The 288,358-nt window shown below is 41.6% G+C and overlaps 6 protein-coding genes across 14 annotated transcripts; 3 read left to right on the forward strand and 3 right to left on the reverse strand.

Annotated features, from left to right (window-relative positions):
• The first annotated feature begins 13,355 nt into the window (after nucleotides 1-13,355).
• Nucleotides 13,356-32,829, forward strand: LOC146630585 (protein NSUN7-like). The gene is made up of 13 exons (XM_085356580.1): nucleotides 13,356-13,395; nucleotides 14,467-14,574; nucleotides 15,419-15,604; nucleotides 19,676-19,734; nucleotides 20,899-21,035; nucleotides 21,151-21,303; nucleotides 21,501-21,684; nucleotides 23,455-23,668; nucleotides 23,849-23,992; nucleotides 24,139-24,240; nucleotides 24,352-24,469; nucleotides 27,806-27,929; nucleotides 31,954-32,829. The coding sequence occupies exons 1-13, from the start codon at nucleotides 13,356-13,358 to the stop codon at nucleotides 32,827-32,829; spliced, it is 2,445 nt and encodes an 814-aa protein (XP_085212706.1).
• Nucleotides 32,830-33,515: 686 nt separating this feature from the next.
• On the reverse strand, nucleotides 33,516-91,307 carry apbb2b (amyloid beta (A4) precursor protein-binding, family B, member 2b). 6 transcript variants are annotated; one of them, XM_085356987.1, is made up of 18 exons: nucleotides 91,227-91,307; nucleotides 72,137-72,258; nucleotides 71,062-71,119; nucleotides 64,436-65,476; nucleotides 56,341-56,585; nucleotides 55,219-55,350; nucleotides 54,632-54,700; nucleotides 53,758-53,808; nucleotides 52,681-52,766; nucleotides 52,322-52,379; nucleotides 49,493-49,639; nucleotides 48,930-49,057; nucleotides 45,246-45,360; nucleotides 41,831-41,918; nucleotides 40,455-40,538; nucleotides 40,242-40,357; nucleotides 39,111-39,290; nucleotides 33,516-37,527 (listed from the first exon to the last, which is right to left on the reverse strand). In XM_085356987.1, the coding sequence occupies exons 3-18, from the start codon at nucleotides 71,075-71,077 to the stop codon at nucleotides 37,357-37,359; spliced, it is 2,727 nt and encodes a 908-aa protein (XP_085213113.1). In that variant the 5' UTR covers nucleotides 71,078-71,119; nucleotides 72,137-72,258; nucleotides 91,227-91,307; the 3' UTR covers nucleotides 33,516-37,356. The 6 variants fall into 6 exon arrangements, with proteins under 6 accessions (XP_085213113.1, XP_085213110.1, XP_085213108.1 ...); XM_085356984.1 differs by lacking the exon at nucleotides 53,758-53,808 and having other exon boundaries at nucleotides 40,455-40,535; XM_085356982.1 differs by lacking the exon at nucleotides 53,758-53,808.
• Nucleotides 91,308-94,793: 3,486 nt separating this feature from the next.
• On the forward strand, nucleotides 94,794-105,488 carry haspin (histone H3 associated protein kinase). Its single transcript, XM_085355961.1, has 16 exons — nucleotides 94,794-94,951; nucleotides 95,374-95,532; nucleotides 95,697-95,852; nucleotides 96,511-96,648; nucleotides 96,753-98,454; nucleotides 99,793-99,937; nucleotides 100,043-100,194; nucleotides 100,332-100,517; nucleotides 100,930-101,015; nucleotides 101,195-101,257; nucleotides 101,346-101,437; nucleotides 102,639-102,718; nucleotides 103,543-103,631; nucleotides 103,809-103,951; nucleotides 104,056-104,158; nucleotides 105,287-105,488. The coding sequence occupies exons 1-16, from the start codon at nucleotides 94,794-94,796 to the stop codon at nucleotides 105,486-105,488; spliced, it is 3,654 nt and encodes a 1,217-aa protein (XP_085212087.1).
• Nucleotides 105,489-107,369: 1,881 nt separating this feature from the next.
• Nucleotides 107,370-138,882, reverse strand: fam184b (family with sequence similarity 184 member B). The gene is made up of 18 exons (XM_085355962.1): nucleotides 138,453-138,882; nucleotides 132,551-132,739; nucleotides 129,680-130,354; nucleotides 128,937-129,072; nucleotides 128,437-128,588; nucleotides 127,796-128,341; nucleotides 126,607-126,714; nucleotides 126,216-126,514; nucleotides 125,328-125,478; nucleotides 122,886-123,005; nucleotides 122,527-122,659; nucleotides 122,015-122,145; nucleotides 121,763-121,878; nucleotides 117,796-118,152; nucleotides 117,540-117,654; nucleotides 113,707-113,814; nucleotides 110,612-111,009; nucleotides 107,370-107,901 (listed from the first exon to the last, which is right to left on the reverse strand). Exons 1-18 carry the CDS (start codon nucleotides 138,717-138,719, stop codon nucleotides 107,829-107,831), a joined length of 4,074 nt encoding a protein of 1,357 aa, XP_085212088.1. The 5' UTR covers nucleotides 138,720-138,882; the 3' UTR covers nucleotides 107,370-107,828.
• Nucleotides 138,883-143,031: 4,149 nt separating this feature from the next.
• On the forward strand, nucleotides 143,032-159,945 carry ncapg (non-SMC condensin I complex, subunit G). Of its 4 annotated transcripts, XM_085355963.1 has the most exons (22): nucleotides 143,032-143,139; nucleotides 143,614-143,859; nucleotides 144,296-144,524; nucleotides 144,728-144,873; nucleotides 144,965-145,049; nucleotides 145,788-145,980; nucleotides 146,062-146,211; nucleotides 146,416-146,457; nucleotides 147,915-148,055; nucleotides 148,878-149,001; nucleotides 149,296-149,385; nucleotides 150,238-150,426; nucleotides 151,496-151,606; nucleotides 155,532-155,651; nucleotides 156,388-156,630; nucleotides 156,719-156,900; nucleotides 157,000-157,165; nucleotides 157,478-157,645; nucleotides 159,013-159,136; nucleotides 159,414-159,461; nucleotides 159,599-159,667; nucleotides 159,767-159,945. In XM_085355963.1, the coding sequence occupies exons 1-22, from the start codon at nucleotides 143,032-143,034 to the stop codon at nucleotides 159,898-159,900; spliced, it is 3,108 nt and encodes a 1,035-aa protein (XP_085212089.1). In that variant the 3' UTR covers nucleotides 159,901-159,945. The 4 variants fall into 4 exon arrangements, with proteins under 4 accessions (XP_085212089.1, XP_085212093.1, XP_085212091.1 ...); XM_085355967.1 differs by lacking the exon at nucleotides 146,416-146,457 and having other exon boundaries at nucleotides 159,414-159,472; nucleotides 159,604-159,668; nucleotides 159,774-159,945; XM_085355965.1 differs by lacking the exon at nucleotides 146,416-146,457 and having other exon boundaries at nucleotides 159,599-159,668; nucleotides 159,774-159,945.
• Nucleotides 159,946-174,432: 14,487 nt separating this feature from the next.
• On the reverse strand, nucleotides 174,433-184,877 carry lcorl (ligand dependent nuclear receptor corepressor-like). The gene is made up of 7 exons (XM_085356582.1): nucleotides 184,710-184,877; nucleotides 183,350-183,412; nucleotides 177,544-177,632; nucleotides 177,278-177,404; nucleotides 176,582-176,803; nucleotides 176,382-176,460; nucleotides 174,433-175,498 (listed from the first exon to the last, which is right to left on the reverse strand). The coding sequence occupies exons 1-7, from the start codon at nucleotides 184,798-184,800 to the stop codon at nucleotides 174,433-174,435; spliced, it is 1,737 nt and encodes a 578-aa protein (XP_085212708.1). The 5' UTR covers nucleotides 184,801-184,877.
• Nucleotides 184,878-288,358: the final 103,481 nt, after the last annotated feature.

The following is a 288,358-nucleotide window of genomic DNA, read 5'->3' on the forward strand; positions in this document are numbered from 1 at the left end:
ACTCGGAAATCTGTTCAGAAAACAGTGGAAGGAAAAAGTGGAAAGATGTTCAGCTGCCGTGTTGAGGTCCAGTCGCAGCTCTTCAGTAGCTCTTTCCTTAGAGAATCGAAACAGCTCCCCAGTGCTGTATCTGTCCATCCCTCACAGCTCTCTACTCTCTAAAAGTCTTATTGTGGAGTCGGTGTCATAAAAAAGCTGATATTTTAACTTCACGTGTGCTCCTCTGCAGGTTCACGATTCACACCACGCCCAGAAGAACGCATAATCCTATATTGGACAACAGGCAAAACTCTTATGTCAGACTTAAGATGCTAAGATAAAACTGATTACGCTTAAGACCTGTTGTAAGCTCTGCTGTTACGACCAGCCCGCTGTGCCTGAAGTTTGGTGGTTTAAAAAAAGTAAAATAAATGGGCAGACGCAAGTTCATCGTAATGCTTTGTGGAAAAGGCACCCACACACGAGCGCACATTTTGTATATTCTTTGCATCTTTCTGCCTTTGGTCCGGTCCTTATTTATTCTCAGTCAGAATGTGATCAGGTGACTGACTCTGCCATTTTAGGATCTTTCACCTATTTATTCTTTAAAGCTTTAGTAATGTGCTGGGCGTCTGCCAGTAGAGAATCAATCGAACAATCAATGCCAGAGTACCTGTTCGACTGGTGACCTGCTTGTGTTTTTTCTCTGCATATTTGGATAAAGGCTGATCTTTGTTTCGTCGTTCCACAGACATTTGCCCCACATCTTTACCCGTTTCTTGTTTTGCAAATTCCAACCTGCCTAATAACCTGCTTATAGGGCTTACCTGGGGTTTGTGTCTCGTGATGAATCATCTGACCTTTCTTGCCTACGTACCAGGAAGCATTCTTGACTTATTTTGCTGTCTCAATATATTTAGAGGGTTTTTTTCCCCACCATCACGTAAAATTATTTTTCCAGTCATCCACACTGACTGGAGTTCCTCAGGCTTTAATATAATATGACTTTGATAAAGCTTAGAATTTAAGGTAGCATCTGTAATTTCACATGCGAAGACCAAAAAAAGCCCAAATATTTATGGTCTGTGTCGTATAAGGCATGCATATCCGGGGAGTGGGGTGGGGGGGGAATTTCCATAATTTTATTATCCAGCAAATCGCTTTTACTCGTTTCCTAAATAAACCTGTGTTTTTTCCAACCACAACCATTTTCTTTACAGGGTGAACATCCGCCTGCACAGACTTGCTTTAGTTAAGTGTTACGTCACAGTGAGTGGAAGATCATAGCTGCTTTTGAGTACCATTATTGATGTGTGTTGATACAGGACAGGCTTTTGAAAGTTATAAATCCCCACTGACAATATAATAACTCTGACACGAGATGAACGAGTTTATGGTTTAAAGACCATCAGCTTTTGAAAGACCAGACTTTATGAGGTGGATAAAGTTTCACCGGCATGGTCTGTGCACGTGAGGTGAAAATTAAAACATTAAAATATATTTGTTGCATGTAGTTTGTTCTGTAAAAATCAGTCTGGTATGTAGGACTACAATAATTATTCATTTCAGATAAATATGTAAAATGTGTTTTGTTTATGGCTTGTGCACACTCTGTCAGTCAATTTTCATACACAAATCATGCTGTTTACGCCAGAAATAGATCAAAGTGCTCCAACAGAAGTTTTAAAAAGTCATTATGAGGACTGAAGTCTTACTGCGTGACACTGATCCGGCCTCCTATAGCAATGCTTTCTGTGACGGGGAGGAAATCATTACCGATGGATGTCATTTTCACAGATAAAGGCAGTTCTATTGAGTGCAAGGGTTGGCATTGTTTAAAAGTTTACAGTGCTCATATCATGTTTAACGGTTGGAGGCTTCCAATAAAGAGTAGTCGTTCATAGGTCACGGGGAGATAAAAGTGTGATCATATACAGTTCACTGTGTCAAAGGAGGGAGGGCGGCTTAAACTGAGAAAGCTCCATTTGGCTTTTTCCCATTTAAAATGGCATAAAACACAACATGAAGCTGATTACAGTATAAGTTAAGCTGAAAAATCTGTTAAACATACATTTTCTTGTTTACAAAAGGAAAGAAAAGGAAATCCTTTAAGTGGCATCTGTAAACAAACCAGAGTTGAAGGATAATCGAGGTTAATTACCACCTGAACTATTTCCGTATTTAAGGTTATGCTTTATAGCTTCTCCTCACTTAACAAGACAGATTACGACAAAAAAAATAGGAAAACAAATGAGAAGAGTCGTTATTTTAACGAAGTCTCACACTCACTGGTCACTTTATTAGGTACACCTTACTAGTGCTTGGTTGGACCCCCGTTTTTGCCTTCAGAGCTTCCTTAACTCTTCATGGCACAGACTCGACATTCCTCAAATTTTAGTCCATACTGACATGATAGCATCACAGTTACTGCAGATTTTTTGGCTGCACATCCATCATGTGAATCACTCATGTCATCACAGCCCAAATGTGCACTGTTGATTTGGGATCTGGTGACTATGAAGGCCATCTGAGTACAATGAACTCACTGTCGCGTCCAAGAAACCACGTTAATGATCTGCGCTTTGTGACATGGAGTGTTCATGGTCAGCAACAATACTCAGGCAGGGTGTGGTGTTTAAATGGGGCACAGAATACCCCCCCACACACACACACACACACACACACACACACACACAGACACACACACAGACACTATTACACTAACACCAGACCCCTGAACCATTCACAGAAGGTTGGACGGACCCATGGTTTAATGCTGTTTACGCAAATTTCTAACCGTGCTATTCAAATGTTGCAGCAGAAATCGACACTCATCATACTAGGCAATGTTTTTGCAATCTTCTATTGTCCAGTTTCAGTGAGCCTGTGTGATTTGTAGCCTCAGTTTTCTGTTCAGTATTCTGCTGTTGTATCCCATCGTCTGTCTTCAGAGATGACCATCTGCCTTAGCTGTAACGAGTTTAATCGTTTAAACAAATTTAAACAATGCCAACTCTTGCACTCAATAGAACTGCCTTTATCTGTGAAAATGACATCCATCGGTAATGATTTCCTCCCCGTCACAGAAAGCATTGATATAGGAGGCCAAAGTCAGGAGGCCAAATGTTAAATCTCCCCACTCTCCTCCAACATTTGACATCAATAAAGCATTTTCACCCATAGACTGCCGCTTGACCAGCCCGAACGTCTCTGTAAACACTAGAGATGCTTGTGTGGGAAAATCCCAGCAGGTCAGCAGTTCCTGAAATACTCAGAACGGCTTGTCAGGCAACAACCAAAGTCAACAACCAAAGTCACCTGAATCACCTTTCTTCCCCATTCTGATGTCCAGTTTGAACTTCAGCGAGTCCTCTCGGCCATGTCTACATGCATTTAGTTTCTGCAATGTGATTGGCTGATTAGATATTTGTGTTAACAAGCAGCTGAACAGGTGCACCTAACAAACTGGCTGGCGAGTAGTCATTTCAGCAGATTATTTTTGGCACTTTAAGTTATTTAAGAAAACTAGAAAAAGAGAACACCTCAAAATCCTGCACCCTTCATTAAACTTGTAATTTACAGGCACAGAGACTTGCACATGTGCACACAAGAAAGCACACACTCCCCATAATAAAAACCTCAGACCATGCCCTCGTTCCTACTTAATAGAAAGAGAGATCTGAGACACTGAGAAGAAGCTTCCAGCTCTCCTGATACTCTTATGACGCCTCACAATGGCGCACAAAGGGATGAGGCAGTTTAGTTATTCACCCCCAACAAAGTGGGTCCAATCAAGTTGTCACGCACACAACAAGGAGAACGGAGAAAGGTGGAAAACTTGGATCATGTTACTAATGTGAACTGGATTTACGAAGTCTATCAAAAGACCGTAAGTGCTGCGACTGCAGTTCGCGTCTCTCTTCAAGACCATAATTCTAGTTAACAGATTTTGACGCAAAGACTTTGTTTTAAAGTCAGGTAAGTGCGATAAGAGTTAGATTTGAACAAGCTTCCAGGAAATTAATCTAAGCCAGTGTAATGTTGCCTGAAGCTATATAAACACTAATATGCACAAATATCCTTGAAAAATGTGTCAAGTGTTTAGCAGTGGGTAAAACTAAAAAGCTCTCCTTCAAATATTACTGCCTGCATCGTGGGGTAGTTAAACAAGAACTAACAAGGAAGCATTATGATGGGAAGCAACAGCATCAGACCTGGAACCACTTGTGTGCACATTTTATTTACACAATGTGTGAATGTGTGCGCAGCTACAAAGCGTATCTCTGACGTCTCATAAGTATGTGAAAGCCAATAAATGCATAATGGTAGGTATTGTGTGTGCAGGGAGATAGTAGAGATCGGGTAAAAACAACTTGCTCTCCCTTATTGTGTTTGATGCTGAAGAACAGTGAATGAGACAAGCAGCCGTCACAACTGTACACCAGGCGTGGGCAGCATTGTTTCTGAGGCTGACACGGGCTCAGCAGAGTTCATCGTGAACTGAAGCTGCTAAATGTGGTTCATGTTTCTGCAAGAAGCTGAAACAAGAGCTGGACTCGACACATGAAGAGACAGCTGAAATGTCTTCCATTGTTTGTCTCATAGTATAACTACCAAGCTCTACAGCTTTTATATTTTTTCAGAGGTTTAGTTTTTCTTTTATGACATCGGAGCCATAACTTGTGTGCTACAGACTGTATATAAAATATTGACATAAACACAGAGATGTGCAGTCCGGTTTTGGTGTCTTGGAGGCCGATTTAATGAACCAGCCGTAGAACAGATTGAGATACCAAAGGACCGTTTCAGATGATCACAGCTTAAAGTGCAACCTTCCTTTTAATTCTTTTTAAGCCTGATGTGGAGGATCGTTTTTAAAAAATGAACATCATGTTGTCTTCAATAAGACTTGAACTCGGCAGTTGAGTCCATTAGCATATCAGTGAAATGTCTGCTGCCGCATTAGTGCGAAATGTGTCTTTTTCTAAGCTTTTATACAGTTTGACTTCTTTTTCCAACCAGAAGAGTTACCTCAAACTGATTCTGTCTGGCCTCTATTTTCAGACCCTGAAGCCATGCTCATCCTTTTTATATTTTAAAAAAATAATAAAACAAGAAACAGAATAACTTGAAAAAGCTACTTTTTTCAGAACTTAATCCAGAAAGGTAAACTTTCGTGGTTATGGCTTACAGCTCGTGAAAAATCAGCTATAATTCTGAAGATCAATCAAAAAGGTTTCAACAGAAATGTCAGAATAATGAAAATTCAGTACAAGGTTTGAGCTCCTTTCTGTAAGTGTCTCCATCGATGCAGCGTGGCAGCGTGGCACTTCGGCTGAGGCGTTACTGAAGTCCAGGTTGTTTCATAGTGGCCTTCAGCTGGTCTGTGATTATTCGGTCAGGTGTTTCTCATCTCTCTCTTGACAATACCTCGTAGATTCTCTGAGTTCCGATCAGGAGAGTTGGCACAGCATCAGCATGTTCAGCAAATCATTTGTAGTAGGTTTTGGCTCAGTGGGCAGGTACTAAGTCCTCTTGGAAAAGGAAGTCTGCATCTCCATAAACCCAGTCATCAGAGGGAAGCATGAAGTGCTCTTAAATCTGTGTTGACTTTGGACTTGATACAGTGGACATACCACCAACAACAGCAGCAGATGACATGGAAACCCAAACCATCACAGAGAACGCAAACTTCACCCTGGTCTTCTAAAACCTTGTATTTTGTGCCTCTGCACTCTTCCTCCAGGATCTAGATTTAATTTCTATTCATGGTAAATGGCCTGCATTTGTATAGCGCTTTACTCAGTCCCTAAGGACCCCAAAGCGCTTTACACTACATTCACACACACATTCACACACTGGCAATGGCAAGCTACATTGTAGCCACAGCTGCCCTGGGGCGCACTGACAGAGGCTCATAGTTTTATTTTTCACAGTTTAACAGGACTTTGGAGCAAACAGCCCAGTTCTTTCTCTCCTTAGCTCTTGTAAGATGTTTCTGACACTGTCTCTGGCTCAAGAGTGGCTTGGTATTAGCTGCTCCTGTACTGAAGATGCCTGCGCGTGGTGGCGCTTACTGCACTGACACCAGCATTAGTGCACTCCTTGTGAAGCTCTCCAAAGTTACTGACGTCATGTTTTTAACGTGCAGTCATCCGTGTTGCTTGTGCACCTTTTCCAACCACACCTTTCCCTTCTATTAATATGCTGTGATGCAGCATTCTGTGAACAGCCAGCTTTTTCAGCAATGACCTGCGTTTTCCCCTCATTGTGGAGGATGTCAAAGATCATCATCAGGACAACTTTCAAATCAGCAGTTTTCCCACTGACTGTGCACTTTATGTGTAATAACTATAGAATATGAACGTCCAACTTATTAAAATTGAATTAGGAAAAAATAAACTTTCTCAATGATGATCTAAGATTTTCTAAAGTTGTTTTTGATTGTTTTGATTTCTTTAGTACGCTCCGCGGTTATGATTCTGCTGGGGTTTCATGACAGACGAGGGCATTCTTCAGCCCTGAGCTGACTCACCTTTAAACTGAGCTATGACAGCATTAAATTGTCTTGAACACGATCTCTAAATAAATAGAAGACACAGCGGTCTTCTATCAGGATGGAATCTGCCACAGCCGGCCCTACCGGCTTAAAAGGAAGTTTCATTTGAATTCCTTGGTCATTCCCGCTCGACTAATGCCACGAGACTTACGAGAAGTCTTTGATTTTGTCAGGAAACAATTACAGCTATTTAACTGATTACACAGCCCTGTGTCGTCTTCTCACCCGGCAGGTGCTCTGACATATCTAGGAACTCGCTGTTGTTGGCTCCTCGGCACAAAGTTGCCTATGTTCACGAGCTTTGCCGGTTGCGCTACAACATGACGAGGCATGTGTGTGCACATGTGAGTTAAATTTGTTTAACAGCAGAGCAGTGTGGCGGGTCTCTAGGAAAATGATAAGCATTGCGTGTGAGTGTGTAGCGCTAACAGTTTCTAATTGTGTCTTGATGAGTGACAGAGATCAAGCCCAGCCTAATTAGCACCACTGAAATTCTCTCTCACACACACACACACACTCTCATATACACAATGAATACACTGTGTAGCCAAAAGTATGTAGACAGCCTTGTACAGGAGAACACAGGAATCCTGGATATGTGTAAATGAAATACATTGTGCCTTCCTCCCCCTCTAAAGACCACAGATAAAGTATTTGCCATAAAACGTGTCAAAATGTTTAACAATGAGATGTCAGACTTGTTTTTCATGATAACCAGGAGCCACCTGCCTGGTTGCAACCTCACAGTGAGGACACACATTGAGGAAGTCATCCTTCAGCAAATAATAGTCCCACGTAATGTGGTAAGGACATTTCTTGCTAAAAAATAGAAAATATTTAAACAAAAATTTGAGACGTTCAAGTGACGTTAGAACCAGGCCAGCTGTTTATCTCCCGTTGTCCACCACCTGCCTCGAGCTCCAAAACGAACGCTTAGATAAAAAGCACCACTTGTCTTCTCGTAAATCTCAGCATCTAAAAATGCCAAACCACTTGTTTAAGAAAAACGTAGCTATATTTAGAGACTGGTCTGATTCAACAAGGCCATGAATCAGGGGTTAAACCGCAGCCTTCACCTTTCAGACAAAGCTCATATCCTATAGAAAGCACTCTCCAAGGAGTGACTGCTTGTGTATTCATGCCCACAGTCCCAAAACAAGAGATTCCAAAATAATATGTGATTAATGTTTATATGTCCACAAAAATGGGCCATAGAGAGAGAAACATACAAGGCTGTCGCTCGCTGTAGATCAACTCAAGGTCACTGAATTCAACCACACAAAAGAGCGTGAATGCTAGATCTGAGTGAATAACACCGGTGAGCGTGCGGTTACGTTGATTAAAAAGGGGAAAAAAACAACAACCATGGGGGAAAGAAACTCCTCCGGCACTGTACAGCTTCCTGTAAAGATTAGACCTTTATTGAGAAAATTCCAGGTCGGCTTATGGCCGCACAACCCGCCGTCTCCAACTGGGCCGATTATTGAATTTAATACACACACAAACATCCTCGCGCGCACGCACACACAAAACATACAATGTAACTAGAGCCCTGTTGTGAGGCGACATCGATGACGCGTGTTGGATGGGATTATCCCTCCAGCTGTACTCTCACCCGCAGAGAAGTGAGGCTCATTTGGCCCCACAAAGCTCACTGTGGTTTTTCCACACACTGATAAATCCCACCCCTGCTTTTTTCCAGCATCTTCTCCGGCTTACAAGGTTAGCCTCAATGATTTATCATGTGTCATCTTGGTTTATCTCTGCTTGCATCGGGGCTGACTAGCCCGATTTATTTTTTGAAAATAAAAAATATGACTTTGATTCATAACTTGTCAAGGGCCAGAAGCCAAAAAGTGGCTTTGAAATAAATCACTCACTCCAGCAGTAATTGTGCACCGTGGCTCAATAATCCAAGAAAATGTCTCCCTCTGTTGGTCTGACACAAATATTACAATCATGGCGAGATAAATGACTTTTTATGACTGTTAGCAACTTGCTTATAATAAGGTGTCATTTAAACATTTAGAATGCAAACTGCAAGAGTAAAAATAAAATTCATCGTCAGAAGACAATGCTATGGATAGGGTGGAGGCACGTAATTCACTGTGGTCACCCTTAAAGCAAGCAGCTGAAGGAGGAAGGCAGAGAAGAAGAATCTCTACTGATTTTTATGCTAATCTTTGGATTCTCTTGTTTAATTTAAAGTACATCTTTGATTCAGCTGAAAATTTACATTAATTGTGTGAAAAAAAACCGAGTCCAGTGTTATTTTAGCTAACACTAGTACAAGCCCTTCAGTATTGTTTGGTTTCTTTGGTCTGCTGGTGCTGTTCGCCATGAAATCACAGACACACAATCCTTTTTAAAGTTGTTGTAGATGCATAGCTATATATTCAAAGGAAAGGGGAGCATTTCGGTCACTTGCTAGGTGGTTATTAGGCAACATGATGACACAATATATCGAATTCAACTCTTGGTAATCTAAATAAGATTTTGCCATCACGATTAAAATGATGTGATCCTTGTATTAGGTGCTGCGGAGCCATAAAAGGGAAAAAAAAACAGGTAATTTAAGCCTGTTGCTAGGTGGTTGCCAGGCAATATGATGACATCACAATATCTGACATCGATGGCAATCATAGACCATGAAAAGTCAATGACACATTGTGACTGCAAGGGACTACAGGGCAAAACAAAAGTGGGTGAAGTGAGCGGGATAAACTTTTCTCACCTTAGAAGTGACTGAAATGAACACTGATGAGACTACAGCGTGGTTACTACTGGACACTCCACGTTGCAGTTGCCTAGGTAACCCTCCAATGTATTTACGCAGGTGTAGCAATGGATGTATGGAAAAAAAAAAAAAAAGAAGGGCCAGTAAGTACACGGGGCGTAGGTTTTTGTGCTTTAACACGCAGCATATTTTGCAGCCATGGCAGTTTTACTTATATAGTAAACTCGCTGTGCTTGTAAATAGCTTTAGTGTGGTAAATATACCTGTTTGACCTTTATGGCTGACAACACTGTGCTTGTGATGAATTACAGAACAAAGAACATGTGGCATAACTAGACTTCCTAACCTCCCAGCATGAAAAGACATGCTGAGGTGTGAAGGGTTTAGTGAAATCTCCAAGACACTGAGACTGAGTGAAACCTGTCAGGCCCTTTGAATACTCATTCTCAATACGTGACTCACCATTTAAAGCACCGTGTCTGTTTGGTTTTGTGCGTTTCTTGGTTGTTTTTGCATAATCCATCAATTAAAAATTATAAAAAGAAAAGCCTTACCTGCTGACATGTGCTTGATGACTTGGGGACGAGGATTTTATAATAACACATGGCAGGAGTAAAGGTTATTTCAATAAGAGCGTGTTTCCTCATGCAACACTTGGCTGATGTAAAATACTTTGTGAGGGAAAGAAAATGAGGAACATGGTAGAAGTCAGTTTCATTTAAACTCTGTGAAGTTCCACAAACCTGCTTTTTTTTTTTCAATAGGAGTGACACCTCTGAAGTCTGATTGTATAGAAGCCAATGTGAAAACAACTCATAGCTTCCTTAATCTGTAACTTTAGTAAACACTTCCCTGATGAGTTAATGGCCAGAGATTTACGTTTTAATTAATTGATTTATGGGCTTTGGGCTTTTAATTGTTTCTTTGAGATGAAATTGACAGAGAAAGAAGCCCCTGCTCCAAAATCAACAACTTCAAGTTCCACTGAAATCTGCAGCGGTCTACATAAACAAGCCAAATGCCTTCTGGAGAAAGGATTTATGGATAGACGAGACAAAGATAGAGCTATCTGACCACCATGACAAGATGTATGTTTGAAGGAGTAAAGATGAGGTTTTCAAACCTAAGAACATTGTATTGGTGGTCACGCATGGTGGTGGTAGCCTCATGCTCTGGGGCTGTTTAGCTCTCAGTGGTCTTGAACACAGTTGGGTGTTACATCAGGTCAAAGATGAGAAACACTTTTAAGAAAACGATCTTGGAATGGGTAAAACAGGCTAACATGAAGTCTCTGGAATGATGTTCCCAAACCCTACTGAAAACTTGAACTATGCTTAAAAGCTGGGTCCATGCCAGGAAACCAACAAATTTAGATAAACTTTACCAGTTCTGCCATGAAGACTGGTGAAATATCTAGCCAGAACTATAGCAGAAGCTTGCTGATGGCTACCAAAAGCATCTGGTTGAGGTGCATCTAATTATATATTAATAGGGTATGCATGCATATATTTCAGCTTGTATTTACAATTTTGAACCTGTGTAGATTAGAAAAAAATCCAGTAAATCCAACCCTGATGCTGTCCATCCAACAGATGCATGCTGTATAATCATGTCACTCTGCAAAAATACCAAACCAAAGAAATCATTAAAAACCCAAAATTACGAGGACATTCATATCCATAATGAGTGTATGCAAACTTATGACCACAACTGTATGCAAAGGTATCGACTGTGAGGTCACCAGGTGGTTGACATTGGCATTTTGGAGCTTACCATCAGCTAACATTATTGAGCTGCACTGCAGTCATAAAATGCAAAGACACATATCGGCTAGTTGATGCTAAGCAAACACAAAAAACAAAAACAAACAAAACTATAATTTCACTCACGACAGCTGAAGTAGAAACTTCTCAGATGGTCCATACCTCACAGAAATTCATGGCACTAATTAAATAATCCATTATAAAGAGTCTCCGACAGCAGGCATAGGGTGCTTCCACTGGATTAGCCTAGCAGTCGGCTCGGGTCAATTAACATGGCCACGCCCCTAACACGTTTAGCCAGGCAGATGAGTGAACAAAAAAAGCAAAAAAACAGTTATGAAAGGGGAAGCTAAAGAACGTTTCTGCTTCCAGGACTTAACAAGTTTAAAATAGCATCCTTATATGTTCTCTTTTCGCTCTGAAATATTGGAACAAAAGCTCATTAGCCTGCTCTCTGCGGGGTCTGCATACTGCTGAGTTCCTTATTAACAAATCACTCAAATTCAGCACTGTTGGAAATGACACGTTCGTGTACTTAAATGAACCTGCAAAAGTCTGACCAAGTGTTGAATTTACAATCCCGATTGTTTAAATACATTCTTCGTAAATCTGTGAAGATAAGACGTGCTTATACATCTTATCTCTGCTTTTGCTAACCTTGAAGTTCAGAAAGCAAGCACGTCCGTACAACACAGATATACTCGGCAGGCTATTCGTGCACTGAATGACACAGGAACCCAACACTGACTGCAAACGCAGGTGGACATTGTCACTATGCTGTGACATCAACCCCTGCAATGTGTTTTAGACATGGAATAAATTAATGAATATGTTGGGTTATGGAGCCTCAGATGAACATATCTGACCTAGAGAGTGGAGACTGATGAAGTGCAACACAGACACACATTTCAGCTAATTAAATAATAAAATATCACCAATCAAAAAATGAAGTTCTCCGATGGTCTGTAATACACAGCAAGCTGTAATATTTGTCAGATGATTCTATTACCCGATTTCAATTCTGATACCCAATTTTGCTGTGCAAGAAACTGCACAATGACAATAAAAAGCTCTAAGTCTATTAAAAATGCTTTAACAGCAGCACATACCTGTCAGTCAAAGCAGCCACATGTTAACATGCTTTTTAATGCTGTGAGGTTGGACATTTAACAGGTGAGTCTGTGGGGATTTACTCAGTTCTGAGCCCAGCCCTAAAGAGCCATTAGAGAAACTGGCGTTTTTAGCACTTCTGCATTTAGCTTCAATTTTTCAGCCCCACAGACTGCAGCCCGGCACCCTTTTGCATCCTGTTTAAAGCATCTCTAAGCTGCCTTCAAGCACCTATGTGAGCTTCAACCATGAAACCTAGTAAAACGTTACAGCTTGCAAATCAAAAGGTAAATGGAATATACTTCTTTTTTTTTTTTTTTACTTAACTTGAGACTTAAAGGTGTTTTCTTACTACAAGCCTCAGTCACCTATTCACTCAAATACTTTTTCTATGCCTAAGCATATAAAATTCACAGACACACACTGATGGGTGCATCAGGGGCAACTCGGGGTTCAGCATCTTTCCCAAGGAAGCTTAGCCACAGGCTCAATAATACCAATCAGAGGGAATTCCAAGTGTCTATTAATGTGCATGAAAATATATCCAAGGATTATGTCCATCCTTTATATACAGTCTATGGCATTAGCATCACATCCTGTTTTATTACCAAATGAAAAAATATTGTACTAGTATGTTGTAAGTCACAAACAGCTTCCCCAGCTTTGCCTTATGCTGCACTGCACTTCTGTGCTCAGTAGGGGGCAGTGACATCAGATACCTGTGAAGCCCCCCCCCCAACGCTGTCACTTATTAACAGGTAGTACAGTATGAAGGAAGTGTCCAGCTGCCCTGGACACATTCCTGTGTGTAATGGTATCCAAGATAGTTTCTCATATTTGCCAGCAAACACAGACACTCAGCTTTGTGGTCTGTGGTTCACTTTGATCATTTTTTAAAATATATTTAACATGATTTAATAAATGTGTGACTAATGTAACAGTGAAAATCCAGGATGATAAAGTATTTTATGTTTTGTATGTTATACAAAGTATGTTATGTATTATACTGTATAGCTATCTCAGAGGGGGGTCAGGCCTCCTTCATTATCATATTGTTGCCATGGCATTTCAAACTCTCTCCAGAGGGAAGCCGTGGATGACAAAGAGGTGATGAGAGGAGTGAAGTTCTCCAATTCACTGGGACAGCATATAATAGCCGGGGAAGAGTAAAGAGCACACAGGCAGATCCAGGATACTCGCTCAGAAGATGAGCGTTGTTCCCATGAGGAGAGTCCTGAATGACAACGGTAAGACCTGCTATGCAATTTTAAACAGCCCATCATCCTGTATGCAGATTACACTAAGCCGCTGTAGCCTTTTCTTCCAGTGCTGCTCTTCTTAAGTGGACTTAGGGTTTTTCTTCTGCAGGAAACTGTTTGACACTCATTAAATCACTGCTGTTTGATATTCATTAATTTATTCCATTTGCACTGACATGGCCTTATTGGACACGTTTCTGGTCAATTCCGGCTCTGTGTTTAAACATTCATGAGTGCCGTAAAAGCCGATTACACTGTGTCTGTGTTTCTCTCTATTAATCCAGTTTAATTAGAGCCAAGTGGTCCCTGAACTTTTGGATGTTAAGTCTCAAAGAAAGTGATGTCACCCAACACTAAACACTGATTAAAACTATTGGGTTAGCTAATGTGTGCCTCTTTTCTATCATTTCATTACATTTTAGACAGAAGAATCTAGGTTTAAGGTCAGAGTAAAGGTTAGAGGTCATTCAAGTAGTTGTTAAAGTTAGAATAACTCTGCAGGAAAATAGATGGAGGTCAATGTAATGTCCCCTGAAGCGATGGAAACACAACTGAGTGCATGTGTGTTGGTGAAGCAGCTGCACACAGATGGTTTTAGAGGGTCAGTCAGAGGTGGACCTTTGTGCAGGGTCAGGCAGCGGTCCATTATTTATTCATGCCGACGTATCCGAAAGGCCGCCTAATTGCACCAGGAGGAGCCCAATTACGCACAGGGGCCTGCGGCCGCTCTGTCTCACATTCACAGGAAAGTGGGAGGTGGATCACATGTCAGCTATGACCGATGCTGTGCGTCTTATTTACATTTGCAGAGCTCGGGTTCAGCTCTGTAAACACACAGTGTTTGTGTGTGTTTATATGCTCGCTGGAACAGCAGATGCTGGCAGGAGTGCCAAACAAGAAAAGACAAATGTTGTCAGATAGACTGGAAATTGCTTACAGAACCTCTTGACAAGTGTTTGTTTTTTCTCTGATCATGACAGGCAAAGGTAAGGTGTTTACGGTGCTGCTGGTTGTGTATTTGTGTAACATGAGCACACATATATAGTCTTTGTGTTACAGTGGGCTCCGGCGAGGATGTGAATACGAGCTCTGGGACGGAGAAGGTGATCAGCAAGGAGCCTTTCTGCTCCCTGCTCCCTCGACTGCATTCATCTTCTCAGTCTACAGGTGATATCCAGTCTTAAAACTTGCACTACTTATCTCATATTGTATTTACCAAACTGCAAGTTGCAAGAGAAAACTACAATTTTTGCAGAACTTTCATCTTGTGAAAAATTAAGCATACAGCATTTTTGCTTTCATGGTAATTTAGAGGGTAAGTGGCAGGAAAATGCTGCTAATTAAATACTCAATTAACTGACTGGTCATCAGTGAGTGACAGCGCCTATATAAAAACAGAGGTTTTGGCAGTTTGCAGGTCAGTATTAACACATGCCAAGGAGAAAAAACATTTGCAATGATTTTAAAGAAGCAATTGTTCCTGCCATCAGTCTGGGAAACCCAACATTGTACAGTGAGATTATTCACAAGTGGAAAACATTCAAGACAGTCACCAGTCTTCCCAGGACTGGACATCCCAGCAAATTCACCCAAGGTCAGACCGGGCAAAGCACAGAGAAGCTCCAAAAGACCCCCAAAGCAACATCTCAGGCTCTAAAGGCCACAGTTAGCATGTTAAACATCAGTGTTGATAACAGTACAATAAGAAAACGCCTGAACAAGTAAGGCTTGTTTTGAAGAGTTGCAAGGAGAAAGCCTCTTCTCCCTGAAAAAGAACACGAAAGCAGATGCAACTTTGTAAAGTTACATTTTTACATGTTTGAATACAGAGCAAAGGAAATCTTTAATGTTATTATTAATACCTGCTTTTAAAAAACAGCTGCCAACAGAAACTAACAATATCTAACAAACCCGACACTTTTCTCTCTATTCAGATAATCAGCACCGTTCTTGTATCGTCTCTCCAACTTCCTCCCTCCACCTCTCTCGTGCCGCCTTTGTTTTTCCTCAGCCTATCATCTATCTGATCAGGTTTACCTACAGGCTGCAGATATTTTCCAGCAGCTGTGTAGAGACAAGCCAGCCAGCCAACATCAGCGTCTACATTATGGAAAAAAGACGGAAACATCGCTGCTCAAGAGCGGGGACAAAACCATGGAGAAGCATGTGTTCCAGCTTGCCTTTAACACACTTAAATGTAAGATTACAGTGAACTTCTACAGTGAACGATTTAGAATAGCGCACCATACTTTAACCATATTTAGTTTTATGAATGCAGATGAACTGTACTGTATATCCAGCATGGCGGGAGCCCACTGGTGGTTAAACATAAAGTCAGGGGGAAATTAATTTGATCCCCTCTACTGCCACCTCTGAGGACTTTACCCAACTCCTAGGGATAAGGTAGCCTTATCTCTATAATGAATAACAGAGGAGAGCAGCATATGTCAGCTCCAATATTCACTTTCTGAATAGCATCTTCAACTGCAGGCAGCAGATTAAATAATATATAGTCATACATTTCATTTCTCCACGTGACTGCAAATTGCTTGAGTGGAAGTGCAGTAGATGTCTGTTTGGGAGGTGATAAGAGAGTGCATGTCATGGGCAGACACACACGCACACACATATAAATTCACTTTAAAAAGCCACAAGTGCGCATATAGTGAAAAACACAACGTTTTACATACATTATTTGACCATTTAGGTGGCAGCAAGTTTTTCCAGATACCTGTCTTTTCTTTTTGGTTGTCCACAGCCACCTACAATGTAGGTAAACAGAATTTCTTCTGAATACTAAAGCGCAGCATTTTCTATTTTTGCAATAAACAGTTTGTAAAACACGCATCATTGATTCTCTATGACAAAACAAGAAATAATCATCCTGATTTTGAACATAAGACAGCATAGTGACTAAGTGTCACTACCTATTTAAATGTTCTGTAAAGTTCCTTATATAGGTTCATCCTTCACTTTAACTCGTGATATATCTAGAGACCAACATGGTGCAGTCGTTTGATACTATGTGAATCTGTCACCATTTCCAGTCACGAGGTGTGTCAGTGTCACTATGACAGAACCAGCTAACCTTAAAAGGCTTGTTTCTTATGGGTAAAACATGGTTACATTTGACTGGCAACTTGTTTGGTTATAGAATGATTCTGGGTAGACATCCGCATCTAAATGATAAATCTCCTATACTGTGTAGCATTTAGGCTACTTTAGCCTTCCCACTATTGGTGCACATCTGCAAGCCACTTTACACCCCACCTCCACTCCTAGATCCCCCTTTTCTTCCAGACTTTATCAGTCACATCTGTTGTCATCTCTGTACCACTGGCAATATCATGACTACAGCAGCCTCGACTGAAACACATTTATGACATTCATATGTATCTGCATGTAAAGGGAATTCCTGTTTTAGTGTGTATTGCATAGTGAACTTGCACAGGTCTCTGGACCGCTACAGAGCATAGCAAACACCCCCCTTCAGTTCTTGCCCAGCAACACGAGTAAAGGAAGGGAAGGGGCAAACAGATAGGGTTGGCGAGCTGCTTTTGAAGTGTTGCTGCATGTTGCATTTTTCATTCACTGGATAGAATTCTTTGTCATGAAAATTGCATGAATATCTATGAATGGAATATAATATTTAAAAAAAAAAGGTTTTTCAATATAAAAAAAAATGAATACTGAAATCCTACAGAAACCAGTTCCAGATGCCACACACACACACACACACACACACACACACACACACACACACACACACACACACACGCACACACACCAACATGCAACATACTCACTCTAAATTTGGGTATTGGCCTGGTTGTTGCCACACAGAGCTGGTAACCATAACAGAGCATTTGGCAGCTAATGAGGCAGATATTCTCTCAGGAGGAGGTAGAGACAAAATTAGAATTAAAAGAGGTGAATTTGGACTTACATTTGTCAGCTTATCAGAGGCACGACAACAGCTGAACACTAAACTTTCTGCATTCATTTTTTTAACCACCTGGTACCGTCTTGCTGACAGAGCTCAACAGTGACTGAACACTGTTTTAATGGCTCCAGTTCCAAAAGTGATTTTCTGGAATAAGCATTTACTCCACTGACAATGTCTAAAGTCCTTATAGAAAGACTTTTAAGCCTTGAACCAACCAGTTATGACTCATGGCAGTGAAAGAGATAATTTAGATCAAAAAATAAAATGAGGCAAAAGTTACAAGACATGTCTACATAATTACTGTCTGCATAACTGTCTACATAACTACCCAACCTATAAGCAAAACTATGCCAGATTTCACAGGAAATGAATTCCAGCCTTGTCAGATTTAATCCTTTTTGTGTTGTTTAATAGCTTTTGTTGTTTGTGTGCACTGAAGTGTACACAGACTTACACATTTCCATGGTAACAGCAATCACAAATGTCACTGTTTCAGTTCAGTACTTCTTTCATGTGAAAGCGCAAATAAAATGCAAACACAGGCTTGTGGTTTCCACAGGAGCTCGCAGTAAGTCTACTTTGGATGCTCACAAAATTATGGCTCATAAACAGGTTTTTTCCTTCGTTTTACCACCGGAACCTTTCTGTTGAGCTCTCATTGAGTTCCATTTGCCATAACCTCATGATACTTTAGCACTATTGTGTTTTCTGCTGAACAGGAACACTCGTTTCCAGAAATAATTTTCTCGTTACTCTGAGTAATTTCTTGGCAGCAGGGACAGACTGACAAGATAATTCAGGCTGGTTATTTGACTCCATCCCAGGCCACTTAAACTGACACTATGTGTTATTTAATACTGCCTCCATATCATAATTTCTGCTGCGTCTGTTATCCCTGTATTGTTGTTGTTGTTCCTGCATCATCGTATGTAGCAATGTTGCAACTGACCAATCACATTGCTGTGATGTCATAGCTTTGCAATGTGGTCGGGGGAGTGAACAGCATTTCTTTTTTTAGAAAATTAGTTTCAAGTGTTTTATATATATATATCTATATGTATATTTCAATAATAACTATATTATTAATGAAATGAAGCTGCACCAATCAGATGTTCTAACATCTCCATCACCACTGGTTGAAATGCAACCACAAACAATAACAGAGGCTGTTATCGTTCTGTTTTTAAATATTACTTCAACTGGATATATGGGAATGATTCCTGTTATTGCAGCATTCTGCTAGAAACAAAGTGCTTTGAGACACAAGTTAAAATCAGTGCAGTGCTGGCTTCTTGGAAGCAAAATTAAAAGAAGTGAGGGGTGGCTCCACATGTGATTAAAGTGTTTTCAGTAAACTGTTTTTCCATGTTTAGCAACAAAATTGTGTCCAAAATAAAAGTGAATACGTGTGTAGACAGTTGTCTGCATCCATAAGTGTACAAAAGGAATAACTGAACAGTTTTTAGGTTATTATACATGTTATTATATGTGTTATTACTCCCCTCAGGCTCAAATTCATGTTGGTCTGAAAGTTATTTGGATTAAAAATGCAAAGCTTTGGGACAAAGAGCCTCTGAACCTGAGTTTTAAAGGTTCTGGCTGCAGGTGAACCCTCAAAAACCCTCTAGGAATACACTAATCAATGCACATACTAATTTATAAAGGGACCCAGTGACTTACAAAACAAATAGCCTGCCTGTTTTAAACAGAGATACGCAGTAAGCTCAAGGATTTTTGTTTAGCTCTTTTCATTTTTAATTAACTCTGATGGGCACTTTAGCATTTCTTCTTCATTCTTCCCCCCTCTTGCTCTCTCCCTCCTGGAACTTTTTATTCCCAAATTCATTATACCAAAAGTTTTTTTTTACTTTATGTGTAAAGTAGCAAGTAGAGATTGAATGACTCATACTGAGTCTTTTTAGAGGTCCTTCTACTCATTCCTGCGCTCTACTAATGCTGCTCAAATTCACCGTCAGGGCACAGGGAAATATCCCAGCGTCCAACATTGACTGGCAGCGACTTTGCAGGCTCTGGCATCTGTAGTTCTGACTCTGAATCAGAAATGATTGTGTATTAACTAGAATAATAACCAAAACACAGTTGCTGTTAGCATATCAAAAAGACACATGACCTTGGTTCAGCTGAAGACAGAGCTTCAAGATATCAGCAAATAGAGCCAAACTGTCTATATGACTAAACAAGTGACAGAGTATGATTATCCTCCGCTTTGATGGACACTACGATTCAAATTTCTCTTAATTCATTAAAATTCAGCCGATGTTTTTTTCCCTTTGTTCATTAACAACTTTGTTTTCCTCCTAGATCAAGATTTACTTGAGGACATCATCTCCGACAGCTGCTTCCATACTTCGCAGCATATTGTGAGTCCCACCAGATTTGACATTTGGGTGTTTACAGACTCAAATCCAATGGTTTTTTTTAAAAAGAAAAAAAGAAATACGCTCACACACTGAGTGTGTGAAACAGTCTGGGAGTTATCTGTCTTCAAATGAAGTGTTTGTGGCCGTATGAGCGCGATTCATCCGAATATTGCGGAATGATAGCGAGGGAGGCAGGGACGCAGTTAAAGGCCATTTGTATTCAGACGTGTACATGGTCTGGCTGGTTATAGGTGGCAAGTGATACACACAAGGGAGAGGCAGACACACTCTCTCTGACTGGGAACCGTAAATTATGCTGTGAAACACTGCGCTATGACACATACATGGATAAGAGACTCGCTCCGCTCGTGCGTGGCTCTGTGTGGGAATGATAAGTCGAGGGAAACGCAGAGAATGGGCTGAGGCCGTTAGTCTGCGAGTGCGACTATAAAACCACCACACAGCTCTTTATAATTCAACACACATCCTTACTGCAACATACATATTCTGCCTCCCGCACACACACACACACACACACACACACAAACACACACACACACGCACAACCTGACAAAAAGAGTGCATGTACACAGCCATAAGGAAGAGTGCAGACGGACGTGCTCATCATTTTTACTTTACTCTTTGGTGATCATATATTCCTGTTTTGAAGAATGAAGGGAACCCTTAACTTCAGCTTTTGTGAACATTTCACTGCCTTCTAACTCCTTTGTTTGGTTTTCTGGTTTGAAACGTCACCGTTTTGACTCAGTGTGACACAGCGTTTGGATTAAAGGGAGGCTCAGACCTCTCAGTAGAGAGCTGAGCTTCCCCTCAAGCTACAACATTTTGAGTCAAAGGGCTAAAACAAGAGAAATAAATAGCCCAGAATGTTTTTAAAAGAGGGCAGGATGTTACACAGTGGTGAACAAGGCCCTGTCCAATTTTTTTGAGATGCATTGCTGCCAGTAATTCAAAATGTGCTGATATTTTTCTTAAAATAGCACATTTTCTCAGTTTACTCATTCTAAAATATATTTTTAAAATATAAAATACGGTTTTATAACATTTGCCCAGGTTTTTTTTTTTTTTTTTTTGCCCATTTTTGCACAGCAGTCCAATTGTTTCAGGACTCAGTCAGTAATAAAGCCCTGCAATGTTTTTCAGTCTGACGACTTGCTGCCTTTGGCGATGGTGATGCTGTTCGACTTTCAGGACAAAAAGTTTTCTCCGTGTGAACGTCCAACGATAGAAGGGCAAGAACCCATCCAGGAAGTCAGGAACCTGGAGAAAAGTCTGCACAGGTGTGTGTGCGAGTGTAAAAGTCACATGCGAACAACAGAAGTTTATTTATGCATAACCAAATAACCAAAACTGAATCAAAGAAACATGAAAATGGGCTCTGCTGTGTTTTTACAGATGTAAGACCAAGCTGGCTGCCTCTCTAGCTCGCTGCAGAGTGAAGCAGAATCTGCAGAGTGTTTCCTGCTTCCTGTCCGACAGCGTCAGGACCAAACAGCACCGAGCAAGAGGTCTGCCACTGTGCGCATGGATCAACACTCTCAAGATCAGGTAGTTTCAGCATGATTTTTTTTTTTGGCTTAATGCAGCATGTGTTTAATGCCTGGTAAAGTTTACTGGTGGTTAAAGCAGAATACTGACATGCAGCTAATCGGAGGGCACTGGTGTCTCTGTATTACAATCTAGTCTCCTGTATCTGTACCTGGTGATGTGTGTCTCTGACAGCATGTTTTGTCCTCTCCCTGTAGTCTTGACGAGATGTGTGAAGCGTTACAAAGCGCCGGTTTGTGTCAAGCGGAGAACGAGACTGAACTCGCGGAGTTCACGTTCTGCAGGGACCCCCTCTGTCCCAACACACTCATCTTCTCGCAGCATCTTCAAGCTTGGCTCCAGCACAGCAGCCTCACCGCCACACGTGTGCTGAACATACAGGTAGAAATCTGGGTGTGCCTATATTTGAGTCTTAAGAGCTTGAAAAGAAGGTGAGAAGACTTCGTCAGAGCTTTTCGGAAGACATGTCACCTTTCATCCAAGAGTTTTCTTCAGTATTAAAAATTAAAGGTGGAGAGTCTCAGGTATTAGTCCCTTAGGAGGTGGCTGTTGACTCGCCGTTAATGTGTAGCTGAGTCTCCAGAGTGTACTTGCACTTAAAGGTCAAAGGTCACTCTTTCAGGGATGGCAAAATGGCTTGAAAGAGGAATATAAGTGACCATCATCGAACAGAGGTGGTGGCTTAGGACACCTGCTGTCACCCACCTACAATTTATGTCTTGAGATCCCTTACCAGACCTCAACCCCCACTCACACTACGCGTCAGGTGACATAAATAGCTCACATGATTGGGTAGGGCATGGTCTGACAGTGCTTTCCCCCAAAACCTCTGGTGATAATGACCCCTGCCTTTTTTCACCCCTTGTGGGGTGGGTTTCCTTCCTTTCAAGCTCTTAAGGCCACCATGACCAGGATAACTGAGAACCTGTTTTCTCTGGGGTGAGCACTTGAACATAACCTTAGCAAACTAGAGCAAAGAGCGGGGAAGAGTGCTGGACTCATGAGGTGTTCTCACACGTAAACTCAAGACAACATCAGGAGAGTCAGGTCAGAACAAAGTAGCACACAGCAGGCGATCTTTGGGATTGGGCACATTCTCACCACTGGAAGTCTTTAGTTTAGGTGAAGATGCTGCCTGAGACGTGGGAGGTGTGGATGCCACAGATCAGACAGTTTGTAGTAGAGAGCTGGTAGATTAAAGCCCCTCAAGTGACTCGACCAGGATTTATGTTTTCAAGCAGTGGTGCTTATTGGAAAATGCATACAGACTAAATCAAGAGGAGTGAAGCCATTGCAGATGTCCTTTAAATCTGCATTCTTTCTAATGATCAGCAGCGGGAACTTGCTCTGGAAGCAGAAGTATGTCAGATTGCATAAAAGTCTATGAGATTAAAGCTATCCCTTACTTGATTTACCTGGGTAAATGCTTTCTTGATGGATGTACGGTCTCAGAAAAACCTTCTGGTATTATTTATTACTGCCTGATGGGAGTCCTTAGTTTCTCAGTCAGTTCTAGTCATAACTGTGAAGTCTGGTTTCAAAGAACAAGATGGTGATCACCAACAGCTGACGTCATTCTTAGAGGGGACTAGAGATCTGCTTGTAAATCTGAAAGATTTAAAGTGAAAGCTGAAGGTAAGAGTTAAAAGTGAAAAAGGATTCAGCGAGAGATAAAAATCACTGCATATATTCAGTTTAAAGAACAGCAACAGTGGAAATCCAGCTCACTCACTGTTTTTGTCAGCTTTTCTACTGACGGTCATTTTAGGTCCAGATTTTTCAGATCATTAGCAACACGTGCATTTAGCGTGAGCGCTGCGTGCTCCTCTATAAAATACTTAAATTAAGAAGGAAAAGGTTACAGGAATCGAAATCAGCAGAAAGAAACACACTCAGTCTGTATGAAGGCTGCCTAATAGTCTTTTTCTAGGTGGAAAGCATTTCACCGCTGTGCGATAAAGTGCAAGTTTTGGCCTTTGATCCAGGCTGACTTCCTGTTGTGATGTGAAGTCTGAAGTCTTGAGTTGAATGACTTGAATTCGATTAGCTGCACAGCGGTCCGTAAGTCCGGAGGGGCCAGCTTCTTTAAGGAGAAAGTAGTCCACCGATCTTGTGTGAATAGCAGACACACCTGTCTGTCTGTCTTTGTAGGACAGGAGCGTGTGCGTGGCAACAAGTGTGTTACGCCCCCTGCTGTTTGATAAAAACGACGTCCTGCTAGTGGGGGCCTTCTCGGCCATGACCGTGGCACACGTGGCTGTTGTGGCTGCTGCCCGCTCGGTCCGAGTGCTGGTGTGTGGCGCTGATCACAACCCCTCACACAAAGAGGAGATCCAGGAACTGCTCACACAGATGGACTTAAAAAGTGAGTCACAAACACTTCAGATTTACTGATCTGTCCCTGTTGCTGCTGATGTCGCTGTATTTGTCCTTTAAGCTTTAACATTCATGAACCCTAACCCTGAGTTTTGAATATTACATATGATGGCAGCACAGTGCCAACACTAATCCGATCACTCACATGTTGCTCTACATCCTGATGTAGACGTTCGTGTCCTGTCACAAGCGTTTTACGGTCTGGATGACGTAGATGCCACCGTCCAGCGAGTAAAGGTCATCATGGTGCTGCCTCAGTGCTCGTCTTCTGCCCTCAATGACCCGGTGCCCGCTATCCACAGTGAACATGGAGGTAGGGAAATATAAGAGACCCCAACCTCCTGTTTCAATGAGTAAACATAATATATGTCGTTTTGTTTAACATTTGAATATTATGCAGTCATGTCCAAGTAGAGTTAAACAAGGGCAGACGTTAAACAGGTTCTCCTCTGCTGACAGACTGGGGTCTGCTGCCAGATTTGTCCCATGGTTCTGTTTCCAAGAGAAAAATAAACTCTCTGACCGCCCAGCAGGCGAAACTGCTGGCACACGCTCTCACCTGTGAGTAAATACCAAGCACACACACTTTTCACCAACCGAGCTACAACTTAAACACGTTATGTATTTTTGTTCCTGTTGGTAAAAAATTCATTTATTTCCTTCATTCATCAGTCCCAAAGGTTCAGACTGTGGTCTACTGCACACGCTCAGTGTATCCCGAGGAAAACGAACAGCTGGTGAAGAGAGTGTTAGAGAAAACACACACTCACCCCAAACTGCTGCCCTACAGGTACAACAAACACACTCGGCTGCATCTTTATACAGTTGTCTGCTTAATAGGCATTTAATCCTTTTAGTCATATATAAATATAAAGTACTTTTTTAATCCACAGGCTTAAACAAACACAAGCGTAATGAGGAACCTACAGGGCAGTGTAACAGGAAACAGGAGGCACTTAAACCATCTCAGATACTTTGTTTAATTTGATGGTCCTTTTTTTTCGTTTTATCTTTTGGCATCATTCGTTAATTTCCACAGCAAATAGAAATGGGAGCAACGAGCAGCCCATCTTCTTTTCTAGGGCTCAGCTCACCGTGCAATAACCACAGAAACCAAATGTCATTTTAGCTTTTTTAAAGCTAAACTGTTCGTTTTCTCTTATTGCAGCTGGATTATTATCTCTGAGTCCAAACACAGATGGTAGGACAAACCCTTGCATGGGGCTCATGTGAGCAAAAACTCACAAAAGCTATCAGATAAAGCATGCTGACATTGATAAATTCACTTTATAAGCTTGGAAAGCATGTGATTCCAGCGGATACGGCGGTTTGGGTCACCATTCCCGTGCACGGATTTCTAAATAACCTATTATTTTTACCTTTCTATAAGAGAGTGTGTGTGTGTAAGAGAGAGAGAGTCTGTCAGCAGGCTGATGACAGTGTAAAGGATCAGCTGCTGTTACCGGTGGGCCTGAGATTAATCCCGCAGTCGGGGTAAACGGGGCGGAGAAGATTTCAGAGTCTGTTTCATGCCTGCTGCTCCACAAAAGTCATTTCCTGCCATCCGTCCGCTTAAAGGAATCCAAATGTTATTAAATCAGCTCACATAAGCTCTTTTATCAACTTGCGTTAGGATTTTAGGCACATGTTTGATCTCTGTGTTTCCAGTATCTGTTCTGTGAAGACACAGATGTTTCAGTTGTTTTTACAAGGGATGACAGTGCACTGCAAACACCACTGCACTTCAGCGAAGTTTGGAGGAAGGAAGTAGCGATCAGTACATAGCCAGGTTTTTGACACAGTTTTTGTATGTTTGACTCCACAGTGGATTTGAAATCAAATGGTAAATGTGTGATTGAAGCACTGACTTTCAGCAACTTGCATTAACTGTTTAGGAATGACGGGCACATTTATACACAGTCCACAGAGGCTCGAATGTACTTAGACAAGGGACGAGCAGTTTCATTGCTAGGTGATGTCTGTTCCCCTGGTATTTCATGACAGTGTTGAACTTTGTATTTTATATGAGGCCCAAAGAGATGTCAGTGCAAGTGGGGGAAGCCGTCATTAGGCTGAAAAGCCATAATAAATCTATCACAGAGAGCAAAAACATCAACAGAGGCCACAACCTGGTATGTTCTTAAAAACAAGGAAATTCCTTTAGCCGGCTCAGCAACACCAAAAATTCCTGAAAGACCACAGAAGTCAAACAAAGTGGGATGATGACAGAATTACAAACAACTCAAGAACACTGAGGGAGGCAGGTGAGTCCTTGTCAGGATCTACAATCAAGAGATGTCTCCATACAGACGGTTTATGACAAAGTGCAAATCACTGGTTACACTGAAGGACTGGACGACCTGATTAGACTTCAGCAGAAAACATCTAAAAGAGCCCACACAGTTCTAGGAAAACAGATTATTTGGACAGATGAAACCAAGATGAACTAGAAGAGAAATATAGAAAAGGAGGGGAACTGCTTTTTTCCCCAGATAATGATCAGATTATCAGCATATTGACATGTGCATGTATGGCTGCCAGTGAAACTGGGTCATTAGTGTTTATTGATGCTGTGACTGCTGTGATAGAAGTAGCAGGATTTATTCAGGGCAGCATGGTGGCGCGGTGGTTAGCGCCGTTGCCTCATAGCATCACGGCCCTGGGTGTTTGCCATAGGTGCGAATGGTTGTCTGTCTCTGTGTTAGCACTGCAGGAAACTGGCGATCTGTCCAGGGTGCACCCTGCCTCCCGCCCTATGGTAGCTTGGATAGGCTCTGCCCTTCTCATTTAAAATTAAATTTGTCCAGTTAATGCAATACTTTTGTTAAACCCTCCAAATTAAAGCTAAAAGTCTGCACTTCAGTCACATCTTTACTGTTAGATTTAAAAATCCTCTGTGTTGGTGCACGGAGGCAAAACTGAAAAAACCTGGATCAATATCAGCCGAACTGTACATTCTGCTTCCACACATGTGACTCCAGTCATGTAACTTAACATGTGAGCTCACAACCCATTATAAAAGCACGAGCGTAGTTTTATCGTAATAGCTTTTAGTGGAGATGAAAAGTTGCCCCACCAAAAATCTGACTGTGTGTGTAAACACTCGACATAAAGAGCACCCTGCTTTCACAATCAGCATTGCATTGAGAATTTTAATGCGAACGAAGGTCACATCTGCACATCGTCTCCATATTTCAGCAAGATTTAGACAGCGCTTGGTCCGCTGAGATTTCTCATTCAACATTTCCTAAAATATTGAATCCTGAAGGGAACTTGGACCAGAAGTATGGCCTGACAGCAACAGCTGCGAGGCCCATAAACAAGACTGTCCTTAGGCTGTGAACAGGACAATCTGACAAGAGACACCACGAGAAGCACCTGATGAGCCACCCACTCCCATCCACTTACATACAGGAAACCTTTGTGCCTGGAAACTACTGCACTGACACTGAACTGCAGGATGCCCACGTACTGTTTCATGTGACTGCTGTTGCTTGTATATCAAGTAAAACTGCTAGCAACATTGTTTTTCAAGAACTTCGCCACGGCGCTAGAAAGTTTGAAGAAAAGCTGAGGCCGATTAAACAAATCCTGTTTTCTTTATTTGGTTGTCAAAATAATTTATTTCTCTTTGGTTCAATTTCCAGAAGCGGGCAGTTCTTGTGCGCGTTACACAACCATTTACTCACAGCAGGGGAGCTCCGAGTTCTGACGACCAAGTGCCAATTTAGGAAATTTGTTTGTGACTGAGGGCCGCACAGGAAAAATACATCAAAACCATTTAGCATTCGTACAGTCTCTGTTCAGAGAACTGCGATTTATGTTGGTATTTTTTACTATGGTTTACAGCCTTGGTGGTATTTTTATGACCCCTGCTTTGTCAGTAGCTCTTAGGAGGTTTTAGTTGGCATCATGGCTGAAACAGAAGAAAAACACCCCTATGGTTTCATATTTGATGAACTGTGTAGTGATCATCTTTCACTGGCTCATGAGCCACACACACTGTTCCCAAGGACCACAACTATGCATCCTGAGCTTACAGTAATCCTCTTCTAAATGCATGTGATGATGACGAATCAGTGTGAAAATGCTTTCTTTTTCTTCCCGTTCTGTACCGCTCCCTCAGGGTGAATGGTCCAATTTTCCCGGACGACTCCTCATCAGGAGGCGAAACGGACTCGCACAAGTTTTTCAGGCTCGAACCATCGAAGGTCACCAACGGCTGCTTCGTCGCCAGACTGTCCCGACAGGTGAGACGCATGGGAGGAGAAAGCGTAAGATGAAAGTAAGAAGAGAATAAAGGACAAGGCTGCTTTTAAAGGACTGAGATTTTGTGATGTGTGTAGAGTATTTACACGTGTGCGCGCATGCAATTGCTTTGCAACAAGACCTTCTAGTAGTGCTGAGGCTGCACTTCTTTGCTGTCTGACTGCAGGGAGGTCAGTCAGCTCTGTGAGCCTGCGCACGCACGCACACACAGTAGGTAGATGTGTGTGTGTGTGTGTACCATTGCTCTGTAAAAACACTGCAGCAATATTCCATAAAAATGAGACAAGCTAAAGATGAAATGCCTGTGAGCCAGTGAAACATTTCAGTACTCCAGAGCCAAGATGAATGGATAATTCTCTGTGTCGCTCTTTCAGCCTTTCCTCCAAGCCCTCAAGCCTTGTTGCATCACCTCATTTGCCCCCTCCCCTTTCTTGCCTCTTGCTGCACTCATAAAAAGAGGGAAAAATACAACAGAAGGAGCTGCTGCTCCTTCGATCACCTGCAGCTCGAAAAATGCTGCAGTGAGGTCCGTACAGCCACAACAAAAACTATTCAATCACGTTGGGTTTATAATGGTTTACTCATGTATAAAAATGCATTTATAGGAGTTGAAAGTAATATTTAGTAAGTCCCTAGTAACGCTGATCCTTTAAATCTATTGTCATAAAAGAATGTTGCAAAAGACAAAGAAGCTTTAAAAAATTTGCTTCTGCAGTGATGCAGATCTACATGCTAAATGTTCACATCTGGAAGTAAACATGGAAAAGATAAAGTAGCATCTTGAAAGCTGAAGGATGAAACGAGTTTAAAACTCCTCGACACCTTTGAGTGCTGAAGAAAAAACAAGAAAGTGCCTTTAAGTGAAATCAGACATTTGACAAGAAGAAAAATGACTCTTTATGGAGGCAGAAACGTAAATTGACATGCATGTACAAGTACACAACAAACCTGTTTGTGCAGACAGTAAACTCAAACGCTGGATGCTGTAGGACAAATGAGAGTGAGAAGCAGAGCAAACACCACCCGTGTAGTCTGCTTGTAGGTACTTGTCAGTGTGAACAAGCCAATTCCTTCAGCAGAGAAGCACTGATTTGAGACATGGCTGAAGGATCGGTTAATAGAATAACAGTTGAAATATAGCACATCCTGCACTCTGTGAACAAAGAGGACATAAAAGTTACCAGGAATCATTCTTAAATTGGTCTTTCTTCCTGGATTTGTCCCACAGACACACACACAGAGTGTAGCAAGAGGCACAAATAAGATATTTGTAAGATATTTGTGTGTGTACATATATATATACACATACATAATAAAGACCAGGTGATTGATGTGCAGGAAAGGGTTTCATTTAAACGTTCTCATGCAGAATGTGCTGCTGGTTAAAGAATCATTTCTAATGCAAATCGTATCTTTCTAACACAAATGGGCACGCTGCTGCAGACACCTCTGTCCTGTCCAGCTCGCTGCGGTAATTTAAAATCTAATGATCACGTCTAATTGGATTGACGACCACTACAGCGACTACAATGAACACAGAGCTGGGGCTGCAGATTTTGTTACACTGAAGAGATACCTCATCAATGCGTGCAGATACACAGAAATTAAGAAATGAGAACCCGTCCTCATAGACGAGGGGACAAACTGCACCTGTTCCACATCTGGGAGGTTGTTGAGCTCTATTCCCCTCTCAAGTATCTCCAGTATTTCCTCACAAATTGTAGATTTAGCATTTTAATTTAAAAATGTAAGGGTGTACACACGACTCAAGGAGCCGAGCTGGAAGCTCTGTGTGGTTATCAGTGCTGCTTTGAGCTAATAGCTGAATAACAATGAAGCTTTTGAAGTGGTCACATTTTCCTGATCAATCAATCAACCGGATAGGTGAGATATTTCGGCCTGGACCAAAGTGGTAGACCAATGATCTTGTCACTGAGACTTAAAGTAGACATTTTAATTAGAAAATGATTCATCAGCCTGAAACCTGAAATATTTTATCTGTTAAACACGTGTGACGGGCTGCAATCAGTCATACCGCTCTCCAGTAAACTGTAGTCTTCTGCATTTTACCACCACATTGGCAGCGCAATTAAAGTTCTGAGGCTTATAAATGACTCAAAGCGTACAATGCTGTCAAAGTAAGAAAAATGGAAAACTGCAGAGACAGATTAACTCTCAGGCAGATTAAACTCTCAGGGGTGAATAGAAAATGCATTTGTAATATTTTTAAGCAGCTTTCATAAAAGAAGAGAAAGTAAATGATGATTCAGAGAGACTGTGACAGAAAACAGACAGACCGAAGGTTCGGGAAAATTTAATGGGATTTCTTGTTTCTGCACTGCCGATGACAACCTTTCACTTCTATCCATATAACACTCAGGCTGTAACGTACAAAGTTCATTTGCAGTCCTGTGAAACACTGAGCACGTCCTTTTAGCAGCCAGGTGCTGATAATCAAATGCATTTGATTGAGTGATCATCAGTGATTGTGAGCGCCTCTGTAAACGCAGAAGTTTGCATAATGTGCTGGTTTTGAGCATTCAGGTGTGTGTTTATGTGGATTTACTTTGAAGCCACAGGACCTGGGCACCTTGCAGTCATGGATTTTACCATGAGCTCCTCTGCACACTGACGTATTCTAGAGTCAAAAGTGAGACCATCTGTCCAACAGCTAAAAGATGGCCTAAATCGGGCCACGCAACAGGGCAGTGACCTCAAACACAGCAGCAAAGCTACACCAGCATGACCGAATGCCCGCAAATCTCAGTGAACTGAAGCAGCGTTGTAAATAAGAGTGGACTAGAATTCCCCCACAATGGCACGAGAGAGAAAACCTTTACTTAATCATTACTTTGGTTATTGCTGCTAAAGGTGGTTCAGTACATGACTGAATCGTGGAGTGTACTTAGATTCGCACGAGACTGCAGAGTCTCTGTGCAAACTTTCTTTTCCACAGGGTTATTTGTGTTTCAGTGTGATGGGGAGTTATACATTAAAATGAATGTTGCCAAGGTGACTTCATGAAGTAGTTTTGATTACATCATTTTTAGACAAGAGTTATTAACTAACACCAACAAGCTTGGTTAGCAAGCTGCACAGAGTATAAATACACACAGAGATAAATACGATCTAATTTGCACAAAGTAACAAGAACTGAGCACAGACTTCTTCAGACCGCAAGACAAATTTACAAAACTTACAACATGATAAAGATGCCCCCGAACTCAGAGTTGGTTGCCCATTTGTTTTATACTGAGCTTCTAATCTGTGCATTTCCTCTGTAACATGAGTCTGTGGCACTAACACACCTTCTAAAGCCAGTCTGGAGTGGCAGTGTGGGAAGCTACACTATGACAATTTTCAGCCCGAGGGCTTGTCAACAAAATTCATCTACCCCGAATTTATCGCTTATCTTCCCTCACCTTTTATTTATGTATTTGACTGGATTAATGGCCCTGAAGCTTTAACGCTGGATGATTTTTCGATTGGTCCTGTGTTTTCTGTCCAGATTAAAAATAGTTTCTCTACTATCCACACGGGATAATCTGTAATTAATTTGGCAATGCTCGTACATCTGATAGGATAAACCGAGATAAATTTCAGAGAACTTCTGAGTGCAGGTTGGTTATTCAGTACTTAAAGAAGAAAAACTGAAGTTTTACTTTGAGGGCTGGCAAACATTACAAACACATTAGCATTTTTGTTGTAAGCAGGGTATCATTGTGATGATAGCATTCAGTCCAAAACCAGCTGTTTTCTCACATGGGCATAGAGAGGAAACAAAAGTGGTTGTAGACTGTGATCATCCTGGTGCCTTTCAGATGATATTCTTTATTTGCTGCCATGATGCGGTGTAAAAGCCTCCTCCCCCTCCTCTGCAAGTTCGCCTTATGGCTGTAGCTCATTTCCACACCATTGTGTTTTTATTGTGTAGATGTCCCCTGTGCTACATTTTAATGCATTGTGGCTTCACATTAAATCTTCAAACTGCTCTTTCTTCTTCAGGCAGATCCTACTAAGGTGGAAACAGTCCAAGATGTGCTGGCAAGGGCGGCGGCAAAGGGCCTCCTGGGCGGAATGATTCCCGAACAATCAAAAGCTGCTAAAAAGGGGAAAAGCAAGAAGAATCGAGCAGCATCAGCCAGCAGCAAACCTTCATCCTCCTCCAGCCTTGAGAGGGAGACGGGAGGAGAGCTGCCAAATGGACGAGATCCAGTCACACCTTCAGGAGATGAAGAGGAGAAAGGCGAGGGAGATGATGAGGAGGAAAAAGTGGGCGAGACAGAGAAAGAGGGGGAAAAGAAGAGGAGGGGGCATAAAGGGCGTAAGCGAAAAGGCCATTCAAAGCAAAGCAAGAACACTACTGTCTCCACGCATGAACCTAAAGGCCACAAGAAGAAACAGACAAAGAAAAAAGTCAACCAATCACATCACAAGAGGCGTCGGACGAAAAGCAAACCGAGACGAATACCTCGCCTTACACTAGCTTTAATGTCCTCTGCAAAACCCTCCAACCACTTGTCTCCAATCACAGCTCTGGCACAGAGGATGAGCATCAATCCAGCGTTTAAATCACAGCAGACATTACTCAGCACGCCTTCCCCCGCTGGAAAGCATCCTTCAACCGCTCTTCCTGCCATACCCGCTCCCCACACCGCCTCCACGGGACTAAACACACAGCCTGAAAGACCACAGGAAACATCGAACGACGCTGCTAAACCAGCAAAAGAGGCGGTCAGAGCTGACAATGTGGGGCTGCCACCAATCTCTCTGCGCAGCAGGAGTGGCAGTTCTGGCTACAGGCCTCTGTCTGGGACCCTCAACTCCCAGCAAGGCAACATGTCTACGTCTTCATCCTCAATCTCTCTGCCTGATGTATAAAAAAAAAAGTATTCTCACGGATGTACTAACTGGAATGTACTAACGCCACATCAAGTGCTTTTTAATTATTACAATATTTAAATTATTTTGTAGCCATTTCTGCTGCTTAGATTTGTTTTTTAAATATATGTGGCTCACTCATAAACTAGATCTTCTAGTAATTTATGTTGACTAATACACAAATAAATTACTAATTGGGCCACAGTGAAGTTCAGTGAAGAGCAGGTTGCAGTATTTGTCAGGCACAAAGTGTAACTACTGACCTGATTGGTACCCATCTATCAGTCAAGGTGGCCACACAACTGAAAAATGCAGAACTTGACATGATTTAGATGGTTTATCATGTCAAAATTAAGTGCTTGGTATAGCTGTCATGGAGGCCTGGTTTAAAGGTGACATATGCTCATTTCAGGCCCATATTTTCCTTTGTGGGATCTCACGGTTGTTTTACATTCACAGTTTAGAACTGTTACATCACTACATTTTCATTTTTGCTTTTTTCCTCCAGTAAAATGATGCACATCTCTTTAATCTTCAGTGATACAAAAACAAAAAGTTTCATGGGAATAAATAACTCTTAATGACTCACGAGCTGCAGACAGCTGGACTCTGATTAAGCAAGAGACCGATCACAAAAATAGCTGCAAACACACACGCGCACGCACAGGTTTTATAATGCTGTTTATTCTCACAATTGGTTACATTGATAAAGTGTACAAATCAGTGAGCAGCAAACGGAAGCAGACACATCCATCAGTGGGAAATGGATAGTGTATATATGTGTGTGTGTGGGCGTTGTTTATGTGCAAGACTGACAAGAGATGCAAGGAGTCCACTGCTGCTACAATCCTCCTCCTCACCCTCCGGTCAGCGGTTCAGACGGAGCAGTGGACTCCCAGCTCTCGGGACACTGTACAAGGTGAAGATATAATCCATAACCTGCTGTGTTCTGCAAAGCGGAGCTTGTTGTAGCGTTGTGACTAAACCGGGGACTGAGACGATGACAGTCATGAGACTTTACTTGCCCCAACTAATAAAAATCAGTATATACCTTTTATAAAATAGAATAAATAAAATAAAAAATATTTCTGTTCAATACATACAGTCTCTCTCTCTCTCTCTCTCTCTCTCTCACAACCGTCCCAGAGCGTGCGAGGCTTTTCATGACTTTCCGTTTCTCCAGATCAAAAGAATGCATAGATAATTGCTAAGTTAAATTCAGCATCAACTTAACTGCCAACTGTGAGCGCTTCCGATCGCCTCCGTGTTCATTATCTGCTCTCGTATTTTTCTTTATCTACAATGTATATCAGTATTTTACACTTTGGCCATTTGGTGAATTTTCAAAAAATAGAAAAGAAAAAAAAAAGGCATTTCATTAGAGGAAAATAACAGGCAAAGAAACACATTAAAGAAAAACATAGCTTATAACGATGATTAATGCCAAATGTTACATGAAATCAGTATTATGTACAGAAAGTTTTTGTCATCTCGTTCACATTTCAGCATCCTTGTGACAAAAGAAGAAATCATCTCCGTTACTAAAATAGTTTCTTTAGGTTCCCCCGTGGAGCCAACAGACGAAGTGCAAGACAACATGCTGACCGTTAGCTAAGCCCCCCCCCCCCTCAAGTTACTGCCTCAGCCCCTGTCAAGCATTTCTTTGTTTTTTTAGGCCACTTATTTATCACAGAAATGTGACGCAGCACAAACAAAAACAGGCAAAGACGAAGACCGGGAATCTCACAAGTCAAGGAAAATACCCGTGACTTCAACTCAGCCTCCTAGTAGATGTGCCTAGTTTGAAACTCCTATGTCGCCTCGTTCTCAAGTTTCTGAAAACTTGACCTCTGACCTTGACGTCAAAGTGACTGATATTCAAACTTGTCCAAGACTTTTAGTAGATGCAGCTATGGCATCAAATCCTACGTCACCTTGTTCTCGAGTTATCGCCCTCACAAACTTAGGTGTCCAGGCCTCACAGCTACGAGGGGAAACCCTCCGCTCTGCACAGCTGCACCCACCCGGAGGACTGACCTGGACGGTCAACCAGAAAAGTTTGGTGACTTCTGCATTGGGTCTCCATAAGGTAAAGTTTTTTACGAATGTGCTACAATTGTTACTGCTCCCTTATTCACAGCAGGTAGCTTCATGTGTTTGATTTGGAAGATTTGTTTGTTTTTATCTTTTCCAACTATGGGATGTCATTCCAGACACGAAGGCATCTCGTCCTGGGAACTTGTGCATAGTTACTGAACCACAAACAATTCAAGGGACGGCTGCAGCTCGACATCTTCAAAATCTTCATCTTAAAAAAAGAAATCATGGAATTGTGCAGTATTAATCTGGAAGTTTTGAAATTTTAGTTAAAGCAAAAATAATGAATTTTGGACTTTAGATTTTTAAATGCTGCGTCACATATCTGCAGTAACTCTTGAAAGCGTATTACGCGCAGACTAGCATCTCCTGCTAACAGCAAATGTTCAATTTTGGACCCTAACAATGATGAACGTCTTGAACAGACTTTATATGTTTTATGAAGAGTTGGACCATATTTTTTTAATCCGGCTGTTGTTTTAACATTAGGCAGTCATTTTGAACCAGCTGCTAGCAATATGATGCTAAATGTCAGAGGCCAGGCTACTCCTTCTGGCATAAAAGTTGGTGTCCTCAGTAGAAAGTGAGCCATGATCCATTCTGCACCGACCTTCTTAGTCCCAGGATAACCAATCAGGTACACACAGTGAAAAATGTACCACCATACTGCAGCAGGTTGAAATACAAACACAGATTACAATTATGCTTTAGTGTTTCCATTTCTTTAAAAGGAGCCTATAAAGAGAGGACAGAGCTCTGATGTAGCAGCATCGTCTGGAAAAGAAGCCGAGAGTGAACCCAAAGCTTGACAGGCTCTAATCAGGGGGTTTAGCAAAGGGTCACCTAACAGAGTATTAATCTGCTGCCCCACACCCAGGAGGGAGATGCGTTGTTGTGAGGATCTTATGTGATTTTTAGGTGACATAAAGGACTTCATTAGTTATTACCATACATCCAAGCTTGTCAGATATGTGATAATAAGGAGCTAGCAGGTGAAACTGGAACTCTGCACAACACAGACACAGAGCGAGCGGTTTCATTACACTGATGAAATCAGACGTACAGTGAGTAAGGAAACACAAGGCGCGTTCAGCTGAACACAATCCTGGAGACAGACCGATATAGAGTCCATTAAAGTCCGTCAGTCTGGGTCAACACGTCTCTCTGCTGGCTTTCCTCTAGAAAACATCCACAGCTAAAGAGAAAATTGTCCTCTCTCTTTCTCAAATCACAGTTCACATCAGCTGTGGACTAAAAATCATCACAACCACACCCAGGTATAAAAACGCATTCCTCAAGTGTTCCTCCAGGCTTGTTTGTGTTTTTTAATGCCACCCATGATCTTTATTAGTTTAAATGAAGTCTGATGACCGATACTGAGGTGGGATTTAAAGGAATAATCCGTCAAACTTCCTCCAACATGTGTATTAAAGAGCAGCAGCATGCTGAAGGTCTCCTGTGTTTGGAGCAGCACTGTACTAGAGAGAGAGAGGGTCAGCGCCACCCGCCCCCATCTCGTCCTCCGTTATGGCTATCTTCTGTCATTTCCTAGAGGGATGAGAAAAGAATAACAACGTAAACAAGGAAATGCGCGAAGTATGTTTCGGGTGAAAGGTCACCACTCGTTCAGACGCGGGGCTGACTCTCGCACAGCTGATGAGAAAGAACGAATAAGACAGGATAAACGAACCGTGCGACTTCTGATTTCTCACCCTCGAGTCTCTGAAAGCAGCAGCAGTGTATTGATATTGTATAGAATGATTCACATTTAGATAAAAAGCTCATGCAGGGTCAAGTGGTTGGAGGGTGTAGACTGAAACAAATCTCTTTATCTTCCAATGATCATCCGCTGATATGAAACTTTTCATCTCCTTACGGTTACAGTCTACTGAAGATGATGAGCAAGAGAGCTCGGGGGGGAGGACAACCCGGTGGATGAGGTTGGAGGAGGAGTGTGGCCAGGTGTGAAAGGTCATGCTGTCAGCACAGGCACAGACACAAATGCACAAAGAGCACGGAGAGATCAGCAGCAGCAGCACACAGGATCACTTCCTGCCCTCTTCTCCTCTGCTGCTGTGAGCTGAGGGGAATGAGACCTACTTCTATGTACACCATCGCCTGCATGGCCGGCACTCAGGTGGTCCTCTTCAGACGTGGGGTTGGTGCCTTTTTAATTCTCACTTATTTGGAAGAAACAGACTTGAATTGCGGCTCAAGAGCCAGTTAACTCTTGAGGTGAAATTCCAATTTGCTTCCAAACCAGTGAAGGAGTTGTGACAGGTTAAACCCCCCACCCCCAAAAAACCCAAGGGTTTTACTGCGTTTCCATGGCTACTGGGGTCTGTGGTGGTGACGGGTTTTGGCAGCGATGCGTCGAGTTACTATGGTGACTTGGGGCCGTGGTCGAAAGCCGGTAGTGTTTCACCACGGTTACTGTGGCAACTCTGTGACAGGTCTCTTCTGTTTGAGGGTGTCGATGAGAGACAGGACGCCTCGCTTCACACTGGTCGACACCCGGCGGGACACCGAGTCGCCGGGAGGCAACGAACCGCAGGCCTTCTGGGAGGGCGGTCGAGCCACCAAACACTTCTGATACCGCAGCTGTAAGAGAGCGAGGGAGAGAGAGAGAGAGCATAAATTATGGAGAGTTACAACTGCTGAGGATACGACTGTGGAAGGGGCAAGTGTGTGTGTGTGTGTGTGTGTGTGTGTGTGTCCGTCCTTGTGGGGATCAATAGCCCTTTTAGGGAGCGGTCCCCAATCCCTGGGCCTCGGACCGGTACAGGTCCGTGAGTCGTTTGGTAGCGGGCCGCGAGAGTTGAGGCTCGGGTGTGAAATGTATAGTTTTCAGGGTTTTTATCAGTTTTCAGCATTATTTTGTTATCGTTTTTATCGTTAACTCGGTTTTCCTCGGTCTTTTCACGTGTGTTATAAATAAATCTTCTTTTTTTCGGTACCGGTACTAGTTTTATTTTGTTGTATTTATCCGCGACACCTTAAAGGCCGGTCCGTGAAAATATTGTCGGGCATAAACCGGTCCGTGGCACAAAAAAAAAAAAAAAAAAAAAAGTTTGGGGACCGCTGGTTTAGGGGAACAAAATCCCAGTCCCCACAAGTTTGAAGGCATTTTTGAGACTTAAAATGTGGTTTTAGTGTCAGGCTTATAATTGGTTTATGGTTAGGTATAGGGTAAGGGTTGGGTAATCATTAAAAAAAAAAAAAAAAAAAAAGCATTATGTCAATTAGATGTCCCCACAAGATATGACCCAATGTGTGTGTGTGCATTTGGAGGGTTGACTGCACCAGTCAGACTGCACCTCTGCTAGCTGTGATCAATAGTAATGACTAATGATTCTTGTCACCATCAATCTGTCTGTGTGTGTGTGTGTGTGTGTGTGTGTGTGTGTGTGTGTGTGTGTGTGTGTGTGTGTGTGTGTGTGTGTGTCTCCATATATCCAAAGTTCTGATGTGTGATCAATAGTGCAGTCAGCAGTCGACCACAGCAGAGGAGGGCGAGTAACCTCCACTAATGGGATGCATCGCAGCATAAACAGCGCAGATGGGACTCTGGGTTTGTGATCACATTATACTGATGAAATGGAAACACTGTGAAGGTATTACGGCTTTAACACAACTGTTATTACTTCAAATCCATATACAGTACATCCTGTTTGAGAAGTTTTCAGCAGAGCAGGAAACACCGCTGTGTGCAATCTAAAGCATTTACCATTTAAACAGAAAATCTATAGCAGATAACCTGCAAGGGCATCCACTGCAATTTAACTGCTTTATCCTGATCTAAATGCATGTTTCAAACCAGCAACGCTTTGACATGGGGTCCCACTGCAACTTGAGCAAATCGTACTGGTTAGAGCATCTGTCAAGACTGAACAATCAAACCCCAACTACACTACCGCCAAGGACATCCACCTTCAGAGAGAGGGAGGCTCTAAAGATCTTCCCGTCTGTAAAACCTCTGCATCAGCAGCATTAACATCAGCTGGTAAATAACTTAACAAGCTCTTTGTTAAGTGCAATCAAGAGTTCAGAGATTTAATTAAGCTACAGAAAAAAAATGCAAACGGCTCAAAGTTTCTCTTCTTTTACCCATTTAAAGTTCTTTTACATCTAACTCTTAATCCATGTACGGACCACAGAGCTGAATTTCAGCTTGTGTGACTCACCATACAAGCTGCCTGTACGGCCTCAGACACGCTCCCAGCATTGGGCTCACACCAGAAGATGTGACAGTCGAAACGATGGCCGCCAGCGTCCATGATGAAGGCAAACGTGTGCACGTCACGCCCAACGCCCATGAAGGACAGGAAGCGAACACGACACTCTACCAGCACATCCTCTTCATCCTGCGGACAGAAAGTCTGAACTCTTTAGGCATTAGGTATTAAAGAGCTCACTCTCATCAGTAATTTATTTAAACAGCTACAAACAGCAGCTGGGCTGTTCAAGCTGAACGCCGTGACTTCTTCACACACACGGGAGTGGAGTTTCTGTGTGAGCTGCGATTCATCGCTCGGGTCAGCGGCTTATTTTCTCTCGCTCCAGAATGCAAGGTGTGTGTTTTTTCAGCATTTTTCTAGAGTAACACATTGAAATAAACAGTAATCTTTCTGATGAGGTCTGAAAAGGTTGTGCTCATTGGAGCCCTTCCTGGAGAGCAGTCTCTTCTATATGTGTCTCCAGAGGTCAGGAGACCAGTCGGGGCTCTTTTATAGGATCAAATAATAATAATAATGAAACCAAATGTAAAGCAAAGTTTCACACAGTGTGATTACAAACTGCTGCTTATGCAACGAGGCGCGGTATATCAGCCTTGGCCAACACCGACAGAGGCAAATCCAGGTTTGCATGAGTTAAAATATTTCGACTTTGGTGGCAGCTTAGCTTCATGCTGCTGTTGGTTCTTCAGTCAGTCCTGGAGAAAAGCAAAGTGAAGTCAAGTGTGAAAAGTGTCCACCATTATGGGGTTTTTCTGTTTCTCACGTAAGTCATGAATGCAAAAGACGCCTTTTCCTGTTCCGACCAGCAACCAATCAGCAGTCCACATACACACACACCGTCACTCATTTTGATCTGTGTTGGTTTGTGGAGGATGGTGTATGTGTAGGTTGCACACCCCGTTTGCATATGCTCTACATAATCAAATATGCACGCAAACACGATACTATAAATCAAACATTAGGGGGGAATATTCGCGAGTTTCCAACCGACTTCACGCGAGTAAAACGAGGCAAAACTTTGCTTGGTGTTTGGTGTGACTGCATCATAAGAGCTCAACAACATCAGACCTGTCTGACCTCGTCTTTGCTGATGGTGACCGTAGCGTCGGCTACATTGAGGGCCACCGGAGTCCAGTCGTCTCTGCTGGAAGAACCGATCAGACTGTCTATAGCTCCATTCAGTATATCCATGCCTGATGTAGAAGGTGATAAAACAAAACATTTGAATTAAATAAACATTCAGAATCAACATTAACATTTCATCACTCTGTGTGTATGTGTCACACCAACCTATCGGTCTGGCCACAGGCATCATCCCAAGATAGAGCACCTGAAACTTCTGAACCAGCTCCGTCTTTGGTGTGGGGAACTCTGCTGAGGAGAATTCAACACACATTTGAATTGGTGCTCATAAGAATACATAACATAAAGTACACTGAACTGCACCACAATTTTACAATAGAGGGTGTATTAAAATTAAAAAAATAAAATAAAAAATCATTTTAAAAGGCTATTTTTTAAATTTTAAATATACATTGCCTAAATTATACATTTTACATATGAATCTTCATCCAGATGTACGGCATGTGTCCATATGATGGTCGGACTTGCCTCATGCGAGCATGTTGTTATGCTACATACCAGCAACAATGTGAAACTCACGAATCGCCTCTTTCTCACAGTACATGTTTCGATCGTTACCGGTGAACGACTGTGGAATTAAAGAGTGCTCGCGCTTTAATATTTGAACTGGTATCTTTGAGTGTTTGCTGCCATCATAAATAAATAATCTCCAAATGTAGTGTTAAATATTTTAAACAAGACTTCTGTTGAAATATGTCACAGTAGACTAGAAACACATGTTTTCTTACATCGTAAAAGTTATTGTCAGTAACCACAGCGGTTCTATTTGAGAAGCTGACATGAGCAGACCAGTCAGAGAGAGTGTGTGTGTGTGTACACACAGTGATTAGTTCAGCACAGCTAACGTCGTCTCTCTTAGAAAGACTGACAGGTGACAGGAAATAACAGAGTGAGTTATGACAGGAAGCGGATGCTCGTCGTCACATCTCTCATTAAACTGACTGAAAAACAGAGGCACAGAGTCTATTTTTACCATCTGTCGGACATTTAAAAAAAATTTTTAAACTTCCTCCTTTTTTGTAAATCTAAAGGTGAGATGATGAACTGCACTGGACCACAAACCTCTAAATCTGTCAAGTGGAAAGAACTGCTAGGCAACCTGTGGCGTTTTTGATCGTTACTATCACACTTGGTGCAGGTTTCTCTCTAGTGCACTGATTGAAAGTTGGTAGGCGTGAAGTATGAGGAGCAGTAGCAGCACTGGTCGAATGATGGAGAAGGAGGCAGCAAATTTTATGAAAAAGAAAACGCATTAAACCCCTGTCAAAATTCAAGGCTGCAATAATAAATCTCTCCTAAATCATCTTGTTATAAATTCTCATTAACTAAAAAGGACATTACGATAAAAAGCCAGCTATTTTCTGACACATTCAGTCTCCCAAATGGCCAGTTTGGACGCATCTTCAGTGCCACAGAAATGATAACTCCCCGTGCGTCTATTGACGCAAGACAGTTGTCACATTTACTCCCTCTTACACACACAGACAGACAAGGAGTTGCTTTGTGTAATGTATGAAGCCTACCTTGTAAAGGGAGATCGAGTCCTGCCTGCATCCTGTCATGGAGGGAGCCTCCTGCCATCGCTTTGGCATTCTTTCTCTCTGTCATTATCTGGAGGAGAGGCAGGGAGGGTTAGAGAGGGAAGCAAAAAGAAGATACAGAAGTATGAGGAAATGGCATGTAAAAGAAAAAAAAGCCAAAGTGATATGCCGTGACAGAGACACAGGGGAGGAGAGCGAAGAGACAAAGCCGAAAAACAACAGAACGTGTGAGAGTGCAGGAGGATGGGTGAGAGAGGGAGATGAAAGCATAAACACGAAACCCTGGAAATGCTTCACCCTTGATACTGTCATGCTGTCTTCTCATTTCACCTGAAGATCACAGAAGTGCACTCACACAGACACACACAAATTAAGCAGGTCACACTCCTCTCTCCAACACAGTGATAGCCTTTTCTCCCGAGCAACACACACGACGCTCACGAAGCAAGTAAACTGCTTCACCCATTGCTTTCACAAACCCCACTTAAAAACATCAAACGTATGTTGTCGTTTTTTTTTTTTTTTTTTATGCTGGATTAACAGGGTTCTTACACATTTTTCAGGTACTTTTTAAGCACTTTCAAAGTCCATTTTTAAGCTTTTCCAGCACATTACCAAAAATAATAAAAAAATAAAATAAAATAATGCATGTTTCACTTTGCATCACCTCAGTAAGACCATGTAAAAATTAAAACAAATAATCTCAGGTCGACTTAAATGTCCTTTGTTCCCCTTTTGTAAAAACAGAAAAATGCACCACACAAAAATACTGAATAAGGAAATGGTTGCCTTATATGCGTATAGTGCAGAAACTCAAAAAAGACATCAAGTTGTTAGAGATATTCATCTCCACTTGAAAAAAAAACAACCTCACAAAACAAGAAAACTGCACCAAACGTCACAATAATACACAACAATTGTAATTGCAGAGAAATACTGCATTTATTTTGGTCATTTCATTTTCAAGCAAGAAGCTCACCCTTTTTGAACGGAAAGACAAAACAAGTGAACTGGAAGGGGAAAAGGAGAAAAGGAAAAACGATGCTGACAGATGCAGAAAAGGATCGATCAAATGGCGAGAAACAACTCAGAGCTCATTAAGGGAATGTTGTTGGAATTCAATAACTTTAAGCGTAAAAACACTGAAATGCAGGCACAAAAGCAACAAGACAAAATACATGAAGACCTGCAGCTCCAAGAAATCCAGAGTAGAAATACGCAGTTAGAAGACAAGCACAAAGAAGTACAACAGAGAAATGCAGACATGCACAAGGACAAGCTGATACACGAGGGAGCATCCAAACATCTCAAAGACAAGCTTGAAGAAAAACAAGCAACATTAGAACAGGTGGAACAAAGATGCAACAAACTTGAGAAGCAAAGCACCGAAACAATCGATGAGTTGAGAACCCTCATCCTGGAGAAAAAAAGCGCTCGTGGAAAAGTGCATGGAAAAGAAGAAAAAAAATGCTTCGGCTTGTTCCGGAGGAAGGACGCTACTGCTTCCTCACCTGATGCAGCCTCGTCTTGCTCCACCTCTGTTCACCCCCCCAACCAGTCCCGGCAGTTGACTGCCCCCTCCTGAGCCTGGTGCTGCCGGAGGTTTCTGCCCGTTTAAAGGCAGTTTTTCCTCCCCACTGTCACCTAGTGCGTGCTCAGAGGGGATTGTTGGGGTTTTCTCTCCTCTACCTTGTTTCCTGATTTACTTGTTAACTTTTCGTTCTTACCTCGTTTTAGCTTGTTTCTTTATTTACTTGTTTAACTTTTTCTTTATTGACTTGCTTGTTTAACTTTTTTTAAACTTGTGTAACAAAATAATAAACCAATTGCATTAATCCTTCGAGTATTTTTCATCTAATCTTGACAGAATTTTTCCAAAACATTTTCAAACATTCAGATCTGTCTTTTATTTTCTTCTAAATGGTGAACTAAAAACTCTGGAACAAGGTTTGAAACACTGAAACTGTTTCAGCTGAAACCAGCAAAGTCATGCGTGTGTGTGTGAGACTCACAGAGGACACTGTGTCACTAGTTAGGTCATCATGTTTGGGCTCAATCACTCCAAAATTATTTAGGCCAAATCTTTAAAACGGTGTCATTGCATACACATTTGCAATTCATTCAATCGCACAAATGCAGAAATTATTATTTGCAGTATCTCATCTGATTTATTGTGAGAATGTCATGCCCAAAAATGGGGACAAAAGCGTTTAATCGTTTATAAGAAGAGGTCAGAAATATAAGTGCTGACATCAGTAGTGTCCACAGGAACCTCTCAATCTCAGCTAAAAGCTCATGTAAACCATTTCTGCAACCACCAAACAAAGCAAAGACACCAAACAGTTAAAAGAGCAGTTACCTCACCATGAAAGGTAAGGTAAGATCCATCTTTTGATTTATGATTTTCTGGAATTAAATGTGAACTGAAAATTTTTTTTTTTAAAGGTGTTATATGCTATAAAATACTTTTAAATAAATTAGGTGAGGAAAATTAAAGATCCAATTTTTCTATGTTTGAGTCACAGTAACTTAGAGTTACTACAGTTTCAAGCACCACATCTGACATTCAAGCACTTTTCAAACCTTGAAAGGACAATATTACAATTCAAGCGTATTCAAGGATTTCAAGCACCCGTACGAACCCTGGATTAAAGACTTCAATCAAAATAAATCTTTATTAGCAACCAATTCTTCTTTTCTTATCAGTTTTCTATAAAACAGACCGACTAGGGGGAAAATAAAATGTTGTTGTTAGATGTTGTTAGATCGGGTGTGATGAATATGGAGGGGGAGGAATGGCTCCTCTACATTTTCAGCTAAAAACACTTCAGAGGCGAGCATTAGTTAAACCTTCTGAAAAATAAAATATTTTCATCTCGACTGCATATAAATGAAGAAATCATTCGAAGGTCTTTTCAGACGCTGAATATAAAGTTCGCCTTTTAATGAGGACAGTCCATTAACTAAACGTTCAAAGCAGACAACAAACACGCAGTCTGAATACTGCCCTTTCAGCCCTGTTTGAATTCACCTGTATTCATCAAACACAGCAGAGAAAGCTTGCTGGTAACTGTGTTTGGGAGTGTGCTTTGACTGTGTGATGGATGTTAAATAAGATAAAGCACTGCAGCATTTCTTCAGCACCATGACTACAGATTAATTTTTTTGCTTTATGGGTTTTAAGATGAGCTTGCGTGCTGAATAATTTTGTGCTTTTAAAAACATAATAAAAAAAATTAAAATCCATCAACACTACATTTTCTTCTCTGTGAGCCTTTATGTTGAGTGGGAGGGAAAACATTTGTCCAACTACTTGGCTAGCTTCATCACATCCGTCTGCCAAAATCCCAAAGTTAGCCTCCTGTGTCTGGAACCTCCTCCGGCCTGAACAACTCACCCGGGAGCAGATCTCGTGCAGGCTGGTGGCGATGGCTTTGGCTGGTGTGTCACAGCGGAACACATGACATTTCAGGATCCTGGTGTTTTTATCCCTCGCCACATATGCAAAGTCCCTGAGAAGAGGAAAACACAGAGTTGCTTTACAAAAAAAACAAACACACAGTCACAAATGGAGATGAGGTTTGCTGGACGAGTTTGGTGCTACTTGGAGAAATTTTAAAACAAAAATGTGTGTGTCTACTTTTGAGACTGACAGGTCTTTGAGACAGATGAGAGATGAAGTGACCTTTTGTAGCGGGATGAATATAGGACGGACACATGCACACACACGCAGAGACGACAATGGACCCCAAAGATCAATAGAGCAGCGTGATGCAAGAGGGAGTTGAATAGAGTAACAGCAGGAAAGAACTTTCCCCTGGGCCCACTGGAGCCGAAAACAATTTAACTCAGCTGAACAGAAGGAACGGAGAATAAAAAGGAGGAGGGAAAGAGATGGGATGGAGAGAGGGATGAAGACACAGGATACTTTAAAAAGAAATGTAGCTGCAGCAAATTAAACCAGAGCATCACACACACACAGACACACACAAAGACATAAGCCAATGTAAATAACTCCCTTCAGGCTGTGTTTCAATATGAGATGTAATAGTCAAACAAGGCCTGAGGGCTAACAGGATTCCTGGACGCAGATTCTCAGGGACGTTCTCCACGAGACATTCCTATTTACGTACGTACGTGTGTGTGTGTGTGTGTGTGTGTGTGTGTGTGTGTGTGTGTGTGTGTGTGTGTGTGTGTGAGAGAAACAAAGTTAAAAAAAAAAAATACTTGTAGACAGACAAGGACAGGGGATGTGACCTTCATTTCCTCCATGTCTGAATGCATGCACGCAGTGGTACAGAGTACATCAAGAGCCACTTTCAAGATGAAAGAAAATGAGACTGAGAGAGGAAATTAAACAATAAAATGATGTAGAGGTACTCTACAGGAGGAGCATTGCAGACTGAAAAGGAAGGAATGCGTTTACCTCTCTCTGTATCCAAGGAAGCAAAGAAGGAAAGGAAGACAGGTTAGTGGGAGGGAAAAAAAAGGGGGAGAGAAAAAAAATCCATCGCACCAGTGAGCGTTATTGCCGGGTGACAAAAGGTTGCAAAGAGATGCACTTTCACATAGAAAATTAACCTTGAGTGACATATTCACTTCTCCTGCCGTCTCCTTCTCTAACAGAGTTTTAGTGGCGGTACGGTAAAATGCACGTATATATGCACACAGATCTCAGCAGCACTGCAGGTGATCTTAAATGCAGAGTTACTCTGAGCTAAAATTATATATGGAATATAAAGGAAAAGAGAGAAAATGGATGAAGAGAGGGACTCGGGGTGACGGAGAAGTCAGGTTGTGAACAGTTAGCCTGCTGAAGGCTTGCATATCCTTAAAAGACATAACGAAAGAAGCTTTTTTTAAGCCACATAAAAAAATTAATTAAAAAATTAAAAAAAACAAAACAACCTAGAGCAAGAGAGTGGGTGACTCGAAAAAGGAAGGAGAGAAAATTGGAAGTGAATTGTAACAATGTACAAGATAAAGATAAAAGCCTAAAGACGAGAGCAGAATAAAAGACCCCGAGATGAGAAGAACATAAAAGTCAAAGGAGGATTGGAGAGAGAGGGGGCGGGAGAGAGAGTGGGAATGATATCTCATTTCTAATATAATCTTATCATCATGCCAACGCCTCTGAAAATGTCAAGGTTGCTGTGAGGATGTGTAATCGGTGGTGATAATGAGTTTCGCAGCACATGAAGAGAGGGCTCTGGGGGCTACGGTTCCAGTGCTGACACAACCACTTCACAGGGGTGTGTGACACAGAGAGAGGCAGAGAGAGGGGAAAATCCCAGCTCTGTGCAGGTTTCAATACAATCCACATGCTCACAGACCGTGACCGTGACAACAACAACAAAAAACAACTTGCATAAACTTACACCAGCATGTAGTCGTTAATTTAAAATCTAAACTGGAGTTCATTTTTGCTGACACACTGAAAAAATTCTTATCTTGCATTTTTAATCAAACACGAATTACACTGTTTGGAGCTTCTCGCTGTTTTTTAAAAATCCATTTTAACACGAAATAAAAGCTTCTTAATTAAACTTCTGCACCTAAACAGACCCTTAACAAGACGAGCCTCACCTGTAATCACCTCCATTACATGTCAGAAGGGCTCTTTTGAAAGAGCGTGAGAGTAAACAAGTATTTTTCCTTAAAAAAAACAAACTGTAGTGATAAGCACCTCCAATTACACACATCTCACAAAAAAGAAAAAAGAAAAAAAACACCCTCCAAAAGGCCTCTCATCTGTGGTTTCTCCTCCTTTTCTTTGTACTTTAAACATAAGAGCAGGAGTGATGCTTCCAAAAGTGAGGATGAGGTGTTTAAATGTACTTACAGGGTCTGTCGTCCTATCCTGGCAGGTAATCCTGTGACCGGCAGGCGTATTTACAGACTCACACCATCAATTTCTGGTGATACCGAACTGCACTGCACGCGCGCTCTCCTCAACCTGTCTGCTCCACACCCTGTGAGCACTAACCATGCCTCCCCCTCTGGCAGCCTCATTCCCCTCTCCCTCTCTCCTGCCAGATCCCCCTCCCTCTGACCACCTCCTCTTCTCCTCCTCCCTTTGCTGCAGCCCACTGTTCAGACTACCCAGCCATATGTGACAGATCCCAATAAAGTATTTGGAGAGGGGGAAAAATTGCTTGTGGTCCATGTGGTGGAGGGATTTTCAGCTTCATTATACGGAATAACATCGACACCTGCGCGATTACGACTGCGTGGTTGTGAATGAAAGAAGAGAGACGCACCCTCAAGGCAACAGGATTGTGAGGTTCTGCATATTCCAAAAAGCTTTTAGCCTCATCCCGTCTCCTGAGTACACTCGTCATCGCGCGCACGTGTGTGCCAGCTCTTATTATACAGTAAGCACCAACTGTTTCAGTCCCCAGTCACCCGGCTGTGCCTCATAACCTACATTCTGCAGTGTGCATGCTGCAGCAGTGCACAGCGTCCTCTGCTGGTTGCCCATGGCTTAATTTTAACCTTCATATGCCCAGAAAAAGGCTCCTTTTCTTTTAATATTTATCTCATTCTTACTTCGGGAAGCTCAAACCAAGAAGCTGCCGGGTACAGTGACAGCATGATGTCAGTGAAGCCCAGCCAAGCTGCGGTGAAAGCGAGGGACAGACAGTCAGGTGGGGATTTGTGGTGAAAGAGAATAAAGGCCACTCTCTGTGTCATCCTCGACTTTGTAGTGATGAATTAATCTGACATTAGCTCCCCTTCATCAATCACCAACTCCCCCTCTTCTCCACGTTAACTCTGCCACCTGTCTGCTTGCCCTCATTTGTTCCCATGACCTTTCACTGAGCGAGTGTTTTAAATTCGCCATCGACTTATAAGCCGAAGCGTTGAAACGCCAAACAACAAAAGGATGCTGACATCAATGAGTCAGGACCCAGATTACCGCTAAATATACAGAAATCTCTCTGAACATTTACAATCCAGGGAATTGATTTTGAGCACAGTGTGAGACGTGCTTTTATACACACTGTAAATTATTCACGGAGACGAGAAAAAGAAAGTCAAATTTAAGGGAAAAATAAAAACAAACAAAAAACCCACTAACCTGCCATTGTCCCGGCCAACGCCCCAAACTCGGATGCTCGCGATTGGCTGAGAATGAAGCACGCTGCGGTCCATGGGGTCGACTAGGTTCAACATATTATTCTCCAGCATGAGGTACATGTCCTTCCCCTGGGCACACAAACACACACAAATCCTTCAGAGCTCATCATAAAAATATGCAATCCTTATTTCCTGCAGCGAGAGTCACAGCAAAAATATAAAAAAAACTAAACAACAGTCCTTTAAATGCCAGCGGCTTTCAGTACAACTCTTGCATATATTTATTTATCCGTGTGTACATGTGTGTCCCTGTGAGCTCTCTAGCTTTGAAGGTCTCTAAATAAATTATAAAACCCTAGAAAGAGGGTTCTGGGAGATGAAAGGTTATTAAAAGAGGGATCGAGCCCTCTCTGTCCATTCTGTCGCTTCATATTAAATAAAAGCGCACCGCAGAGAATTGATAGCACTGCTCTACTTCCCCATATTTCAGGAGGCATTTATCCACGCTAACTGATGCTGCTCCTTTCTTTCTTTTACGCTTTTAAACAGGAGAGTCTTCATCACCTCTCCCCAGATGCCAACGGTGTCCCGGATGTCGTTCTTGCAGTAGGACAGCTGTCGGATGCAGTTGTTAACAGCGACGCTGCTCTTTCCAGGAGCCAAGTCCTCCTCGGCCATCTCCACCCAACCCAGAGAGCGCACGGCGAAACACTGAAAGAAATGCACACAACAGATGATCACACCATCATACACAACAAATACAAAGAAAACAAGGAAGTGGAAGAGCATCCAAGATTTGAAGGACTAAAAAGTTGAAATTTCTTTTAGGAATCACGGATCCCTTGGCAGCTCCGAACCGTGACGCTCACACATGTTGGGTATATTCTCCTTCCAGCAATGTCATTCCTTATTAATGCCGTTTTGTCACTATGGGGCATAAGGTTTACAAAGTTTTAGAGCTACCAGCAGCTGGTTTGCTGTTACTTTTTTTTCTTACCTCCTCTCAACACTAGTGCTGAATGTCCTGTATTTGTACAGGACACAGTTTGTTCTACATCTTGCATCACTTTAATATATTTTCTAAGCTCCTCTAAGCTTGCTGTAATGGACAATGAATGGTTCAGGTGTATGGATCATTCTCAAGAGCAGGCTCTGTTGGTAAATACGCTGCGCTTGCCTTTAGCAGTTGTGGCTTGTGTGGAAGAGTGAGCCATGCAGGGTTAGTCTCAGGGTCAGTCTTCTGCCTGTCCACATGTTGATGCAATCTGCTGCTACTCTGTCTTACCAGTTGATTTTGAATCAGAGAAAAGAGGGAAAAAAGCACTCTGAAGAACAACTGAGACTAAAAGCTATTAAGTGAAGAGCATTAATTTAATAGCAAAAAAGTAAAGTAACTTTTTTGTACACAGACAGCAAGTTTAAAGGTCATATGTCCCTGTTACCTTTAACGGTAGCGTCACTTTGTTTAAAACGACACATGAGATTGGAAACTTGTAACCTCTTAAAGATGAAACCAAACAAACAAACAACAGAAAAGATGAAGAAAACAGAAGAAAGTTAAAGACAAAGAGAGGAGTGAGACCAGTCCCTCTGCTCTCATAAAGTATTCATTTGATTTCTGCAGTCCGTTCAGAAAGCACTCTGCACTCTATATAGGTCAGGGAGGGAGACGGAGACCGTCACAGTTAAACTGACTCGTGGCAAGTTTGTTCTAATGCAGTCATGTTTCCACTCATGCTAGGCTGAAACTGCTTTAGAGTGAGATCTAATACGTAATTAACTTCTTCTTTTGTAGGCAGAAAAATGATCACTCCAATCTTAAAAGAGCAATGGCTGATTTGCTTCTCTGTAACATGTGAGTGTGCGAGCGTGTTGCCATATCAAAAGCCTGAGCTGCAGGCATGTGTTTGTGTCTGGTCTTCATCACAGTGTCACTGCTGCCTAAGGACTGAAGGCTGGGACACCAACCAACCCACTGAGTTTTAACTCTGATGAGCCAAACACATCTCGAACCTTTTTCAGAACTTTAACAATTAATAATAATATTACTACTACTATTAATAATAATAGTAATAATACCACCACCATCAGGGGAATCAGAAGCAACAGTGGGTACAAAAAAAGACCAAATGAGGAAAAAAGTTGGGAACTAAAACAAAATTGAAATCCTCCTACATCTTAGTCTGCTGACGGTTCTCATCTATGACCGGTTTCATGATGTCACCAAGATGCCTAGCAAAGCTAAAATGACCCATTTGTTGTATTTATGCACATGTAACACTTTGTAAAAGTATCGTATCATTTTCATTTCACTACTGTAAAATCTAATTTAGCAAATCTTTTGATATATCCAATTTATATTGATATTTGTAGGTTCAATATTACATTACAACACATCACTTCACACATGACCTTAAGAAGGGACTATATCAAAAGTTCAATGATAAATAACTCCATAAATGTACATAAGGCAATGTATCTTGGGCATGTATCAGTGTGTTTAATTCATGGCAAATTATTAAACAACCAATCACCTGCAAGAAAAGTGCTCATAAAATTAAATGAAATTTTCTTCTCTCAATCTATCAAAATAAGGGATGATATGTAAAAACTGTCATATGTCTTATAAATACCTCACGAAACTGGGTGGGAAATGAAAAAAAAACAAAAAAAAAAAAACTTATACAGTATATATATGAGATAGTGTGCAAATACCAACATGCATAGGTACATGCATAAATGTAATGAATGTGTACAAGTTTTTGTGCTTTGTTGTCCGTACATTTTGTGGTTGTTGTGGATTGTGTTCATTTATTTTAGTCTCACTGGAATTTGCTGCAGCTTATGACAGAATGCAGTGGGTGTGAGTAACACTGCAATTTAAAATTTAACTTATGGCCCAAGGTGACCTTTTGCAAATGAATGCCACCCTCCACAGTAGTAAGTTTTACTGAGCCTGAGACTCCTTAAAGGCTTAAATGTCTCATTTGAATTTCTGGTTTGGATGCTTAAAGAGGGTCCACCACTGCACACTTGTATTTTCCTCTTCCACCACTGGGGGGCAAGCTTTCTCTTCTTTCAACAACAGCAGCAGATCATGAGTGCTGGAAAGCCGAGTGTAACTTTAACCATTTAAAGGAACTTTAGACACTGAAAAAATTGAAGTACTTTTATAAAAAGTAGCGTGTTTGGCACTTAAATTCTAAAATGATCTTTTAACCTACTTCATACCATTTTTTTTTTTTTTTTTTTTAAATATAGAGGCAACAGCTACATAACAACCTCACCTGATTCAGCCTGTCCTGTGTCTAAGACCACACATTATAAAGACATTCGAAGGCCAGTGCGTAATGCTGACCTTCATGTATATAAAGTTTAGAAAAAGGGTTTTACCTTTGCCTCGGGGTCACTGTTAATACTGCTGGATTCTTCTTCTGCTGCTGGACGGCTCCTGAAAATAGTTTAAACATAAGAGAACTATTAGCTGCTTTGTTAGCAAGGTTTCTGTCTGATGTGTGAATTTACAGAAGCTACAAGCAGGCGATACACTAGCAGAACATGGACCCTTTTCCTGAAGAGAGGATCTAACTGGCTGCTTTGGCTGAACCTGTTACACTTTAATTAAATACAATCTCCAAGAAACAAAGAAGAGATTAAAATACAGGACAATCTGTTTAATAACTGCAGCTCTGGAGGCTTTCAGAGATTCATGCACAGAAGCTGGATGGATTTGTGTGTCTTCTGTATTTTACCTTAGCTTGAGTGACGCGTAGCGAAGCGTAGCACCCTCAAACTCTTTCAGACTGGGGTCCGGGTTCACTGTGGCTGCCTGCAGGTCCTGATGCACATATGTGAAAATCATAGCAAAATAAGCCTCTGTATCCAGCAGGGGTTCCACCCTAGAGCATCTTTTACACATGCAACCTGGAATACTGTATGAGAATATAAACCGATTGTGTCTTCTGTCACTGAAACACTCTCCTGAATTAAAAAAACAAAACAAAACTGAATGATCCAACAGGAGTAAGTGCAGCCAGATAAGATCCTGATGAAGACATCCAGATTTAACAACAAGAAGATGAGCTGGCATTATCCTTTTAATGTTAATATGGATGTTCCTTATGGATTCCTACTGTTTTAAAAAAAAAAAAAAAAAAAATTACTCTATCTTCTCGTGTGGTTGTATTTCTTCCTCAGTCCTCCTAAAAAAAAGATCATTTTCACAGGCTTGCTGGTCATTTTGCTCCAGCGAGATATGTGGCAATGTCCAAAAATATTACCGCTATAAACTGAAACACCTATGTGTACCCGTCATAAAATTCATGGGGCACAAGCTCCTGTGGTAGAGGCGCTACAAGACACGAAATAGATGTAAATTCTGACCCTTCAGCGTGAATGCCAGCATGCATCCAAGTGTGGAGCGAATGCTGCTGCTGGATGGATAAATGGCATTGGTGTGTTATGTGTAATGGGGCATGCTGCATTCAGAAAGAAAAAGGTTTATGTGGTATGTACACACACTGGTGTGTGTGACTACGCAGTCAGATCTGTGCCACCAGAACAGAAAGATGAAAATATATCACTGGCGTATGTAAAGAAAGAAACAACCTAATGTGTCGCTGGAGTGGAGTAAACAGACATGTTCTTACACATCAGGCATGATCAGAGGCTGCGGTTTGTGCAGATATTTTTATGTTAAAGCATCAGCCACGCATGCTTTTTGCCCAGGCAGTGAACTTTAGCACAGGATGTATAAATGCACACACTCAAATAGCTGGTGAGGTTAGACCAAGAACAAGACTCACTGACACCGAGTGCATTATACTTGCCTTCCACATTTCACTATCAATTTTTCCGCCAAATTCACTCCACACCTGTTTCTATATTTGGCGTTAAGACACAAACACACACACACACACACAGTGGCGGGTCAAGGATTGAGAGTCAAAGGTTGGGTGGAGAGGGGGGCAAGGGGATAAAGACAGAACAATGTTGTTAGCTAACCAGCTTACTCTACACTCAGACGGTGTTGCAATAACGAGCAAAGCAGCAAAACGTTTCCTAAATAAAAGTAAAAGGGCCAAGAAGAGTCCAACGGGACTTTCCGGGTTTTCCCCGATTTGTTTTGCTCCCATTGAACATTCACCTCGCTACTGAGAATCTGTCGATTCTTGATTAGTAGAATGTAAGCGACACAAACATACAGGACCCATCAGCAAGTGTTTAGACCGTGACACCATTTCTGTTGTTTTCAAGCTTTACTACAGCACAAAGATACAGTAATTACACTGAAAGTGTGCAAAGAGATGACAAAAAGTAGAAAAAGACATCAATATAACTAGAAAATCATTATAAAAGTCACACTACTAAAAGCTATAATACTAGATGTTATAGTGACTGCAGCTGATGTCCAATGACCATTACACTTGTTCCCAGTCTTTGCCCCTTGAAAGCTTACTAGGAGCTCTCTTCTGAACTGAGGGGTGAGTCTCTGGTTGTCAAATGTTGTCTTTATGGGGGAAAGCATGCTGAAGTACAAGGTTAAATCAGTGTCAGAGTCCAAACACTTATTGACTGCTCTATATATGATACAAGGAGTCAAATACAGTAATATATACGTACGGGTGCAGAGGAATTATTTACAGAACTAAGAAAAAAGTGAAAAAAGATGCTACAAGTCTGAGGGCAGATTGGGACTCCTACCTTTTCCTCATCTTCGTGACGCTGAGAGCGACACTCTTGATCCACACCCTGCAGAGACGTGGAGCGCGGCTAAAGAGACATCAGAGAGAGAAATGATGAGACTCTGTTTAGTGACATCCTGCTGCACCATGTTGGTCCGTCTGCCATTTTAGCTTTTGTGCAGCTGGGTGATACTCGAGCAGTCTGGAGGTCGATCGCATCAGATGGATGTGCCAGAATCAGATTGAGGCACATCCATCTGTCAACATCAGTCCATTCTCACTGGATCGATATTTTATCTACATGGGGCCGCTCTCTATCCATCTCCTTTCCTCTCTACATTTCCACCTATCATTCTACATGATTGACTGATTGATCGGCTCAGTGTTCTTGTATTCTGCTACCAGACTGGAGTGTTAACAGTGCTCTCCCTCTCACTCCCTTTGCCCAGCTGCCTACATTTAAATAAAACTATATTGAAACCCAGACAAATGCACTGCGCCGTTTAAAACTGGCACATGGAAGCGTGAAAATAACTCTTGCAAACCGCGATGAACATCACAGACTCCTGTGAAGTACAATGTAACACAAAAACGACGGTGGCTTACAAAGTAACAGCTGTTCACAAATCCACATGTGGGGAGTGTGGGCTCGTGAGTGGACAGAGGCTCCACTGAGCTGTCAGAGGTGGTGCTGCCCGAGCGAGTCGACCCCCTGAAGAAGATCTCGGCCTGGCATGACTGTAAGCGCATGGAAACACAGAGGTATTAAAAAAATAAAGACACACTGTTTAATCCATATTTATTGGAGTCAACAATGATTAATGGATTCAAGAAATCCATTTTTTCCCATCTTGTTTAGGGAAATGCTCGTCATTTGCACTTGACAGAATTACTGTCGGCAGCACCGACTGGTCCTCATGTCAGTTGCATAAATACAAATTGTAAAAATACCTGTTCATGAAAACTCACAGCAGCATTAAGTACAAGTCATGTACATATTATTCTGAGAACAGCAGCACAGAGTGCTTAATTCACTTCCAACACAGGTGTTATTACAGTTTTCCTCATAATTATTCTGTGCTGTGTGCGCTTTTGTTGATTTATGCTAATCCAAAGCTCAAAATAAACATTTTCATTTTAACCGCTGTGACATTTCCAGTTTTATTAATGCTTAGCTGTTATTAAGAGTCGAGGAGTTTCATTATCAACTAAATTGCATTGTAGCCAGTAATAGATACACTACCTTCACTGCATTAAAGTTTGACTTTATTACTTTGTTTTTAAATCAAATTGTTTGACTGCATTACTTTCCCTTCATCTCTTCATGTATGCTGTGAGCTGATTGCCTTCGTCAGAATCTATTCTCAACTACAAAAAGAAAGGTGTGCTGTGGTATCTGGCACCAAGATGTTAGCAACACATCCTTTAAGTCCTGTAAGTTGTGTGAGGTGGGGCATCTGTGGATCGGACTCATTTCTCAAGCAAATCCTACAGATGCTAAATTAGATTGAAATCTGGGGAATTTGAAGGCGGGGTCAACACTTTAGACTCGTTGTTGTGCTTCTCAAACCATTCCTGAATCATTTTTGCTGAAAGAGGCCATAGCCATCAGGAAAGACCGTTTCCATGAGAGTGTGCACATGGTCTGCAGTAACGATTAGGTAGGTGGTACGTGTCAAATTAACATCCACAGTGGTCATAATGTGAAGTCTGATGCATGTCCCTCACCTCGTGGTCTGGAGTGGGTGAGGGGCTGAGTGAGCCCAGGGAAGGTTTACGTGGTGTTGAGGCTGAGTGATCACCCAGGGCCGTGGACTCCATCTGTCCAGGGGGTTGTGGATGAGTGGCGGGCCGTTCCCACTGAGTGGTGCCTGTAGGAATGTGCCAGTAGTAGATACCAGCCATGTCTGTAATCTTTTTCCATCCTGGAGGCAGGTCGGGGTCTGTCTGGAATGACTGCTCGCTCCAAATATCTGGTGGAAGAAAATTGTGAATGGATGGATGGAGGGTGTAGGGCCATCATTCTCCTGCTCCGTTTCCCCCAAAACTTCCCGTCTCTGTGGCTGTTTTTGCACCATACAGTTAATTCAAAGTGAACCCACATTGAGCTACGTCAACAGCTGAGCTGGATTACCGGCATCTGCTGCACCTGTCCCTTTTAACCAACCATATCTCCATGTGCACAAGAACGCCTGTAAAGCACTTCTGTAGCATTTGTTAAACAAAGCCCTACACACTTTTTAAATGAAAGATATCACACGGGCAAAAAAAAAAGAAAAGAAAAAAATATCAAACACAGATATCAGGATTTCTCTTACATCTAAAGCAGCTGAGACACTTTCTCAATGAGCGACCCACTCAGTACTTAAAACATATTACAGTTTATTCAGCGTGACACAAATGAGGAATTGTTCTTCACTGGCCCTGGTAATTGTGTTAGCTTCTTCACTGAACCCTGTTTTAGAGAAATGTGCCGCTTGATTTCCATGGGTGTGTGATCCGTTGTTCTTCAATTTAACCTTAAACTCCTTGTAGTACCAAATTATCCTACCTATGGTATCTTGGAGCTTCTAACAGTAGAATGGGAGGCAGAGCCTTCCGTTATCAGGCTTGTGGACCATCTACCAGTCTAAATTCAGAGACATCCTCTTTTCAACTCAAAACTTTCAGGTGACCCCGATCTCTCAGTTATGCTGTTATAGGCTCCCAAAGCAATAGGACTTCCTGCGAGCATTTCCTCTCCACCCACCATTAAATTGTGTCTCATCTCTCCCATAGTGGTGACGTTTTCCCCTTCACATTTTTATACATTGGAAAGCTATAGGTTAAATATGATCAAAGCAACATAGTAGTTAAACTTCATACACAAAGCTGTTCATTGTTCGATATACAGCCTAATGAAGTGGAAAGAAGAGGGGCAATACTCAGTAACAGTAAAGTGCATAGAATTAAATACTCATGAAACCCTGTGGAGAAGGCAGGATTAGGACCCAGACGCAGGACTCATGAGACAAGAAATGACCTCAAAACAGCTTTAATGGTTGAGTCTTCCTTAAATACCCCAAAAAAAACCAAAACCCCTAAACAGGAGCCAAGAATACAAATCCAGGACTATAAGGAAGCACACACACACAAAAAAAAAGAGAGCACACAGTATAGGGGACGACAATAAATACACACATGGTAATGAGAGAAAAGGAAACAGGTGGGAAATACAGCAGCAACAAATCAAGAATAACGAGACAGGGGAAGTAAAACTAGAGACAAGAGACAAAAGACTACCAAAGATGGCAGACTCACACATGTGAAAATGACATAGAAATACCAGAAATATGGACAGAAGACTGAAGAAACAGAATGAGAACAGAAACAGGGATTAACAAACTAGTGAAGGAACTAAAGACACAGATAACAAGAATTTCATGAGAACCTAAAAAAAGCAGAATTACCATCATAAACAGAAGGCTACAGAGCTTGACGGCTACAGAGCTTAAGGACTTGAACTGGAACAAAGAAGTAACACGAAAGGGAACTCGTATCAGCAATAAGGAAAAAAAAGAACCATAAACCTTTAGAAATACCAGAAAGCCAGATTATCAACAATACAGAACAAAGAACTCTAATACACAGAAAACCTTAACATCAAAATCCCAGGTCCCAGACATAAGATAACACAGACTCCATATTGACTGATCATGGTTATGCGTGCACCATCACCACAAATGTCTCTTTGTCTAATTTCAACCAGAAATAAACTTTTCTGAGTGCTGTACGGGCTTAGTAAAGTTAATTTGTTTTTTAAATGAGCTTATAAATAAAGTGCTGTACTAATAAAATGAATAAATCAGAGCAAGAAAATACAGAAAAAAGTAAGACAAGGAAAAAAAAAAGTAAAAAAAAGTGTCAAAAGCTCAAAGGATGTGTTTTACAGGGGGCTTTAAACATGTCAAGTGTTGGTGAGGTCCTAATGGTGAAGAGGCGACTGTTCCAAAGTTGAGATGCAACTACAGCAAACGTCTCATCTGTGCTTTAGTCTGCTTCTCAGAATGTATGCATGTGCAGATTTATGTGAAAATTAAACTTTCCTCCACCAACAGAACACAACATCAGCAAACAGAGCAGATGTCTGTTAGCATAATTTATTGGGCAGTGATATATTTAGAGGAGCTACAGCTGTTACCTTGAAAACACATGTGCGCACACAAACACACACTCTGTGGAGATGGAGTACTTAAATTAATTTTTCTTCACTCTTGGACTAAAAGTCATCTCATGTGAAGGTTGCAGTTTCCTGGCAGCATGCACATGCACGTGCACACGCACGCACGCACGCACGCACACACACACACACACACGCACACACACACACACACACACACAGTGAAGTATTGATGGGATCTTTGTGTTCCTGTGTGGAGATGATGTCGTGGCAGACGTAGTAAAGACGATCCCAAACTCTGTTGGGGGTGTAGCAACTCATAAAAGTGATATAAGCTCCAAGGGGCCGGTCAGCTGGTGCTGCATGTATTTATGTACGTTTGTGTGATTGCAAGGCGTTCTTGAACTGCTGACCATGCTGATGAAACGCAGCGAGTGGGCCCGTTGCCACGACAGCAGGCCATATGTCATTGTGACAACGGGGTCGGGCCAGACTGTGATGGCACTCAGACACACATGCGTGCACACACAAGTTATTAAGACTCTCAAAGAGCATAAATCATAGAAAATATAGAAAAACGCACTCGCTGGGAGATAAGGACATCCTTTAGGGTGGTGCACTGACTGCTGGGAGTTGGAGTCTTTTGAGAATGAAAAATAGGTCAGAGCAAATAAAACTACAAGAGAGAGAATCTGAGCGTCTCCATCTGCTTTGAGCGAGAGGAAAGATGGTGACTTAGAATGGGTGCCAGCATGAGATGACTACTGGATGTGGATTAATGCATCTGCATAAACAAAATTAGAGAGAAACACTGAAAGAGAAAAGAGAGGAGATCTCTGGCTGGAAAGGTCTGAGGGCTACACAATGACTCAAAGTTATCAGTGTCACTCTCGGCAACGGATGTGGCAAGTAAGGAAACGGCATTAGGAGACTTGGTGTGCTTGCACAGATACTGTTAAAGTGCACCTACGCAGCTGGTGGAAATGGGGACCTACGTAGCAGTTAGCCTGTGATAGCCTCGGTTAGCATGCAGCTGCATGCCAGAGTACAGTTGAGCAGGGGGAGGGGGAGAGCTGCAAGCTTCTGGAGCAAAACACATACAGACACCACACCACACATGCACACCAGCATTGACATATTAACACAGCATGAACCAACCAGACTGTTTCTGCAGATGATGTCATTACAGAAATAAACTTCATCCCCATGTAGGAAGACACAGACACATGCATGCTCAGACAGCATTGAAACTCAAAGACAACAGTCCAGCTTCCGGCCAACTCTGTAAAAATGCACCTACCCTCGTAATTGACAATCACAATGGCCAGCATGTAGTCTTTTCCCAGCATCATAGTTAGCTAGCTGCCTCTCATACAGCAAAACCCAATGCTGTAACCAAAGAGAGAAGCCCAGACAGAGATGGAAAGAGAGAGAAGGAAGCAGAGATCAGAGTGAGGGGGACACCGCAGCAGAGGGGGTGAGGAGACCAAGAAGGGAGGGAGAGAGAGAGGAAGGGAAAGAGAGAGAAAGAGAAAGAGAGAGAGAGGAGGGGGGACAAATCAAGGCAGAGAGGTAGAGAAAACATGACGTGACGAGAGAGGCAGTAGGAAAAAAAATGGGGAGAAAGAGTGAATGAGAGGAGGAGCAAAAAAAAAAAAAGGATGGAGAGCCTGCGACTGAGGAAAACAGGAGTGAAAGACAAACATTTATACGGGGGGGGGGGGCTGTTTCCCCCTGCAGGCGAGCTGTGTTTGCTGCTTGTCTCTCCCCTCTCTATCTAGAGCATCAGCCACATCAACAAGAAGACAAAACAAAACAAAAGAAAAAAAAAAAAAGCTCTACCCTCCCTTTCCTGTTCAAAACCAAACATGCAGCCGGGGCACATGGAAGGAGGCTAAAATGTGGCACAGTCATCCTTATCGAATTTCTAGGTTTATTATTTTCTCCCTCTTTTTCAGCCTCTCTTGGTTGTCCTGGCAACCTCCAAATCGGCTTTTATTCAGCATCTCATCCAGTGGAGGTGCGAGGACGAGGTGGGTCAGAGAGGTAGAAAGACATGTAACTGTCTCAAACACACTTTGAGCATCACGCGTTGCTTTTTGGCACTAATCACCATTCAGTTATACTGTGCTTGAGTTAAGGGACCAACCTGGCCGAACACTGGTGTACATGTAGTTGTCCCCTGTCACCACAGCCAGTAACTGTTTCCTACAATGGTTGGGCAATGGTTGTTGGTCCTTTAGCTTAGCTACTAGCTTGAGTCAGAACAGAGCAGGAACTTTAATTTTGTTTGCTCTTTGTGGTGAACTCCACTGTTCTCCACTGCTGCTCTAATCAGCATTGGTTTTTGGACAGACTACACAGTTGCATGTCCCAAAATACTTCAACTACCTACACAAACTATCATGAATGCTGTACCATGAAATCTGTTTTACAGCACAGGATGTTATGTGATAATGTTAGACTTCTATAAATAGGGCTTGAAGGACCCTCTTAGACTCTGTATGCAGAGTGTGTGTGTGTTTTGACACCTTTGTGGGAAAACAGGGTCATACCAACCCTCTAGCCCACAATCCCCACAGAGGAATCTATCACACTGCTGGGAAAACAACACAGATTTGTCAACGTGAGTTTGACAAAAGCAGATAGGGGGCACTACAGTATGGGCAACTAGGAGTTGGATAGATACACTATACTGCCAAAAGTACTCTCTCATCTGCCTTCACACGCACATGAACTTGAGTGAAATCCCATTCTTAAATCATAGGGTTTAATATGACGTCAGCTCACCCTTTGCAGCTATAACAGCTTCAACTCTTCTGGGAAGGCTTTCCGGAGGTTTAGGAGTGTATTCCCGGGAATCTTTTCACTATTCTTCCAGAAGCACATTTGTGACACTGAGAAGGCCTGGCTCGCAGTCTCTATTCTAATTCATCCCAAAGGTGTTCTATCAGGTTGAGGTCAGGTCTCTTTGCAGGGCAGTCAGACTCGCTCATCCATGTATTTATGGACCTTGCTTTGTGCACTGGTGTGCAGTCATGTTGGAACAGGAAGGGATCATCATCAAACTGTTCCCACAAATTTTGGAGCATGAAATTGTCCTAATGCAGTCAGGGAAGTACCGTTTTCCTGGAAATAGCTAAACCCAGAGTCATGCGTCAGATTGTCAGACAGAGAAGCATGATTCGTCAGTCTAGCAAACACGTCTCCACTGCTCTACAGTGCAGTGGTCGCATGCTTTACACCACTGCTTGGTGATGTAAGGCTCGGATGCAGCTGCTCATTCATGGAAACTCATTCAATGAAGCTGTCTAGTCACTGTATTTCAGCCAAGCTGAAGCCCACATGAAGTTTAGTGGTCCTGCGACCTCTGCACACTATATGCTTCAGCATCCGCTGACTCCAGTCTGGGATTTTACGTGGCCTACCCCTCGTGGCCGAGTTGCTGTCGTTCCTAATCGCTTTCACTTTGTTATAATACCACTAACAGCTGACAGTGGAATATTTAGTAGCAAGGAAATGTCACAACCAGACTTGTTGCACAGGTGGCATCCTGTCATGATACCATCCTGGAATTCATGTAGCGCCTGAGACCGACCCATTCTTTCACAATGTTTGTATAAGCAGTCTGCATGCCAAGGTGCTTGATTATATAGGCCTGCGGGGATGAAAGTGACATATACAATTTAACTAGTCATTTGCTTCCTTACTGAGCTCCTCACTACACACATCATGGTCCTGGTTCTCTTTTTTAAATGACATTGCAAATAAGCAAAGATGGATCTGAAAGACTGTTACTTTCGTTTATTAATTTTCTGTATAGAAACAGGTATGTAATATGAACAGTGCCATACACGCCAGCATTTATAGCCTTAGCTAATTTGCGATGCACATCCCTAGATGGGCTTTTATACACAATGAAATCCTGGACAAATGAACACATGAAAATGTAATCCTGAAATCCAGACAACACGACAGTAAAACTGTAAAAATGCAAGCTGCTGGTATTCCAACTTGTAGAGAAATGAGTTACACAGATGCTCAGAGCTTTCAACTTGAGACTGTGAGTCATCAGAAAGCCAAAAAAAAAAAAAAAAAAAAAAAAAGCAGCAGTACAACTCACAGACTCAGAAAGACGGCACTGTTTACAGCCGAGACCACAGCCTCTTCTTTCTGTTAATCTGGAGGCTTTGTTTATATGACAAGCTATGAGGAACACTAAAGTGCCCATATGGTTATGTTGCAGGACCGGCTGCTGTTCTGCAGGAGCACGGATGTGTTTTGCTCGTCTTACACTAAACCACAAGTTTTAAGTGCCCAGAGAAAAACTCCATACCCAGATTTTAACATAACGCTGGCAAAGAACAACAGTGAACTGAAGAGACCTGCAGACGTAGCCAACATGCAAATACAAGAAAGCAAGAGACCCGCAACAGATGGAGACTCTCAAACTCTAAATATCACGCAAAAGTTTATCCTCACAGCTTTGTAACAATGAATAATAACAATATTAATAATAGTTCATTAGATGGCAAAACTGAGTAGCTGTTTGCAATCTAAACAATACCATTTTTCCCAGATATTTTATATCTAAAGGTTTAAACAGAGAAATTATCTACAAAGTAACCAAAGACAGAGAAGAAACATACAGATGTAAAGTAGGGCTACATCTGATTTCTTTTCTATGTCTATATATTAAATATTAGTCAGCGTCATCATTATGCCCATCATTACAGGATGAGAGGAACAGAAATTGAACAACTAAGAATATCTCAGTCACTCTGTGTCTCAGGGATATTACTTTTTCTGTATTTTAATTAGTTTTTAAGTCAACTTCTAGAGTTGCGCTTCTTTCAGTTACATTTTTATTTAAAATTGTTCAGTATTAGTCTTAATTAGTTTTCATTTTTAAAGTTCAGGATTTGCACACATAGGGAAGGTAATTATTGTAGTTGTTAAAACTAAAACTATGTTAGACTAACAGCAGACTACAGCTTTTCTCTTGACCCAGCTTACAGGTTCTTATGGAAAGGTTATCCATTATCTAATATTTGCAGAGACCAGATGCTCGTATTCACAGATATATAATAGAGATGAAGCTCAAGGTAGCTGATCAATACAGACGAATACAAGTGCAACAGGGGAGAGGAAAGCAGCTCCATTCTGTGGAGCTTTAAGATGAGGGGGGGAAAAAAACATCTAACACACCAAGATATTGGCAGCTAGTTTATGCATTAAGTTAAGCCTGGTTCACACACATATGATCAGGATGAAGCTGGAAACAGGACACAGCTGATCTGGCACACCAACCCCCATGAGGTTACAAGGGCACTTCCTGTGCCTGAGGGATTCTGGGAGATTTACTGGAGGCTGGAGTTTTTGTTATTCTTTTTAAGCAATGCTTGAGCTCTGCATATCCATGAATGGACACACACACTCTCAGATGTGCACGCACACACACTCTGGGTAAATGGAAAAATGTCATCAGTAGAGAGGACGGTGAAACCGCTAAACAGCAGGAGGGGGAAAACCCTCCAAAACAAAACATACCACAGTAGCTGACATAAGACTCACATAAAAACTACACTGAATATTTGTAAATATCAGTAACGTTTGCTGCATTAAGGCTTCATGGGCTCTGTGTGTGTCTGTCCGTGTGCGTACCTGTCTCCTCTGGCGAGTTGCTCTCCTGGGACAAGGTAGTCCAGCTCAACTCTTCGTCACTGGGGTTCAGATTCTGGATGCGGTTCAAAGCACAGTCTGTCTTTGCGCCAGTTCTTCTGTCCTTCTTCGTCTCTGGAGAGGAGGATGAGGAGGAAGAGGAGGGGCAGGAGACCATGGAGAGCAGGGGAGTGTCTTCTGGACTGGCTTGCTTGGGTGGGGAAGGAGGAGGGGGTACTGAAGAGTTCTTGCCAGATTTGAGGAGCTTGAGGTTGGAGTGGAGGTCAGAGATGAGCTCCAGGCCTGGAGAAACTTTGTGGTTCTTCACAGGGGGTTCACTGTCTACTGTCAGTAAAGGCTTCGTCTCCTCATCTTCCTCTCCCCCCACCATCTCATCTTCCTCGATCTTCATCTTTAACATCATTTCCTTCTCAGACAAGATGCTGATGTCATTGGTGTCCTCTGAGTCAAAGTCCAAATCAGCCGTGCTGCTGCTCAGTTTGAGCTCCACAGTAGTGTTTATGTTACAGTCCAAGTCAGGCTCTGTCGTCTGCTCAGCCTCTACATCACTGTGAGTATCTGGGTGAAGGTTGGCATCTTCCTCTCGATCATTATTAGTAAGAGTGCGACTGTCTTGTTCCTCTGCCACGTTGACATTAAGGTCATCTGCTATTATTTCTGAATCCATCAAATCAGGGTCAGTTGTGTTTTTGTTGTGGTCCTGGCCAGCTTTACGAAGCTGGTTCACCCCATTCTTTGCTAGTTTGGGATTGTTGGGAGTGGAGGACTGTGACGGGGATGACGATGGAGATGATGATGCCGATGAGGGCGGCACCACTTCACCGAGGCCCATGGCGGCCTGGATGCTGGTAAGCGCATACTTCTTCCGACATTTGGGAGGAGTGGCGGAGCCTTGTTTGATGACATCGCTGGTGAGGAGCTGGTTGTGTGAAGAGCGAAGGCTGAGTGAGGTGGGGGGCGTGGCGGCAGGGCCGTTACGATTGGTCACGTCTACTGACATCATCGTTGCACCAGACAGATCACCTGAAGCAGAAAAAAATAAATAGTGAATTTAAAAACCTAAATATCCACGTGTTAATACACAGACAACACACAGGTGAGACATCACTGTCAATAACATCTATATGTTTGTTAAAAAAAAAAAAATTACTATTTCATTTTCTTACATATTATGTTAATTTATTCATGCTGCTGCCAATATCGACTGTTAGGTTCTCCATTTGCATTCGCTGCGTGTGTCAGACTCATAGTACGTCGCCTAAACTTTTTCGAATTTTGTTCAACTAACCACCAAATACAGAATGAACAATTTGAGAAAGCACTGCAGGTCCCTAGTTGTGTTATGTAATTTTATTACGTGCCATCCTAAGATGTTATGGCGCCATTCGCCACTAGCCTAGGGCGCTGCAAGGAAGAAGGTTCCTGTTACTAGCAATGCTAATGTTAGCACTTGTGGGAATAACGTGTGGCACTGCATGTGTGTCTTCAACCTCATCCATTAGCGTGGACTTAATTTTGCCAATATTTTTACTTGTTTTTATCCCAGAAACTAGCAAAACCAGGAACATTGCTGCTGTACATCCACACAATGGATTTGAAATGGAAAAAATCAAGACGTGAATGAGCAGGTGGACTTTCAGCTGAAATTCAAGCTTTTTAAACAGGCACGCTTAGTTGAGCTAAGGTCGGACCCATGGGTTGCTTTTGTAGTGCGTTTTGAGTTATTATTGATCTGTAATATAGATAACCATAGCTTTTGTGGGATCTGGGCAGATACTTCAAGCAGCAGTCATATCACGATAGACTCAGATGCATAACATGCCCGCGCCATAACACCACCTTACCACGATGGACAGATGTGGTACGCCTCCAGTCTTCTAAATACTGTTCTGTTGCCACCGTTTTCATACACATTCCAGTTGATTTAATCCTTTCAAACAGTATTTTGATCTTTTCTCTGATCTAAACTCTGATCTCATGTTTCTATTTAAGCGTCAGTGGTTTGCATCTTGAGGTAAACTCTCCGTATTTACATTCATGAAGACGACTGTTGATTGCAGACTTTGGACTATGACACCTTATCGCCTACAAGAATGCTCTTGGCTTGGCCAAATGGTGCAAAGGGATTTTGTTTACTCCACTTTAATTATCTTCTGTCGTCTTTGAGGCCTTTTGCTGTTGCTGAGCTGGCCAGTGCATTCCTTCTTTTTGAGAATGCTCCAAGAGTGGTGGTTAAATCAACAATTAAGTTTCTGCTATCTCTCTGATAGGACTGTTTTGTTTCAAGTCTAATGAAGCCCTCCATCACTTGCATCAACACCTCTTTGACAGTTCTCATTAAGAGTTATCAAATACAAATTAAACACTTTGATCGTGCTGAATAATGAGGAAACAAAAGACAAGTGGCTATAAAAAGGCTTATCAAACAACTAGCTGATTTTTTTTTTTTAGCCTGTAAAAAAAATGGACATATGGTTTAAAAAAAAAAAAAAAAGCGGAAAAAGATCAACAACAATTGTGATTCTTAAACTGGCAATGCAATAGTTTTTCGCGCATCTTAAATTTAAGCCAAAAGTATATCCTTTGATTACAGTCTCATTTCAAATCAATTGTGCTGGTGAGAAGAAATAACATTTTAAAAATGGTTTAAAGTCAGGTCCATAATAATAAGTGATGTGCATGTAACAAATTATTAAAAATATATGTCATTTAAAGATTAATAAGAAAAAGGTCAGCCATCTTCAGCAGTGAATAAAGTCCAGTGACTTTAAGAAAAATACATTCTGTTCTGTTAACTTTTACAGTTTGAGCTGCTACAACATGTCTTTTATTTTTACTCATTAATGCATAAACGCGCTGCTACCAGCAGCTTTTAAAGTGGAATGTGGAGTCACATAAATCCACAGAAGTAAGTAGAAAGTTCTGCAGGTGACCTAATAATACCAAAGCACTAATTTATAAGCACAAAGATGGCGGTTTACTTCATTCTACCGACAACAGCACAAATAATAGCAGGTCAACAACGAGCAGCCTTTTTGAAGAGTCGAGTAATCCACCAAATATTAAAGCCTAAGCGCAGGTTTTACGGGTGTTCGAGAGGCAGCTGAAGGAGAACTGATGTGTTTTGATATAAGGGTGAACTCATCTGTTGAAAATTGATGGGGGCCGTTTAGTCTTGTTGAGACAGCTGTTTATGAGAGATAGTTGAAGTGCAGGATTTATCAGGGGAAAGGCTGCTTTATTAGAAAGACGTTTGCTGTATAAACCTGAGATTTGAATACTGAAATCTGGAAAATTTGGATTTCTGAACACTTGGATACAGGAGAACACAAAACATCTATGCCAGCGGTCCCCAACCTTTTTTGCGCCACGGACCGGTTTATGCCCGACAATATTTTCATGGACCGGACTTTAAGGTGTCGCGGATAAATACAACAAAATAAAACTAGTACCGGTACCGTAAAAAAGAAAATTTATTCATAACACACGTGAAAAGACCCAGGAAAACAGAGTAAACGATAAAAACGATAACAAAATAATGCTGAAAACCGATAAAAACCCTGAAAACTATACATTTCACACCTGAGCCTCAACTCTCGTGGCCCGGTACCAAACGACTCACGGACCGGTACCGGTCCGAGGCCCGGGGATTGGGGACCGCTGATCTATGCACAATTACGAGCATAAATATGCACATTTCTATTGTCTCTGCATGCCAATGTGATCTTGCAGAATTTGTTAATGTACAGAGGTGCACTCCTGCTACATGGTCGACTCTGGATCTACTGTAGACTCAGGATCTCTGACTGGAAGTGTGACTAAAACCCTGAAACACTGCAAACGCACCAGAGCTCACTGTAAAAATGACTTTGCTCCTTATCTTATCCTTGCGATTCTCCTCCTCCCTCCAGCACCCCACACCCAGCTCTGCTTCATTAAAATACCAGCATTACTTAGAACCCAGGATTTGTGGGTCTCTGCTCTAAAACAGAGACTCGGCAAAGAGTCAGAGGTCAGAGCTGAAGCTTTGGTACCCTGCTCACAGCTTTGAGCCATCCAGCCATGCCAAGTACACTCTGATAACATCCTACCCTCTAATCTCAAATAAATGAATACTCCTAACAGCAAGTATCACAGCCACATCTGTCTGTGATACCGTCAGTGTTAAATTCAGAAGAAATTTGCAGTAAACTGCATGCTTCAAACCTTAGTAAGACATGACTGCATGACTGAGGAGGATTAATGGCAAGAAGGCAGCGGGTCCAGATGGCATCAGCTCGAGGGTCGTCAGGTCCTGCGCGGACCAACTGTGTGGGGTGATGGAGCACCTCTTCAACCTGAGCCTGAGGTTGGGAAGAGTCCCACAGCTCTGGAAAACCTCCTGTGTTGTACCAGTGCCAAAGACTTCACGCCCCAAGGACCTCAACAGCTACAGGCCGGTGGCTCTGACATCCCACCTGATGAAGACCCTGGAGCGGTTGGTCCTGGCTCAGCTTCGGCGCCTAATAAGCTCATCACTGGACCCACTTCAGTTTGCCTACCAGCCTGGCATTGGAGCGGATGATGCCGTCATTCACCTCCTACATCGTTCCCTCGCTCACCTGGAGACCGCTGGAAGCACTGTGAGAATCATGTTCTTTGATTTCTCCAGTGCCTTCAACACCATTCTTCCCTCGGTTCTAAAGGACAAGCTGGTGAACTCTGGAGTGGACCATCACCTCACTACCTGGATCCTGGACTACCTCACCGACCGACCACAGTATGTGAGGACTCAGGGCTGTGTGTCGGACAGGGTCGTCTGCAGTACGGGGGCCCCACAGGGAACGGTTCTGGCTCCGTTCCTCTTCACCATCTACACTGCAGACTTCTCCCACAATTCCACCCAGTGCTTCCTGCAGAAGTTCTCTGATGACTCTGCAATAGTCGGCCTCATCACTGATGGGGACGACAAGGAGTACAGAGGTCTGACCCAAGACTTTGTGGACTGGTGCCAGCTGAACTACCTCCAGATCAACGCCAGTAAAACCAAGGAACTGGTGGTAGACTTCCGCAGGCACAAGCATTCTCCACTGCAACCACTGAACATCCAAGGTATGGACATTGAGGCTGTGGACAGCTACAGGTACCTTGGTGTTCATCTGAACAATAGACTGGACTGGACTCATAACTCAGACGCCCTCTACAGGAAAGGGCAGAGCAGGCTGTACCTGCTGCGGAGACTCAGGTCGTTTGGAGTGGAGGGCCCACTCCTGAAGAAATTCTATGACTCTGTTGTGGCTTCTGCTATCTTTTATGGCGTGGTCTCTGCTATCTTTTATGGCGTGGTCTGCTGGGGCGGCAGCATCTCTGCTGGGGACAGGAAGAGACTGAACAGGGTGATCCGAAGGGCCAGCTCTGTTCTAGGATGCCCTCTGGACCCAGTGGAGGTGGTGAGTGACAGGAGAACGGCGGCTAAGCTGTCATCCCTGATGGACAACATCTCCCACCCCATGCAGCAGACTGTGACAGCACTGAGCAGCTCCTTCAGTGGGAGACTGCGGCACCCATGGTGTGGGACGGAGAGATTTCGCAGGTCTTTCCTCCCCACTGCTGTCAGACTCCATAATAAAGACTTTAACTGATCAAGCACACACATCCATACATATGCAATAATACTAAGTGCAATAATCCTTTCTGTCATCGTTGTATTTTTACTCAGTTGTATATAGTATTTGTATTTGTATTCTATTTTTATCTTATTGTATATTTATTTTATTCTACTGTATATAGTATTTTATTTTATTCTATTCTGTACAGTTGTGTACTGTATTTATTCTTATTGTATTCTAATTTTTGCCTCATAACTTTTGCACTGTCCACTTCCTGCTGTGACAAAACAAATTTCCCACGTGTGGGACTAATAAAGGTTATCTTATCTTATCTTATCTTATGAGTCATTGAAATACTTCACTCCAGAAATGCCTAAAAATACATAAGAACAACCTCTAGATTTCAATTTGACCACAACTCTCGTTTATGACGTTTGAATTGTCACCAGATTAGGTGAATGTGGTCACTTTATTTCTTCACTTTGACAAAAAAAAAAAGCGGGGTTGCTCGGTTGCACCCCAGAACATGTATAGTAACATATTTTAATATTAAAATATGAGGCCATCTGTCTAAAGCTCTGTCTGAAGCTTAAATGAAACTGGGTCGTTTAACAGGACAATGATCCCGAGCACGTCAGCAAATCTACAAAAGAATGGCTGAAAGAGAAAATAATGAAAGTGTTGCAATGACTCGCAGTACAGACCTCAACCTGATTGAAATGCTGCGGTGGGAACTGGGAGAGGTGTGCAAAAATGACTGCTTCAGTTTATCGAGGTTTGCAGGCAATAAGTAAAGATGACCAGACCAAAATTCCTCCATAATAAATGTGAGAGACTGATAAAGTTGCTCAGAATACAAGTTACAGTCGCTGTAGGTGGTTCAACAAGCTACTGAATCATGTGCTTAGTTTTTCACAGGACTGAATGACTGTACTGTATCAAGAGAATGTTTTTAAGTACTCCAAATTATTTGTTTTTGTGACCCAATAATAAACAGACTGAGGGTGTGTGTGTACGTACCTGACAGGTCTGTCATACACTGGCTGTGGTCACTGTTCAGAGTTATGTGGACTCAGATCTGAGGGGGGGGAAAAAAGAACAAAATGATCAGAAGAAGAATGAAAAGAATTACGAGAAGTTGTTGGATTGCCCACAGAGACCGCATTCATCCATGTGAAACCCACTGACAGCTGGTTTCTATGGAGACAACACAACACTGTGATAAAGCAAGGATGCTGGCCACAGAAATCAAAATGATTAAACGGAGACTATGAATCAAACATGGAGGAATCAAAGAAGAAATCAGTCGATAGGGATCTCAGACGTCTTCCATACTGTGTCCCTCACACACACGGACCTGAGTACGTCTGATTCTGCATGTATAATACAGTAATAAGGGAGACGGAAGAGGTTTCTGAGACAGCAGAAACTAAAGTGGATATCCAAAGCATTTCTGAATAATTAAACAAAACACACATAATGATAGAGCTGCGGTCAGGGGTATAGAAGTTATGTTAGCAATGCTAATCTACTGTTGCTGTAAACACTAAGATAATCCAACAATGCTTCCTTCCTATCATAAAGCTAAGGTGGTATCTTAAAGGTGGGAGGAACCTGGAAATGATCGTTTTCTTATCAGGTTTGAAGTCAATCCAAACACTGAAGCAGTCCACCTGAGTCACTCCAAGGAAAATCTGTCAGTGCATTTTTGATGAAGACTAGCACAATTATATATTTCAGCGGCCTACCCAATTTTGACCTACCATAACGGTAGGTCAAAATTTTGACCTACCATAACGGTAGGTCAAAATAGGGAACTTTTGAGGTCGTCTTATCACTAAAAGTTATTTAGACAATAATTCTGATACAGGAATCACAGCTCTAAGGCAAGCCTGAAAACGTAGGTTAAAGGTGAGACATGTGCTATCCAGTAAAAAGAATCTCTATATAATATTATTCCTACATTATTTCAGTTCAACAGCTGCATCACATGCAAGACTTTAAAAAAAAATAAAAAACAGAAACAGGCCTTTATTTTCAGTCACTACTACAAGAAAAACAGAAAAGCACTTAAAAAAAAATAGCTGTTGCATACCTGAGAGCTAAGGATGGTGGAAAACTCCAGGATGGAGCAGGTCCATACTGGTAGTCAATGGTTCTTTCTTCATCCAATCATGGCTTTACTGAAGCAGCAGCAGCAGCAGCAGCAGCAGCGTCCTGAGGGAGAGAAACATGAAATAGGATTAATGAGAGAGACTGAGGGACGGGTGAGCAGAAAGAGCGAGAGGTCTGAAGGGCACAAGAGGGACAAATAATAAAGACATCAATTATTCACAACCTCAATCAAACAGGAATACACAAGATGGGTGTGTATGTTTGGATATATATATGTGCATGTGTGTGAGAGAACATAAGGTTCATTTTGTAGAGAGCTCATATTTCTCTCTTTGGTGCAGTCGGGCCAAACCTTTGCTGACTGGAACCATCATAAACTTAATGCCGCCGGAGGCTTGTAAACTCTCCTCTGCTTTCCAACACACACGCGCACGCACACACAGCAGACTTTTGGACAGTTCTTATTAACACACAACTATGAGAAGCAGAGAGAAAGATAATGAGTATAGTTAGAATGGACCATAAAAAATCCCACTTACATCTGGCTGAAGGGCTGGGAAGACCCTTGGACTGATTTTAGGGTAGGGCTGTTCGATATAACGATATATATCGGATGACGATATAAAAACGTCTATAGTTTCATTTTAGGCTATCGTTTGTTTCGTGGTGTCGCAAAATAAAGTGTTTACGGCAATATTTTTTCATCGTTTTGATGGTCACTGTAGTGGCTATATTAATTTCTTAAAGTTCTCTCTTTCTCTTATATTTAATATAACCACACTACAGACGGACAAGCGCCTGTTTTTATGCGTTGTTGTTAGCAACAACGACGGTAACAGCATCGCGTGTTCGCTTGTTTATTTTCCACATAAACCTTTCACAATAAAGCTCAAGATCCTGTTGAGACTTCAAAATAAACTGAATCATGTGAAAGAGTATGCAGAGTATTTATGGATGAAAAGCAAAAAAGAGCTGTCAGGTGCTAAAAAATAAACCTTAGACTCAAACGTTAGAACAGGCTTTTCCCCGCAGCACGCTGTGTAATAAATACTCAAAGAAAACTGCGGCCGTTACAACTTATGTCTAAAAATGTATCGTTTCATGCATCAGTTAAAACACTCGTCTCCAGGTACACGACGCACAGCTGGAAACACTTCACGCAAGTCGAGCAGCCCGAGATTCACAGAATTTACAGAAAATGTAAAATTTGTGATTTATATCGTTATCGGACGATAGATGTCTTATATCGGGATATGAGATTTTGGTCATATCGCACAGCCCTATTTTAGGGTGTAAAAATTGTAATAACTTCAGAAACTGTTTACCTCATAGCACGGTTATGTTTAAAAATCATCAAAGTGGCTTACGGCAAAAGATAACTTGGAAATCAGCCCACCTAAAAGATGTTATTGCATCATTGGATAAACAAAAAATCAATTTTTTAATGGTTGCTAATTTCAGAACAAGAATAAGGGATTCACGACCAAAATGAGGGTCCCAGCCCTGTGATGGGTCATGAAAGTACTACAATTTGGCCACGATAAACCATATATAGTATTAATGTATTCAAAAAAAAGTCTTTTGTAAATTATCTTTAAATTTGAGTTAAAGATTTAAATCTTCAAAAAAAAAAATACATAAGAGAACTAAAAATCACCTTCAACAAGTAAATCGCCAGAAGATCAAAATCTACTTGATGAAAACACAGATTAAATATTTCATTTTAGGCTTCTGTAACGTTATCATTAAAGATTTGAGTGGTACACCAAAGATTTTTGGATTTCCAAATTAGAGATTTGTCTCGAGTAATGGTAACAAACTGCTGTTCTGTGGATTAATCTGTTGGGTTCGGCGTCGTTCTGCGTTTGCTGCCATGAGGCAGAAGCAGCTATTGGGAGAGCTAATGTAGCATTTCACACCTACAATGCCAGCAGCTTTACTTTGCAAGTTTCTTACTTGACTGCAAAACTGTAGGCGAGTGAGTTCACGCAACACAAAGATGTTTTGGCTTCTTTCTTGTGCTCCTCATTCGTCTTACCGAACCACTCGGAGGGAGGCTGGTTCAGAAAAACCTGTTGGAAAGCTTTTATAAACACTCATGGCAACATAACCCTGTGTTGTGAGTGTGATTAATATCATGTCACGTCATTTGTCTCCTATTAGCAACACATGCAATGCGTGTCTGAGTGTGCAAAAGAACAAAAATCTAACTAGCCTAAAGCTTCACTTTGAGCTGAAATGTGACCAGTGAAAATAAATTAGATTAATGTTGCCAATAAATGCAATACAAATTCAGTGAATTCTTCTTCTTCTATGTATCAGATAAAGTTGCATTGTTGGTTCATGTTCAAAACGAGCCACGGCTAAATGCCAATTTCAGGACATGTGCTAAAGTGGAAATAAAGGAACCAAAGCAACAGAGCTGCAAAACATCCCATAAACAACAAAAGGTCTCCAAGCTCACATCATTTTTCTACAGGTTTACATAACTGAGCAGTGTTATGAAGTTCACATACATCCATGAATGTGATTGTCAATATTATTTAAAACTTGAAACATTGACACCAATCTGAGTATCAATTTACATAACAGTCAAACATCTGGTTTGTCTAAGTGTTACAGCAACTGTGATAAAACACTCACACATCTGAGGAGAAGCTGTATAATTTTCACCAGCTGCACATACTCTAATGCTTTTTTCATTTTAATGGTTTATGTTGGGACACGCAAGATCGAATGGACTACACTATCTGCCATATCAGGTGTAAGGGTTTAAAAACTCCTGGGAACAGCAACACTTTAGGAATCACACCGTGAGCAGGCACAGATGCGTTTTGAAGGCAACTCAATTTTCATGCATAATCTGAAAATAGAAAAAGAAAAGTTCAGACAAAGAAAGAGGGTTGGTGTTTAAAAAAAATTGAAATGTTGCATTCTGGGATTAAAATTACAAGGCATGCTTGGTTACTTGGATCCTGCTGCAACAAGTCTGCATACCAGAGAATATATGTGACTTTGTGGGTATTTGCACAAAAGGGTGTCCACACTGAAAACAAATGGATAGCTTGCTGCAGAGTCTGGCAGTTTGGATATTTGCCTTAAACCTAAGCAGCATTTGCAATTCATCCTTACGCCTATGATTTGGGAGAAGGCTTGAGGAGAAAGGAGGCCATAGCAGTCTAATCTCAATTTTTCTTAGTTTGTTAATACACACAACCAGATCTATTTATTATTATTATTATTATTAATAATAACAATAATAATGATGATAAAGTAATCTGCACCAACCACCACCTCACTGGAAATCAAGTCTGCACTTCCTCTAATGGCCTTTTGAGCCAGGCTTCACAATCGAGTCAATGCACACAGACTCTAATGTCAAAATGCCCAGCTCTTACAACACCTGGAACCCTCCCGTGTCCTCCTAATGTACTCTTGTTTTCACACATCACTATATATCAATAAAAATGTGGTTTGACAACTAATAGAAAGGGTAGGCAGAGACCACCCTCATTAACTTCTGATGCATGCCCAGTCCTTTTGTCCTAAAAGCAGGCCTGAAATATGACAGAAACTATTCAGTTCAGAAGAGATCATGAAATGCTTATTCCTAGAAGGCTTTAAAGGGGTAAATAGAGTACAAAAAAAATAACCCTTTTTAATATTATGGGGGAAATAAAAGAACTTCTGGTCCTGTGAATGTCTATGGGGAAAACAGTCCTCAGCTTTGACCTCTGTAAGCCCTTTCCCAATGAGTTTATGGGCTCAGGCACTCATTACGGATCATAGAGAATAAAACACCAAATCCATTTTGTGAATTTGGATTATTCTAATATTTAAATAAAAAAAAATTAAAAAAAAGGATTACCCAGGATATGTTCGTATAGGCATGCAGTTTCAAGAGTCAGATCCACCCCACGGTTGGGGTATCTGGTTTCAAACCCTGAAAATGCTCATTTCATTAAAAAGAAAGCAGTAGGCGACTTCATGATGGCTACATCCATCTTTTGTGCTCACTACGATCCAGACACAGGGCTCCACCTCTACCAACTGGAGTCACTTAACTCGACTGCGCTGAAAAAAACAAAAAACAAATACAGGCTGCTGTTTGGTGCAGACCATTTAAATTTGGTCTAAACACTTTGATGCATAAAACTGGAGGAGTTTGCCTTTAAAGTTTCAAGTTAGCACTTAAAAATCGGTCTTTTCATTTTAAGTCCAGCGAGCTAAAGTAGTAAAAGACAACAAAAAAACATCACTGTCCAAACACTAAATACAGACTGCACCGAAGATGCCATATCATTATGATGTTTTAAAAAAAAAAAAAAAAAAAAAAAAAAAAAAAAAAAAAAGAGGAGCTGGAGCTACAGTTCAGGAATGCACTAAAACGATAAGTCTGAATACCAACTACATCTGGATCTGGGCTGCATCGGAGCGTCAGCACCTTTGAAGCACTCCTTGCAGTCCTCTGTTGTGGATGGTGGTGGTGGGGGGGCTATACATAATTAGAGGGCCTATCTGCAGGCAGGGCAGCAGTGGTACTGATACATATAGGGACAGACGTTCAAGCTGAGACACAGACATTTAGACAAAACACTCACCGGGAGGGAGGGGAGGGGTTGGTAATAAGATCTAGGATGTGTCACAGTCTGGCACTGACCTTTAACTTCTGACCTACAGGCCAGCCCACTGAGTGTGTGCTGTTTTTTGTGTGTGTGCATGCACTTAGTGTCGTCTGTATGTCGGAGTGTCCAGATCCTAAAAGAATGAAGGAAGCAGCTGCAAACACTCCATCGCTCTCCGTGTCTCTGTTTCTTTTTACGTGCGTGCTGTTTCCAACCACCGACACTCTGGACTGAAATTGCTTTTAAATTCATACGCCAGATGGAAGCCTGCCAGCAGTTTGATGGGCTTCATCCCTCCTTCCTGCACCTCCCTCTCAAAGTTTCTCACCATTCTAGTTCCCCTGCTAATCCCACTTGACTTTTACCTTTCCCCCCCTCTATCCTATTTTCTTGTCCAATTCCCTCTCTTTTCCGGGCTTCCACCTCATTCATCCTCTACCTTTCAATCCCTCACTCTTCTCTTTGTCAAGAAGAGAAATGCTGTCTTTTCCTCAATAAAAGTGAAGGGGGTCTGTAAACTCACATAAAACCACCCATTTCTCGCTATAACGCTGATTTACAGCCCCCTCCCCTCTCTTCTCCCCCACGGCTCGTGAGAAATCCCATCTGTTACCGAAAAAGACTCACAAGAAAGCAAAACTGTCGCAGTCAGAGGCCAGGCCGCCGGAAACAAAACGGATGGGTTCAAGCCAGCAAGACAAGCCGAGCTATGCAGAAACAGAAAATGCAGCGGGGTGTTTTTCTGACTTTTTGGATTAGGACGTGAAACTGTAAGGCAGCTGCACAATAGCAGGCAAACTTCCCAGATCTTTCTTGGCTTTGTTTTCATTGGCTGCAGAAAAGCCCAGGCCTTCAACACGTAGCTGCAAACTACTTCCACGACAAGCTGACAACACTACTGCCCAAAAAACATGCTGTCAAAGGTGCAGAGCTCCTCACGGCCCAACCACCCGTGTCCCATTTAATGTTGCCTACTACATAGCCTACATCTAAACTACAATGATGCACTGTTGAGCTGTTCTACTTTTTCAAGAGGCTGAGGAGAAACAAAATGAGGAAGAAAATGTAATAATAATAACAACAACAATATGCAGATGATGACGACTTAGATGAAGAAGAGGAAAAAAAGCAGGTGGAAGAGGAGAAGTAGTAGTCGAAGAAGAAAAAGGAGGAAACTGACAACTGCTAGATGAAGGAGTAAAGGGAGATGAAGTAGAAGAAAAGAGGGAGATCAGAAGAAGAAGATTAAGAAGGAGGGAGAGGAGATGAGGAAACGGGGGGGAAAATGAGAGGAAAACAAGCTGTAGTAGCAGAAGACCTGAAGAGGAGGAGAAAAGAAAGAAGAAGTGGACGAGGATAGGTAGAAGATGAAGGAGGAGAAGGAAGAGTGGAAGTAATGCATGCAGATGAAGATAGAAGGAGAAAGAGAAGAAGCAGTAGATGAAGAAAAGGAAAGACGAGGACGATAACACGAAGAAGAGCTAACTTGGTTAGTTTTTGCTAGATGTATTTTACGCTTCTTCCTTAGAGATCATTATTTATGATTTATTGAAGATGCTCTTTGTAATCTCATTTGGAAAGCATCGTCATGATGTGTGTGTGTGTGTGTGTGTGTGTGTGTGTGTGTGTGTGTGTGTGTGTGTGTGTGTGTGTGTGTGTGTATAAAAACAATAAAGAAAACATTAACCATTTACAAAATCTGGTTCCACAGCTGCAATCGAAGCTAGACGTCACTGTGCGTGTGTGTGTGCGTGTGTGTGTGTGCATGTGTGCGTATCCTTGAATTGTCAAAGCGGGAAATAACAGAGACAAAGTAACACTTTGAATGGTACTGCAGCCTAAACAAACAACCTTATGTACACACAAACACACACACACAAACAAAACTTGCAAACAGAGCTCCAAGTTGTGAGCATGCTCACACGGCCGTGCTTCGTCTAAGCAGCAGTGATGTATAGAGAGTGAAGGACGAACACAAATAGCTCGATGTTTAAGGCACAATTAAAGACTTACAGCATCTGTGTGTGTGTGTGTGTGTGTGTGTGTGTGTGTGTGTGTGTGTAGCTATATCATTTTCCGTCCGGTGTGGTTTCCATGGGCGGGACGGTGAGAGGGGGGGAAAAAAAAAAATTTACCACAAAAGAAAGGGAAGGAGGGGGGAATTTTCAGGGTGTGCCAAAGAATCTAAGGCATGTGAGGGTGGGTGGGCCAGGGCCACTGTGAGGTGGGGGGCAAAAAAAAAAAAAAAAAAAAAAAAAGACTAATTAGTCAACAGGAGGAGCAGACAAAACACAAAAGCTACATGCCTCAAGAATGAAGGTAAGTAATGAGCATTTGTGAGCACATGTGTGTACACATCCCCCTCACTGACCCAGAGCAAACTGAGCTCTTCAACACTGCCGGTGACAGTGAATGCCCTCTGTATGTATACTTGAAAGTAAATGGGTCAGCTGTGACAGAAAACACATATAGAGTTACTTATTTAACCATAACTCTCTCAACACGTCAGCCAGTCAAAGGCGCAGGACTCCAGAGATACACACACACACACACACACACACACACACACACACACACACACACACACACACACACACACACACACACACTGCTCCTGATGAAACGAGCCCAGATAAAGTCAGGAAGCAGCTGGGGGTGACAGGGGGTTAAAGAATTATATAACACACTTAGAAAATGAGCCCAGAAAACATTCTGCAGGGTTTGAAATCTTTTGATGTAGGAGTGAAAAAAACCGTTTCAGAAACAAAGCCAAGAGACCATTTCCTGGATTTGGGAAACTTGGGACCGAGTGTGCACCAACCCCTCCCCCATTACCAGACCCCTCTTTCCTGTGGGTGAGCACGGAGGTCGAGGGAGGGGGAGAAAGGGTGCACCACGAATACAGTGACACTGAGCGAAACGCAGTAACGCAGATGAGCCGGTCCTGCAGCCAGAAAGACTTTGACGTAATGAGACCACAGCTCTTTCCTGGACCCAGCGCTGACGGCAACAAGTAGTGCCAGGAGTGTGACAACAACACGTTTATAGTGCAGCCTGTCATGTGCCTGCAGCTCGGGGTAATCGTTTTCCATTTCATGGTTACAGGATTATATTACAATATCACTTTTTTCCTCATTTTCAAATACCTTTTCTTGTTTTTTTATGTTAAGTACTCTGTATTATTAGTGATCATAACATCTGTTGAATGCCTAAAGTACTATTCACTCAAAGAGTCAGTGTTACGTTACTCAACCAAAGTCTGATATGATGACACCCCACTTTAAAAATGGGTTAAAGAGGAGACACTCTGGTGTGATTCTGAATCCAGCCCTCAAAGTGTTGGTATTGTTGGTTTCCACTGGCCATTGTCATCTCCTTCTCTTCTCAGCAAATTTTACAATCTATATAAGTAAACTTGAATAAGCTTGAATACTTAAATCCTGAAGAGTCGATGTGTGATTTAAACCTCGTTGTGAATTTTTCTGAGCTGTATATTTTAACAACAGAAGATTCTCCTCTGGGTGAAGGCCAAAACGTAACATTTGAGAGCAAGTGCCTACTGCTTTTTTTATATGCCTGAAGACCTCAGACAGTGTCCTTGCAATAATAATGTGGTTAGAAAGTTTTTAAAATCCCAGCAGAGCATCCTCTTTGCTGTCCTCCTTGTTTAGGGCTGTTGTTAATAACCAGTATGGAACTGGCACTGGTAGCTAGGTATTGATAAGCAGCTAGATAAGCAACGCTGTTATGAATACAGTGGGGCAAAAAAGTATTTAGCCACCGATTGTGCAAGTTCCCCCACCTAAAATGATGACAGAGGTCAGTAATTTGCACCAGAGGTACACTTCAACTGTGAGAGACAGAATGTGAAAAAAAAATCCATGAATTCACATGGTAGGATTTGTAAAGAATTTATTCGTAAATCAGGGTGGAAAATAAGTATTTGGTCAATAACAAAAATACAACTCAATACTTTGTAACATAACCTTTGTTGGCAATAACAGAGGTCAAACGTTTACTATAGGTCTTTACCAGGTTTGCACACACAGTAGCTGGTATTTTGGCCCATTCCTCCATGCAGATCTTCTCGAGAGCAGTGATGTTTTGGGGCTGTCGCCGAGCAACACGGACTTTCAACTCCCGCCACAGATTCTCTATGGGGTTGAGGTCTGGAGACTGGCTAGGCCACTCCAGGACTTTCAAATGCTTCTTACGGAGCCACTCCTTTGTTGCCCGGGCGGTGTGTTTTGGATCATTGTCATGTTGGAAGACCCAGCCTCGTTTCATCTTCAAAGTTCTCACTGATGGAAGGAGGTTTTGGCTCAAAATCTCACGATACATGGCCCCATTCGTTCTGTCCTTAACACGGATCAGTCGTCCTGTCCCCTTGGCAGAAAAACAGCCCCATAGCATGATGTTTCCACCCCCATGCTTCACAGTAGGTATGGTGTTCTTGGGATGCAACTCAGTATTCTTCTTCCTCCAAACACGACGAGTTGAGTTTATACCAAAAAGTTCTACTTTGGTTTCATCTGACCACATGACATTCTCCCAATCCTCTGCTGTATCATCCATGTGCTCTCTGGCAAACTTCAGACGGGCCTGGACATGCACTGGCTTCAGCAGCGGAACACGTCTGGCACTGCGGGATTTGATTCCCTGCCGTTGTAGTGTGTTACTGATGGTGACCTTTGTTACTTTGGTCCCAGCTCTCTGCAGGTCATTCACCAGGTCCCCCCGTGTGGTTCTGGGATCTTTGCTCACCGTTCTCATGATCATTTTGACCCCACGGGATGAGATCTTGCGTGGAGCCCCAGATCGAGGGAGATTATCAGTGGTCTTGTATGTCTTCCATTTTCTGATGATTGCTCCCACAGTTGATTTTTTCACACCAAGCTGCTTGCCTATTGTAGATTCACTCTTCCCAGTCTGGTGCAGGTCTACAATACTTTTCCTGGTGTCCTTCGAAAGCTCTTTGGTCTTGGCCATGGCGGAGTTTGGAGTCTGACTGTTTGAGGCTGTGGACAGGTGTCTTTTATACAGATGATGAGTTCAAACAGGTGCCATTCATACAGGTAACGAGTGGGGGACAGAAAAGCTTCTTACAGAAGACGTTACAGGTCTGTGAGAGCCAGAGATTTTCCTTGTTTGAGGTGACCAAATACTTATTTTCCACCCTGATTTACGAATAAATTCTTTACAAATCCTACTATGTGAATTCATGGATTTTTTTTCACATTCTGTCTCTCACAGTTGAAGTGTACCTCTGGTGCAAATTACTGACCTCTGTCATCATTTTAGGTGGGGGAACTTGCACAATCGGTGGCTGACTAAATACTTTTTTGCCCCACTGTAGTTATGCAAAATGGGCAGTCCTGCACATTCAAGAGTCGTCTCACTTTACTACACTTAATATAACTAGAGAAATGGTCTGCATCACTGAACTTTCTTTCTTTTTTAATGCTCCACTACCACGGTTTGTCAACTACCACTAAACAACAGAAATAGAAGAACATGCTAAGGTCCATCCAGTACTTTCATTACAGTCATTTGAGAGCAGTGTGGGGTGGGGGTCATCTTTGGTCATCAAATAGTTCACAATTAAAACTGAATACTCGTTTGACTCCCGTTGCTAGGCACCCAAACCAAAGAGTTCATCACTCAAAGTCACCACGGGAACAGCATCTATAGCTCAAACATCAAGACTGAATCTGAGGCTACAGCAGCAGGAAAAGGTGCTGCGAGTCACTTACTGGCACGATGAGCTGTGTCATGAATCCACAGGAGTTACTTTGCAAAAAAGGCAATCTGCTCTCAAATTTAACTGGTGGATTAACAGGTGCTGTTTGGTATTCACCAGCTGTCAACCGTGTGAGCTCGATCACTAACGAGCCTATGGCCACTCATCTACCTGAACATCATGATGCAGTTCCCAATACCGCAGAGAACATCGCAGATAAACATTAAAAAGACAGAGTTCACCTCCCCATTGTATTAAACAATCACACTCTGTGCCTTTTACCACATTTCTTACACTTTACACATAGTGCAAATTCAACACTGTCTGACACACTCATTGAATTAACATCCGTTAGTTACAGCTGAGTAAATCTGTTGGCGTCATGTGTCAGCAAGCGTCTCAACATCCACCTGGCCAGGACACCCCATCTAATGTTTTGGTTAAGTTTTGTTTCAGCTACATACTTAAAATGAGGGAAAATGTGCAGAAAATAGAGAGGTTCCATTTCAACCAAAGTCTCATACATTAATTTGTTCAAACACTAACATCCACCAGATCATTGGAGACCTGCTTAAGCAGCGATCACACCCTGCTATGGACATAGACAGCTGTAGATATCATGGACCATTAAGTCCACTAGAACAGGAATGACTAAAGTCCACTTTAACTAAAGGGTGCACAGTTGGTGCACTGTATGTCTCCATAGATAAGGCTGTTTTGATCCAAAAAGCTGTCCAGCATGCAGATGTCCTCCCATGTATATAACTATAACATGCCTCTTAGGGGTAGTGTTAGGTTCTACTTTAGCCATGTGCTAAACAAAAGCCTGAAGATTACACCTTTCCAATCAAGTCCTGTTAATCCATTTTGGCTTTACAAGTCATCTGCTATAATATTTCCATTTGGGTGTGCCAAATGGAAGGAAATGCCATTAAAAAGGAGCAGATGCGAAGCCAACTCTAGCCCAAACCAGGTCACTGGTCACCTGGTGGAAACTAACCCAGAGAGGTTAACCCAGTAAAAATCACAGGTTACCAAATATAAAATATAATAATATATATATATATATATATATATATATATATATATATATATATATATATATATATATATATAATATAATATAAAAGTTCCAGGTAAAAATGGGACGCTGAACTCTTAAAATTCTGACTCGCTCATTCACTCTTTCATCTCACTAAATACCGAAAATATCTCTTTGCAGACCAAAAGGAGAATAAATAAAGTGTTCTCCATATTTTTATTTCTGACTCAGGTTATATTTATACTATCAAACCTCATGCTCCTGTCATTTCTTTTATCAATATGAGTCAGCAAAAAGCAAGCACTTCGATCATTAGAGCTTCTTACTACTTCTCACTTGACTGCAAACATTACAGCTGCTTCATATTCTTTTGTTTGGTAGAAAGAGAGGATATTGGCTATTGGAAAGCCACACCTTTCCCCTCTGAAGAAACACATAGAGGGGCGGACAGACATGGCTGTGCACAAAAGGCCTGTCAGATCCAAGGCCAGGGCAGAAGCAGTGGAGAGACTGCGTATCCTATATATAGCCGAAATGTGACAGGACATCCGAGAGGACAGGGAAGTCTAGACACAAATGGCACAGCACTTAATCAAACTGTGTGTGTGTGTCTTCAGCACAGTCTTCTTATCTCACCTTTCATTAGACAGCCTGTGTCAAGCTGTTGCATGATAATGCCACAAGATTGTATTAATATCACAGCCTTGTGTGATCAAATTGGCTGGAGGCTCGGCCTTTATTTGCCAAATTAAAGGGGGGGGGGGAAGGAAGGAAGGGAGACAGAAAGACTCAGAAAATGAGAGAGAAAGCAACGGGGTACTAGCGTCAAAGATGTGAGGAGAGTTGGTGGATCAGAGCGAGTGACTCATCAGAAAAGGAATGTCCCATCACTGCCAACGAAACTACAGACACCGTTGCAATGATTGCTCCGTCGCCAATACTTTAAATCACCCCATCTCTGGCTCTTGTCACCTCTTCCTCCTACACAAAGCCTGTCTCTTTCTCCCTCTGTCTCTGTACTGCTTATCGTTGTCGTTTGCCAGCTTAAGCAGGCCATTCTTCTCCTGCTAGATATTGCTTTTGGATGGGGATGACAAAGCTAGCTAAACCACAACTAGTGGACCAGCTCTGCACCACCCCTGTTAGGAGCAAACAGAGGTCAAGGCCGCCAATTCGTTTATTCTAACGAGTGAGTGCAAAGCCAATAAGCAAATTCCAGCACTGTGTGGTTAATCAAAGCGACACTAGTCAATTAATTTAAATTTTAATCCCCAATACAAAGTTGTTTTAAATGCAACTGCGGTTTTATGAATCACAGTAAAGATATGGAGATGAGGCTGGCACCGCATCACATCCTTACCACAGATGTTCGGTTATTTATACTCCCACCACAGGATATGATGTAGGCATAAAAAACAAAAAGAACACCACCACAATGACTGCACACATGATTCAACTTTTAGATCACCTGTCATCCTGTGCATTCACCACACAGGAATTTACAGGCTCTGCCCTTCCACATCAAGATGGAAGAAAGGGTTCGTGGCAGTTTTACCATTTCTTCTGTGGGATTTTAAACCAGCCGAAAAACCCCTACAGATAAAAAATAAACAAAAAACAAAATCAGTGTTGCCTTCTGCTGCTGATCTTGGCACACAGCTGATGTAGAAAAGACCTAATATTTGGCTAAAACTAGTTTTCTCATACACTTTCAGGGATCAAGTGACCTGCATTATCGAGTGGCATCAGAGAAATAGTTTTCAATTAAAGCATCAGTGGGAAGGTGATGAAGCAGGCCTCGACTATGATCTACGATAAGTCAATTTTTTCAAGAGGCATCCTGTGTCTATTTTACATTTACTATTATGTTATACATTCACTGTGCATATCAGTGTCACTACTGAACACTGAAAACAGCAGCGTCAAACATACACTGCCTGGTCCAAAAAAAAAAAAAAAAAGTCACACTAATATTTTGTTGGACTGTGTTAGCTTTGATGACAGCACACATCCACTGTTCCATTATAAGCTTATGCAATGTTACAACACTTATTTCCATCTAGACTTGCACTTTTTCACCAACATCTTGCACTGATGATGAGAGTTAGACCGATACATTAAGTCTTCTTCAGCAAATCCCGGTTCTTCAATGAGATTAAGGTCTGGACTCATTGGTGGCCAATCCATGTGTGAAAATGCTCTCTGAACCACTCTTTGACAGTTAGAGCCCAACGAATCCTGGCGCTGTCAAATATAATTAAAATATCCCTGTGCCACAAATGGATGGAAAAAGCTGGGCTCTCAGTATATTCAGGTAGTCAGCTGACCTTGTTTTCTGAACACAGACCACCTAAAAATTACAATGAAAATTGCAACCACAGGCTTGCATGGTAGGTACTAGGGATGGTCGATGCACCACCACTCTGGAACAGGGCAAATCTGGACTCATAAGACCACGTGATCCTTTTTTCATTCCTCCACAGTCCAATATTTATGCTCCTTGGCAAACTGAAACCTGTTTTCCCAGTTAGCCTCATTGATAAGTGTTTTCTTCTGGCTACAGAGCTGTTTGTTCTATCGTTAAATTTTTACAATTTGATTTCACCAAACATATAAATGATCTCCAATCATTTTCAAGATTTGTGCCAATTTGCAAGGGAAACAGTAAGGGCTTAACATATTTTTGCACAAATGTTGTTCTTTATATGTGAATGTTTGGTTCTTTATCGTATCTCCTGGCTAAATGCTTAAAGCACTAATTTCAGCTCTGCTTGCTATTATTAGTGCACTGCAAATATTTTGCTTGGCAAGCCCTTCAGGTTTTTCCCCCACCCCTAAAAATTCTTTATGAAATCCAATTACCTGCTAACAGAGGAACACCTGTCCATTTACCCAAGTGGTCCTTGAGACATGGAGTCCAGACTCTCACTTCTATCACTTCTTAATCCTTGTTTAGAGACAGGCCAAATCCTTGAACTTTTTTTAAGTAGGCCAATTTACAGTAGCACCTGGGGCTCTGGCCTTTATAGCCACTTTCATATCATATGACTGTGTGTGTGCACGTGTGTTTGTTTAAAAGCCAAAAGGAGGCGAGAGGAGGGAGAAGGGAACGCCAGACCAAAAGCCAGAAGAAGAAAAAACCCTTATGCAGCTGAACTGAAACTGATGGGTGTATACAGGGGAAAGTGCAGCCATGTGGAAAAGACAACATCAGAAACAGAAACATATAAACAGGAGAGTCGCAGAAAAAGCCCCCCCCCCCCTTTCAAAAGTAGAAATCCTGTCCATCCTCGCCTCATCCTCAGGTAATTTGGAGGCAGAATAACGTGCATACTGATGACCCGATCCCAGAGCGCTCTGACAGCAAGGAGACAGTCCATCGGCGAGGCTGCCAGGAGCCGACACGCTACACAAACAGAAAAACACACAAAAAAAAAAGAAAAGAAAACAAAGCGGAAAAAAGTGGAGGGGGGAAAAGGCGGCGATGAGGAGCAAGCATGCGGGCGAAAAGCTGTCAAAAAACAGGCGAGACAGACGGACAGATGGAAAGATGAGAAAAAAAAGGGGCCCTATCATCTGGCTTCACACCCCGCAGGATGAACAGGGCCTCTGTGCTCCTTCCCTGTTCAAACACACCTCACGGCTGTCTGCTCCCTGCAACAACAATGCGCGCACACACACGCATGCACGCACACACACACTGCAGCCTGCCTAACAGTGGGCACAATAACCCTATTGAGAGGCATCGATAGGGGGCTGAAAGTGAAGAGAATGAGATGCTGAAAAAAGATTGACAACTCACACATACAGTCTCCCGGACCCAGCAGCACACATAAATCCACACAAACAAATCGTAGCGTGGTTATCCTGCCAGCATGACAGCCTGGGATGAATCTACTCTCTGCTGTCCTTAATTCATCATTCATCTGTCCAATCTGGTCACACACACCACACACACACACGACTAAAAATCACACACACAAACAGTTGTTTGGTCAGGGGCGGACCAGAAGTATTGTTACACAAGGGAAGAAGGGTGGTGGTAGCGGATCTCCGAACTCTTTATCTGATTGCTCACACACACCCACGCAGAAACGCTCAGTCACACAAGCATGTACACACACGCACACTTTCACCACGCTTTCTCGTCAGCTGCTGTGCATGACCCCGACCACACACAGACTAACGAGTTGGTGCTGCAAGGCAAGAAAGTCCCGGGATCGTTCACATGCAGGTTTATCGTCTTTCCAACAACTGCACCCATTCTGCTGAGGACTGTGGCTAGCGCGGCTATTGAAACATATTTTAGGCTGTGCTCAAAGCTTTGCAAGGTGACAGCCTGGATTAGGGTCAATCAACCAAATGTGACAAAAATGCCCACCTGAGCCCCTCCATCACACGATTCAAGTATTTTTAATGAAGGCATGCAAAACTTTATCTACATACTAGGTCCTCAAATTTTGCTCTTTTTAAAAATCTTTTTTTTTTTTTGCATTTTTAGCCCTTATAATCCCAAAAGTACAACAACTAGCCACATAAAGGGCTAAAAACAAACAGACCGTCTCTGATGTCCATGCATGTTCACTTTATGACGATTCTGAAAATCTTCTTCAGCACCTAAAGCCATTTGATCAGCTATTATATGGAATATCTGAACACTCTTTCACAGATACCAGTCATTAACAAAAAAAAATGACTATCTCAGAAATCATTTTCACACAGCTTAAGGATGAGCCTGGTATTAAAATACAGGTTAAAATTGAGACCTTTGGGAGGTGGTTTAGCTCCCTGGGTTGAGTGGGATACCAATATGCCGCAAGGCCACCACAGATCATTTCCTGCATGCTTTTCACCTTACTCCATCTTCCCGTCCTTTCCTATCTGCCTCACAGAAAAGCAGAACTTCCACAGGCTAAAGCTTAATTTGACCCAAGTGCAACTTTGCCAGTGCAACAATGATATATGCTGCAGAACTGATGCTCGAATCAAAAAATACAAAATAAAAATAAATTTGCCTTCAGAATATAACGCTAAGATTTTACCTCACCCTTACACTGCAGTAAAACTGATTTGAAACCAACATTTCATGAAATTATTAAGGGTCAGAAATGCTGAAAAGGTTTTGACATTCATCTCATGTTCTTTGACTGTAAAACTGCTAAACTTCTAAAATCCTGATTCTTCAGGGGTCAGGTGCCATGTGTTGATTCATTTCATATAAAAACGAGACATTACCGACTTGCGCTTGCATTCTGTGCATGTGTCCAAATCGTGCAGCAGCACGCCTTCCTTTGAGGATGAGTTGGCATCTTGAAAGCGAGGAGCTCATACCAAATATTACCAGAGCTAAAACAAAGACGCACTCAGGAACAGTCTGCAGTGCTTGGCCCAAAACTCGACCCATAAATGTCCGAGTCACTTTTTCCACACTCAGCAACTCCTGATTGCTGTATAGAAATGCTACAAGAGGGAGGGAGGGAGGGCAAAGGAGCGAGAGAGAGAAAATGACGAGGGAAAAGAAGGATGAAGCGACGACAGAGGCTGGCAACACAGAGAGGAGCAGAATATAAACCAACTTAACCCAAACCCAAAAGCCCTGAGCAATTAGCAATGACATCATGTACACGCACGCACACACACACACACACACACACACACACACACTGCAGAGAAGGGCTAGGTTTGAATGAAAAGCAAGACAGCAGGGTATAGAGGCTGCAAGGATAGCGAGGGAGGCGAGGCAGAGGATGACAGTGCACCATTTCTACTATGGTGGTACAGCCAGTGACACATTCAGTTTTGCAATTGCACAAATGAACTCACCAAACCGACACCGCCACAACCACAGCTTAAAATAGAGAGCACAAGCTGTTTACCAACAAAGTGCTTATAAAAAATAAAAAAAGGAAGCAAAGGCAGGAAAAGGGAGAACTGGGAAGATATTTAGATCAGACTCAAAGCATGCTTTACTCATGAGGCTTTTTAACATGACTGCACCTTTGAAACAGATACACCAGTAAGTAAGTACCAGTGCAAATGTGATGCAAAACAAATACAGCAGAGCCAGGAGAGAAAGGCTGGCAGTGAAACCTCAGTGGTGCACTCTAAAAGAAGAAATCGGGTCCTCTGACAATTGGTGTTATTGTCAACAACTTCAGCACTCCTTCTCCTCATAGGCTGCAATATATTACATGAACTGTGTCCCGAGCGTTTACAGTCTTACCACAAGAGTCAACAGTGACGCTCCCTCTAGGTGTTTATGCACAATCATTACATACCCCAAACTCTCACTCTCTCCCCTCTCTCTTTCTCCTCCCTACCTCTAAGAAAATTAAAACAGGAAAGCTATTCACGTCCTCCTCTAGATTCTTTATATCGCAAAAACATAAACATGCAATTAAGTGGCTCCATGTTTGCATAAAACAAACAGCCGTATCTTCTCAGGGAGCTCTGGCAGAAACAACCAGAGGAAGGCTGGAAATGATTAGCTAGCCACAACCAACCAGGACCAAGCACCACTGCAAGTCCCTGACTGGGCTCCCAGGGGTTTCTGATGGCCTACAGCCCCACACACTATTCAATGTAATATGCCTAAGTGAAGAGAATACCCCCTTTATGCCTGTTTGTTTCACAATGAGCCTTTTTATTACTTAAATTGTTGCTGTAAACAGAGCACGACATGGGAATGTTTCCAACCTCTGGATGGAAACCACAGGACAGAAAACTGGCGCAGGCTGAATTAATCTGTCAGCTAATTAGTTCCAAACAGAAAATTAATAATTGATTAAAGGTTTAAGCCACTGTTGGAGTGACAGACTGATACTTGTTGGATCAATCATCTTAAATTTAAATGATTTACTATACAACTGAAGATGTGAGGAAGGTCACATTGTTGCCTGATCCACGAATAACTGGTAAAAACACCAATCTAGGCTTTACTCAAAATTTTCTGATTTTTTTATTTTTTATTTTGGTCACTTGCCGAAATGAATATTATATCTTACTGACTTAGCTTAATGCACCAAACTGGCTAGTTGCCTCATATGAAGGTATTTAGGGGTGTGAAGCATAAAAAAAGCCTTGTTTTTGTCTTGAGGTTGGCCAAGTTTGGATGATTGGACAGTTTCCCCCGTCTCTTACCTGAGCCTAGGCCCTCTGCATGAAGACGACACACGTTTAAGAGCCGTTAGGTGCCACAAAGGTTATTTTACACGTATGTTGTGTCCACCGTCGGACGGTTCTCCTGTTTTTCGGTCCCCTCGACACAGCGGCTGAGTTAAAAAGTCAAGCTGGAGTCAGCGGCAGCTGCCTTGCCCGCGACCGTGCTCCGTTTACGGCTGCGCATTGAACGTGTGACTCCCTGAACGCTGTGTGAGAGCTCGTCCACGGACACCGGGAAAATACGTGACAATAAAGTGAAAGAAGCATACCCTGGGTCCCGTAAATGCCCCCTCCCCTCATCTGCCGCCCCAGCCTATCCTCCTATACCACCACCACCTTCGCCAACCGTTTGTAACACAGCGGGCCCCTCAGATGCCAATCACTGCGTCGCCCGGGGAAGATTACGGGAAAAGTTAACTCCCGTTTTTCATTTGAACGAGACGTAAAACGACCGCAAGTCCCTGCGTTGAAGCGAAATTTATCGGCATACCACATCACTCACCTCTTCTCCTGCGGGTTCACGTACTCCTCGCAGAGCTCCTGTCTTTTTTCTCTCTCTCCACCCCTCCGTTCTCGGATTGTTTCCCTTTTCTCCTCCCTCCCAGATGCCGCTGGTCTCCGGCAGGGGGAACCGGGGGACGCTGCTCCGGAAGCAAACGCTCCTCTGTTTTTACTGCCTACGCAGAGAGCGGCTCAATATTAGCGCTTTAATCTGTGATGCCTGCTGGCAGCTTTAAATCAAGAGGTTTCAGTAGCAAAGATGAACTGTTGGTTAGGAAAGCATTGTCCAAAAAAAAAGTGACAATGAAAATGTCGACAGAAAGCATGATTATTCCTAACACACGAGATGGGAAGGAATAACTGCAGAGAATAGGTTAAAATGTATAATATAATAATAAGCAAGCATAATGTGGAAATTACTGTATAAGCAGTACTGTGCAAAAGTCTCGAGACATCTTAATTTCTTTCTGAAGATCTTCCAGAGTTTTCCTTTGGACATAGGTTGCTTTTTCACTATTTTTTCAGTTCAGATCTTGCACCTCAAATTTTTCAGAGTTTGTTTGTTTGTTTGTTAAGACACTTAACACATCTTTAGGTACACACAATTTGTTCTCATATCTTTAGTTGAAGTCATATAAAATGCCAATTGGGGCTTTATATAGCTTTATTTTTCAGCACGAGAAGCATCCCAAATACACCGCGAATGCAATAAAAGCACACTCGGATAGAAAAACACATCCAATGAAACTATCAGTCAAGGTTTGGCCTCCCCAGAGCAAAGACCTAAACACTATTAAAGTGTTGTGGGATCATGTTGACAGAGAACAGAACAAAAGGCAGACAACATCCAAAGACAAGCTTTGAATGTCCTTCAAGAAGCCTGGAGAACTAAGACTACCTAAAGAAATGACAAGAAAGCTGCCTGAAAGAGTTGAGGCTGTGCTGAAGAATAAAGGTGTCATACCAATTATTGACTATTGACAAGCTTATTTAAATTGTTCAAACTCTGTTTTTGCCATATATACTGAATTTTTATGTACGTTTGCGCATGTTGGCATCAGAAGCTGGTTTTCCTTACATGCACAAACAACCAGCACTTCAACGGCATCTAAGTCTGGACCTTTGCTTTCGACTATACCATTTTATAACATCAGTTTCTTCTATGTGGAAATGATAATTGTTTGAATGAAGCTATCAGCAATTTCCCTTGGACATCTGCAAGCACTGTTAGATATGATCCACGCTTAATAGTAGGTATTAGAGTCTTCTCTTTATAAAGCTCAAAAATGTCTACTGCTGCTGTGGCCTCCCTCTTTGATTTGTCTGTCTGTTTTCACTAGCAAACTACAGATTTGCTCTAATGCTCTGTGAACAGTGAAGACTTTCTCCTTGCAGGTCAAATTAGTGGCAAATCCATGTTATTGTAGATTCTTTTCATTTTTACTAGATACAAACACTTTTAAGCCTCAAGCAGTCTGCTCTTGGGCTGAATTTTATAGGTGTTTGAAATCCTCAGCTCTTGGAAATTTTTGTTTGTTTATATTTTAAATCCTTTCCCAGATTCACACACTAGCTTTATGGTTTTAAGGTATGATAAAGTTAGGGGTGTACTTACCTTTTCTATGTGACTAAACTGTTATTTCATTCTTTTCAACTGTGAAAATAGTACAAAATGTCTATGTGTCTTTGATCCCCTTATCCAAGCACTGGTGCAGAAAAAAAATCTAATATTTGCTTGTTCAAGTATGTTCAAAAGGTTAACTATTACTGCAAGTACAGTGTAAATAAACCTGTTTTTGTAGCCGTTTGTACTGATAATAAGCAAAACTGTGCAACAGTTGAGCCACAAACAAAAACTGACTGTGTGAAATGAACATACTTATACGTAGGCTATACCATTTTGGTTTTGGCAAATTTTAAGATACATTTCATAATATACACAAATGAATGCCATATAAGATCTGGCAACAGTGCATATTTAGTTAAGGCTGAAAAATATAATACATAAGCACATACACAAATTTAAAAAGAAAAATCAGTTCAATTCAATAAAAGTTAAGTGGGCATAATCCAGTTTAGGCTGGAGCCACGCTGGGTCTATTAAATGTGGAGTTTAATGTATGCTGGAGTTTATCTTTGAGTCAACACGTGTAGTGAAACATTTCTGTATTTAGAGGATTTAACAGGTTGCTTTTGACTTTTCCTCTGCTGCTATCCATTGGTCATGATAACATTTACAAATTAAACATTTCTATGAGTTGTAGTTTGCAGTGAGCGCTTTATGTTGCACCCTTAATATGAATAATACAAATAAAGACAAAACTTTATTTTATTTATTGAATCATTAAATTAATATGGTGTCATTCAGCATAGACCAAATTTGGGGAATATTCTTTTAAAATTATGACACCTGGTGGTGAAATCTACTTACTACACTGTGTGACGTGGTACTTAGGCATTTTGAATTAGTCCAAACTAAATCACATAAATGGGTCTTTATTCTAAAGTTATTTTGTGACACACTGTGTCAAGTATTTATAACTGATCATTTGATTTCACAAAGAAAGTAACGCTTACATGGTTAACAATAAAATAAAGTAATGTTGGCGATTTTACTAAAAAAAAAATCTAAACAAACAAACAAACATCAAAGTGGAAAAACGGAAATATTATTTATTTACTTTAGCAAATATTTATGCTAAAAAAATCTACTGTCAGCTTTGAGGATTAATAAACAGAGGCAATACGTTTTCCAACTACCTGTTGTTGGAGCAGTAACTAACTACCCAACAGCAACATTTAACTATTTGGGTGCAAATGATGATATATATATATTTTTTTCTTTAATTAAAAACCCCAGTTGGAACTGCTGGCATGGGCTCCAAATCTCCAGTAGCCTCCATTACATGAAATGTAGTACGTGTATTTAAGTAATGTAAATCTAACTAATCTAAGGAAAATGTTTACTTTCAAGATGAAACACGGGTGAATCTGTGAATCATATCTTACACATATCTCTCATGAGTGATATCACATCATTCCTGTCACAAGATAGAAGCTACATTCAGTTTTTGCAAAGTTTTTTTTATATATACTATATTTATATATTTAAGTTTCACTGAAATTAAAATGTTTTTTTCCACCGGAAACCTGGCCAAGAGGACAGCAAAAAGGAAAAATTGCAACTAATATAAACGCCTGCTGCTATTACTCCAATCCTCCAGGGGGCGCTGTGATAAAGCCACCGAACAGTTGCAGACCAATCACCGTTTTCCAGCAGTTTGAACAAGAAGCGGGTTGGATTATTCCGATTTCTAGCAAGACAAGAAAAAGATAAAGCTAGCAACCATGGATACAGGCTAAAACTGTTATTACGCTTGAGTTAGTTGAGAATTAGTTCTTCGGTTACGCTTTATTAAAATCATTGTAGTGGTTTTGCACAGTCAACGGTCGATATATAAACCTGTCAGACTGTGGCTTACTCCTGTGTGCTCCAGCCGCGGTAAATCTCCAGTTGTAGTTTATAAAAGTTTTACCTTTTGGCACGGTTGTTGCTGGGAAGTCAAACATGAAGCCAGTAAAGCCGCTATATCTGAAGACGTACGGGAAACAGAGGCGGAAGGTGTCCGCCTGGATCTCACCTGAAGACCGCAAGCAGGCCTTCGACAGCACCCCGTCCTCCTCGGATGTCTCCGTCTTTGAGCCGTCCAAACCTCAGAGGATAAGGTATGTTTATAATTTTCTTTACTAAACCGTCTTTTCAGTATTTTCTCTACATTATGGATCACAAAAACTGTGCAGCTACTTTTTAGTTTTAGCTTATAAGAAATATATTATTGGTGTGTATGGAAGCCACAGAAATGCCAGTCCATACAGTCACATATCTGAAGTCTTTAGTTATTAATATATTTATAAAGGATTCGTTTTATTATATTTTTACTATATGAAAATATAGTTAAATATCTTAAATACACCAAACTGTAGCTAATTAAAACAGTGGCAAAAATGTAGAGTAAATCAACAGTTTGTACATACATAACAACCCCCTGTGGACGTGTGCAAAGTACAGTTTAGTTGTCAATCAGAGTTTCCTGCTCTGATTGTGAGCCTGACTATCTTCTTTGCTTCATCTGCTTTTCATTTAACAGGGAGAAGAGCACCAACGCCTTGACTGGAAGAACCGTTCGTCCTGCCAAGAAGAAAGCAATGCTTTGTCTGACTGAGAAGAGTGTGGATGAAGAGGACATGAGCAATGAGGAGAAGGCACCTCCTCTCCCTCCACCTGCTCAGCAGAGCAGGACAGCCAGGTCTGTGAATATTGTAATAAATGGTAAATAGCATTGCAGTCAGTATTACTGCATTTGAATTATTAGATTATCTTAGGCTAGAAAAATATCCTTGAAGTAGTTTGCTTTTTTTGTTGTTGTATTGTATGTGTGAGTGGTGCACACCATTTCTTTCCCTTCCTTAGAAAGAAGAAGAGTAGTGTGGCCAGTCGTAGAGCAGTGCGTCCTGCCAAAAGAAAGACCATACGTTGTATAACGGAGACTAGCAGCGATGAGGAGAACAGCAGGATGCTCGCTCCACCTCCTCCTTCTGTATTAACTCAGCAGAGCAAAACAACCAGGTCTGGGCATTTAAAAACAACAAAGCAACAACACATTACTAAAATGACAACGCATGTTGAGAGTTTTGGGGTTCTATTAAATATAACCACAACTGTGAATGTAAGCAGAGGTTTGACATTTCTGGCAAACTGAAGGCTGATCAAACAGTTTTCAGCAGTTTCTGTGAAATGTATTCCGAAAGCTGCAGTTTGCAGAGTCAGCTCTTGAGCTGCTTGTCTAAATCAATATCAAATGTAAAAAAATATACTGACAATTGCACTTTGGCTGCTCTCAGAGTTTAAACAGATGTCTCAAGTGAAACTTACTTTTGCCAGAGCAGTCCCAAAACAAACTCAAATTTATAATCATGCAGAGGAAAAACATCTTTACATTTGAGATGCTGGAACTACTTTTTAAATTATTAAAAATGAGTTGTGAGTTTTCTATCCGCAGGCTTTTTGATACAAAATGTTTTTGCATTACTTTGACTTGTTTCTGCCTAACTTCTCTCTTTTTACTCTCTTTACTCTCTCTCTCTCTATTTTACTCTCTACCTCAGCACTTTAAGCGTTTGGTTTGCAGTGAGTGACTATTGTTAGCCATTCACAACTTTTAAAGCATCTCTTTTGCATTTATTTGTCTGTTTGTGAAATGATTTGTGTCTTTTCCCGTTATCAGGACGAGCCGGCTTGTGTCTGGACACAGAGTTTTGATGAAGCGGAGGGGCCAGCAGGTTCCTGTCACCACGGAGAGTGAGGAAGAAACGTCTGCACTAAAAGGCCACAGAAATTCAGATAAAATGAGGACAAACTCAAAGTGAGCATTCATGTCTTTAAGAGCTCTGTTAAAAGCCTGAACAGAAATGTCATCATTATTTGCAGTAACCTTTAGCTCTCATCCTCTCTTCTCCTGCTTTCTAGTGTTTATCCATCTTCTGCAGGCCGCTTTGTAACCCAACGTAGACGAGCCGCTGTGATTAAACCCAAAGTCCCCAAAGCATCTGTCAGTATACTCAGCTCCTCAGATGACTTCACTTCTACAGCCTTTCCTTACAGCAGGTCTTCCAGGAAAAGAAAACTGCCTCCGGCATTGGGGCCGTCAAGTGCAGAGAACTCTATGAGCGCTCCCTTCCGAGAGATATCTCTCAACGAGTTGGCAGATTGCAGTCTTGGACCCTGCCCCAGGAAACCCATCTTCTGCTCTACACCGTCAGCAGGATCCTTCAGCAAACGCGGGAAGCTTAAACCATTTTCAGTCAACAATCTGTCCTGCACTCCTCCATCCATGTCAGTAGACGGCATAGTCTCCCCACCAGATTGTTCGCTTCACTGCCAGCAGACAGACACAGACCTACCTGACCACATAGAACCATCTATTGATTTATTTTCAGAGCCCAAGAGAAGAAGTGAATCAAAGTCTAAAAATGAAGGCAAATTACAGAGTGCAAATCTGCTGTCTGCAGACAGTGGCAGCAGCAGTCAGTTTGTATCTGCAGCAGCAGGAGGGTTAGATTGGCTGATCGAGACGCTGAAGGAGAAATGTTTGTCCACACGCTGCACCGTGCCGCTGGAGAGATTAGACTTGTTCGCTGAGCTGAGCTGTGAAACAACCTACTCATCCTGTCTGGGACATTCAAACTCACTGCACAGCCGACAAACACACAAACAGCCTGTGGACAGCAGTGAAGCGGTCGATCTGTCAGAGTCTTTAAAAGCATCGTTTTGTCTTCATTCATCAGGTACAGTCAATGATATCCGTAATAGTTTTGACCAAGAAGCTTCAGTGAGTCGGAGTTGCAACACTAACATTTCTCCATTAGTTAACTCTAAGCAGTCAGCCGAACACTCGGCCGCATCACCTATGGAGCAGTCAGAATCGGTATTTTATATTCAGTCTATTCATCACACAGACAGCAGCTCTGAGATTATAATGAGCACACATTTGGAGTCCAGCAGCACCGTGCAGACAGTGGAAGGCGAGGCTATAGTGGCAAAGAGTAAAAGTCTTACTAAGAGGTGTTCAGTCCAGATGAAGAACCTGGTTTTGTCACAAGAGCAACTAAAAGGCTTCTCAAAGCAGACAGAGGAAGATTTGGGTAAGACACAATCAGCCAAGACAGAATGTGCAGCAGATCTCACAGCAGGGCTGAAGGAGAAATGTCTAACAGATAACATTATTGTTGGGATAAAGAGAGTAAATTTGTCACTGTTGAAAGAAATTATGAGTCCCAAAGGTGCTCTGCTAAAACCAGCCGGAGATGTGCCCGACTCAGCTAGTGACGACCAGACAAAGACGGACCACTTGTCGGAGAGCGATGACAGTAAAGAGACGACTGCCTCGAAAGCCAGCGTGAAGAACGGACGTTTGACTACTTCTGAGGATGAGAACGCCTCAGACAGAGAAGTTGTAAAGAAGAGAAAAAAGATGCCCGTGGTTCAGAAGGAAAAGAAACAGCGGAGCGCATCCACAGACCGCCCTGGGACGACGAGGAAGGCGTGCGTAAGCGGCATGAGCGTGAGCCGCTGGAAAAACAAAGGCAACGCCAGCACGCACATGATCAGGAGCAGGGCTGTGGACTGTAGCATCAATGAGATGATCCCCTCACAGCACAAGCAACCAAAGGTAAGAATCAAATTCAGAGTGACAGCTGAAACAGTAGGCTCGCATGTTCAGCAGCGCTGGATGGATAATGAATGTGATGGTTAATGGGTTCATTGTTGAAGTTACCATTTAAGTTGATGCTTTTGCTTTTCTGTAAATCCCTCCAGTCAACAAATGATGCTGACTATTAGAGTATTAATCAGATGCAGCTGCACTAATTAACCTGCACATTTGGTTTCCTGATGTCTTGATGGTAACAAGTATTTGTTACTGAGCCACAAGAGTTGAGGCTCGGGTGTGAAATTTATGGTTTTTAGGGTTATTTTTTTAGCCATATTTTTTTTATCATTAACTCTGTTTCCCTGGGTCTTTTCCTGTGTGTTATGAAAAATCTTGTTTTTTTGGTACCAGCACTGGTTTTATTATGTTGTATTTATCCAGAGTAATAGTGGATGTACTGGACAAAGGATGTTTAATATGGAGCTTCCAGGTAGGAGGAAAAGAGGAAGACCTCAGTGAAGGTTAATGGATGTAGTGAAAGAGGACATGCAGAGGGTTAGTGTGACTGAGGAGTGGAGATGGAATGAGATGGAAGCAGGTGATCGACTGTGGGAGAAGAAGCCAACTCTGACTGAGTTTAGAGGGGGACTTTTTGACCCCATCTTATTTTACACAGACACACACACACACACACACACACACACACACACACAGACACCACTCAATACCACTACAAGAGATAGAGGGGGTGTCTGCTCTCTCAGCCTGTACCAGAGTTGAGTTAAAACATGCCAACGAAGCTAGTGACCAGATAATTATTCTTGATGTTGAACATGTGGTGTGACAAAAGATTCTAATTGGCTTCCGAGTTTTCCAGCTTACCAGTATCTCCTATTTTTGCACTCATTGCTGCATTTATAAAGAAATCCTGCATCTCACCAACATCACATTTCTGGTGATGGGTAAGCATATAATGTTTAGGTGCTCTCACACTGTAGCGAGCACAAGCTTCCATGTAGCTGCAATGTAGTTTGGTTGTATTCAAAGGAAGGCAAATGTCCATGCAGCCAAAATCTCCAAAACTGGGCAAATTAGCATGAAAATAATCTATCTATATACAATTTGTGGATGAATTGTCCCTTTAGTGCCACAAATGATTACTTCATTTGATCTCCAAACCTCATAAAAACTATTAAGCTATTGACTCTTCCCGTAAGTGAAGAAGCAGAATATTTCTGATCACAGAGCAGATCTGTGTTAACTCTTAAGTTTTTCTGTCACGATCCACCGAGCACTAATCAAACATTTAAAGGCTTTTAAGTCATTTAACCTAAAGCCTGTTGTATGTGCTATATGTAGGAGTTTTTGGGCTCTACCATGAATTTCTCCACCCCGGTGAAAGCAATTCGGCTCAACCTCTCATCCCTGCTGGCTGATTTCACACCAAACACAAAAACCTGGAGCCGGATCAAAGCCGCCCTCTCTGTTCATCGCAAAGGCTTGGGTAATGATGTACACTCTGGTGTTTGGATTTTAAGCTTTTAGTTTGACTTTGAGAGTCCTTACACTCTCTCTCTCTGCCCCCCACCCCCTCATTCCCTCTCCTTAGTGCTGCTCACTCCGAGGAGTTTACGTCTATCAGCGTCGGGCTCTCCTGGGAGGACGGACACTGCTGATCTCAGTCGGGATCTCTTTACCACACCCTTACGGACGCCACTCCCCAAGCGGCTCCGGTCACAGCTGCTGGGCCAGCATTCCCTGGTATTAAACGCACATAAGTTATATATTCAGACTTTCTGTTGGTTTCTCTGCACTTTGCATTTGGGTCGTTAGACCTGATGGCGTGACATCCAGGCTGTGGATGCACGTAACCTCCTCCCACTTGTCTGTTGTTGAAGGTTTGTGAAGACGCAGACCTGTCAGACGCAGAGAAGGTGTATGCTGAATGTGGCCAGCAGCGGCCTCTGCCCTGGGAAGAGTGCATTCTCCCCCAGCGTATGAAGCAGTGTCTGAAGATTGGAGAGGGCACCTTTGGGGAAGTCTTCTCCACCAACAACGAATCAGGAGACACCGTCGCCCTCAAAGTAAGCACATTTGAGTGTATGTGAACAACATGTTTTAGAAGTGTAGCGTTGACTGAGCTCTGTTAGAGAGTTACAGATGTGAGTTGTATCAAAGAAGGTAAATATTGTGCATTGTTTTTCCTTTTCTGGCCCTTTTCTGATCCTGAGCTGGTCTTATAGTTTTTAAGTAGTAGAAAAGAACGAAAAGGGAGCAAAGATACTTCAACATGAAGCTCAGGAGGCCAAAATGAATCAATGAAAACACAAAGGGGGCATTGATGATGGCTCAGAACTAAAAGGGCAGGGAACAGGCCTGTAATTTGTAGTATAAACCAATTGAGTTATAATGTGCTTCAAAAATAAAACCACTAATGTTACTGAAAAAACTGCAAACGTTCAACACAAGAAGTCCCACCCTGGATTGTATTTTCAGATCATTCCAGTAGAGGGGAGTGAGAAGGTGAACGGAGAGGACCAGAAGACCTATGGAGAGATTCTCCATGAAATTATTATCTCTAAGTAAGTAACCGCAGGTACACACTGCTCACTATATGCAGTCCATTTGCTGTAATGCTAGAGCTTATAAGGTCTGTATGTTTCAGTACAGTGATACCTAATGGTGAACCACATCAAAGTACTCCAGCTGAACAGCTCTAATGAGCAGTGTTTGTGTGTTTTGTTTTGTTTTCTTCTACCAGGGAGCTGAGCAGCCTCAAAGAGAAGCAGCACAACCAGACCCATGGTTTTATTGGACTCAAAGAGTAAGTATTTTCTTTGGTCTTTTTTTCTGTTAGTGCCTCAGTAGTTTTGAGTCTTAATGTGACTTTGTGTCTATTTTTCTCCCCATAGTCTTCACTGTGTTCAAGGCTGCTACCCTGCAGATTTCCTGAAAGCGTGGGACACATTTGACCAACAGAAAGGCTCAGAGAACGACAGACCAGGTCAGTGAGACAGAGCTCATTATAATTTATTCACAAGAACATGTTTTGTGTATTTCTTAGGGTTAGGGGTTAACTTACTTCTATATTAACTTCTCTCTAACTAAGATTCAACTTAATTTAATTATTAATGTTAAAAAAGTTCTTGCCCAACTTGCTGTTTTTTTTTTTGTTTTTTTTGTTTTTTTTGTTGTTGTTGTTGTTTTTGTTTGTTTGTTTGTTTGTTTGTTTTCTTTATGACCAGCTGTACATTTATAGATTTTAATTTTTTTTTTAGTCACACCTTAATTGTGGCACAGATTCACCAAAATGCTGGAAACTTTCCTCAGAGATTTTGGCCGTATCCACATGCCATCATTGCATGGATGCTGGAGATTTATCAACTGCACATCCATGATGGGAATCTGGTTTTACCCCATCCCAAACATCATCTATTAAATTCAAATACGGTGACTTTAGAGGCTGTTTCAGTTCAGTGAACTCATTGTTGTGTTTAAAAAACAAAAACAAAAAACAGTTTGAGATGATTTGAGCTTTGTGACATAGTGTGTATCCTACTGGAAGCAGCCATCAAAGATGGGTACACTGGTCAAAAAGGGATGGATGTGGTCAGTGGTGTTTAAATGATGCTTGGTAGATATTAAGTGGCCCAAAGTGGCCCTAAAAAAATGCCCCCCACATCATTAGATCAGTGCTCCCCAAATCACACAACACACCACCAAATAAAAATGTCACAAAAAGCATATTGATAATTTCCCCCCTGCACACCAGTCATAGTGGAATTGGGTCAGTTTTTCCCCAGTGTACTTTTTTTTTTTTTTGCTTTTTTCTGACCACTACTCGTGCTAGGGCCTTCATCAGGGTTGGGTTTTTCTGCAGGACCCAGGTCAGATCGACTTGGCTGTTAATTAATTTCTTCTTTGTCTTCTTCTGTTTTCCTGGCAGTTGGTACCCATTTAATTAGAGCAGGTAGTTGTACTGCCCTCTAGTGTAAGAGGATGTAATTGTTCTGCCTGTTGTTAAAAATCTATTTGTCATAGATTTTTAACAAAACAAAAACAAATTTTTGATTAAGAAAATAATATAAAGCCATTAAAAAATATTTTAGACTTTCTTTCTAAAATGGGGTCATAAATGAACCCACTCGGTCCCTAAAATACGCAAATCATGTGATTTGGGTTTCTCTTTTTGTGTCTTTGCTCAGATTTCTTTGAAAATGACCAAACGTTCCTAATCCTGGAGTTTGAGTTTGGCGGCATCGACTTGGAGAACAGCAACGGAACGGTAGGGATCAAAGCTTTCCCCGTGTCTTTGTGGAAATGTTGAGCTTTTATCTGCCACCTCAGTGACTGTTCAGAGATACAGAAGGTAAAGCTGGTAGCTTGGAGATAAAACTACTTTTACATTGGCTGAATGTAGAAAGTACACAAGCTGAAAGTGTGTGTGGTCAGTTAAAGCGCTTTGTATTCAAATTGTCATTACTGAAGATTAAGCTAAAAAGAAGCCTTTGCTTATTTCACGTTCACACTCTCAGTAAAAATGTTTTTAAATTTTAATGACGAGAGCGGCTGCATAAAAATAGCAAGTTCTTGAGTCGAGTCATTACAGCTTAATGTCAGCCAGACCATAAATTACTGCACGCTGGAGGTAATGAGAGAAGATGATGAACATCTTAAAGAAATTATTTGCTTCTGAAAATTCTTGCGGACTAGTGTTATCTTTGGCACGGCTGGACTTTTTCTGGCTTCTAGAAACTTAAATTGCTGTTACACAACATTCACATCTCATCTCCCTGCAAGGTTTTATGAATATTTTCTGACTTGAGGTCTTACACACGCTGAGCACCTTCTTCCTGACTCTGACGTCTGAATGTGTCGACATGAAGACGACACATTCAGACGACACATTCAGGAAGAAGGTGCTCAGTGTGTGTGGCACAGGTGCTCGGACCTCATGACCTGTTTTGTTTTTTGCACTTTTTCTCACTGCACTGATTATCGGGTGAATTTGCAGGGATGTTTACTCGTGGGGAAATTGGATGCCTTGAATGTTGCACTTAAATAGTCTAAAAGACTTTGTCTAATTTATACTCTTGTTGTGTTTTCAAGTTGGCATCTTTAGCGGTGGCGAAGAGCATCCTTCACCAGGTTACTGCTGCCTTGGCTGTTGCTGAGCAGGAGCTTCACTTTGAACACAGGTACTGACACACATTGATAAATTACAGCACCGACTGACAGTTTCCCAAGAAGACGCGTACAGATGCAGTTTGTTCCCCGCTAACAAAACAAAACCCTCTAGTGTTTAGAAGGAAACTAACAAATGTTCAGCTGGAACTCTACTCTAACAGTTTAACCCTACACACTGTTTATTGCAGGGACCTGCACTGGGGAAATGTGCTGGTCAAAACAACCAAGCAGAAGACGGGGAGCTTCCTCATCAATGGAACCACCCACTCTCTGGAAACCAGAGGGGTGCTGGTCCGCATCATTGACTATTCTCTCTCCAGACTAGAAATCGGTCAGATATTTTTCTACTTGCTTACTGTCATACTTTGAATGGATTGTGTTATACACATAGTGAATATTACGTAGTGGTTCTAAAATGTTGCTTTTGTGTTGTAGATGATTTGACTGTGTCCTGTGACATCTCAAATGATGAAGAGCTCTTCATGGGACAGGGAGACTACCAGTTTGAGATCTACAGACTCATGAGACAGGAAAACGGGTCAGTCCATTAAGTGATCAAGCATCTATGTGCCATGTAACAGGAGTCTCTGTGTAGTAAAGGCTTAAAGTCTTTATCTCACTCTATGTCTCTGTATCTTTCTATAGCTGTATCTCTATACATCTATCACTGTGCACCTACTAAACAAAACAAACTAGAATAAAAATATACAGTAAATATTTTTAGTTTTTGTCCAGGTCAGTTTCATCATACTTTTCAATTAAACCAGAAAGAACGAGTGATTTTGTTCATTTGTCTGAGACTGAGATGATGACATGGAGTCAGTTCTTTGTGTCCTGAAATGACGAATACCACCAACATTATAAATAAACTTAACTGAAATGAGGAAACAAACCTGGAAACAAAATGAAACCAGTGATACTGTTAAACTTGAACTGGTTACGTTCTAGTAAATTATAATTTTTCTTTGCTATTATGTAGGATTTCTTTTTCTTTGATACGCTCATAAAAACATGTTTGTAATTATGTCAAATTTAAAAAGAAAAAAAAAAGAAGGAAAAAAAGCAGTGAGGCGAGGTTGCATAATTCCCTGTGAATCAGGAGGTCAGGACATTCCCTGCCGTTGGCCTTTTCTCCAGAGCACAAATGTCAACCTGATTTTACGTCGTGGGCCACAGACGTGGGTCAGACTGCCCTGTCTGTCACTGTACAGAAGTTTAACTGCACATTTAATCTCAGAGTGATCTCAATATAAGGGAAATGATGAGAATATTCTGTTTTTGAGTTTCTTTAGACTCAAATTGTGAGAAATGCTTAAAATTACAACAAAAAACCAAACAATTCTGGTAGCTCATTGCCCACACAGTCCTGTAATTATAAGACTAAAAGTTTTTGTTAATTCACAGAAAAGCTGTGGAGAGAAAAAAATCCCTCACATTTTATAAAGCAGTGCAGCGGGCCAGACTATTAGGTCGGACTGGCCCCTGTGCCCTATGTTTGACAGCACTGCTTTAGAGTGTGGGTTCACACTGATGATGTAGCCGTCTCAGAAATTCACGTGTCAAATATGACACTCTTGGCATTGTTAAAGTTCATGACAGCACAGTGAGAAATGCAGCATTGTTGTTGATTTATTGATCCTCTCATGCTGTTTGTGTCTTTTATCAGGAATAACTGGGCTGCTTACCACCCTCATACCAACATACTGTGGCTCCACTACCTTTGCTCCAAGCTGCTTTCTATGAAGTACCGCGGCTCAGGGGGGAGGACTGCCAAGGACATGCGAGAGGAGCTGACTGGTTTCTATGACAATGTCCTCCAGTACAGTTCAGCCACAGAGGCGTTGCAGAGCTGCCCCATGTTCCAGTAGCACGAGGATTCAACGCAAAGTGTGAGGAAACTCACACAGACCATTTTTAGCACGAAGGGGGTGCACTGTTTCTTCCCGTTCGTCCTCTGTTAAGACAGTGTTCCCAGTGGACGCGCCGGCACAGGAGAGTTACTTAGAGTGTAATGCAGACAATGCTGTCATAAAACAAGGCTCATTAAAATGACTGAAGATTATATATTGGTGGTCAGTGGCGCTTCTTTATGTTGTTATTCTAATAAATCCATTCACTTGTTTTTTTTTTGCATCCTAAGTATAAAATTTGAAAAAGATTATCATGATAAATTTTTCTTTCTTAATCTTGTAGCAATGTGGTTCAGTGTTTGCAGTCTGCATTGCTTCTTAATCTGTTACTTGGTGTAAATTAATCACTACCTTCTACATGGCCAGGTTTCAGCTTTTCTTTCATTTTTTTTTTCTCTGGTTAATGATGAAACGGTTCACAAACATGTGATGTGATTTCATTTGAAAAGCAGAAGGGTAACAAGGGGAAATAGAAGATTAGATCTCAAAACTATGCTATGTAAATGTAGTGTAAACGGGACATTTAACAGGTAAATCTGGCAGAGGATTCACTTCTGTGTGAAGCATTATAATCAATAAATGCTCATTTTAAGAGTTCTGAATGTTTTTATATAAAATAAAAGTCTGTAAGAAGATGTAAGAAAAAAAAATGAAGCATGTTAAGTTGTTATTACTGTGTACCAGGGTATTTAGATTTATAATTGTTTTAGTATGGTCGTATATAATAGTAATCAGAACTGTCACCTCACAGCAAGACGGTTCTGGGTCTGTCAGCGTTTGTACGTACTCCCTGTGTTAGTTTTCTCCAGGTGTTCCTTCCATAGTCCAAAAACATCCATCTTAGCTTAACTGATTATCCTAAATTGGCCGTGAGTGTGAATGTTAGTCAATGGTCATCTGTCTCTGTGAATGTCCTGTGATATTCTGGGGACCTGCCCAGGTCCCGCGTCCTCCTGTGTACCCCCTCCTCTCCCTCTAAAAGAGCTGGGATAGGCTCTGCACTCCCGTGACTCTGAATTTGATAAGCAGTTAGACAAAGGAATGGGCTGAAGAAGGGCTCCCTTTATTAAACTGATAGGGAATGTATTGTACTGCATTAAAATGCCAGCAGAAGGAAATCTAGTGGATTATTCGGAGCCCAGTAAGCTGTGAAACATGTCTCCAAGTAGTAAACAAAGTATAACTAAACTGCCTTGAAGTAGTTTGGGTTTATTCCTGTGGATAACCATCAAGAAGAAAGCTTGGTACACTATTTCCCTCCAGAAAGGTGAGATGTCTCCAAAACAAAAATGTATATTATCTTTGAGTTAATAACTTTTAAGTCCTGAGATGACAAAAATAAGTCAGTGGTCAGATTAACAGCAGTCTATAAATCATTTTAACTAATACCTGAAAGGTGATTATGGTCGTCTTTGGAACAGCGAGTTAAAATCGTTTGATATGTCGACTATTTAATTTGATAAATTGGTCAGTAACAGATTTTTCTGGGTAATTTATCAACAGAACTTACAACTAATTATAAATCATCCTGGTAAAGAATTTCAGCTACTTCAACATTATAAATCCACCTACTGTGCAGTACTTGCAGCGGGTGGAGTACACTGCACGTTGTCATACAAACGACACATGATGTGAATCTTTTTAGTGATACCCTGAACCACGGAGAAGCATCTGAGCTTAAGCTCAAAGAATGTGATACACAGAAAAAAGACGCACATACAAAAACAAAATAGTTTATTCAATTTCATCATTAAGATTATTATACATTTTTGCATTGAAACAAGCTTCATTTTGGTATGGTGAGTCGTGTGTGTCCATTTTGATGTGGATCTTGATTGAATATGTTCAATGCTTCCATACGCAAAGAGACACTTGGTTGCTGTTTTTTTTTTTTTTTCTTAATGAACACCTGCCTGGAATCGTTACACGATGGGATTAGGGCAACAGTTGCATTAAAAAAGGAAGACGTCCTTTAAAAAAAACAACATATGGCGACATTCCAAACTATACAAACAAGATCCGGCAGGCCAATGTCTGAGAAGAGGTCAGGCATGTGTTTGAGAAGCACTTTTTGGTTGAGCTTTGAGGCAATGTTTGAAATGGCCTTGCTGGTGATGAGCCCATATGTCTGTTGATGTGTTTGTCTGTTTTCAAGGTTCTCTGTTTGTGTGTGTGTGTGTGTGTGCTTGAGTCTGGGAAGCAAACAGATGTGTATAAGAAGCAATGAAGTGGATATGAAATGTACCTGCAGCTGTTGTATGTGTATGTGTGTGTCTGTATGCTTGTATGCATTTGTGCTCAGAAGGAGAAGTATTTGGTGAACCACTCCTGCTTCAGCCCTTCTGTCCCCCTCTGCTCCAGGTATGGCCCCCTGCACCACACAAGACGCAGACAGGTTTAGTGTTTTAATCACAACTAATTCAGAAACATGACAGGAAGAAAAACATTCGTAACATTTTATAACACGTCCCACGACTAAGGGCATAATTCCCCTGTAATTAAAACAAATCTCAAAGGATTTTATTTGAAATTAAAATGTTATTATATCCGCATACTACTACTTTAAGGTAGGTACACTAGAATAAAGTTGGTAAGAAGTCAGAGGTTTTTACAGGGATTTAAACTACAGCGTAAGCAAAAAGGTAAATAATAGAATATCCATCATGTACATCTACTTAATGAATATTGAATAAAAAAAGTAAAAAGACAAAATTAAGGCAATTTGTGCCCTGAAAAGTACAGTGTGCGATGTAAGATGGGAACACATTGTTTTTATTCCAAATTAGTTACCTCATACTTAAAATTACTTATGGAGTCCTAAATTTACATAGTAATAATGCTAATAATAATAAGTAATTACAGTATAATTACTTCCTTGTTCCTGTAAAAACTCGACTTACCCCCTTATGGTAGTGTGTCTACGTTTAAGTATTTGTATGCAAATATAATTACATTACAATTTCGAATTAAATGACATTTATTACAGGTTAATTACACCTTTAGTTGTTATGCTAAGGTGTTCAATTGCAGTCAGAAAAGAGAGAAAGGAAAGCAGCAGGACCATGACTGTTTCAGCTTATAAAGACTGACATTTACTGAATACCTTCTTTAGGACAAGACGTCACCTCACTGGTATTTACACTATATTACAGCTGTTAGACCTTTGGTACATCTGTGGTTCATGAGGAAGAGTGGGCTGTGTACCAATTGGAAGGTCTGTGGCTCAAGCTCCAGCATGTTCAGGTGTTTTTAAAGAATAAAGTGTTGCATGAGTGAAAATGATCAGCCGATAAAATGGCAGCAACTCAATGCCTTTAGGTATGTAGACATGGTCAAGACCACCTCCTGAAGTTCAAATTGAGCATCAGAATGGGGAAGAAAGGTGATTTAAGTTACTTTAAATTTGGTATGGTAGTTGGTGCTTGAAAGGCTGAAGCGTCTGATCTGCTGGGACTCTCCTTTTATTTTACAGAGAATGGTTTGAAAAAGAGACAATATCCAGTGAGCGGCAGCTCTCTGTTAGAAAATGTCTCGTTGATGACAAAGGTCAGAGGAGAAAACTACAGTAACAGGAGGCGTGCTACAGCAGCTAAGAACAAGAAACTGAGGCTACAGTTGGGGAAGGCTCATCAAAACTGGACAATAAAATATTGTACTGAACATGACTTTGAGTTCACTGAACTCAAATGGCCTCCACAGTCACCAACAGAGAACCACTTGGATGTGTTAATAGGGGCGAGTCACGTTATGGATGTGCAGCCGACAAATCTGACAGTTCTGAAGACAAGACGGGATCAAACCTGGCATTAGCAAGGTGAACCTTGGATCGTTTTATTTAATGTCGTCACTAAGAATTATTGTTGTATTTGTATGCATAAATCCTCAGTAGTCATAAACTGATTATTACATGATCACACAGCAATGAGTACACAAGGTCAGGATAACATCCCTCTTCAAAATGTCTGTCTTAATTAGACTTTTTGTGACTGCATTGTTTCATCTGTCTTGATCCACGACCTCCGTAAACCCTGTTCTGATTAATTCATGGACTCATGGACCATGAAAGGTTTGTCTGTAAATTATGATCCACATTAGAGTCACAAACCGCTGAGCTAACAAAAACACAAAGCCGACAGACCAACATGTGACATCACAGAGTCTATGTGCTATCTTTTATATACAGTCTATGTTTGCAGCAATGGTTTGCACTGTTGCCTCATTTGCATGTTCGCCACGTGTTTGCGTGCGTTCTCTTCGGGTACTGTGACTTCCTCCCACAGTCCTAAGACATGCAGTTAGTGGGGTTAGGTTAATTGGTGATTCTAAATTGCCCATGAGTGTGAATAGTTGTTTGTCTCTCTGTGTGTTAGCCCTGTGAGAGACTGGCCATCTGTCCTGGGTGTACCCTGCCTCTCGCCCTATGGTAACTGGGATAGGCTCCAGCCCCCATGTGACACTGATTAAGGTTGGCAGTAAATGTCAAAGTAAGATCCACATGAATAGGAAGGTTGTAAAACATGATTCTGTAGCGGGATGATCGGCGTTATTTATTAATCATGATGTAGTTAATTACTTATTCAGTACTTAAAGTTGCATTTGTAGTAGTACTTGCAAGAATGAGACCAAATTTTGCCACCATGACAGACACAAAGAGTCACAAATGTGGAAACATCACCAGCCACGCTGTCATGGAAAGTGATGACTGCTGGTAGGGCAGGTTTCCATCAAGAGATCTGCAGCGGACAGCTACAGCTGGCTCATCTTGAACTAAGCGCTGAGATTAACACAGACTGACAGCTGATTAATCCCGACATCCAGTTCATGCCAGCGATCTGAGTCCTTGTTGTAACAGTTTGATTAATGTCATCACTAAGAATTATTGTTGTATTGCTCCCTCTACTTTTTATCATATTTTCATATCTTTATATAAAGTTCAAAAGGTTGTTAATACAACTTGTTGAACATGTGATATCCCTGGTAAGGATTAAGTCAAAAAGTAAAAAAATATTAAAAATAAGTTTGATTTTTGGTTTCTTATCTCACCCTGAGGAAGTCAGCTGGCTGAATCAAAACATTCATACCTGATTGAGTGGGCCTGCAGGTGTACGTGTGGGTCCAGGCAGGAGGGGGACACGTATCGGATGCCCGTCTGAGGCGAGGGGCAGACGGGGAGAGGTGCCGTCGGCGCCGGCGTCGGTGGGATGCAGGAGGTCCGGGTTCTGGCGGAGCGAGAGAGGGAGGGCGAGGAATGCTGGGTGAGGGGGAGGGACGTGTGTTTGTGTGGGAGAGAGGAGGTGGAGTAGTGGGGCGAGGTTTGAGGGTGGGAGGAGGACTGGTGGGGGAGGGTTGAGGAGGAGTGCTGATGGACGGAGGGGGAGGAGGAAGACGAGGAGGAGGAGTGGGGCACAAAGATGCTCCTGTTGTAAGTGCCGGCCGTGGAGATGCTGGTGACACGAGGAGGCGACTCGGCACGTTTCCTCTGTGGAAAAAAATAAATAAATAAAAATTGACACATAGGTTAGAGTTTAAAAAAAAAAAGGATCAGTTTTTCAGAGCGCTCAGTATAACCAGCAGAAATCTGGACCCACTGGTTGCGATTTATGACTAATGGGGCAAAATCAGTCTCTCTTTTGTTGCTCAAACAAATGATTGGTTAGTTGCACTCAGACTACAAGTGGCCTGTAAGCTAGAAAATCTCCTACTTGCAAATTGTGCATATTTACAAGCACATATCTGTTTAAAGGAGGCTTCGCTCTCACATCCAGGCCCACATATTTTATTCTTGGACAGCTTTGCATGACTGACAGTTCAAAACAGTGCTTATATTTAGCTTTTACTGGGTGTTGGTGCAGAGCCTTGGTTCATCTTCTGTCTGAAACAAGCTGTTGAAGCTCCTCTCTCTTTAAGGTCAGCCAACTTTCTTCTGATTGGCTGCTACTCAAAAGCAAAAGATCCAAACAGCAGGTGGCCAAGGTGTCTGTGCTCACAGCCAGAGCTGCCTCGCAGATCCAAGAGGAGAAAAAAGCAAAACTGAGAATTTAGAGCAGTCTGAAGCTTGAGCTTCTGGCTTGAATTTGGCTGTTTAGACAACCAACCTATATTTAAAAAAATGTACAATGTTGTGTAAATGTCGTGAGTGGCCCTTCATTTCTTTATTTTTTGCAAGAAAAATGGGAAATAGGTGCATTGATTTATAGAAACGCGCAAACAAGAATAGAGATAACAGAGGTTGCAGAAGTCTAATAAGCTTGAAAGTCAATATTTGGTTTGACCACCTTTATTCTTCAACACAGCTGAACTCTATTAGACAAGCGTTCTTGTTATTCCTTTAAGTGGTCCTCAAGAATAGTTTAGGACATTCAAAGCTCTTCTTTGGATGTTGGCTGCCTTTTCCTTCATTCTCTGTCATGATGAAAAATGAAACTGTTGCCAGTCTGATTCTTTCCAGATGGTGGATCAAAATCTCACGGCACTTTTTTGCATTCATAATCAATTTTGACAAGCTCTCCAAAACCACCGGCCAACTATGACAGACCCTCCATCATGTTTTCTAGATGTCTGTAGAGACTCACTGTTGCGCCTCTCTCCTGACCTTATGCATACATACTGACAAAAGTTTGAAGCAAAATGTTTAAATTTGGAGTAATTATTTGATGAGATATGTTGCCACAGATTTTCAGTCCATTTCTTGTTTCATTTGGCATAACTCAGCCTTTTCAACCTATTTCCCTTCCTTAAGAATGGCTTCTTGACAGCCACCCTTCAACTGGGACCACTTGTGATGAGGATTCAGTGAAACATAGACGGATCTACTGAAGGGCCAGGAGCATCTTTCAGGTGCCGTATCAAGTCTTTGCTGTATTTTTTTTCCTATTTCTTAAAGATATAACTTTCAGATAATGTTCGTCTGCTGTAGATGGGTTTACTGAGATATAGGCTTTTGGCTTACTGTGGTATCTTTGGTAGTTTTCATAGACTCAAATAAAGAACTTGAATAAATGTTTTTGCAAAAGTCTCCTAAATTTAAAACGAGTTCTTTGTGTAGTCAGGACACTGGTCAGGACAATGCCATTTGAACAAACAACAAACAAAGAAAAACAAACATCCATCTGAGCGTGAAAACTCGGGTACATTGGACTGAAAAATGAAAATGAAAAAAAGCTGCAAATGTTCAAAGAAAGACTAAGAGACCTTCAGAAAACCTGGAGAACTACTACGCAAGACCACTCTTAAAATTAGTTTATGTTAGTGTTATGTTGGTAAGTTTATGTTGCAAAGCAAGTGCCCACTAGTCAATTTAGTGAAATGAGTGAAATTAGTAAAGCCACACGTGTTCAGTTATTATGAAGGCCACCATAGTTCATTTTCAGCCACATATTCTGTCCTGTAAATACTACACATGTATTAAATCATACTCTGAAAATAGTCCCCAGCTAAATGCACATTTTATCTTTAAGTAGTAAGTTTGATTAAATCGGCAGTTAAGGAAAATGTTTTATGTCCTTTATGATTTATATTAAAACGAAACAGCAGAGTCTGAAGTGTTCAGTGTTTAGGCGTTACAGGAGAAGAAGACACATCCCGAAATAAGTGTAGTTTTACTGAAACTTCTCAGTAACAAATGCATGGACATAAATACAAAAGTTGGTGGCCCGCAGCCATCATAGGAGCCTGTCGACAGGCTGCAGGTGATGATGCGTGTCAGCATTTTTAAATGTACCACGCCAGATGGTCGGTAAGCACAAATCCACGACTGACACCAAACAAGTGCAAGTGAAGGCACACAGAATCCTGCACTTTACAGCAGCCTCGATTTATTAGTCACACTCCTGAGAAGCTTTGATTAAAGACGCGAACGCCTCAAAATCGATTTCATCATGTTTGCACGTCAGCTGATAACAGGTCAAACTAAAAAAAAAAAAAAGAGCTGCATAATATAAGTTCCCACATCTTTCACACATCTGCGTCTTTAGTTGCCAAATGCAATGTTAGTAAAAGCCGAGTGATGATGGAGTTATTGCAGGGAGGGCAGGCACACTGGTGACGTGGTGAGTGGGCGAACTTCTGCGTTTCACTGTTTCGTGCCCCAGAAACCGAAGCCGGCTTCGGCCCAGCGAGCCCTTCTGGTTGGATGGAGGCTCACTCTCACGCGCGTGAGCCGAACACACAAACTCACCATCGTGGTTGGCGTGATGCTCCCGGGGCGGGACTTGCTGTCACGGAGCCCGAGGCTACTGTTGTCCCCGGCAACAGGAGGGTAGAGCTGCAGCTGATGCCTCTCTTCCTGGAGGCAAGGAGGACGAGGAAGGACTTTCACTGGCCTTATTCACAATTGTTTCTGTTGTTGTTCTTGTTGTAGGGTTTGAGTTGTGTCTGGAGGGTGTAAATGTTTGCTAAGCTGCCTCATGTCACACAGATGGTAGATGCAGCACTCAGTCAGAGGACACTGAAAAATGTAGTTTTCTCCTACGCACACATGACCGCTGATGATTAATGAAGGCACTGTTCCACTGGGTTTAGTCTGAGTCATTTAAATATTTATGGTTTGGGAAAAATGCTCATTTATGCAGCCAGATTTTTAACTCCCAGTCTCAACACACTGTGTGATTTTGATTTTTAGCTTGCTACTGTTAGAGTTTGGATCAGAGCAGCTGCTATAATCAGTCTGTCTGTGTTTAAAAGATTATTTTTTTGGTATATTTTTTTCTTTAGAGAGTGAGTTTTAGCAACTAAACACTTTGAAGGAAATCAAACCAGGGATGCTGCAGTCAGATGGGACCTTGGACCACCTCAGTCTCCAGAGGAAAACAAAGCAACTGCTAAGAAATCAATACAAGGCAACATTATGCTAAAGATACGTCAAGAGGAATCACTGCAGTGAGTCTGTGCTACACCGCGTGTTTTAATGCTGACCCATACAGTTGTGTATATCAGACAACGGGCAAGATGTAAGTTAATTTAAGTGTTCATGTAACTTTTTTAACACATCTTTTATGTTGGTTATACTTTTACTGTAGCCAGTTAATCAAGTTATCCAACACGTGGACCTTTGCTCATTTTGTTCAAGTCCTCTGCTAAAGAAAAATGGAAGGTCATGGAAGCCATGAAGTTCCTGGTGCTCGGGCCAAACCTCAGCGCAGATTCTGCAAGGGTGTCATCAGGTTTTAGTGCAGTAACTAAAGCACTACTGTAGTGCTTCCAAAATCAATGATTGATCAATGCAATGATTACCTTTTTAACCAAAAAGAAAATTATGAAAGAAAAGTAGTAATGCACATGGGCAGGTTGTAGGGCACAGGCTCATCTAAGCAAATCTTATCTTTAACCTCCAGAAAACTTGCTTATATTTTTTTCCATTGTGGTGTTCCCAAAGATGAAGAAAAGCCCATCAGCGGATCAGTAAGATAAGATAAAAGTACTGTACATCACCACCTATACATTCCACTTACAGGTGGAGCTTGGCCATGGAAGCCCATATCAAGAAGCTCCTGGTGCACAATGTTTGTGCCGATTTTAATGACAGAGCAAGTTTGGAGCGCTGCAGTTATTCAGTCAGCAGAGCATTGGTGGCTTTTACGCCTCGGTGGCAATGGGGCCGAAAACACAGGGGTGGTCCAATATATTTGTCCATGTAGTGTATTAATACTTAGCTATATTAGCTGTATTGCTTTGGGGGGAAAAAGTTTACACACATACTTCTTTTAGCTGCATCTGTCTCTCATCTAAAGAGACAATACAAACATTTAAAGATTCATTTTGTTAGCAAATCCATTAAAAAGCCTCAACTAGCCAACTTTGACAGGCCAGCTGTGGCAGTCAGCACTATTTTTAAAAAAAGGCCACAATTATAAAGCCTTATTGTTTAAAAGACTGACTCATTTCCTAAAACTAATGGGCACTGTAGTTTTCAGCAATCATTATTCAAACAGGAGTAAATAGGGTAATTAATGAGGACTATTTTCAGCCGAGTATTTATACATATTTGCTACAGTAGTGAGTAATTTTGGCAAGACTGTGTGTGTGTGTGTGTGTGTGTGTGTGTGTGTGTGTGTGTGTGTGTGTGTGTGTGTGTGTGTGTGTGTGTGTCTGCAAGTGCAACAATGGAGTTCTATGGCACAGATGATGAATAAATAATAAACATCAGACTCTTTTACTTTTTTCCTTTTGCGAGTCACACTGTGTCTCTGTTAGTTTTACTTCCTGTCTCTGTCTTCTTCGCTCCACTGTGATTTTCTTCTTCACTCTTATTGGTTTTACATGTGCTTAATCAGTCATTTAGTTCTCCGTTTCGCAGTCCTCGCCTTCTCCCGGTTGTATTTCAGTCTGTCTATTTCCAGCCCGTGTTTCTCGGCTGTGATCCTGACAGGTTACCATTTCCTGTTTGTGCTCGGTTTAGTTTCTGCTCTCTTTGTAGTATTTTTGGATTCTTTTGAAAACCAGTAGAGCTTTAGTCTTCTGTCTTGGATTTATTTTTTATTATTTTTTGTAGCATCTTTTTGTTATTTGGTTCCTTTTGCCCCTTTTTTTCTCCTTTATTTAAACTACTGTTGTGATGTTTCGTGAGTTTGTCGACTTCTACTTCTCCTGAAACTTTTCATATTATTTTATTTCTAACACAAATTGGCCCATTGGCATGGCAAGAGCAACGGAAAGTTGTGTGTAGTTTTTTACAAACCAGTAAATAAATTAGATGTATGTTGTTAAGCATTATGGGTGAAATGGTTGTAATTTTCCAACACTAACTATCACATTTAGGTTAGAAGGACAAACCCCAAAATTGCGCAAAAAATGTTTTTTATATTCTCTGAGGTCTCTCATACAGGAAAGAAAATTCTTTTTACTATAAAAGCGGTTAAATTACTAAATATTGTAGTAAATGAAAATAAAAAGGTACAAAATAAAGCAGAGTTTTACTTTTGTGATTTCATAATGAAAGCTCTGATTCTAGGTGTGACACTGCACAGCGTGTTCCTCTACATGTCTGAAAAAACTGAATGTGTTTGATCATCCCAAATCGGATATTTTCAGATGTATGCAAACTCATTCCCATTCTTTTGCAACAAACCACCAAAACTGATCACAGATACTTCATTTTTTTGTCTGATGTCACCTGTTTTTTCTGGCACCATTTGGGTTTAGGGTGGCAACCTTAGAATTGTGAAATAATCGGTATATATTGGTTCAGTTTGTGCTCTTGCTGCTGATACAAAGACTTTTTCTGTTGAATTGAAAGCAAAACAAACCACCGACCCAGCTAACCCTGCTGAGAGATGTAACTAACCACTTACAGCTGGAAAAGGGAAAATTGGGACTTATTCTTTGGGATATCACAACCCTTTATTGACAACTTTAACAAATCCAAGGCATGAAAAATCTGTCTGTATTATGTTCTTTAACATCCTTTTTCTCCTACTGTTGTTGTTGTTTGATCTTCTGTAATATCTATGCTCATATCGTCAATAAAGAAAGTTCAAAAACCAAAAAACCTAAACTAAATCTGACTGTCTCGATGCAATTAGGGAATACAGCCCTAAAGACAGGCACGATGGGCGGAAATTTTAGATTTGAAGTTTTTTGATGAATGGATTCATATACTTTTTAACAGTTCTTGTCAGGGTTAGTTGGAACAGTCAGACTGTGCTGAAATCAACAACATATCTTGTGGGACTGTATCAGGTATACTCACTGTTTTACATTAAAAAGTGTCTGATGTTGTCCAAGTAAAATCTATCTATAAGTATTTTTGCAGTGAAGCATGCCTAACATATCCAGAGTACAGGGATGCACTGCTGCAGAAGCCCTGATGCTAACCATAGAAAACTATACTTATAATATCTGCCACAGATAAATATAAGTAGATAAAAAACAAGTTGAACTATTCAAAAAAAAAAGTGCTTCTGTTTAAATAACAGGATCATAAACCACCCCACTCGGTCATTTTTGGATCTTTGAGGGTTAAAAAAGTCATAGGTTTTGCGTTAATGTGATGGTTTTTGTGTGTGCTCTCACCACTAATCGTTTGATGAGCTGGTCTCTCTCCGTCAGCCTCTCCTGGAGTCTCCCCAGCTGCAGGTCGTCACATCGAGGCTCCCTCCGCCTGCAGCGTTCCTCCCGCTCTCGCAGCCTGCAGTTAAATCATATACAGAAACACACACCTTTCTCACATACCTGCACACCTTTTCACCCCCATACATGCACACACACACACCCCCGACCCCTCCAGCCCTCCGGGTGTCTTATCTCCTCGGGTCTCTCCTCTACTCACTCATTCTCCAAGGCCACGATTCGCGCCTGCAGGTGACTCTGCGCGTTGCTGTATTCGGACACCAAACTCTGCATCTCCCGCTTGTGCTCCCTCCTGATCTCCTCCACCTCCTCTCGCCTCTTCTCCTCCTCCCGCTCCTTTCTCTTTTCCTCGTCCAGCTCCTCCTCTTTGATGTCGTCCTCTTTTCTCTCGTCCCAGTGCTTCTGCGACTCCTCGAGTTTCTCCATTTCCACTCTCAGCTTCTCCACCTCCTCCTTCAGACGTTGTGCTTCTTCCTCCAGCTGGGCGTCCCTGTTCTTCCTTATTTCTGCGCGTTCCTCTTCTTTCTCTTCGGCCTCTGAATTCTTTTGCACTGAGCTAAGAAGGACACAGCAGAGGAAAAAAGTGGAAACAATGGCGCATGTGGCATCTTTAATACAAAATAAGAGGTGTTTGCTGGTTGCTAAAAATCTACACAAAAAGAAGACGTACACGATACCTCTGCACTATTTTGCCATATACTACAGTACATTTTCAGTAATGTTGTCTACCAGCCATAGTCTAATATAATCCATTTGCATCAGCTAACTAAACTTTGAATGATGTGCTGTAAAGACAGATGTGTCTCCAGTAACAGATGTTGCTTAGATAGTTTTGCCAAGCTTAGCTTCACAACTGATATCTGGAGCTATGAAGTGTGTCCAGACAAATGTATTATTCACAGCTTAGCTGTTGAAGCGAGGGAAAAGACAGCATCAGATTGGTATCAGTGGATACTCATGGTTGTGATGTCAGTGTCAAAGTATTTACCCGAGAGGTGAGGGTGCATACAACGTGCCCTGAACACCAAATTCTCAGGTTTATCCAGACCAAAGGTGTCAATTTTTCTTTTCTGTCTATATCAGAGGGACAGTATGGAGACACAGTAAAAGAGACGAAGCTGAGATGGTTTGTGCAGAGGAGGGATAGAGAATATTTTGGACAAAGGATGCTGAAGACGGAGCTGTCAACAGGAGGAAGAGCTCAGATAAGATTTGTGGATGAGTGAAGGGTCAGTGTCACAGACGAGGATGCTAGGGATACAGTGAGATGGAGACAGCTGATCAACCGCGGCAACCCCAAAAGGGATCAGCCGAAAGGAGGAGAAGAATAAGAAGAGGACTGAAGTAAAAGGATATCCACACAGGAAGTTACCAGCGACAATCCGAGACCACAGAAAGTCTGTGACGTTCAGCAACTGCAGGAATAATGAACGAAATAACTGGTGATGCAAACTGGGTGGGTCCTGAGTTAAACCTTTCTCAAAATCTTTGATTAACGTATGACAGAGTAGTAGATACATTAGAGAGTTACGTAGGCAACCAAGCACCAGCTACAAAGCGATGTGTGAAGAGTGAAACGTTTCCTGTGTGGACAACCCTTAAGATATGTACTGGTCAGAGTCTGAAAGAGGGACTTCTCTTTTTTTAATAACTGTAACGTTCTGTTTGTTAAACTACAGGACAAAGTCTGAGTGATGAGCTGCCGGTTCATTTCTCAAATTTATGTCTTAGAAAGTGGTTAAGCCGACGGAGCAGGGCTGACAGATTTCTTTAATAATGTGGAAAAACTCAGAGGTGCTGTTTAAATTGCACTCATTTTTCTTGAGACATCCCAGGCTTTTCATCATCACTTTCATAAAAGGATGGCTCATTAAATGTGAATGTATTTAAAATGCATTTACACTAAAGGAAAGGGGAAAAGATTTGGAGGTCTTCCTTGGGCAACATTTTTTTAATGGACCAGCCCGCTTAAGATTATACCAGCTGTATGCGGCCAACAAACGAAAATGGGTTTGACACCGCTCTTCTAGATCATGTGCTGGATGTCATGGCAGATGGCTGCCCCTCCCTGAGCCTGACTCTGGTTCTGCTGGAGATTTCTTCCTGTTAAAGGGGAGTTTTTCTTTCCCACTGTCGCCAAGTGCTTGCTTACAGGTTGTCGTCTAATTTGGGGTTTTTCTCTGTTTTACTGTAGGGGCCTTCCTGCTTTTCACCCCTCAACTTCATTGTGGTGAATGGTAAAGTGAGGCCTTGCGAAACAAACACTGAAACATTCGAGGCAACGCTGTCTGAACTGTATCGAAGTTTGGAAGCAATCACCTCTTTCCACAGCAACAGCTACATCCTAGTTTTTTCTATCATATATTGTGAAAGAATGTCACAGGAAAGCTACATATTACACCAGACTCTCAATAATTATGATAAATAATTATGATCACCATGTGTTTTGGAGAAATCCGCAAACAAGCGAAAAAAAATTAAAAACTGGGATCATTGACGATAGCGAGCTGTGTCGCTAATGAAGTGTTTCAGCAAATATTAATGTAACCCTGTTGTTTTGACACACGTGAGGCTGCTTCAGCTGCTTATTAAATCAGTGTGGTGCATGAAAAAACATGTTATAAGATAAAAGTCTGCTGTGCTTCTTGTGGTAGCCACACAGGAGATACTTGTGGGAGATGTTTCGTCCACAGTGGAATGAAGTGTTAAACAATGTAGCTCACGATGCTTACAGAAGATGAATATTATTGTTACACTATCACATGACTAATGTTATTATTTAACTCTTTTCTTACTATTTATAGTAACAAATATTTTTTACTTTTTCCAAGTCCAAATGCAGCACCAAGACCTTTTGGGTCTCAATTTGCTGTGGTCATGTGACTTGAGTGTTTAGAAACATTTGTAAGACTGGTGGGTTTTTGGGTTTTTTGGGGGATTTTGACTTTATTCTGTCTCCTTCGTCCTCTTCCTCTGCAGCTGTCACAGGTTTGGGTTCGGGTGTGGGACTTCATTTCCAACATCCTGGTCTGTGTTCAGAGCTCCAAGGAAAAGTTTAGCAAACTTCCTCCAAACTTGGATGAGATGACGGGTAAACGCGAAGCTCCAGGGAGGAGCTTTGGCTGGCTTAACATAGAGACTGTGAGAAGCTGGGAACAGCTAGTGCAGTTAAAAATATACAAGCTCACCAGTTTGTTCGCTCTTGGTGTTATCTTCCTCCCCTGTCTCTGTCATCATGTTTGGTTTTAGTCTTCATGTCTTTTAGTTGTTTTCTCTTTTACTTTGAACATTAGTTTGCTCAAGCAATTTGTTGCAGTTTTGCTTCATTTTTCATGTTTTCCTTTCTTTTTTGCCCTCCTTTGTTACTGTCTGCCCGCCCTCATTAGCTCCGTGTCTGGATCGAACCGCAGTCTCATCCTCAGTCAGCTCTCTGTGTGTGGGTTTGTGTGTGTCTTGTCTGTTGTGTTTTGGTATCCGTTCACCTTCAGTTCCTACCTGCTTGTTAACACAGTAATCAGCTTTTTAAAATAAAGTTTGTTTGATTTTTGTTCCATTTGCTCAGTTTTTTATGAACTCGTTTTAAGTCTAGAGGTGATAGATCTTTTAGAGCGGTGGCCCCCAGGTTGTGGAATGCTCTCCCTCCATCATTACGTTGCCTTGATTGTATTTATTCTTTTAAAAAGCAGCTTAAGACTCTTTTATTTAGATTGGCTTTTAATTAGATTTGTGCTGTGTGTTTTATTATTAATGTATTTTATGTATTTCTGTTTTATATTACTGTGAAGCACTTTGTGGTTTTTATCCTGTGAAAAGTGTTATATAAATAAATTGATTTGATGTTGATTTGATTTAATCTGCATTTGGGTCCATGTCTGATTCTGGCACAATTAACACATTCGATTTACTTTAGCTGCCATGTTTTTGCTTGGTTCGCTAAGCTAAGTCATTCATGATTTCTTATTTTACGTTGCTGCTTCCAGTGTGCCATTCACTGCAAATTCATTTAGTTGTCACTTTGGTCCCAGTTGCAAAACAATTCCATCAAACTATTTAAACTGACAAGAAATTAGGTGGAAAGTATTTTTGTGAATGCCAAACATTCATAGTTTCTCTGTAAAATCGATGGCTTTCGCCTTGACTGATGGACTCAGTGTTACCGTCCCTACCTTTCCTTTAACTGCTTCTTCAGTGCTGCGTTTTCTCTCTGCAGCTCTAGCATGGCGCAGCGACTCTCGTCCAGCTGCCGCTCAAACACCTGATACTGGTTCTGCTGCTTCAAATCCTTCACACACACACACACACACACACGAATAAAGTAGTAGACAACAGAAGTTGACTTGCTGGAGTTACAGGCAATGAATCACAGGTATTGAGGCCAAGAGGTGTGTGTTTGTGCGCACACGGTGTGGGTGATTTACCTGTTGCAGAGCCATCATTTGTGTGTGCGCCTGTAGTTGAGCCTGTAGGTCTTCTATCTGCTGCATGTGTCTCTGGGTCATCTGTCTGCTCCACTCCGTGTGCTGCTGGGTCAGCTCTGCTCGCTGCTTATCTGCACACACACACACACACACACACACACACACACACACACACACACACACACACACACACACACACACACACACACACATACACACACACAAAACCACATACCGAAAACAAAATCAATGGGCCCCACTGTTACAGGTACCCTTCTGCTGTTGCCATGGTGAAGTGTATCCATGGCAATGGCAACTTCACTGTTGAATTTATAATCTCAATGCAATGTGTATATCGTTGTGCATGTGTGTGTGTGTGTGTGCTTGCTTATTTTGCTCATGTAGCTGTGTACATGCTATCCAGAGTGTGTTAATGCCTGCATGTGCTTATGCTAATGCTAATGGGTGTGTGTGTGTGTGTGTGTGTGTGTGTGTGTGTGTGTGTGTGTTACCCAGCTCCAGGTGGTGCATTGTCTGAAGTCTGTTCCTCTCAGACAGCAGCTCTTCTTTTGCCCGTCTCTCTAACGCCTGCAGCGCCATGGCATGACTGTGTCTCTCTTCGGCTAGCGACTGCGTTTGGGGCTCCTCCAACAAATGAACACATTTTTTTTTTAGAACCACAGCAGCAATTCTTCTTAAGCTCACAAAAACCCATTGTTGCAGTAAACGCACACACACACTCACAGACCAACATAATGTTGCCTATTCACTGCGGCACTTTCATTGAAGCTGCTAAATTATTCATCACAGAGAAAATCTATGAACGGGCGCGCGTAGGATTTTTAAAAATGACTGTGCATCATGTGCGTACCTGCAGCAGCTCCCTCAGTTTCTTGTTTATCTCCTTTGTGTCTTGGACCTCCTTCCTCAGCTTGTCAATTTCAGGATTCACGTGGCAATCATCTCCCTGGCCTGCCTTCTTTTTCTCTGCCTGCATTGGTGACAAATTGGGAGCAAAGGATTTTTAAGGCTCTCCATGCTGTCAAAGTAATCCTGAGATAATGAGTCTGCAGCAAGAATTAAATGGAGATGCCACTTTTGTTTTAGGATGTGCATACTCAAACAGAATAAATAAGCAGGCTTATGGAACAAATTAGAAGAGCCCTCCAACAATTTAGCATCGCACGCCCAAAAAGTTGAACGGATTACATGAAACATCCCGACTTTAACTTTCTAGAGCGCATCCAGAGCTGTTGTTTCCTACACTTAAAATACAATAAGAGAGACTCTTTTTGCCTCGTAAACACCCACATCTTTTAAAGTCCTCATTCAAGTTTGAAATGCAGGATTTCTGCCATACAGAAAGCTACAAGACAAAGCAAAGGCGTGATGGACACAAAGTCAGGGTCGTGTTCTCAGACTTGGCAAAGATTAGAGTTTACACAACTGTTTTTAGAGGCTACAAAGCACTTAACACAGCTAATAAACTGACCTGGATATGTATCAGGTAAATTTGTATTATGTAAATTTAAAATTTAGCATGTGTGTGACTTTTTACCCAGGCCATCTAACCTCTTCTGGAAGCCAACAACTCCGACATACCCCTTGTGCCAAGGGAAGAGAAGCATGGCCTAAGCTTGGCAAAGGGCTGCTGTCCCTGATGCATCCATCTGAGTGAGTGTGTGTGTGATGGTTAAAAAGCGCTTTAAGGCACAGAAGAATAATGTGGCCTGAAGTAAAAATTGCTTTGAGCGCTCCGTTAGAGTAAATAAATACCATGGCAGAGCGTGTACAAACCATCGCTTGGATTATGTGTCACATTTATTAAAGCAGGAAAATCTACAAATGCCTCCTAGGAACAGCACGTTAGTGGGAGATAAAAATGGGCTTGGGAAACCGAGTCAAATTTCCTAAAAACATTGCAGAGACCACTCTGGAACCTGGAAGGACTGGATGGGCCAGTGATAGGAAAAAGGGGGAAATACAAACTGGTGAAGAAGCAAGTGTTCAAATTGGGAGATTAATGTGAATTGCTTTGCAAAGCCTACAGCTTCTGGGTTATCACGTAAAAAGAAAAGCCATCAACAGAGTGTGAGCAGCAGTGAAGAAATCCTCAAATGACTTCAGATCACTACAGACAAGCCAGAACCAATATAGGACTAATATCTCATGGATACAGGCTCAGAGAACAGGATGTAAAACAAGGGTCCCCAATCCCAGTCCCAGTTTAGATGTGTCCTTGATCCATCACAGCTGATTTAAATGGATAAATTACCTTCTCAACGTGTCTTGAAGTTCTCCAGAGGCCTGGTAATGAACTAATCATGTGATTCAGGTGTGTTGACCAAGGGTGAGATCTAAAACCTGCAGGGACACCGGCCCTCGTGGACTGGGATTGGGGACCCCTGATGTAAAAGACCCAAAACAACCGATGACCCTGCTGAGGATGCAAGTGATGCTTTTCTCCATCATTTAGGATGGAAAGCTGAATATTTTTTTGGGTCATTGGTCTGTCAAAACAGGATGATGACATCATCTTTGCCTCAGGAGGGGAAAAAAATATTCAACTCAACTATGAACATTGCAGCAGTTCCATTAAGAGTTAGTCTAGGGCTGTCAAACCGATTTAACTCATGCACAACATTCAGCCCAATTTGATCCCAAGAGGGCTCGACCACTAAAATCATTACATAATAATAACCTAAAAGAAAAGTCATGAAAATTACACTGTCCATATTTACAAAACAGAGATTTACAAAGGGGAAAATATGTATGTATGTTTCAACAACATGTCTCCCTTTGTCTCAGTTTGCTGTCGTTACAAAGACACCAATTCATCATCAATTGAACAAACGCGTCAGCACGCCTCTTCAGCCAAGCTGGTGTGGCAGGTCGTGGGTTTTCAGCAAGAGCTGCAAAGCTGACAATGATTCAGACCTCTGGCTCAGATGAAAAGAACAGTTTGGACAGCCACTCCCATGATCCCCAGCTTCCATAACGGCACTTCCAGCGGCCGAAATCCCACCGTATTTATTTTAACGCTGGATCCCAGCGCTGCTCTGAGAACATGAGTCACGCAGCTCTTTTGCAGTGAATGAACCTTAATTGCACGTCTCTGTTTTTAAATAAATATGCCTGATTCAAGATATCAGCTATGCTGCCAACCCGCCTGATTATTTTTCATCTGTTCAGGCAAAATTTGAATAATGAAGCCAAAGCAGAATGGCAAAACAGCCTGATTACGTTTCTAAAGAGACAATCAGGGCCAAGCATCACAAATGGGTTTCTATAATTCGATTTGCAGAGGGCTCACCTGCGACTCTAGCTCGGTGAGCTGACCCTGCAGCTCAGAGATCTGAGCCTGCAGCTCCTCCTCCCGGCTCTGCCATCTCTGTTCGCTCTCGGCGACGGCGGCGTTCATCTCTATCCTGAACTCTGCTCTGAGACGATCCTCGCACTCCGCCCTGGAGGCATGCATCAGAACAAAGAGTGAGACACAGCTAACCTACATGCAAAATGACTTGTTAAAATGTCTTCTGGTTATATGCCATCTAACATTGCAAAGCAGTTCCTATTTATTTTTTGCAGCAAACATGCAGAGGAGCATCCAATTCCATAAAGCACATAAATATAAAATCTGAGTTTTATATTAATGCATTGCCATATTAAGATAATAAGATAACCTGTTATACCGTCAGCTGACAGGTCGGTTTTTAATGGGTGTGTTTGAATGAGGGGGAAAAAAAGGACATGTATTGAAGGGGGAACTGCGTGTAAACTGATAGTTTCGAGTGATCAAACACATTTAAAATAAATGCAGAGGGCTGGTTTTTGTTTGCGCATATGCTCTAATTGCTGTCGGCACATGGTGAAAAACAGGCTAATAAAATACATCTGTCGGGGAGGGCAGACTAATTGGTGATATTGATTTAATTTTCATTAATGTGCCGACACCGTTTACCAGCTCACACAGAATTTTTTCTGCTGCTACATCTAATTCCTTGGCGTGCGTTAGCTCTGTTACAACACGGTCCAAGTCAATAAAGTTTATTCAAACTTGAAACGAGCTTCAATTCGAGTGATTTCCTTCCTGACTCTGATGTTTCCCAAAGATCATTTAGGTGAGCGGGGGGGCTGATTACAAGCAGACTTTGTAATGGAAGCCTGAGCAGCTTTGGAAGGTCTGTGTTTGATCTGCTACCTGATCCGGTCCTCTGTGTGCTTCTGGTTTTGCTCTAGAAGACTCCTCTCCGTGTTCATCCGGCTCTGCTCCAGGACTTTTTCCTCCAGCCGATGCCTGTCAGCTTTCAGGGATGCGATCTCTCTCTGGTGCCTGTCCCGCTGCCTCTCGGCCTCGTCCTGAATGCGAGCCAGTCGACTCCGAGCCTGATGGAGCTCTTCCTCCAGACGGGAGCACTGCGGTCCACCCGAGGATGGAGCATCGGGGGTCGCCTTGTCTTTCTTGTCTTTATGGTGGATCAGTGACTCCAACCTACAGATCTGAGATCACAGGAACATATCTCTTTCTCTTCACATGTCACAGGAACTACAGCTGATGTTTTACTCTCAGTTAGCGTAACCTGACTTCTAACCTCACTGGTGGCATCTTTCAGTTTCGTCCTCAGCTCCTCTCTTTCCTTCTCCATCCTGCTGCGTAGCTCCTCAGCAGCTCTCCTCTCCTCTTCCAAACGCACGCACACCTTCATAAAAACATTCATCCTCATCAAAACTATTATTACATTAGCAAAGAATCTCCTTTTTAACACTCGACCCTACCCTTCTGTCATCTTCTTACAAGTGAGCCTAATTAATAATTAGTAATAATGAAGTGAACATGATAAGAGGGCTCAAAGGGTAGGCAATTATATGATAAAATCTTTAAATTTCTACATTTACTGGGAGCAAAAAACGTCTATTAAATTTCTCTTTTGGTTCAATCTGGGGGCGAGAACTCTCCCTAGGGGGGTCACAAGAGAATTAACTGGATCAAAGGAAAGCATTTTTGCTACACAAACATAATCGTTCACAGATTTTTTCCCACAATCCCTTTCTTTCAAATTACTCTGAAGATATTCAGGTTAAAAAAAAGAGGAAACTTTTGTTCAACATCGTCAGTTGCTGACAAGCGACGCAAGCCCAAAATATTTAGAAGCTCTGTTTTAATTAGGCAGCACCCCCGCTGAGGCTCGACTGTGCAACTCAGGCGCTGCGTTTCTGTGAACTTCAGTAACCTGGTTACTGTCGACGCTCCTCGGTGGCCCGAGCCGTGCAAACTTTTTCTCAGGTTTGTGGATTAAATGGGTGAACTTTTGCCTCGACCCTCATGGCTTACGGTATGTGGTTGACTTCAGGCAGGGAGATTTTTACTGTGTTGGCAACGGTTTGTGCTCATATCAAAAATAATTACATCCAAAGAGTGACTGAAACTAAAAATAATGAAGGCTGTGTTTTTCGGATTCCACAGCAGGACGTTTTTAAATTTGAGATGCAAGCAGTGCACATTATAAAGAATCTGTGTCTGGTCCTAATACAGAGCCAGTCTCCTCTTACTTCTTAGCACCATCTCACTGGGTTCCAGTGCAAAATTACTAATGCTCATTTATGATATATAGCCTCAGTTTTTAAATATAGTAGCCAAACAGGTCAGGTCACTAAGTGGTATCAAAAATGCAGCTTCTTTCTCCAGTTTTCCTCTCTAACCTGATTTCTCCTGTTATGATCACTGATGATGTCTGTTAAAGTTAAATGCAGAGAACTCTTTGTGTGCCGACACATGCTGACCTCTTGGTTGGTTTTCTTCTCAGAGCTCAGAGCTTCTTGGACGCCGTTTAATTCAGCCGCGTGTCTCCTCATCACCTCCTCTATCGCCTTCCGCACCTGCTCCTTCAGTCGCTTCCTGTCCTCCTCGGCCTTCTCCGCCAGCCTCTTCTTCTCCTCCTCCAGCTTCAGCTGCACGCCGGCTCTCTCCGCCTCGACCTGTTCGATGTTCTTGTCGAGCTGGGAACGAATGCGGACCCTCTCCACTTCCAGCTCTTTGCGCAGGCGGTCCACCTCTTCCTCCTTCTCTCTCCTCACACGATCCTTGACCTCTTCCAGCTGTCTGTGGTGCGCTTCCTTTTCCTCGTCTCTTTCTCGCCGTATTCGGTTCCTTTCCTTCTCGAACTGATCCCTCTCCTGCTCCCGCTCCCTCCGCAGGCTCTCTCGTTCTTTTTCGATCTCCTTCTGCAGTTTGTCCCGCTCGTCGTCCGCGTGCTTCTGAATGCGACGCAGCTCTTCTGTCTGGGCTCTCACCATCTCTGAGCGCAAACTGGACAGTGCTTCAGCGTGCTATAAACACACAACACAGCACACTCATTCATGCTGTGCTTATATTTTTGTCCACATTGCAGTTTTACCATATGTGCATGTGTATGCGTGCTTACCTGGCGTATCTGCCTGGCGTGGTCGCTGTTGCGGCCGCTGCTCTGCAGCTCCAGCTCTCTGTTCCTACTCTGCAGACGACTCACCTGGCTCCTCAGCTCCTCCATTTCAGTGCACACACACACCTCACAGCCTCCTCGATTCAGCAGCTCCTCTAACACACAAAAGTGATTGATTGATCGTCTATAGCAGAAGCAGAATGGATCATCTGACCAGTTCTGACTGAGGAAGGGTTTGAATTAAAACCCATTACTGTGCAATAAATAAAACTCAGAGTTTTGTGCTGACGGGGTGAGATGCCAGTTTGATGAAACTGTTTGCCTTTGAGCAGGAATGAATAATTTGTTACATTTTCTCTACATATTATGGCAGCGTGAGTGGAAAACTTAATTAACGGCGGGTTTGAATGAGGAATGGGGACGTGCACCTGGCACAGCTTCAGTTTTTGCAAGCTCGCTTCGAGCAGGGCAGGTAAGATTGACAGGTGCGAGAGGCAGACTACCTGCTCTGCTCTGCAGCTCGTCTTCCTGCAGCAGCAGCCGCTCCTTGGCTACAGCGAGCTCCTCTTCAGCCCGCTTGGCCACGCCCTCGGCCTCAGACACACGCCTGCGATCCAGCTCCAGCTCTTCCTCCAAGTCCTGCAAGGGAGGGATAAAGGCCAGGAAGGAGTTTAGCATGAGGGCAATTAAGGTCAGGCGATGCGGAATAGTACTGCATGTTGACAAAAGGCCACGAGGGAATAGAAAAGGAAAAAGAAACAGACGAGAAAGAGAGAGAGAGAGGCTGACAGCAAATTTGACACAGATGAGGGAGGAGGGAGTGAACACAATCAGACAAACAGAAAAAAAAATGAGGGATGAAATGTGGTGAGTCAGGGTGCTGTCTTGCCCAGCTGCGAGCCTTTAATGGTCTGCTGTGAGGACTTACTGCATGTCAGCTCCATGCCAGCTCTCACAGGGCTTCTTAATGCTCATGCGTGAGGTGGTGCAGCGAATCTATCCTGCTCCTCATTAGCAGCTAGTTGGCAGTGGGAATAACACTCAGGGAAGGCAGCTTGTGGTTAGACAAGCAAGATGCCTCCCCCACCCCCGCTCACCCTCCACCCCCCAGCTCTGCTTCTACTTCAGTCCCTTCTTTCCCATCAACACTATTAGCTGGGCGCATCAGAGACAGGAAGCTGCAACATTTCAATTTCCCTTCCCAGCGTTGGATTATGCACGCAGGGACGAGAGAAAAGGCGCGTACCTGTATTCGCTCTTGCAGCTTCACTGTGTTTCTCTTGCTCTCGGCTAGCCTCTCCAGGTGACTCTCCACCTCTGCCTCGGCCCTCTTCACCCTCTCCCGCAGAGCGCTGTGCATCCCTTTCTTCTCCTCCTCTTCCCTCTCCTCCCACCTCTGCCGCTCTTCCCTCCACTCCGCCTCTATCTTCTTCCTCATTTCCTCTCCCTCCTCGTTTAGATCGTTCACCTTTTGCTCCCATTGCTCCCTCTCCTCCTTCACGGCTCGCCTCTTCTCCTCCTCCGCTCGACCCCTCTCCTCCTTTAGTGCCTTTAGCTCCTCCAGGAGGGCTTTAATCCTTTCCTCACACTGCTCCATTTTCCTCTCCTCCTCCTCCTTCTTCTTTTCCTCCTCATCTTCTCTTTGCCTATCCTCCTTCTTCCTGTTTTTCTCCTCATCAACGACTGTTTTCTGGAGCTCCTCGCACTTGGCATCCAGTTGCTGGATCTGCTCCTCAGCATTCTCCAGTTCTTTGCTCAGTCTCAGGTTTTCCTCCTGGGCAACACTGATCTGGGCCTTGGCCTCCTGCAGGTTTTCCTGCGCACCCTGGAGCTTTTCCTCAAACTCTTTTCTTAGCTCTGCTTCCGTTTCACGCTCCCTCTCCTCCGCCTGGATGCGGAAGAACTCAAAGTCCGCCTGCACCTGGAGCCACAGAGGACGAGAGAATAACTCACACATATAAACCTTTGGTAGTGACAACTTTCCCTAAAAAGCACCTAATTTTTCTCCAACAACTCTCGGAAAAGCCTTTCACACTTTGTTCCATGCTACAATGACACTTATGCAATAACAAATGCATGCTTGTTCAAAGGTGTTTCACTGTGCTGAGATCTGGGAACTGTACAGACGGCTGGAGCGAACAGTGTGGACACAGACTATACAAAACATTTGTAAAAGGCCAGACTGGCCAATTAGTAGTAACGCTGTGACATTCACACAATACTCAGTATGTGGCAAAACATCATTACCAGCCTGCAATGTCGAGCTCAGGCAACTCAGAGCCGCAAAAAACTTCTTCAAAAGTCACAAAACCAGAAATCAGAAAGAAGCCTCAACATGCAGCAAGCTGCAAACATTATAAACCAAGGGGGGAGACACTGTGTGGGTTTCTTTGACATAGCTCCATATTAGTTATATTAGCTATACAGTTATATAACTATGACTTCTTTTTTTTTTTGCAAAATAAGCCTTATTTGAACCCAAAGATTTGCCGTTTTCTGGCATTTATGGAACCCTTATTCTTAATAGTTAGATCTGCAGTAATGTGTGTTGACACTGTTCGATACTGTGATAACAAATAAACAAATACTATATGCTTATTAGCTATCCATTCACTGCTAACATAGACTCCAGGCACCACTGCTTTTACTGAAAAAATGTTCACATGCTAGGAGTTTATAAGGAATAAAATTATTATTTTCCAGAGGTGAATTTCAGGAATTCTTCTGTAACATTGTAATATTTATGCAAAAACAAATATACACTGCAACACTGCTCACTCAGCAGCCACTTTGTTAGCTGTACCTAAAGAGTGCTGTGAAAATATCCCAAACAACATTACACCATCAGCAGCCTGAACCGCTTATACACGGCAGAAGGGAGCCATGCTTTCATGTTTTCGATGCCAAATTCGGACACTATCGCCTCAATGTCACGGCAGAAATCGAGACTCATTAGATCAGGCAACATTTTTCTAATCTTCTGTTGTGCAGTTTTGGGGAGCTCATGCAAACCATAGCCTCAGTTTCCTGTTCTTATCTGACAGTAGTTGCACCTAATGTGGTCTTCTGTTGCTGTCGTCCTTTGTGTGTGTTCAGAGATGCTCTTCTGCATAGCACCTTCTTAACAAGTGGACATTTAAGAAGTTACTGTTGCCTTTCTATTAGCTTGCAGCAGTCCTGCCATTCATTTCTGACCACTGACATCATGAACAAGGCATTTTAACTTCACCTCACTGGATATTTTCTGTTTTTTGGCCCATTTTGTGTAAGGCTTAGAGGCGGTTGTGCGGAAGATCTCAGCAGCAGTAGTCTGATTTAAAAAGTGCCAAAACAAGATAATACTACGAAACTAAAGATGTTAGAGACAAATTTTACTAGCATAAGTGTTATGTTTGTGATTATATAGATGTTATGTCATTTATGCTCATAGGTACCTGTGAGAGATATCATGCAGTGTTTTGACACACTCACATTCTCATAGTTTTTCCACCAGTGGCGCTACGACACTCGTCTGCTCTAAAGGCGATAAGGCTTTCTTTTACTGGCGCATTAATCCTGTTCCAGGTTGTTTGATGTGTGCCACTTATCGTTGTCTGTAGCCTGTTTCACTTAAAAACACATCCCTGTGGTTCATACGTTGAAAGCCTGTCTACGTGAGTCTGGTAGGTTTGTACAGGTGTTTTCTTGTATCAGACCCGCGCTGATCTACATGCTTTGACTCGAGAAAATGACAGTAGGACATGAAAAAACATGACAGATGCCAGACATGCCAGACAGATAACAAGGAAAAACATTTCAAAATAAAAGTTTTAGGTCCCTGTGTGCATTTTTTATGTATTTAGTTGTTAAGACGCTTTTTTGTTTCCCCCCGCGGACTCGATAGGAAAGCCATGTGGGTGTTTACGATTCATGTTGATGTTTTATTGTGGTGCACAGCATATAAATTATGAAGACTGGGTAAAGTAACGGGCTTTCTGAGCGAGGCTGGCTGCCGTAGGTCATGTTAGGGCCAGGTTTGATTTGCTGCCCTCACTGGGAGGTTAGACATTAAATTACAGAGACACAACAAGGACCCCGACCCCCAACCCCATAAACAAGGACTCACACATGCACACACCTGGGCCCCGACTCGCTGCTGCTCATCCAGAGATTCCTGCAGCTCCAGGAGGCGTGTCCTCAGGGCTGACCCCTCCCCTTCGTGGCACGTCTCCATCAGGATCCGGTGCAGCTCGTCGTGGTGGGCGTTGCTCAACGCCTGCAGGGCCGCCTCCTGCTCCTCATTCTTCATGTTCAGAGAATAAATCACCTGGAGCATCAGCAACAAGAGGGCAAAGATTCAAGAGCTGTGCACATTTAAGCCTTCAAGACACAAACACTAAAAATGAGAAAGATATTAATCTATGTTTGCTTGTTTGTGTCTTCTTGCCTCCCTGCATTATTTTTCCACTTGAGTGTTGTGTATATAAGGTGGAGGAAGAAGGGCATCTTCTAAAAAGTGATGTGAAAAACATTTTTTTTAAAATGTTCAACTGTTTTGTTTTGTTTCACTGTATTTTTTCCTCTATTAAATGTGCGAGCCATTGTTAAATAAGCATTTTGACTACAGATTATAAAAAAACATTCACTAAAGCTCGTGTCCATTAAAAGCAGCAGCTTATCCTCTCTTTAAGGGATACATGACACTTTATCTTTGCAGATAAATGCAAACTAATCACCACTCATGGACGTTTTTAATGTTAATGCATTGCTTATGCTCATCACAGTGTGTTGAGTTCATGCTTCAAACTGCATGCCTTTGACTCCCTCAGTCTTGGAAAGTTAATACCAGACTTCTTTGTGATTATTTTGAGGTGTCTTTTTTTCACTTGCTGAATGGTGCTTGAAAAGTCCACATTTGTATCCACTCTACAGATACGTGATATTAGATCACTTACCTCCATAAATAAACCACCAAGTCTAATATTTTTTGACTTGCTTGGTTAACTCCCCTTTTTTTAATCCACCAAAATCTGATGACTTCAGAATCCATCAAGCAACGCAGCAGAGATCCCAAAGGTCAAGAGACTGAAAAAAATGCCCTTTTGTGTAGCACTTTTATTAGTTTTGCAACCAAATGCAGAATATTTGAAACCTGAATGGTGAGTCATTGTTGAGAGATATGGAGCAAATAATGAATTTCCACAATTTGATATGAAAAGATTAAAAATGACCTTGGCCACCTTGTTAAAAATATGCACGTATTGAGAGTAAAACTTCAATATTTTATGAGGGTTTTCAGTCTCATATGAGCAAACCTGGTTATATCCTTATGGCAGCTTTATGCTAACAAATATTACAGCAATACAGTGTTTTATCACGTATATCCTGTTACAGTGATAGAGTCACATATTAAACAGGGGCTGTAATGAGGGCAGGATGTGTATAAACAATCACCTGTGAGCTAAAAGCTAATGTTTCAGTCTGCTTTCAGAAACTATTTCTTCTCCTGGATCTCATCAATATGATGCGGCACCATTGTGATGCCTCACAGCTGGGTTTGAATCCTCTGACCGGCTAGGACCTTTCTGTGTGGAGTGTCGCATGTTCTCTTTCTCCCAGACTCCAAAGGCATGCATGTTAATTTCTAATATAGTGCCATGGCTGTAGCCTGCCTCTCATTCTATGACAGCTATAAGAAATATAAGAATATAAGAAAATTGATGGATGGAAAGTTTTAATAATGTCAGAGGGAGAATATATCCTGATCATCTTGGGCACACAAGGTTGCACAAACCCTCTGTTTGTGAAAGACAGCCAATCAAAAGAGAGTTGGATTAAAGAGAGAGGAGTTCAAACTGGCTGCACCAAGAACCAGCTAAAAAAAATAACAATTTTGTACTGTGAATTATGCAAATGTACCATAGCGGAGACCAAAACTAAAACTATAGAAAAGATGGGAAGGGGAGACAGATCTCCAGCCGTTGCTAACACAAAGACCCAGACAGCCATTTACACCTAGATTTGCTAATTAGCCTAAACATGGATGTCTTTGGACTTTTGGTGGAAGCTGGAGCGCTCAGAGAGAACATGCCAACTCCTCACAGAAAGCCCAGAGGATTCAACCCCAGGACCTCCTCGCTGTAAGGCAACAGTGCTCTCCACCAGTCGAAATAATATTCGACTTTAAATAGTAACACTGACAAACTGTGTGTCTGAGCCACGGACAGTCAGGCTTTATGCAGCGATGCCTGTCAGCATGTATGGAGCCTCCCTTCAACCTCTCCATATAGAGCGCTACTAACCTATGAAATACGGCCTGTTTCTCCCCACTATTCACTTTACCCCCTGCGCCATGTCATCATCTCCTCCTGGTGACCCTGACGTCTCACTTATCCACTTGCAGAGGTGTGTGCGTGTGTGTTTGTGTGGACTCACACGCATGCGCGTACTGTATCCGGGAGACACATGGGCTCATATTTTACTCAGACGCCTCTCTGTCTGCAGCTGGTACAGGCCTGCCGGACATTCCCTGTCTCTGCCCAATGTGTGTGTGTGTGTGTGTGTGTGTGTGTGTGTGTGTGTGTGTGCGTGCGTGCATGTCATTAATCCTCTCTCACACACATTTACATTACCTCGACACTGTCAGTCTCCAGTAATCTGTTATGTATTTATTGTAAAGCAGGTTTTGGTATTGGTGTCAAATGTGAGATTTCTCTATCTCCTGTCCATCAGACGCTGGTGGAGTATGTCACACCGATGTGCAAACTTTAGCAAACAGTGACTCATGACAGGGAGGAATGAAGAGGACTCTGAAACGGGGACAGGCTCTAAGGGGGAGGACGTTCTTTGCTGTCCTCTTTGGCTGGTTTGAAAGTGAGAGCATAGAGAAAAAAAGAGATTTAATGAAGGTTATTAGATAATACCTATTAATAATGCAGACCAGTGGTTCCCATCCTTGGGTTTGGACCCCTGAGGGGTTACAAAGTACACCTGCAGACACCTGAACTTTACACCCAACTCTGTTCGTTAACATGCTGTCGAAACAGCCTGCACTCTTCTGGGAAAAGTTTCCAAATCAGAATCAGAATTTCCACAACATTTTGGGGTCTGACTGCCGGGATTTGCTCCCATTGAACTAAAACAGCACACGTGAGGTCATCTACAAATGGTACATGATACAGCCTAGCCTGCAGTCTGCATGGCAATTTATCCCAGAGGTGCTGGACGGTGTCGAGGTCGAGGCTCTGGAATTTTTCAGCACCAAGCTCATAAGCTAAAAGATGTGAAGACTGATGTCTTGGAAACAGGATCTAAAATGGTTACCACACATTCAGATAGATTTAAGAGGGACCTATTAGTAACTTTGCATATTTGCCATATCGAGTACATCTGAAGTATTGACCTACGAGAGTCACCTTTTCATTCCTCTGAAAATTAATCACATGACCTAATCTAAGAAGGAAAAGTGATCAGCCCAAGCTCACTCAGCGATGTATTAATCTTTAGAGTTACAGGACAGGTAGGAAACCGCTGATCTAAATCTGTATGACATGTTTTATCTTTATCATAAAAGCAGTGACATCTATGCACTTGAAAAATCCACTCTTGTTCTATTTCATGCACTCGGGTGGGGGTTGGAGGAGGCTTGCTGCTACTCTAGAAGTTTGCTGCCTTACCTATTTAAAGTATAGGTAGGATATTTATATGTCACTAGCATGAATGAGTCACTTAAGCGGCTCCGTTTGTCTGCTACCGCTGCGCTTACCATTATCTGTTCATTTTTATTCACGCAGACAGTGGCTGCTGTTTAGCGTCAGCTCACTTTAAGGTCAGATTTAAGGAAACCCGCTTTCACACAGTTAAGTAAAACTACTACATGCCATCACGAACAGTATTTATCGGATTTATTTTAGGAGGTGGGATTAAAGACAGCTTCACACTTTGATTCAGCTCTCTGGGTTTAAATCTTTGGCAGTTTGGCCAGAGAGCGGCGAGAGCCCGCCACTGCAAATTCTGCCTCGAGATCCCCTTATCGATCCTGCCGGTCGATAATGTTATTCATGTGGCCTCACAAGCCAGTGCCCGTGCTCATTGACAGTAACTTCATAGTCAGCAAAGCATGAAATTAATATTCTGTCTACAGTGTAAAGGAGAGCAAGAGACAAGGCAGCTGAAACTGGAGTGAGACGTAGACTTGACTCGCTCGGTGCACAGAGGAGAGGTTAGGCAAAGAGACAAAGCAAGCGTGCACACAAACACACACTCTCTTACATCAGCCGCCCTCTCCTACTCTCACACATACCTCCACACATATCAAAGAGGGTACTGGGTGTGCTGGATTACAAAGCAGGGAACACAGCGCCTAGTGTACACTCGATAGGGTAAGTGCAGGAAATCCAAAGACAGAATTAGAGCCACCAGTCTGACGTGTAGGTGTGCACATAAGCACACACTTTAATATGCTACTGTTGATCTCTGTGAGTCATGCAGAGACACTACTCCTCTCTCTGTAGTCGTGTTTGTGTGTGTGTGTGTGTGTGTGTGTGTGTGTGTGTGTGTGTGTGTGTGTGTGTGTGTGTGTGTGTGTGTGTGTGTGCATGCAACCTTATGTCAGCTCTCAATTCCTTCCCATTGGCTTCTTTTGCCATGTAAACACACTCCGACGTGCTGCTGTTTTATCTTTAGCAGCACCCATTCAGCCAGGGCAGACTGCTCTCACTGATGGGGGGAGAGGTGTGTGTGTGTGGGGGGAATCGTGCAAGTCGGGATGGGTGAGTGGAAGAGAGAGGCAGACGTGAGGTGTGTTAAGTAGAAGCCCATATGTGCGGGTGTGTTTGTGCGTGTGTGCCTCCATGCACACAGAATATGGGTTATTAAATATATAAGGTTACCACAGCTGACCCATTTCCTACTTCCTCTCCTCTGCTCTCCACCCCCCAAACAACTCAAATAAACCATGTGCCACATGCCCAGCATCCCAAAGCTCAGGGGAAACCAAACACACCAAATATGTGTATCGATGATTCTTATATTTCAGCCGCGCTCCGGGTTTCATTTACTGTGGTCGCCCCAGAGCTAAAGCGGGGCTGGCATGGCATGCCATGAAGTTTCAGAGGAGACAAAAACAAGTCCTGGCTTCTGTGGAGGGAGATCAGGGTGGAAAGGAACAGAGGGGCCACAAGAGGCTGAAGGACGGGGCTGGCGAATTCTCCTAACAAGCACAGACACAAGTGCTGACCCCTCATCTGTGTCATCTTTGTTTGCCTGGGCCTGTGTGCATGATAGGAAGTCCTTTTTTTTAAGACACAGAGGTGCATCCACAAGGGAAGATGAGAAGTGCACAGTCATCAGTAACTGTCATAGCTCAACAAGCCATGGGTCATGCCCTGCTTCTGTGAGCATTATTGTGAAGATACAGAGAGGGTGAATCCTCACATGCAGCTGCTGCAGCTGTTAAACTCCCTGATAAACACAGAGAAATGCCATGTTGGTGTACCAAGCTGTTAATTAACTGTGGGGATTCATCTGTTTCACACCACAGTTAATTGATAGCACACCTTTGGAGTCGTTTTTCTCTCTGTTGGTCAGACAAAGAAGCATCACCCTGGGCTCTGGCCCAGCGAGCTGTGGAATTGTTTTAATATCCTAAACGCCCAGATTATAAATTGATGCACGGTGAAGGTAATCCATAAATCTACTGATTGATTAAAATTGCATCAGTTCTAATTGCTGCCTGATGTCTGGTGCTCGGGATCTGCAGCTGTCAGTCACGAAGCTGATCCAAGTTTTCCCGTCGTTATCCCGAGAATGTAAAACGTGTAGACCTATGTACCGACTTTATAGCTTCTATTACCAGCCTGCTCCTTTTTAATTACTATTTATTTATTTTAAACTACGGATTTCATGTGTATTTTCATTTATTTTGACGCGCCGTCCGTGTCTGAGTGTGAGGCAGCCAGCGGATCATCAGTCAGCCTGACAGGAGTGACATCCGGGCGGCGCGCCTCCCTCCCTCTCTCGGTGTCACCGGCGGGTCTTACCTTGGTGAGCTGAGCGATCTTCTTGCACATCTTGCTGTGCATTTGATAGTCGTACAGCTCCTGCTCGATGTTGGAGAACTCTGCCGCAGTCCCGTTAACGGCGGAGCCCGGCCCGGGGGGCTGTGCAGCCTTACCGGCGCCTGAAGCCATAACGAAGCCCCCCAGGGGAACTTCCCAGCCCGGAGGATAGTCAGAAATGATCCCGCCGCCTCGCAGATGAAAATCCCCACCAGAAATCGTGTCAACTTTTTTACTTGCGCATCTCATTCCCCCGTCGGCACACCCTCTCCCGCGAACGGCATCTCGAGTAATCCGCTGCAAAACATTTGGGAGTAAATCGCCGGGGCTCTCCTCGTGCGTTCCCGTTGTTGCCCCCCTCTCCTGCTGCCCGCCCGGTGATCGCCGAGGTCACACGCTGGAAGTCCATCGGGGACGCGCTCGCGCCGACCGACCCTTTCCCTGTTGTCAACGGATTTTTTCCCCTCCTTCTTAGTCTACAGGGAGCGCTGGAGGATGAAGGCGTACAGTCCGACCACCTGTCTCACGGCAGGGGCGGAGCGGGGCGTGCGTATCCTATGGAACATTACCGGAGACAGCTCGAGAGGCGCACTGCTGCAGTGCTGCCCCGCCCCTACCGGAGCTGCTGTATCAATGCCGATCAGCGCGCGGATGGGAGGTGGAGGAGGAGGAGGGGGTCTCTGGGGTCCAGTCGTGTGATTTTACTCCATCAGTCAGATAAAAGGGAAGCACTGAGGGCAGTGTCAGTTGCTGTGGACTACGAGCACACGATAAACCACATGCTTTGACTGTGGACTGATTTCATTGAAAAAAAAGAACAACTACTAGCACTCACTATAAAGGGTGGATTAGCACAGATGAAGGAACTTCCCACACAGTCATTTGTTTCTTAAACACACTACTTTCCAAGTACACATGCACACCTCGTTGTCTCAAAGAAAACCCTTGCAAGCAAATGAGAGCGCAGTGACTCACTATACGAGTGGACTCCATTTACTAAATATTCATTTCTCCACCTTAAAGGTGTAGCCTGCTCCAGAAATGTGTTGCTGCGGTTTTTCATAGCGTTTGGTGGACTGACAGAGACAGGTTAAAAAAAAAAAATGCAGCAGAGTGTCAGGATGTAATGAGAGGATCCAAATGCAGGGACATTAACATGATTTTTTTTTTTCAAGGGTTATAACCGACCAGAGGGAGCTCATGGGAAATCAGAATATGCTTTCAGAACTAAAAATCACTTGAAACTGGTTGAAAATCTAGTGAATTGTAATGATTTTAATGTGCACAAAGGTAACTACTGACAAAAATACAGTGGACTCTTCTTTTTTTAAAGAAATTAAGGAAAGGTACGTGAGAGGATGTCCATCGTTCAAAACCAGGCTTTTAAACCAATAGATTTTACTGCATGTAATATTATTTAACATTATGCAGATATACATTTTCAGTGATGTGTTGACGGGGAGAAAACAGTTTTTCCGGTTGTAATTTATCTGCAATTTTTGTCTGTTATTGCATGGATATAATAGCACAATATGTTTGGAGGTGGGGATCAAATTTCAATGTGGTGGGTGCCTCACCCCTTCCCAAAGTGGGCAGGGCTATATATACACACAGAAGACAGAATGAATGACAAAACACAAGGGTCCAAGGTGGAAAGGACGTGGAGAGGGCAGGCAGTCACAACGTAGGATAAATGTGATAATCTGAAGTGTCTAGTTTTTGTAATTGTGTTTAAGGATAGATCATTTTTGGTCCTTGCATCCTTTTTATAAATGCAATGAATTTACAGATAAAGTTGAGCCTGTGAGGCACGTTATCTGTTAAAGTGCTTGAGTTAATTATTGAACACTGTCTTTTAAGTTCAAATCTTCAATTTCTAATGCAAGATTTTCTTGGCCTTTAAGCTGATGCTGAAGTAAACCCTGATATGATAGGATCAACTCAAATGTGTGTGGTTATTCTGGAGAAGGGTGAGATATGATACCGGAGATAATATGGCACTTTTTCAGATCGGCAGAAAACCTTTGGCTTTAGCTGTTTGCATAAAAAGTGTCACAAATAAGCAACAATAAAAATGAGAAAAATATACAATTCAATTAAACTATCCCTTCACAAAAAAAGCAGTTTTCTCAAGGCGTTTTATATTGTGAGGTAAAGACTACAATATTAGACAAACTTAACAAGCAGATGGTCCTCCTATGGGCACACCCTCGACAATGATGAGAAGAACATCTCCTTAATTAGAGGAGACCTCCAGCAAAACCAAGTTCAGGAAGAGGCAGAAATTGACCATTGCTAGTTTGTGGGTGAGCATGGAAAATCTCATTTTTGTTCCCTATTTCCACAGTGCCAGTGAATTATGGCACAAAGTGTACATGATATCAGAAATATACAAAACCAACTTAACCATTATAACATCCTCCTTGTTTAGGCTGCTTGCATCAACCCTTTCACATCCGAGTGTTATTCAAGCACAGACATATACAAACATTTATGACAGAGCAGTTTGGCAGGATAATACCTGCTTTGGCCAGACCTTCTGTGCCACTTACGTTTTTCTGATAATTTTGTTGGACACAGTTGACTCGCACCGTCTTGGGCCTAAATCTCTCAGTTTCTGAAACATTCCTCTTAAACATTTTTCTAAATGTTCCCCAGGAGAGTGTGTGTGTTGCTGTGCCACCTTTATAAATCCAGTTTTGATCTAATGACAGCCCAGTTTATTTGAAACAAACTGATTATTGGGCCACATTCTTTGGTGGTTCACATTATGTAACAAACAGGAGAAACTAGGAGCAGCTAACCAAGCCTTTAAATATGTAGACCTAAATGATAAGTCATTGTGTTTATTACCTTACAGTTAATTCAGAGTTTGAATCTCAAACAATTTCTTGTCACCTTTGCAGGATTTACAGACATACACAGGGGTATTTTTCATCCCTCTGGCTTCTGATGCTGTAGCTATGTGGTCTAATGCAGGGATAGTTTGTCCCCGTATTGTATAAATATTTAATAAGATAATACACCTTCATGATAATCCCCAGCCTACATGCACACAGGTCTAAAGCAAACAGTCTGACAGAGTGCCATCTATATTAAATTAATTTCCAAAAATAGATGCCATAAAATAAGGAGCCCTCTCTGCCTGTGCAGAAGCATGTTTCTGCCCTCCTTATGGGTGAGCTGTCCCCTCCACAGCTGTCCAGCAGCTGTGGCCCTGGACACTGGCTGCATGATAATGACAAATATATTACACATATGGGTTAAATTATAAACATCAGTACAACAGAAATTCATCCACATGATTACCTAATGTATTTATATAGTTTTAAGGAGAATAAGTTTTCAGTTGTTATAAAGTAAAAGAGATGCTTTCATAAAAGTGGTTAGTCACCTCAGTTAGTTCCTTGCAGGAAACCAAGCTAAATAAAGTTTTAAAAAAGGTAAGGGTTAGCAAAACAAACAAACACAAGAACTCAACTAATAATTATTAGTCTAATGCCATTTTGAAGTATAAACATAATGCAGAGGAAATCAAAAAATACCCTTAAATTACATTTTTGCATATCTACAAAATCTGTTAAATATTTCAAAACCGTGAAAAAAACCATCAGTGTTTTCTCAGTGGGTTTGATCTATAGAATAAAACCTCCAAATATCTTAATCACACTATCTTTTAATATTTCCCCAGTAAAACATTAATATGACATCCAGCATCATTCAGTAGCCATCTTATTTGACAATGGGTTGATTGAATTCAACAAACTGATAATGATATTTGACTAATATATTAGGCATATATACATTCTGGCATCCATAAGTCAAACTTTTGGGCTAGTATTTCAAAATTTAAATTTATTTACTCAGAATTTTGAGTTAGAAAGCCGGATTGCATTTTAAATTTTTTTTAAATTAATTATTATTATTTTTAGTGGCAGAAACAAGCTCTTTTTAATTAAAACATTTGAGAAGCTTTTATTATGTTGTTTTCTCATTAAAACAATTATTGTAATATGGCAGCGACAAGAGGTCAAATATCCATTGTTCGATTATCAGATTAAATAAATAAATAAAAATAAATAAATAAAATTTTTTGTCTGCTATATCCTCCAGAGAATCGCTTACCCGCTTGGCATACACAGGGATAAACCATACACGTGACGCACGTACGTACGCAAACATCTCAGTTCTCGCGAGAGTAAAATTCAAAAACAGGCGGTTGTTCGTTGAGAAGAAAACTAACCAAGAGGTACGTTTTAAAGCTCACGCGTTAAGCTTTTGGCTTTAATACTACTTTTCATGTCTGATAATTATAAAACGCCTCTCTAGGGACTTCGTCGTGCGTGACTTAATTACGTTGCGTTGTGTTTTTTTTCTCGGCTCGTTTCACTGGTAATTCTCTCGAGGTGGGTTTAGGAAGCTAATGAGACACCAGAGACCATCAGGCGGCTTCCTTTACTGCTAGCTAATAGAGACATTTCTGACAGAGTTTACTCTAGGTAAGCCTGCTTCGGCTCATTGTATCGCTGTCTGTATTAGTTTAGGTTTCTGCGAAGGAAAGATGACGGCGGACAACGAAATAGACATCAAGGAGGCGTTTCAGCGAGCTCAGAAGGGCCACAATAACAAGGCAAAGCTGGTGGCGAGCCTCAAGAGCCGCTATAACAAGGTACGAGATGATGCTTTCTTATCAGTATCTTCCTAAATGTCTTTCACATTATCCTGGATTAATGAGTGCATCGTTTAATATGATAAAATAACTCGGTTTATACGAGAATGTATAAATGCGCTTTCTTCTTAGAAGAAATACAGTAAAGTGAAATTAAAGCTTGTACACAGGTTTTCATTCTCCGTCACATCTATCGGTACTCTCTGTATATCCTCTTTTACTACGTGCTTGAATCTTCTCTGTGGTCTTCCTCTTTTTCTCCTGTCTGGCAGCTCCATCTTTCTTCTTTCTTGCTTAAGTTTCTGGAAGTTTGAAGTGCTTGTAAGGTGTTTGTATTAAACTGTTTGACAGAAAGCATACTAATCTCAGATTAACTGAGATGTCTGGATTGTTAAATAAGTCTTTCAGATGACCTGGGTTCTTATTATTGATCTCATAAGCATGGACCCTTCTTTCCTCTGTCTCTTCCTTCAGCTTGAGGATAAATCACTGTTCCATGAGGAGTTTGCGCACTACCTGAAGTATGCAATGATTGTCTACAAGCGTGAACCTGCAGTTGAAAACGTCATCGAGTTCGTTGCAAGGTTTGCTTCAAGTTTCCAGTCTCCACCTAAAACAAACGAGGAGGGGGAGCAGCAACAAGAGGAGGAAGAAGAAGAAGATGATGATGCTGAGGACGATCATCCATTTCTGAGTTTCATCTTCAACTTTCTGTTGGAGGTATGAACATTATAATGCTAGTTTATGCCTGTGAGCACTGTTTTCTGGTGTTGTTAATGAACTGACCAGCAAATTCTTGACCTATTGATGATGATTTGTTAAAAATGTATCATTTTTTTTCTTTTTTAAACAAATCTGTTAACCACAAAAATTAAAACTTGTTCATTTCTGATTTTGCTCTGACTTTTTGAACACAAAGGCTTTGATGTGATTCTTGTCTATACTGCCTCTCAATTTTATTTTGTGGTTTCCCATATGACTTCTTTCTATTCCTTATGTATTCACATCTGTTTTTCCTCATACACTTATCCTGATCCAATCCATGTTCACAACTACTCTTGTATCTCTGCCTTTTCCCTCCCAATCTGAGTTTTGTGCGTTTCGCTCTTATTCTAATGACCGTCTCATCTCGTTTCCTGCCTTTCTTTCTTCTCAGTCCCACAAAGCCAATAGTCATGCAGTACGTTTCAGAGCGTGTCAGCTGATCAACAAATTGCTGGGCAGTATGGCTGAGAATGCACAGATTGACGATGATCTCTTTGATCGCATCCACCAAGCCATGCTGGTCCGTGTCACTGACAAATTCCCCAATGTGAGGATTCAGGCTGCTTTGGCCATGACCCGCCTTCAGCAGCCAACAGATCCAGACTGTCCGACCATCAATGGTTTGTTTTTTTAAATGCTGAAATCTGTGACTTATTATCTAAAATTATGTGTTGAATCCCCATCCTCTACATGGTCTTAAATTCTTAATCTTCTCTTGAATCTCACTTCTTAGAAAGTAATTATTGTCACGTGGTTGTTTGTTTTTGTGTTTGTGTATCTTTGTTACTGTCACTCTAACTGCGGAATTATTTTCTATTTCTAGCGTTTATGTTGATTCTGGAAAACGATACTAATGCCGAGGTGCGACGTGCCGTTCTGTCCTGTATTGCAATGTCCCCTCGGACCCTCCTCAAAGTACTCAAGCGCACTCGAGACATCAAAGAAAATGTTCGCAAATTGGCGTATCAGGTACCTATGAATGTAAAAATATGTATCCACTGCAAGGGCTGGTTGATTACGGAGATTTGCACTAAAACTTCCATGTGTGTTTCTATTTAAGGTTCTGGCTGACAAAGTTCACATTAAAGCCCTTAGCATTGCACAGAGAGTAAGCCTACTGCAGCAAGGCCTCCATGACACCTCAGGTAACACTGATTTTTGTGGTTAAATAATACTACTTTTATAAAGATGCATTTTTAACTTCAAAATTTGCACTTAAAGTAACGCAAAACCCTAATCAAAGCTACTTCTTATTGTTTTAATTATTAATACACCAGTTATTTTTTCTTCATTGTCAAAAATGTTTGTTTATACAGCAAAAAGCTCTTTGGAATAATGAGTGATCTAAAATTTAAAGAGATTTCTTTACCAAATATAAAATGAAAAACACACTGGAGAAGTTGAGCCCTTTTTTACCCCTCGGCTTTTAAAGGCTGATGGGGTATTGAACTTTGACATCCAAGTTTGTGAATTCGATAACTCGACATCAAAGCAACGTGGGGCTTTCAAAATGATACCAGAAGTGTATCTACCTCACAATTTGAATCTGTGACCTTGACCTCGAGGTCAGGTTTTCTGAGAATCTTGTGAAGGCAATAACTCGAGAAGGAAGTTGCCTTGGATTTTGAAATTGGTAACATAAGTGAATTTACTAAAAATCTCGGACGAGTTTAAATCTCAGTGATCTTGACCAGAAGGTCAGAGGTCAAGTTTTCCGAAAATCTTGTAAATGTGATAACTTGAGAATAAAGTGACGTAAGAGTTTCAAATTGATACCGTCGGTGTATCAACTAGTGTGCTGAACTGGGCACCGCTAGTATTTTTGTTCGATTGATAGGAATGGTCCTGCTGTATATGTGTCTGATAGCCTGTGTGCTTTTCAGAAGCGGTAAGGGAGGTGGTTTGTTCTCGTTTGTTACCGGCCTGGCTGCTTCGGCTGGATGGGAACATCATTGAACTGCTCCATAGGCTGGATGTGGAAAACTGCGCAGAAACGGCTCTGGAGACCCTGAAAGCGATCTTCAAAAACATCCCGACTGAAGAGCTGCTGCAGAACCAAGTAGAGCTCGACAACAGGTACTCCCACTTCTCCCTCTGTCTAACAAATAATAAATAAAATGTCTGAAGTTAGAGATCATCGTGTGTGTTTTTTAACAGGAGGCTGATCCCAAAGGACAGTCTGACCTGTGAAAATGTGCTTTACTGGAGAGCCCTGTGTGAGTTCATCAGGAGTAAAGGAGATGATGGTGATGAAATGCTGGAGCAAGTATTGCCAGATGCAGCCACTTATGCCGACTACCTCTGTGGGTAAGAAGAGCCACTGTTATTGGATTATAAATTGTGGTTTTCTTGCTTATTGCTGTGCTGTGTAAATTCTGGACCAAGTAACTTTTCATATTGGTGGAATTTATGGAATATTTTATTGGGCACTTAATGTGCTTTTAGTTACTTTGTGGTGCTTTATTTGGGAAAAAAAATACAGTTGCCATAATGATTGTGTTGTAACTCTAGGTATCTGAAGGCAGGTCCGGTGTTCTCAGAGGAGCTCGTTCTGTATGTAACTGTGTGGCTAACTCAAAGCTTATATAACAGCGAGGCTAACTGACTGCTTTTTGTTAAACTTCACCTGGCTATTATAAAATATAGTTTTACATCCAGACAAGTTAACCTGCTTTGCTCATGGTCAGTGCACATAAAAATGGGTGTGTTACAAGAGTAAAACGTGATACTTTAAAAACAGTAGTAATCAGTTTAACACGCCCTTAGTGTGCAGCAGGTCAAGTACAATCCAATCCAGGTATGTACCAATCCAACTTTTTCCAGTTGTGAGAAAGAGTTCATTAGGACTTTTTAGTCATAGCAGCTGAAATGTCCACAATTTGCAGTTAAATTAAATTAAACAAATCACAAATAAAAGTAGTTAGTGTAGCTTGAGTGAAACACCTCCATGCTGTTGTTGCGTTGCCATTAGCTCTCCCACTCTCCACAGATCGTCACGTTGTCACCGACATCCGACCAAATATCGGATCGATATCTGGAGCTCATGTTTAGAGCAGCCTGAAGCCTGAGCTTGCATGGACTTCAAAACACTCACACTGAACCCATTAGTTGAAACTTTTGCCATGTTTAATTTGAACATGCACCAGTGGAACAATAAAGAAAAGCACGACATATCCACCTTCATGTTTATTTTTTTTAAATAATGTTATTTGCTTTTGATGGGTACCATTATCCTTCGCAGTCCTTGTTAAATTGACGTTTTCTGTGTCTTTTGTTTATTAACAAGTTAATTATACAGATAAGTTATCTCATTTGCAGCAGCAGGTTTCTTTTTGTAATCCTCTAGACTTTTATCTTTTATAGTAACAGTTGTGGTTTTCAGCAAATATGAAAACCAGACAATTATTGCACCGCATTATTTTTGTAATGATGTTGTTGTTTGGTTTTGTTGCCTAAATTGGTATCGTGGTGCTTTATGCCCCTAACTCTCTGCCAAGCTGTGTAAGCCAAAGCTTTTTATTTCTTTTTTTATTTGAGTGATATCTATAGTCCAAAGAAATCCACTTTATAAAGTTCTATTTTTTCCAAAGTCTGTGGGTAATCACGATCTCAGTAGTGATCCAAGTGATCATAGCTGATTTTTGCCATACTCAAGCAGACTGACAGCTCATCTGCTACCCTTGCTGTGCACTGACAGAGCTGTTTTATCACCAGTCTAGTGCTTGTGTATGTAAGTGTGTGAAATACTGACGTGTGATATGCTCTGCAAATGAATTTGATTTAACTAATTGGCAAATCTAACATTTGTCTGCTCGTAAAATGGGTTTATTAATTTGAGTGAGGTGACAAGTAGCTGGTTGGTTAAAAGTCACTCCACCGCTGACTGATAACTGGCTCTGCTGCGTGACATTTGGGAGAAGCGTTAATTTTGTTTATGCTGTCAGGGTAGCGGAATTATTCTAAATGAATGGGCTCTGAGAGCTGCTGTTGTCTGACTCTGACTGTTGTAGATATCTGAAGGCCGTGCCTGTGCTGTCCGAGGAGCAGAGGGCCGACTTTAACCAAGTGGAGCTTGTCATGACCAAAGAGTTCATCTCGCAACATCTCATCCATCTCATTGGTTGTCTGGACACCAACGAGGAGGGTGGCAGGTAAGATGAGAACAAGGTTGAGGAATGTGAATCGGATGCAAAATACCTTAAAATGCATGTGGAAATCAGCTGGGAAAGAGGAAGGATGTTTTTGGAGGGTGATGCAAACAGTCTGGTATTTCATTAATCAGCATGTCCTAACAAATATGGCCCAAAATGGTATATAAGTCTTTTAGAGCCCCCTTCTGATGTTTCCTACCCAAACAGCAGGCCAGAAATAAGAAACAAGTGTATGAGATCTTCATATTGACAAAACTCATACAAGAAAGTATTGTCTTTTCTTTGTTTGAGAAATGACTGCAAGTAAAGATTATTTTCTGACAGGCAGCTAATAGATAAATTAATGAATAAATTTCAGACCCAGATTAGCTGCTGTGACAGGTTAGACAGTGAGCTGACTGTTTGGTTAAATATTAAATTAAATATTGTTTTGATTTGTTTGCCTGTCTGTTTATCTGGATAGCTCAGGAGGCTTTGGTCAGATTTGCGTGAAATTTTACTTTTGGGTTTCATCCCTCGGAAGTAATAAACCTGTGCAGTCAGTCTAGCTTTGGAACTAGATTCTGGTTCGTAGTGGCAGCTTGAGGCTTAGGGTGTAGAGCGGGTCATCTAATAATGTGAAGGTCACTGGCTTTATCTTCGACTCCTCCATTCTGTGTGAATGGTGTGAGTGTGTCTGTGAACGCTAGTAGTTTTTAGGCTTGTGACTCTGAGACTGCTCTTGTTTATATATAAGACTTAATTAATTTGGTAGGAGATTCATAATGTTAGTTTTTTGAAGTCTGTTTATTCATTTAACGGTTGAGCTGTGCATGTTCGTAGGAAGCGTGTACTGGCTGTCCTGCAGGACATGTTGGCTCTTCCTCAGACTCCCTCCTCTCTGGTCTTCCTCCTCACTGAGAAGCTCCTCAACCTCATCTCCGATGACCACAGACGCATCCAAACTGTAAGTTAGGCTTAAACATGAACTTCACTGTATAGTCAGTTGTCATGTTATCTAAACTCCCCTTTTGCACACGAGGGGAAATATAAATGTCACTGCCCTTTATGAATCCAGCTGACAGACCAATTAGTCAGAAATGAAATGATAAAGGCTGTAGTTATTTATCAGTGGTTCCAGATGGACACACACCGGGGTCTTTTTGTTTGACGTGTCAGAAAATATAGCAGGTTTCCTCTCAGCTGTGGCATCATTGACCCTCAGATTGATGTTTAAATGAGCTGGCTTTGTGTCGCACAGGTGGCAGAAATCATCTCCGACGTGAGGGAGCCCATCACAGGGGCCAGTCAGCCAGTGGATGAGAACGAGAGACGCCGGCAGCAGGTCCAGGTGGGTGACACTCTGCCAAATGAAAACGCCCAGAAGCAATTTGATTCTGGAAACCCGTCCAGTTGTCTCACTGTGATTAAATAGAAGAGCTAAACTAAGCGTCTTTGCACAATTCTACTTTATAGAAGTTAAAAGTGAGAAGGTGACAAAAAAAAAATCCCTTTCTATTAAAGGACACCATGTAGACTGACGACCAGATTACAGTCTAATAATTTCTTAATTAGTTGGATTTTTGCCTTTTTTTTTTTTTTTTTTTTTTTTTGCTCTCTGCTCCATTTATATTCCTTCCCTTTCTGTTTCTTTGTCCTGCTCTACATCCAGCTGGCAGATGGTTTATATTTAAGGCCAAGCCCACTTAAACTAGCGGGGTGGATGGTGAATGTCATGTACGCTAAACGTATCTTTGCCTGGTAAATCCTGGTTCATTAGCTCTCCCTTCTTTGCTTCATTCCCTTTGCTTAAGCTCCATGCACACGTACGCTCTGAGGGAATTACTCTCAGTTGTGACTGTACCTTAGTTTCCTCACTAAATACTGAAATCTGTTGGATTCGAAATGGCTGTTGAGAAAGTTAATCCTAGCCCAGGTGTTCACTTACTCTGTCCGCTCTGTGCACCTGGTCTCTCCCATCTTTTTATTCTTCAGTGAGTAAAGGCAAAGAAGGCTCCAGAGGGCTGTAGCCTCTCCAGAGCATCAGCTGTTGTTTTTCCTGTTTGCGGAGGTGCAGTTTTCCATCTCAACAGTCCTCTCTTGAGCGTGCTTCAGCTGAAGAATGACCCTCCCCTCTTATTTGTATTGTCTGACCTGTTTGTGTTTTTTTTGTTTTTTTTTCTTTCCCTCTTTTCGCTCCCAGCTTGCAGAAGTGAAGGTGCGTATCTTAGAGGCTAAACAAACTCTGGAGGACTGCATCTCCGCCCAGGAGTTCAGCCAGGCGGCAGAGCTGAAGAACTCCATCACAGATCTGGAAAATCGCAGGAACCAGATTCTCCAGGACATTGCTGAAAGCAACCAAGTGGCTGACAAGGAGGTCCGCACAGAGAAGGTATTAAGCTACACAGAAACATCACCTCTGCATTTAAATGTACAGTTTTTGCTCAGCTCTAGCTCCATTCATGGACCTTTCCTTTTAAGGCAACCCCCTGTTTATGCCAGCTCTGATTTGTTACCCCTTGTAAGCTGAAGGTTTCCCAAGCAGACAGGAGGTATGGGGGCTTGCTTCTGCCACTGGAGGGAAAAATGCCAACCCTAAGTCAAGATTTCTGGATATTATCTCAATATTTTGACACAATCACTCAAACTTCTGAGAAAATAACTTAAAATGGAGAAAATGGCCTGAAGTTTTGATTCATGAAGTCGCGATAAAAACCAAATATTTCTACATATTGGTGCCAAGTTTCCATGGGGTGGAGTTAGTGAGCTCAGGGCCAGAGCTCCATGATGGCTACCCCAAATCGCTGTCAGCGTGAATCTCATTGAAATGACATTAATGCCATAACCGCATTAACTTGGTAAATCTCCGTTAGCGAGCTAGTGCCGATTGCCCCGTGCATGGGGCTGCACGGTGCTAACGTTTTAAAGAGCTAACGCGTTGACACCGTGCAGCCCCACGCACAGGGCGAGCCGCGCTAACTTGCTGATGAAGATTTGCAGCGTTAGCGTCATTTTAACGAGATTAAAGCTTACAGCACTAGTTACACAGTTTATAATAATTTCAGTATTTTTAGATCCCAACAAGCTGAGTCATAAAGACAACTTTTGTCCTCGTTGTTTTGTTTTTTTAATAAACCGTCATACAGGCTTCACATGTGGAGATTTTGGCTTTTCATTGAATTTGTCCCTGTTTTTATACATCATAGGGTGTGATGCAATAGTTTTACTAGTGCATCCCCGTGGAGATCAGATCTGTCTGTATGTGACCCATGAACTGAAATTACTATGACCTGACCTGGTTTAGAGAAGCTTGAGCTTTTTGCTCACTCACCTCATTATTTGAAACCTTGTTCATATGACCATCCATCTCCATATGAGCCAAACGCATCCATATGACAGAAAATAAATGCGTTTTAATAAAATGAAATGGTGAATATGGTATGTGTTTGTTTGCTTTGCAGAATGATCCAGATACTCTTTTGAGGTGTCTAACGATGTGTGCTGAGCTGCTGAAGCAAATGAACATCAAGACCCGGATTGGTCCAACCACAAGCGCCTTAATGTCTTCACTGGTAAAAACAAAACAAGCACTTGAGTTTGTGTCGTAACTAAACATGCAGATCTATAGTAAAGGCAGCAGGATCGCCTTTTCAGATCTGAGTTTGTACATCTGTTTTTCCAGAAACCTTCAGTTTCTTTCATGCTAGTGTTGAGCCGACGCCACCCTGTAGAAAACAAGCATTTAAAAATATCCCTTTTTTAGGACACGAGCATGAGCTGTATATGAAAGTTTATTGAGGTCACAGATGAAGGGAGCCAGAGGGTGGTTTTCCCAAAGACTTCAATGCACATAACCAAACAGCTGATGATGGTTCAGAGCTGGCAGATTCTCTGAGTCTTCAAACTTTGCTTCAGTTAGATGCTCATTCAGACGATTTATACTTGGTGGGTGTTGAAACAAACTGATAGCTGCAAAGCAGAGGCGGGCTATGACGAGATACCACCGTAGTTCCAGATTGAAATTTCAGCCGTTAAAAATGTGATGCAGAAAAAGCAATTAAGGGGAACTGAGGGCGCCAGAAAAAGATCTGTGAGACCAAGATAAGTTAGTGTTGAATAAAGAGCTTCATGACTGGCGGGCAGGAAGGCAAAATAAATGTCAGCTATCACAGATGATATGTGGCACAGGATACTCTGCACAGATAGAAGAAGAAGAAGAAGAAGAAGAAGAATGGATTACCCGACCTATCATCAAATGCCCTCTTTGAGGAGAACTTAAACATCCTGTTTGTACAAAACTGCCTGAAGACATTTCAGAACTGCATCTCTCCAAACAAGGGACACCAAATCCACAGAGCGGGCGTAACAATATGACCACTGATGGCTGAAGTGAGTAGCACTGATTATCTCTTCATCATGGCACCTGTTAGTCGGTGGGATATATTAGGGAGTGAGTAAACATTTTGTTCTCAAAGTTGATGTGTTAGAAGCAGGAGAAATGGGCAAGTGTAAGGATTTGAGTGAGTCTGGCGAAGGCCAAATATTGATGGCCAGACGACTGGGGCAGAGCATGTCCAAAACTGCAGCTGTTGTCGGGGTATTCCCGATCTGCAGTGGTGAACCAGCAACAGGGTCAGGGGCAGCCAAGGCTCACTGATGCATGTTGGGAGTGAAGGCTGAACCAACAGACAAGCTACTCTAGCTCAAATTGCTGAAAAGGTTCATGCTTGTTCTGATAGAAAGGTGTCTGAATACACTGAGGATCGCAGGTTATTGCTGTTTGGGCAGCAAAAGGGGGAACAGTATTAGGCCATTATGTTATGTCTGATCGGTGCATACAGACTGGCCAAACATTTTCATTTTTCTTAATATTTATCACATAAAAAGTATCAGGGGATTTCACAAGAAAAATAACAGACTGTTTTTGCTGCTGATAAAACTCAAGACCACAAAGTCCAAAAGCTGAAGATTTTCATATCAAGTTGTTTACAAAAAAAACGAAGAAAGAAACAGTCATCTGTCACCAATCAACAAATAAATAATTCTGTATTCGATACTGAGGTTAGATGGAAGTTTTTGACCAATGAATTCATGTGTTATTTCTTCTGTTTTACAAATGTGTTTTTCTCATAGACCCTATTTGTTTTATTCTCAGAAGTGTGTCACGTACCATTTCTCAGCTTTTAAAATTTCATACAGTCATAACTTATTTTGATGAGGGGAATAAAACACAGACTTTTTAGGTACTGACACGCTGGCTCGCACTCTCAGAAATGCCCATAGTAGTGACAATATTTTCATATCACGTTTAAATGTACACTGTACTATGGATGTCATGATGAGGCACATCTGCAGTATTTGTTCTAATAGCGGTTAACAGAGGTTAAAGTGGTTTGAATCGGGTCATGCTGTTTCACTCACTTGGTTCTCCTGAATTCGCAGCTTTCTTTGTTAGTGATGCTGAACTGTTGGTGGTTCAGTCGATAAAACCGGCCCCTGCTGGTACCGTCCATGAATCAGTTGGGCAAGAACTGTCCGAAGTTTAAGGTGTGGAGCGAAACATCGTACATGTGCTGACAAGTCAGGTAGTCTGTGAGCTTGTGCAGAATATTGTGTGTGAATCCTGATGACTTGGAGCACTATTTGCTGTTGCTCCCGTAGGGAAGTTGAAATGTCAAAAAATGTCATTTAACCCTTTGCCTTGGTTAAATGGGTTATAAAGGAACTGTGGTCAGTATTAGGACCCTACATTCTGTTTCTTTTAAATACTTCATTGACGACTGGAGTCTTTCCTGAATGTTTTAAATCAGCTGTGGTAGTGCCGATCTTGAAAAAGCCTGGACTGGATGTTGACATGGTTGCAAACTATAGACCCATCTCACATCGGTCTTTTTTGTCTAAGGTCTTTGAAAAAGTGGTTTTTAAGCAGCTCACTGAGCATTTGTCAACAAGCAATCTGTTTGAACCATTTCAGTCTGCTTTTAGACCAAATCACTCCACAGAAACAGCTTTAGTAAAAGTGGTAAATGATCTACTGGTAAATGCAGACAATGATCGCACTTCAGTTTTATTACTGCTGGATCTAAGTGCTGCGTTTGACACTGTGGATCACTGCATTTTATTGGATAGGCTTGAACATTTTATTGGAATTACAGGAAATGTTTTATCATGGCTGAGATCTTACCTGTCTGGGAGGTCTCAGACTGTTAGTTTTAAAAATGATCTGTCCGAGACCTGTGCAGTGAGGCATGGGGTCCCTCAGGGCTCCGTACTTGGACCATTGCTGTTTTCTATGTACCTGCTACCTCTTGGTGTTCTTTTACGTTCTTGTAACCTTTCATTGTTACGCTGATGACCTGCAGCTTTATGTTCCTTTAACCATTGGAACTGTGCTGAAGTCTCTAAACTAGAATGTTGTTTATCTGCAATTAAGGGCTGGTTATCGGATAATTTCTTGCTTCTTTTCTTGAAAAGAAAGAGTTGATGGTCATTGGGCCACACAAATTTCAGCACTTGTCCCAAAATTTCATCTTGAAAATTGATGACAGTGCCATAAATTGCAGGAACAAGGTAAAAAACTTGGGTGTGTGGTTCAACATGGTGCTCTCCTTTGAATCTCATGTGAAAGAGATAACAAAGACTGCCTTTTATCATTTGAGGAACATGAGCCAGAATCAGACAAGTTTTGTCAAGCGACACTGCAGAGGTTCTTGTCCATGCATTTGTGTCTTCCCGTATTGACTATTGCAATGCTCTTCTTTCTGGCCTACCAAAGAAAAGTTTTAGAGGTCTACAGATGGTGCAAAATGCAGCTGCTTGCATTTTAACAAGAACTGGGAAATTTGAGCACATCACCCCTGTTCTGAGATCTCTGCATTGGCTACCTTGTCAGGTTCGAGCAGATTTTAAGGTCCTGCTGCTCACCTACAAGGCTTTAAACGGATTGGCACCTATAGGTGCCTCTCTATACCTCTCCGACCTTTTACACCTTTATGCTCCATCTCGTGCTCTCCGATCTCAGGACTCTGGCCTTCTAAAAGTTCCTAAAAAAGACAATTGGAGAGCGTGCTTTTTCTTTTCGTGCCCTGTTTCTGTGGAACAACCTCCCTCAAGATATTCGGCAGGCATGCTCTGTGGAGGTTTTTAAAACTAAGTTGAAGACACATTTGTTCACCTTATCCTATATGTCTTAATTCTATGGCTTTTAGTTTTTAAATTTTTATTGTTTTTAACTTTATTGTGTCTCTTACCTGTATCGCTTTTATTTTATTTATCCCTTTAGTTGTACAGCACTTTGTTTGAAAGCGCTTTATAAATAAAATTATTATTATTATTTCACACCCATTCATCAGTAATAAGCCTATATTACAAAACGTATGTAAATAAATAACAGCTGTTATCATTTATTCTTATCTGTTACTAACAATGCACAGTTTATTAACAATGGTTAAGTGTTAACCTTATTGATTGCTTTCACTGTTTTTTCCTGCATCTCAGATCCTGCCCAGCATAGCAAGCGCACACCCTGCTGTCCGCAACATGGCTGTGGTGTGTTTAGGAACATGTGCTCTGCACAGCAAGGAGCTAGCCAAAACCCACATGGTCCTGCTGCTACAGGTAACTTCTTATAGATGTGTTTCAGATACCTGAAACACTTTGTTTATATGTGTAAGGATGCTACACGATGAACAGAAAGTTAAGCCTTAATATCATTTCCACACTTAAATTGCTGCTTCCCTTCTAATCGGATTAAATGATTATTAACCTCGTAAGTCCCAAACTCTTTCATGGCATGCATTTTTAATTTCTCTTTGCTATTTGGGCTGATTGGAACCTGATGAATGTAAAAACAAAGAATTACATGATTTTTTTTTTTTTTCACCTGATTTTTGTTTCTGAGAAAAATGAGATTTACATATGAGGGCATTCGTTTTAACTTTCGATAGAACAGTGACAGTATAATGTCCTCGTAAGTGGATATCAGAGCAAAATTTAGTATTTTGGTCTAGAGAACCCAAATGATGTCCACATATGTGAACGCCAGGTCCTAAGAGGTTAATGACATTAATAATTCAGTTACTGTCAGTCTTTCTGCAAATAAAATAATTGCTAATTAATCTCTTAAAAAAAAAACATGTAATAAACTAAACATGACGCCTTTAGCTTAAGAGCTGTGCTCAAACTAATCCTCAGTTATTTTGTAAATGTAGCTAATTGCAAAATAAACAACATTATGCAGGCTGGAGGGGAGTCGGGGGGTGATTCTAGTCATTTTTGTTCACTGACAGAAAACGCACATGTATTAAAGGCTTTCTTGATTCAAAGTGCTCTGTGTGTATCTGTGTGTTTCCAGATAGCTCAGCTGGATGAGGTAAAGATCCGTATCAGTGCTCTGCGGGACATCATCGACCTGCTGCTGCTGTTTGGCTTCCAGCTTCTCTCTGAAACAGCTGCCACTGAAGCGGCCCCGCCCTCCCAATCCTCACCAGAGAACCAGGACGATGACATGGCGGTTGCAACTGATGAGAAGGCGGACGTACCAGAGGACACCGCACAGAGTATCCTTGTGATGCTGTCAGAGTTCCTGGACAGTGAGGTGAGGCTGAGATATTTTACTCCAGAAACTACAGTATGCATGTGGGTGTTTATAGATGTCTGATACATGTGCTGGGAACATCCTTCAGGTGTCCGACCTGCGGACAGAGACAGCGGAGGGCCTGGCCAAACTCATGTACACGGGCCGCATCTCCAGCGCCAAGATGCTGTCCCGTCTGGTGCTGTTGTGGTACAATCCCGTCACAGAGGACGACATACGCCTGCGACACTGCCTCGGCGTCTTCTTCCAGCTCTACGCCCGCGAGAGCAGGTCACTAATGTGCATGTTGAGTGATGTGGTCACTTTTATTTGGCATGGAATCTCCCCCAGCTGATCATGTGACATGAAAATGGTGTTTTTATGCTTCAGGGCTCACCAGGAAGTCGTGGAGGAGAGTTTCTTGCTGACCGTTCGGACTCTGATGAACGCTCCGGCGACGTCTCCGCTCGCTGAGGTGGACATCAACAATGTAGTCGAGCTTTTTGTTGAGCTGACTCGCCCGGGAGCTCTCATTAAACCTTCAACTAACACTGAGGTGAGAAACATCGGAGACTGAGGAAGAGACTCAGGAAGATTTTAAATTAAACCCAAATTCCAACAAGCTATTTATAATCTTATTATATTAGGAGTGTGGATTTACTGTTGGGTCTGTGGCTCTGTTCAAGGAAAACACCAAGGATGTTTTTATTGCCTCACTGAGCTTTTCGTTATACATCTTCCCTGAAATACCAGCTAACAGTCTGCAAAATGTTTCACACGATTACTGCAGGTCAAGTAAGCGTGAGCAGAACAGAGTGTTATTATTAATCTCTGAATAATTGTATTTGTATACCTGTGTATGTCTCAGGAGGTGTGTGTCCATGACTACATGGCTGTGCGTATCTGTGGCGAGATGCTGAAGGACCCCACAGCCCCCGAGGTGCGCCTCTATGCAAAGACTCTGAGCAACCTAGAGCTCAGCAGAGACGAGACCGTCAGGGAGGACCTGCAGACGCTGCTGCAGCAGCTTGTACAAGTGAGCCTACTGCTATCGCACCACTGTAACGTAGTCCACGTGATATTGGCAACAAGTTCACCATATCAACAAAAAACGAAATGAAGGCCTGGAAGAAACAAAAGGTGGAAGGAGACTGAGGGAGCCACACAATGGGCTGGAGGACAACCCTTAACGAGGTTGTATAAATAAAAAGCTAAACTAAGGTACTGCCAAAAAACAGCAGACTGCTAAAACTTGACAAAGAAAAGGAAAAAGAACGTAAAGGAGGGACCTATAGATGCTCAGGAGCTGCTTGGTCTGGGAGAGACCGCAAAAGCTTTCTCTGAGCTAACTTTAAACAGAGGTAGAAATTCGTTAGTTACTCCACCCAAAAAGAGAAGATGCAAACACGAGTGAGAACTAATCACAAATTATAGCTAAAGCTGTGAAAATTGCAATTAAAAAAGCTCTTTGGGTTTTTTGTTGTTGTTGTGTTTGTTTGTTTGTTTTCAACCAAAAAAACAAAATCAAAGTATTGAACATGTTCTGTTCATTTCAAGCTCCATATTTTATATCCTGGGACTGATTCACAGTTTAAAATAATCCTTATTTACCTTATACTAAGACTTTGTGCAGCTACTCGGTTTATCTGAAATAAGCTCTTTTAGCTCTTCTTCCTTTAAGCCAACTTCTGCTGATTTGTTTTGTCCTTGCAAACAGAACGTTTAAACAGCAAGTGGGTGGAGCTGTTGTGGTCACATTTAGAGTGCGACTGTGAGCACCACTGTCTCAAATGAAGATATTAAAGCAGTGTGATGCCTTTGACTTTGATTGTGAACATAGCATTAGCCACTGTAACGGGACACATGAACGACATCATAGGTCCATGTTGTGTTTTTAAAAACAGTTGAAAAATTTCCAGAATTAACTACACCTCTCATTAGAATAAAGTGGAGAAAACAGCAGCTCCGACTTTATGAACAAAATGTGTTTTCTGTGGAGTTGAAGGTCAGCTAAACTGGGCTGTATTATAATGTAATACCAGCTTGTACCACAAGGTGGATTGAGTCAGTTTAATCTTCATTTAAACAAAGTCAACGAGAACGTATTCCTCTTTACCTTTTGCCAGGACACCGTTGTAAAGTTTCTTGAGGAATAGTTAAAAGGACGGGAGGAAAATGGCACTATAAGTCCAAAAACATTTTAACATGCTTCCCTCCCTAGTGGTGAAAGTGTCACGTGTGTGAATGTCAAAAGACAGAAATCATCAAGATATATAGAAAAACCTTCACAGCAGTCCATCAAACCGAGCTCATGTAGTGTGGAGCACAGAGCTGTACCTGCATATCTGTCTGTTAAAAGGCCCATTGTTTAAGTTCACCCCTTTCCCTCCTCCTTTCTTTCAGGTGGTGAAGGATCGTGTCTGTCTCCGTGCTCTGGAGAAGATGATTTATCAGCTGGCGGACTCAAAAGAACAGGCTGAGCTCCTCAGCACCACTGCGTTACAACCCCTGGATGTCAATGCAGATGGTACGTATGCAAACACAGACTTTAAATAGGAATGGCCATCTGATATCCCATGGAGCATCTCCAACTTATGTTACCTCCTGAGTGTGTGTCTAAATAGATTTAAAATGCTAATTTGTGACAAGCGCTCCTGCAAAAGGATTACATGACTTTACCAGCATGTTGCTAAGTAGATTAAAAATGACTCGCTCCGTCCCATTCGGTGTTTGTTTAGATAAAAATGCAGCAGGCTGAGGGCGGAAATGCAGAAAAATGAGTTCTCTGTTTGCTGTTTCCACAGAGGCTGCGGCAGATGATCCATCAAAATCTGCCAAGAGACCCAAAAGAGGTAATGCAGGGGTTTTTATATGCTCGTCTAAAACCGCAGTCCTTCAGTGCCACTATATTTTTAGAGCTCCTCCTCTCCTGCCCGAGGCAAGAAGTTGAGTCAGCACTGGGAGGTAACCCGAGTCTTTGTTTTCACAGGTCAGAGGAAAGCGTGCACAGCCAAAGGTGGCAGAAAGCCGAACAGGAGGGCAGAGTCGTCAGAGGAGAGGCGAGTTTGCTGATTTTAGCAAAATAGAAAACACCCATTCAGTAACATATTCATCACAAGTGCATTTACTCATTTTCTCGTCTCACCGTCTCTCTTTGGCTACAGCGATGGAGAAAATGTCCCAGAGTCGGCCTCCATGGTGCGTCCGTCACGGAGGGCCAAGACTGCAGCTCTGGAGAAGACGAAGCTGGACCTCAACCCTCTTATCAACCAGGAGGCCAATGTGTCCTGAATAAAGAGATTTACCTTTCTGTATCGACTCAAGTGTTCAGGCAATGAGTCATATTTACCCTTAAGTTACATTTTTGTTGTTTAAAGTTTTGTCATTTTAATCATTAAATAAATGTATCAAAGTTAACAAAGCTTGTTCTCTTTTTAAAAATTTAGTGCAAACATATCCTGATAACTTTTAACAGGGAAAAAAGCAAATCACCATTTCACACAAGAAGCAAAGACAAAATGTTTCTTTTGTGTTCATGTTTTAATGCCCTGAATAACCATGTGACCTTTCTAGATTCCCTTACCAGTTCCCTCTCTACCAGTACATAATTAAACCATGTTAATCACCACGAATGTGAAGAATTCAGAGAGGTCTGATCTCAATCATTGAAATCTTACAGAATAAAAATGGAAATGGTATTTCAGTTTTGCTTGAAGTTACATACATTTTCTATAAATTCTTAAAGGGAGAGTAACAAGTCAGGTTTTTACGGTAAACAAATAATTATACTGTAAGTAAAGTGTAAGCAATTTTAAGTATTTCATGGTAATTTTATGGTATTAGAATAATGTTTTCCCAGCACGTTGTAAGTATGCTGTACTTTTGGACTGGATTAATCTTGCATTTTTATATATTTATTTACTTTTACATTTTAATTTAATATTCATATTCATGATGGGTTTTTTTTTTTTCCCCCACCCCCCCTCCCCCCACTCTATAGTAATCATATAGTAGGGATTTAGAACAGTTTATTGTTAATGTATTTCTAAATTGTGTTTGAACTGTAAAAGGAAAAGTAATGAGTTGGACTTAATCACAACAAACTGATAGCCTTTATTGTGGGCCACGAGTGTCAAAATGAATTAAATACCAAATTAAATAATTGTGTTTTAAATGAAATTACATGTAATTAAGTTTAAACAGTTTTAATTTAACAAATTTAATGATGTATTAAATCATTTTGGCACTCAAGGCCCTCCACACCGCGAGTATGTTAAATGTGTGGTGTATAGTTATTTGTGGGAACTTTATTTTTGTTTTTTTTTTCACTTTGTTTTCTATTTACATTAATACATGTAGACACCCTGTAGGGTGTTGCGGGTTCAAATATTGAGGGTGAGCACAAAAACAACAATGGTCCAGGAGAGTCGGTCAAACAATGATTTTTAATGAACACACGCGTGGGGAGATGAACACTGCGCACAGACAGCATCGATCTCCGGCCAGTGATACACAAGTAGTTGTTTTTATAACATCAGGGTATTATTTATGACGCCCCCTCATGCGCCAAAGCAGATACAATACAATAAATGTTGACGACTTTTGACACATTTAAAAGGACATCTTCTCCGTCTCGAGGCCAGGCGCTTCCTGTTAATCTTCTGACTCTCACTTATCTCCTGGAGCAAACTGTCCCTTAGGCAGACACAATTTTGCAGTCACAAGCTTTTGCAAACTATTATTTGAACTCTTACCTAAACATGAGTCTAACTACTGTTTGTGTGTGTGTGTATGTGTGTGTCTCGACCTCCAACGCACTCAGCCTCACCCCGCCCGTTGACGCTTCTGGCCTTTTACCAGACAGAAGCTCTCTGTGATAGGTGTAATAATCTTAACTAAGAACATGTGTAATCTATTGAATAAATGCTTTGATGAAATGATAATTAATGTAATGGTAATGATGGTTATGAATAGTAGCAGTAAAATATTGCCCTGATCTCCACAACGGTGTTTACAGTGACTGCAAGGATAACCACACTACTGGTTGAAGAACTTATTTACTATGACCCTGGGGTCCGTTCAAGTAAGTTAGCTGGATTTGATTGTTGACGATTTCGCGTGATCTTGGATCGTTCGGTTCCCCGAAGCTCATCCGGGACTTGCTGTCATAGCAACAGATCCGTAAGCGTAAACCTGCTCGGGAGCAGGCTTACTTTATGTAAACAGGATTAGATCGCGGCCACTCAGGTATGTCCGCTTCATGTATACGAAAGCAACAGCGATATTTTACCACTGTTTTACCAAAAATAAATATTATGGTGGATTTGGGAAGCCTGTCGCAGCCATGTCCTGTCCGTATACGCGAGCCACCCATTGCGGAAGGTGCAAGATTGATAAGGAGAGTCCTCAGAATTCAGCGTATATTGCGGGATAGACAGGATCCTTTAGCTCAGCGCGACAGTGTGCTCATTGAGAGATATCGATCTTCCCGTGAGGGTATTATTTACTTAACCAACTTGTTGACGAGGGGGTGCAGGACCACCACCTGTCTTTTTTTGCTCTGCCCTTTTCTTGGTTGCTGTTATAAACAAACAGATTATTTCAGGGTCTCTTTTCAAGAGACTAAAAGCAATATAAGTGATAAATATTACCATTCTGTAGAATATTCTTATATTTCACTTTTACTTGTTCCCATGTTCTAGTGGCTCCACAACAACAAATGAATGAATAACTCACACCTCTCTCTGGTTATCTCAAAAGACTCTTTATTGGTTCAGTCACAGACACCTGTTTGTTGCATCTGTATTGGACAGTATAAAAACACATGATAAAGAAAATATACAACAGATGTATAGCACCAGGTTCTTCAACAAACAAAGGGCTGATGGTTATTTATCAAATGACAGAGACTTGCCCACCTCCTTTATGTTGAAACGGCAACCATAGTGACATGCATACAACGGTAGTCGGGCACAACACACCCTAAAGGGTGAAGTTTTTGACCTACAGCTGGACACCTTGGATCTGCCGGTCTCTGGACAGATGGCAGAAAAACAATGACATTGATCCAAGATTAGTGTTACCCCATCAACTCTCAGGCCTAGTCCTAGCTGAGCTCCTGTGGAGGTCGGCGTCCCTTGCTGCAACTTAAGAAAATAACAGAAAATCCAGGGAAACAGTGACAACTCAACATTTAAAAAGTAAATAATGCTATTACGTGTAAGAGGAAAAAAAAAAAAAATTCTTATATTTTTGTTTCTCTGATGAGACCAACGCAGGTGGGCAAACATAGTTTGTATAGCAGAATCCTTTAAGATCACATTACATGGCTATGGAAACAACTGAAGTAACATCCCAGGCCACTGGTACTCATGTACATCCATTCGTCTGTCAGCAATAAAATAATTACTACATACTGATAAATCATCTGGATTTGTATTGCACCAAACAGATTCTAGTTTTACAGTAAGGGGGGGGGGAGTGGTAGTGGGAGATGGGATGTGCAAAATATGGGAGGAGGAATCTGCGTAGTGGGATTAATCTCAAATATAGAGCCCCTTTCAGACGTGCACTCTTCGCCTTTGATCTGACAGCATGAAAACACGTAGGTTTCATGTGCGAAGGAAGACCCCGGTCACTCTTCTGTGAAAGCCACGACGGCAAAGCTTTTACTAATGTTGAACTTGCAACATTAGTGTATCAACTTCTACACTGCATGCGTCGCATTGCAACTTAAAAGGAACTTGCGAGATTAGGACAGCGACCGTATCGCGTGGACCTGCGAGTTGTTGAGCTCTCAAGTGAAAGACCTGAACAGAAATACCAGGTACACAATGAGATTTTATCTCGCCAACTCTGTTTCGAAACAACAGCAAACATCTCTCTGAGCCTGTGCAGGAGAGGCAGGGTACAGCTCTCTCAGCAGGATACATGCAGTAATGGGTGCGTTCCACTTCCCACGTAGGCAAGTCTGAGTGATGTAAATTGCATCAGCAGATGGTGTGCAAGACATCTGCATGCCTGCCAATTTGCAGTGATGGCATAGACTTGCCCGCTGAGATGCTGCAGTTTACAAACAACATGTGCAGAAAGTAACAGGAAATGCTACTCGTCAGTGGTGTCTGCAGCTACTTATACGTGCAACGCACACGCTTAAGAAAAATACCCTGTTCATAGTGACAACAGCAGAAATTAATAGTTAAACAGCTGGTCAGGGAAAACTCATTTTTCCCCAGTAACTGGTGGTTGCCAACCTGTCTCTAGGATCGTGCCTAAATCTATGAGACAAACGCCCACACCCTCTTCACAGCTCAGTTTTTCAGATGATTTTGTGGTCCCAGTCGTCGGTTTCACATCATACTGAATAAAACGTAAAAATTCTAGTCATTCAAAGTTGGGAGGTCACTGGCTAAATATTTGTGAACAACAAGCGCAAAAAAAAAAAATAAATAAAAAAAAAAATAAAAAAAATAAAAAAAATCACAGATTAAATACGAGTAAATTGTGAGAAACAATGTAAAAGCACCCTACGTCTGACTGACAGGATGTCAGCACTTTAACGAAAAGCCAGCGGTGCATATATCACGTCTGAAAGGGGCTCAATAGTGCAAAAAGTCGATCTGACAGCAACATACAGTATATGCTTTGGGTGAAAATAATACGTTCTTAGAAAGATAACTGAATAAAAACAAGAAAGATCCCACAAACCATGAAATTAACCAGAAGCTATGTTCTACAACTGCATAATGCCATTTCTGTCACTTCACAGACACCTCTGCATTTTGTGGGGAATTGACAACTGAAAATGCTCTTGAAAAAGAACTCATGACATCAAATATTTGGTTTTAGTACAGGCCAATTAGTGCATTTCAAGACACACTCTTACAGCTGTGGCCTTTTCACAGATAGCTACTGGAGTTAAGATTGGGTGTTAAGTGAACTGAAAGATTCCTTCATTAAAAGCCTGTTTTGGCTACTTGTTTGCGACAGCAGTAGAGAAAACAAAAGGCTCGGATTAAGAGAAAGTTTCAAATCAAATTCCAATATACTTTAAGCAAACCTAAAATACAAAAGCAAATATTAAATTACAAATTAAACATTCAAAACAGTGCCAAAGTACGAGTCACTATAAATAAAATAAGTGGGGGTTTTAGAGCTGGCATTGTGGCTTAAAGTAGTAAAAATTATGATAAATGTCAGGTTAAGATATACAGTAAGGGCTCATTTCCGAGAAGAAGTGTTGGTCTTAGTATCAGTAAAGGTACATTTTTAGGGAGATGGCAGTCGAGCTTTCATTCCTCTATGACCACTCTGACAGGGTTCACGGTATAAGCACTCTTTCCATTAAAACTCTGAAGTAACTATTATATTGATCTACTATACACCTTCAGAAAGACAAAGGCAAGATGACAAAATGTACATACATATCCATGGATAAAAATAGTGCAACATCAAGCTTTTAAGTTAGACTGCTACATAGCTGCTGATTGTAAGACTGAACCATACTGAGATGGCCAGTCTATGTGGTCAGCACAAAGTCCAAAGGCACCACGTTAAACCACAGTCCCTTTCCCAGGAAGAGGAGGCCTCATGCTTCAGTTAGCTTTCTGTCAGGAAAAGATAAAAGAACAAACGTTTATTGGGTAACTTTTGCATGGGCAAAGTCAATGCCTTCAATTCAAAGAAAAGAAAGAAAAGTAGTTACCAAGGACAAAGTCACGCCATCTCGGCCCAGTCAGGCCCCTCATTCGCGATTGTCTCAAGATTTTCGCTGGTGGTGGTTGTGGTGGTTCAGTAGACGCAACCCTGGGACTCTTGAATTTTCTTTTCTGCCTCCCTGCTGGCTTTGCTTCCTGCTCCTGGACTGATTTTGATGCAGAATCTGCCAACTCTTTCGAGGCAGTCCTCCTATTAATGCTCCTTTTTCTTTCAGTTTTCACAGCTTTAACGAATCTTACCAGTTGCCTGTTCTGTTCTGCAAAGAGGTATGCAGAAGGTGACCCTTCCAGTGTCACAGTACAAGAGTCCCACTCTTCCTCAGCCGATTCGCTATCAGGAGAGTTGATCTTCCTTAGAAACACCCGGCATTCTTTCAGCGTTTCAGGACCCCAGGCTTTGGAGCAAAGGTTCTGCTCTTTGTGTACATCCACGAGTTCCCGAGTTTGGCTAACCGAAGAGGCGGCAGAACCGTTTTCCAAACCAACAGAGTGCCGATCGTTTGTGGATGTGTATAATGCTTTACGTTTAGATTGTAGTCCAGTTACTATACGTTCATTTCTACAACATGATACTGCTTTTATGTTTCTCCTGTCCCTAGCCCCATTTTGCCACCTATCCCTTTCTTTCCGGGTTAGAAAACGTGTCCTTGCTCTAACCAGAGTGGCTTGATATATACTAAATGCTTTGCCTCTCAACGGCTGGACTTGGCAAGTGCGCTTGCTTGCAATGCTTAAAGTAAAAAGTTGTCGTCTGTGTGTTGACACAGCTGCTTTGTTTCTCTTCCTCAGCCATCTCTGAGCCTTCTGATGCTGTAAAGGGCTTTTTGGCACCATTTTGGCAAACTTCTTGATGTGTTTGCGGAGTCGCTCTGCCTGAGGACTGTGGCAAACACTTTTTGCATTAGCAGAACGAGGGAAGTGCATAAGTTCGTAACGATTACGGGAGCTTGCCTTCTTGACAATGGCCAGAGATTGTGTCTCGGTGGTCTCCATAAACCAGGAGCAGATCTGCTGCATGCTACAGGACCTTGGTTTGTTGGGCGAACAGTCAAACAGTGTTCGGACCACAGAGGAATGATTTGAATTCTTGGCAAATAAACTGCTGTCTTTAGTGCCTAGTTTAGAATCGAGGGCCAATTCTTTTTCTTGGTTGTCCACAGCGTCTGAGACCCAAGTGTCAGAGATGACTCTTATTCGTCTGGCGAGCTCCTGGTTCATTGTCTTTTCCTCAGCTGATGCTGCCCACCACCTTAATGTCTCTTTAGACCTAAAGATCGAATCAACAGATACCCCTGCCAATCTGCTTACGTCTAGAGAAACGCCCTTCTTCTGTGGTCCACATGACTTTCTCTTCTCACCTGAAGTTTCGAAACTACTTTGCTGCTCATCCTGTCTCCTTTCACTGTTTGCCTTGTTTAAAAGAAGTTGTTTAGAGCGTCGTACCAGCGCATTGCTGCGGCTGTATGATGTAGAGGTGGCAACAGCATGCAAAAAGTGTATTGATGGCTTTCTCACTCTCTTGGAGTGTCGTACTACAGGCTGATTGGGGAGTTCATCTTTACTACCATCCTCTGTTTCTTTCCCTTCTTCTTTTTGACCCCTTTTGCTCATTAACTGATGACTGATTGTCCTGGGCTCTTTGGCAGACATGAAGTCTTGTAGAAGTACTTTCCTAGGAGCCAGCATTTCAGGAGACTGCCTATTCTCTTTATTGATTTGAATTTTACGTTGACGAGGTGACACTGTGGTCACTGTGACTGAGATTCCAGAGATTTTAACCTTTGCAGGTCTACCTGGTTTCCTTGAGCGAACAGAATCATCATGCTTTTGACATTTGATGTTACTGCCAGATTGAGGAGCAGGCCTTTTCGCTGGTCTGACAAAATCCAACTCCTCTGAGGTTGTTTTAATACTACCTGAGCTGGTCTTAGAGTTGTGCAATAGATTTACGGCTCGCCAAGCGTCATGAAATTCTGTTTGCAGCTGGTCAAAGCCCTCTGACACCAATCGTTTGTTTCTCCTCGAACGGCCATATACGACTGTTATCTTGAGGTTTTTAGTTGTATTCTCCTCAATATTAGGTGCCAACTGACATTTACCATTTACCATTTTAACATTTTTAGGTTCGGAATCTAAAGTCTTCTGCTTACGGGGTCGGCCAATTGGCCTTTTTGCTTTTTGCTCCAGCTGTGGTCCCAGTTTCTTCGGACGCCCAGGACGCCTTTTTGGTGGAGTGGTTTCATGAAAAGAAGTCGAGTTACCTGATAATCCCTGGCTGTCAGCTCCAGCTACGCGCTTAGTTGGAGTACCTTCACCTGATCCTCTGGAAGCATCTTTAGGTGATGAGGAAGGGGACCTGGGCAAAGAAGGAGACTTGCGTGGTGAAGAACCGTACTTGGGTGTTGAGGAACCAGATTTGGCGGGTGACAAAGCACACTTGGGTGTTGAAGAACCAGACTTGGATGGTGAATTAGCAGACCTGCGTGTTAAGGAAGCAGATTTGCTTGGTGAGGAAGAGGACTTCGATACTGAAGAATCAGACTTGTATGGTGAATAAAGAGACTTGGGTGTTGAGGAACCAGATTTGGCAGGTGACAAATCACACTTGGGTGTTGAAGAACCAGACCTGCGTGTTGAGGAAACAGACTTGGCTGGTGATGAAGGAGACTTGGGTGTTGAGGAACCAGATTTGGCAGGTGAAGAAGCAGACCTGCGTGTTGAGGAACCAGACTTGGCTGGTGAAGAAGATGACTTGGTTGGGGAACAAGAAGACCGTATGCATGAGGCAGAAGATTTTAGTGGTGAGACAACTGATTTTACTTGTGATATTGCAGGCTTTTTGCTCTGGATTGTGTGCTTCTGAAGTGTCCCTGACCATGAAGACTCTTCACAGGGATCAAAATGTTCTGTTTGTGAGCCAGAACCAGAGCCTGCTGATTTGAGACTGTATTTAACTCCCTCTTTATCCTTTACTGGTGATACAAACATAAGTTTAATTGGACTAGTGTACTGGACTTGGGAATTTTTAAGACTCTCAAGACAAGTATCAGAATTTATAGGGACATCCATATTTGATGAGTCCTGTACTCTTTTTGATGATGCTGATCGTAACCGTCCTAAGAGAGGGACAACACTGTCACTACTATTGTTCTCTTTGCCTGAGCGATGTTTTTTAGGACTTTGGTCTTTCGCAGTCACAATCTGTGGAGTGACCTGGCTTTGACTTTTCACTTCCATGTGAGATAGTTCATGTCCTTTTTCTGCTGACTGAAAGGCAAGCTTCCCTGTGTTCACACATGAGGACAAAGAAACGTCATTTCTGGATTCTACGTTGGCATCCTTAGCATCTGGATCTTTTGATGACATATGATTGGTGCTAGATGAAGCCTTGTCCTTTTGTGCTTTCTGATTGAAGATAGGTTCAGAGAAACACGCAACAAAGAACATACGTCTGGGCTCTGTGACATAGGAGGAGAACCGCGGTGGAGGGACTATATTTCTCCTTGATCTTCTTGCACCCTCAGAAATGTTAAGCAGATGACACACTCTCCCTTTAATAGCACAAGCTTTCCTTTTACCTGATCTTTCAGCCTCAGTGGTTTCACTTGATGGGGATCCCTTGTGGCTTTTGTCATTTGTAGAACTGCAACCCTCACCACCTTCTTTGCAGGACAAAACACACTGTTTAGCTGAGCTTGTAGCCACTGTATTCACCTGTTTTTGTACACTTGAACTTTGTTGGTCATTGTTGTTCTGTATCTCAGGGGTGCATTTAGGTTTTTCAACATTCTGGCGATGACGGGATCTAGTAACGGGTGACTTGGATTCTTTGTCTTGGCGACTAAACAGCTCACTCAAGCTGTAATCACTGGGACTGCTTGTGCGAAGCACTGTGGTGATGATCTCAGTGACATGGGCATCAGCACGAAAAGGCAGGTTGTAGCTGGTTGAGGGAGATAACGGCTGCTCCTTTTCAGAAACATAGATAGCCGTAGAAACCAGAGTAGGGTCCTTGTCTAGAGGTGTTATTGTCTCCAGTTTCTCACTAAAACGATCCATGACATCCTGCAGTGAAGTCCCACTTGGATTCTTATCAGCCTGACTTCTTTCAGCGATCTTACTTTCAGCATCTTCTGTAGTTGCATTGACATCTGAGGCTTCGTAGCTTGCAGTTACAAAACTCTGTACCATGAGATTAACATCCTCCTCTTGGTGAAGCAGAGAGGGTGGGTTTTCATCACATTTCTTACCGAAATCTGATGGGATTGGGGAAAGAGGGGGAGGAGAGGGACTCTGCTCTCTCTTCAGAACAGGACAAGGAGGGTCTCCATCTCCTACCTCTCCATCTGTTGTTTTCTTGATTTGGAAGCTGCGTTTCTCACAACATATGGAAGAGGACAAGCATAAATTAGAAGAGGGTGTGCAAGGCGAATGGAACGATGCAGGAGAGGCTGCAACAAGACTCTGACACGAAGTGCAATGCAGCTTCTTGGAACATAAAACAGTGTCCCTTTCGTTCCTGAGCATCTCTTTTTCATGGCAAGCATACTTGAGGATTTGGTAGATTAAGGATTGGTGAGCTGGGCAGAGAGAACTCAGAACATCATCCAATGTGGAACATTGACCAAACTTAGTCCCTCGCTGTTGCTGACCTGCCTTGTCTTCTGTGAAAGATGGCACCGAGGAGCTAGAGGTAAAAGGTAAAAACTGGAGTTAGAATGTTTTACTCACAAAGTTTCAAATGAGAAAAAAAAAAAAAAGAGCATGCACACAAAATAATGAAGACTAAAAATTTCAGCAGCAAGCACATTTAAGTTGCATTTGTTCCATAACAGCACTGCCTGAAAGTTTGTCATTTCTGACTTCCACATATTTTATAGATGAGACTGGAGTTCGTGCTGGTTGCAAGACTGCACCCGCATTATTAGAGTTAATGTAAAAATGTGATATGCAGCTTAAGATGTAGGCAACATATTGTGATGAAATGATGGTAATGTATCCTTACAGAAATCAATGTTTGAAATAAGCTTAAGAAGAAAAAAAGTTACACAGTAAATTTTTTTGGCAGTAGACTTGCTAGCCATCAATAATGAAATAAAATGAACTCTGAATGGTACAAAACTTTCAGCTTAAATAATAACATTTGGAAAAAAAAAGTGGAATGTAGCTTGTAGTGCAAGATGTTTTTGTGGTTTATTACACCAGGAAAACGATATTGTAAATGCAGCCTATTTAGCAGCGTTTGCCGTGTAGTTTTTCCCCCAAATGCACTTTCATTTTTGGAGTGCCACTATAATGTTGATGTATTGCAGAAGGAAGTGACATGATGCATTGCTCTACATTGTGTGAATGTGTGTGTGAATGGGTGGATGACAGGTTGTGTAAAGCGCTTTGGGGTCCTTAGGAACTAGAAAAGTGCTATACAAATACAGGCCATTTACCATTTTACCATTTACTGGATTCTAGCCCTTGTAAAAAGTTGTAAAACCTTTGATCTGCAGTACAACTCTCTGATAACTGTAAAGCAAACCATTATTCTAGAAAAAAAATAACAACAGGCGATTGATTAAAGAACTGTTTTATTGATTAGTTGCTGAAGGCAAATGATAACATTCTGCTAACAGCAGAAGGAATGATTGAAGAAACGCTCAACTTAACTTTTTTTTTTTTTTTAAACCAACAGCACTTTCATCAACAAACCAACAGTTCAAAAAGCCCTCTAATTTTCATAACAGCCAGCAGGTCCAAGAAGTAAGATATTTAATTATAGAATCAAGTAACTGATTTAATATCAACCTATTTTCAAGTTTTTACTTTTTCTCTCCAGCAATTTAAGTACTGTTTGCGGCCAAACCATGTCAGGTTTCAAGAGGCCAGGTTTAAGTGTTACATTCTGTAGTGTTGAGTCAAGTTTCCACTGCAGGAACTTTTCACTGAAGGAACCAGGGTACAATTACAATTCTGGGGTGTACCTCCAAGAGAGTCCTTGCTCAGGAGGTAGAACAGCAACTTTGGTGGTGGGGTTCAAGCTAAACTTTTCTGACCGACTTGTTAAATAATTTCTTCCAACTACTGGGCAGTTTGCTGTATTGTTGTGTTTAATTTAAAAGCGGTGGTGGTGGGTCTCGAACAGCCATTGCTGTTTCATACATGAGCAGTTTACAGCAATTTCATGTTCTTTGTCTTGTTTGACAGGTTGCTAATTTTCAAAAATAGTGCTTATTCAACATTTAACCTAACAGCATTGAGCCCCACTTGAAGCTTTTCTGGGCAGGAATATCTACCCTCACAAATTAGTCCTACAACTGGAACATATACAAAGGTGTATATGTTGCAAAACCACCTGCCCATCTCCGCCTAGTTTCTGCGGTGGAAACTTTCCAAGTACTTTAGGTGTTACAGAGGCTATATTGTTGAGTTTGTTATGACAAATTATTCTTTAAAATCATTAAAATAATTTAATAGTAACAAAATCACTAAACAATCACAATAGTCAGCAGTATAATTTCTGGACTAAATAAATTATATGAGCTAACATTTAAAAGCATTCATGCAATTGTAGCAATACACATTTCACAATGCATCAAAGTGCCCCGTTACAAATCAAGAACTACCACAATATTTAAAAAAATAAAAAAATAAATCACAGTTCTGAAGCGCAATCAATAAATAAATATGCCATAACAACACAAAACAAGTTTCTAGAAAAAAACAATTTTGTTTTATAAATCATAGTGCAATAATTGATTTATGCATAAATAGCAGAATTACGTTGCCTCAAAGATTTGCCAGCAGTTCAATCAAAAATTAAAAAGCCCTAATCTCAAAGCCCAAGTGTGTTCCCAGAATTAGCTGCAATTAAACAAATATAATGATGTCCTTTTTCAATTTCTCAGGGCGTGTTCGGAGTCATTTTGATATAAATAGTAGATAACTCCCAAAATAGAGACATGCTGTGCTGAGCTGTCGTCATAGAGACCGGCACCATGTACCGCAATAAGAACAGACATTCAGAAGTGGAGACAACATTTGCACAGCTGGAGGAATTACAAAGGTTGAAATGCCACAATTTTGTGACTGAAGAACTTTTAAAAACCGACATTAATAACAAAAAATAAATAAAAAATAAAAATCTGTAAATGCCGCAAGACAGAATTTCAACCTTAAAGGGAAAAAAAAGAAAAAAAAAAAGATTTTACACGCCACATGGCTAGTTTTTTTTTTTAAAGTTTAAGTGTTGTTGATAGCAGTGAATTTACATTTCGCTGTTTCTTGAGAGATAAAGAACTCATACAGATTTTAAGCTTGATTTGAAACCTAACACTGGGCTATAGGCAGAGAATGTTCAGAGGTATATATGGCAACAGGTTAAAGACGGTGAGAGAGGGGGGGGGAGGGGGGGGGGGCAGGCTGACATTGCAGCAAATCCAAAGTAAAGCAGCTTTGTGTGGGTAACCCTGAAATGCTGCTTTGGTAGTAGCACTGTTAATGGAAAAAAGCCCATTCTAGAGGCAGACATGAGTGTAGACGAAACTTTTAGCATTTTTACAGACGCAGACAAAGAAGCCTTAAAAGCCTGACACTGAATAGCCGCGTGGTCGCCGTTTAAACATTTCACTAAAAACCTAAACTACCGAAACCTCCAGTAGCTGACACAGTCGACCATCTATAACATTAAGACTACCCATAAAACAAATATTAATATTAGGCTTAACGGTATTACTGTTAAAACGTTAACTGAAATGAATTTTTCTTGTAGCTACGCATCCATGTGCCAGGAAAACAGTCCCGTAAAAGTTAAGCAGTGGTCATGGTATGAGGTTTGCAGTAATACAGCTACAGTAGCAGAATTAGTAAATATCTGTGATAATAAAAGAACATCTTTCACAAACGGTACAAATACACAATAATATACAGTTCCCAAGCTTATCAGTGCACATTTAAAACATGCTGCACGTTTGCATTCCAACTACACTCAATACAGTGTTTAGATTAGCTTGTACAGAATGAAAGGAAATATGTGGACACAAAATGGCTTTTTTAAGCTAATCTCTTGTACAAAAACTCATAATCAAGATGTAGCCACCACAGCATATATACTGTACAAGCTCCCTGTTTGTAGAGGTCTCTAACAATAGAAATGAGTTTTTAAATAGTTTTAATGGCTCTAAGTCACTTGAAAAGCCTAGGTATACATACCCAGAGAGATAGAAAGCTGCAAATCACAATCATCAATGCTCCATTACCAAGGAGCTTTAAGAATTGAATTAAACCTGAATAACCTAATAACCTAACAGCTAACAAATATGACAGTCACACTTTATTTTTCAGCCTTAAAAGGTCTGCAACTGTGTTTCTCATACTTGAGTCTTGAGCAATCTTTTTGGGCAGCCATCATTGTTTGTTTTTCCTCCTTGAGAAAAGGATGTACAACACAGTGCAACTACCCTGAAGGTAAAATAATTTGATTCTATATCACCAACAGATTCTCGTTTTAAAAAAGCCTTTGTTTTTAATTCTGTTGATCAATCGTGGTAGTAAAAATTACTAAGTGATCTAATGTTAAACTATGAATACGTTACATTTTGTTGAACATTAACTTATCGATGATTTAATTAGATGTAATCACATACTGGTATCTTAATAACCAAGCCACGAAACTCCACAGCAGTCCCAAACGGAAAAAAACAAACAAACAAAAAATAGAAAAACAGTATTCTGACAATAGTACAGTGAAACGAAAGGAGATGGTGAATTAAGAGGTTCAGTACCTCAGGCTCTGATCCGAATTCATTTACCACGTTGGTCTATCCATAAACAAAGTAAACGATCTAAATCATTCGTCTAGATCAAGATGAGCAGGACTTCTACCTGAATAAAACAGTACTGTTTATGGCTGCTTTAACCAAAGGACTCAGAACGAAGCAGGAGAAATACAGCTTTAAGTATGACTATCACATCACAGACAGAGTTAAAAGACCTGAATATTAATATCAGTGTAGTTTGTAAAGGCATGTGTTGTGTTTTAACAAGTGTCTCCAGAAAACATTTATCTTGTAGGAGGTGATGTGTTCAAGTGTTGAGGTGTTTTTGAGGCGTTTGTGGTCTAGAACCTCTTTGCGTCAGCAGCTGAGGCAAGACTCCCTGAGTTAGTGGAACTGGTCGTGCTACCAGAACCAGACGAGTGAGAACTGGACAAACAGAAGTTGGCAGATTTCTTCTTAGGTGGGTTCTTCAGTGTTCCAGTACGCTCTTTCACTTTGTATTCTAGTGTGCTATGGGGCACCCCATAAACCCCCTGGGCTTTAGACACACTCATGCGGCCAGCCATCACCATGGTGATGGCCTCCTCCATCAGTTCGTGGTCATACTGGCGGTACCTCCCACGCTTCTTTCTAGGTTGCTTGTCTTTATCCCGGCAACCTGCCCCATCTTCTGACTCATCCAGTGAGGATCCACGTGGTCCCAGGCGATGAGGTGACTGGCTGGCACTGCCTGGACATCCTTGTGCCAAGAGTGGAGGTCTGAGTTTGAAGAGAGATGAAGGTCTGGCAGCTGCTGTTGATGAACTGGCAGTACCTTCGCTTGATGAGGTACGTTGATGTAGGTTTTCAGCTATGCTGCAATTCTCAGCTGACACTGACCTTTTGTGGTCAGACGCACAACGAACCTGAGGAATACGCAGGGGTGTGGGTGGCTCCAGACTGGGGGTGGGGCTTGGAGGGGGCTGGAGAGCATCCCTGAGCTGGGGAAAACAGTGAGGGAGGGTCTTCTGTAAACTACCCGGCTGATAAAAGGCAAGAACAGATGAAGGGAAACTAAAGTCCCCATGCTCCTCGACAGCACCTCCAATTTCTGCTCGCTCTGCCCATGCTGCCACTTTCTGCAAAACAAGGCGTGCTTCGCCACCCAGCATTGTTGACATCACATTGCATGATGTCACTTCATCCCTGATATCTCTGCTTCCTGCTTTAAGCTGATGCAGCACTCCCAGCCTCCCTTCAGCCCAGCCATCCAGACCCTGTCTCAGGGTTTGAAGGGGTATTCCATAAAGCAACGCAGCCCGCTGCTCCTGCAGCCTTCCTGATCGTATATCCTTCAAGGCCTTGGACAGCAATCCCTCAGACAGCTCCCAGCTCCTCTCAGTGTATTCCTTCTGCCTGCACTGCCTCCTAGGGATGTGAGGACCAAACAGCAGGGTCAGGATGGAGGTGATGGAGGTGGTTTGATTTGTGGCATAGGGGACAAGGGGGTGCAGAGCGAGGGGTCCACTCCTTTATGCCTTGTGTTGGTAACATCACTGCGACTGTTAGTTTCATGTCTGTATGTTCTCAGTCTGTTTGTGGGCCCTCACACGCACGCACACACACTGCTGCTGTGTGTCTCTCACACACAGCAGCAAAGCCTCTTCACGTCCAGGTGGGACAGTCTGTGAATGGCTGGGGTTACTTTGGTGCTCACATAAAACCCCTGTAGTTTTGGGATATCCAGTGAAAGTCCTACATGCTTGAAGATTGGATAATCAAACTCATCATTAATGTATTAGTAAAAACGGACGTAAAATGGTTGTGAAGTACTGAAATGCTCTCCTCATTATACAATCCTGAGCTGCTGGCAAATGTTATAATACGGCCATTGCTGTGACGTTACCGCTCAAGAGATAAAAGAGTAAACCCCATAGAACCACAACACCAAACACAAGCTAGCTCCTCACAATTTATTACAATTACTTGAACCAAAGCACTGCTAAAACAGGAATGTGTGTATTTCAGGCTGAACAGGTGCTATTTAGCTGAGCAGTGAGCATGACAGTAATAAACACAGTGCTCATGCTAACCTCTTAATCTTTGGCATGCTATATAGCTGTTGTTGTACCACACTCTGAAATGTGGATTTGCTGCAAACCAAAGTGATTTTTCTAGTCATAGGATATGGGCCATAGTTATGTAAACGGCATTCTTGTTTTTGTGAAGAAGACCCAGATTTAACTAAGAGTAGGGATAAGTCAATAGGCCAGACACATTAAAATGCAGTCAGAGAACTACAAAAACTTACCCTGATCCCCTGTGATTCTCTGATGATGACGAAGTTGTTGAGCAGGCAGAGTTCCGGTTGGAGAGGTCCAGCACACCATCTGTTACAAGACAAGTGGTCAGAGTCTGAGTGCCAGTTGTTTGGTTCCTTCAGGAGGATGCCCATGTTACAGTCAGACATAACATTAAATTTTATATGCGTGCACTAAATGCGTTCTCTACCTTCGATCGTGTTCTCCTCCTGAGTTCGGTTCACTGTGAGGTCCAGAGGGGCGTCAGATGCTTCGGACGCGTCAGACAAGGGTGATGAGGTCCTTGTGACACCATTTGTATTGGTGTGGAGCAGGCACTTGGATGCATACTCCTTAGCAAATGTGGTTATCATCTTCTTCATCAGCTCCTGAGCAATCTGAGGTATGTTGGAATCACTGCTCAGGTGCACATCTAACAGGAGGAGAAAGAAAAAAAATACAATTAAAATCACTGGTTTCAATTTTAACATGCATTATTTAAAGGACTAGAAAACTGATCTGAAAAACTGATCTAGAAAACAGTGTTTAAACAGCGTTTTTAATGAGATATTGAAATTAAATCCACTGTAACAAAAAATGTCTTCTGATGTTACCACACTAGAAACAAGTCTCAAAAGCATCCTAAATCTTTGGGAACACTTAGTGGGTCATGAATAGCAGAGATTTGACATGCCAATTACACCACAGTAACCGCAATGTGTATTAGGTCAATAATGTAATTCAGTTCATTGTGTACATCAGTAGACAGGAACTGTGAGATACTCCTCTCTGGTTATTCCCCACATTAATATTTATGTCAACTTTGGCAGCTGTTTTCAGTATAGGAGCTCTTAGTATATTAACAGTTCTACATAACAACGAGGTTGTCCAAATCCACCTGACTCACCTTTCTTGTGGAACACAGCTTGGAGGAACTTGTGTGCTGATTGGGTGCTCTCAGAGATGGTTGGGGCCTGACAAGGTGAGTAATCAGAGGGGGAGGAGAGGGGCGACGTGGCTGCAGGTGCTTGATCCTAGAGAGGATGATGAAGAGGAAAAAGAAGAAGATACAGAGACAGAAAGGTGATTACTTATTTAGAATTATTTTTTACTCTAGGGTGCAGAGAAAAGAAAGACAACCTCTCTGAGGCTTATCAAAACTAAAGTCCTTACACTAGATTTGTCCAGGAGCACGTTGCAGAAAGAGCACGGAGAGCAGTTTGATTCTGGAGACCAGTCATCTACCTCTTCCGGTTCACAGTCTGAAAGACACAATATCGCATAACCATGTATTACAGTACTGCTGATGGATCAAACCAAAACTGACAACAGGCAGCAGGGGTTTCTATTCTGTTTCCTTATACCAGCCACTTCAAATGCTGCTGACACAATACTAATCTCATTATGAGCCACGCTATCATATATAGACAATACACACGGAAGAATGACTAGAGTTTTTCCATAAGTGGCATCTAAAAATCAATTAGCTGCTAATGTTGATTTCAATAGAATGGTTTTGATTAACAGTTTATCATGCTTGTCTTTTTTATAACCAGTTAAAGTGACCGTCACTCCTGCCTCAATGAACTCTACATAACTGTTTAACACCCCCCTTTTTTAAGGCGACAAAATACACTGAACAAGAACTGCTTTTACAGCTACTCTCAACCAGAACGTTTGTTGCAGTAGCTCATCTATTGCAGATCAGTGCCTGTAAAATGACAAATGTGACCCTGAACACAAACTGTGTGAAGCCCACAATCAGTTTGATTTAATTCCAACTAATACTGTAGAAGGTGTAGTGAATCGTGTGAATGCGGACAGCAGAGGTGGGTAGTAACGAGTTACATTTACTCCGTACCTTTTTTGCACAATACTTTTTACTTTTACTTGAGTACATTTGTGAAGAAGAAACTGTACTTTTACTCCACTACATTTGCAAAATTCGACTCGTTACTTTTTAAAAAATACTTAGTTTAACACATTAGATAACATGCCGCCAGTGGAGTTTCCAGTAAATTTTTTACCAATCAGATGTGGCCATGCAGTCACATGACCAGTTTGAAACTGTGGCGGGCAGAGCGGCCCGAGCGTTTCAAAGTAGCGGACACACGGAAAGAAGAAACACATGAAAACATGGCAGAGCCAACTGTCTACGCTAGAGCTGAAGAGGATGAACACCCTTGGCCTCATATACAAAGAATGTTTTGCTTAAAAGCAATACAAATATATATATATATATATATATATATATATATATATATATATATATATATATATATATATATATATATATATATATATATATATATTATATTGCACGAACGTGATAATTATATTGTATGAACATGATAATTATGTATACTGTAATAACGTGATATTATATTGTTCAAACGTGAAAGGTATATTGCACTAACATGAAAAGTATATTGTTAGAACAATAAACTTTTCAGGTTATAACGTGATATAGCTGTATTTTTCTTTTGCCTGGGTGGCAGCTCTACGCTTACGTACTCGGATGAGCTTGCCACAGTTCTACAAGTTGTGCCTCCATCTCGTGTCCATATCAAACGCTGCTCCGCCTTTTCACTTTCATTTCTGTGTTTGTGCATGCGCAGTTTGAGAGGGTGCGTTGAGGGGCAACAGGATTTCAAACAGGTTTGATGTTCTTGCGACCATACGATTGATGATTGGGAGCTGGTCGTGAGATCTTAATTGCTTTTCGTTACCCCATGTATACTACACAATGCACAACACACGGTTAAGGCGAAACTCGGGCCGATCCCCAAAACGGTTGCGCGACTGAAAAATCGGCTCAAAATGGGCCAAAAAAATTTGCACAGTGTATGCCCAGCTTTTGAAAGCTAGCTTCATCCGTCTCCCTCCCCTGTGGTTGGAAGGGGCGGGTTTTTATCTTTTTGCAGCCAGACTGAGGTGTTTGCCTTCTCAAGACAGCCATGGAGAGATTAGAGGCTACATCGTAGCTCCAGTCACGGCTTCCATCACTGTCTTTCTCGTCTTTCCCAGAGTAACAGCCAAACAGGAGGATCTAATGGCTAGCACTGCTTAGCCTTGCACGCGTTCTTATTTTAAACTTAATCTGGAATTCACTGCAAAGTGTTTGTGCGGGATATGAATGACAAGATTTTGTTTTTCAACAAGAGTTGGTAAAAAAACATCTCCAGTGTGATCAAATTTTCTTGCCAAACATCCGCAGCTTGGCAGTGTATACAGCACTATAATGACCAGAGCTAATTCTTTTGAAAACCATACATCATACAGGTCTCAACTTCATCAGACATAACCTAGACACAGAGCTGGATGATGCCAGTACAAACAGCGGCCTAACCGACGAAGATGATGGATCCATGGGGGCAGGAAAGCCAGAAGCAGGGGAGCTGGAGAGGTACCTTTCATGTCCATTCACTGGAGGTGTGGATCTATTGCATGGCTTTCCTCACATTAAGAAGCTGTCAATCAAAATCAATACAGCTCTTCCTGCATCTGGAGCTTGTGAAGGACTTCTCAGTCATGCAGGACTCCTGTTCATTGCTTAATAGTTACAGCTTCACAGAAAGAACCTTGAGAGCAAACTGCTGCTGAAGCTTAACCATCACTTCACTGAGTGAAGAAATGGCACATTTTTGCTAAATATCCAGAAAATGCACACCCATACAACTTATGGTAAACTGAGCTGCCTTGTATGTACATATGTTGAAGATGCCTCGTTCTAATGTTTTCTCTGAGGCTGCTGTGCCATTTGGAGCAAAAATGAATATAAAGTTTACAGCATATCTTGTCACTGGAAATTGTTTGCACTGTTTATATATTTATATTATTTACTGTAGGTATTGGTGAAAAAAGCTTTATGTTGTGAAAAACTGAAATCAGAATTGTGCCTTATTTTGTTGATGTTTTTACATATATTCCTTTTGAAAATACTAAAATTTGTATATTTATTTATTTTTGTTTGTCTGATAACATTTATTTATAAAATAAACCGGACATTTCAAACAGTTACTCACTACTTGAGTAGTCTTTTCACCAAGTACTTTTTTACTCTTACTTGAGTAACTTTTTTGATGACTACTTTTCACTTTTACTTGAGTAATAATATTTTAAAGTAATGCTACTCTTACTTGAGTACAATTTTTGGATACTCTACCCACCTCTGGCAGACAGACACATGATGCCTCATCATGGTATATGCACAACTCACCTCTTGTCTGATTAGATGACATAGCATTAAAAAGAATACTGAAAATATAATTTTCCAACCTTATACATTGAGCTGTAAATGTATAACAGAATAAAATGTCCTATAAATTATATATTTTATATTATCTGCATATGACCCATTACCCCAAATTGTTTTAGATACATTTTAAGTAACCATCTTGCTCTAATCCAAGTGTATATTACATGAATACATCACTGATTGAAGAAGTGATTAAAATCAGACTTTAGATATGATGCTGCATTAAATGTAAATGCCTACAGTTGCCAGTAATTTTACTGTTGCCAATAGTGTGCTGCACGCTTGTATTTAAAAAGCGGCATCAGCTGCCACTGCATTTGACTTTTTGAGCTAAAATGTTTCTGAGGTTGGATGTACCTACACCCATCAGCAGTTTACTTCATATCATGGAAAGCCTTGCTATGATTTTCTTAAAGGTACATGTAATATCAGTTTTCCAGAATAATTTTAGACCGATGCCTAAAATACTATGAATTAAAGTGTAAAGGATATTTTGGTACTTTGAAGGCACAATTTATATGAATTAAGTATATTTTAATTTCATATTGTTAGTACCGTATTTTTTTGGACCATAAAGCGCATTAAGCGAAACAAGCATTAGCATTTATCCTCCAGCTTCACTGTTTATGTTATGCTAACATAGCTATGTTGCTAGCGATCACATAGCACAGCATTATATACCAGCTAGTCCAACTTCAGTAACCCTACAAAAGTCACTGCTGTTTACTTTTCTGTCTTCATTTATGTTGGAAGTGATAGCAGAGCTGTATGTTTATATTTTTCACAAATCACTCACTCAAAACGTGGTATACCATGTTTAGGTGGAAACTAGCGAGCTAACTTCCTGCTAACTTCTAACTCCATTAAATTTAAGAAATTCTGTTTTCATGGATACCTGGATGTTAAACTTAATTGTCACACCTGGTAAAGCAGCAATGCTGCTCATTTTATTAAAGATGAAAGAATTTAGACAGTCTGTAACTCTCAGTGATGCCGCAGTGTTCGTTTGACTTTGAGACCTGAAGCAGACGCAGCTTTGGACCCAGATTACTCCGCGAGGCCCTTGACTACGGTACCCGTAATCCTCCGACAATACATCAAGCGGTGCGACTTCGTAGCTAAAGTTGTACTAAAAGATTTTTTGTCAGATTTTTGAGCGCTGTGTACCACATAAAATTGGTTCAAGGTCAGTAAGCACAACCGGAATTAATAATTAAGGCACACTGAGGATCTTTGAGAAAATTAAAGGATTTTAAGTATGCCTTATAGTGTGGAAAATAAATTATTAAGGGTGGCAGTAAAAAAATATGTTGCACAGTGGTGTTGCGCTGTCTTATCATTCATTTAAGATAGATTTTTTTCCCACCCTGATCTTGTCTCAAATGAATGCCTCACTGAACAAATCATCCACCCAGCCAGGAGTCTATCATGTCATCTGACTAGGTTCCAGTGTAGCCTAACTCAAACTCCAGATGACACTGCAGACTTCAATGAGATCCCAGACAGTGTCAAGCAAGCTGTATGTTTTGGCTGCTGGTGTCCACAGAGTGCTAGAGGGATGTGAAGGCATGATCGAAGCTAATAAAGGCATCAGAGAGACAGAAAGTAAGACTTTCTTTAGTTTTTTCAGGGATCTACCAAATTCTGGTGTTTTAGGTTAGATTTATTTGACTTCCAGGTTCGATATTGTGCTCCTTCCTGATATAAGTACAAAGGGTAGTGGCACCATGGGTATGTTTTATGGTGTAACTGCTTGCTTTATATACTGCAAATATTTTGTGAAGACCTTTGTTCTTGTGAGGCTGACATACTGGTGGTGCCTTGGAGCACACCGTAAAGAGTGACGGAAGTTTCCAGGGCGTGGGGGCTTTTGTGACGCTGAGGTTGTTATGTGACTGCAGAATTTTAGCAGGTGAGAAATGGGTCACACATAAACACATGGCAAAGGCAAAGAAGATTAAATTTCAGCTGATACATTACAGTTTACTCAACATGGTTTTGGGAGCTCTGGAGACTCTACTTTTCAGCATACTGTACAGTCATCTGACACAGAAATGGACTCCATCTCCTCAGGGCTCAGTTTTAGGCTTTTGAAAATCTAGTCCCTGATTACTCCTACCACAGCTTTAGGTCTAACAAAATATTGAAATTAGAATACCAGAAAATATTTAGACTTGCCTCTAGGATCAGTGAAACTGTATCATAATTTGTTAACAATGGTTGTTAAATAATCTAATAATGCAATCTGCTGTGCTTTCTCTCGAGGTAGCATAGAGCATATATATGTAAAATTATGAGTTAAAGAGGAAGTGGACTGCTTTTAAATGAGCAGGAAAAGAATCGTTTTTGCTATTTTTGAGTCCTACTTAAAAACAATATACGGTTAAAATTACAGTCAAATGGGAAGTACAAGTATGAATCATACTGAATACGTAGTTTCTGATTCAACTACTTAAATAACGTAATGAATACCAATCAATAGCTAAGTAAATCCCACAACAAATGCTAATCTTTTTTGGTTTAAAAGCCTTAATATTGGTGACACAATTTTGAGGTCTGATATTATAAGAATAGATATGGGACAGCGTTGGGAAGACAAAAGGCATGGCAAGAATAATGATTTGTTTGTTTGGCAATATCATCGCTTATGCTGAAAATAAATGTACAGTCCTCTTATAGTCACAAGCCAATGGTAAAGAGCATATACAACCAACAACCCACCATGAAATAAATTGAGGTCTCTCGGCAGCGGGCCATAAATTCCCTCCAGAATGCTTTCAAACCCTGCAAGACAAAAATGGGAGCAATCCATCAGTGCTGATACGAACAAGTGCATGGTTTAGGGCTCCAAGATCTGAGAAAAATCTGCTCTCAAAACTGTTTACTATGTTGTCATTTTCAGGAAGACAGAACAATTTAGATGTTTACAATGAACTCTTTATAAACCTTGAAAAACACACATACATGATTACATGTAGGATGCCATTGTCACAACAGTTTAGATCAGAGGTGTCAAACATGCAGTGTGAATATTACCGTGAAGTTATTACTCCCATTTAAAATTTCCTGGTGTGGTGTTAACAGCATTATTTCACAGGAATTAAAATGTAACTGTAGATACAGGCAATTTCTTTAAATCACAAAAACAAATGTAAAGGTTTATTTTGTGCCTTTTTAACTGTGATACATACAATACCAGACGATGCAAAGAACATCGAGAAATGCTGAAACTACATCAATCATCATATTTGCAAAATGACCAAAATAATTTGATGTCTGACAAAATTTTACGGGAGTCTTCTATATTTTGGGTGATGTCAGTTTTTTGCTTTGTTTAAAAAAAAAAAATTTAAAAAAAGATCGAGTTTTTTTGTGACCAAATGGACAGTGGTCTTATAAATCCGGCCGACTTGAGACCGGACTGGACCGTATATGGTTCATTAGCTAAAACGAGTTTGACACCCCTTGTTTAGACGTTATACACAGTAGGAAACTGACTTACGAATAGGTGCGCCAGCCTTATGCTAACATCACCAGCTGCTGTAGCATTAAAAACTACGTTCAAATTAGAAGAGAGCCCGAGAAAAACCGTTACCGGACACCACTGAAATGAATGCTTTCCTGGCATTGCACTGACATTAGCTTACTTAACGTAACAACAACATCCTCCCGAAATAACAACAGCTTTTAGCTAAGCACTGCTATAGCATAGCCATCGAACAATAAACAATTATAACTGTATGTTACTAATATAACTGATTGTGTTATGGTACACCGATAGATAAAATTACATATCTTGGTTGGGCATATGCATTATATCTTATTGGTTACAATCCAATTTAAGACAGAAATGAAACGACCCAAGAAAGCGCTAACGCCGGCGAAGGGCTAGCAAGCGCAGACAAAAGGAGCTAGCTAAGCAGCTGTCTTGGCTTAACTGAACACTAAAAGCAGCCACATCAGTAGCTGCTAGTTAGCTAGGAACCAACACAGCTCGGGTAGCGATCCCTCTGTTGCCGGACAAAACCATTCACTACATGTTTTATTTTTTACAAAATACTAAACTGCATATGAACCATACCGACGCAGTGTATCAATTTGTAACGCCAAGAATCAAGTTCCCGCCGAAACAACTTCTTTTCTGCCATGCATCTACACTGCAGCGTCGTCATTCTTCGTCCTCTGCCCCTCTTTCTCCCCTGTTTGCGTTACAGCCGCTGTGTATTGTAACCGCTGCGGTGCATTTGTCGCCGCTACCCGATCCGTACCTGAAACCCAATCCGTACCACGCATGCGCGAACCTTACCTCACTTCCTCTCTTTGCCAACATTTCCTGGAGCACGATTAAAAAAACAAAATTTAAAAATGACCGTTGTTGTAACGCAAACAAATTACCAACATGATCAGTGCAAGCAGACTAGATGATTCATAGAATTATGAAATTACTAACGGCAAATTTATATATGAAAGACTCTGTCCCAACCCTTTACGATCCAAGGTTTCCACTGTATCCATGCAGCCTACTGTGGAGGTCACAAAATATGGCGCTCCAGAGCGGCTGCAGCCAGACCCTTCTCAACATTTTCTGAAGAGTTGGTTCCCTTTCTTCTTGAGTATTTTGCAGAAAGCATAGGAAACCAACAACTTCCCAGTACAATGCATCAAGGTTTGACCAGGTTGATTCCAAAGCCTAATAAGGAACTATTAATATTGATAATTGGAGACCAACTAGCTTATTAAATAACGATTATAAAGCATTTGCTCTAATTTTAGCTAGTAGACTTAAGATGGTTCTTGACTCGGTTATTGATGAAACACAATCTGGCTTCCTGCCCAAAAGACACATAACTATATCAGATTGGTTTTAGATATTCTGGATTATTCTGACCTAATAAATAGCAATGGATTCATATTATTTTTAGAATTCCACAAGGCCTTCAATACAGTGGAGCATGAATTTATATTTCAAGCTCGAGATAAATATGGTTTTGGTACTTACTTCTCTTCAGTGATTATACAATAACAGTAACAACAGTATTAAATTAACAAATGGTACTTCACCCAGATTTAACATAGAAAGAGGGATAAGACAAGGCTGTCCCATTTCTCCATACCTTTTTTTGTTAATTGCCCAACTGTTGTCTAGTCATATGAAGTCAAGCAATATAGAAGGTATATGCTAATTGGCAAAGATTTACTCATAACACAGTTAGCAGATGACACCACATTATTCCTAAAAGATGAACATCAAATATCTATTGCTGTTGAAACAATCTCCACGTTTCCCAAAGCTTCTGGACTGTACTTGAATATTCCTAAATGTGAACTTATGGCAATAAAAGAATGTTCGAAAACAGCTTTGTGTAACATTCCAATAAAACAAGAAGTTCGCTATTTAGGTATTCTAATAACCAAAAACCAGGAAAGAAGAATTACTCAAAATTTCTATCCTATTCTAGAGAAACTCAAAAACAGATTTACTCAGTGACTCTTAAGAGATTTATCATTAAAAGGTAGAGTATTAATAACTAAAGTAGAAGGCATCTCTCGTCTTACATACGCAACATTGGCATTGCACCTCGATAATAAACTCATAAAAGAGTATTGATAAGTTACTCTTCAACTTTATTTGGGCGGGTGCATTACCACCACCTATTGGAAGTATGAATGAGGTGTGCGTTGAAGATCCTGTGGACCGGGGCCTCTGCCACTCGTTCACAGCACACCCTCACTATACATTTAGGTGCACCAGGTCTGTCCAGCATCCTCCTCTGCAATCTGATCCAACTCACCACCAGGTGGTGAGTTGAGAGGTCAGCCCCTCTCTTTACCCGAGTCTCCAGAAAATGTGGAGTGGTAGTATGCAGAGGAATGAGAGGTCACAGAGGTCACATATCATTCAACCAGGCAAATGATTGTTTGTTCAATTGAACAAATTGTTTACAGTGGCAAACATATGTAGGCATTTATAGATAGAAACTTTATCGAGAGTCTCTCTTGCATTAAAAAACACTAAGGGACAATCACAATGTGATTACAATATTTCAAACCACTTATTTAAGTGTCATTTACTTTATCATTTACTTAGCTAAACAAAAATGTATTTAAAACTGTGTTTCGCAAATCAGTTAAAAATGCAGACCAGATGATTGTCTACTGACCAATCAGTTCTCTGGAAAATAGAGTCACCATTTTCTGGAAGATCCCTCAGACCTCTGTATGCCGATGCTGCCACTGTCACCCCTTTCCTGTCCAACACGGTGTGGGATTGCGTGACTGCTTATCCCGACGTCCAGTGTTAGGGTAAATTAATCCAGAAATTAATCCAGAACGATACCCTGGATATGCTGAACTTGTGTCATAGTAAAGGCTTCAGGATATAGAGTGACAAAACAAAAAGTGAACTTAATTTAAAGTAAAAAAAAACAAAAGGAGAAAGAATGCAAAGGTTCAACAATGACACAAACAACCCATGCACAGGAATATAGTACACATACACAAGGAGCATTCGAGGAACAACAGAAAACCAACAAAGCAAAGAGGGGGAGAGAGGGCTGACCAAGGAAGTGATAACCGAAAGGGACATAATGTACATAATCAAGACAATCACGAGGGAGAAGTAAAACTCAAGGCACAAGCAGCTGTAAAGATCCAAGTAAAACCAGAAACAACAAGATAAAATACACAGACAAGAAAATCACAGTGATAAATACAAAGGACCATTAAGAAGTCTCAAAACCATGAGGCAGTGATGTCCCAACATGGAAATGCACTACTACAATACTGAAACCACAGCAGTGACAGAAGATAAAACCACACAAAAATCTACACCAAAACACAATAATCGATACCTGACATGTAAGAAGACAGAAACTCCCTAAAAGAATGTGAAACTCAGACACGACAAGTCAGACACAAGCTTAAAAGCATGCCCGATATCAGGCACCACACAATTCTGTTAAGTAAGCAAACACAGACTCCTTGCCTGAACTACATGTGGACCATTTGTGCTTATAAGAATAATCAGCTCACAACAGCCCCACTCTGAGCAGGAAAACCCCTGACATTAAAACATTTGATGTGCCACAGTCAAAGGTCAGATATGTGATTTTTGATTTAGTGAGAGTAAAAAAGGAATACGTGGCATACTCGACTATTTTAAAAGTCTATTTAAACTCCTAAAATTAAACTCAAATCATTGAATTAATAGCTTGTGATTTCATAAATATATTCGCTGTGATGTTTTTTGTTTTTTTAAATATCGGAACAATTCTGCACACAGCATCTGGTGTTTGGCATGACTAAGAAGGATGCGCGACACACCACAGAGTAGTTTTTGTGCAGATTTGACATAAAATGCAGACCAAAGCTGTGTGGTTACTTACTCACAGCACATTTAATGGAGACATTGTTAATGCTAAAATATACCTAACATTGAGTGTTATGCAGCTGTACTGTATAATGCAGCGCTATTGCAAGGGAGTAAATATTACCCTTGAAAGAGGAAGAAAATGAAACTACACACCACCTGTTTTATCCGAGTTACATATCACATATCTGTACAAAATGAGATCGTATATAAGGATTTAACCACTGCCAAACAGCAGCTTGACACTTTCACAGTTTCACTTTAACAGCAGTGAAACTGCAGCAGCGACTGTAGAGTTGCGCACTGTTAAAGTTCACCTCATTGAGCACAGAAGATGCACAGGTCCTGTTGGGGGCCTGGACTCAAGCCCAGGTGGTCTGTGTGTGATTGGATCTATTGCTTAAGCCAATGAAATAAAAAAAAAAAAAAAATCAAGCAACTCAACATAAAAGTGCATCATTAGTTATTATTACTTTCTAGCTCTATTTTTCGTCTTGTCTCCCTCCACTCACTCCTATCTGGTTGTGGCAGATGGCTGCCCTCCCTGAGCCTGGTTCTGCTGGAGATTTGTTCCTGCTAAAAAAGAGTTTTTCATTCCCACCATGACCGAGTGCTTGTCATAGGGTGTTGTCTGATTGTTGGGGTTTTCTCTGTTTTATTGTAGGGTCTTAATCTTTCGATAGGGTTAGATAGGGTTAAATCCCTTGAGGTATCTGCTGCTGTAATTTAGTGTTACATGAATAAAACTATACTGAGCTGAATCAAACTGTTTAAAAACTGTAATTTCTCATGCTGTGATCTGGTTGAAGACATTACCAGTTGTATAACAAACACAGCTGGTGGAGAGAGAGAGTCTATAGCTGCCGTGTGAATATGAAGCAGACTTATAACCTTGATTTTGAAGCTAAAGTATAACAACACAGATGGGAAATGCTGAATCATAATTGAATGGAAATTAATGTATATTGCATTGATTACTTATTCTATGAAGCTCGTGATCATTGCTTCTGTTTAATATCCTGTTATAAGGTAGTTTTTTAAAAAATATTCTCTTCCATGAATTTCAATAACATCTGAATGAGAACGGCTTACTTTGTTTTGTGTTTATGTTTTCTGAACATTGATTGCATGTATATGTGCGACCGCAAAGGTAGCTGCTAATGGGGATTGTAATAAAGCAGAAAATCCAAACAAATGCAAATATTCTCACTATCCTCAGTGTCATCACACTCGTCACAGTCAGAGTGACCGCATGAGGGCAGCAGAGCGCTTTCAGGATGTGAGGGTTAGGCGCACTGTACACAGGACATGTTTGGATTAGCAGAGTCGAGTGAATTCACCATTATTATTCATCGTGATTACAGAATTCTATTATCTGACACTTTATAAATATAGTTTATTTATTTACATCCAGCTGCGGCTGTTCTGTCAACAGGGGAATCAAGCTGCGGACGTTAAAGAGGCCCAAAAGCCCCAGTTTCACTGTGTCACTTTTGAAAATTGTAATTAATTGCAAATCTGATGGGATTACATGCCACTAAGGCACATCGTGCTCCTAAATCACTGACTTAAAGGTATATTTGTACAGTCTGAGGGGATGAAGGATGTATGCAATAAAAATAAATAAATAAAGGATTTTGCTTTTTTTCTGTGTGTTTCTCCATCTACACTGTCTTAAGTAATGCGCAAAGAATGCAGGGTCTGCCTTTGCTGAAACCTTTTGCTTCTCTCAGGGTCCCCTGATAGGTTAATCCAAACCAATAATGGGGAACCCCAGAAGGTATGTGAACAACAAGGGCAATCAAATGGGCTCGTGGAAAGAGACTGTGGCGGGGACAGAGCGGGGAGGACATATGAAATAGTTATGAAGAGCGATGGAGGGCTGTAGAGCAAACGGGGAGACGTGATTGAATGGTGAGCGTGGAGGAGGCACAAGTGTCACAAGCCCAGGTGGAATTCGTTGTCACGGTGACTTAGGGCGCTGTTGCTGTGGAGATGGCGATGAAAGACGGCAGTCTGGTGAATGGCATTTCTGGGCCGGAGCGTGACCAACAGCATACAGCCCCGTGTGCCCTGAGGGGGGGCGGCAGAGATGATCGTGTGCAGGGTCACCACATTGCTGTGGCTATGTGCGCTTTACTTTCAAGCACCCATGCATCACAGTGCGTGCACGTGAGTGTGTGTTTTAATGCCGGCGTGTATGTTGTGTGTCAGTGTAGTACACTGTATCTCCAACATGTATTGAGCGATCAGGGAAAGAGCAGCAGCTTCCCACCTCAGTGGTGGGCCCTCTGCTGCCTCTGCAGCCACCCCGAGGACCTTTTAACACCTCAGTTGTCACTATATCTCATTACGACAATGCACACAGCCGTAACTGCGGATAGGCCCTCTCAGAGGTGTGGGCCTGTGAGAATAACTGTGTAAGTGCACACCTGGGTCTTGTTATTAAGTTCAGAAGAGGGGCACAGTAGCACTACATTTTAATTTCCCTCAGTTGAACCAGCTCTCAAAGTCCAAACACAACTACCCGATTAAATATAACCACAGGATGAATAAATCCCAAGAACTCATTACACCCAAGAACAAAGCATATCCTTTAAAATAACCACGGAAAGATGACAACCAAATTATCCATCTTATTTCCCCTAACTCCTTCCTCATTTACACTTTTTCTGCCCAGATCTCATCCTGCTGGTTTCCCTGCTCTAATTCTCTCTGTTCCCTGAAGAGGGCAGTGCGAATGATGCATTTTAGGATGTTTCAAGTGAATTTAATTTACAGGTGCATTTCCATGTGCCCATAGACTTTTTAAGGATGATTAGAACCAGTTCTCCATATGCCGTAAAAGAAACACCTCCCATGTTTAATATAAGCAAGATTTACCTGGTATTAGTAGGGTTTTATTGTTCACACTAACAAATAAATTGGCTCAGCATGTTTGCCTGGTATGAACTCACTCTCTTCGCCCTGTGTGCCCTAGAACTGACTGTGACGCATGTTTTTCCATGCTTTTTTCTTGTTTCATCCTTCTTAATTCTTGGCGTCTTGTTGAGTTTACCAAATTGCAAGTGAAGTCACAGGGGGTGCACAGTTCTGTGACCATTAACCTCCTCCTCCTCCTCCCCACATTCAGACCAGTGGGGGATGCTTAGTTTTAAAAATTTAGATGAATTAGAGAAACACTCAGAAGCTTTGTGTCTGAAAGCACAGGCTTTGTGTCAGTTTAAAGGCTGAGGATGCAATTTGTGCTAATACCTGGATCAAACATATTTAATCCTTTGTGAAAAAATCAAAACAAGCCATTTAGCGGGGTGGGTGTCACCCCGCTAAATGGCTTGACTTTTTCATTACATTTTTATTTTAGTTACTTTTGCAAGTACACAAAAGAAGAAGAAAAGGAAGTCGATTTTCAGATAACCATGTTGCTCTTTCTCCCACCTAGCTTGAGCTTTTTGTTAAATTTTAGTTAACCATGACCAAATTCCATTTAAGTTGAGGGAGTCCAGGGATGTGTTTCTGACGTTGCACAGATGCACGCCGTGCTTTTAGGAGAGGCCTTTAAACGAGTTTTCAAAAATCATTCATATAACCTTCGAAAGCTTTGGCATTGTTTTTATGAACGCATATGAAGGAGACAGGAATATAAATGCAAAGAAAACAGGTATGGAAATAATTACCTAGGTGTTTTCTGAGTGCACGTGCTTGTGCAGTGCGTATGGATGTGTGCATGAGTCCTGAGGGAGGGGTAGTATTATGGTTGGAGCATGGCCATTGTGATTATTACAGAGATGCCGTATTCCGTTCCCTACAGAGTCCAGTGTGAACCCTCACATCAGCTTCCCATGTCCAAACAGACAGGCGTACTCACTGTTGAGCAAGTGAATGCATGAAGACATCTGTTTAGAATTCCTGGCTTTAAGTGAGGTACGGTGGTCACTGTATGGGATGGTAATGTTTATTTGTGATAGAGCCTTTCTTTGCATTCCTTCACAAAGGTCCTCGAATACATTTTTGACCACCCAATATATATATATAGCCTACATTTCTGAAGCTATGCTCTTGATTTGGGCAATTGGAAAAAATGGATAAGAAAGGCAAACAGAAAGAGGAAGGAAGGTCAAAGAGTTTGAAAAGAAGTTTTTAATTTGAGTTGGAGATGGTGTGTAGACATGCATGCAGAGACCTGGAGAGCTTTACCGCTGTGCAGGGAGACACCAAACCGCTGTCGATTTCAAGAAGTCTTTCATAACTTCTGTTCGGTCCAACTGGTTTCAACTGACCCCCATCTCTCTCCCTGCCTGTCTGAGCTGTCTGTCTTTTGTGCTTCTGGGCAGCTCTATAGGTAAGACGGGGCTCAGCGAGACGTGTGTTTTTCTGGAGGTAAAAGGTAAAAGGCAGCTCAAGGGGCTTATGCAGCACAGGAGCACTACGAAGGATTATCATTAATTCTGCACACAATGAGGCACTTGACGTTGAAGACAAATGCACACGCACACACATACACACACACACACACGCTAACCATTTGAGCTGGGTAAAGGTGGACTGCGGAGGGGGCAGGAAGGTGGAGGGTCATTTTAAGTGGAGGTGCACAGGGGCAGACCTTGCCCCAGGGATGAGGGTAGAAGGAGGTGGAGGGGAGAGGAAACAGCCAAAGTAAAAACACATGCAAGGTCAAGTGTTCTCCTTCATTTAGCATATAATGGAGGAACAAGCTAAAAAAGAACCACATTGCTGTCAGACTTATCAGTCTAGTTTTTCCCCCCCATCTGCTCCTTCACTTGCCTGAATTATATACGGATTAGGTCTGTTAATCTGTGAAGATTTTTTCTCTTCTAAATTGTGGCCGAGAGAGTTTCGATTTAATTGTGTAGATAAGAACTGGGTCTCTTTTATACAGGTTAGGTATGTGTTGCTTTTTAACCAAAGCTTGACTTTAGACCAGCATGTCGAGTGTTTGATGTGCTTCTTTTCTCTCTCCAATAGCAATGTATCGCCAACTGGTTTTATTCTGGTTATATATGTTAAAGCAAAGCTCCTGATTGTCTGTGCCATTTTGCTGATAAATCACTGTCCAGCAGCAGCTACGTCACTATTAGTGCAGTTTCTTTCTCACATCTTCCAAGTTCTGTTTGGACTCTGAATGCAAGTGGTTATTGTGAATTTCAGTTAATGTAGACGTCAATCGACTTTTGATTTTTTCTTGCCTATTAACCACAGTTAACTGCAATATATACCCCACCAAAAGAAGTTTTATTGCCATCCTGATTCACCTAAAGATAACAGATTTTCTCCCCATCTTCAAAGTAACCATTTCAAAGGCGAGATCACCTATAGGCAATAATTTTGACTAAGCAACGTTCACCAGTGTTTTCAAGCAAGAATGCTGAGTGTTGTTTTTGCAGTTAAATGAATGCTCACACCATTAATATTTGTAATTTGTACATTGTAAAATCTAAACTGACTATACAGACATAAAAATCGGAGTAGTTTGCAGTTTGGAATCACATCTGCACCTTATTCTTAGAATTGGTGATATTTTAAACGATGTCCACTGAATGTAGCTATAACAGGACTGAACACATTGGACAAGCGGCTCGAGGTAGTTTGTTGCTTGTTTAGATTTTGTTTTTCTATTTTAAATGTCATATTGTACACGCTAAAAAGATGTTATTGTAAAACTTGTGACATGAAATCTGGGACTGTGGTAGTGGGACCATATATAAATATATAAACTTGCCTTTTTTTTTATATCAAATGTGTAAGTTCCTGCTTTATTATTTCTCTTATTTGTTTTACGCATCACAGTTTTCTTGTAACCTTTATTTACCAGAAAGTGAATTTTTTTTTAAAGAATATCTTTTGCAACAGTCTTCTGGGTTAAGTTAGCGAGCATTAACTGAGCATGCTTTTAATTTGCCAAGAAGTCAGAATTCCCAGAGAAAACCTTCACAAGCAAACTCAACACAGAAGGGCCCCTCCCAGGTTTTAAACCCAGGACCTTGTTGTTGGTGCTAAATACTGAGCCACCGTGCTGCCAGTTGTTTTGTGGGAGTCAATGATTTGTAAAGCGCTGATTTATGCCTGTATACAACTAACCAGATTCTCAAGCATCAGCTGGCAGTGTTATTTACAATCATTTATGGAAGCAACTATAAACAGCTGTGGCTTAGACCAGATACTGAGCTCTCCTGCGTCAATGGCAGACTCAAAAAAGACTGTTTGTGAGGTCTGAGAGTGATCCAGGCGTGTCTGTGAGACTCGGGATATGAACATGTTATTGTGGAGGAAGATGGGAACAAAAAGAGTCACCTCCATGTGCGATGTTTGCCCTGTTAGGGAAATGAAATAGTTATTTGATATTTGAAGATGTCAGTGCTCATAGACTGCCCATAAATCCAGACAGCTGTGTGTGTGAATCTGTGTGTGTGTGTTTGTGTTTTATGTAATGCAGTTATGAAGATTCTGTTGGACTCATGTTTCTGATAAGAGCTGTGACTTACTGATAAGAGGGAAATACAAGACAGCAATGGGGTTGTTTCTCTCTGCCTCTCTCTGCCCACTAGCTTGTATGCATATCATTCTCTTTAGCTGGCTTTAGGAGCGCTTGGACCTTATTTTAACAAATAATTACCCTTATTGATTCTAAATGTTATCTTTTTAGCTTTATGTAACGTGTTTACTGTGAGCAGCAGTAATATCTTATAACTATTGTTTGTACAGATTCAGACGTCTCCATCCAGTTCTAATCTTTAGTGAGCTATTCCTCATTCATAATCTGGTTTACTCAAATACAGGTTTCATGATGATACTGCTACAAAAAAGCAAAACACCAGTAAAGTCAATCCATTTTCCAGGATACGTCTATCAAGGTTTACAAGAGCCTTCACAGGACGAGTCCTTTTGGTGTCACCAAAAGTAAATATAACAGTCAGTGGATCACCAAAGTCATTTTACTTTATCCTCAGAGCAGCATGGATATACCTGTAATGCATTTAGAAGTTGCTAAAAATAAAATATGTATGGTGATATCCATCACCTTTGTTTGCTTTTACACCCAAAACTCCACACCACACCTGAAACACACTGCACTTCAGTGCAGCGTTATCAAACCCAGTTTGTGCCACGTCTCATATTAATGTTAGACCAGAACATCTATAAACTGACCACAGGCAGTATAAAAGCCCAGATGAAGCTATAGATGGTTGGTCATACATCAAATTATCAGTAAAGGCGACGGTGAGAAATGTCACCATATTTGACACCACTAACAACTCGGCCCACCAATACTAGATCCATAAAACAGATGATAACTATAGACTGCACATAACAGATGTATGTAGCCACCATGATATCATCCATCGATTTATGGACTCCAGAATTTGCAAATTAAAGATTCATCTCATAAGTCATGGCGCACTGATCTTCCCTATATAAGCTGCCTATATAAGTTAAGAGTATCACTGTCTGTATTGGTATCAATAATATAACACTTGGTGCCGGATCAATACAGAAATTTGCAGTATCACACCTGAGTACTCTCTTGTCTTCATTTGTCGGCCCTCATAAGTTACGGTTCTTCAAATGTGTCCTTCTGTGTACAAGCTTCCGTTCGGATGTGGAGGGGATTCCCACGCACAGGCCTGGGCAGTCCTTAAGATCCTGACTGTGCATCCTGGAAGTTGAAGACACTGGCTTCCACTGAACGTTGACTGGTTGACAAGTGGGCCAGAACAGAGAGGGGAGCGACAGCAGAGTTCATCTAGAACAGGAGAACTGTGAAAAGGTGAAAGATTTTAGTGGTTTCACTTAACTCATCTGTGTGGCTGATTGGATAACCAACAACACTTTAGAGATAACAGCTTCCTAAATCCACAACTAGGATTAGTTAGTCAGTTAGTGTGATGATCAGATCTATTCAGCAACCATCATATAACTGATAATAATTACGTGATAATCTGTGAAATGTACCTCAGTTTAGGTGCTTGCAATGATTGTTTGGCTAGTTTAACCATTAAATCTGCAAATGGAGCTTCAGACAGATGTGCATGAGCAAATGCCAGAATGTGCCAACCTTGAACACAGGTTTGATATGATAGTTCTCCACACCAGCAAAATGTTGGAAAGAAGAAGTTATATGGAAATCACCTAGTAGGCAGAAAAAAAGTCTGGTCACACCGTTATCCATGAACACTGATAAGGAGAATCTGGAATGCACACAAACCGATGTCCTCCTTCAGTCTGTGTACACAAGCAACCAGGAGACGCCCTTTGCAGAAGCTGAGGACAGCTTGGACACCATTCAAAAGCCAAGCACAAACATGGCCCTGAAGCATGATTGGCAGCAACACCAGAAGTCACCACTGTAGAGGTCAGTGAATCTAAGCTGCAATCACCAGAGCTCGTCACAGTCGAGAACATTACACATTACAGTGGACACGGTTCACTCTCTGAGCTGATTAAATGCAGTTTTTGTAGATCTAGACTTGGAGTACCTTTAGTACTGAATAACCCTTATCAAAGCAAAAGAGTGGCCAACAGTGGGCACAGATCTGGTACAATGACTCTCTAAGTCATCAAAACGTTAGAAAAAGGCAGTAAAAAGACAAACGTTAGAGCAAAGCTGAACCACGCAGGCAGGATAAAATCCGCTCACCCCTTACCTACAGAAACAGGCAAGGAACATCTGCAATCATCCCAGACTCATCATGCCCTCCTTTAGTATGTGAACCCAGGATGTGCAGGAGACAAACTTAGAGAAGACAAGAGTATCATGGTTGAAAAATGAGAAGCTGAACAGGAGAATAATAGCTAGCATTATCAGTATTTATCATTTTCTATTGCTGCCGGTGCCAGAAACCTGAGTAATGTTTCAGAGAAAGAAGATAAAGTGATAAAGTATAAGATTCTTGTAACAGTAATATCTAAGTAAGCTTCCATGTCATAGTGGGTTTCACTCTCCAAATCACTCCATTTTCATTGCCACCTTTTGTTCTTTCGTGCATGACTCCCAGAATAATAACTCCTCTCAACTTTCATTTATTGGCATCAATCACTGGGTTCAATTAGACAGAGTTATAAATGCCACTTGCAGTTAAAGTGAGTGGACTCATGTGGGGCTTCCTTCTGTTTAATTTACTGATGCTTAGGCACCCAGGCTGTTGCTGTCATGGTCCTGAGTCTGAGGACTCAGTGTTTTTGTCATGGTCCTGAGTCTGAGGACTCAGTGTTTTGTGTTTCCTTATGCTTTTGTTCATTCCGAGTGTGTATTCTGTTGTGATTTTGCCATTTGTTAGGTTTCTGTTCTTTGCCTGCCTGCTCCCACTTCTCTGTGTTCCCTCTGTCTGTCCATGGTGTTATTGTGTCTGCTCATGAGTCTGCCTGTCAAGTTCAGTGTCCTGTCTGATTCTCTGTGTCTGTTAGTTTCCTGTTTTATTCTGAAAGTTCATGTCTCATGTCAGTGTGTTCAGTTTTACCTCTCCCCTGTCTCGTTAGCCTTATTGCTCCCAGCTGTGTCTCCCTCCTGTGGCCCATTCCCTGATTACTCCCCGTGTATTTAAGCCCTGTGTTTTCCTGTGCTCTCTGTCGTGTCGTCTGTTTAGTTCCATGTCAGTCTGCATTATTCTGTTACCTGGTATTCATTCTGCGTCTCTCTGCCATCTCTCTTTGTGCATTTCGCTCCTCCTCCCATGAGTGTTTGGTTTAAGTTCTGTTCTTTAGTTTTCCCAGTTTAGGTTTGTTTACTCCCCGCTCTGCTCTTCCTGTTTTGTCACCTTCTCACCGCTGTAAATAAACACTCACTCGCACCCCAGCCGGTACCTGCATTTTGGATCCTTTTTTTCAATACACCACACGACTGCTGTGCAGCCGTGACAGTTGCTTCTGGTTGGTTCCTAAAGACTTCGACTTTGCAATGGTGGCATCCTGTTACAGCATCACGCTCAAATTCAGTCGAGCTTAGTGTCTAGCAACAGCTTTGGCTGTTACCAATCAAAACATCTTAACCAACCAAAAACAACAGAGCAGTTATAATATTAAAAAATATAGAGAAAATGCTCCAAGTAGAGTTTTGTGCATGAAAGGTGACTGTCACAAATGGTGACTGTAGCAATGTCAGTTAAAGTGTAGCTAAAGTGGGACTGTCTGGCTGATACCAGCAACAGATGTTTAAGTAAACTCAAGTGTCTGTATTCATAACGTTCTGGGGTCAACAGCAAGGATTCAGTGGTGCTTTTTATGTTCTCATGCAGACATTGTGCTGTTGCAGTTCGGCAAGGTGAGCGCATGTTTGCTCCAGTATCACCACAGACCCAGATGGCACTGTCAAGACGCACGCAATGCGATGCAGCAAGGCAGTCACCACGTGTGCTGACGCAGCCGTCACCTCTGACCTCGCAGAACACACAAAAAAGTGCACACACTCCCACACCGCTCACACTCAGAGAGTCCGAGCCTCACACATAAATTTTTAAAGCTGAAAATGATGTCAATCATGACGCGCGTTAATGTCGAGCAAATGGGCGTCAGCTGTGATATATAGCTGGACTGCTGTAGACACAGGCAGCGGCGAGATAAGGGAAGGTGGAGCGGAACGGCAGTGTAACAGTTGCCATTGTACATCATTTACACTTCTAAAGCAGAAAATGTGAGCTGCTTCTGCATATCTGACTTTGTGTGTTTTTGTCTTACAGCCCTTTTTGTGTCTGTGTGTGCTTGCTTTAATGCTTTGTCTCTGTGGTGCAATTCGTTAAAGGGGTGAGTTTCTCACATGCTGCACTTTCACTGATGACCTTCTGTCTCTAGTGTCTTTAGTGGAAACTTTTCAACGCCTCTGTGTCTCAGTTATATTCCTTTCTGTTAGATATATTAGTGAGAACCCTCAAAACCTCCTCCCTTTCTTTCTGTCGCTGTAATAGAAAAAGGTTTATAAGGCTCGGCAGGCCTGGCTAATCTAACCCACATGCCAAAAGTGCGGTGCCCATTCTCTCTCCCGCACTAATGAAGCTAACACAGACCTTGAAATTTACGCTCGTGTGTGTGTGTGTGTGTGTGTGGATGGGAATGGCAGATCTGGCAAAAGAAGCTCCACCTCAGTGTGGGCCAACAGTGACACAGCAGGGAGGGAAAGTAGGAAAGTAGAAAGTTTCTCACTTTAAATCAATTATGATTTACACCCACCCACACACGTATATGTACACACATGAGCACACGAGTTCATCCACTCGCAGATGTTTCAGTTAATTGATTGCGAATGTGCGGCGCGTAGACTCATTACTAGTGATTGGCTCTAACTGTGTGGTGTGTTTCTGGCTGACGCTAACAGACCACACAGCAGTGCTTGCCTGCTTCCCCGCCCACACAGACATAATTCAATCAAGAATTTATTCTAATGCAACTATGGTGTACTGCTTTATATCGTATCTTTTCTTTGCATGTGTGCCATGCGATGATGGGAATGTACGTGCGATTGTTATGCGTGCCAGTGTTGCACTGGAGAGCACACGCTGTTGTATAATGCTGGATATGTCTGTCAGTGACTGAGTGTGTGTGTGTGAGAGAGTGTTGACTGATGGAGTGTGTGTGAGAGTGACTAATACCGGCCAAGTCATCTCACACATTCACAATTCCCAGCTTGCCACCATGACATCCAGGAAGGACTTCAGGAAACTAGGATGGGATGTCTTTGTGTAGATGTGTATGTGAGACATTATAAGCGGGACACGTTTTATGGGTTTTTTTTATAGTGGAGGAAGTGAGGAAAAGGGAATTTGTGGAGATTACACCAAGTATGTTGAGTATGTGTGTGTGTGCTCTATGAATGCACATGTGTGAAGAGTGAGGGTGTGACAACTGTTCCATATGTTCGGACCACAGTTGGTGGGACATCCTGTGGAGCTTGGTAACACAGCAGTAGACCGTGTACCCTTTTGACACATGTATGCCTGTGCGTGTGTGAGTATATACTGTGTCTATGCCCGTGTGTGTGGGTACATGCGTGCGCTGACAGGATTTACTATTCGTCAGTCCATCTCGTCACCACCTCGTAAGTCCTAGGCCGACTGAGATCCTGAAACAGGCTAAAAGATTCACATTCACTGATACTGCAACTGTAACTGTAGCGGCACTTTGTACAAATGTCTGTTGTGAGTGATCCTTGTCACCAAATAATATAAAGTTGTGGTGAGAAGTTTACGTCCAGTCATCATGAGCATGAATGTTATGGTAATTTTAGGTTTTTAATGATTTCTTTGAACTGTTCTTTTTCCAGGGTTTCCAGGGCTTTAATGACTTGAAGAACTGGGTGCACAGTTTTGAACATAATTTGAATTTTCTGTAATCCACACAGGGCAATCATGAATCACAGGTGTAAAATGACGCTCCAGTCTTCATCAACAGGGACAGATGGGCGCATGTATCAAGACTCAGGTTCATGGGGATGTTCATCTCCATGGACAGCCAACACCACAGTGCTGTTGCAGCAATGCATGTTTTCTTAAGAATGGTAAAAAAAAAAAAAAGCTGGCCTTCCCTAATGAGTATTGCTGATCTACTACCGCTGCACCACAGAAAACCTTGTAACCTACTGTATTTGTATGCGCAAATAAACATCTGCAAGAACCCTACACACCCATGCCACAGAATATGTGAACTTCTTTCATCCAGCAAATGTGAAAGATCTTTTCATGCATGAACAACTTCATCCCAAGAATTGTAAATAAGTAAATTAAGTGCCCCTAGTAGAATTGCTTGCAGTCACAATTAAAAATACCTCTCTGCAAACCCTGAATGAGAATTTACATATTAGAAAAGCCGTTCTTTTTTTTTTTTACCAGTTTCCCCTCTAAAGACAGCTGCTGTATCTACTGTGTGTGAGGGGAGGTATGCACAAATACAGCACACAATCATGTTTGTTTGGCGTTTGGGAGGGAACAAATTTCCCACGTGTGGGACTAATAAAGGTTATCTTATCTTATCTTATCTTATCTTAACTAACTAACATTAATACCAATAGAAAGTCTCTTAGCCTCATACCTCTATGATAAATAGCTATTTAGGGGTCATCTGTAAATTAGTAGAAGTGAAAGAGTGAATGGGTGGGTGAAAAGTATGATGCTGGAAATGCTGAATGGGGTTACCCAAACAAAGATGCATTTGTGCAAGGCCCCAGTCACATAGATTGGTTGGCAACTGCCTGGCAACCACTGGTTTCCAGGGAAAAACAAGTACTCCCCAACCAACTGCGAGTGGTTGCTCTGGCAGTTACTGTGAAACTGATTGCTAAAGCCCAAGTCATGCAGGCCTACAGACTGGAAATCCTGGAAATCACTGGTGACTAGGGAAAAATCTGTATTTCGCAACTGTTTGGCTAATGACTGAAAAGTTGTGGGCATTTTCTGGCTGCAAAGAGGTATATAGTGCTGCACAGAAAACCTTCTTGCAATAGTTTTGTTGATAGCAGATTGTGATAGTTGTGTGCTGTTTTTAAGGAAGATGCTGACTTATGACCTTATCTGCAAATACTTGCCATTTACTGGCTAAAAGTGTGATGCAAACCAGAAACAATGTTAACCTTCAAAGTAAAAGTTGTGCCTTCTTAAATATGTGTGGTGCAGTGGTAAGGCAAAACTTTTACTATGAAGGTTACGGTTTGTGTCGTACTTTTTCAAGTTTCACCACTACTCGGTAGTTAGTTAGCAACTGTTTGGAGACAAGTTGTCTTCCATGTAAACTACTGTCTGCCTGCTGAGGACCAAAGCAAGGTTTTTGGTGCAGCACCCTCTTTGCAACTTATTCCACCCAGCCCCAGCTCACCAACCGGTCGGGGACTAAACTATTGACTTCACATGCTGGATTTGGATATTTTGGATATTTTCCTGTAGCATCCTTTTGTTTATACACATTTTTAAACACTTAAAGGAATGTAAAAATCCATGTTCATCCTTAACATTACAGTGGACAAGCAATGATTTAGAAAGTTCAAAGTTAAATGAATAACCCTTAACAGTTGTCACCAACTGAAGCTCAAAGAAAAGTCTAACAGCCTAAAACCAAGCACCATATTTTCTCTACAGCAACTGAGGTGCACAGTTCTTTTAGAAGTACCAGAAAAGGCAAAGCACACAATTACATTTCTCTAAGCAATTTGTGCAGCATAATTTAGTGAAATTCAATTATTGCACTGCGAGTCCAATTGGCCACAGCTTCTTCAGTCTGTAACATCAATGCTGGTTGAAGAGGAGCTCGTATAGAGTCGTTACTGGCACCAGGGTGAATACGTAAAGAGACAGATAGTAGATAACCGATACTCATTTCAGTGTTAATTGTTGAACAGATTGAAAAAAACAACAACCTCAGATACAAAATAGCTGCACTATTTTGAGGACTAATTTACCTTGTGGGTGTTTCTATTTTTCTCTTACTAAAGGCATTAGAAACCGGGATAAAAGATAAAGTGCTCATATCTTGCATTTAAATGTTGAAAACCCATTCATAAATGCATTAAACTCAAATAGTATTAATACAATAATGTGTAAAAGTCACCCCTCATTTCTTTACATTTTGCTTCCAAGGATCCAGACTTTATTGTAATTTTTAAAGTGACCTTGAGCAATAGTTCTCCTGGCTTTCTGGAGGTCTTTCAATGTCTTCTTGTTGGACGTTGGCTACTTTTTCAACAACAGGGTGATCCCCAAAGTGTCTTATTAACCAAAAAGTTGGCATATCTCGGTATGATGTCTATTGTGTCATTAAAATGAATTGAGAAAACTGGACAGGTGGAGGACAAAAGAAGGAGTAGCAGGCCTAAAGAAATACCTACAGCATATGAACAGTCTGAAAGTCATAAAACAAAATCCAGTAAAGACCTGTCACAGAAGATAGCCTTCAGCTGAGCCATCTAAACCAAAATCTCATCAGAAATTGTCTCAATGGAAGCGTGGCTGTCAAAAAGCCATGCTTAAAGAAGGGAAACAGGGAGAAAAGACCGAGGCAAGCCAAATCACACAAGAACTGGGCTGAAAATCACTGGCAGCTTGTCTCATGGAGTGATGAATCCAAATTTGAAATTTCTGGTTCAGTAATTGCCAATATGTATGGAGGAGGTCAGCAGAAAGGTACAACAGTGTCTGCAGTCATTTGCATAGCACTGTGGAGTCTCTGTCCTGGTTTGGGGCTGCGTTTGAGCCAGTGGTGTTCGAGATCTCGTCAAAATTGATGGAATTATGAATGCACAAAAGTACCAGTAGATTTTGATCCAACATGCAGTACGATCTGGAAAGCCTCGGATTGGCAACAAATTCATTTTTTCAGGATGAAAATAATCCCAAACACACTGCCAACACATACCTGGATAGAAAAACCCACAATTGAACACTGTCAGTCATGGATTGGCTTCCCCAGAGCCTGAACCTCAACATTATTAAAGCAGTGAGCGATCATCTTGACAGAGAACAGAACAAAAAGCAGACAACATCCAAAAAGTGCCTTTAATGTCACTCAAGATGCCTGGAGAACTATTCCCGAAGACTGATTAAAGAAATGATAAAAAATCTGCTTAACAAAGTTCAGGCTGTGCTGAAGAACAAAGGTGGTCCTACCAAATATTGACCTTCAAGCTTGTTATTGCCTTGCCTATGGTATTTCCATTAACGTTTCAATCACTGCACCCATTTCCTATTTTCCTAGCAAAATGTAAAGAAATGACACTGCATAACTCCAGAGTTATGCACAGAACTGTATGTTCAAAGGTTGGTCAAAACCTTTGGCCCTTTGGCAAAAGCTGTTATTATCTTTTGTCATTTCACTAACAACCCCAGTGTAACCTACAAATGTCATGCTGTATAACATAGAGAGTGGAAATTTTTTTGTGTGTTTGCCAATAAATGTGTGTGTATGAGGGCTTTATGGATCAGGATGACTTTCCCAGCTCCTTCCCTGCCTGTTGATGCAGTCATGATGTGAATACAGCATCACCCTGCAGAGAGAGAGAGAGAGACAGGAGTGTCTGGAGCTTGTCAGTCACACAGTCAGACAGACAGACTGACAGTCAGGGCTGTCACACTGGCCCGCTCCCCTTGGGAGGTGATGTTGTATTCTGTGGTGATGTTGGCCTAAGCTGCAGTTAATCCCCCGAATTTCACCTACTGCATATATTACACAAGGACAGATCTGTAGCCATTTATTATTTCCCTCTTCATCAAGTTTACTGCACTTCTTCATCAAGTTTGCCCCAAAGGCCATATAATCAACATTTTTATGTTAACAATAAATCATATGACCTGAACTCAAATAACCATGCCAGTAATAGTGTTTCTGTGAGCTCAGTGTTTGCTCTCCAGCCCTCAGCTTAATTGCTTTGCTTCACTCTCGCTGCAGTTTGTACCCTTCACATTAGAGCCGTCTGGTGAATGTGGTGAACATTTAGCTGCAAAAGAATATTTATTCCTCTCGCCATGTGGTTGGAAAAAAGAATCAAACGATTCAGGTTTGAGATCACATTCACACTTTGTGTTGTTGACCTTTTGGCAATAAAACAGCCTAGATTTTTAATTTCTCAAAAGTCTTATTTAAGCAAATATAACCAGACATCCAGATTATTATTTCAGTTGTTTTTTAATCACATACCATCCCACTTCATCTCATCCTTTGTCTTGCTCATAGTGCGTAGATCAAACAGTGTCCAGATGCTCACAGATGGAGGGCTTCTTTGTCCAAAAGGGGAAGCGATAACTGGAGAACCTCTTTGTGTTCTGATGGGGGAATCGATAGAGCTTTAGCAGGCCTGATTCAAACACATGGTTCCACTATTGTCCATCTGGAACTCATCTCAACATTATCTGCATGCTTTGGTCTTAAAAATAGTAGGGAGAGAAGTTTCAAAGTGTTGACATGATCCACAATCATGTCTACAACCTCAAGAATTAACATTGAAATCTTCCTCTGTTTTTTCTGCGTAAGCACGCTTTCACGGGTATTTATATGTGTATGCCTTTGCATATGTATGCTTGCAGCGGGGTTATTGATTTGCAAGGGTGAATGCATGCTGAAATTCAAGGTGGGCTTTCTGTCTCGTCTGTTCCCCTTGGCTGACAGAGCTCCCTGTAGATCTGCATGTACTCCACACACCCTCTGTTCTCTAATTCATTAGTTTCAGTCTCACACAACTATCAAACACCATCATCTGGCATGGAAGTAGCTGCTGAAGCTAGTCTGCAATTTCACCTTTGGGGAGGGGAAATGCAGAGCGCAGCATACTAAATGCCCTACAGATGTACAAAGTGTAGCTTCCACTTTTTTCTCATTTGAACCGTAAACTCATGCTGCACTGCTGATGCTTAGGAAAGAAAATGTCTCAAAAGCTGTGGTTGTGTTTTGCAATACTATTTATTTCAGTTCATATTTCAGTCATATTTAAAAGGTGTTTATACTATAAAATATGGTTGTATACATTATATTGAGTTGTATACATTAGTTGTATATAGCAGTATACTGAGTTATACTAAGCTGTACAGGAAAGTCATGCCCTGTGTTTTGAAACCTATTTTCCACCGACCTGTTTTGAATAATAATCAATTCTGAATAATTAGGTTTAGAAACCTCATAGTATCTTAATATCCCAATAGAACGCTTTGCTCTCATACTGCTGGCTTAATTGTGGTTCCTAGGATATTTAAAAGTAGCATGGGAGGCAGAGCCTTCAGCTTTCAGGCCCCTCTTCTGTTGAAGATTCAGGAGACAGACACCCTCTCTACTTTTGAGATTAGCCTTAAAACTTTCCCTTTTGGTACTTTTTGGATGTTTCTGATACATTCAAGAAGGCCGCAATGACTGTAAACAGTAGTAAAACTGTAAACTTTTAATTTGTACTGCCACTGTGTAGTTTTACCATACACAGAGCAGGGATCAGGCTGTCAATGTGTTTCTTTTAAGCGCGAAAAAACAAGTACTACGTGGGATTGCTACTGATACCTGGAGGGCTCGACCTTGCTAAGAGCCTAAACAAATCCTGTTTTTCGTCAGTGTTTTGGAACACACCAACTCTGGAGTGACTTCACTACTGAGTGCGAACATCCCAGTTCTGAGATATCTGGAACGTTGCATTAATTATTAGTTATTATTAATCTCTGCCTCTCTTCCCCTGTGTGTCTTTACCCTGTCTCCCTCCCCAAATTCCCAACCAGTCCCAAGAGATGGCTCCCCTTCCTGAGCCAGATTCTGCTGGATGTTTCTTTCTTTCTCTGTTAACTGCGAGTTTGACTGTGATCTTGGCTCTGAGTCTGCTTTTTTTTGGTTGTGAACCAAGCCACGACTGGTGTTGTGATATGGCACAGCATAAATAAAATAAAATGAGTTTTGTACTATTTATCCTGCCATGCTAGCAATAAGCCATTTCTGTCTTGTGTCCCTTGAGAACAAGTGCACATAACAAGACATCGGAGAAACAACAATTTTGCAGTGGTTTGGAACTGTAGGCATCACATTGGGTGTAACTTTGGCGACAAGGCATCTGTTAGTGTCTGCTACCGTTGTCACTGTCACAGGACGTGAAACCTCCGAAGCAAATAGCAACCTCTGGGACTGGAAAATTAAAATCATACAGAAGTGACAAAAGCCACAGTTTGGGGAGTGGTCACTTAAGGCTGGCTTTAAAAGACAGACAATTTCCCATAAACTCCCATGTCTAAAGATCAATTTTAGAGTATGCAGTAGCTATAAAAAAGGCTTAGGATTCTACAGCAATGTTTTTATTCTTTTATTTTTCTTAAAAACCAAACAATGTCGGGGCTATTTTTTCCTCACTCCTTTGGATTTTATAAGGGCTAAATGTTACGATTGTGGTAGCTCTGGCATGTGTACCCAGCCAGAGTTTTTTTTTTTTTTTTAAATTTAAGAGGAAATAAAGAATGACCACAAATCAAACCCATACCAACACTTGATAACATGACAGTTGAATCAGTAGATCTGTTGTGCTTATTGTTTTGTCAGTGCTGGTGTGATCGCTGTGCCACAGTTGTTTCGTTGCTGCTTCTTGGCTAATTTTCAGCAGCATCACAGATGACTTTTGTCCAGAAATCAACAGTGTCCCAACATTATTTATAGAGATATTAGTGAATGGATGATAATGTGTGTTAAGATACACTCATTAATAAGAAGATTTCAGATGTATTTGTGGGCACATTTATGTTTTAAAATGGTTATCAATTATTTTTTATCATTATTGTGGTTCTGAAATTAAAACTGGTACAGGGTCACTTTTGTGTGTTATTGTGCATCACAAAGTGATGCATCACACAAGAAAGGTGGCTACACAGCATTGTATCTGGTTGTGAAGATACATTGACAGACAAGGGCAACTGATTAATCTGTGGAGTCCTTCTTCATCCTTCTGTGGCGTCCTTGCTTTCCAATTTATTGTTGTTCTCAGCAGTGCAGCCTCCATGTGGGAAGTGACGTGCACATAAATCCCCCAAACCTCTTCTTTTACCAAAGTAACCAAACTGAGGTATACACCAGGGTTTGTGTTTGAATGGAGTCTCTTTCATTGTTGTCTTGTGCAGTGTTGCTCTCTTGTGAATATGGTCTCTAAAATGATGCAATTTAAAGACGAGCTTAAGTTTACTCTCCTGTAAAGCTTTCATTTTCTCCTTGCTCAGGGACCAGTAACATCACCACACACTGAGCGGTGCTAAGTGACCTTTTGAATGTTGACCTCCTTTTGAACAGGGAACTACAGCCAGGTTACCACACCACAGCAACAGACTGTAGCAGGCCGGTCATCCTCAGGGCCCGCCTGGTTAGCCACAAGCAGGATGTTTGTGTATGTGTGTGTGTAAGAGAGAGAATGACAAGCTCTTTAAGTTTGACCTGCACTAAAAGGTCTAAACGAGCCTCAGGACACCCAGCCCCAACTCAATGTACACACACACCCACCCACACACACACACACACACACACACACACACACACACACACACGGAATCGCGCTTGGTTCCCATGGCGACTGTGTTCCAGTGAGTGGGATTTTCCAGGCGGCACTCCACAGTCTGTCCTGGAAGTTTTCTTTGATCTAAGTGGGCAGATCAGCCCAAAGGGAGGACAATTCCTGACCTTTTACTCACACTACACACACACACACACACACACACACACACACACACACACACACTTTTGAACCTCATTCAGCTCCTACAGCTGACCTTAACATCAAATATAGTGAAAAAAATAATAATTTATGATTTTGGTCACTTGAACAGTCGTCTATTTAATAACCATCAGATTATTCTTTTGAAACTTTTTTTATTCTTTGCTTTGGTCTTGGCCCGTTTCTTCTTCGCTAAATACTGCAGTGCATCCAGCAGCTGGTTGCTAAACAGATTTGTCTGCCATTAGAGGGTGGATAGGTAGCATTTGCTCAGAGAGCACCATAGAAGAAGCTGATAGGTAAAAAGAACAGCATTTATTTGGTAGTTTGCACTACAAGCCATTATAATCAATTCATGCTTAGAGAATACACTTAGAACTAGACATTCAACTCTTTTCATCCACTGACTGTGTGAACACATTAAGGTCTTTTTTCTTCTTCTTTTTCATTTGGTGGAGAGGGTGGGTGTTAGGTATCTTGTCAAAGACGCTTAGATATGCTGAACAGAGGAGCTGTGGCTCTAACCAACCATCTTGAGATTAGAGGATGAACTAATCTATCTCCTGAGTGGGCCACATATGCATATGCACAATGAAATAGAAAAGTAGTGGGTGATAAAATGAAAATGACACAAATTTTAAAATGCCACGTAGACCTTGATGAAAGGGCAAGGTCGGAGAATGTGGTTTTGTCATTACCAAAACATCTATTACATATTGCTGTATGTAGGGCGAAACTGAAGAGTTGTCTAAGAAATGGTACATGGCCTGTATTTGTGTAGCGCTTTACTAGTCCCTAAGGACCCCAAAGCGCTTTACACAACCAGTCATCCACCCATTCACACACTGGTGATGGCAAGCTACATTGTAGCCACACCAGTAGGCAACGGGTGAAGTGTCTTGCCCAAAGACACAACGACCGAGACTCTCCAAGCCAGGGCTTGAACCGGCAACCTTCCGATTACAAGGCAAACTCCCAACTCTTGAGCCACGATCGCCCCTAGGCCTCTAGGTAAGAAAGTGGTAACCTGACAACATTTCCACTTTCCAAAAACATGTTAACCTTATAAGATGCAACAGTCATTTGTTTTTATAATTCTAGAAGACGCTAACAACTGCTCTGGTTCCAGCTGTCTTTAAGACGTCTACAGAGAAAGGGTGGACTACATGTTGGTTATAAACTCTCGGTGTCTCAGGCTGACTCAGGCACCAGATTTTACAGTACTGGCAATGCTTCATATGTGCGTCTGTGTTTGAAGGTGAAAGTGTACTGACTGCAGACATTATGAAAGTTAGTATGATTCTACCTCATCCCACTGACACATTTATTATCTGTTTGAAACCTGTGCTTTTTCTTTACCTTCTTTACCTCAATTGTCAAGAAGAGACGTGAAGAATTTACAAGTACTCAGGAAAAGAGAATTGCAATTTTCAGTTCTCTGACTTGGGTGGGCTGTGCTGAAACCAAACATGGAAAATGCACCTTAAATAATACGCGCTGTGCCCTCATATTGTTTTATACAGGGTGGTATAAACAAACAAAGAAGGTGAAACTTAAGAAAAGCAATATAGATTGTCAGCCACAAACAGTCAAATGAGATGTTTAACACATTTTAATTAGTCCATCCATCCATCCGACCAAACTGGGTAGTAAAAGAGCAATTTCTGGTGATATCCTAACAAGGAACACTTTCAAGTTTCTCTGGGGAGATCCCAAGGCTCTAACCCTAACCCAGGCGTGATGAGATACAATCTCTCTCCAGCAGGTTTTGGGTCTAACTGGGGTTTCTTCCCAGTTTCCACTCAGCGTGCCTTAGTTAGCCTGCCCAGCAGGCATCCTAACCAGATACCTAAACCACATTGACTGGTTCTTTTTGACACTGAGGCCTAGTGGCTCTACTCTAAAGTAGAAATAGCCCCCACACCATTACATCCTCTGACACCAATCACGCCATACTTATATGTTGTTTATGCCAAATTCTGAGTTTATACTCCAACAGTTGCAGGCATTTTTCACATCCTGTATGGTCAGTGCAAATTTCTTGCTCTTAGCTGACAGGCATGCCACCTGGTGTGATCTTGTAGATGTGGCTGTAGCACATCTGCTTCAAGAATCAACATTCATAGAAGTTATTTTGCATACCTTGGTTTTAACGACTAGTTATTTTAATCACTATTGCCTTCTTATCAGTTCAGAGAAGTCTGACCATCCTCTTCTCATCTCTGGCATCCACAAGACATTTTTCTGCCAATTGCTCGATATTTCTCTTTTTTGAATCATTCTCTGTAAATCCTAGAAATTACTTTTTTCTGAATTACACAGACATGTCTGTCTGGTACAAACAACCACGCCATGCTCAAAGCCCCATAAATCACTTTTCTTCCCAATTCCAAAGTTCAATTTGAACTCCAGCAGGACATCTTGACCTTGATTGCACAACTAAATGCAATGTCTTCCCACACATTGCATTTAGTTGTGTATCCATAATCATTGGATCTTTGCATTAAAGAGTAGTGGAACCAAATAAAATGGCTGGTAAGTGTACACTTAAAATCTTTGCTCTTTTTACAAAGGAGATAATGAATGGGACAATTTGAATCATACCAACCTGAAAACATGCTTTGTAAAGTCGTGCATTTTGCATGTTGTGCATTTTCTGGCTCATTCTTAGGAGCTAGCTTCACATGGCCATTAGAGGAACGGTGTTATTTGAAAGTTTCAAATTTCAGACCTGTAGGGCACATCTCTGTATTTAAAACACATAAAGTTCACTTGTTACAAAACAGGCCAAAAGTTTTTTTTGTTTTCTTTACAAGTATGCAGAGAGCTGCAGCCACCATGATGCATATTGTTCTTATTATACTACCTTTTACACTTGGTGCCCTTGTACTGTAGTAGCTGTGTGGATAACTCCTACAAATTGGAGACTACACAGATGTCCACACAGAACCTCCTGTCCTGCTAGCACAGTGAGAATCTGTGCTAGCAGGACCCTCGTAACCCTAGTAAACCCTCGTGTACTTGCACATACAGAAAGTATGACTTTGCTGTTAAAGTGAGAGCGGTTTGCTCATTGCGCTCTCTCCCCCCTCATTATTCCCTGTCATTATTATTATTATTTTCATCAACACAACCAAAAAACCCACATTATTACACATTATAGCATAAAATTGATCACACATCATTTATCATTTTATGCTTTTGCCAGCTGGAAAAATATAGCAGCATTTATTTATTCATGGGTAGAGAAGGGGTGTGTTCAGATTATGGTATTGGACTGGCACTGATCTCTTGTGTGTCATAACCTCACTTTCTGTGTGAGGGAAAATTTCCTGTAACATTATCCTGAAATACATGCTTGATGTCTGGGAAATGTTTTCAGAATGTCACAATTTGGGGTTTCTGCAGACACAGATTCAGCATCCGAAAAAAAAAAATATATAAATGATCAAAAGCTGGAAATATGAACGAGAGGTCATGTCTATCTTTGTCTGTCAGCCTCGCCCTCTTTCACAGTTGTTCGCTTGTCTTTGTTGGAGAACACAGGTTCCTCTCATTATTCAAGTGGTAATTTCCTCTCTACTGAGTGACGTGTCCTGTTAAAGTCATGGCTAAAGGGTGAGTTAACAGACATTCACCTGGAGGGACTGGGTGACAAACACACAAAGGTCAGTGCACAGGTTATGGAGAGCTTTGCCTGAATACTAGGAAGCGCAGTATAGAGGAGTTAATGACCTTAGAAGATGATAATGGTTACTTGGGTCCTACAACCACCTTTATCCAGTTTGTATCTGGTTAAATATTTACAGTGATACGATATTAAGAAGGTTTATGCTTGTGTGTATGTTGGCCACAGAAAGGCACATATTTGGCCAGTGTTTCCCTGAGCTCTCGAATCACATTCACCTTCCAAGAAGCTATCTGGTCTTTCAACATGCATATCTGAAGAAGCATATCTTGGTTTTAACTTGGTGAACTGACTTTTGTTGTAACTTTAACTTTATCCCATTATTTTCACGCGGCCTGCATCAAAGTTCCATTTAAAAATGTGAAAAAAAGCCTGCACCGACAATATGACATCACACTACACAGCGCTGTTGCTTTTCACCTTTTTGCAGTTACATTGTGTTTACAGTTGAATTTTGTGTTTCCAGTTTGCTGCGGTTGATAAACTGTGAAAACTGCCACAAGTCACGCAAACATGAGCATGTTTTTCCGTTTAATTAGGCTTCACATTGTTGCTCAGTTTTTCCAAGCCCCTTTAAGAAAAAAAAAAGAAGGCCTGTCTCTAATGGTGAGCTGATCCTTTCTGTGGAGAACTGGGAAAATGACCAAACTCTACTTTGATATTGTTATCTTTGCTGTCACTACTGCTGTATCTCAAACTAGTGCTCAACAACAACTTTCGCTGTGGAAATCCGCACGGGACGCTGACATATTTTACAGACACATCAGCATTAAATGATTTTCTTATTATTCAACAACCCTCACAGCCCCTTCAAAAAGATAAACCACTCAACAACTTGATATTTTAATCGCAGTCATTGTGATGATGTCGCGGTTGTGTCCAACTCGTGGATGTAACAGAAGACGGAGCTGCAAGGGCCTCTTATCAGGCCTATCAGCAGGTGGCCTTTTGGTTTAGTAACTCACACACACACACACGCGCATGCATGTAAGTGCACACACATACATACCACAATGTATACATACAGCAACTTTTGCACAAGCCTCTTTAGGTAAAATACCTTCGAGCCAACAACTCCAAATCAAGCCACCCACCCCCAATGCACACACTCACGCTCTCACATACCTTGGAGTAAAGCGAGCGTATCTGAGCGCTCGCAGCTCAATCCCCCCAACCCCTCTCCCCACGTTTAATCTGATTTGACGTTCAGCAATACGGGGACACACATACGCCACACATGCATGACATACTCCTTAAATACACACACACAGAAGGAGGAAGGCGTGTAACGTTTCTGAACTGCAGTCTTGTGTAAACACCTGCCAGTAATCTAGCAGCTGAGATGAATCCAGATGAAACATAGCCTGTTCTCACAGTTCCTCTTACAGTTGGTTTCACTCGGCGTGAACTCAGCACTCCCGACTCAAAAGTGCACCGATAGGACCCCGTCACTTGCGATTCTTTGCAATGTTCGAGCCTTCGTCATGTTCCGTTATTGTTCCTCTTCTCAGACTCTCAGAAGAACGTCTGTGGAGGATCCAGCAGCAGTACCGCACAGGATGCGGGGTGGGGATTTTCGGCAGTGGCTTCCACAAAAGATTGGAGGCTGTCTTAGGATAAAAGCCTATTTCATGCTCTCCATGGCCTGATTCCAAACCTCCGGTTCACCAAAAGTATCTCAGGGATCACAAGGGCCAGCTTTGGGTCAGCAGACCAAGGTGCATGTTCTCAGGGATTTAAGGACTCTGAATGTGAGCTATCCTCATCTGTGCCACTTCCAGAAGAGAAACATATCACCTCCTTCAAAATATTTTGGTACATTCACCACCCCTTACCACCCCCAAGTGAATCAGCCTTGATCCTTTTACCTCCAGTCTTCTTATTTGGCTAATTGTTTTAGTTTAGATAGGGATACAGGCCATAAATCAACATTCCTGGTTGCCAACCTGGCAAACTATTAATTGTACACTTTTCTACCTCAGTGCAAAAAAATAATTTTAGAGTTTTGTCTCTTACTTACCCAATAACTACTGCCAATGAAACAGACTGCACTGACCATCAATAGCCCCAGGTTGCACCCACACAAGGCAATCCGTACTGTACCCAAACCCATTTGACCCCGAAAGTCCAGTTTGTTTGAGTAGTGTGATTGCTGACTGTGCCAAAGTACGCCAACGCTTGCTCGCTGACAGCTGTGCTAATTAATTAACAAATCTATACTTAGTGCAAGAGGACAGCATGCCACCACTTCAAAAACAGCCCCAATTAAATGACCAAATGAAATGATAATGCGTGGTTTGTGTGTGCGTGAAAGAGAGCAGACATGAGAAAGGAGCTGAGATGATGAGAAGAACTGACACATACTTGGGCCTGGATCGTTAAGCACAGTGTGAGTGCAGGACAGCGGGAATGTGGGGATTGTTGTGTTTGGGTATGGTCCACAGCAACCATACCTAGCGTGAATGCAGCCTTAGTGCCAACACATGATGATTTTTACCTGCGGGCGTCCTTGATCACTGATAATTAGCTTTTGTTAGCTTCTCAGCTAATATGTGATGGTAAACCCACTCAACAATAAAACATAGAGCAACTGACCACTTCATTAGATACACCTGTTCAGTTGCCTGCGTGCAGCTATCTAATCAGCCAATCACATGGCAGCAACTCAAAGCATGATCAAGACCATCTGCTGAAGTTCAAACCGAGCATCGGAATGAGGGAACAAAGTTTGATGTAAATGAATTTGAACTTGTCATGGTTGTTGATGCCAGAGGGGCTGGTCTGAGTATTTCAGAAACTGCTGATCTACTGGGATTTTCCCACACAACCATCTCTAGTTTCAGAATCTAGTGTAAACATCAAATCGTGGATCCATCCTGCTTTGTATCAATGGTACAGACCGGTGGTGGTGGTGGTATAATGGTGTGGTGGATATTTTCTTGACTCATTCTGGGCCATCATTTACATGCCACGGCTTACTTGAGTATTGTTGCTGAACACGTCCATTCCTTTATGACAAAAGATTTCCAATTTTCAGATGGGTGCTTCCAATGGAAAAATGCAATGTGTCATAAAGCCTAAAACGATCTCAAACTGGGTTTTTGAACATGACAGTGACTTCACTGCACTCAAATGGACTTGACAATCACATTTCACCAATAGAGCACTTTGGGATGTGGAGGAATGGGAGATTCACATCATCAATGTGGAGCTGACAAATCTGCAGCAACTTTATGATGCTATCGCGTCAATATGCACCAAAATCTCTGGGGAATGTTTGCGACACCATGAAGAATTAAAGCTCTCTCAGCTCAAAACAGCCACTGAAATTCTGCTTCTCATAATGTTTTTAGAGCTGTCGTAGACGTTCTCGCTGACAGGAGCCTATGCCAGTAAGAAAATGAAATATAATCCAGGAAGTCCAGACAATTTAATAAAAAGAAAGAGTTTTAAGCTTATTACGTACCAAAACGCTGCACAGTGATTTATAATACCACTGCACAGGGCTGGATTTACCAACTCTGGAAATTTATCACAGAACAAGTTTAATGTGACAACTTGAAGACATTTACAAAACTAACTTTGCAAAGGAAATATGCAGAAAACTGCAAATTTTCATTGGGCAGTTCAGCAGTACGAAACTGTTTTGTTTATTTGTTTGTTTTGCTGTAACTCTCAGTATGATGAACCCAATCTACTCAAAAGCAGAGAGGGAGACAGAAGAGGAAATGCCAGAGAACTTGAACTGCTTGAAGCATGAGCCTCAGGCAATAAACCACTCAAAGCTTGTATTCAGCAGATAAACATTTGCACACTGTTAACTCAAATTTTCAGAGAAATTCAATATTTAAAAACTTATGAGTAATGACGCTGAAACTTATATATAATATAAGAAGTTGTCTTTGAGACTTCAAACCTTGAAACTTTGAGCCACTTTAAAACCTAACCTGATTTCTCCAAATGATGATCCTTTTGTGCGTGATGCTGAGCATCTCATGGTTGGTTTTGAACCTGCAATTACCTATCAATGATACTGATAACGTGAAATTTTGCCAGACAATTGTCTCACTTCCGCAGCTGTATGATGACAGCAGTCAAATGTGAGAAGAACAATCTCTAATCAAATATTTCCTCAAAATCAGGGACAATAGGAAGTGTAATTTTCCACTGATTTGCCACACCGTGGGCAGGATTATTTTTCATGATAGCTGTGACTGCAGTGAGCATGCAGCACTGGTTTTTGAAGGTCTTCCAGCTCCACGCCCTGTGAGAAAACCTCTGTTTTTCTTGACTCTGGAAAGCGATTTTACATTCTTTCCTCAGGCCAGAGGACAGAAGGGGAAGCCACAAAGTGGGAAAGATACTGTAATGACAGTATCAGAGCTCAGTAATGATAGCTGCAGGGTTCAGGCCTAATCCGCAGAGTTGCATATGCAGTGCGATTGCTACCGTGCTTCGGCTGATGAGGCTGCTGATTGACGGCGTGGAGCAGCCAGGTGAGGTCAGCTTTCCGGGATGAGATTCATTTGCCTGCATTTACATATCAATCTATTGAGTTTGAGTCTGGGATCATGTAGGAATTGTCATTTCATTTCATATTCAGACCATCAGAATGCTGCATGGTATACGTCCTGTATATGGAGGATGTTAATTTCTTTAGTCGTGAAGAAGCTGTGTGTGTACGAGCGTGCGACACGAAGAGGGAATATCTTCCTCCTACCTGATATGATGTTTGACATTTCATTTGCTATTCCTGACCGGTGAGGTTAATAATGCTACCAAAAGCAATCACGGATGACCACACATACACACACAAACAGGCACAGGCATAATACACACACACACACACACACACACACACACACACACACACACACACACACACACACACACACTTGCCCAAATGCATTCCAATCATGTCAAAGTAGTCAAGTGGCCATAAATAAGATGTCATTTTAAACCAGGAATTTAAAACTATCTCCACATCACATCCCATCATCGGCAGGAGTTTTTTTTCCATCTACAGCACACACACACACACACACACACACACACACACACACACACACACACACACACACACACTAGACTGAAGATAGAAAGCAGATCTCTGTCTGTGTGTGTGTGATGGTTTGGATCCAGATGTTTGCAATACGCAGTATTTGATAGGCATCTTCCAAGAACAATACCACAGCCAACATGAACACGCCTCGGTTTCTACTGTGTTTCTTTCTGACACACACACACACACACACACACACACACACACACACACACACACACACACAGACAGGCTATGGTATATTTTTTCAGTGTATGTTGGAGCCGTAACCTCCTACCATGGGCCAGTATAAATGGGAGGATTTCTTGTTGTTATAGTGTAATAAGGGTGACGATCAACAGGTGGAGATAATGGAGCTTAGTTTCATTAAGCCAAAAAAATCTCACACACACACACACACACACACACACACACACACACACACACACACACACACACACACACACACACACAGTCTCTGTGCAACCTCAACGCATCAATAAATTACATCAGATGCATAGATTACCATTACAAATCCTTTCCACAGTATCAGACACTGTACGTCTTCCTCCTGTGGATTAATGTCTCGTTTCATCAGCATCCAAAACAGCTTTGGATTGTTGAAAGTAAGAAAGTGAAGAGGAAAGTAGTAGTACAGTTGAAACATCGAGAGGTTTGGGCTTCTTTTGCGTGGGGGGAGTTAGACTGAAGAAGTTGCAGGTGGGCTGCCGGCATATGTGTAAAAACCTACTTGTGAACTTAGTTGTGCTGATTTAAGTGGATATGTGCCAGCATGTGTGTGTGTGTGTAGAGGCCCAGCATTTGGCCAGCAAGTCAACTCTCCTGATAGATATTAAATTTCAACCACAGATAGAAAACTTGGTCCTGGAATCGACTGGACCCAACGACGGGAGCGAAAGGGGAAGAGATATCACAGGATGAGCGGCTGACGAGAAAAATGAGTCGATTAAAAACATATTCATTATTTCAAAAGGGAAAACTGGAAGCCAAGATGCGAGTGTGGAAGAGCGAACAAACATATGTTTTCCATAAATTGAGTGAGAAGTCCACTGAGTTGTAATGTTTTTTATTTACTAAGAAAGCAGAGAGAGAGACATGGGAGGGGATGTCTGGAGGGTCTGGGCCAATACATGAGCTGGGAAACCAACCACTGAACCTAGGTTTGTGTTTACATTCTCTTTATTTTCATTTTTACTGTGTACATATGAATATAGGACAGTTTGTTGATAATTGTTCTTCCTTCTCTGTGGCTGAAATAAATTGTTAGTGAAAGCATTTCCTCATGTGTGCTCAGAGGCTCAGATTATAAGTCAGCAGGAGAGCTGCTAGTGTTATAGTCAGGACTCGCTTCGCTCCCCACAGACTTACAGACGCTGGGGGTCAGTCAGCTTCTCACCATCTTTGGCTCCGCCCCCAACTTCAACAGAAATTCATGGTTCTGTTGGTTTGTGCAGCTCTTTGTGTATTCAAAGAGAAGGATTATGGGAAAATCGGCACAGAGGGTATGGAATTGCATTTGCATGCAGTTCTCCAAAATGATGATTTAGGTTAACTGCTGACACTGGGCTTATTAGGCAACTCATATACTGTAGTAGCTTGTAGCATATACAAGAGTAGCTCACGTTACTGGTTGTTCCACATATTTTTTTTGTTATCCGCTCATATGACTCTACCAGCACCAACATGTGGATCTGGACCTGCTAAATAAAACCTGTTCTTGTTTCATGTCATGTTTGCAGTCTCTAGTTTCTGTTGATATTCTGACCCATCTTCTTAGTAATATCTGGTTATCATCTTTTGTCATGTCTTCATGTCTCTCTCTCTATGTGGTTGTCTGGTCTCCCTGTTAGCTGTGTCAGGTGAGTCTTATGTCCTCTGTCAGTCATGTCTCTGTGTTTGTTTACCATCTTATTTTGATAGTCTTGTCCAATGTGCATTATGTTCTGCTTTGCTTCCCTTAGTTCGTTATTGGATTTTGGTGTCTTCTCTTTGCTCTTGTTCCTTGTCATGCTGTCGACAAATGTTTCCTCATGTGTGTGCTTTGTGTGTTTGGTATTGTAACTAGTACAGTAAGATCTTGGTTCCTGTTCAGTCAGAGTTCTTCTATTTCACTCCCTGATCTTTAGCAATGAAGGCATTTTGAGTTCTGGCTTCTTTGTGATCTGCAGTTGGGTCCACACTCTGCCAGCCACACACCGACTCATGAAATTAAGGCTGACTTTTGCTCACTAGACAATAAATTAACCTTGGAATTAACCCATGCAGATGAGGAACAGTTATGAGTTCCTTTGATCATAGCCTGGTTAAATTTGATTCTTCTTTTTAAAGCAGACTGACACATGGTTGGTAAAACTGGAGGAGGTAAATGTTAGATGCGGTAGGGTGGTACAGAAATTGTTCTCTGATTAAGAATAATAGATTTGGCCTAATCATATACATTTGATTTGCTGATCTTCAGTGAGAGTGAGCATCTACACCTTTTTAATGGTTCTATATAGCTACTAGTAAAACTAGCTGTAGCATTATCCACATCATTTAGACTGTTAGGTTTAGAATTACTGGTTGAGCAGAAAGCAGGCGACCTCTGCGTCAATCCTTCTGTCTCCACAGCTCCTTTCATCTTGTTCCTTCATGCTTTTGCTTCTTTGGTGAAGAAAAAGAAGAAGTGTGAAGGGGTAGCTATTAAAGGGGAAATGAAACACTACACATATAAAGGTTAACTTACGCTGCTGAACCCTGCTCTAAAAAACACTGTCTGTAAAACTGGATTTAAGAAATTTAAGAAATCTAAGTGTTGAAGTTAAAAATTTGAAAACATGTTTATCTTGTTTATCTTCTGTGACTAAGGAACTTGACGTCATGTGGTTGGTTGGTTGCGGCTAATTGACTTACATTAGTCTATGTTAGCTAGCTAGGGACAGAATTGATAAGTCAGAGGAAAACAAGGACACTAAACCCAAAAATCAGTTTAAAATTATCGCATTTGTGCTGCCCCTGGAGTTTTTTATTAAGAAACCGAGGATATACTGTCCACTTTCACTGTTTGTCTCTTTAGCAGTAATTGGCTGTTCGCTCTTTGGCTAGCTGCACTCAAACAGAAAAATCCAGTTGTCAGTCAAAATGTTGGAGTTTGTAAGAACAGCGTGGAGCGTGTAAGAATGTTTGGCACTGACAGAAGATGGCACTAAACATGTTTTTAAAACTTTAAGCACTTCTTTCTTAAATCCAGAGTTACATCTATGTCAGTTTTTAAGAGCAGGGCTCAGTGGTGTAAATTAGCCTTTATATTTGTAACGTTTCATGTCCCCTAATTCAAACTTGCCTACACAGCATGCCATTGCCTACAAGTCCTCTTCTTCTCCTTCATCTTTGGTGTACTACAGTGGGGCAAAAAAGTATTTAGTCAGCCACCGATTGTGCAAGTTCCCCCACTTAAAATGATGACAGAGGTCAGTAATTTGCACCAGAGGTACACTTCAACTGTGAGAGACAGAATGTGAAAAAAAAAATCCATGAATCCACATGGTAGGATTTGTAAAGAATTTATTCGTAAATCAGGGTGGAAAATAAGTATTTGGTCAATAACAAAAATACAACTCAATACTTTGTAACATAACCTTTGTTGGCAATAACAGAGGTCAAACGTTTACTATAGGTCTTTACCAGGTTTGCACACACAGTAGCTGGTATTTTGGCCCATTCCTCCATGCAGATCTTCTCGAGAGCAGTGATGTTTTGGGGCTGTCGCCGAGCAACACGGACTTTCAACTCCCACCACAGATTTTCTATGGGGTTGAGGTCTGGAGACTGGCTAGGCCACTCCAGGACTTTCAAATGCTTCTTACGGAGCCACTCCTTTGTTGCCTGGGCGGTGTGTTTTGGATCATTGTCATGTTGGAAGACCCAGCCTCGTTTCATCTTCAAAGTCCTCACTGATGGAAGGAGGTTTTGGCTCAAAATCTCACGATACATGGCCCCATTCATTCTGTCCTTAACACGGATCAGTTGTCCTGTCCCCTTGGCAGAAAAACAGCCCCATAGCATGATGTTTCCACCCCCATGCTTCACAGTAGGTATGGTGTTCTTGGGATGCAACTCAGTATTCTTCTTCCTCCAAACACGACGAGTTGAGTTTATACCAAAAAGTTCTACTTTGGTTTCATCTGACCACATGACATTCTCCCAATCCTCTGCTGTATCATCCATGTGCTCTCTGGCAAACTTCAGACGGGCCTGGACATGCACTGGCTTCAGCAGCGGAACACGTCTGGCACTGCGGGATTTGATTCCCTGCCGTTGTAGTGTGTTACTGATGGTGACCTTTGTTACTTTGGTCCCAGCTCTCTGCACGTCATTCACCAGGTCCCCCCGTGTGGTTCTGGGATCTTTGCTCACCATTCTCATGATCATTTTGACCCCACGGGATGAGATCTTGCGTGGAGCCCCAGATCGAGGGAGATTATCAGTGGTCTTGTATGTCTTCCATTTTCTGATGATTGCTCCCACAGTTGATTTTTTCACACCAAGCTGCTTGCCTATTGTAGATTCACTCTTCCCAGTCTGGTGCAGGTCTACAATACTTTTCCTGGTGTCCTTCGAAAGCTCTTTGGTCTTGGCCATGGCGGAGTTTGGAGTCTGACTGTTTGAGGCTGCGGACAGGTGTCTTTTATACAGATGATGGGTTCAAACAGGTGCCATTCATACAGGTAACGAGTGGGGGACAGAAAAGCTTCTTACAGAAGACGTTACAGGTCTGTGAGAGCCAGAGATTTTCCTTGTTTGAGGTGACCAAATACTTATTTTCCACCCTGATTTACGAATAAATTCTTTACAAATCCTACCATGTGAATTCACGGATTTTTTTTTCACATTCTGTCTCTCACAGTTGAAGTGTACCTCTGGTGCAAATTACTGACCTCTGTCATCATTTTAAGTGGGGGAACTTGCACAATCGGTGGCTGACTAAATACTTTTTTGCCCCACTGTATGTATTTAGCCGTTCCTTAGCCACGTACTCCTATGCATTTTTAATGGATTAATTTAAAGTTTACGAGAATGCATCGATTAGTTGGAAAATGTACTTACACACTAATCGATGTATATTTATGTGTACAATATTTTTTCTATTAAATATCTTTTAAAAAGATGAAAGTAAAAACTGAAGTGTAGAAGGAAAAGCCTTTCTGTTGAACAGAAGCATGTTAACCCAAACGCATCTAAGACACAAACAGGTACCTTAAGTCTGTGTTTTGTTTGAAGTGTTTTCAGGGGCACGTTGACTTCTTCTGTTGATGGAGGCCTGTTTTATCCACTGAGGCAGAGCAACAGATACCCGTGTAATCAAATCTTCTACGCTAGGGGCACGTTTTAGAGACAAATCCTCTGCAAGCCAAATTTATACAAATGGGCCTCTTTTGTTCACAGGATACAATACAGCCCCTCAATTTACGACTGCACTCCGAATGGATGCAGACGCACAAATGCATCAAGGTGTAGGCGAGCAAGTGCACACAACACACACCGCCGCGTTTGTGTGTGTTGTTTTTTTGAATTTTCATTCTCTCCTTCGTTTTCAATTACACACGTATACACAGCCAGGGCAAATTTTATCCAGCGTGTGCTGCTCAAAACTCTGGGTGCAAGTAGAGATAGTGAGGGTGGAGGAGGTAAATCAATGGCTGTGCAGAGAGGCTGTGTTCCCTATTAAAGAAAAGGCTGACGCACGCACTGGGCTGCGCCTGCTAACTGACAGCTGTAAAGATGAACAATGAGACTATCTTGCTCCATAACCTGGAAAGAGAGACCTTTTCTCAAGCCTGTTACGTACTCATTCTCCGTGCCGCCGAAGTGCATGTTCGTGTTTTATTGGAGTTTCTTTAAAAGGTGAATAGAACCCAGAACACTTTATTAGGACAGTAAGTGGAGACAGACCGACATCAAAGGAAAAGGTCGCAGGTGCTCATATGGATATAAAACCGGGATAAATATTCAATAAATCCATATCTGCTGCCTTTAAATTGTAGAATTTACTCAACACTGGAGTCACACTGAATTTTGAAAGCAGGCAGGCAGCAGACTTAAATTGCATGGATTTTCCCTTTTTCTGTACAGTTGTATTGTTAGAGGCTCTCGCTCAAAGGGCTTTGTAAAGCCATGAAGTCAGGCCTAAAGCCGGTATCTACAAGTGTCCTACCCATTCCTTCCCTTTCCCTCTCGCTCTCCTTGTCACTAGTTATCACAGTCAAAGTCCAGCTGCGGCATTTAGGCTGGGAGCTGTCACAGAGATGTGTCGCCATGATGTGATGCTTCACACGCTTTGTGACAAAACCGCCAGCAGTTTTTCCACATGTGGCACCAATAAGTCTTTCAAACACACACACACACACACACACACACACACACACACACACACACACACACACACACACACACACACACACACACACAACCGTATTTACTTTATCATCTACTACCTGCTGAAGCATTTTTCTCCCTCTGGTTCGCTTATATTCGACCTGACACTGAAATATCAGCTCAAATTTTCCTTGTTCTCGCTTTCCAGGAACATTTAGACCAAGTAAAACAACAAGAAACACAGTTAGAGCAGATTGCTTCTGTCCGTTCATATTTAGTTAAAACTTTGCTGTTCACTAATGACTCTTTGGCAAGCTCGCTAATAGCTTCTTGTAGTCTCAGCTTTGTCATAAGCTGTCACTGGTGGCATTTCCACGAGCCTACTTTGTGTGCTATTTCTAGTAGCAGCAGCAGAGAGCGAGAGGATGAATGTGACCAGAAAGGGCCGTGCAGTCAGCATATATGAGACTTGCCATTAAGGCCAGTGTTCACATTCAGATGTTCTTGTTAATTAAGCAGTCATGGCGTTTCTAACATCCCCAGAACAGCTATGTCACATCTTCTGTGATGCTGCCTTCTTTACATTCGTGGGAAACAAAAATATGGTCATTAGCGCGGCCTAAATTTAAAACTTTGTTTAAACTATCAGAACACAACTTGACAAACTGGGAGCATGCGGTTAATGACAGAAAGATGTTTTTCCAATGCGATTCTCAGAAAAACGTGTGATTTATGAGCCACCTCGCCTGCACAAACTGTTTGCATAAAGGAGAGCAAGCTTTCAGAAGTTACACAGCACTAACATCAGCTTGTGGGCAGCTATTTATCTTCCTCTTTTTTTTTTACGTTACAAAGCATGTAACCAAATATTCGCCTGTGAATATTTTAAGATGAATGTAGTGTTTTTTTGTTGTTTTTTTTAACCACGCAAATACAGGAACAGGGAGATGTTTCAGGGACAAGATTTCTTTTTACATCATGCCTTTTGCTGCAGCTCTCCTTGACGACAGACTGAGAAGGGAGGTGATGGAAAGTGAGCTTCTTAACACCGTCTTTCCTTCAGCGGCATTTAAACTTCAGTCTGTGTTCATGTTCCAGATGTTGTACAACTGAGAGAAAAGTAAAACACCTCATGGCACTGCTTATGGTTCAAAACTGTTTATTTTTAAAGGTTTTTTTTTTTTTAGAGGAATTGTTCCATCCATCCAGTTTTTTCTTGCTTATTTGAGTCTGGGTGGTGGGGGCAGACCTCCCTCTCTTTGGCTGCCTTTTTCATTTCTTTTGCGGGGACATTCCCATTCCCAGCCAGGTCTGCCTCGGGGCTTTCTTCTGGTAGGACATACCTGAAACACCTCACCTAGGCGCTGCACAGGCGTTCTGGTCAGATGTGCAGACCACCTCATGTGACTCCTTTTGATATGTAGGAGTAGCTTGTAGTTGGTCTACTCTGAGTCTCTGAGCAAGACCTAAGCCACTACTTTTCCACTTGTATCCAGAGCCAGAGTTTTTTTTTTTTTTTGCCAAATCACAACAGCAGTGACGTCAAGGTGTTTTATATTGTAAGGTAAAGACCCTACGATAATATAGAGAAAACCCCAACAATTAGCAAGCACTAGGTGACAGTGGGAAGGAAAAACTCCCTTTTTCCTCTTGCAAAACCAGTAAGGGCAGGCCAACCATCTGCCATGTCCGGTTGGGGAACAGAGTAAAAGTACTTACATTACTGCAGACGAAATGCCAGTCTGTCTGTCAGTCTCCTGCTTCACTCTTCCCTCACTCCTCCACTTGAGCAGCCTGTTGTTCCAAATTAAGAGTGGACACTTCACCCTTCTTCCAGCTGAGAACCATGGCCTCAGATTTGGAGGCTTCACATTCAGCTGCAAACTTCCCCAGTACAAACTGCAGGTCATGACTTGTTCAAGCAAACAAAACCACATCATCTGCAAAATGCAGTGATGAGATCCTCAGACCACCGAACTCAATACCTTTCCCTCCTCAGCTCTGTATGGAAATTCTGCTGATAAATATTAACATATTGGGTAACAAAGGCCGCCCTGGCAGTGACCAACATCCACTGAACTGAAACCTAACAATATTAAATGAACAGGACACCTTGACATTGTGCTACATTCCTGTTAATTAGTCTTTATTAGTGTCAAGTACTTGCATGATGGATGTGAATAAAACTTGTAGAAAAGTTATGAGATGTCGCTTTTTCCCCCTGTGATGAATACGGAGCAAGTTTCGCCATGACTGTGCAAGGAGATAACATAGGTTTCTGTCCAGTAAATTATGACTGGAGTCTGTACCTACAGACTCAAGACTGAATTCTCGATTGCTCGCCATATAGCCAACCTGGCCAAACAACCCTCACACGTCCCTTGTCTAGCTTCTATTGGTCAGTTTACAACCATTGCACCTTTGTGTGTTCATTCTAGTAGTCAGGCACTGATTTAGGGAGCTGCTTTTGTTTTGCATTTTAATTGCTGGCGGTACACATTTAGTTTGTTTATTTATTTGTGATAAGACAAATTGGGTTTGAGAAAAAAATTTAAAACTCTGTAGTCCTAACCTGACTTAGTATATAGTCTGACTGTGTGGTCAAATACCTTGCAACAACTAGCCCAATAAATCATTCTTTTGAGTTTGTACTTGTTCTCCCCTGAAATAGTTTAAAAATTATGTTAAAAGAACCCAACATATCTTGCTTCTTTACAAAAATGCTTTTCATTTTTTCCTCACTTGATAGACTTTATTTATCAGAAAATTTAAATCAATTTTCTCATTTTGTAACTTATTTTGAATAAGAAGAAATTTGTTTCACAGAAAGGCTGAAAATGTTGAACACTTTCATGTATTTGAACCACTAACACAAACTGTCCTTCAGTGTCAGTTAGCCTCCTTTGGCCTGCGTTTGAAATGCACTTATTTATTTTTAGGCATGACCCCGTGTGAGGGAAAGGCACACATTCTGTCACCGCCTTCATAAAAAAGAGACAAGAAGCCAGTGGCGACAGAAACACACACTGATACATACACACAGGCAAACCTCAAAATGGACAGAATGATTTGAGGTAATACTTGGGTCGAATTGATGTGGTTGAGCCTGATGAGGATTTCATATGTGTGCGTACACTTGGACAATGAGCCAGCTGTTAAACTATTACAATGACGAGATTCATGCATACACATGCACGCATGCACGCACACACACGGACACACACAGACTGCCAAAAGTAAAGCTGTAACAGAGACAATATGTGCAATAAGGCACCATTAAATAAAGAAAGCAGCTTTAAAGAAATATTAAAAGAATACCTTGTCTGTTGTATTTCAGTCACACAGTGTCATGTGTCAGACCAACGTCTGAGTATTTGGATGTGATGTATGGGTATTTGTCAGCTGAATTAACTCTAGAGTTTGTTGGTTGATTATGTCCAAGGCTAAAATAATATCAGAAATGTGTGTGTGTGTGTGTGTGTGTGTGTGTGTGTGTGCGTGTATCTGTTTGGCCTCTATTATTCAGTTGCAGCCCATTCCAGCTTGATGCCTCTGAACTTGTTGGGTGTTCTCAGTGTGCATGTGTCTGTGTGTGTGTGCACATACTTTCATCTGTTTCAGTTTGTACAGTTTGCCATCTCTTATATTTTAGCTTGCTGATATGCATGTGTGTGTACATACACAGTACAGAAACGTTCTCAGTATGTGGCTGCATGCCCACAGCTGCTCAACGTTGGAAAATGCGAATTATTTCCCTGCCTGCAGGTCTGCATCTAGTTAGTCGAGTGCAGACCGTCAAAGTGAACATCAACCTCAAACCAAACAAAAACAACACGGGCCACCATGCCACCGCAAGCTCTCTGTGTCTAGCCACAAAACTCTTACGCACCCCTTTCAAATGTCAGCTTGATCAAAGGAAGACATTTAAAAAAAGAAGTCTGTAAGGGTATAAAAGCACACCGATGGGTGCATTATGTTTTTCAGCAGTCATTTTACTGTCTGCCTTATGTTTTCTAAATTGAGATAATGAGGAAATATTAGTGAATATCTCACATGTCCAAAAACAGTAATGCTGAATGTATCCATTTGATCTACAGTGAAGGCGAAGTGTATTTGTTTCTCTACTTTCAGAAGTAGCACTGAAACCAATGCCAAAAACTTCAGGTCCTGAAGCTCCAAAAGAGTCGATGCATGTGTTCACAGCCTAGTACAAAAAATGATTTTGGTCTCTTCATGACAATTTCATGGAAGTTTAATCTAAATGATTTTGATTGAGACTTAAAGTTTTTGCAATGAAAGGAGCAGGGCAGCTTTTACTGATAGGAGGAAAGCTATACCCATCATAACTAACTGACGTAAATTACTGGATCGGATATCGGAGAGAAATAAAATAAAAAATGTAATCCGATCCATTAAATATCAAAAAAGCACCTCACAAAACTTGCAACACAGCGTAACTCTCCTCATAACCGTAGCACATTGGAGCAGTGTGCTCACGTGATAGAGCGGCTGTGTGTATTTGTAGCTTTGCTACCAAACCGGCATTTCATCTCCGAGGAAGTTATCCCAGAGAGAAGTAAAGCAAGTGTGTAAGTTCATCTCTGAATGTTTGTAAAGCATTCCCGCGTTAAGCTTAACAACCATATATGGAGCGACTGCCTCTTCTCTCCCCCTCCCTCTCCTGCTGCTACTTCAATCATGAAACTGATCAGTAATCAGCTGATCGGCTTTTCTGTCGCGAGTCCGTCTCTCTTGTTTGTTTATCTCCCACTTCGCGCCAGAAAGAGGAAACCAGCGGCTGAACAACAGCAGCACGTTTAAGCTTGATAATCTGTTGTTAGAATTTATTTAATATTACTTTTTACAGCAGGATCTTTTTCTACGTAGCTGACGGCTGTAACTGTGCAGGGGCGGATCTAGCAAAGTTTAGCCAGGGGGGCCGATAGGGCATGAACAGGGAGAAGGGGGCACAAAGACATACTTTTCTTTCTTACTCTCATTTAAAATGTCGAGCTTTTAATAAATAATTATCTGAATCTTACACCCAAAGTTTTAATCTGATGTAAAATGTATAGAAGTCCATTACTGTATATAGTAACTATTAAGTCTAATATACCCTGTAAGCTATAGTACTTTTTCCTTTGGGAAGGTACCATCTGTGAAAGATGTTGAATCTATTTAATTATTCTTGAAAAATAATTTATTTCTGGGCATTTTTTTTTCACACTGCATCAAATTAAAGTTGATTACGTCGATTAAGCATCATGAGGTGGAGGGTGGTTCCCTATTTTATTTTTTTTATTTTTGCTGGGAGTTTTAGAGCCCTATTAGTTAGGTTGCTTACTCTTTAAAATACCAGAATAGGGAGGATGGAGTAGGTTTAAGTTTATTAGATTGATGGGTTTTGCTGAACTATGAAATATTTTGGGTGCAGTGCATTTTTTGCATATAGTTATAACAGAATAGCTTTAGTTTTTTTTTGTTTTTTTTTAACTTGAGTATGAACTTATACAAAAAGCAGCAAAAAAACAGTTTTGTTGATTAAAACACACTATATCGGATTCATATCGGTATCGGCCGATATCCAAATTTATGATATCGGTGTCGGTATCGGACATAGAAAAGTGGTATTGTGCCATCTCTAATTATAACATGTTGGTGCTCCTGTTTTGGTGAGTGAAATTCCATCCATCCATCCATCCATTTTCTGGCTGGAGCCTATCCCAGCTATCATGGGGTGAGAGGCGCCTTAAATTCTCTTATTTTATTTGTATGTCATTTTGTTGAAATATGAACACCTCTGGCTTAAAAAAAAACCATGTGTCACGGCTGGCGAAGGGAGCCGTGTGGTGTGGAGGAAAAGGAGGACCCAAGATGCAGCAAACTGATGATACGAGTGATGTTTTATTTACAAAGGTGGTGGTGGCAAAAACAGGCAACGAGGTATGAGTAATTTACAAACGGAAACCTAAACTGGGAGGAACTAAATGACAAACCTGAGACCATACAAAGGGGGTGCGGGGCAGAGGGACGCAGAGACAGGACACCATGGAACGCAGATGAATGCAGAGATACGCAGAAATACACGGATGAATGCAGACGAGCCGACAACCAACACAGACCGACACCCACTAAATATACACACACACAAGGTAATCAGGTAATCACACACAGGAGGGAAGAACAGCTGAACCTAATACACATGAGGACCGGAGGAGACAAGCTGAACACCATGACAACAGACACAGACCTTCAGAACAGAACAGGAAATCCAGAACACGAGCCTTCAAAGTAAAACAGGAAACACAGACTGATTTACAACACGGGGACATGAACAGAGCACCAAGGACAGACACAGGTAGGGCTGACAATACACCAAACTACAGGTTCAACCCTAAACTAATACAAATCACAATAAACACAAAACGCTGGGTCAACGACCCAGGACCATGACACCATGATGGCGGTGGTCATAAAGCCGCAATCAACACCTAAAATGGGATTCCACAAATTAAGGAGGGATATTTGAGTTGGATATCAGTTTGATTTTGACCCAAAAAGCTGGATTGGATGTTGGTGACAGTGAGCCAATCCATGGTCTGACCCTGTGTTTATGTCATCACAGAAAAGCAGCAGCAGCTAGCAGCAAACCCAACGGTTTGGAGGTATTTCACTCCACTACAGCAGCAGCCTCGGTTTGTGTGTTTGCAAAAGTTTTTTACTTAACTTAAACAGTTACAAAGTGAGCTGATATGACTAAAAATGGTAAACGGGCCGGTTCTTATATAGCGCTTCACAACACTACTCTCAACATATAAACATGCCTCGTTCACTATTTTCTTTGCTTTAGTGCTTTCTGTCTAACATTCACACACATTTGGATGCACCCAATGGGGAGCAACTTAGGGTTAGTATCTTGCCCAAGGATACATGGCATGCAGACTTGAACAGCCAGAGTGTGAACTACCAACCTTACAACCTGCTCTTCCTCCTGAGCTACAGTCATCCCAGATCCAGCAACGACGATGATTTCTTTCTCTTGATTCGTTGTTTATGTTCACTCTTGTTGGATTTGGCCACAGAGTTTGCAGTTTGCATTAGTTTGCAGTCTAATGACTCTCACTTTTAATCCATATAACATCAGTGCAAAACAAGATATAATGAGTTATGTTCCCAACACATTACCAAAACTGCCTGTCCACAGATGCACTCAGGCACCCGGGATTATTGACCTTTTAAAGCTGTGACACCTGAGCTGTCTTATGTGCTGGCTGCACGCCTGAAGGTTTGCAAATACAAATGTCATAATGTCAGTAAATTTGGACTCAAGCACAGGACTCGGAGACTACAAGCAGTTTATCGGCTTATTTACAAAAAAGGCTGAACAGGTGAGTAAGGTAGAGGTGCTTCCAGGGATTTTTATTTGCTTTACTGTAGCAGACTGCAGGTAGGGAAGCAAGTAGACCAGAGGAATCAGGAGAGAGCATAGAGGTGGGAGGTGGAGAGTGGGCAGGCTGGTGTCGGACATTTAAATGTTCCTAAGTGCGGTGGCTCAAGTTGGTCTTTAAATATTACAGGCTAAATGAGCTAATGACATGCAGGTCAGAGCCTGGGAAACTGGAGAGCCAGCCCGAGGTAAGCAAAACTAAGGAGCCAGCACACTGCTCCACCTGAGAAACAAGAGATGGAGAAAGAAAGAACAAAGAGAGAGAAGGGAAGAAAAACACGCAGAGGCCCTGCCAGGACCATGATGATGGGTAGTATTGTTGAGTTGTTTTGTTTTTCATTCCTTTCATTTTGTATTGTTTTAACTTGATTCTATTGGGTTTTGTAAGGCACTTTGTGACTCTTGTCTGTGAAATGCACTGTATAAATAAACTTTGCTTGACTGCTTATTGTGGTTTTATAAGTCACCGGCAAAAAATGTTGCCCTGACGACAGGGGCGTCACATAAACACAAAATACATTTGTGTGTGTGTCAGTGTGGAGGGCATTTTAATGCTCAGTTTGGATGACATGTTGACCTTTTGCAAAGTGGCTTCATTTCTAGAACTAAAGCAGACAATGGCAGGATGTGAGCTTTTCGAGCCCACCATCCACCCTGACAGCCTCCTCAACGCATTATTCCATGAAGAGAAAGGTAAATCAGTCTGCAAATATATGCAAACATAAGAGGCCAAGCCACAGTAAAAGTATATAAATATAATTTCTAAAAGACAGTTTGGTTCCATCGAGTCAGCCTTGTGGTTTCATGAGTGTGTTTAGGATGAAGGAAACAAGGGTGTAGAAGGCTGTGACCTCCTCACACACATGCATCCTCCCAAAAAGAAAAAAAATCCTGTGAGCCATCAAGTGAGTATCGTGATATCACTTCCTTACCTAAATAAAGTTTATTAAGCACCATCACACTCCAAGTTGCAATTATCACTAGGTGGTGCAACCGTAACTCTGGAATACCCCTGCTCTTATTTCCCAGATTTGCTGCTGGCAAGCTAGTCGTCAAAAACAGACTCATCAGTGAGTCACGAGGAAGGAAAGACTCCCCGTAACCCCCAGCCAACGAGCAGACAAGAAGGAAAGAAGAGATTCACGTCTTATATTCTTTACAGTGCTCTTTGTGGGTGCTGTTTTTTGAGCTCTGTTATGTCTAATAAAGAAAGAAGCCAAGCAATCAGCTCCCACAAACACTCCCTCTCCTGGCAGACACACAGGGTTTCTCACTGGGTGTCGTCATCTGGCCAGCCCTAATCTCCAGTGTCTGCCGTCACCAAGCTGACCACTGACCTGGGCGATGGCATGTGTGTGGGTGCCAGGTGGCTCGCTCTCATCTAACACACAATGGCTACGGAGCAGTGTGTGTATTTTTGAGTGTGTGTATGTGGGTAGGAGGGCTGATTCGTTTTCACTTTCCCATGCAGGTTTCCAGTGTCCCAGCGCCTTCTCACCTCCCATCCTGGCACTGACTTGATGGAGTACACTTGCGCTTACAGACCTGGCCTGCAGGGCTGAGTTAGAGGGGTAGAGTAGCGGGTGGGGGTTATAGGGTGTTGAGTGGGGGTCAGTGTGTGGGTAGTGGGTGTTTCCTCTTGTATTCTGGATGGCTTCACACAGATAATTGTGTATTTAGCACTCTGGAATAGTTTTGCTAGGTGTGGACATTATGACTGGGTTAAGCTGTAGAGACACACACATGCACGCACACACACGCACACAAACAGCTGCTGGAACACTTAGTGGTGAAGCCATATTTGCAGAAATCACAGTGACAAGCGGTATTAACCCTAAATGTCAGCATCAATTTCAGTAAGAGAAGTGCAGCACGTTATGTGGCCCCGGCCAACATTTGGCTTGGCTGGAACCTACAGGGAAGGAAACCCAACTCTGCTTTTTAAACACACTGCTCTTAATCACAGTTTAAGTTTCCTTTTATTTTATATTTTATCATGTTTTGGTAAATGGTCGAGAATCTGGATGTTTTACTGTTAAGGTGCATGATTTATCAGGGTTAATGTGACTGTATTTCATGTAGCTGTGACTGTGGGAATAACTCACCTTTATGAGCCAAATTTTTGTGATCTTGTCATCATGTGGTTTGATTTGCACGTCCCATACATGTCAGCAAGCTTTCAGTTGGTTCTCAGATCTTGTCCGCACTGAAGGAGAATAAAAAAATGCATCCTGTTGGCCTGGTGGTTAAAATACACACAGGTCCTGCCGTGTGAACTGTGCGGTCTTTCTTTTGTATTCCTGCTGTCATCACAGAGAAGACAGAGAAGTGTTTCTGATCTGATTATTACCTTGTTTGTCTTTGACTTTCAAAGCTATTAGTGTTAAAATTAAAAAAAAAATCATTTTGTGATTAAAACTGAGGTGTTACGTATTGATAAGGCACAAGACCAACTTGATAGATGAGACATCCATCATCATATTCTTCAGAAATCAGGCAGTGCAGATGCGGATAAAGCGAGAAAACTGTACAAGTAAGGAAAAGTCTGGTAACTTTGTTATGATGTGGGCATACATGGATGGCATGGGTGTGGTCCACTACTCTTCTTACAGGGAAGTAACACTGCAAGTCAGTAAAAAGATATTATGAGTGGTCTCTTTAATGGCAAAACGCCCATCAATCCAATGCAGCAATCTGCTAGCAATTAAAGAAATATTGCTAGCAACAGTAAGTAGCCTAATAGCAACCTCCAACAACCACTCACCAACTGATTGAGGAAATACCCATTTTTTCTTCAGCAACCAGAATTTGCCATACAGTTGCCATCCAGGCTCTAGACCTGTGTAACTTGGACCTTAGTTGAACATGTATGAACTAACTCTGTTCAGCCATCTACAGGGTGGGCCATTTATATGAATACACCGTAATTGTCACGGATTGCCGAGGCAAGCCGTGTGGGATTGTAGGAAAGGACCAAAAAGGCAGCAGCTCTGGTGCAGGTGAGTGTTTATTTACAGTGGTGGGTAAGTACAAACAGCGGTGGCGACAAAACATGAAACTGGAGACCTAAACTGGGTAAACTAAGAAGACAAACCAGAATGAGGATGCAGGGAGGTCCGGAGAAATACATACGGGAAGACGCAGGGAGACCAAGGGGAAACAACACAGACGAACCAGCGATTACCAAGACAGAAAATACAACTTAAATACACTCAGAGAACACAGGGAGATTACACACAGGTGGGAGACACAGCTGGGAGTGATTAACATGACGAGACCAGGGAGGCAAACTGAAAACACTCACATAAGACGCAGACCTTCACAATAAAACAGGAACACACGGGGGGGAACAGGGTAAACACCAATTAGAGAACAGAACCAAAATCGCGAAGAGAAAACACAAAACGCTGGGTCAAAAGGACCCAGGATCATGACAGTACCCCCCCCTCAAAGGCTGGCCCCAGACAGCCCAACAAGAAACAAAACAGCCAGAAAAAACAGAAAACAACCCGACCAGGGCGGGCGGCGGGGGCCCAGGAAGGAGGGCCCGAAGCAAAACAAAACCGGAGCACCAGAAGGCAAAAAGACAAAAACAAAAAACGAGTCCAAAACCAAAAGAAACGAAGCACACCAGAACACAGGAAAAAACAGAGTTCAAAACAGAAGAGCTCAGGGGGCCGACAGCACAGGAGTCCAAAACAGTTCAGGGGGCCGGCTGGGGGGCCGACAGCACAGGAGTCCAAAACAGTTCGGGGGGCCGGCCGGGGGGCCGACAGCACAGGAGTCCAAACAGTTCGGGGGCCGACCGTGCGGACGGCAACGGCGGCGACGTGGACACAGTTCGGGGGGCCGACCGTGCGGACAGCAACGGCGGCGACGTGGACACAGTTCGGGGGGCCGGCCGTGCGGAAGGCAACGGCGGCCACTCAGGCGTCGGCGGTCCGGGGGCCGGCCGTGTGGAAGGCAACGGCGGCCACTCAGGCGATGGCGGTCCGGGGGCCGGCCGTGCGGAAGGCAACGGCGGCCACTCAGGCGATGGCGATCCGGACCTCCGAAACTCTCACTAGAGGAATGGAGGCACTGGCTAGAGGGCGCTGAGCATCCCTTTATTGTATGGACAGACCACAAAAACCTGGAGTACATCCGGTCAGCGAAGCGTCTCAACTCCCGGCAGGCCAGGTGGGCTCTGTTTTTCTCACGGTTTGACTTTTCTCTCACCTACAGGCCCGGGTCACGAAACGTAAAACCTGACGCCCTTTCCCGGCTGTTCACCGTTACGGAGAAAGACCCTGACCCTGAGCCCATCCTCCCCTCCTCCTGCGTGTTCGGAGCAGTCACTTGGGCGATTGAATCCCAAATCCTCGAGGCGCAAGTCACCGAACCCGACCCAGGGACGGGCCCACCAGGGCGGCTTTATGTTCCCACGTCCGTCAGGTCACGTGTTCTCCAGTGGGGTCACACCGCCCGCTTTTCCTGCCACCCTGGACTTCATCGCACGATCTCCTTCTTGCAACGTTACTTCTGGTGGCCCTCCCTGATAAAAGACACTAGAGACTATGTGACCGCCTGTCCCACGTGCGCTCAAAACAAGCGTCCCAACCAACCGCCGTCCGGGTTGCTCCAGCCTCTCCCCACTCCTGGCCGGCCCTGGTCCCACATCGCCCTGGACTTCGTCACGGGGCTGCCGTCCTCTTCAGGTAACACAGTAATACTAACCATTGTGGACCGTTTTTCTAAGGCTGCACATTTTGTTGCCCTCACAAAGCTCCCGACCGCACTGGAGACTGCTCAACTGCTCACGGCACATGTGTTTAGGCTGCACGGCATCCCTGACGACATCGTGTCCGACAGAGGCCCTCAGTTCACCTCGCGGGTTTGGAAAGAGTTCTGCACGACCCTGGGCGCAAAGGTTAGTCTTTCATCTGGTTTTCACCCTCAGACCAACGGACAGACGGAGCGTGCCAACCAGGAGCTGGAAGCTGCCCTTCGCTGTGTTGTCTCCCACAATCAAGGCACCTGGACCGACCAGTTACCGTGGATTGAGTACGCTCATAACAGCCTCACGTCGTCCGCCACGGGAATGTCGCCGTTCGAGGCTTCTCTGGGGTACCAACCGCCGCTGTTTCCTGCTCTTGAAGGCGAGCATGCGGTCCCCTCTCTGCAACACCACCTCCGAAGGTGCCGTCGGGCCTGGCGTACTACCAGAGCGGCCCTGCTCCGAACTAAGGAGCGAAACAAGGCCCTCGCTGATCGCCGTCGGACCCCTGCCCCTGCATACGCCGCGGGTCAGAAGGTATGGCTGTCCACTCGCTTTGTGCCTATTCGCGCTGAGTCTAAGAAACTGGCACCCACCTTCCTTGGGCCTTTTGAAATTGACTCTGTTGTCAACCCGGTGTCTGTTCGCCTGAAGCTACCGCGCAATATGCGCATACACAACGTCTTCCACGTCTCTCAGGTCAAGCCCGTGCTCTCCAGCCCGCTGTGCCCCCCTCTTAGGGCCCCTCCGCCCGCCCAGCTTGTGGATGGTCAGGAGGTGTATGCCATCACTCGTATTATGGACTCTCGGCGCCGGGGACGGGGTTTCCAGTACCTGGTGGATTGGGAGGGCTACGGGCCGGAGGAACGATCCTGGGTGCCCCGGTCGGCTGTCCTGGCCAAGGAGTTGATCCGGGACTTCCATCGTCGGTATCCGGGTAAGCCTGGTGGGTCGCCGGGAGGCTCCCGTTGAGGGGGGGGTACTGTCATGGTCCCCGTGCCTGCTCGGCTGGCCCTGTGTGGCTACATGTTATGTTTTGTCTTTTCTCTCTCTCCTCTCTCTCTGCTCGCTGCCTGGGCGGAGCTCATTGTGAGCTCCCGGCCTCCACCACCTGTAGGCAATCACCTGTGGCTCCTCACCTTGTTTGCTCCCGCTACTTAAGGCAGTGACTGAGAGCACCTCGCCGCTGGACTATTGAATAACGCTCGTCAGTGCTACTTTAGCCTTTAGTTTTGAGCTCTGTCCGTGAAAGTTCCGTGCTAACCCTTGTTCTCTGTATGCAGATTTCTCGTGTTTGGTTTGGAGACTCTGGACGCTTTTCCCGACCCCGCTCTGCACCCCTGGGAACCCTGGCCCCCTTCTCCTTCACCTGTATATAGTGCACCTGGAGTGTGTAAATAAACCTGTTTTTCTGAGATTTCAGTCTGCGCCGAGTCCTCCCTGCTCCTCCGTGACATTTTCTTTATATAGCGTCAAATCATAACAACAGTTCCCTCAAGGTGCTTTACATTAAAGGCAAAAACCCTAAGATGAAAGACAAGACAACTTTGATTCCATTCTTTAAAGGAAGAGAAGGTGCTTGTCTCCCAAATCCAAACTGGGAGTTGGTTCCACAGGAAAGGTCTGCCTCCCATTCTACTTGTAAAAACTCTAGGAACCACAAGTAAGGGATTTAAAAGGGAGGCGATGACGAGAAGCTAATATGGGAGAAATATAGTCTGTCTTTTTATTGTCTTCTGGTACTCTCGCTGCAGAATTTTTTGGATCGACTGAAGGTGTTCAGAGAGCTTTTAGAACAGCCAATAATGAAGAATTCCAATAAAACAGAAGTAACAAATGCATGGTCTATTTTTCGGCATCTTTCTGAGACAGGATGTTTCTAATTTTAGGAATGTTGAAGAGATAAAAGAAAGCAGTCCCACATATCTGTTTAATGTGCGTGTTGAAGGACATATCCAGATCAGAAATGACTCCAGCATTCCAAATCTGAGCGACAGGGTTTACAGCTGTTTGTGGACAGCGAGAGAGCTATGGAAAATTGGATTGATGATGTCTGGCAGTGGCCCGCCTTGCTATTTGTGATGCTGACTTTGTGTCTGTAAGGTTGCCACATTTAGAGCACCCAATATTATATTTCACAGTAACACCACAGTTAGTACTGAACCAATTTATTCTGTGTGACCACCACCTAGAGAGCATCAGTTAGCTAAGCAGTTAGCCAAATCTTTTCATGCTGCTGGAAACAAAATCACTTTCACTAATAGATCCACTTCTGATGACGTGGCAGTCAATACACAGAGTCATTCAGAGGCTTTCTTTGTGAAGTAAAAGTTGGCATTCAGTTTCCCAGCAGAGGACTACACAGGACGTATCCCAAACTTCCTAGATGATGTGAAAATACCATCAAAGGTAAGTTAAAACTAGACATTGCTACTAATCACAGGAAACTTGAAAAAGTGCCTGATCACCCACTGCAGTAATAACAATCTGTTGACCTTTTGTACCGATGTGTTGGACAGTGTTTCTCTCATCATCATCCAAACACCTAATTAGGGAACTTGTTTTGGAACAAGGATGTTCTGTAAAAACTTGTAGAATTAGTGCCGTTGTGCTTTGAAGCCAGCGGTCTATTAACACTTACAAATACTACTTAGCACTGCTAAACTGCTCACAAGGGTACCCCACACACATTGTCTCACATAAACACAGTCTCTGTGTTTTCAGTGCCACATTGCTGAAATGTGCCTCATACACGCCAACAGATGACACAGTTATGCATGTGTGCATGGCTGTGTGTATTAATATAGGGGAGCAGAGACTGTCAGAATGGCTTTTGTTAACAAACAGCCTTGAGGGACACACACATGGGGTCTGACTCAGGGGAAAAACTATTAGTGCCATCAGGGCCCAAAGACTCTCCCCAGCAAAGGACCAAAAAAAACCCCTCTTGTGAACGAAACCAGACTCAGTCTCACAACTGTGACAAAGATAAAATGCAGCACAGAAAGTTTTATTACTTTATTCATACAGTGTTAAATCTCCAGGAAATGTTTGCAGGTTAAAAACAATCCACTGAGTTACTTTCCCATGCACACCTATCATGTTAAATTGCTTTCTTTGTGTTTTCTTTCTTTTTCTTTTTAGTTCAGAGATATAGCATCTATAGAGTATATTGAACATGACCTAAAATCAGTCAAGCGTTTATTTAGAGTGAAATATTCTTCATGAGAAATAAAGCCAAGTCAGTAAGTATGCAGCTGAAACTGAAATAAACAGGTAACACCGTAACAGAAAGCAAAATAATATTTCAAACAAAGAAAAAAATTGAAAACGGATAAAGTTAAAAGTGTTCGTGCCTCTGAACAGGCCACTTTAATTCAGCCATACATACAGTTAGGTCCAGTTAGGATTTTGGACACATTTTTGTAGTTTTGCCTACGTAGGCCACACAACCACAGTGGATTTTAAGTCAAACAGTCAAGAAGTGACTGAAGTGGAAACTTTCAGCTTTAATGCAAGCGGTTTAATAAAAGTGTTGCATTAGCTGTTTAGGAATTCTCAATATGAGGTCCAAACAGATGCTGATGCATGTGAAGGAGGCAGAAAAGAAAAAAACCCCAAAACTATCAGAAACATACCAAAAACTTCAGTAGTGGACAAACTGATGATCTGGTACGTTCTTTAAATTAATGATTGCTTTAGCCAGCGCAGTTCTGAAAAAAATTACTTTGGCAGAAGAGCTTAAGATTAACTCGTACCAGAATGATGGGAAAAGTACGGAGAAGAAAAAGAACATCTCCTGATTCAAGGCATACCGCATCATGAACGGGATATTCTCCAATCGCCTGATCATTTACCTGATCTCAACCCAACGGAGCGTGCTTTTCACTTATTAAAATACAAAACTGAATGCAGAGCAACAGGCAGCAACCAAAAGCATCTGCAGTGAAGGCCTGGCAGAGCATCACAAGGGAGGAAACACAGAACGTGGTGATGACCACAGGTTCAAGACTATATGCTGTCATGTGCAATCCTTATATTTAAAATGAATTACTTGCCTCTGAAAATTGAGGAACTTGTATAAAAATAAACTAAACTGTTTTTGCAATACTTTTGTTGAACCTCTTGAATAAAAGCTGAAAGTTTACATTTCAATCACATATTGACTGTCTGATTTAAAATCCCACACAGAAAAAGACACGTGTCGGTGTTTAAGGACTTATGGACCTGACTGTATCTCTGATGATTATTTTTAATATCTAGCAATGTGGGGTTTCAAGAAAAATGTCAAAATATTACGAGTTCAAACTTTGATCATAATTGGTAAAATTTCTTCTGGAAATATTCAACCTTAATTGCTTGTCAACTTTTTATTCTTTAATACTTGACATCTCTCGCTATCTCCCGTTATTAGCAGCGTTTCTGTCCTCAGACTTTCATCAGACAAAAGTAATTTAGACAAAATGTCAAACTTTTTCATCCTACGCACAAGTCATTAAGACCTTTTTTCAATCTGAAGAAAGAAAATACTAACTAACCTTTGTGGAGGAAGGTTGTAGATGTGGGTTAACTCAGACACTCAGGCAGTCTCTTGAGTGTGTCATTGTTGAAGTGTGGAGAGACAGTCTGCCACAATAAACTGACAACCTGCAATACACATTCGTTTTATTCCTGTGTCGGCTTGTTGCTTGACGTGCGCTCTGTGGCCCTCGGGGTCGTATAAGCCCCGCATGTGATGTTTTTTGTTTGTCAGACGAGGCTACAGTGGGGAAACTGGTACACTAATGACATATGACAAGGGTGCGCAGAGTTGACCCAGTCTCAAACTTTCTTCCCTTTTTTTTCTCCTTTTTTACATCAGTTTCTCTGTCTGTCTCTGAGCTTACTTGACAGCAGTTGTGTGGAGGGAAAACCCTCCAGTATTGTTTTTCCATGTCACTGTGAAGCACTGTCATCCAGCCCTGGCCACTCTTGCCAATAGTCATCAGCTGTGATTTCTTTAACATGCTTGTTGTTAGTAAAGACTCTGCACATTGCTCCAGTGATGTAAAAGCGATGAATGACTGGTGCCACAGATTTTTTAAAGTGAGCTCTACAGATCTTGTTCTGATTTGAAATGAGCTAATTAGCTCTGAATTACAAGCAGAAGACTGTAAGTAAGGGCAAAAGGGCAGGGTGGGATGTGTGTGTGGTGGAGGGGGCACTTTGTATAGAAGAGCTGAGTGGGTGAAAAGCAGGATAAAGTAAGAGGATGTGAACCAAAAAGAGAGGGTCAAACAGAGGGTGATGGAGGGTGTGTGTGAGTATTTGTGCATGTGTCTAGTGGGGAAAGAGCATGATAATTAGTCCATTAATCATCTGGTTTGAATCACCGAAGGAGCCCCTGATGCCTTCAGGATAGACACATCTGTATGTGTGTGAGTGTCCAGGTATGCTGAGTACCGTGGCATAGTTGGTGACCCCATAAAGCGCCGCCTGCAGGAGAACACTTCTCCAGAGCCATAACTCAGAGTCTTAACCAACCTTCACAGGGATCCTGACGCAGCGCTGATCTACACTGCAACCACAGACGGGAGATTCATGCCCGTCCACTGTCTATGAAGCAACGACCCACAAAGTCCATAAAACTTCCCACGGAGGACTCCTAAACCGTCCGAGTGGCTGTCCTGGGAGAGTTTTGAGTTCACTGTCATCACAGCAGCAGTTGCAGCACATTTTCACCTTGCAGAAAGTTCCAGAAAGTGCCGTTATATCGAGTTGCACTCTCTGTTTCACAGCCCACATCACAATGGTTTAAACTACTTGCATGAAGGTCTGTCTCTCAACTCATCATTTTTTTAACATACAGTGCATTTTTTTTTTACTTAAACCACAATATTGTCCTAACCAGCCTACAACAACTGCTAATGGATATTTTAAATTAGACACTGTAGGTCTCTGAAACAGGACCTTTGTCACCAAAGAAACCAAAATAGCCTCATAGCACGTTATAAGAGAATGTGTTGTGTAATCAGCAACGTGCACAGTGTGGCTAAGCATCCCCCTCACATCTCTCCAGAAACATCTGTTATCTCTCCAAATATTATTTACTGTGTCTGCAGCAACTCAGCACAGAAAAAGTAAACTGATTGGAATAAATGAATCGCAGAAATTAAAAATAGAGTTATTTTTGGAGGCTTGAATAAAAATGTTGGAGTTTCGGTAACTTAATGTAGCTGTGTCGTGCTAACAAACTCTGTAAAAAACAAATCTTAACAAGAAGCACTTTGAGAACACAAACTTCTGCCAAGGCATCAGTTACTTTTAGTAGAAGATTATTATATTTTCTATATATTCACTTTTTGACTCTTTTAATATCACTCAGTGGATGAGAAAATCAACCCACACTAAAGGGCATATGCTGGACTTGGTATTGTCATATGGACTGGATATTTGCATCACGGACATTAATGATGCTGGGATTTCGGACCATTTCCCAGTTACATTTGATGTTCAGTTATGCAATATGGAACTGAACTCTGAGGGTCCACTGAGCCTATCGCGTCTGATTAATTCTGAGGCTGTTGCCCTTTTCTCTGCGGCCTTTGCTGACTCTGCCTGTTACGATGACATCAGTAATGCACCTCTCTCGGTTGATGGCGTAGTCAACTCTTTTATTTCTACATGTTCTTCTATTTTGGACACTGTGGCTCCAGTAAAGACTAAACGCCGTAAAACCTCTCGCCAACTCTGGCTAAATGAATCCACCCTCGCTCTTAGACGTGAATGTCGTCGAGCTGAGAGGAGATGGAAAAAAGATCAACTTCAGGTGTCCCTTGACATCCTGCATATGAGCCGGTCTAAATTTCAGAAGGCTGCCAAAATGGCAAAAACTTCTTTTTTGTCGAACATTATTGCGACTAATAGTCACAATCCTCGAGTTCTGTTCAAAATCTTTAACTCAGTGGTTAATCCCTGCTCTGATGTTTCGATGGGTGCCTCCCCGGCCCTCTGCGAAAAAGTTCTAAATTATTTCATAGATAAAATCTGTTAAGGGCCCCACATTCTCCGGTAGTAAATCAAGCCCCAGTTTCTGAATGTTCAACGGTTTTCCAACAGTTTGAACCTGTGTCATTCTCGACTTTAAAGGAAATAATTAATAACCTGAGAAGCTCAAATTCTCTGCATGACATTGTTCCTTCTCGTATCATTAAGGATGCATTGAATACAATCGGGTCCTGTATCTTATTTTTAATGAACTCATCACTGTCATCTGGCTATGTTCCGGCTGTCTTTAAACATGCAGTCGTGCAACCTGTTATCAAGAAAGGCAGCCTTGATTGTAACACTCTAGCAAATTACAGGCCAATTTGTAAACTCCCTTTCATGTCAAAAATTTTAGAGAAAATAGTGCTTCAGCAACTACAGGCCCACTTAGAGAGAAATGGTATAAGTGATAAATTCCAGTCTGGATTTAGACCGCGTCACAGCACCGAAACTGCCCTACTAGGAGTTCTCAATGACCTTCTTCTAATCGCCGACTCTGGGCGCTCTGTGGTCTTAGTTCTATTGGATTTGACTTCAGCCTTTGACACGGTTGACCATGATATCCTTTTGGCAAGGTTGGAACAAGTAGTAGGCCTTAAAGGAAATGTTCTATCATGGTTTAAATCATATTTCTCTGAGAGGTCGTTCTCTGTCATGATGGGAAAATATTCCTCCTCTTCTGTCCTTTTTCGCTGTGGTGTGCCCCAGGGCTCGGTATTGGGTCCTGTGTTGTTTTCTCTGTACATGCTGCCCTTGGGCTCAATTTTTGAAAAACATAATGCCTTTTTTCACTGCTATGCTGATGATATTCAAATCTACCTCCACCTGACTGGGGATGTTTCATCTTCACTACATCCTCTGTTTGATTGTCTGAGGGATGTCAAAGACTGGTTATCATGTAACTTTCTTACTTTAAATGAAAAGAAGACAGAAATGATCGTTTTTGATAGAAATATGCCTCTGGGACAACTGACTGGCACATTCGGGCCTGTTGCTAACCACCTCACTGATGCTGCTAGGAATCTTGGAGTTTTCATGGATAGTGCCTTCAAACTAGATAAACAGGTCTCTACTGTGGTAAAAACCAGCTTTCACCAACTACGCCTAATTTCTAAGGCTAAACCTTATATACCACGCAAAGATCTGGAGAAACTCATTCATGCTTTCATCACTTCAAGACTGGATTATTGTAATTCTCTCTACTTGGACCTACAATCTTCTCTTCTTCAGCGTTTGCAGCTGGTCCAAAATGCCACAGCACGTCTCTTGACCGGCACTAGAAAGTATGATTCTATCATTTACATTGGCTTCCTATTAAATACCGAATTGATTTTAAAATTTTATTGTTTACTTATAAAATCCTAAACAATATGGCACCTGACTACCTAGCTGATCTCCTCTGTCCGTATAGCCCTCAGAGAGCACTAAGATCATCGGGCCAACTGCTCTTAGTGTAACCTAGGTCTCGGCTGAAGGCCAGAGGAGACCGTGCCTTTGCCGTTGCCGCACCCAGGTTATGGAATACTCTTCCTCTTCATATTCGCGCATCAGATTCCATTCAGTCTTTTAAATCACGCCTAAAAACATATTTGTTTAACCTGGCATTCAAGGCTAATTAGGGTAATTTACAGCTTGCTTTGCATTTAGATTATGTAATTATTTTATATTTTATTTATATCTGTAATTTATATTTTATATTGTGATTTTTTATCTGTATCATGATTTTACTGGAAAGCACTTTGGTGTACTTCGGTCTTTAAAATGTGCTATATAAATACATTTTGATTGATTGATTGATTTTTGAAATGCACTTAAAAAACGAGTGCAAAATGCAGGCTTTTGTTATTTGCCATGTTGAAACCCATTTTAACCTACTTAACATAATTTTGACTACAATTATTTTTTTAAATTATTTTTGAATATCTAGCATTAGTTTCATTGTTTAGTAAAATCAGTTTAAATGTTTGGTGATAAATATCAAGGGAAAGGAACAATTTTTAAAACATGTTTCTTTTATTTTCCAGAAAAGCAAAATATATTTAGGATAACTGTTCATGCATTCAAATTGTTCTGCATTTAAATGGTTATAACCTGTTACTGTCTTGTTCATAACAAATTTATAATAAAGTTAATAAACTAATCAAAAAGCATCCCATGCCAACATGTTCTTGTCAGTCTAAAAATGTATTGTAACACATTATTATTACTTTGACCTTCAGATCAGTCTGTTGACCTTGAACAAAAGGTCATACCTAAAAAGTTTTATCAGAATTCACTCAAAACTTGGTATTTCCAGGCAGGAAGAATCACATGCAAACGCTATGAAAAACATAGCGTTAAAATTTGTATTTATTTATATTTTAACCTTTATTTATACAGGTAGTCCCATTGAGACCCGATGTCTTATTTACAAGAGAGACCTGTTTCAGAAAAACACATTAAAATTACAACAAAATAAATTTGTGAAGCCACAAACTGTTGACAGCGTTGCTACATAGCAGTAATCATTTTCACAATGACCTCTATACCACTAAACTTCCTTTTGTAACCACATGCGTTGCTCCCTGCTAGTCATTACCAAAAATGGTGGTGTGAGGTAGTGATGGGTCGTTCGCGAACGAAATGGCTCTTAGAGCCGACTCTTTGACGTGAACGACGCGAGCCGGCTCCTTATCGTGAGCCGTCACGTGGGGTTTTTTTTTTTTCTTTCTCTCAGCCTCTCTCTCGCACTTTTTTTCCGCTTCACTCTGCACGCGAGCCTTGTGCTTTACGCTGGGCAGAGGGGGGAGGGGCGGTAGTTACACTCAGTAGCGCAGGAACAGAGCCAGAGAGAGAGAAAGAGAGGCAGGGACAACAACATTAGAAAGGTATAGTAATCATCCACAACTATTTTCGGTTGCAGATGATAAAGGATTGAGAAAGTTTATTCATGCAGGTCCATATGACAGAGAATATGCATGTTCTTTTAGTTTTCATATTATAATTTATATTTAATTGTGTTGTGGTTTGCAGTGTTTTGTGTTCTTTTCATTTTAAATTTGTGAAAGGAAAAAGCTGAAAATTTAAATAGTTAAAACTTGAAATGTGAATAGTTGATTTTTGTATTATATGATTTATTTATTACATTTTATGTGGAGTGAATAAATAAAAGTATATTTACGGTGGCCCCTAGAGTCAAAGCACATACAAACTTCAAATCACGTACGAACTCTGAAGCATGTACAAACTCCAAAACACGTAAAAACACGTACAAACTCCGAAGCACGTAAAAACTCAGAAGCATATAAAAACTCAAAACACGTACAAAAGACAACAGAAGTGCTCCAGGATGCTGGGCGCAGTGTTGAGCCTTTGTTATCTTGTGGCTACACAAGCCAGCAAGTACCAACGACCGGATTTGGTGTGTGGTAATAACAGGTAAATGAACTTTTTTTTAAAATTATTTGAATATATATATGAGTGCCTGTGTATAAATACACAAACAATACACACATGCTTTCAGTTGTGTAATTTAAGTGATCTAGTAGCTCTGCTTTGGAAGTTCAGTTCATGCTAGAAATGTGTTTTGGAGTTTGTACGTGTTTTGTCTCTAGGGGCCACCGCATATATTTATATATAAACATATATAAATAAAACCACTTGTTTTTATGTTAGTAATTCCTTTTGTGCATAATTTTATATTATTGTTAATAATAAATTAATTAAAGCAACAAAACAACCTGAAGAGCCAGTTCGGAGTCGAAAGAGCCGGCTCTTTTTAGTGAGCCGAACCGAAAGAGCCGGATCTCTAAAAAGAGCCGGAAATCCCATCACTAGTGTGAGGGACCCTGAAGCGACATGTACATCCATCTTTTATATATTTTACAGGGTTATGTTGATGCTACCATTGTAGCCTTTCTGTTAATGTCCACCGCATATGGGGATGAACCAGCTCTCCCCTTTACTCTGGGCCTTGAAAGATGATGAAATGCACTCACCACAGTGTCCACTCCACAGCTGTTCTGGTGCTCTTAATCATATTCCAACGTCTTTCTCAGCAGAGGAAGTAACACAGTCGACCTTCAGCCAGCTGCAGACCAATGCCCAAGGTTGGCTAATCAAAGACTTTGTTGTCTGTTAGAAGTTATTTGAACATACTGCAGAAACTGCAGCTGTTTGAAGGGAAAAAAAAAGTAATTAGTACGTATCAGAGTCCAACATTGAGCTGGGTAGGTAACAATGAAATAAATGCAACTGAGAAATCAGAGTAAAGCATTTTTTTTTAATCTGCTGCATTTGCAACATCAAAATCAGCCTCCAGACTGACATTTATGTTAATACTATTGGTCCAATTAATAAAATATTAATATGTTTACTCATTATTAGTATGAGTTCTATAATTTGTCTATAATTAACTTATGAAGCCAAGTTTACTGCAAAATCTTGCATAGCAGTCTCTGGTCAATGGGTGTAATAATACACTTTTTTTGCATATTTGTCAGACTTAAATACTTTTTCATATTAGACAATCAGAACCTAAATAAATACTAAAAGCATTTCTTTTAAAATGATTAAAGGAGCAAAGTTACCCTAGCTTTCCTGACTCTGAATGAGAAGTAACTTCCCTCTAAACCTAATACTGACTACTGACTAATAACTTGTTTCACATTTGAAACAATCCCGTCTTGATTATTCCTGAGGTTTTGGGGAAAATATTCTGTGGATTGACTCAGAATATTTATCTTCTCTTTATTTATATAAACAACATCTACCGCCCTCATTTTTTTCTTTTTTCACAGTGTGACTCAGTGCATTAGTTAGCAACAGCACAAACACACCAAACAATATTGCAGCATGGGCATGCACGCAGCAGGACAAAATCAAATTGATTTGAATTGTTCTACATTTTGCCTCTGGTGACATCTCATAAAGTGTAAGTCGTGGTGTGACACATGACTGCTGTTTTTTATTATGATCAAAAATAACTGTTATTTATAAATATTTCTATTATTACTCATATAAGATTAGACTGTTACAGTCTAATGAGTCTATAAGATATTTTAGCTTAATTTAAAAAAAAAATAGCTGAAATAAACTTTGAGAAACAGAGCCACTTGTGTTCTTTCATTGCACTGCATCTTTAATGACCCTACTTATTTTTGTTCTCTTGTTGCCCTCAAGGCCCATATTGTAAACTGGTTAGGTTTAATTAAAGCAATTCATGAGGCAGTGTCAGAAAGCTACATCTACATATCTGAAGCAATGGGATACCATTAGCTAATTCCTCAAGTAAAGACAAAGCATTTTAAAGTGAGTGACCGTTTAGTCTTATTTTATACCGTTACAATAACAGGGTGTGAAATGTGAGTAAAAAGGTAACAGGCAAGTTTGTGTACTAACCTTTGCTGGATGAGGTGATCTGGACTGTACTGAACTGTGATCGAGCCTATTTGGAATTAAGTTGGCGAGATCTGCGGGACATATAAGACGTAAAGGTTGGCCTTCACTCCGCAAGGTCTAGCAACAACTTTATTAGGTGTGTCCGGGTCTTTGAAAAGAAGTGAGTTTGTTTCAGTGGCCATCATTTACCCAGACACACTCCGCTACACCCCTGACTCACACGTATTTCTGTCTTTTACATCTGGAACAGCCTCAGGACGTGCGCTGAAGTCTAATGGTGTTGGCAGGCCACTTGGACTGGTCACATGGTGTGCTTATGTAATTGTGTGTGTTTGATCACTGGAAAGTGTGTGTGTGTGTTCACGCTCCTTCACCTTGCTTTAGGCGAGGCATTACAGTGAGAGTTAAGGGGGCCTGCTGTGAGGTCACATGCACTCATACAGCTCCTCCTCAAAGAAGGCATCTTGAGGTCAACAGCCATGTTGCAAGGAAAAAGGGAGGTTTAGACCTGGACAGATATTGCAGACTTGACATACAGCTTTGAGGAGAATAAGATGCAATCGAGGCAGAGAGGACTGACACGTGTATGAAGGGAGAAAGATTTTTATAGAGGGTTAGGTAAGCAATAAAGAGGTTTTGGGGAGAGTTGGAGAGTTTATGTAGGCTGGAAGGCTCGATGTTTATTTAAGTCCAGTGGGAACACCTGTAGCTTGAGCAAGATACACAAACAAGCTGTGAATAAATTGTGCTGGGTTATTAATCTCTCAGTGGTAAATTAAATTTCTCTTGTTTACTCAGAACAAGGGCAAAATGTTCACACAAGACTTTGTGAAACGCAGGCTTTACTCAGACATGGTTTTTAAATCACTGTAAACTATCCAGGGCTACTTTAGTTTGTTTTAACTTTATTTTATTTTATTATTTCCAACAAGCTGGTACAAGCTTGTTGGAAATACAAGCTTACCAAAGCAATTTTTTTTTTTTTTTAATCACTGTCACATCTTTTAAATACTGCATTTCAATTTTGGTGATCTTACTTTACGGGGAGTTAAAGAGACCCAGAAGCCAAACATTATTCCTGTATGAATAAATTATTATAACAATCTCTTTTCCTGATCATAAAGTTCAGTGACTCCACACATGAAAAAAAAAATAATCAAAAAGCATTACCTGCTTTAAATTAGCCTTTAATCTTGGCAGAGTCACTTTCATCACGCTTCTTAAACGTCCTGTTCTCAGCATTTGCACACATGACGCTTGCTGGAATTCGCTACAGATCAGGTGATTTGCAGGGAATTTCGTGTACCTCAGTGTTTCACAAACTTACCTGTTACCTGATGCGCTGTATTGTTCTTTGACATTGTGACTGAAAACTCTTGATTTGTCTTAGGGTTGTAGATGTTGAGCCAGATCTCATTACCAGTGATAATTATTGAGATGAAAGTTGGGCTAGTAAGACAGACAGGTGGATATTTGCTCTCTGCGATGAGTATGTGCAGCGATATAAAACAGGCAGCCTACTGGAAGTGGTCCAGAGCTGCAAAACGAGATAAGCTTGAAGCGTAAATGAACTGGAGTAAATTAGGACTGGCATTTGAATTTGTGGCACAGTCACTTGGAAGTCATAGTACAGACAGATACACCGTATAGACACAACTATTGGGCCAAACCTCTTAATATTTTAATTGGGTGTCTGATTACCAGAGGTAGATGAAATCGATATGCAGTCTGCCTTTACAAACACTTCTGAAAATGGGTTGTTCTAAAGATCAACAAGCCATTTTGTGAAATTTCTGTCCTCCTACGTCCGTCTGCCTGCCTATTTTTTTTGTGGACGTCTTTACACTTACATGGGTGGCTGTAGCTCAGGAGGTAGAGCACGTCACCTACTGATCGGAAGGTTGGTGGTTCGATCCCTGGCTCCTCTGGTCTTCATATCAAGTATCCTTGGGCAAGATACTAACCCCAAGTTGCTCTCTGATGTATCCAATGGCATGTGAATGTACAGGGAGAGCAGAATTATTAGGCAAATGAGTATTTTGTCCACATCATCCTGTTCATGCATGTTGTCTTACTCCAAGCTGTATAGGCTCGAAAGCCTACTACCAATTAAGCATATTAGGTGATGTGCATCTCTGTAATGAGAAGGGGTGTGGTCTAATGACATCAACACCCTATATCAGGTGTGCATAATTATTAGGCAACGTCCTTTCCTTTGGCAAAATGGGTCAAAAGAAGGACTTGACAGGCTCAGAAAAGCCAAAAATAGTGAGATATCTTGCAGAGGGATGCAGCAGTCTCAAAACTGCAAAGCTTCTGAAGCGTGATCATCGACCAATCAAGCGTTTCATTCAAAATAGTCAACAGGGTCGCAAGAAGCGTGTGGAAAAACCAAGGCGCAAAATAACTGCCCATGAACTGAGAAAAGTCAAGCGTGCAGCTGCCAAGATGCCACTTGCCACCAGTTTGGCCATATTTCAGAGCTGCAACATCACTGGAGTGCCCAAAAGCACAAGGTGTGCAATACTCAGAGACATGGCCAAGGTAAGAAAGGCTGAAAGACGACCACCACTGAACAAGACACACAAGCTGAAACGTCAAGACTGGGCCAAGAAATATCTCAAGACTGATTTTTCTAAGGTTTTATGGACTGATGAAATGAGAGTGAGTCTTGATGGGCCAGATGGATGGGCCCGTGGCTGGATTGGTAAAGGGCAGAGAGCTCCAGTCCGACTCAGACGCCAGCAAGGTGGAGGTGGAGTATTGGTTTGGGCTGGTATCATCAAAGATGAGCTTGTGGGGCCTTTTCAGGTTGAGGATGGAGTCAAGCTCAACTCCCAGTCCTACTGCCAGTTTCTGGAAGACACCTTCTTCAAGCAGTGGTACAGGAAGAAGTCTGCATCCTTCAAGAAAAACATGATTTTCATGCAGGACAATGCTCCATCACACGCGTCCAAGTACTCCACAGCGTGGCTGGCAAGAAAGGGTATAAAAGAAGAAAAACTAATGACATGGCCACCTTGTTCACCTGATCTGAACCCCATTGAGAACCTGTGGTCCATCATCAAATGTAAGATTTACAAGGAGGGAAAACAGTACACCTCTCTGAACAGTGTCTGGGAGGCTGTGGTTGCTGCTGCACGCAATGTTGATGGTGAACAGATCAAAACACTGACAGAATCCATGGATGGCAGGCTTTTGAGTGTCCTTGCAAAGAAAGGTGGCTATATTGGTCGCTGATTTGTTTTTGTTTTGTTTTTGAATGTCAGAAATGTATATTTGTGAATGTGGAGATGTTATATTGGTGTCACTGGTAAAAATAAATCATTGAAATGGGTATATATTTGTTTTTTGTTAAGTTGCCTAATAATTATGCACAGTAATAGTCACCTGCACACACAGATATCCCCCTAAAATAGCTAAAACTAAAAACAAACTAAAAACTACTTCCAAAAACATTCAGCTTTGATATTAATGAGTTTTTTGGGTTCATTGAGAACATGGCTGTTGTTCAATAATAAAATTATCCCTCAAAAATACAACTTGCCTAATAATTCTGCACTCCCTGTAGTTAGAAAACAATAAGTATAGAGACAGTGCTTGTGAGAATGGGTGTGATTGGGTGAATGTGGCATGTTGTATAGAGGGCTTTGAGTACTCTGGAATACATAGAAAAGCGCTATATAAGAATAAGTCCATTTACATTACAGTGCACCAACTATACATGCAACATAGGTGGTGGACTTCAAAGAAGTATAACAGGAATTTGCATTCTTTCTATTTGTCCAGGTAAAAGTCTCATTGAGATTACAGTCTTAATGAGACCTAGCCAGTGACTACTGGGCCTTTGGGGGTCCAGCTGTCCGTGTCTGTATCCACAATGGAGTATAATTGAGGCTTATGTGATATCACTATGCAAGGCCATGGCAGACCATGTACGGGGCTATCAAGTGATGAGGCATAGAGTGAGTAAAAGTTACTAACATTCAGTTAACCTGTTTTGTACGGTGGCCCTGAGAGGCCAAACGGACTGCAACTTAAGAAAACACCAGCAATAAGAAAAACGCTGCAAAAGCACACAAAACACAATGGAAATAGGAAAAACAAAAACAGAAATAGGAAAAACAGATTTCCAAAAGCACAAGGGAAGTATTCCTGGGGAGACAATAACCCGACGGACCAGTTGCAGGAACCAAAATATGCTAGGTAAGTGTGTTTTAATCTCATGATTCATATAATACTGATGATGGATTTTTAGGCTAATAGTTAGGCTAACACACTTACATCACATCTTTTCTTTCCGATAGACCCTCCACTTCTTTTAAGTGTCTCCCAGCGCAATTCTTAGCATATTTTGGTTCCTGCAACTGGTCCGTCAAGTTATTGTCTCCCCAGAAACATTTCCTCTTTTGTTTTTCCTATTTCTGTTTCCTTTTGTTCTATTTCCGTTTTGGCATTGACATCAGCACAAAAACTGTGTGCTGGGAGCTTCAAGGCATGGCCAAGCACCCCTTGACTGTGTAATGTGTAGATGGCTCAATACTTCCGCCCATGACATTTTACGGGAGTCTAGGTTACATGATTACTTATGTCACTTTTGCATCTACATTTTGCCACAACACAAAGCAGATTTTGTTAGCTCTAGTCGTGCTATCTATCATGGATCTCATCTGCTGTGCGTGTGGCCATTTAAAGCAGATTTAAAGCAGATTTTCTCTACCACACTTTGGAGAAGCTGTTTATTTCAAGCACATCCTGGCCAACAAAAACTAAGTAACAGCATTGTTTTTGTTTCATCAGTTCAGAAGAATTCAGATCAGCCGTGCTTCCCTTCTCTCTTCTCTGGATTTGTTTTCATCGTTGCAAGAACCTGACAAGGATATCATTAATTCGATAAAGACTTCCTCCTCCGTTGTAATAAAAAAACCTCTGTGTAAACACAGCAGAGTGGTCCAAATCAGACACTGTGCAGATTCACGTCTTGGTCCCTGATTAACATCTCTGGCTCGTACTATGCGGTGAAAACACAAGGCCCAGCAGTGTTTTATTCATTGCAAAGAAATGCATGGATGAACGATTACCTCCAAATCTCTGTGGAGCTCATTTCTGAAAAATGTATGCCTGCAGCTATGTGTACGCACACACACACATACATACACTAACATATGCACCTGAGTACTGCCACAGAAAAGTGTGTGGATGTCATTTACACATAACATGAACCAAACATGCCTCAAATACACACTTGGTCACCTTTTCTAGGTCTGTGGGCCATCTGTGGCAACAGCAGTGGTCTTCTGTGTATAAAGTGTAGACAGACACGAGCGCTCTCTGATGCTCTTCCAGTCAGACATACCTTCACAGTCTGGATCAAAGCTGGCCTATTTGCTCTTTGGGTTGCAGAAAATCATCAGACCTGATAATAATGTTTAAAATTATTGTGGTTGATTTTCCATTTTTCTATTCAATATTCACTGTTTTGGCAAGGATCGTCTTCCTGCACCTGGAGAAATGATGTCTTTACATGTCAGTTCTCAAAGATGTGAACGATGATATTTTGAATGATTTAGTAAATGGATCAGTGTGTGTGTGTGTGTATGTGTATGTGTGTGCGTGTGTGCACGCGCGTTTTGCTATGAGGTCCCAACATTCCTGAGTGGGACAGTTCCCACAGATTTGCTCAAAGAACCAAATGTCACATCCTTTCTGTCCTTCTAAGGACAACTCCTCACTCTCTGGTGAACTGGTGCAGACGTGTAAATGTAGAACTTAAAACAATAAAGACAACTTTGCAGGACAAAGAAACCTTTGAGGCAACAGAAGTTTGTTCGTTTTACCTGAAATTAAGAGGGAGGAAATGTTTGGGTCGTGTCAGTCTATGTGTTCAGATTATTTTTTCCAGCTCTATGATTTTGCCATTTGGGTTTTCATCCACAGAGCACCTGACCATGTGAGTAACGATAAGTCATGGGGGCAGACGGGTCTGTTTTATTAATCATTACTAACTGTGGACTCAACACAGGGGATGGATTCAAATGGCTATATTTAAATGTCCCAAGAAAATTCAAGTATTTCCTAAAATAAAAACTTTTGCAAAGCAGTTAAAACAGGAAGTGATTTATCACATCAGTGAATGTTTGTCTAATAAATAAAGTTAATGTGTTCATGTCGTAGATTAATTTTATGAGGAAGCTAATCACTAATTTCAATAAGCAATAAAAACAGTCAACAGGGGAAGGCTATAACTGTAGATGTAAAAAGTCTCATAAAAACATTATGTCGTGTGAAGCAAGTTTAAATGCTTAAAATTGGGCTATACAGGGAGCTGGTTTAGCTCAGTACGTGAGCAAGCAGTCTGGGTTCGAGTCTGACCCACGGCCCTGTGCTGCGTGTCTCCCCCACTCTGACATTCTGCTTTCCTGTCTGTCTTCACAATTGCTATCCAATAAAAGCAAAATGCCAAAAACAATCATATAAAAAACAAACTCTAGACCAACCTGCCAGAGGACGCAAGCTATGATCCACTTGTAGAGCAAAAGAGTGATGGCGCTTGCCAATGATTAATCAAACCTGCAAAGGAAAGAAGCGAGATGGCTCTTCAGTGAGCTGGCACAGAGGAAATGTTGTACCCCAGCATGTTTACTGAGCTCTTCCCTTTAGGTACGAACTTACTTATTACTCTGTAGAATGTTGGAATGTGGTTTTTGTGTGTGTGTGTGTTTTGGTAATGAGCTGACTGTATTTTAAGTATTTTGAAAGCATTATTCTTAGTTAAATTGTCAACAGGTTGGGCAGCTAGCTGTACCTTACTTGCCTGTGTGAAGTCGCGGGTTAGAGAGGTTAACACCAGAGGCCTTGAGTAAGTCATTCAGCGTAGGGCTGCTCAATTAATCGAATTTTAATCACGATTACGATCTGGGCTTTCAACGATCATTAAAAATGACTGAGCCGATTATTAGCCCCTCCCTCATTTATCCGCGACACCTTAAAGGCCGGTCCGTGAAAATATTGTCGGGCATAAACCGGTCCGTGGCGCAAAAAAGGTTGGAGACCGCTGATTAAGAGGACCCGAGGGAAGCTCGGAAAGCTAAGCAGAAGTTATTTGGAGAGGAGAGTGACTGCCGTTGGTTGAAAAGAGAGGTAAAAAAAACTTCAGTGGTGTTGCACACTATTTTATATTATTTTTTAAAGTCATTATTCAATACATTGTTATTGTTAACCCTTTAAAGCCGGTCAGAGCAGCACGCTCTGTTTTGTGTAACTATTTTTAAATCCCTGTAGAACCTGAACCGTGTAAGCTAGCGCAATAATTTGTTTTGCATATGAAACTTACATCTTATGCCATCAGCTTGTCCTCGGTCACGGTTTCCTTCCACATAAATTGCATAAAAAGCGCTTGCAGGAACAAAAACATAATATTCCAGAAACAGGCTTTGCCGATCCGATCAGCTGTTCGTAACACTTCGCACATTGAAACAGACATCACCGCTAACTATCACATGTCCGCCATTTCCTGCCCGAAACCGGAAGTGATGTCATTTTCTCGGAAAATGTAGTTTTTTTTACTTGTAGGCCTTAAAAGCCTATACTGGTCATGTTTGACTTTTCTGAATAGTTTCTGGGATGCTTAGAACTCGAATTGCACTGCTGGAAATAGTTTATTTTGATGCACATGCTGTTTTCTTTGCAAATTTGCATCATAGGATTGTTTTTGTTTTTCCTGCAGTATATAAAAATTGCTGTATCTCCAAAATAAAACTATGAAGACACTCAAAATAAACTTTTTTGTATTTAAAGTTTGGAGGGATAAACCTCTTAAATTTCTCCAAGTAGAAATATATGTTAAAAAACAAAAACAATTTTCAATTTTTTTGTAGTTTATTGCACTTTTTTGCAATTAATGTAGTTACTATGGACTTAATGCATACATATTATTAAAATATGGGCTATAACAGTTGTATAGCAACTTGAAATGCTCCCACAAATGGCACTACAACATGTAAAAAAATAATATAAGCTCTGGCGGACTTGGTTCTATAGTAGGTCTTAAAGGGTTAAATAAATATCGTCAAATAATCGAGATCTCAATTTCAGTGAAAATAATCGTGATTATCATTTTTGCCATAATCGAGCAGCCCTAATTCAGCGGCTCTAGAACCGCCATAGGTGGTCATTTTGGTCCACTTGCATTTGATAAATCATATAAGGCTGATAAATGAAAACCTCATAATCTGATATTTCATGACTTTTCATAAAATAGCTTGCACTCACATACACATAATTACAATCATATACAGAAATGTAGGCTCAGTTATAAAGGTGCAAAAAAAATCTGTCTTAGACGGAAGAGGCAAAGCAGGAGACAGACACAAGAAACAATTTCTTGGTGCAGAAGTGGGTCAATGAACTCATCACACACAAGGACAGCTGACTGTCAGCACACAACATCCTCAACACATTTTCATTTATTTTGTTTTACACTTTTAAACTAGCCGCAGAAGCTGATGAACGACCTCTTTAGTTTCATCGTGACATGTGGTGTACATCCCAAGGTTTTACCTGCATACGTCCATCTGCTCAGTGTCCTCTTCAGTCATGCAGGTCACATAATTGCTACTATTAACTATATGCAATAATTAATTCATTAAAATTTGTTGTATTAAATTGTATTTAAAAAAATCAAAAACTGTGAGGTCTGTTTTAAATGCAGGGAATACATGCAGTAAGAGCATTTATCTCTAAATTATTCTTTATTTTAGCATAAAAAATACCACCTTTAGTCCAGAATTCACTTTTAACTTAACAGTAATTAAGTCATTCAGATGTTTGAGCTATTTTGCTGTTTTGTTGTACCGTTTGTTCATTAGTAAATTCAAAAATATATTTTAACGTTACAACATGTAATGAAATAATCTAAATAATTCCTAGAGCATAATTCTAAATGCTTATTTTATAAAATCTTTTAATTATAATTCGAGACATTAGATGAATATTAAAAGTACCTAACTTCTTCAAGATAATACCTCTTTGCCATTACAGCTGGTGCTGCAGGATGGGGTCAAAATGACCACCCTCTGCAGTTCTACAGTCTTGCTATGTCTATATGTTTGATTACATATTAATGTGTGTATTTGTGCAGCTTTTAATGATAGTGTAGTGGCGTTTGCATTTATATGGCGCTTTTCTTCTTCTACTGACCACTCAAAGCCCTCTTAACAGTTCAGATTTTAACAATATGTTGACAAGGCACTCTATTCTATCCAGTTAAAGCAGTTTATCAACCTCTCATCTGTGGCCACTTCAGAATCACCAGTTAACATTTCTATAGTCTGTGGGAGGAATGTAAAAAAGAGGGAAAGATACACAATTGCATATAACTGCTTGATTACAACAAACCATTCTGACTGGCTTCCTTCAAGATTTAAATCTTTCACATATTTCAAACATTACAAACCATCTCCCATTGAAAATGCTTACCTGGATGATTGAGCGTGCAGCAAGACATTACAATAGTTTGCCTTTTACAGTTTTTCTCGATTGCCTAAACACTATAACCAGGCCTCTAAACTAAAATTTCAAAACCGTAACGCTATTGTTCAAAAAGCTCACCCATTTCCCTGAACTATAAACACTATTCCCTGCTTTGACACATGACTCAAATTTGGTGAACTGTTACTGCAAAACTCTACACACAAATCCCTACATTTTACAGTGCTTACACCATGTAGTCATTTAGAAAGCACTAGCATGCAATAATGTTAACTTAAGTCAGCATAGCTTGAGCTCAATTAGCACACAATTAACCAGGTGGAAACACTAGGAGTCAAAATTTAGCACACACCAATCAGAACCTGCGATGGATAGATAAAAGGGCCAAAGTCAGCTCATTCAGGTTTGAAACAATGGATCCAAAGAGATGCAAAGGAAGAGGACGTGGTGGAGAAAGAGGATGTGTTGAAGGAGGAGGACGTGGTGGAGGAAGAGGACATGGTGAAAGAGGAGGACGTGGTGAAAGAGGAGGACGTGGTGGAAGAGGAGGAGGAGGTGGTCTAGGACAACAGGAAGGTGGTGGAGGAGGAGGAGGACGTGGTGAAGGAGGAGGACGTGGTGGAGGAAGAGGACATGGTGAAAGAGGAGGACGTAGTGGAAGAGGAGGAGGAGGTGGTCTAGGACAACAGGAAGGTGGTGGAGGAGGAGGAGGACGTGGTGAAGGAGGAGGACGTGGTGGAGGAAGAGGACATGGTGAAAGAGGAGGACGTAGTGGAAGAGGAGGAGGAGGTGGTCTAGGACAACAGGAAGGTGGTGGAGGAGGAGGGAGAGGTGGAGGAGGAGGAGGACGTGGTGAAGGAGGTGGAGGTGGAGAACGACGGCGACAAGGAAGGGGAAGAGCAAGGGCAAGAAGACAGTCAGTCTCGGATGAAATTCGAGCCACTTTAGTTGACCATGTCCTTGTCCATGGGATGACTATGAGGGAGGCTGGGCAACGAGTACAACCGAATTTGAGTCGCTTCACTGTTGTCTCCATCATCAGAACCTTCAGGGAGGAAAACAGGTAGGTGTACTTGCAGTAAGACTGCTTTGTACAGTAACGTTTAAGTTACTGAACTTATGTGTCTTGAGTATGTTTCCATTATTTGCCTGTAAAATGAATGTGTGACAGTTACAGTAATGAGTGCTTCTATTTTTGTAGGACACAGAGACGACCACCTGGTGGAGGCAGGTTAAGGCTTTTGTTGGAGGAGCAAGAGAGGGAACTTGTAAACATGGTAATTGCAAATAATGTAATCCGCCTGCAAGAGATTCAAAGGAGAGTGATTGAGGATGATCATCTTTTTCGAGGCATAAATGCCATCAGCCTCTCCACAATTGACCGCATCCTCCGAAAGAATCAATTCCGGATGAAACAGGCATACCGAGTCCCTTTCGAACGAAACTCTGACAGAGTGAAAAACCAACGTGTGGAATATGTTCAGGTATGAGTTTTGATACTGTATAAAGTATTGTGTACCATCACAGCATGGCAGTTTATGCTGCCATTTCAGCACTCTTGAACTGTGGTTCAGGGTACCGATTGACTCTACTGTGTTATGTGTTTTGCAGAGAATCTTTGAGATTGAAGGACGGCCTGTTCCCCATGAAATAATCTTTGTGGATGAGGCAGGTTTTAACCTGACCAAAAGAAGGAAAAGGGGGAGGAACATAATTGGCCATCGGGCTATTGTAAATGTCCCTGGTCAGCGTGGGGGGAATGTCACTATGTGCGCAGCCATCAGCCAACGAGGGGTACTCCACCGCCATGCCGTACTAGGACCCTATAACACTATGCTTCTCCTTGCTTTTCTTGATGGTTTAAGACAACATATGTTCCAGCTGGACTACAGGGAACCAGCACAGCCAGAGCAGCCTCACTACGTTGTTGTGTGGGATAACGTCAGCTTCCATCGCGCTGCTCTGGTTCGTGACTGGTTTACCAATAACCCAAGGTTTTCTAATATCTTTCTGCCTGCATACTCTCCCTTTCTAAACCCGATAGAGGAGTTATTTTCGGCATGGCGGTGGAAAGTGTATGACCGAGAACCTTATGTCCGTGTTCACCTCCTTCAGGCCATGGAAGAGGCCTGCCTAGACATATCAGTAGATGCATGCCAGGGGTGGATCAGGCATGCAAGAGGATTTTACCCCCGCTGCCTGGCTGGGGCCAATATAGCCTGTGATGTGGATGAGATTCTCTGGCCTGACCCAGACCAAAGACAAGATGCTGAGGTGGGATAATGTTTCTGGTGTGTGTTGTACTGTATAGTACATGAATGACAATGTGCCACTGTACATACATTGGTTGTGTCTTTTGTGTTTATCATGTGACAAGGGTTTTGAAGGGGAGAACCATAAGCAACCTATTTGTTTTGGAACTATTGTTTTGAATTAATTGTACCAGTGTGCAAAACTCTGTTGTGGTGTGTGTGTTTTTGAGGGCTTGTGTTTGATGTCTGAGGGCAAAGTTTGGTTTTTCAGCAGGAGTGAATAGTTTTGGGTGTAGAGCTTCATTTTGACCTGGAAATAGGATGTTTGGGAAATTGAGTGAGATGTTATGGATTTGTGTTTACAGTTGTGAGGATATGAGGCGTAGTTTCAAGAAATGTGTTTTAGCAATCGAGAAAAACTGTAATCTAGTATGCAATTCTTTCCAGCTGAAGGTTTTGAATATTATCCAGTGCATTACATTTGCTTCATGAGCTTTCTTCCCAACAACACTTTTTAAAAAGACTGAGGTTTGTTTGTTATTATTAGATGTGTTACCATCTGGATTCAACTCAAATAGAACTCACTTGGGGTCTGATGCAGGGGTCTTGAAAATGTGACACCAGAGCTGCATGTGTCTCTTTTGCCATCTCCAGTGGTTCTGCGTGACTTTGACAGAAATACTGGATGAATACAAATAAGGAAATGAACGTTGCTTTTTGTTTTCAGCAGTTCTTAACATTTTTTCCCCATTAGTCATTTTTCTGACATTTCTCTTTTGAGCTCTTCCTAAAATCTTTTAGTCCTTCTGCACTGCCAAACACAGGGAAATATGGTTCCATTAGCCTCTGTGTTTTTACTACATATGCATTTTATATGTTTTATTATATTGATTTCACTTGGCAGGTGTTCCATATATTCACACTGACCAGTTACAATGTGCTAATCTGAGCTTGTATTTCGAGTCTGCCAAGCGGCTTAGACTCCAGTTTCATAATGTTGCTTTCATGCATTTAGCTGAGTTGGATTCCTAACTTTATGTGTAAGACAAATCTAAGAGAATATCAGGATTGACCTAAATTAGGGCTGGGCGATATGACCCAAAATTCATATCTCGATATTTTTTAGCTGGATGGCGATATAAGATATATATCTCGATATTTTTTTAAGCCATAAAGTAAGAACAAAAAGAGAGTTCTTAGTTAAAGCTGTGTCCCAGATGTCACACAGGCACTTTTATTAACATACAGCACAGATGTACATGAAAAATTACTCAAAAATAAATTATGAGCATTCATTAAATAATAATGCTCCATGAATAAAATAAAACAATGTTGTTTTTGTGCATAACAAAGAGCTCACAATTGTGCAGTCAAAATATAAACTAAAAGACGCTGAGCGTAATAACAAAGACAGACAGATTTCACAGCAGCTCTATTTCCAAGTTTTACTGCGTGACTGACAGCCTGGAGTTTGAAATCCACTTCATAACCACGTACGTCTCTTACAGGTGCTATTTATGGTCCTTATACACACACAATACGCTAATATTACGTTGATGCACAGTACGTATCACTCCGCGAGGCTCCTCGGTAGCCATAATGCGCCGACAATCTATCAAGCGGTGCAGCTCTGTAGCTGACCAAAATGGTATTCAAACATTTTTGACAGATTGCTGAGCGCCGCGTACCACATAAAATCGGTTCGCGGCCATCAAGCACAACCAGAATTCATACATAAGGCGCTGTCAACTTTTGAGAGAATGAAAGGATTTTAGGCTATGCAGCTCGTAGGGACTAGCGCGGTTAGCTCGTTAGCATGGTTAGCTCGTTAACATGTTGACGCCGTCCAGCCCCACGCATGGGGCGATGCGCAGTAACTCGTTAACGGAGATTTGCCGTGTCCATCTTGTCGCTGCCTGCACGTGAAGCGATGGGGGAGGAGGGGGAGTTGTGTTCAGTGAAGGATAGAGGCGAGGCGGAGTAACGTTGCGTAGAGACAAAAGTAGACGAAAGAGAGGCAAACTTGCGGCTCCACAACTATAAGTATAACGTAACATAGACTATATCGATATAAAGGATATTGTCACATCTTATATCTCGTATAAAAATATATATCGATATGTTTTAAAAACTCGATATATCGCCCAGCTCTAACCTAAATGTTGTTTTCTTAACACTGTGAAATGTAAGAAATGAATACACTTAAAAATAAACATATACTCTGTCATTCATCAGTTTCTCACGTGTTGATGTGATCAGATAAAGATGAATTATGTCAGTAAACTGCGATAAAAGCTTCTCAGCACTGAACGTTTACTGAGAGTGAGACCAATGCGAAAAGCTGGCTGCATGTTTGTACTCAGCTACAGTTATTATTTAGTTACAGTTATGAGAGTGGTATTGTTTTGGCACTGATTTTGTCATCTGGTATGAAAACAACCGTTTGATCATCATTCATCCCATGTTTGCCCAGTTTCTGTACTTTCTGTGCTGCTCACCAACAGTCAGCATTGGTACATTCCCAGTTATTTATTTATTTTTTTGTTATTTCTCCCTCCAACAGATGGACTTGCTGCCCGAGTCTGGTTCAGTTGGAGTTTTCTTCCTGTTTTCTCTGCATGGTCAGCGACTGCTTGCTCACATTGAATCATTTGGTTCCTCTCTGCTGAATTATAAAGTCTTAACCTTACTTTGCAAAGTGCCCTGGGATAACAAGTCACGATTTGGCACCGTATAAATAAAACTGAATTCAATTTACTCGTTATGTTTAACTGCTTTGGACAGGCTGCTGCAGTTTGATTTCACATCTTATGTAATGAGACAACAGAAATTAAGGACAGGACAAATAAAAAAAAAGTAACTATCCAGTCCCACAAGAATGCACTTCTTCAATTTGTGGTTTAGGCAGAAATAAAACGAATGTGTAATTTTAGAAATTTATTTCTACGCAGGCGACAGAGTGAAAACAAACAGTGTCCATTAGGAGAGGCTTTTAAAGCTTTGCCAAGGTCAAATCTGAATTTAAGTTTCCCTTAAAATCAGATCTTATCACAATTTATTGGTAGAAAGAAAATTTTGTTGTCAAAATAATGATGTTTTTCTTACTTTATTGTAAAGACAGCTGCTCTTGTGCATGCTTGTGTGTGTGTGTGTCACAGTGGCAGCAGATAATAACTTTGTATAATGATACCCTTGTGTGCAATACTCCTCTCTCTCTCTCACATACACACTCTCATGCATATTTTTTCCACCCAGTGTGATTGTCCAAGTGGCTGAAGGTGCCAACAGCCTTAAAACCACAGGAAAATTGCATTTCGGATTCATAAATTCAATAGTAATATGAATAACAGCAGATTGGAGGAAGGGAACGGGCTGTTTTCCCAATGACGGCTAAAACGAAACTAAATGTAAAGAAAATGACTTTCCGCAATCTAAGTGCTCCTCAAATTGCATCTCAACTTACTGGACAAATAGGCAGTTAAAATAAAGTTGCACTTGAACCTTGACGGTCACTTCGTTCTTAATGGCTTACTCCCAAGTGCGTCTTCGAATTATTCAGAGGTCAGTAAATGTGAGTCGTGAAGAAACGTACATAGAGCAGGCTGTTTGTGGCTGACGCGTAGCGCTTTGAAGCTGAACAGAGACTTTGCATTGCAGCATCTGTTCCCTGTGCTTGTTTTAAGAAAGTGTGCATGAGTGTACACACACACACACACGCTCGTTTTCATATCTTAGTGAGGACATCTTATTGACATAAAGCTTTCCCTAGCTGCTTACTCTAACCATCAAAAATGAATGCCTAATCTTAAACCTCTGCCTAAACCTAACCATAACCTAATTGTAACCCTGACACTAAAACCACATTTTGAACCTCAAAAATGCCTTCAAACTCGTGGGGACAGGGATTTTGTCCCCATAAGTGACTGTAGGTCCCCACAAGTATAGTAGCATGCCAATTTTCTGTCCTCACAAAGATGTCTAAACATGTACACATGAACTCACACAAACACACACGTACCCACATACACAGTGTCTGAAGAGAGGAGTAGTTACTTGGCGATGGTGGTTGTTCTCAAAACATTGTTTCATTGCTGGCATTTTTCTATGGCTCTAAATCTGGGTCCATGTTTGTTGATGCAAAGGGTGGAATGGAATTTTGTGTGTGTGTGTGTGTGTGTGTGTGTGTGTGTGTGTGTGTGTGTGTGTGTGTGTGTGTGTGTATGTATGTATGTATGTATGTATGTATGTATATATATATATATATATATATATATATATATATATATATATATATATATATATATACATACATACATACATACATACATACATACATACATACATACATACACACACACACACACACACACACACACACACACACACACACGACCGTGGCTCAGGGGGTTGGGAATCGCATCTGTAACCGGAAGGTCGCCGGTTCGATCCCTGGGCTCTCTGTCCAGGTCGTTGTGTCCCTGGGCAAGACACTTTACCCTACTTGCCTACTGGTGTTGGCCAGAGGGGCCGATGGCGCGATATGGCAGCCTCGCTTCTGTCAGTCTGCCCCAGGGCAGCTGTGGCTACAATGTAGCTGCCTCCACCAGTGTATGAATGTGAGAGTGAATGAATTGTAGTGGAATTGTAAAGCGCTTTGGGTGCCTTGAAAAGCGCTATATAAATCCAATCCATTATTTTATATATATATATATATATATCTATCTCCCAGTCATCATACGCCACTTCTAGTCATCCCCAGTCATGCATTCTGTATTTATTTGAACTTACTGATGCTTTGATTTACAGGAACTTCTCTTTTATTGATATTATTCCCATCATATGTCTTCTTGTGCTCACCGTTTCCCAACATTTCTCTCAGTTCACTGCTTTAACAACATCTGTGTTTTTAGCCTTTAAACGGGGGGAATGGCGAAGGGAGAGTGATGAAGAAACTTAACACACGTTGTGCTCCACTAATGTAAAATAACAAACAATACAGGAGTGGTGGGATTTACCAGAGAACCTATGATACGGTATTTACATGTTACTTAAAGGCCTTTGAACATGGGATGCATAAAATCTGTGCAAATATTTTGTGTGGTAAAACTATTTTACTTTCACACCGACTGCTTAAATTTGCTGGATGAATTTGTGGCATTTACTTTTCCGAACCAAGCTCGATTTTTCAGATTTATCGCAAACAGATTTGACCAATCAGACCACTGCATTTGGCAGCAAGTGTGCTGTAGCTCAAAACGTGGACTGGTAATGAATATACAAAATAGTAAAATAATGGTATTTTACCTCAGAAACACAGTTACATGCTGCTCCGTGTCAATCAAGTCTTTGAAATTATTTCTCTGCCTCCTCAGATGCGGTACCAACTCTGCCAACAGGACCCCAAACTCCCCCACTGACATCCTCAAATATGTACGAAAGGGGTTGTGATACAGCTTCAACTGCTGTTTCAAACCATGAAACTTGGTTGAACCCAGAATCTCAGTTTCTTCCTTTTCTTGTTTAGAAAAGTCAGGACCAGCTCATCATCTTTATCTTTCTTGAGGACAGTGCGAAGTTACACGACAAGCTTGCATTGAAAAAATTCAGAATTTCATGTGTTTCATGTTTTTTTTTTTTTTACCCAACACGCTCTGTGTGTAATGGCCTTAACTCATCTGCCTCCACCTCAAACTATCCCTAGCATCTTTTACTGTTACACCAACCCTCTGCTTGTCCTCCACTCTACCACTGTTGGGTGTAATGCATTCATAAGTAATTTTCAGTCACATTGTCAATCACGCAGTACTGTAGTGTAACGCTACTGTACTAAATTCAAAAATTACATTGCAGTTACAAATAGGTCATTACTTGTGTTACAAAGGTCATTCAATTTTCAGTTGTTCAGAAAAACATGTATTTTTCTTTTAGAGCGGTCACCCTGCAATTAGCTGACTTTAGTTGGTCTTCAAGAGGTGGGAAATGTGGAGTGGTTCACAGCTTTTTAGGAGTTGAGAGACAGAAATTTTTAAAAAATTTATTTTGCACAAAAGTACAAGAATGTAATAGTGAAATGCAAATTGTGTCCAGGACAGAAACAACTGCATTATGCTGCTAAACCAACTACAACTATGTGCAAGCATCTACAAAGACAGCATGCTAAAACAAAGCTAGCCAAGAACCTAAAGTGATGTTAAAACTGAGTGAATGCCGACCCCAACCCAGCAGCCAGACCCTGAACTTCAACAGGAAACAGTCAGCGATGAGCAGTCAGTCTGTTGTTTTGAATGGTTAATTACAGGAATTTAAAGACATCCCACTTTTGCTATTTCTGCTCCTTGCATCTAAACTGTTACACCCGCCTCCCTCTTATTCACACACATGTATTCTGTCTTGTTTCTACTGACTTTCACCCCCTTCTCTCCAGTTCATACCTCAACTTCTGCTCTCTCTAGACATCACAGTGTCATCTGCAAACATCACAGCCAAAGGAGACTCCTGCCTGACCTCTCAGCCTGTCCATCACCGTTGCAAACAAGAAGAAGCTCAGATTTGATCGCTGATGTAATCCCACCTCTACTTTGAACTACCTGAATCTGTCACTCCTCACCACTGTCCTGCACCACCATCATATACTTCTCTGCAAGTGCTGACTTCCTCATACAGTACCACAGGTCTTCTCTTGGTACCCTAACATATGATTTATCTAGATCCACAGACACAGTGCAACTCATTTTGACCATTGCACCTGTTGCGCTCTTTCTCAGCATGAGGCCATACTGCTGCTCGCTGATCATCACCTCTCCTCTCAGCTTAGCTTCAACAACTCTTTCCTGTAGCTTCATGGTATCATCAGCTATTCACCAGCTTTATCCCTCTGTAACTACTACAGCTCTGTACAACACCCTCGTTCTTGACACCATTCGAAACATTTTGTGATATGACGAGTGTTTAAAAATCAAATATCAAAGTGTATTGTGGTTTTTGTAGCATGGGTGTTTCTTGATAAAAGCAACACTACTAGCACCTGTGTCTCTCCTGAGGTGCACAAAATGGAAAAATGACTTCCACTGGAAAAATTATTAGATTTAGCACAGCTGGGCAGCTTGTTTTACCATTCTGTGTAAGGTAATTACACAGTAATTATTACAAAGTAATTATTACACAGTAATTACATCGGAGGCACAGAAGGTGATAAAAATAAATGAATAGCTCAGGTGTTCTCACTAATCTCTACATTCTTCACGCTATCTACTAACTTCATAACATAGCTGGAACAAAAGGGAATGATCTTCACCAAAAGAAAAAAGAAAATTCAATATTACCTGTCACATGCTTGTATTTGTATTTTTCTATTCATACATTCCCACACACATACACAGTCACACAAAAACAAGTTTCCCCAAGTTCATAGGCCAGACCCTATATCTAATCCCTGGCCTTTAGTGAGACAGAGGACTCTGTTCTCTCCACGGCCACCATGCTAATCTACCCTCCAAACTACAAAGGCACTCCAGCCGACTGCACCCTGCTTCTACAGGGATTATCATTCACTTATTGAACCGGCTCTTACGGGTTCAGAACAGTCGGAGAAAGAAAAGAGAGAAAGCAAGGGAGAGAGAGAGAGAGAAATGCAGTATACAGTTTAGAGGGGAGCAAAAGGCACAAACCCACTTGAGTTTATTTTCTTTCAGTGAACTAAAAGCGTGAATGAAATGTTAATATAGGAGAGCTGCAGTCCCACGTTCTCCGCTCAGATAAATTTCTCCATCTGGCGATGAAAGTGGAGAGGAAAAGGGGTTTTGACAAAAAAAGACAAAGACCGAGCAAGAAGCCGGAAAGAAAGAGTAAAAAAAGAAAAAAAAGAAAAATAGAGCGGGAGCGACCTGGAATGTGGGAACAGCCAGTGAAAGCACCCCATGTAATTGGCAGTGTAATCCTTGTAAAATAACCAAGCAAAGGTGGTGTGTGCATGCATGTGTGTGGGTCTGACTGAAGTTTGCAGATCTCCTCCCACTTTTTTATGTACTACACAACCTTGACTTTTTAAAAATATTCCATTTTCAGTTCCTTGAAAGCTGACTGAATTTGGAGTTGGTTACACAGACTTGAGAGGTGCCATGAGAGCACCTCCGCACACACAGACACACACATACGCCACCATCCAAATGCCTCGACTCACCCCATCTCTCTCTCACACATCTTCCCCCCCAACTGTTGGATTTAATTCTAGTCATGCTTTCATTCTTGTACAAAGCATGCCAAAACTGATCGTTTACATGGTGCTACGGAACCTCTCAGGAGGACAGTCAAGGGTAAAATCGCCGTGTTAATAGGATGAGGTTCATCTACATAAACTTTAGTGAATTAGTACTCAAGTCTTGCAGACATAGGTGTTACATGAGATTTACAGCGTAAACATTTTTTTATCCCGATCCTCAAGCTTCCTCTCTGTCTCAGTGACCTTTACGCAGAGCACGGCCTGCAACGATTTTAGCGTCACAATCTTGTCATATACTCCTAAACACTCTCTGAGTGACGTTAGCTCGCTTTCTTTTCTCTCCCTGTGAAATACAGCAGCTGGCAACACACTGTGAGACAAACTCAACACAAACAAGTTGTGTCTTTGCTTCTGTTTGTTGAGCTGAAAGAAACGCTGCATTTGAAATTACCTGCCATGCAAAAAATTTTACTCCCTTCATGCTCGCTCCTCTTCAGTAGTGCTAGCTAGATGCTGAGGTAGCACAACCGCAACTTAGGGACGCCTGCAATCTTTCTGATGTCGTGGCAACCCCCCTCCCCCCCAAAACAAAAAACAAACAAACAACCAAACAACAATAACAACCAAAAACCCCACACCGGTCCACTTTTAACCGCTGACTTTGGCACACATGATCTATTTTTATGTGACATCTTGTGTTAATTAAAGATTGCCTTTCCTGTGTTTCTGTTTAGGCTCAAATCGGTTTGATGTTTGACTCGCAGTGACGAAATAAAACTTCCCTCAAATGGATTTAACCAAAGTAACAAGCCCATTTTGAAAATGGAAGGAGTAGAAAGTACAGATATTAGTTTAAATATGTAGGGACTAAAAGGAAAAAGAGACCCAGCCAGTGACAGACAGTTGATAGATCTATGGGTTGAGTTGTATGACACAGTGGTGTTGATTAGTGGACGAGTAAGTGCAGTGGGTTCGGGTTTTCTTAGGTTGGAGCTTGGTGTTAGCTTAGAGAGCACCAGTACAAGTACAAACATTCTGTACTTAAGTAGAAGTACAAATACTACTGTTAAAAATACTCTATTAAAAGTTGAAGAACTGATGAAACTTTACTCAAGTAAAAGTAGCAAGTACAGCCTCTGAAACGTACTCAAAGTAAGAAGGTAATAAGTAGTCAGAAAAAAAAACTACTCAAGTGCAAATACCTGAAAATTGTACTTTAGTAATGAAGTATTTGTACCTTGTTACTTCAAACCTCTGGACACAGATTAGGGGAAGGTGTGAGTGAGAGCAGCGAGGAGAACAAACAAAAATAAGTGTTTCCATTTCCAGAACTTCACTCAGCACCTGTGTGGATGACTGTAGGTTAGCGGTCCTGTTGTGGTGTGTGAGAAAGAAGTTACCGGAGCCACAGAAAAACCCTCACTTTAGTCAGCTGTAAAGACTGTAGATAAGCAGAGGTGGAAGGGGGGCTGGACCATAAAAACCTGATCCTTGCTGTGGGGCTTCCTGCTGTGTGGGACGAGCGAACACCACTGCTCCACAAGCATCTGTACAGTACAGTATTATTTTTGTTTCTGGGACTGGCTCGTTCTGTCACTGACCTGTTTGTAACCTCTTTGTCTCCATCTCACGCTCTCCTTCATTTCAGAGAACAGTGATTACTGTGCGGCTGATTCATTGTGGAGACCCTACACCACAATGACGTAGGTAGTTATAACAACTATTGTTCGAGACGATGACTACTGTACGGTCTCCTTTATTGTCTTTCTGTCATCCATCAAGCATCGTGGGTCAGCGTCCGTAGCCTGTGCACAGAGAAAAATCATGCACTGATTACGCCTCCAGTTATGTCCAGACATATTACGTTCCTCTCCAGCAACATGTATCACCTAATCCATGTGTAACTTATCCCTGATGAATACAAACTCCTGATCAAATATTTACTGAAAGTTCATTTGGTTTTACTTTGTATTTTGGCTCCATCCCTCACTGATAAATTTTGTTTCTTGCGCCATAATTCTAATTTCCTGGAAATAAAAAAAAATAACAGATGATATTTAAAAGTATTTTCTGAGTACTTGGCTCTTGATGTTTGTGTGTGTGAGTACGAGGCCTTGCATGCGGGGGTTTGTGTATGTGCTTGTGCATGAATTAAATTTGGCTAAGTGTGTGGAGGGACTGACCTGTTGTAAGTACAACATCCACTGTGTGTGTGTGTGTGTGTGTGTGTGTGTGTGTGTGTGTGTGTGTGTGTGTGTGTGTGTGTGTGTGTGTGTGTGTGTGTGTGTGTGTGTGCTATGTGCATGATGTCAGGCCGATATGTGGTTTACATTAGTCCTGTTTGATGTCTCCATCAGAGGCCTCTCTCCTCCTACTTCAGCACTACTGTTTGATCTACACCAATCTGGTCCTGATCACTCTGCCTTTGTTTACTTTCAAAGACACTTTTCATTTCTCCTTGTTTCTTTAACCCCCGCTCACCCACTTTCCCTGTCACTCAGGCTCTGTGTGTGTGACTGTGTGTGTAGGTTTGAATATCTTTTGTTCTCTGGGATATGTGTGCATGTCAGAATAAAATGTCACTCTTAAACATCTGTAAAGCTCTCCTGTACTGGATTTGTTCTTGTTTTCACAAATTTCCTTTTCCATTAAGTTTGAGGAAAAAACATCACTTTTGCTCTTGACACTGTCATGAGGTACTGATTAGAGATTATGATTATGATTTGAGATAAACACTCGCTTTACTCTGAGTCCAAGTGTTCTTAATCAAGTGCTGGTAGATATATGTCCACAAGTCTTACTCCCACTCTCTCTGATTTACACGCTAGTACGCACATGAGCTTTAATCCTGTCACAAAACTCAATACAATTGGACTCATCAGAGACTAGCATTTGGGGTGAACTCCTTAGAAAAGAGAGCAGAGTAGTGCCAGAGTACATAGGTGGGGCTGTTTGGCTTGATGGTATTAAGGCAGGGCAATGAAGGCAGAAACTCTGTGAGGGCCGGGAGGACAGCAAAGAAGGAAAATGGGCAGGAGACCCCTGACAAAGCTGACAAAAGCTGAAGGGCCTTAGGAGGCTGGGTGAAAGCCTGGCAGCATCCTATCAGCAGAAGTGAACAAACTAGATATTTAGGTATCTTAAAACACCCAAGAGGATACAAGAACAGTCAGAATTCAAGTGGGTGTTAGAAGACAGAACAGACTGTCCCTGAAGCAGCGTAGCAGTCAGCCAAGAGATTTGACTCTGGCACAGGTGAACCAACTGCTGACTCTGCACTGGCTCATCAGACTGCCCTAGACAAGGAGCTCAGATGCACTGACAAAAGACAAATACAGGACTATATACACTTGCCAGCCACTTTATTAGGTACACCCATTTAACTGTTCGTTAAAGCAAATATATAAGCAGCTAATCAAATGGGAGTAGCTCATTACATTTTAGGCATCTAGACATGTAGGACAAAATGATCTTATGAGGTTCAAACCGAGCATCAGAATGTGGAAGTCCACTGGCTGCTCTGAGTATTAATTTTATACTGTATACTGTATTTACTATATACTGCTTATGTGGTGGGATTTTCCCTCACAAACATCTCTAAGGTTTACCGAGAATGGCCCGAAATAAAAGAAAACAGAAAAGATCAGCTGATATCAAAGGTCAGATGACATTTACCTGGCTGCTTCAAGCAGAGAGGAAGGCAACAGTAACTCAAATAAGGTATTAGAACTAAGGTTTGCAGAAGAGCATCTCTGAACACAAAACACAGAAGCCACTCCTGCTTGCTAAGAATAGGAAATTGAGGCAACAATGCAGGTGGGATCACAAAAATTGGACAATGGAGGATTGGAATGATGTTTTCTGGTCTGATGACTCTCAGTTTCTGCTGGAATATTTGGATGTTCAGGGTCAGAATTGGGGGTAAACAACATGAAAGCATGGATCCTTCTTGCATCATATCAACGGTTGGGGCTGGTATTTGTGGTGTAATGATGTGTGGGATATTTTCTTGGCACACCTTGGGCCCCTTAGTACCAACTGAGCATTGTTTAAATGCCTGAATATTATTGCTTTCCATGCCCATTCTTTTATAATCCCACTTCACCCATCTTCTGATGGCTGCTTCTAACAGGATAATGCACCATGTCACAAAGCTCAACTGATCTGAAACTGTTTTTTTAACATGACAAAGAGTTCACTTTAATCAAATGATCTCCACAGTTAACAGGTCTCAATCCAAGAGAGCACCTTTGGGAGGAAAGTGAGGATCACATCATAGATGCAAAGCCAACAAACCTACAGCAACTGTTTGATGCTGTGATGTCAACAAGGCCCGAAATCTCTAAGGAATGTTTCCAGCACCTTGTTGAATCGATGCCACAAAGGATGGAAAAAAGGAGTCAAAGCTGTATTAGCAAGGCATACCTACTAAAGGGACCATGAGTGTATATACACAAACAAGAAGCTCACTGGAAAACAGCTCATAGGAAAGCAGTTAGGGTGGGTCAGGTAATCCACCAGGTGGGAAAACACAGGTAGCAAATCCAAGAGAAACACAGGTTTCATGACATAAAAACAAAAAAAGCAACCCCAACACTATAACCAGTGTTGGGGAGCAACGGAATACATGGCGGGCGATCGTGGCTCAAGAGTTGGGAGTTCGCCTTGTAATCGGAAGGTTGCCGGTTCGAGCCCTGGCTTGGACAGTCTCGGTCGTTGTGTCCTTGGGCAAGACACTTCCCCCGTTGCCTACTGGTGGTGGTCAGAGGGCCCGGTGGCGCCAGTGTCCGGCAGCCTCGCCTCTGTCAGTGCGCCCCAGGGTGGCTGTGGCTACTATGTAGCCTGTCATCACCAGTGTGTGAATGTGTGCGTGAATGACTGGATATGTAAAGCGCTTTGGGGTCCTTAGGGACTAGTAAAGCGCTATATAAATACAGGCCATTTACATGTACCGGCGTTACATATTTAAAATACAAAAAATGAGTAACTGTATTCCATTAAAAAGGTGGTATTCAGAATACAGTTGAAATAAAGGGATTACACGGCGGTCTTTTCTTGTTTCATATGTTAGTCTATGCCCTCTCTATATCTGGTAATTATAATAAATAAACCCAAATAAAACACGCATTAAGAGGCTCTAATGCCTGGGTCTCAATCTCATGGCCCATGTCACCTCTACTTGCGGCAGCATAATGACGTGAAGAAACATTTTAAAAAAGTATTATTCAAAAATTATTTAAAATGAAAGCAATAGGCAGAGTGTTACAGGCATAGCATGTATGAAGCATGTAAATATAAAAATAACCACTGCAGCCAAGAAGAGTGTTCTAAGTAAGCTATTAATACTCGACTGTACACTGTATTCGTGTTTTCCTCCGAAACAATTAGTCCGTTGGAGCAGCCTTTCAACACCTCTGTCTGTCTCTCGCTAGCAAAGTTGATCCAGACAACAAAGTAAAGCTAGCTTTCGGTTACGAGACCGACACAGAACCCAACTTATTAGCCAGAGGTCCCTTTACTATGGTTCGGAGCAGCGTGCCTGTTTTATATACTCGTGGAATAGTTTTCTATATGAGATCGCTGCAAAAAGTGCAGCCTTACCTAATGTCCACCTTACTGTTACTCATTTTATATTAGGATTTAAAAATCTAGTTGCTAGTGGTATGTGGAGTAGCCTTCAGTAATAGTAATAAATCACACAGCAATAGTACATTCATGTAGTTGTAGTTATTGATAATATATGGAGTAATCGAAAGTATTCAGAATGCGTTACTCTCATTGAGTAATGTACCGGAATACATTACAAAATACATTTTGGGGGCATGTATTCTGTAATCTGTAGTGGAATACATTTTAAAAGTAACCTTCCCAACACTGAGTATAACAGACAAGAATACGGCAAACAAAAGGAGACAAAGACAAACAAACCAAAAGCTTAAACTAATATAATTCTTGTGTTCCTCTCCCTTATTCTCACTTTGTCCTCTTCAGTGCGTTCAACAAGCAGCATAATTAAGTAAGAATATGAAGTTAAAATGTGTGGATTTGAGACTGAGTGCCTTTGATCTCTCATTTTGGAGGAGAACCAGACTCCACAGACTACATGTGTGGTCCAGAAAATTTAGCCATATCAAGTCCTTATGAAACTAGTGCTGGAGAAATATATTTTTAAAAGTAATTGATTTCAACTGTTACCAACAAGATTAACAAAGATGTCTGGTATATTTCATCACAACTGCTTGTCTGCTGGTCTGTCTGAGAAAGCAAATTAAACGATTTCAGCAACTGCATTTAAACTGAAAACCTTTTCGTGTGACTAAACCCTAATTAGAACTCTCAGAGCAGACTCCAAACATCATTAAGGATTACATTTACCTACATCAGGCCTCTCAACACCTGCAGATCCTCCACAAACAGTGGGTACAGATGGATATGGCACTGTCTTCCCCATATATACACTTTCCTCCTTTCAAGAAAATCTCTTTATCTGACTTAAACCTCCCCACCTACCACTCCTCTCAGGCAGTTGCATGTCTAAGACCCATTAATACTGAAAGCTACAGACATGTAGGGAAATTCTTCTTTCCAGCCTAATCATTTGTCTTCAAGTAGCGCCTTTTTCACCCCACCCAACTCTGGAGGAAGCTCTGTGTCTCATATGGATAAGCAGACACAAAGATATGAAGAAGAGGCAGAGTGGGACAATTTATGTCTTCATAGAAGGGAAAAGTGTAACATGGACGGGGGAGTGAAGACAACCTGCAGACAAAGAGCCAAAGGAGTATTTGAGTGATCAGTGTTTACACAGTTATAGTCATCCAGGCGTGTTCTGCTGCTCATACATGAAGTACAATGATGACATGAGTATGTACACATTTCTAGCTCCTCTCTGTTTGCCCCTGATTAGCTGTGTTAACATCATAGCAACCGTAACGTGTAACTATTGTTTGTGATTCAGGATAGCTGCTGTCACCAGGTCAGGTTGGGGTCAGTGATGAATGTGTTGCCACAATGATGCGCATGTGTAAGCTAACACATTAGAATTTAACCTAGTTTTCCAACTATTCAAAACGTGGGGCTCTGAGTGAAGAAAGTATTCTTTTACAGCCTTTAAAGACAAATCCATTCCATGTGTGACAGTATCTGTGTGGTACAAATTAAGCAATCACTGCCTAATTAAGTAATTCTTTGGAGTCAAACCTTAAACTCTTAAACGTTTAAATCATCGCCGCCAATCATCTTACCACTTCTCTGTAATGGAAACCGCACGGTGGAGGAGTGAGTGCTGATTAGATTGGATGTAATTAGGTCACAGGAGTTTAAGATAATGAAAGTCAGCGTTGCTTTGCTGTCGTCCCATGTGTTCAGGGTCCTGTGGGACTGAAACAGGCCTGTTAAACTTTATTAGAGTGAATGGGCTTCCAGATTCTGCAGCGCAGTGAGCCTGGGAGAAAGGCCACAAACAAAGACCATAAACACAACAACAGTCTATTGTCTTAGCGAGGAATGAATGGATGATGGAACTGACGAATGAATGAACGGCTTGTTCGCTCTAGAGAATGGAGATCAGTGTTCAGCAGTTATGCATTTCTTTGTAATAAATTACTTTTATATTATTACTTTAACTTTCCTTTAATTAGTGGGTTATGGGATTCAAAGTTAAAGTAGTCACTTCACAGTCCCTAATCCTGTCCTGACAGTCACAGTTTTTTAAAGGAAGAAAAATCTCAGTTTGACGAATTTAATACTACTGCATGCACCTTCAAAAAAGGGCATTCATTGAGTGTCCCCCTTAAAAGTGAAAGTCTTTGCTGGTTGCTTAATTACGGAGGCTGAGAGATCAGCCAGTGACCTGAAAAGCATCTGTTGTTAGGGAAAAATGTGTATTCCCTGACAGGTTGCTGGTTGTTGCACCTTATGATTGCTTTAGTTCTCTGCAGTATACTGTGGCTGGCTGCAGTTTGCACAGAAGTTGCAAACTTGTCTGCAAACACTGACTAAAGAACCACTCTCTAGTAGTGAAGCTTAAAAAACTGTGACACAAGCCAGAAAAAGAAAACTTTTCTTCCTTCAAAGTAAAAATTGTGTCATACTCCTGAAACCAAGGCATTTGAAAAGGTGCCATTTTGCCAATGAATTCATGCTTCTATGTTAAATTTATGCCATAGGTACATCGTAACTGCAAACCCTGCTGAAACCCTACACCACAGCCTATCCTGTAACCTGACGTGGACTTAAAAAAAAAAAAAGGTAACTATACACTGCCTAGATGCTGTCTGCACCCATTGTTTTGACCTCTATGCATTTCCTGCTACGGTTTAACCAAAACTTTTGAACAGATCAGTAAGTGAACAATAATAATCGCCTCACTATAATGACTCTCAGATGTCTGCACATTGCTGGAGAGAGATTGCTGAAACTATGGGAATGAACGTGAAGGAATGTAAACAGAAATGGAAAAACTTGAAAATATGCTCGTCTCCAAAAAACAAAAAAATAAATAAAATCTCATAACTGTACACAACCACAAAGTAATTGGCACATAAAACACCACACAAAAGAATAAATACTGACAATGATGATGACTCTGTTCCAGTTGCAATTGCGCTACAATCAGCTAATTTAAATTCATATATCAGAGGAGAAAAATAGTAGCGATGTTTACAGTGTGAATATAGATATTGCTTTTAATGTTATTGCAGAAAAGGAGGAGAGCGCAATGATAAAGTGCAAACTGCTTCCAGGCCAGAAACAGCTGCTTTTTTACTGCTAACAGACTTTAGCTCTTTGCAAGCTGCTGCGCAGACGGCATGCTAACGCTAAGCTAGCCAAGAACCCAGAGTGATGTTAAAGCTGAGAGAATGGTGACCTCAGCCCAGCAGCCAGACCCTGAACTTCAACAGGTAACAAACTGTCGATCAGTCTGGCTGCAGCCTCCATTTCTACCTGTTTATGTTTCTACAGTAGCATTACTGTGGTGATCGCCTTCAAGTCTCTTTGTGCTGGATTTTTGCTTTGCTTTGTGCTGTTAGCCTTGTGTTCATGCATAAATACGAAGAGAAAGACGTGTGTATCCTCATTAGAATAGGGATTTGTGTTGGTGTGTAGAACTGTAGCTGATAGGTTTAAGTTGTCAAGTGGTTATTAAGAGACTGCGTTTCAGGACATTTCACGGAGAAACACCAAGAAATGTAATGAGTAGTTTGAGAACGTTTTCTCAACGTTTAAGGAAAGTGTTTTGTTTAATATGTTTAATAATTGCCTTTTTTAGCGTAGTGCTTAGCGATGGTGGTTACGCTCAAAGCGGAGTCAACCAGAACCCAATGATAATCGATAAGGAATCGAATCAATAAGTGATACTGATAATGGTATTGGAATAGCTAAAATCTTACCAATTCATATCCCTAACGATGAGATGATGGCCACCTGTACAGCTCACATCGTAGGATTTGAAATATTCACTGCACAACTATAAATCAGTTGTTAGAGAGTAGTTGGTGAGCGTTTACAAACATGTTAATGATGTCTATGCTGAGTGACTCCACCTGCAGCAATTACACACTTGTTCTGACAACATCTCCTCCTGGAATTTCAGGTAATCATTTCTAACATTGCAGCTTAGGTTCAAAATAATACTAATAATTATTATTATTTAGTAAATATAACATTTAATTCAAATATTGGACTTTGAAAACGAAAATTGTACAACTAAAGTTAGGTCACGTACTGTCATCAAACCCCCTGAATTGAAGCTGAAACTGCACTCAGCAAAAAAATCTGCTGACTAAAAGAGTAAAGTAATGAGTGTATTACTTTACTTTTGCTACTAAGATTTTCAAGTGAGTAATGTGCAGTGAGTAACCGTTTATGTAACCTGCTAAGCACCAGTGCAGGCAGTAGTTAACATGGAGATGAACTGTGATTTATTAAAGCTTTCTGAACCGCACACTTGCCTTTTCTTGATAGCAACAGTACATAGAGTGTTAAACATCAATCACTTATGGAACCTTAAGCAAGGCCACAAAAAATACATTGAAAAAGAAAACATTGACTGTTTCTGTCTCTTTCACACAGTAGTTTCACCAGCACAGCTGTAAAGGCAGGATTATGGTGATTTTGGTGTTTCCAAAACCATCACTCACTTATTTTCATTAGAGGAAAAAAATAACATTTAATGTGGTTTAAACAGATTTCTTTTATAAAACACCTCTTCATTTCTTAATTGTCTCTTCTCTATATTGCTCCATAGCAACTGAGAATGAGTCAATGACAAAGTTAAGCAGTAGAGTTCCTGCATCTATCTTTATTAAAGACCACAATGAGTTCAAAATATTATGAAGCCCTCAGCTTCATAGATGCACTAAAGCAAACTAGAGAAAGTTAGCGTCTTTTGTCGTGACTCACTCAGTGGTCTGTTGACTCTTGTGTTGTCCACAGTCTTTCTCTGCTCTGGAGGCCTAATTTATCAATCCCTTGGTGCCTATAAGTGTTATCAGTCAGTGTCTGAAGTAGTTAGTGAGAGACAAGGTCCTTCAACTGCCTGTCCAGTCATCTGAATGAATGAATGAGTGAATGCTTTCTTGGCCATATGCAGGTTGCCCCGCAGAGGAATAGGACACCCCCCCGACTTCACATGGGAATACCGTCGGCGATCGGCAGCGTTACAGAAAAAAACACTGAAAAAGTACACGACAATGGGAAAAGTACAAGAGGAAAAAAAGAGACCTCTTCTCACGCTGGGCACCTATGGGAGGACAGCATGAGAACAGGAAACAAAAAAAACTCCTCTGCACAGAGAGCACATAAATGTCCACATTACAACATTAGAGCACGTGACTGGCCACATGGGTTGGGTAGGGGGTGAGGAGTAATCCGAAGGAACACAGCAGTCGTCCTACACAGCGCTACCATTCCAGCGCGGCACATAGACCCGCCGTCTTCCCCCACAGGAAACAAGCATCGAAGGCGTTTGGAAAGGGAGGGGGTAAGTGAATTCAAACCTTTGCAGCAGATTCCCCTTATTTTCACCTCCTACACCACTTCACCATTTGTTGGTTTTGTTCCACTTATCCAAAGTCAAGTCATGGTGCAGAAGGCTAAGCAGAGGAGTCCAGCAACATGTCCACTTAATAACCTCTGAACAAGCTCTGGGTCTCGCCTGGGGTCTCCCCCTACCTGGGTGTGCCTGGAAAACCTACAAGGGAAGGCGCCCTGGAGGCATCCTGATTAGATGCCTGAATCATTTCAGTGTGCTCCTTTCCACACAGAGAAGCACCGGCTGTTTTCCAGGCTCCCTCTGGATGTGTGAGTTGCTCACTATCTGTAAGCCTCAGACTACCCATCCTAAAGAGGAAACTTGAAGCAGTCACTTATCACACATTTTCCATCACTGCCCAGAGCTCATGGCCAAGTTCTTTTTCAATTAAAATGTCGCAGCCTGGCAAAACCAAACCTAAATTTGTAAGTTTAGATCACACATGTCCTCAAAAACAGTCAGTTAAACAGATTTGTATAGTGTAACGGAATAATTACACATTTACACATTAAAATAATTTCATTGAGAGAATGTTGGCTTGAGGGAGGTTTGATGTGTAATCTCGCTTTTTAAAACATTGGTCTCAGAGCTAAGGTTTCCGGTTTGCGTCTCACTTTGATAAGTTTGATTCCTGCTTGGTGGTTAGCTAACAAGTGTCTGCAGGTAAGTTGGCACCTTCCATGCAAACCACAGTTTTTTGGTGCAGATCCCTCTTTGGTTTCAACCCACAACCTCCAGCAACCATACATGAACTGATTAGGGAATTAGGGAATACGTATTATTCCCTAGTGTGTGGTTGGTTGCCAGGTTGCTGTCTGCTTGACTGAGGCCTTACTGATTAGGCTTCGATGACTGATTAGTTTCTTTCCTTTGTGATTACTTACCAAAAGATGTAGGGCAGAAGAGTCCCCAAGTATCATTTAAAAGTTCCACATGGCACCACATGGTAATTAAAAGAGGGGATAAAAGAAATATCCATCCAGTCATCCTCTTAAAAGAAAGAAAGAACATTCTCAATAAAGATACCAGCGGATTTAAGCCTGGGACCCTCTTGCTTTAAAGGGGGACTGTGGTAAATGGGCTATTGTTCTGCCCTATGTGTTTGACTGTTTTAAACAAAGTTGCTGATTTGTAGAGGATTTTGCTTATGTTAATAAGATCTACTGTAATCTGTTTGCTTATTTGATTAGTTCTGTTGAGTGGACCACCTTGAAGAATCATATATCTTGTAGATCAAGCAGTGGCAAAAAATAAAAGACTGACTGTTAACACCAGAGGTTGCTGTTGGAAGTTTATGCCACCAATGTGTTCAGCAGCGTTTTTAGGTTGTTGCGTCATTGCTCTGCTTTGGTGATGCGTGGATGACTTCTGGGGAAGGATGGTCAAATTTCGGAAACAATATTTTCGTATTTGTGACGGCATATTTCAGTCACCATAAACGCCCCTCTTTAAAAAGAAAATCCCACCTCAGAGAGGATAAATTATGTTTTGCAAACAGCTGCTGTTACTGTACTGGAAGTAGGCTGCGGTCCCAGTCATTCATCAGGAAGAGCTGCATGGATGTAATAAACCCCCCATGGGGATCTGACTTTTTTAGTGCCTGTGCTGATGTGGGTTGTAACATAGCTGTGTGATCACTGTCCTGATTAGCTGATGCATCTATCACTGAGTGTTTAGACGAGATGAACAGCTCTGCTGATGGACATGAGGTCACTCCCCTGTGCAGGTGCTGAAGGGTTGGGAACGCGTACAACCCAAACACACATCACTATTTCTGCACATTGCCACCGCAAAGTTGTAATCAGAGTAATGTTTATTTGACAGCATGACAAATGGTAAACAGTCATCGCGCTGCCCATACTCTGGCTGGTTTTTCCTCCGAGTGTCTGCTGATGAAGTCTGAATTTTTGTAGGTGTTGTCTCAACAGTCGATGTAGTTCTCCACAAATTTTTCTCACAATTGTTTCTTTAGCCCGGTCACACCCCCTCCTCATTTTTTATCATAGATTACTTGTGTGATGTGGAACAAAAACAGTCACTTTGTGTGATTATGCTGCTCTTGCTATAGTCTAGTTTTACCAGACAAAGACCAAACAGACTGCAGGTAAAATGTTTCAGATGTTACAGATAACTGTGTTCTAGCCACCTCTCAGTGTCTGCGTGTCTCTGCTTAAGGCACTAATCACTGCAAAGTCAGCAGCAGCAGCAGCAGGTGGCGATCTGTGTGTCTGCAGCCTTTTAGAGCTGATGAGCCTCCAGAGCTTCAGACTGATGGCTCCACTCACTCTGCCTGCTCTGGGACTAATAATTTCCTGTGATTTGGGAATGTTGTGTCATAGGCATTACAGCCTGTTAATTAATCTTGCATGTAGAGCATTTGTGGGGTTGTGTCATCACTATTCAATCTGATAGAGGTGGACGTCTTTTGCTTTAGTGCACGCGAAGTAGAGAAAATGTCTGTATAACCTTCAAGCAACGTTTGCTTTTGTCTCTCTCCACCATCTCTCTCTTTCCCTGTCTGTCTCGCTCTTTATGTCCGTCCATGTTTCTCTCTCTTAATTGTTTCCAGAGTGTTTGTTTGGAAATTCGTTGAGTTCTCCATCACACGCAACCAGGATCGCAGCCAAGGCATTCCCCTCTGTAGTGACACACACACAAACACTTACACAGAGAAAATGCAACATTAAATCCTTCAATTCCACTCTTGTGATGTCACTATATGGCCAGTGTGTATGTGTAAGACTGTGCCTGCGTGTAAGTGTGTTAGTTAGTGTTGCATGTACCTGCCTGTTGGTATTAAGCGCATATATGAGGAGGGAATACTGATAATCCTTTTTGAAAATATATATAATTAGGCAGGATTTCTTTTTGAACACAGACACACACATGAAATGTTTTTGTTTCCATCGCTTCAGAGTGATGGAAACTGGCACTGAGATCACATTAATTTGCTAAAGACTTCCATAACCCAAAGTTTAAACAACTGAAAACTAACTCTACCCTTGATTTTCCAGCATGTAGCTATTATTTTACAGGCCCATAATCTACAGTATAATGCTGTCAGCTGTTGAGTTGCCATTATACTGTTATTTTAGCTTCCCTCTGTAAACAGTTTATTATTGTAAACTCTATTAAAGTCCTGTAGATCCATAAAAATGCCATTTCTCAGTCTGAACATGGTCTCCTGCATTTCCTCACTGTTCACTCTGTATTTTTTTTTGCCTTCTTTAAATATGACAAGATATCAGGGATATCTAATGCATTTCCCCTGCTCCCTATATGACTGTCACAGGAATACTGGTATATTAATTTTATCACCTGCTGGTTGTACTCACCAAATGTGGTAAAACTCTGGTGTCATCTTCCTGGTCAAAACCAGCCACAATATGACCAAAAACAGACTTTGAAGCTGTTTCCACTCTGAATAAGAACACAAGAAGACAAGAAAGTCGAACAAGGATTTTCCAGGCTACGTTTAAGAAGTACCTCAAACTGAGGTTTGGTAACCGTGACGAGACATTGAGAGAAGACCAGAGAACAGTTAGTCAATGTTGAAATAGTTGCTGAGGAATTATTTGTTACAGGAGCCTCTGTCATGGTGGCCCACAGCTAGCTAATCCTTACCACTGTTCTTGGTCACACAACCACAGGAAACCACACTGCAACAATGAAAAGAACAACAAAAACACAATTAGACTCAAGTAAATGTTTTAAACAGTTGTCCACAACGGAAGTGTTTCTGTTGTTATTGCATTTAACTAAAACTAAAAACTGAAACGAGATGTGAAAAAAACATTTTAGTTGACTAAAATATAAATAAAAACTAGACCTTTATAAACTAAAAGAAAAATATAAAGGAAATAGTAATAAGTTAAGTATTTGTTAATTAATTTATTATCCCAACTTACCTGATGAGGCATTCATGGGCATGTTTCATGGCCACATGTAAAATAAGTATTTTGGTGAGTTTGTTTTAAAGAATATCTCCATCCTATTGAAGAAATACTGGCCAATCAAAAGCCCACAAACAACAATATGGTGCACAGTCTGATGTTAACAAAGGAAATAAAGATGCACACGTTTGATGTTGCAAAATCTCACTTTTCTCCACATGTAAAAACAAACATTTAAAAACATGAGCAGTTTTTCAAGTTTACGGGTTTGCATATGACGAAAGGCTGAAATGTATAGAAATATATAGAAAAGGCTACACAGCAAATCCAGCATGTCCAAATTAACACTGTCGGATTTGATTTCAACACTATTAAAGTGTCTATATGGGTCCACACCAGAGAGTGTTAATTTAACTCTTTTTGGAGAGTTGGTACGTTAACTCTGATTTAGTGTTAAACACCAAATCTGTCTGGAGTTGATAATTTAACACTTGGTGTTAAGAGTTTATATATTAACTCTCAAAGAGTATTTTAGTTTAACTACGTAAGAGTTATCTTCTAATTCATTCTAAAAAGCGGGAATTTTACTGTTCTGAACTTCTAGAAATTTCTTTTGGAAATAAACATTTACTAAAAAGATGCAATGGTTTTTGAAAAACATTTATTCTGAACTGTGCACCACAATTTCAAAACATTTTCTGAAAGACGTAACAGTATACATGTTCTCACTTTCATTAGAATTTTGTTTATCAAAAGGTCTGACATGGTAAATGCAAATAACAGCATTCTCATCACTTATTTCTTCAATACAATATGCATGTCCTTCATTCATCACTTTGTGGAACTTCAACGCACTTCTGCTCTCCCCCATATTCCATCTTCACAAGCATATCCTGTGTGGAGATCGAATAAAAATTAGTTGACACTAATTAATGGCACAAATAATCCAGTAAACAATTGCAGCACAGTAAAAAAAAAAAAAAGGAATCCTCTTTGAGCCATTACTTGTGTAAAGTATTTTCCCAAAAGACAAGGACACAGGCAACAGGTAATACTGAACTAAATGTAAAACCTCAACCTTTTTCATTTTTACCTAAACCGTGTGCACAAAACTCTGGAGGGATCTATGCTAACGTAGAATCCAGTCAGGACGTCTGCTACTGCTGTTTGCTCGGTTTTCTTTTTGTTTTTTTTTATGGGCGATCGTTTTCAGGCTTCAAGTAGCACCATTATACCAACATTTCACACTCTAGACATTGTTTTAGGTGTATTTGACCAAAGATTTGACTGAAAATTCACATGCAAGCTTTTTTTCAAGGCTGTGGTATTTGCCCGCAAACAATACCTTTCAGCTAGCTAAAACAGAATATTATGCTATCAGCGAGCAACATGGCTAATGCCTTTCACACAGCTTTGTCTCAACTCCAAAGAGCCACAGAAGTAAAAGCTAATAACAATTGAAACAATCTTTGAAAAAATGACTTACCAAGCATGGCAAACAACTCAAATATGTAGAGCAAAATGTTCTGAAACGGCTTCACTTCAGCTTCGATTGGAGCCGTGCTGGGGGCGGAGTCTGTGAATTTACTCTGTTGGTGTCATAGCCCCTGTAGGAGTTCAGAATTAAGAGGTCAAGAGTTAATGTTTCCATTGTAACACCTCCAGATTTGACAGAGAAACACTCATTTTTAACACTCGATTTTAACTACTATCATTTTACACCTCAGAGTTACATTAAAAGAATGTGACTCTGCTTAGAGTAAAATTAACTCTACTTTTGCAAGGAGACTATTAACACCAAAACATTTAACACTTTTGAATTTGCTGTGTACATTTACCAAAATACCTGTGCACACGTGGACTAAGCCTGAGAGTTTGGATGTTTGCGAGACTGACAGCCAGCCCCCTTTAACTCTTTTTTATTAGAAAACATTTACTGATTTTCCTAAAAATTGCCTCCATGATATGCCCTTAATACGAAAAGACTAAAACTAACACTGGCACTATTAAAAAAACTATTACTTTTCAAACAATAAAAACATACTCTAGTAACTTATTAAATTAAAAGGCTCCAGCTGCCTAGGTAACCCACTAATGTATTTACCACCCCTTCTTATAAACCGTATTCAGTGCTGTCATTGGAAGTCGCTTCAGTCACTCACCTGATAGGTAAGAAAAGTTTAACTCACACACACGTTGAATATAACTCACAGTCTGTGTTTATTTCACTCGTTTTTGGTTGAAGTTGTTGAATGTCGTTGCTTTCTGTGATTTGTCATCACCACGTTTCTGCAAATTTCTACTTATGCGAATGCCCTATAACTTCAACATTTACCTACATTACATTTTGCAGTTGAAAAAAATTCATGAAGTCGTAGAATTCCTTTATGATTTTTGGTAAGAGTTTGTTGATATTGTCATATGATAGCTGTGTGTCAGGCAGAAATTGGACCCAAATACAGGACCTGGAGACAGAATGTGAACTCAAAAGATAGCTTTAATGCTGAAGTCTTTCCAAAAATGCAAAACAATGACAGACCTGGATCTACAAAGCCAAAATTTATGATTTTTCCAGGGAAACACAGAAAAGGAAGACACACAGCCACGCGACAAGGGACAAGGGGAGACCCAGACAATAAATACACACAATATGACAACGGGAGATGAAATAAGTGAGAGAACAGCTGACATTATTTGCAAAAGAAGGAGATAAGGAAGCAAAACTAAAGTGCAAGTGATAGAATAAAACAGGAAATAACTAGCATCAAAACAGAAATTCAGACATCCAAAATTGACACAAAGAGACTAAAGACAGACACTTAGGACTGGAGGAACAGGAAGGGATAACAAAAGGAAACTAACAAACCCACTGTCAACAACTGCTAAGCAAGGAACTAAAGGCGCAGAATAACAAAAAGCTCATAAGCACAAGGAAACACATAATAATTAACAGACAACTATGCAGCTCAAACATAAATCCCAACTCTTAAAACCGAAAAGAAATCATGAACTACAAAAAACACAAAACACGATACTCGCAGTGTTTTTTCCTCAGAGGTTTCATCATCTGGTTACTTTTACAGTTTGTTACAGTTTATTTTAAACCTTTACTCCAAAATGTCTGAATTTATTGATCCATATTGTGGGGTCGTCCCAACAATGGGACCATCCAATACACACACACACACACACACACACACACACACACACACACACACACACACACCAGACCCTGGTGTTTGTGTTTGTGTTGTCATAGTAATGCCACTTGCTCTTTGTGTCTCTGCGGTTGCAGTGGAAAAAGGTGAGAGCACCACCCTTCCCTTTCCTCTTCTGACAATGCTGTGCCTTCGCCACCATTAATCTCCTCCCTTTTCTCTACTCCGCCTTCTTACCTTTTTACTTCTTTTTTTCAACTATCAGAAACTTCTCAAGTGACATCTTCAAAGCTTCTCTCCCGCTCATCCTCCTTCAACCACCCAGAGACAAATATTAGGGTTTCTTTCATTTGCATTCCTTACCAACTGTGCACTTCCCTCATCGTGTTTCATTGAGGCAATAGGTCAATAGGTCACAGCATACACTCTCAGCAGGAACTCCATTTCCTATCATCCACTTCACGCTGAGCTGAACCTGTCCTCATGCTGCGGTGGGATAAAACCTCAGGAGTGAATGATGAGATCTGACACATTAGAAAAGAGACATAAGGATATACTGAGTGAGACGTGGATGTGGCGAGAGATATGAAGTGAGACGAAGGAATAGGAGGCGGACAGAGGGGAACAGAGAGGGGAGGTGGTGGTGGTCGGAAAGCAGAGAAGGAGGGCTGTGAGGGAAGGGTGGGATGTGAGGTGCTTTCCCAGTTCTGGTCTTGAATTCATTGTTTGACAAACATGTGGTCTGAATTTTGTTTTGAGGCAAAAGAAAGACGAGATTACACAGTAGTGCTCAACACACAGGTCACACACCGCATGGATGCACACTCTCTGCATACATGATTGTTGGCTCGCTCCCTTGGTGGATTCGGGGTGGCTTGGACCTCCTTCTTATCGAGGGGGTGCTGTTGGGTGGTTCTTGGAAACCCGGGACCCTGGGACCCTGTTCTTGACTCATACCAGGGTGACCAACCTCCGGTCCTGTGGGATTTTGGCCGTGGGCACCCAATCAGGGGCGTCCCTCCTTCTCCTGCTGGAATGGTTGTGTGAATCTCATCGACATGTGTGGTGTCAGGTCTTCGGTACTCTTGGGGGCTGCAAATTTTCAAATGTATTTCAATAAAGCTTAGCATGCTTTTCAAAACATAATTTTATGTATTTCCAGCTTATCTATCCATCATCTGATTCCCATAACGCAGCTGTCAGGTAAAACCCCCTGATAGGTGGAGACATGGTTGTTTAGGAGAGCTAATTGGGTAATGGTTCTTTTCCCAGATCTTTCATCACTTCTTTGCTCATCTGGTTTCAATCGTCCAAAAAGAGAGAAAAAACAAAAAATATTGCCTCAGCTTACTGACTTGCTCCATTTTTTTCTTTTCCTTTGTTTTGCTACTTTTTTCATTTTCTGTCATCTTCTCCTTTGTGTAAAATAGGGTGGGGGTGGGGGGGGTGGGGGCAATGGCGTGTCCAGCGGGGTGGCCTGGGGGGTGGCCTGGGGGGGCACAGGCCACCCCCCAAACCAGACTGGCCACCCCAGGTGCCACCCCAAAGGCAAAACAATAAAATTCAATCAAATATCAAATGTCCGATTATGTTTTCACGGTGACGCTCAGATATCCGAGTGTAAGTGAATGCAGCATCGCTTCTGCGCTATGCGCATCACGTTAGCAAAGGTAGGAGAGCCAAGCGCGAAAGACGGCACTGCAGGAAACAATTTTTCGGTGAAAGAAAATGAGGACAGAATAAATGTCCCGGTAAGTAATATCAAGTTTGTTGAGTTTAGTAAACTTCGGTGAAATTAGAATACCAAGGAAAAAAATAACACTTAAAGAATTATTGCAGCTGTGGAATATTTCAGACAGTATGCTACTGAGGGCAGCTAACATAAGAGTTATGAGTTATAAGATATAATCTAAGTCGTAACATTGCTGTATTGAGCTGCAGATTTGGTTGCAGGTTAACATAGCTGGACTGGCCATCGGGCATACCGGGCATATCCCCAGTGACTTATTTTTTATTTTTTTTGTAATGGCATGAACAATGAGAGGTGGTGGATTGGCCAGATGCAGGTCGATGTGTAGAAATAACTCCGTTGTTTGGTGGTGGCTATGACGGGGCTTCCACAGAGGCAACAGGTGGATGAGGGAAGGGGAGGCAGGAGGAGAGACCCGAAGCAGCCACCAGTCCGAGTGTCAGGTGAACTGAACTTCAGGTAAGAAGTTATGACCTGCAGTCTATCTGGGTCAGATATAAACCAAGTTTAGGTGGAGTTTATTTTCATGTTGCTGACTTTTTACTGTCAGTTGCAATAACTCATACTGCGTTCTAGCCAGCTTGACGGAGTTTATATACAGCTGGGTGGGTGCTATGATGTTACTGATAGTGAACTTTATTTTATTCATAAGGTTAGTAGAGTTGCCAACGGCTCCTTAAAAAAATGGAATGGTCCCTCATTCAGAGAAAATAT

Source organism: Diplotaxodon limnothrissa, linkage group LG6 (genome assembly GCF_057381915.1).
Source record: "Diplotaxodon limnothrissa isolate DT_005_m linkage group LG6, D_limnothrissa_male_GT1.1, whole genome shotgun sequence".
Lineage (NCBI taxonomy): Eukaryota > Metazoa > Chordata > Actinopteri > Cichliformes > Cichlidae > Diplotaxodon > Diplotaxodon limnothrissa.

Excerpts from the sequence above, each read along its gene's own strand:
- LOC146630585 (XM_085356580.1), top strand. The coding sequence starts at position 13,356 with ATGAGCGTTGTTCCCATGAGGAGAGTCCTGAATGACAACG. Across the intron at positions 21,036-21,150 it reads CTGGAGAAAAGTCTGCACAG|ATGTAAGACCAAGCTGGCTG; the intron begins GTGTGTGTGCGA and ends GTGTTTTTACAG. Across the intron at positions 24,241-24,351 it reads GCTGGCACACGCTCTCACCT|TCCCAAAGGTTCAGACTGTG; the intron begins GTGAGTAAATAC and ends TTCATTCATCAG.
- apbb2b (XM_085356987.1), bottom strand. Across the intron at positions 49,058-49,492 it reads CCGTTGGCATCTGGGGAGAG|GGGAAGGACATGTACCTCAT; the intron begins GTGATGAAGACT and ends TTGTGTGCCCAG. Across the intron at positions 40,539-41,830 it reads ACTCGATCTCCCTTTACAAG|CAGAGTTCCCCACACCAAAG; the intron begins GTAGGCTTCATA and ends AATTCTCCTCAG.
- haspin (XM_085355961.1), top strand. The coding sequence starts at position 94,794 with ATGAAGCCAGTAAAGCCGCTATATCTGAAGACGTACGGGAAACAGAGG. Across the intron at positions 94,952-95,373 it reads TCCAAACCTCAGAGGATAAG|GGAGAAGAGCACCAACGCCT; the intron begins GTATGTTTATAA and ends TTCATTTAACAG. Across the intron at positions 101,016-101,194 it reads CATGAAATTATTATCTCTAA|GGAGCTGAGCAGCCTCAAAG; the intron begins GTAAGTAACCGC and ends TTCTTCTACCAG.
- fam184b (XM_085355962.1), bottom strand. The coding sequence starts at position 138,719 with ATGAGATGCGCAAGTAAAAAAGTTGACACGATTTCTGGTGGGGATTTT. Across the intron at positions 125,479-126,215 it reads CACACAGAGGACCGGATCAG|GGCGGAGTGCGAGGATCGTC; the intron begins GTAGCAGATCAA and ends GCATGCCTCCAG. Across the intron at positions 122,660-122,885 it reads AACTGAGGGAGCTGCTGCAG|GAGCCCCAAACGCAGTCGCT; the intron begins GTACGCACATGA and ends CATTTGTTGGAG.
- ncapg (XM_085355963.1), top strand. The coding sequence starts at position 143,032 with ATGACGGCGGACAACGAAATAGACATCAAGGAGGCGTTTCAGCGAGCT. Across the intron at positions 145,050-145,787 it reads AGGCCTCCATGACACCTCAG|AAGCGGTAAGGGAGGTGGTT; the intron begins GTAACACTGATT and ends TGTGCTTTTCAG. Across the intron at positions 159,668-159,766 it reads GGCAGAGTCGTCAGAGGAGA|GCTACAGCGATGGAGAAAAT; the intron begins GGCGAGTTTGCT and ends CGTCTCTCTTTG.
- lcorl (XM_085356582.1), bottom strand. The coding sequence starts at position 184,800 with ATGACGACGCTGCAGTGTAGATGCATGGCAGAAAAGAAGTTGTTTCGG. Across the intron at positions 176,804-177,277 it reads AGCTGTGTTCCACAAGAAAG|ATGTGCACCTGAGCAGTGAT; the intron begins GTGAGTCAGGTG and ends TCCTCCTGTTAG. Across the intron at positions 176,461-176,581 it reads GGAGGAGAACACGATCGAAG|ATGGTGTGCTGGACCTCTCC; the intron begins GTAGAGAACGCA and ends GTCTTGTAACAG.